This window comes from Schistocerca americana, chromosome 7 (assembly GCF_021461395.2).
Source record: "Schistocerca americana isolate TAMUIC-IGC-003095 chromosome 7, iqSchAmer2.1, whole genome shotgun sequence".
NCBI classification, from domain to species: domain Eukaryota; kingdom Metazoa; phylum Arthropoda; class Insecta; order Orthoptera; family Acrididae; genus Schistocerca; species Schistocerca americana.
This window is the reverse complement of record NC_060125.1, coordinates 76,178,239-76,466,596: the sequence shown is the minus strand read 5'-3', so window position 1 is coordinate 76,466,596 and position 288,358 is coordinate 76,178,239. Positions and strand designations below refer to the sequence as shown.

At 43.3% G+C, this 288,358-nt stretch overlaps 1 protein-coding gene and 1 non-coding gene across 2 annotated transcripts; one reads left to right on the top strand and one right to left on the bottom strand.

Moving 5' to 3' along the window:
• Window positions 1-124,396: 124,396 nt before the first annotated feature.
• Window positions 124,397-271,658, top strand: LOC124622537. The gene is made up of 4 exons (XM_047148268.1): window positions 124,397-124,568; window positions 145,819-146,765; window positions 156,662-156,778; window positions 271,449-271,658. The coding sequence occupies exons 1-4, from the start codon at window positions 124,434-124,436 to the stop codon at window positions 271,570-271,572; spliced, it is 1,323 nt and encodes a 440-aa protein (XP_047004224.1). The 5' UTR covers window positions 124,397-124,433; the 3' UTR covers window positions 271,573-271,658.
• Window positions 204,588-204,662, bottom strand: Trnak-uuu. The gene has a single exon. It is a non-coding gene; the product is annotated as a tRNA-Lys (tRNA).
• Window positions 271,659-288,358: the final 16,700 nt, after the last annotated feature.

The window sequence follows — 288,358 nt, the reverse complement described above, 5'->3', positions numbered from 1 at the left end:
TTTACGTATTGAGCGCACGAATAAAGTGTAGTTGGAAGGGTAAATGAATAATTTCTAGATAGCCTGAGTGTATGAACGCCATCCGACAAAAAGTATCCAGACAGCACTGTGTGATGCGAAACTGACCAGTAGATGACACGAGATCCCATCCAGCCACTACAAAAGGAGGCGGCGAGTAGTGTGTTGTGATTAGAGAAACAGGAACACGAAGGTGGGTCAAGTTACGACAGTTAAGTGACTTCCAGCGTGGGCTAGTCATTGGGTGACACCTGAGTAAGACACCCATCAGGGACGTTTCAACTCTTCTAGAGTCTTCTTCAAGTCGACTTTTTGTGACGCGACTGTGAACTGAAAACGCGAAAGAACTACCACACCCAAACTTAAACTTCGCAGGACTCAGGTAGTCACCGATAATGGCCTTCAGCATTGCAAAGTGTCGTGATAAAAAAATGGTATGGAAGGAGCGGAAGGAAGCACTCGTGAGTTCCAAAATGATACCAGCACTCCATCTAGTATAATGACTATGCACATGGAGTTAAGAAGTGTAGGGTACAGTTGTGGAGCAGCTCTTCATAAACCATATATTTCTGTAATCGATTCTAAGCCTCGCTTTATGTCAGTGGTTGTCAACCTGATCCTTACCGACCTCTAGTAAGCGTTCCTGCTACGGTGGTAGGCGGTGGGTGGTATGGATTTTAAAGTTTTTCATTAGGTTTACATTAAATTTTAGTGCGTATACATTATTATATACAAACATCGAAAAAAGTTTTGCATCAAACCGGTTCCCAGAACTCCTGAAGATAGACGTTGACTGTGGATTTTTTGTCATAGACACACACGCTTTGACTGTTCAGAGATGTCACTAAACCCTCCCAAACATGTAAACAACCATGCATGAGCAGCGCCTATCAGAGGGAGGGGATCCGACAGTCGATCAGTTCCAGTCATTCCACCAGGTAGGTGATGCACGGCTCGTGTTGTCTGTAGTTCAATCATGCCTACGGGCAATACCACAGTTCGATCGCGTCCCCCTTGTTACTTTGTGCCAGGAAGCGCTCTCAACAAGGGAAGTGTCCAGACGTCTCGGAGTGAATCGAAGCGATGTTGTTCGGACATGGAGGAGATACAGAGAGACAGGAACTGTCGATGACATGCCTTGCTCAAGCCGTCCAAGGACTACTACGGCAGTGGATGACCGCTGCCTACGGATTATGGCTCGGAGAAACCCTGACAGCAACGCCACCATGTTGAATAGTGCTCTTCGTGCAGGCACAGGACTTCGTGTTACGACTCAAAGTGTGCGCAACCACGGCACCATGCAGCGCAGTACAGATGGGCCCAACAACATGCCGAATGGACCACTCTGGATTGGGATCACGTTCTCTTTAGCGATGAGTGTCGCATATGCCTCAACCAGACAATTGTCGGAGACACCTTTGGAGGCAACCCGGTCAGGCTGAACGCCTTAGACACACTGTCCAGCGAGTGCAACAAGTTGGAGGTTCCCTGCTGTTTTGGGGTGGTATTACGTGTATTATTTGTGAAACCGAATTGGGATTCCATTCGGACGTGGCGAGTCATTTGTTTTTAACTCTGTCAGTTGTTTCTCTACGCGAGGGATGCGTATTACTATGTCGTCCATCCTGGAGTATGTTCGATAATCAAACGACGGCATCTTTGTGCGATTTCTTAACCGCGAAATTTAAATTTTTGGCTTTCGTATTAATGTCTTCAACCGTTCATAGGCTGTACCAAAACTGTCATACCGCTATTTCGGTAACTGGAAAGTTCAGTTAACTATGGCTAAGGCCTAAAAAGAGGACCAGAGACTGCTACATATCCTGTTACGTATTCGATATAATTGACCGATCAAGATGACACAGTGATCCTGGAAAACATCATCTCAAACCTCCGTACAACACCGTTATTTTGGTTTTCCGTGGTTTGCTAAAACGGTTAAGGAAAATGCCGGAATAGAGGTGAAGTCAATTCTCGTTGCTGATGACCATCAAGATAACTTGCGACTTGACAGAATAGAAGTTTCTATTTAGGGAGCAGCAGTAGGCAGTTATCTCTCAAAACTCAAAGAGGAGTCTTTGTATGAACCACTGCCTGCGTATGAGGGCCTGTACCTTAGGTGGATACAAAGTTCTGCTCGTGTGTCCGTGTGGATTTGTGACTGCACACGTTTGTAGAAGAAAGATTGTGGTTCAGCGTCCCACCGTACACTTGACATTACAGATGCAGCACATAGTTGGACGGGAGAGAGATAAGGAAAGGAAATGACCGAGCGCTTTTCGAAGGAAACATCCTTGCACTTGGCTTTAACTATTTACAGAAATCACGGAAAAACCAGCACTTTATGGCCGGATAGATATTTGAATGGCTGACCCCCAAAGTGCGAGTCCAGTTTGTCACCACTACTATACGATACTCGGTTAATCTGTAGAGAATGTACATCTTTATTCCACTGGAACAAGTACTGATGCTATCCAAGAAGACAAGCTTTGAACACACAGGGTTTGTCTACTGGATTAGAATTTTCAACTGTAAACTGGCAGTCTTCATCTCCGGATATTACTCGGCATGCTGTCCTTGTCCCAGGACTGCTTCTGACTTGATACATCCTTGCTAACAGAAAAGCGTTTACTTTCCAATGGAGATCACTACACGCTATCGTTGACATCACCAATTACTATAGAGGGTGTAATAGGTATAAGTGCTGATATATTTGTTGGTGACTGAGGACGATGTACTGAACAACATTACATCAGTCTTTACATTATCTGCAGAATAATAATTATAACTATTACAAGTCGAATTTTTTTAGGCTTGTTAGTACCTCCAAGTACGTGTCGCAAGATAAGCCATTAATGCCTTTGTTCCCCTGGGAATCAGATCAAGTATTGAAGTGTGGACGCGTGGACACAAAGAGATTAGTCTATACTGGCAGGTGTAGTCCACTTAGTGGTCTGGTTTCGATAGTGAAGAAAAAATCAGGTCGTAAGGCCTATGGCGTGTTCGTGGGAAGACTGCTCGACGCAGAGAAAAAACAACGCACACAATGATGAGTACACATATTTAGGTATCACATATAAAACTGTCTGAACTTACACCGGTTACACTCTGTATGTACCAGCAACATAGCAGAATGGAAAAAAAAATTGTTAGATCTCTCCTCTGGGAGGCTGAGTTTGACTTCCAGTGATCACTCCAGGCAATGCTCGCACCATGACCTACTTCAAAAGACATCTTAATGGAGGATAAACTACCTTTTATGGCATTTGTAGATTTGGAGAAAGCGTTTGACAATGTTGACTGGGCTACACTATTTGAAATTCTGAAGCTAACAGGGATAAAATATAACGAGTGAGAGTTTGACATAACTTGTACAGAAAGCAGATGGCTTCAAACGGTTGAAATGGCCCTGAGCACTAGGGGACTTAACATATGAGGTCCTCAGTCCCCTAGAACTTAGAACTACTTAAACCTAACTAACCTAAGGACATCACACACATCCATGCCCGAGGCAGGATTCGAACCTGCGACCGTAGCGGTCGTGCGGTTCCAGACTGAAGCGACTAGAACAGAAAGCAGACTACAGCTTTAAGACTCGAGGCATCTAAAAGGGACCCAATAGTTGTGAAGTGGGTGAGACAGAGTTGTAACCTGTCCCTGATGTTATTCACTCTGTACCTTGAGCAAGCCGTGAAGAAAAGCAAGGAGAAATATGGTAAATGAATTTCAGACAGGAAGCAGAGGAAAAAATCTTTGAATTTCTTTCCATTCTATTCCGACATTTTCCTTAGGCGATGTAGGGTAAGCCCAGTGGAGCTACACCAGGATGTCTGGAGTGATTTTGAATCGCTGTCCACCTCAAAGAGAGTCCAGTGTGTCCCCACAACGCTCGCTCGATCTCTTGACATTCAAACCCTTCCTTTGAAGCAGATTCGCAGCTCTTTCAGAAATAAGGCTCACATTTCACAATTGCTGCTGACTGTTTTAAGACACAGACAAGAAAACTACAACGTGCGACTCCTGGCCGCTCATTCTGAAGTATGTCGGATCGGAGGTGCGAGAAGTGTGGAAGAATGAGTTTCAGATCCATTGTAGGGTTGTTGTCTACCACACGATACACCAATGTCACCTGAACAATGGTTAAACTGAAGGAGATCTATACGCAGTAACTCAGGGTTCCACTTTGCCGTTTCAATATGTGGCACTGTCTTCAAAAAAGTGTCGATAGTTTATCCTGTGGATTCGTCTCCAACGTGAAAACTGCACAAGGCGCAAGTGTGTATCTAAGACGACTGATCAAATTGCGTCCGACTGCGAATCACTGGTCCAGGAAGAAAATTTGAAGGGACACAGTTAAAAAGTCAAAATCGTATAACAACACATCATGGGGACCACTATAAAAGGTTAAATTAAAAGACCGTTCTACAAATGCAAATCGTTTGATAAGTTCCAAAATACAGATTTTCCAATCTGTGCTGACTGCACAGTTCTTCAACGTATGGTAGATCAGTAGAGCGCAGTAGAACAGCCATCAATATACTTAAAAAAATTAAAACTGTCCTTATTTATGTAGCTGTTCCACTTCGCTGATGATAAGTAATCGAAACATCAAGGAAGAGTTGTGCAACATAAACGAAAGCTTGTAGGGAGGTTTCTGCATCTGAAAGATGATGTATACGCAAATTTCGCGCCATTCGCATAAGATTTTGCTTTAAGTACACGCTGAAAATATCGTGACCGTTACCTACCTTTGAGATTTTACGTGATGAGTTGATGTTAGTCAAGAATTCCTTTAAGGCGGCAAAGAAACTATTATAAACACCTCAGTTTGAACGAGGTCTTGTATTAGGGCTACAGGAGGCTGGATGTTCTTTCTGTGACACTGCATAAAGACTTGGCAGGAATGTAGCCACTGTACGTGATTGCTGGCAGTGGTGGTCGCGAGAACGTAAGATGACAAAAAGATCGAGCTCTGGATGATCACGTGGAACTACCGAGAGGGAAGAAAGGGTTGGGTTGTTTGGGCGAGGAGACCAGACAGTGAGGTCATCGGTCTCATCGGATTGGGGAAAGACAGGGAAGGAAACATGCCGTGCCCTTTGAAAGGAACCATCCCGGCATTTGCCTGGAGCGATTTAGGGAAATCACGGGAAACCTAAATCAGGGTAGCCGGATGCGGGATTGAACTATCGTCCTCCCGAATGCGAGTCCAGTGTGCTAAACACTGCGCCACCTCGCTCGGTGAGAGGGAAGACGATCGTGTTCGGCGTACGGCTCTGGCGCATCATACTGCATCTGAGCAGCCATTTGAGCAGCAGTGACACGACCAACTCTTACAAATCGATCACATCGAGGGCAGCTCTGAGCCAGATGCCCTGTGTGGTGCTCCCCACTGACCCCAAACGACCGTCATTTGCAACGTCAGTGGTGTCAAGCGAGAGCTCACTGGATGGCTCGGTGGAGGTCTGTTGTGTTTTCTGATGAAAGCTGGTTCTATCTCAGTGCCAGTGATGGCCGCATGTTGGTTAGAAGGAGACCAGTTGGGGGCCTGCAACCAACCTGTCTGCGTGCTGGACACACTGGACCTACACCTGCAGTTATGATCTGGGATGCGATTTCGTATGACAGCAGGAGCTCTCCTGTGGCTACCCCACGCACCTTGACTGCATATTTGTACATCAGTCTGGCGACTCTACCTGTTGTGCTGCCATTTCTGAGCAGTATTCCAGGGGGGTGCTTTCCAACGGGATAACGCTCGCCCATGCACTCCTGTTGTAACCCGACATACTACACAGAATGTCGACATTTTACCTTGGCCTCCTCGATCACCAGATCTATCTCCAGTCGAGCACATGAGGAGCATCACTGGACGACAACTTCAGCTTCATCCACAACCAGCATTAACCGTTTCTCTATCGACGGACTAACTCTAACGAGCCTGGAACTCTAACCATCAAACTGACATCCGGCACATGTACAGCACAATGCATGCACGTTTGCATGCTTGCATTCACCATTCTGGCTGTTTACACCGGTTATTAACGTACCAGCATTTCACATTGGCAACAGTTTATCCCGCGCCTACACTAGCTTAGGATCTTGCAATGTTAATCACTTAAATATGTTATCCACACCAATGTATTCCCGAAATTTCATTACTCTACATTAACTGATTTCTAACGCTGCGCTTTTTCTTCGGTTAGTGTGCCATGTCAAGTTATGAAATCGTTCGTAGAAGGTTTCCAAAAAATTAATCGTAGTTTCGTCTCAACTAGAGATAACTACACGGACCTCATCTAGAAGCTCAAGATGGATCGCTTCAAATTTTACTATAGGAAAATTAGTCTATCTCAGAACACTTTCGTCTCTAGCCACTCTGTAATATAACTGCAATATCTTCCTCATCCCGTCTCGAAATGAAGGCATTCCCTTTATGTGTGAGTATTCACTTTATGTGCACTGCAGTCTTTTTCTGAAATTATGGAAATAACTCGGAAAAATAAAGTCCTTCCACATTTGAAAAACGTTCTCGGGTACAACATGATATGAAACTGGGACAAATATTCTATTCAGATTTAAAATAGTTGCAATCTAAAAAAATCTTGTCAGTAGTGTCTCTAGTGCGCTTTCCTTCATTTTATTCTAAAATCGCCCAATAGATTGAAACAGCGCCCCGGAAAATATCATGTGTTCCTGGGTAAACTATCCGTGTACAACACGCTCCCTTGCACTGCAATAGTACGAAGCCGTATTAATATTACTTCCTATGCGTGTTTCGATATTTTTTAGCGGCTGTGTCTGGTTTACCAGCATATACCTTTGTACCTATCAAAAATTTTGTGTATCTTCCCCATAAATGTTTTTATGTATAATTTTTGTAAAATATGTAAATCTGTGTGCGTCTGTGTCTTTACTCTTTTTTACCGCTACTTATCAACTAAAATGCTACTTAATCACGACAACATCATTAATACAGCAAAAACATGAGTATTTGTACGCATACTCTGATACAAATACTCGCAAGACACTTTAAACACTGTAGGATTCGTTCCAAAAATTCTTCATGCCGCGAAAATAAGAGAAAACGTAGATAATTTAATATTACCTTCATTGTTACTAATAACGAGAAATTAGTCTCTCCTTAATACATCAGTGATATCCGAAAACCTAGTTTCTTGTTAACTGGATTAAAAATATTGCTGAAATTAGCAAATCGGTTCGCCTGTTGCTGGTAACGTGAGAAAAAACCAAGGAGCATTTTGTTCCGAAAAAGCCAGTAAATTATTTCAACATTTTTTCCGAAACTCTGCTATTGTGGTTTTTATACCACTGTCTTCATCCATTTGTCTCGATTTAAATCTCATTAGGGTCGAGCACTGTTCGAGCACATGTATGAAAACGTGTGCATGGTTGTATGAAGACATTGGAATCTGCAGAAAAGAAAAGTTGACATTAATCTTATGCTAGAAACGTTACTTTCGAGCCTTTATTTTCGAAGCTCTACAAGGATGCAAATCAAAATTCGCTGTTTTTGCAACAGTGAGTGAAAAATTTAAGCAGATGTACGCCTGATGATATTTCACTGGTAGGCACCAATAAATTTCTTTCTATACAAATACTTTGTTTCACATTAGTTACTTATCCGGAATAATATTATAGTGATTGACTGTAACAAATTAATGTGTGACATAATTAATATAAAGACAAATTATGGATTGACTGTTACAAATTATTGTATGACATAATTAATATAAAGGTAAATAATCATAAGAACAGACAGATCAAGAATTAGGGAGAGATATAATGACAAAAGCAACCACTATAACAGCAGAAAAGCAAACGTACCTTCACATCCCCTCACTACACGCTCACACATACGCACGCACGTACACCCGTAACGGTGCGATTTAGATGGCTTGAAAAGCGAAGAGAACGACCTGCATGAGAAGGTTTTCACATTAAATACAGAAAATGGCGTCGTTTGCTGTGAAACTGGCTTTTTGCTATATTTACTTAAATATATCCTGAGTATGCTAGAACATGTCATTGTACTGAATGTAGATGAAATCTTCATGCATGGAATAGATGAAGAAGACGTTCGAGCGTCGCATCTTTCTCTCCTCCCATCCTCCCTCCCCTCTTCACCCAATTAATTACGACTTGATTACCTGTCTGTTCACTTCTGTCCATCATACCATATTGCAGTCCTATTCATACTTCATACGACGAAAATCTCATTAGTTAATGATTATTTACCTACAATGTGCAATTTTTGTCCTAATTAATATGCACAATGATGTTGAATTGTGGTCTCGAAAGGTATCTCGCAGTTGTTCAGTACGAGAATCCATTACAGAATGTTAAAGATATCTTCATACCTTCAAAATGGTTCAAATGGTTCTGAGCACTATGAGATTTAACACCTGAGGTCATCAGTCCCCTAGAACTTAGAACTACTTAAACCTAACTAACCTAAGGACATTACACACATCCATGCCCGAGGCAGGATTCGAACCTGCGACCGTAGCGATAGCGCGGTTCCAGACTGAAGCGCCTAGAACCGCTCGGCCACACCGGCCGGCTACCTTCAAAGGATGAGAATCCTATTTCGTTGAACTGTACGTACAAGCAGGTCGTTGACTGACTTTACCGTTGTTGGTGATGACAGTGGTTCATGTTTTTCTGGGAAGAAGGAGAAGAGACTTTCTCTTTACTTCGAGGATGAGGTATGTAGAACGTATCAGTGGGTATTTTCGAGAGACAATGTTTGATAGACGGAGGGGGTTCAATGATAAGGAACAGGATTCTGAAAATGGCTGCTGGAAAGGGGAGAAAGTAAGTGAGGAGGAGGAAAAGCAGATACTAAACGAAGGTTTATTGTAAGAATTCCTAGAAAAAACACAAACATGAGAGAGATTACGTCCAAAACTCTCGTTTAACAAACACGTCTGTGCGGGTCTGTTATCAGGTAGGATTGTTAGAGAACTAAGAAAGATTTTTTAAAGCCTTGTCTCTTGTGTCACCGGTTCAGTTAGTAAGAGTGAAAGCGCCACGGAGATGCTCATCCAGCTCAAGTGGCTGATACACTTTGAGCATGAGTCTGTGGTTTGCTGTTAAAATTCCGAGAGCAAACATTCCTAGACGAGTCAGTCAACATTCTACTTCTTGTTTCATATACTTCGCGAGGTAGTTAAAATAGAGAGATCCGAGTTCATACTGTGGTTTAGCAACTGTCGTTTCCCTGTACGCTGATCGCGACTGAAGAAGGAAGGAAAGTAACAGTGGTTCACAAACTACCCCCAGCCACTCACGACTAGGTGGCTTACGTAGTAGATGCAGAGAGCAGCCGTGACATGGAGAAAGAGTTTTCTGTTAGATCTAAAATGAAGATCTCTAAATGGATTTTGTAATCAGGAAGGTAGAATGATTAGAAATTCGTTCGTGTAAGTTGTGGAGATTGAGCAAGTGTAAGATTAGAGGACAGGAAGAGGAAGAGGGGAGAAGGCGAAGGTGCTTCGGGTAAGAGGATGTGGAGGATTTGGAGTGATAGAACCTTGGTGGGCGGGAATCTCACGCCACACTTGCGTACCGCAGAATATGTCGGATCGAGGCACTGCAGCCGTAGCTTATTACGGTTCGCAGTTTGTTTTTCCTGGGATTTCTGTTGGATGATTAGTAGATGGGTATTCTGCGTCAGTTTGACATTAGGTTAGTCGACGTATTTTTAGTTTATTTAGTTTTTTTATTTTACTTAGTTGGATACAATGGTTGTGATAGGGTAATTACGGGAATCACCACGCACAAATTAATATAGTATGTATCAATCTAGAGGAGAAAATAGAGGCACGAATCACTCTTCTACCCCTAAGTTTGTGATGGATGTAAATGGCTTTTACAGGTTCACCTTCTAGAAAGCACTTAATAGCGCCACTGCAGTTCATAATCTCATAATAACTACCTCTTTACATGGATTTTTTCTTTGTATCGCATTCCTTCATCACGCTACCCTTTCGGTCCTATCTATCCGGGTTTCGTAGTATGTTTAAAATTATCATTAAAAATCACTCTCGTATCTTGTAGAGAAAGATTCCGATAAACAAAAATCCCTTCGTCATCCGTTCTAAAGAATTAAGTAAATTATCTAAGAGTGAAAATGTAAACTAAAAAAGATAGGTGGAGATCTTGCGGCCAGTTACGTATAATAATGTGCCCTTAAAAATGGAGCACAACCTTCCAGAAATCCCTAAGAAACTTTTACCCTTCTATTTCAACCAGTACACCTTTTGGAGTAGGCAGTGACACTTCAGTACCAGAAATGTCAAGACTAATCTCCTACAGATTTAATGGCTTGTAGTTCGTCATTTACAATCGACCTGTTAAATTGGATGACTCACTAACATGCCTCAGACAAATCCTAGACTTCAGTTAAAGTGTTAACTGCACCTATTCAACGTGCTATAGGAGGCTCACTGAAGGCTACTAGGATCTGTCCTCTACTTTGTGATTGTTGTTGCTGTCTCCAAATCCTCAAAGTCCAAGCTCTCTGCCTCGTTTTCTGCACCAGTCTACCCTGGCCCATATGAAATTTTTATCGCTTTGTAAATTTCCCGTGTCTGCTTTTCACACTTAACGGCTGTGGATTTCTGCAGTCTTGACATAAAACATTCCATTTTTCCCTGTTTGTGTTCCAAACTCCATACTTTGCCGTGTTTATGCAAGTACTTATCCCAGCCAGTCCTACGCTAAAGAGACTTCAGTCACCTCCGTCTTCCTGAGCATAAAATTCGTCCAAAGATCTGCTGATAGTTGCAAATTTTTTAACCGAATAATCCTTTTCCTCCCAATGTAAGCATCCGTTTCTCTGTTTTATTTTCCAATCATATGGTTGTCGGTTGTTTTCGTCATCATATCCTACCTGAAAGGCTCTTCACACAAAAGTGACCGAGCGAGGTGGCGCAGTGGTTAGCATACTGGACTCGCATACGGAAGGACGACGGTCGAAACCCGGGCCCGGCCATCCTGATTTAGGTTTTTCGTGATTTATCTAAATCGTTTCACGTAAATGCCGGGATGGTTCCTTCGAAAGGGCACCGCCGATTACCCTCTTCCCTCATCCGATGGCACCGATGACCTCGCTGTTTGGCCCCTCCCCAAATCAACAAACCAACCAACACAAAATTCACATCACCTGCCCTTTTCACCAAACCCACACTACTGGCAACTTCAACCTCAAACTCAACAAATCCCTTTGTCATCCATCGATTCTTTCATCTTTGCACTATCAAGGTCACCAACACAAATATTGGTATTTTATATTTAAGAAAATCGCTCTAAGGAAGTGATCCGTATTTTTATTTATAAACTAGATGTAATTTAACACCTTTTTCACTGCTATGAACCACGTTAAAATAATTTAAACCTCAGTTGTCTGCAGAATAGATGTAGCTGTTACTCCTGCTCTGTAGAGAGAGGAACTAAAATACGAGATGTGTTCAAAAAATAACGAGAAATTTTATTTTTTCGTCTACATCAATGTTACCTGTTTCGTACTATACACTTACATCAACACTTTCTCCAATCTTTGAAACACTTCTGGAACTCTGTCTTTAGGATAGTTTTCATCTCTCTCAACGATATGTTTTGAAACCGATCTATGTCTGTAAAACTGTTTCCTTTATTTTTGAGAATTCAAAATAGTCACATGGGGACCGCGTGTGGCGAATGTTGGCACCATTCCGTTACTATTTTTGCCCAATAGTTCACGAACTACCAACGGAATTTGAGCAGATGCATTATTGTGATGCATAAATCATGCTTGTTTCGCCACAAATCCGGGAGATTTTTTTGCACTGCTTCACGCAAATGGCGTTGAACTTTGGAGTAGTACTCCTTATTGATCATTCGATCTCGTGGGAAATACCCATAGTGTATCGCGCTGTTAAAATCGAAGAACACAGTGAGTATAATTCCCAATATAGTCGAGCTTTTCTCGATTGTGCCGGTCCAGAATGCGTCCACTGGAATGATTGAGACACAGTTGCAACAGCACATCCGTAAACTCATGTTTCACCAGCTATTATGGCGCGTCCCAGTGTTTCTGCGTCGTTGTGGACTCGATCTAGTAACTCCTGAACAAACTGCATTTGTCCTTGTTTATGTTCGAAATTTAACAATTTTGAAACATTTTGCCGTCACACATTTCACACCCAAGCACCCGAAACAACTTCATGGCGTAACCCAATCTATATAATTCTATTATAGATTTCTCTGATTGTGATTCGACGATCGTTCGTAATCATTTCTTTCACTTTTACCACGATTTCATCGGTAGGTGATACGCAGGATCACCTAGGGAGCTAGTCGTTTTCAACGTCTTCGCCATCTCCTTGAAGACGTTTATCCACTCGTAATTCATTGTTTTGTTCTTAGCAAACTCAGGAAATGCAGTATTCAACATTTGTAAAACTTTACAATACTCAATTCTGTTCTTATACCAAAATTTAATATGAATTGTCTGTTTGACAGTTTATAGCGGACTAAACAGGTCAGAACACTGTTGCAGAAGAAAGAGCATTTCAAATTTAAAAGAACACAGAACCCCAAGATTGGCGAAATTTACATACAATCTAACATTCGTCATTCTACCCTTTTCTAACGATTTCGGATTGATTACAACAATCTCTGTTCTCTTATATTTGGCCTAACACAAACATCCGAATGAAAAAGATATGCTCAAGTCGGTTGTTATTGTTTCAGATAGCAGGGCATCAAGATCCCCAGAAAATATGTCCCGACATAAGAATCGCAAACGTAGGATGCTGTTGCGATGGCACTAGCCACATAACCCCTGTAGGGAGGCAGAAGTGGCCACCAAGCAAGCCTTCAAAAAAGTGCCTATAGTGCGTTCATATTTTTTTCATTACCTTAAAATATTTGGTGTGATACTATACAACACATAAATTCAAAATGTATTAGGGTAAAGCTTATATGAATCATCATGGTTTAGTGAAAACTAAATTTTCCTTTTCCCTACATGGTCTTCTCTTTCCTCCAACACAAACTCCACTTCCTCCAACCAATCATTTATAAAAAAATTGCTCTAGGCATGTTTTCAAAAGAGATTAGGAAAGATAGCAGCCTTGTTTTACTCCCCTCACGATCATACTTTGCTCAGAAATTTCATTTCCAACTATTAATCTTATCTTCTGTTCTAAATGTAAATTCTGTAGCTATCTCCTCTTATTCGAATCAACTCCTTTCTTCTTCAAAATACTCATCACTCCTTTGCACTCTGTCGAAAGTCTTTCCAAGTCATCAACTGCAATTTAATTTTGTCTCCCTTCTATAGAACGCTAGCTGACAAACCCGGAATTTCCCAGATATCCGTTTTGCCAATTTTCTATCAGATACGAGAACAAAACAAAAAAAAGAACTGTATATGTAATGTAATGTCGAAAAAAAAGATTTCCATGTGTTCGTGGAAACTGTTTTGAAAGTATGAGACAGCCGTACAGCCGGCCGTTGTGGCCGAGTGGTTCTAGGCGCTTCAGTCTGGAACCGCGCGACCTCTACGGTCGCAGGTTCGAATCCTGCCTCGGGTATGACGTCATCCTCTCGAACTATGTGTCGTACAGTTATATATTTCTGCAGATACATACGTGGCATATGAGAATACTGGCTGAGAAATACGTTGCCAATAGAATTAGTAGCAGAGAAGTAGTAACTTTAAATATTATGCATGATGCGTCAGTGTCTCACACATCTCACTGTTTCTCACATCATTTCTCGTTACATCTAACGTCTGTGACACAGTAATATAATTTCTGAGGTACATTCAGCGGAAAATGTGGTCACTGTCTACAAAATGTGTTGGGACTGGAGTTAGTAGCAAAGACGTAATGCATTTAAACGCCATGCACAATGTGGAAGTGTTTGTGACGTCATATCTCTTGAACTATGAGAGGCGGTAAGTGTTGCCCCGCAGATACTGTTGCCTGGCAGTAAAGGGTATGAATAACAAATGTCTGAAAACGGAACAGTGGTTTAAGTGGAGATATGGAACATAAATCATACACACATCTAGAAATATTTATATAATATTTTTATAATATGTATCGCTACGATACTTCTTAGTTTACCAGTTACACTAGTTTTCCTTTACGCTTCCAAACTAGCTTTACATATCAGCATATGTTGACCACTGTCAACTCTTTGGCTGCATTAAAAATTGAACTGAGAGTCATATTGTAACGTTCTTTAAATATACTCCTGGAAATGGAAAAAAGAACACATTGACACCGGTGTGTCAGACCCACCGTACTTGCTCCGGACACTGCGAGAGGGCTGTACAAGCAATGATCACACGCACGGCACAGCGGACACACCAGGAACCGCGGTGTTGGCCGTCGAATGGCGCTAGCTGCGCAGCATTTGTGCACCGCCGCCGTCAGTGTCAGCCAGTTTGCCGTGGCATACGGAGCTCCATCGCAGTCTTTAACACTGGTAGCATGCCGCGACAGCGTGGACGTGAACCGTATGTGCAGTTGACGGACTTTGAGCGAGGGCGTATAGTGGGCATGCGGGAGGCCGGGTGGACGTAGCGCCGAATTGCCCAACACGTGGGGCGTGAGGTCTCCACAGTACATCGATGTTGTCGCCAGTGATCGGCGGAAGGTGCACGTGCCCGTCGACCTCGGACCGGACCGCAGCGACGCACGGATGCACGCCAAGACCGTAGGATCCTACGCAGTGCCGTAGGGGACCGCACCGCCACTTCCCAGCAAATTAGGGACACTGTTGCTCCTGGGGTATCGGCGAGGACCATCCGCAACCGTCTCCATGAAGCTGGGCTACGGTCCCGCACACCGTTAGGCCGTCTTCCGCTCACGCCCCAACATCGTGCAGCCCGCCTCCAGTGGTGTCGCGACAGGCGTGAGGGGAGGGACGAATGGAGACGTGTCGTCTTCAGCGATGAGAGTCGCTTCTGCCTTGGTGCCAATGATGGTCGTATGCGTGTTTGGCGCCGTGCAGGTGAGCGCCACAATCAGGACTGCATACGACCGAGGCACACAGGGCCAACACCCGGCATCATGGTGTGGGGAGCGATCTCCTACACTGGCCGTACACCACTGGTGATCGTCGAGGGGACACTGAATAGTGCACGGTACATCCAAACCGTCATCGAACCCATCGTTCTACCATTCCTAGACCGGCAAGGGAACTTGCTGTTCCAACAGGACAATGCACGTCCGCATGTGTCCCGTGCCACCCAACGTGCTCTAGAAGGTGTAAGTCAACTACCCCGGCCAGCAAGATCTCCGGATCTGTCCCCCATTGAGCATGTTTGGGACTGGATGAAGCGTCGTCTCACGCGGTCTGCACGTCCAGCACGAACGCTGGTCCAACTGAGGCGCCAGGTGGAAATGGCATGGCAAGCCGTTCCACAGGACTACATCCAGCATCTCTACGATCGTCTCCATGGGAGAATAGCAGCCTGCATTGCTGCGAAAGGTGGATATACACTGTACTAGTGCCGACATTGTGCATGCTCTGTTGCCTGTGTCTATGTGCCTGTGGTTCTGTCAGTGTGATCATGTGATGTACCTGACCCCAGGAATGTGTCAATAAAGTTTCCCCTTCCTGGGACAATGAATTCACGGTGTTCTGATTTCAATTTCCAGGAGTGTATTTATCTTTGTGATTACGTTGAATGAATGCCTGAATTGTGGACTGGATACATAACTCGAGTTATCATGTAGCGTCTTCTCACTGTAAGTGTTGTACTTACTAAGTGTCGCCGACAGCGAAAGTTTATACTAACTGACTGGCACTGCAACTCCCAATACCAAGAAAGAAACACAGTCACCGCAAAATACATTCAGCCCCTTAGGCACTGAATACTCTTGTCCTGTTCTGAGCTGATAACATTGGTCCCTGTGCACATACTTACCTCTAAGGCGGAAGCTCTGGAACGCGATATATTCTGGTATCTCATAAAAAAATAAAAATATGCTAGCTGCAGACTCAGCGGTGTGCAATGCTGGCCGTAATACCTTGAATCCCCCCGTTGGAGGTTCGAGTCCTCCCTCGGGCATGGGTGTGTGTGATGTCCTTAAATAGCTCTGAGCACTATGGGACTTAACATCTCAGGTCATCAGTCCCCTAGAACTTAGAACTACTTAAACCTAACTAACCTAAGGACATCACACACATCCATGCCCGAGGCAGGATTCGAACCTGCAACAGTAGCGGTTGCGCGGTTCCGGAGCGAAGCGCCTAGAACCGCTTGGCCACCGCGGCCGGCTCTGATGTCCTTAGACTAAGTTAGTTTTAAGTTAGATTAAGTAGTGTGTTGGTTTAGGGACCAATGACTTCAGCAGTTTGGTTCCACAGGACTTACAAAAAATTTCCAAATTTCCAATACTTTGCCGGCCGGAGTGGTCGAGCTGTTCTAGGCGCTACAGTCTGCAACCGCAAGACCACTACGGTCGTAGGTTCGAATGCTGCCTCGGGCATGAATGTGTGTGATGTACTTAGGTTAGTTAGGTTTATGTAGTTCTAAGTTCTAGGGGACTGATGACCTCAGAAGTTAAGTCCCATAGTGCTCAGAGCCATTTTGAACCAGTACTTTGAAATGCACATGAAATTCTTTTGGCTAATGAATAAAAACGTCTGAGAAAAATTCAATGTATTTGAAAAACGTATGACTGATTGAGGTGAACTACTAACGCTGATATTTTTAATGAATTATATTCCAAGCTAAGTTTGACATTTCAAAAACTTCTTACAATTGAAATTGCATTATTCAGCAGATTACATCATATTTACCAATTGATCCACAATCAATGAGATTTATAAAGCAATTATTATCTAACCTCAATAAAAAAGCATAAATAAAAATCATCAAGTTACATATACCTGTGTTAACAAATCTTAGAAACATTAAGAAAGGGAAATATCTAACAAGCCTTTTCAGCAAATCAGTTTACATACATTCTAGGGTTACTCAACAATTACAAATTATCAGCCAACTGATCTATACCAACCCGCTGGCAAAACGTAAGTCATAAATATTCAACATCTTTATCTTGCTTGAGTGAAGACTTCTGCTTCCACGTTTCTATTTCCGATAATACATGTACTCATAATACATAAATTTTAATCTAACTCTTGTTGGCTGCACAGAGCACACCACAAAAATTGCCTAGTCCATCCTCTTTCTCTCACAGACCGCTATCCACTACTACACGCCAAGCCCTCTCTTACTCCAGTAGTACAATGTCAGACCAGAAGCAGTACATTTGGCTCTGCAGTAGTGCACAGTCAGCGATCCGCTTTATAGAGATTATCAGAGACATATATCGCTTACAACATAATAGTTTCGTTTTAGTTTACATTACTGTTAATATCAAATTCAGGTACCACATGCAAGTGTACGCAAGTAGACGCCCTTAAATATGTTATTCACATTTTTGGCATTCTTCTATCAATCAATTGGTATCATTATTGTTGCGACCGAGACCTCTGGCCATTCTCCTGTTTCAGATCATTAAGAGAAATTAAAAATAAGAAAACTGGAAGGTGTGAGATCGAGCCAGCGGATGGTGTGGCTGCAGTAATGTGTCTTGCGCGTGTATGTGTGTGAGTAGCGGGGGAGGGTGAGGGATGCGGGCTGCTGTGGTCGGAACAGACAGCGCAGTGCTGGCTGGCTGCGTCCCCAGGGCGGTGTGGCCGACAAGCCGCTAATCAAGGGCGCCCCCGGGACTCCGCGTAGGGCCGCTTCGTCCGCACCAGCAGACTTCGGCCTCCGCACGCTCCAGGATCCACTGTCTGACACACCCGCTCTCTGCCGTCTTGTCCACGAAATCTAATGTTGTCTCCTGCGTCGTTCTCTTGCAAGCGGTTAACTAACCGTGGTTTAGTGTTAACACAATCCGTTTCAGAGCATGAAACTCAGCATGATTTTTACGCTTTCGCTGGAGATATATCTGAAATTTAGCGTTTATCATGGACTGGCTATAGGGCAGGGCCGGGCAAAGTCGGCAGGCTAAGGTATTCCAACTATTTTATGTTGGGCAGCAATGGACGGAAATGGATATAAATATATAAATCAGTCATTACTATCTACAACTACTGAAGCATAATATACGAGGTTTGATCAAAAACAGGATGAATAATTTTAGTATAAACAACGTAATAAGCTTACATGGAATTTTCAAAGTACTGTCCTTGGCTATCAATGTGCTTATTACAGCGCTGAATTCTTGACTGGAAGCTTTTCTGGAACGTTTCTTCTGGAAGGGCATTCAGTGGCTCTGAGGTGGGCCTCTCAATGTCTGGAATCGTGTCAAAACGTTTTTCCTTTAAACACGGTTTTTTTAACTTTGGGGAAGCGCGAGAAGCCACATGGTGCTAAATATTGTGGACAGAATAGAATCTTTTTTACGGCCAAAAATTCGCGAATAAAAAGCGAGGCATGCAATGGCACGTTGTCGTGAAGAGGAAGGAATCCATTGGTCTGGTCTCTTTCATCGTATATCTCTTCGTGAGAGTTGCAGTACGTCCTTGTAAAATTCAGCGTTTGCAGCTATTCCCCTTGGAACCAACTTTGATCACACAATACCCTCAATATGCAAAAAAAAATTTGACTTTGATATTCGATTTGGACTGACGTGCCTCTTTTAGGACGAGAAGATTCACTAGTTTTCCATCGGCAATTCTGAGTTTTCGTCGTAGGAGTCATACCAATAGACAAGAGCCTAATCTCTAGCTACAATTTTGGATATGAAGTTCGGATCTGAATGAAGACTATCCTTCAACTTCAATTGACACATGATTTTCCGTCTGTTCATCACTCAAGTTTTGCCGCTTTTTGTACATTTTCTTCAGATTTTGAGGTTAATTGACGTCCCGATTATTGCTCGTCTTCTACCATCTCATTTCCGTTTTTAAATCGCTCATATCACTTGTAAACAGCCTTCAGAGTTACAGATTTATCGCCATAAACTAATTTCAACATTTCATAAATTTCTTTGGAACTTTTTTGCAACTTAGAACAGGACATAATGCTCTCACTTGTTCGACATCCATGATGCGCGACAGAAAAGGTAAACACAACCCAACTCCAACGTTTCTAGCCGCCGATCGACATGTCAGAACCTGATGCTACCTGTCTCAACGAATCAAGCTATCGACTAAATACATCAAATGGTCGGGGCGCCAACAGTTGCTGCTAAAGGAATTTATCTATCTTAGGATCAAATCAAGAACTTTAAGTACATGAGCAGGCAAAGAAAGGCACTTTGCGTTGAACCGAAAAAGAAGGGATAAAAAAAATGTTTTAACTAAGAACCAAAAATATTTTACAGAAAAACATGATTCGGCTTACACTTTTGACAAATAAACGTCAAACTGTCTTCCTCAACTGCAATACAGAGTTCGTGAGACCAGAGGGAGTATAGTTGGTATATAAATAATTGCTGTTCTGGTCTCGAATTTCAAAATTTCTCTTCGCGAGACATGCACACTGCTGTCGAAAAGAGCTATTCCGGAGTTGGATGTCCTGCTTTTCGTAATGTTCTTTTTACTGCCCTCCTTCTCTTCGGCTCCTTTCCATTTTCCTTCTTTTAAATTTCCTTATTCGCCGCTTCCAAGTAACTGTCATAAGGGCTTGCTCTTAAGTGTCGCTGCGGAGGCTTGTTTTCGGCCGCTGCTTTTACATTTTGCCCCGACACAAAATAGCCAGAAGCCACCGCCGGCAAGCCCCTCCGCCCTCGTTGATGTCTTAACACAAAATCTTCGTACCTTCTAATAGCATGACCGAACGTTCAGGAACTAGAGTAAGATTATGGGGTCAACACAATTTCATTAAAAAAAGATAAGTGGCATTCCCTCTCAATAATAAATACACAAAGGGACACTTACCCTATAGCAGTATTATTAAAATCCACAAAAATATTATAGCTCGGAGAAGCGGTACAGTAGACTGACTGGTTAAGGTATATCTCGCGCGATGCCGCTCCTCATAGCTTCCGGGAATCCAATAGCACTTTGCCCGCCATGGCCAATTTGCTAAACTCTCACCTACCTATCCAGATGTCACTGGTGTACTAGCCTTCTGGAGGAATACGGCTCAATTATATCACCCACGCAACTCTGAAGACTGCAGTGTGAGAATTATCGAACAATCAGCTTAACAGCTCGTACATCGAACTGCCGAGAAGAATAATATACAGTAATACAGAAAAGAAAATTGAGGATGTGTTGGATGACGATCAGTTTGTCTTCAGGAAAGGTAAACGCACCAGAGATCCAATCTAAGTTTGCGGTTGATAATGGAATCAAGACTGAAGAAAAATCAAGACACGTTCATAGAATTTGCCGACCTGGAAAAAGCTTTCGACAATGTAAAATAGTGCAAGATGTTCGAAATACTGAGAAAAATAGGGCTAAACTATAAGGATGGACGGGTAATATACACTACTGGCCATTAAAATTGCTACACCAAGAAGAAATGCAGATTATAAACGGGTATTCATTGGACAAATATATTATAGTAGAACTGACATGTGATTACATTTTCACGCAATTTGGGTACATAGATCCTGAGAAATCCGTACCCAGAACAACAACGTCTGGCCGTAATACTGAACTTGATACGCCTGGGCATTGAGTCAAACAGAGCTTGGATGGCGTGTACATGTACGGCTGCCCATGCAGCTTCAACACGATACCACAGTTCATCACGAGTAGTGACTGGCGTATTGTGACAAGCCAGTTGCTCGGCCATCATTGACCAGACGTTTTCAATTGGTGAGAGATCTGGAGAATGTGCTGGCCAGGGCAGCAGTCGAACATTTTCAGTATCCAGAAAGGCCCGTACAGGACCTGCAACATGCGGTCGTGCATTATCTTGCTAAAATGTAAGGTTTCGCAGGGATCGAACGAAGGGTAGAGCCACGGGTCGTAACACATCTGAAAAGCAATGTACACTGTTCAAAGTGCCGTCAATGCGAACAAGAGGTGACCCAGACGTGTAACCAATGGAACCCATACCATCACGCCGGATGATACGCCAGTATGGCGATGGCGAATACACGCTTCCAATGTGCGTTCACTGCGATGTCGCCAAACACGGATGCGACCATCATGATGTTGTAAACAGAACCTGGATTCATCCGAAAAAATGACGTTTTGCCACCCGTGCACCCGGGTTCGTCGTTGAGTACACCGTCGCAGGCGCTCCTGTCTGTGATGCAGCGTCAAGGATAACCCGCAGCCGTGGTCTCCGAGCTGATAGTACATGCTGCTGCATACGTCGTCGAACTGTTCGTGCAGATGGCTGTTGTATTGCAAACGTCCCCATCTGTTGACTCAGGGATCGAGACGTGGCTGTACTATCCGTTACAGCCATGTGGATAAGATGCCTGCCATCTCGACTGCTAGTGATACGAGGCCGTTGGGATGCAGCACGGCGTTCCGTATTACCCCCTGAACTCACCGATTCCATATTCTGCTAACAGTCATCGGATCTCGACCAACGCGAGCAGAAATGTCGCGATACGATAAACCGCAATCGCGATACGCTACAGTCCGATGTTTATAAAAGTCGGAAACGTGATGGTACTCATTTCTCCTCCTTACACGAGGCATCACAACAACGTTTTACCAGGCAACGCCGGTCAACTGCTGTTTGTGTATGAGAAATCGGTTGGAAACTTTCCTCATGTCAGCACATTGTGTGAATGCCCTGAAAAGCTAATCACTTGCATATCACAGCATCTTGTTCCTGTCGGTTAAATTTCGCGTCTGTAGCTCGTCATCATCGTGGTGTAGGAATTTTAATGTCCGGTAGTGTTCAATAGTACAAGAGTCAAGAGGGAATAACAAGAGTGGACGACTAAGAACGAAGCGCTCGGATTAAAAAGGGTGTCAGACAGGGTTGGGTTGCTGTGGGGGAGGAGACCAGACAGCGAGGTCATCGGTCTCATCGGATTAGGGAAGGACGGGGAAGGAAGTTGGCCGGGCCTTTCAAAGGAACCAATCCGGCATTTGCCTGGAGTGATTTAGGGAAATCACAGCAAACCTAAATCAGGGTGGCCGGACACGGGATTTTACCGTCGTCCTCCCGAATGCGAGTCCAGTGGTAAGCAAGGAATTTAGTCTTTCCCCCTACTGTTCAGTCTGTACATCGAAGAAGGAATAATGGAAATAAAAGAGAGATTCATGAGCGGAATTAAAATTCACGGTGAAAAGGTATGATACGATTCGCTGATGACTTAGCTGTCCTGAGTGGAAGTAAAGAAGAATTACATGATATGCTGAATGGAATGAACAGTGTAATGAGTACACAATAAGGATTGAGGGTAAATCGAAGAAAGGTGAAAGTAATGAGCAGCAGCAGAAATGAGAACAGCAAGAAACTTAACATCAGGATTGATGGTTACGAACTCGGTGAAGTTTGGGAATTCTGCTACCTAGGCAGCAAAATAACAAATGACGGACGGAGCAAGCAGGACATCAAAAGCAGACTAGCACTGGTACAAAGGGCATTCCTGCCAAGAGAAGTCTAATAGTATGAGACATAGATCTTAATTTAAAGAAGAAATTTCTGAGAATGGTTGTCTGGAGCACACCTTTTCATGGTAGTGAAACATTGACTGTGGGAAAACCAGAACAGAGAAGAATCGAAGAATTTGACATGTGGTGCCACAGGCGAATGTTGAAAATTAGGTGGACACATAAGGTAATACGATATCTGTTAAGCATCAGAGAATGGCTTCCACGATACTAGAGAGAGCTGTAGAGGGCAAGAAGTGTAGAGGACGTCAGGGATTGGAATACATCTAGCAAATAAATGAAGACGTAAGCCGGAATGCTACTCTGAGAAGTTTGGCGCATGAGAGGAACTGGGGGCGGGCCGCATCAAACCAGTCAGAAGACTGATGCTGATGGCCCAAAAAAAAAGGCGGCTCAAATTTCGATCTTGCCACTTTGATTTGGGTTTCCGCGGACTCACTCAGTCATTTGGCCTGAATGCTGGTTTCATTTCTCAAAAGGACAGCAAAGCGCTGTTCAACATAGTCTTCCGTATCTGAAGAGCAAACCGTTGTCGAATAAACGTTAACCTCGAAACCTCGGACCTAACAGCGTTCGTCGCATGCAGTAGTAATTTCATGCAGTCTTCATAATTAATTTGTGCAGCTGTTAGCTTTCAATTCATTAGAATCCTTTAAAGTAACAAATAATTAATGTGAAAAGCACTCCGCAAGTACAACTGGAAGAGAGCTATAAGTGCATTAAGTTCTAATGAAATGTTTTCATTAATTACCAAATGCCGAATTACCAAGACAAGCAAGGGGATACTATCTTCAATATCGACGGCAAGAAATGTTTTATGGTATAGTACCAATTTGCTTTCGAAATGTCGTCAGTCCCACGCAACAGGAGGCGAACTTTATGCGTGCGAGTTGGCACAAGAACGCATGGTTAAAGTTCACCATAATACGCAGCAAAAAAAGCACGTGTTAATCAATTTGTGATATTGTAGGTATTTCACTTCTTAAACGTAAGCCGTCTACTAAGTTATTCAACATGGAAAGCACTAAGCAAGACATAACAATTACGGCACCACAAAACACCATTATTTCTCTGTACCAAGTTCTGTCATGCATTCCCAAGCACCAATATATTCCACCGCTCATTAACGCCCACTCAGATATTCCGATACTGTTATGCGGCGGTTTTAATTTGCTCGTGGGTACCAATTCCAATCCAGTGGGATTCATTAAGGAAATATACAATTTGGTTCGCGTATTTCACTAACGTGCTTCAGCGGCTCTTGATGGAACAAATCTCGACCCCAATTTAGAGTGCCTCATTAGCACGGTAACCGTTAGGTATATATTCATATGACTGCCCTACATTAATAAATCATGTGTTCGAAACATAATACAAACAGAATTAAAGTTTTTTTGTTAAATTCATTGCCACTAAAAGTTGGATGTAATCCATCCGTATGTGTGTGTGTGTGTGTGTGTGTGTGTGTATGTGTCTGTGTGGCTGTGTGGCTGTGTACGTTCCACGTTTCGTCTTAAACTACTGGACCGATTTGAACCAAACTTGGTACTCTGTCAGGCAAGAATAGCTGTGGCTGTAAGAACCACCTATCTATCATATATATCAGTAAACAGAACGTCGTAAATCCTGAGAAGCATAAAAAACTGCAGCATCATACGTAACGTTTAAGTTTATTACTTCCTTTCTGCTAGCTCTATTCGTAACATACTTCGCAGACAATATCCAGATACGCCACTGAATGTAAAAAGTGGTTCAAATGGCTCTGAGCACTATGAGACTTAACTTCTGAGCTCATCAGTCCCCTAGAACTTAGAACTACTTAAACCTAACTAACCTAAGGACATCACACATACCCATGCCCGAGGCAGGATTCGAACCTGCGACCGTAGCAGTCGCGCGGTTCCAGATTGTAGCACCTAGAACCGCTCGGCCACACTGGTCGGCCACTGAATGTACTACGTACACAAATATGTCACTCTACCAAACATAGTTCAAGAGACAGATGTCATTATAATTGAGATGCGTGAAAAGTTGCCGGATTACGCATATAGTTTTAATACATTTATTCGTTTCTACTAAGACGCTCCTACAGTCGAGTCAACTTAAGGACATCCCTAACACTTGGTGGCACTTTCCATAGCTTTGAACTGCTAAGCGTAAACTGCGGTAGACAGGAACAATAGCCGTCTGCAGAGCTACATTACGTGATCACAAGTATCCGGACACCCCCAAAAACATACGTTTTCATATTAGGTGCATTGTGCTGCCACATACTGCCAGGTACTCCATATCAGCGACCTCCGTAGTCATTACACATCGTGAGAGAGCAGAATGGGGCACTCTGCGGAACTCACAGACGTCGAACGTGGTCAGGTGATTGGGTGTCACTTGTGTCATACGTCTGTACGCGAGATTTCCACACTCCTAAACATCCCTAGGTTCACTGCTTCCGATGTGATAGTGAAGTGGAAACGTGAAGGGACATGTACAGCACAAAAGCGTACAGGCCGACCTCGTCTGTTGACTGACAGAGACCGCCGACAGTTGAAGAAGGTCGTAATGTGTAATAGGAAGACATCTATCCAGATTATCACACAGGAATTCCAAACTGCATCAAGATCCATTGCAAGTACTATGACAGTTAGGCGGCAGGGAAGAAAACTTGGATTTCGTGGTCGAACGGCTGCTCATAAACCACACATCACGCCGGTAAATGCCAAACGACGCCTCGCTTGGTGTAAGAAGCGTAAACATTGGACGACTGAACAGAGGAAAAACGTTGTGTGGAGTGACGAACCACGGTACACAACGTGGCGATCCGATGGCATGGTGTGGGTATGGCGAATGCCCGGTGAACGTCATCTGGCAGCGTGTGTAGTGCGAACAGTAAAATTCGGAGGCGGTGGTGTTATGGTGTGGTCGTGTTTTTCATGGTAGGGCCTTGCACCCTTTGTTGTTTTGCGTGGAACCCTCGCAGCACAGGCGTACACTGATATTTTAAGCTCATTCTTGCTTCCCACTGTTGAAGAGCAATACGAGGATGGTGATTGCGTCTTTCAACACGATCGAGCACCTGTTCATAATGCACGGCCTGCGCCGGAGTGGTTACACGACAATAACATCCCTGTAATGGACTGGCCTGCACAGAGTCCTGACCTGAATCCTACAGAACACCTTTGGGATGCTTTGGAACGCCGACTTCGTGACAGGCCTGACCGACCGACATCGATACCTCTCCTCAGTGCAGCAATCCTTGAAGAATGGTCTGTCATTCCCCAAGAAATCTTCCAGCACCCGATTGAACGTATGTTTGCGTGAGTGGAAGCTATCACCAAGGCTAAGGGTGGGCCAACACCATATTGACTTCCAGCATTACCGATGGAGGACGCCACGAACTTTTAAGCCGTTTCCAGCCAGGTGTCTAGATACTTTTGATCACGTAGTATATGAAGAGGCGTTGCCATAGGGACGTTTACAAAATCACGTTGTTGGTACACGAAGCAGCTGTACTTTTATATCTGAATATAATGAGCATATTTTTGTACGACTGTTTCATAATTCGCAAGGTGTTTTCACGAATACATGAGAATGAAATTTATACTACTAACACAGTTCGCTTTTTGTTTTCGTTTCTAATAGCAAATTGGCAAAATAAATACCCGGGTAATGGAGGGTTTGTCAGCTGGTAACATCTACATATACGTGATTACTCTCATATTCACAATAAAGTGCCTGGTAGAGGGTTCAATGCACCATATTCAAGCTGTCTCTCTACCGTTCCACTCTTGAACGGCGCGCAGGAAAAACGAGCAGTCAAATTTTTTGTGCGAGCCCTGATTTCTCGTATTTTATCGTGATGATCATTTCTCTCTCTGTAGCGGGGTGCCAACAGAATGTTTTTGCAATCGGAGGAGAAAAGCCTGCCGTTGTGGCCGAGCGGTTCTAGGCGCTTCAGTTTGGAACTGCGCGACCGCTACGGTCGCAGGTTCGAATCCTGCCTCGGGCATGGATATGTGTGATATCCTTAGGTTGGTTAGGTTTAAGTAGATCTAAGTTTTAGGGGACTGATGACCTCAGAGCCTTTTTTTTATTTTATTTTTTATTTTTTTGCAGTCGTATTGACCAACTAGGATCACGTTAACAACTTCAGTTCCTCTTCTTCCTTTGATGTTGTTTCCTATTTTTCCAGTATTCCCTCATTTTCTCCCCATGAAATCACTTCCTTTCTTCTGTCCATGTTGTTCCCGATTTTTTATTTCTTCTGCTTTGAAAGCCTTCCAAATTTAGTATTTTGTTTTTAAAATGGTTTCTTTCTGCTATTTCTGATACTTTGATGTTGTTTCTTTCAAGATCTTTTCTTACTTCTGTAATCCATGCTATTGTTGATTTCTTCTTCCAGAAATATAGGAGTATTTGTTTTGTTAGTCTATTTCCATCCATTCGGTAAAGATGTCCAAAAAAGGTTAATCTTCCGTTGGCCATTACTTCAGATATTTTCTCTATATTTTTGTAGATCTCCTCATTACTTCTTATTTTCCAACCATCTGCAGTTTTTATTGCACCCATTATTTTTCTAATAATCCTTCTTTCCAGTACCTCCAGTTTGTCCATTTTATAGTTCATCGTTAGGCATTCAGATCCATATAAACATTCTGGTCGTACCACTGTGGTGTAGTGTTTTAGTTTTGTTTTTCTAGATATACATTTCTTGTTGTAAATATTTTTGGTCAAACCATATGCTCTTTCCATATTTTACCTATTTGTGTTTCTATGTATTTTGGTGCATTTTTTATATTTGACATGAATTTTGTTTTTTCAGCTGAAATTTTCAGACCAGTTCTGTTTGCTAATTTTTCCAGAATGTTTATTTGAGTAACTGCTTCTGTCAGGTTTTCTGAGAGTATTGCGAAATCATCCGCAAAAGCCAAGCAGTTTACCTTAATTCCATCTGTTTTCCTTCCCATAGTTATTGGTTCAATTTTGTGATTTTTTAGCTCCAAATTCCAGATCCTTACAATTTTTTCTAGAACACAGTTAAACAGTAAAGGTGATAAACCATCACCTTGTCTAACAGCAGTTTTTATTTCAAAAGGCTGAGATACTTTTCCCATAAATTTGACTTTAGATACTGTACCTGTTAGTGTTTCACGAATTATGTTTGCTAGTTTTGATTGGCGTGAACTCCAAATGAAAATAACTCAAGCAGCAGAGAAAACTTTAGGGTTAGCCAAGAATAAAAAGAAGACATGGTGGAATGAGGACTGTGAAGAAGTACTAATACGAAGAGCTCAAAAATGGAGAAAATGGAGATGTTAGAAAAAGAGGAAGACCTTGAACAATTTAGACAACAAAGAAAAGAAACATCAAAAATAATCCGGAAAATCAAAGGGAACTTTGAAAATTGCCAGCTTATTGAAATAGAAGAAAATTTCACCAAAAATAATTCTAGAAATTTTTACGAAATCTTTAAACACATACTGAAAGGATATCAGGCACCAAGTATTTGTTTCAAAGATGAAAATGGCAAAATAGGATTAAATAATAAAGAAAATTGTGAAATTTTAGCAAATTTTTTTGAAAAGTTGTTGAACTGTCCAGTTCCAACAGATAAATTAGAATTTCCAGTGACACCTCAAAATCTAGAGGAAGATTTCCCGCCAATAGAGCTAGAAATTCATGAAGTCATCAAAACATTCAAAAACAATAAAGCAAGTGGTGAAGACTCCATTACAGCAGAATTATTGAAGTGGACAGAACCAAAAATCATAAAGGATCTACAGCTGCTTTTTGAGAACATTTGGAAAAGTGAAAAGATTGCAGTTGAATGGAAAACTGCATTAATCCACCCGCTACATAATAAGAGAGACAAACAAAATGTCAGTAATTACAGAGGAGTGCCACTTCTACCAGTGGCATACAAAATATTATCAAAAATTCTCCTCAACAGGGTGGTAGATACTTTAGACAAACAACTAAGAGAATATCAGGGTGGTTTTCGAAAGGGAATATCCTGCGCAGAACAAATTTTTAGGTTAAAATCAATAATTCGCCATAGAATGTTAACCAGCAAACCAATACTAGTGTCATTTATAGATTTCTAAAAGCATTTGATTGTATATACAGAGAAAAACGATAGATAAGGTCATTAGGGCCTTTTTTTTTTCTTTTTGAGGAGAAAACTTGTGACTGAAATTTTATGAGAAGATCCCGTTGCAAAGAAAAACGCCTTTGTTTCAATGATTGCCACTCCAATTCACGTATAATGTCTGTGACACTATCTCTCCTATTTTGCGATAGTAAAAAACGAGCTGCCCTTCTTTGAACTGTTTCGATGCCATCCGTCAGTCCAACTTGATTCGGAACCCACACCACACAGCAATACGTCAGGATAGGACGGAAAAGCGTGGTGTAAGCAGTCTCTTTAGTAGGTCTGTTGCACCTTCTAAGTGTTCTGCCAATGAATCGCAGCCTTTGGTTTGCTCTACCCACTACATTAACTACGTGATCGTTCCAGTTTATGTTATTTGTAATTGCAATCTCTAAGTATTAAGTTGAACTTACACCCTCAGATTTGTGTGACTGCGTAATCGAAATTTAGCGGATTTCTTTTGGTATTGATCTGAATAACTTCACACTTCTCTTTATTTAGGGTCAACTGCCACTTTTCGCACAAAACAGATATCTTATCTAAATTATTTTGCAATTCGTTTTGGTCATCTGGTGACGTTACAAGACGGTAAATGACAGGATCATCTGCAAACAATCTAAGAGTAGTACTAAAATATTCTCATGTTCGTTAATATAGATCAGGAGGAGTAGAGGGCCTGTAACACTTCCTTAGGGAACGCCGGATATTACTTGTGTTTTACTCGATAACTTTCCGTCTATTACTACGGAGTGTGACCTTTCTCACAGCAAATCACGAATCCAGTCGCACAACTGAGCCGATATTCCATAGGCACGCAGTTTGGTTAGAAGACGCTTGTGAGGAACGGTGTCGAAAGCCTTCTGGAAATCTGAAAAATACGGAATCAATTTGAAATCCCCTGTCGATAGCACTTATTACTTCGTGAGAATAAAGAGCTAGTTGTGTTGCACAAGAGCGATATTTTCTGAATCAGTGCTGACCATGTGTCTATAATTCGTCGAGTTAATTCGTAATGTTCGAACACTGTATATGTTCCAAAACCCTACTGCAAATCGACGTTAGTGATATGGGCCTGTGATTCAGCGGATTACTTATATTTCCCTTTTTGGGTATTGGTGTGACTTGAGCAATTTTCCAGTCTTTGGGTACGGATATTTCTACGAGCAAGTGGTTGTGTACAATTGCTAAATATAGTGCTTGTATCAGCATACTCTGCATGGAACCTGACTGGTATACAATCTGGACCGGAGGCCCTGCCTTTATTAAGTGATTTAAGCTGCTTTGCTACACCGAGGATATCTACTTCTATGTTTCTCGGCAGTTGTTCTCGATTGGAATTCAGGAACATTTACTTCGTCTTCTTTGGTGAAGGAGTTTCGGAAAACCGTGTTTAATAACTCTGCTTTAGTGGCACTGTCACCAGTGACTTCACCGTTTTTATCACGCAGCGAGGGTATTGATTGCGTCTTGCCACTGATGTGCTTTATGGATGACCGGAATCTCTTTGGGTTTTCTGCCAGAGACGACAAAGGGCTTGGGATATTAGCTAAACGGAAGGGATAGCGATTATAAGCGAATATCAACAGAACTAAGAGAAGGGTAACGGATTGGAGTCTGATTAAAACAGGTTATTGTGGAATAATTAGAACGGGACGAGTTTTGCTATTTGGGGATCAAACCAACTGACAATGGCTAGGAATAGGGAGGTATAAAATGCAGAGTGACAATAGCAAGGAAAATGTTTCGAAAAAGAAACAACTCTAACATGTTAGTAAGCCTCTTCTGAATGTAGGGGTCCGGGGTGTAGTCTTGTACGGAAGTGAAACGTAGATGATGAACAACTCAAAAGAGAAAAGAACAGAAGTTCCTGAAATGTTGTGCTGTATAAGAATGCTGAAGACTGGATTGGTAGAGCGGTTATCTAATCAAGAGGGTCAGACTCGAAATTGGGAGGAAAGAAATTTACGGCTCAACTTGCAGGACAAATTCTGAACAATCAAGGAATCATCACCTTGGTAACGGTGGGAGGAGTGGAGGTAGATACTGTAGGGGCAGCCCAGAGCTTGACAACAGTTGACAGTTTCGAGTGGACGCAGGTTGCAATAGTTATGCAGAGATGAAGAGGCTTGCCCAGGATACAGTAGCATGGAGAGTTGCATCAGGCCAGTCTTCAGGACTGAAGACCACAGTAAAAACATCAAATAAATGTAGTACATTGTGAAACGATTTAGATTTACTTCATCGCATACTGTCCTCACGGCAGTATGGACGGAAGGGGCTGCCATGTCTAGAAAGGAATTTCAGCAAATTTTAGCAAAGCTAATACGCAAAGAGAACAAAGTACCGGATAGTTGGGAAAAAGGAATTATAATACCATTGTTTAGGAAAGATACTGAGTAAAACCCTAGAACATAAATCTGAGGAAAAACAGTATGGCTTCAGAAGTAACAAGGGAACGGCAGACCTCATTTTTTCCCTCCGTCAGTTAATGGAGAAGTATTGCAAAAGATGAGAGGAACTGCTAATAGTGTTTCTGAATTTGGAGCAAACGTTTGACAGTGTACCAAGCGGCAAAATATGCGAATGCCTGAGCAAATATTACGTTCATGAATCATTAATGAAAACAGATCACATTTTGTATGAAATTTGTTTAAGCAGTGTAGAAGAAGGAGGTAGAAAACCAAAATGCGTTAAGGCAAAGGGAGATATTCAGCAAGGCGGTTTACGTTCCCCGTTGCTCTTCATTAGACTTATGGGCACAATAATGAGAGAAATCAATTGAGTAAAAAAAATAAAAAATCAATTGAGTAAAAAAAAAGTTCTCCGTGCTTTTGCTTTTGCTGATGGTATCGCCATTTGGAGAGAGGCGAGAATGAAGGTTCAGAGGTCGTTATGGAGAGATTTGTTTGCAAAGGGGTCTAAAAGTTGTTTATGTTATTAGCACGCAATTGGTGTGTTTTCAGCATCGGCGTGGACGGCCGTTCGTGCGTGTACCGCTTCCTGTGCGAAGCGGAGCAGCGGGTCGCCGGCACCGGCACCTTCCTGCAGGAGATCGTCAGGGTGATTTTCACGTGAGTACTCCTTCATCAGACCACAACAGCTGACTGCTGAACAGTCACTGGCAGTCAACCAACAAGTACTAGCAAATCGCACTGACGATAACAATTATACTCCTTCCCGACACACGAAGAGGCTATATATTGGGTTATAAAACGTTGTTTCAGTTGCAGTCACTTTCATTCCACAACATTTACTAGCATGACGCGTTTTACAGCATGCTGATATTATCAGGTGATTTACAGTTAGATTTACTTTAATTCTGAAACGTTTCTATGTCAGCCATTTCATAATGTTTCGGCAAAATTTAACTTCATTTTCCATGTCTTTAGAATCTAGTACTTCAGGGGCATTTCATAAATCAGACTGGGAGGGAGAGTCAACAGCTGAATGTGTCATTATCAGTCACCAAGCTATACATTCCCTGAAATCATGTGTGTTCTGTATCTGGTTTACAAGCATATACACTGAAGAGTAAAAAAAACTGGTACACTCATCTGATATCTTGTAGGGCCCCCGTGAGCACGCAGAAGTGCGCAACATGACGTGGTATGGGCTCGACTAATGTCTGAAGCAGTTCTGGAGGTAATTGACAGCATGAATCCTGCGGGGTTATCCAAGGGGGTGGAGATCTCTTCTGGACAGCACGTCACAAGGCATCCCATATGCTTAATAATGTTCATGTCTGGGGAGTTCACTCGGTAGCAATTCTGGACGTGTGGGGTGTCACATTTTACTACTAGAATATTCCAAGTCCGTCGGAATGCAAAATGGACATGAATGGATGCAGGTGATCAGACAGGACACTTACGTGCGTGTCACCTGTCACAGTAGTATCTAGACGTATCAGGGGTCCCATGTCACTCCGACTGCACACGCCCCATAGCATTAGGGAGCCTCCACCAGCTTGAACAGTCCTCTGCTGACATGCAGGGTCCTTGGATTCATCATGTTGTCTCAACACCGTCACATGTCCATCCGCCCGATGGAATTTGAAACGAGGCTCGTCGACCACGCAACGTATTTCCAATCATCAACAGTCCAATGTCAGTGTTGACGGGTCCTGGCGGGGCGTAAAGCATTGTCTCGCGCAGTCACCAACGGTACACGAGAGGTCCTTCGGCTCCGAAAGCCCATATAGATGATGTTTCGTTGAATTGTTTGCACGCTAACACTCTTTTATGCCTCAGCATTGAAATCTGGAACACATTTGCCGAAGGGTTGCGCTTCTGTCACGTTGAGTGATTCTCTTCCGTCGCCGTTGGTCCAGTTCTTGCAGAATCTTTTTCCGGCCGCAGCGACGCCGGGGAGTTGATGTTTTACCGGATTCTTGATATTCATGGTAGACTCGTGAAATGATCTCACGGGAAAATCCCAACTTCATCTCTACCTCGAAGGTGCTGTGTCCAATTGATCGTGCACCGACTATAACAAGAAGTTCATACTCACTACAATCTTGATAACTTTGACATTGTAGCAGCAGTAACCGATCTAACATCTGCGCCAGACACTTGTTGCCTTATACAGGTATTGCCGACCGCAGCGCCGTATTCTGCCGGTTTACCTATCTCTCTATTTGAATACGCATGCCTATACCAGTTTCTTTGGCGCTTCAGTGTAAGTCGATTTACGAAGTGTCTTTGTTTCCTTCCATTTCCCCCACGCTTGATCATAATGTTTTAATGGTGTACTCCTATACTTCTTTCCAGTTCTTACCCTTTTTGAATGATAGAGCGAGTGAATGCGTTTATGTATTGAGTTTTCATAGTGTCTGGTAAAGGGTAAACTTCTCGTCTGCTAGTGTAGCAGTTTAGCCAACTCAACTTCAGTGTAAGCTTTGAGTGAGGGAAAGAGGTTTCGTTGCTTCTGGTCGAAGCACTAATGTGGTTGGCAGGGTATGGGAAGGGCTTCCTCCGACTACTTCCTCTATGCGAGTGTACCCCGATTTGTCTTGTGTGTTCTTCACTGGTTCCTGAGATTTTGAAAAAAGAGGTTATTGGTGGGTGCTGGATTGCAGCAGTAGGTATGGTATCTGAGTTTGTGTAGGTTTCAGCCTGAGTGAAGTCTTAACCTGTTCCTTTTGCTGCTTCAGACCTTTGCAATCATGCAGAATATCTGTCCGAAAGAACAGATACCATCTTCATATAGTTAAGGCTAACCGGCCATTGACCTCCTTCTTCTGTGATGGATGCACACGCATTTCTCGAACTCTTACAGGACTCGGTAAGATTGTCTGCCGAGAGTAATGAGTGTAATGGGCAGGGGCACTACGAATGTAGTGTGTGCACATTAAGTTGGGAATGTGGGTCTCACGGGAAGCGTGCAAGGGATAAATCCCTGCACTATCTTCTGTGCTCTCGGTGGCTCAGCTGGATAGAGCGTCTGCCATGTAAGCAGGAGATTTCGGGTTCGAGTCCCAGTCGGGGCACACAATTTCAACTGTCCCCGTTGATGTATATCAACAACTGCCGACAGCTTATGGTCTTGATTTAAATTATCAGAACTTCGGAACGTGGAGCCTAGAGTGGGAGCTATGCTTAATGTCACTTATAATTCATGTTTTACAGTGTAAATGTCCGTGTGTTTGTGTTTCTTACAGTATTAATTATTCTGTTTCGTTAGTTCCACACATATTCTTTAATATCTATCCGTTAGCACGTGTGTCTTTGTCTGTTCAAGGCCAAGTGTTTATCGTTGGTTGGAGAGCCTTCAGTTCTTGGAATCTGATTTTATCTTTCAGTTATTTCACTGTAATTTACTTGTGTAGGCAATTATTTCCACGGATTAACTGACTGTTCGAAAAACGAACTAGCCTTGAGCTCGTCGGTTTCCAGCTCCTCTTCTCTACTGGTAGGGCTCAAATTACATTACCTGCACATGTGCAGTAACCTGCGTTTCCGACTGATCTGAACTCAGGATCGTAATTGTCGTCGTGTTCCACGGTCTGAGTTCTGCAAGTTGTACCAGGCGGTGGAGCAAACCTTCTTGTCGACTAGATGCATGTATTTGTGATGCATGTTGCAGTTTTTCTAGTCCGTCTTCTGTTTTCTGGGCGGTGTTAGTATGAATGCCAGGTGCTTGTGCGATTCCATACCATTACGTTATCCTTATTTTAAGAGAACCCAATGACTTACAAGCACATGAGACAACGCGTCTGATTATTTGTTCCGTTCACATGATTACTTCAGGCAGGACCATCAACCATTACGTTTTTGTATAAATGTGTAGTGCTTTCCTAAATGTGTTGCACTGTTTAGTGAAAGTTGAACTGAATTTCACTGTTACTGCTGGTAATTCTTCTCACACATCCCAGTTTTTACTCGTATTCTGTATGATACATCCTGCAGAGATTTCCCTTGGGGTAATGTATGCAGGTCCATTTATTTATTTATTTATTGGCTTATTTAGTAAAGTTTTACGTTATATAGTAATCTACGTAGGAACACATTGGATGTTTTATTAACGATAGGTTTGACCCGTGATAAATTCATTTCAGCCTGTCGTATAACCAAGGAACTATTCACTGATAAGTGGCTTATCCTCTGATTGTTGAAGAAAAGTTATTTACTGTTGATTAAGGAAAGTACAGTACGTGATACTGGACATAATTTGAATTGACCGAACGGTTGATCCAGCAATTGCGCCTCTGGTTCGTTTAATCTATTAATTTTAGCTGATATATTTGATATGCCCGATTATTTTATTTTATGGGACCCGGAATCTAATTCACATGGGGCCAAATTTAAATGTACACTAATTTCACACTTAATATATCTCTTAACTGAGTAGCGTGCGTAACGCAAAAATAAATTACTTCGTAGCGTAAATATTGAATAAGCAAGTAAATCAATGGACCTGTATCCATTGGCACAGGGGAAATGACGGCCGAGATGTTCAAGGCGAACATTACGAGAAAGAGACAAATCCCATTGATGTATTTCAATGCCCAGTGGACAGCTACTCTCAGCCTTTCCTTTTTTGTAATCAGAGTTATTACATTGTATCTCCTGTACTCAGTGTCGAACGACATGAGTTTGTACGTGCATTCAGTCGTACAAGTACATAGAGTCTAAATATGTGTTTCATGTAGAGTTGTTAGCAAAGAAGTAATAAATTGAAAGGGTATTATGATGCTGAAATTTTACTGCATAAAGAGCAAAAATGTAGTGTGTTATAGATATTTTTTCTTTCCTTCCTTGTGGGGGAGGGAGGAAGGGGTTCAAAAAAAATGGCTCTGAGCACTATGGGACTCAACTGCTGAGGTCATTAGTCCCCTAGAACTTAGAACTAGTTAAACCTAACTAACCTAAGGAGATCACAAACATCCATGCCCGAGGCAGGATTCGAACCTGCGACCGTAGCAGTCTTGCGGTTCCAGACTGCAGCGCCTTTAACCGCACGGCCACTTCGGCCGGCAGGAGGAAGGGGAGGGGGGAGAATGTCAGCGAGAAAAAGTATGGAAAAAGTTTGAAATGATGTATGTAGCTTGTTGGGAGTGGGTAAATACTCTCGTTCTCAACTAGTGTATTAATGTAGTTTGGATAATTTGCGTCCCATGTGGTAGGCTGTCTCAAACAGAATTGCAATTTCTCACTGTAATACTAATCTTATTGTCTTAAAGCTTTTAACGTAAGATTATAACAGAGTTTAGGTTTTTAGATTCGGTTGATAACTATATGAAATACTGTAAATCAAATTATCGCTGTTGTGCCTGGGTGCAACTAGTCGTTTCAATGTTTAAGTTGTTCAGCGATGTAGATAAGTACCTACTGAACAATGTACGTCTACGATAAGCGCTCTGTAAGCTTCGTGACGCACTGGTGACCTTCCAGGCTGCCGGAGGCTCGCGGGCGGGACCTGGACAACGCCGACATGCGCCACTACGACGAGGCGCACCGACGCCGGCGCCGCGACGCCGACGCCGACGCCGCCGCCCGGGACTGCGACCTCCTCTACCCGGAGTGCGACATCGACTCCATCTTCGACTACCAGCTGCCCCTCGACTAATACGACCAGTGCCCGTTCTCTCAGCCATTTCATTAGCTGCCACATCCTCTCTGGAATAATCAGTCAGCTCGTGAAGCTATAATAGTGGGGCGGCACCCACTGATCACTCATTTGCTGTCTACGCCTCTTCGTCTATATACAATAGCTATGCCCTTCCCGTCCAATTTCACACGTGCGCTATACACGCCTCCTCATCTGCGTACGATAACTCTGCCCCTTCCCTCTAATTTCAGGGTGGGCAAAATGATCATTTCATGCACATTGAGATAGGCGACCCAACCTCCCCTGGGTGGGGCTGATGTAAGTTCCTTTGCCTGTCTCAACGAGCACTTTCTGGACCAGTTTCGTTTTTCCCACCACGTCTGTCCATGCTTTGGCTGCGCGCAGATGCACTTCTTATGCTCGGAGTTCCCCCTAGGAGCTGTCTCTGCCGCAGAAGTATTCATATGCTGTGTCTTCATAACATTGGTGGATGGGATGGCTAAGGCACGCCAATACAGACGAGCTCAATCCGGCTGAAGCATGTTCCAGTCCTTTGGATTGAGAGCCATTAAAGTGCAGCTCTTGATCACTAAGCTGCCTCAAACCACAAACCACTTTCCAGTGTCCCTCACGGACACCGTATTTTACTCGGTCGGTAGCGGTCTCTCCAAGAAAAGGTGCGCGATCGGTGCAGCTGTATACCAGTTGGCTATGCACTGTCATCGGATTGCACAGTCTCACTTCTCTGTCGCAGTGATGAATAACAGACACTCTAACACATCTCAGAAGTCTTACTGCTGACCAGTTGGGACGATGGAATTTGCTGACTGAGAAATGGCGTAATTGTTTAGGCACGAAGCATACCACGTCAAAACATTGTCGTCATAAACTGAAAAACTATTGTTCATATCGGATATATATATACATACAGGATGTAACGTGTACAAGTGCAGATATTTCTATTGGTGAGTGACGACAGTGTACTGAATGCAATACTTTCGTCATTTCCATACTACTAATTGTAGCCATTAGGTGTAGTAACCACTTAGGTTGGTTAGTACCTCCAGGTATGTATGACAAGAGCAAGTTATTAATGTTAATTTTCCCCTGGGTAGCAGGCCAGGTGATGACGTGTGGACGCGTGGGCGCAGAACTGTTAATCTATACCGACCGCTGTAGTCCACTTAGCAGCGCAGTATGACCATGAAGAAAAAGTACAACCAACACGTTGATGTGTGAGCATATTAAAGTACCAGCAAAATGTATCAGCACTAAATGTACTTATAACCATTGCACCAAGTATGTTCCACTAATGTCAGTTATCATTGTAGATGAGAATAACTGAGAAGAACTCCCATATACCGTTTTCCATTAGCATTCAGTACACAAACATCTGAGACCCTTCCCACCTGTAGCACGGTATGTCTCAATGGCTTCTAGCTATAACACAAAACCGCACACAGTATTAAAGTCGGTAGAAAAATAATAATTGCTTAGTAAATGCTTATTCTGATTTTCAGCACCGAGCCCCGCATGCAGACGTACTACGCCAATCCCTCTCGGCACGTTTTCCTCAATTTTTACAACTCAGGTAGTTAGTTTCCATTTCTGCCAGCAGTAATGATTCGTCCCATTAGTTCAATATGCAAACATCACGCAGGATTTTGCAGTAAATCACCACACTAACAATTCGCGATGGAGTCGTATCAGTGCGGTTCAAGAAAGGGGTACTATCAGGTAGCTGAATCAAACTCTCCCTATCTTTCAGCAAAAGTACCGTACGTTTTACTCTCACGTAGTGTACTTCAGTGTGTATGCTTCGTAAACGCGAGCCTCACGTAAACTGACTTCTGCAACACTAACGCTCGATGAAAACATCTCCTCCCTCTATTATTGTGGCACTTTAACCAAATCTATTTTTAAGAGAGAACCGTATGCGGTGATGTGACATCAAAACCACCTCTGACCTGCACCTATGCCTTTTATCACGCTATTTGGTTATTATTTCAGCATTTTACTGCGTTGGCCGCGACCGTGATACACGTATGTTCGGCCTCAAAGTGATTTTGCTTGCTTACCCTGCGATAATAAACAAAAAGCGTGAGAAATATCGCAGAGTGTTGTAAAACGTCAGTTAGGGCAGGAGCAGAGCAGGGAGACAGCATTCGCAAAAAAAAAATTCCAGACAGACTCAAAAACACAGAGCGTAGTGAAATGTTTCATGAACTGTGATGATAATTGTAGATTTGAACCTCTGGATAGAAATAACGCCAGTTACCAAACCCATAAATAAGAAACTTTTATTTACAAGTGCAATTTACAGCTGTTTTTAACAAATAATGTGGCAAAATAAAGTGAATAACAGCAAATACGGTGTTTCATTTATCTTCTACTGTCGAGCTACCCTTACAAGCAGTTTCGCGAACATACGTTGAGCAAACCTGTTGTAGTTAGTAAGCTGGCTGGAGCAAATACCTAGCACTTTGCGTTGAAAAAGCTGTAGCCGGAGCAATAGGGACCAAATCTGTTCCATACAGTAGCTACGAATAAACATTACATAAAGTAATTGTAATGGCAAAAACAAGCGCGTGGATCATTCAAGCAGGCCTCTCGCTAAAAATGGTAAGAGAGTGTAAAATTTTTTCTTGGGATTAATATATTATTTCTTTTATAGGTTTATTCCTGTGTTAGTAGGTAAATTTTCTGACAACTTTGAATCAAGATTCTCACTCCGGTTACACATCTGCAGAGTACTTTAAGTCATGTAAGGCGCAGGTATTAATAAATATTGGAATATGCCTCAGTTATAGTAGAAGACAATGGCTTGTTTATTTTTTTCTGTTTTCACTGTGAAATAGAAGGGATACTCTGAGCCAGAACAGAAAGAAAGTCAAAATTTACTCAATAAATTTTTTTGTCGTGATAAATGAGGAAATTTCAATTTCGCTTTACTTTTCTCATTCCTAAAGTCTTCTGTACAGCATTGAAGGAATCTCCCCTTTAGCAACGGAAGAATCTTCGAAAACATGACATTACTCTTTTCATCTTATTTTGTATCTTCCAAAAACGAAAGAATTGCAGATGAAAACAATTCTGACACAGGTGCCAAAAGTACCTACAACTTGATACTGGGAACCGCTGTTCAGTTGCTATGCCTTCAATTATTCACTTTGTTTATAATTAATATAATTAAGGTTAAAATTAATAGAATTAATGTTGCAAGTGCGTGGTGAGTATCTGCTTTGTATGCACGAATCAGAATTAAGAGTGGTGACATTACTTCCTGAGGCACCTAACTAACTACGCTGTGGGCTTGGACCCGAATTCTTCATTATTTTGTCACTACTCTAATGTAGCAGCAACTATAGCGTTAATGGAACAGATAAACAATATTACTCACTTCTGAAAATAGTTTTGCAGCGAAGGTTGTTTCTGAAACAAATTTATCTGTCCGGTAAATGTACAAATACGAGGGCGGGCTGAAAAGTAATGCCAAAGAATTATTATGTGGAAATTTTGTGTACCTTTTTAAATTTAAAAAAAAATGTTGTTCACGTTCTACGTCTTTATTCTTCACGTCTACATGTTCATTTCCCAACATAGTCACCCTGGCGACGACCACATTCCTCGCAATGAGAGAGCAGTTTGTTGATACTGTTACTGTAGAAAGCCTGACTTTGTTGACGGATCCAAAATTTCAACTCTGCTTGCATAGCTTCAACGCTCTAAAGGTGAAGTCCTCGAAGGTGTCCTTTAAGTTCTGGAAATAGATGAAAATTGCATGGGGCCGAATCGGGAGTTTTTGGAAAATGATCTATGACAGTGAGCCCAAGGCGTCGGCTTGTTGCAGATTTCTCAGCGTTAGTGTGTTGTCTGACACTCATGCTGAGGACAGGGTTTTCCATGCGCTGTCGAACTGTTCGAATTCTAAACTCGATTACAGCACACTGTTTCTCGCTCACCAACATAGTTACATTAACACCACTATGTTACACGGAATAATCTGGAACCCTGTAGTGGCCGAGAGCTGGAAATAATACACAAGGGGAAAGAAGACGCAGAATGTTAATAAAATTTGTTTTATTTAAAAAGCTTTAAGAGTAACTCTTGATTCGTTACGAAGATACGAACAGAAGTATGCCTCTTTCAAATAGCACCCTACCTGTTTATTCGGTAATGCACTTCCTCCTAAAAACCTATAGCATGTACCACATGACGCTATTAAAACGGTAACACATAACTATCACTCTTCTGTGCTGGCGCATAGTGAAGCTGTCTAGGGTAACTTATCCCGTCCGCTGGATGGAATAAACAGTAAACGACTCAAAGCATAAGGAAAATGCACATCGATCGTTACTGTTATGCTAACTTATGTTCTCCACAGATAAGCAGCATTTCTACCGCAGTCTAACAAAGAGTCGCGACGTATCGCCTCGATTTTGTCGCCTACTGTGCCAGCAGCGCACCAAGCGGCCAGTAAGTAAAACTGTGAGCTCGGTGCGATCGTGAAAGCGAAAGCGAATAGTAGTTGTTTATTTTTTGTCTGAACAATTTTTTACGAAAGGGAGCGTCTGTAGTGCAATAAATTGCAGCAAAAACAAGAACAAGACACAGCATCTTCCTTTTTTTAGGTTTCTTAAGGATCCCTAGAGATATATACCATCATGTTACTAAATTGTATCGTCAGGATTCACTTGCAAACTACATGTGTATTAATGTTCCGTTTTAGGAAAAGAAAATGGCTAGTGAATAGCAGACTAGACGATCTTATGAAAAAGGATCCTGTTTACCTTGATAATAATATTAAGTTTTGTTCGCTACACTTCGAACAAAACTAGTTCGTGAATGCCTACAGTTATAAAATCGTGTGAAATGTAGTACTCACACTGTTTGACATCCCGAATAAGCCACTTCAACTGACGAAGAAGAGGAAACTGCCACAAAGTTTCGACAATCCGTCTAAAGCTGTAAAACAGTCCTACGGCACAATCGGCGCCAGTTCAACACTCTTTATGTCAGTACCAGATTTATCTGAATCGTCAACACAGACTTGCTTTGACGATGAAGTGTTTAGATTAAGTACAGTTGCTCGTGCTTCGCAAAAGCGTGTGAAGTGTCAGAATCTGCAGATCGCTAGACTTCGTGCAAAAGTATTATGGGACAAGGAAACTGCCTATCATTTTAAGTACAGACAGTAACAGAAACTGTATCAGAAGGATCAAGTTAAAAAAATGGTTCAAATGGCTCTGAGCACTATGGGACTTAACTTCTGAGGTCAGCAGTCCCCTAGAACTTAGAACTACTTAAACCTAACTAACCTAAGGACATCACACATACCCATGCCCGAGGCAGGATTCGAACCTGCGACCGTAGCGGTCGCGCGTTTCCAGATTGTAGCGCCTAGAACCGCTCGGCCACCCCTGAGGGCATGGATCAAGTGAAGAAGGACAAACAAATTTCGAAGACTATAGGAGCCTGATATTTACAAAAAGATCCCCTTGACTTGTTGTTAAGCCAGATTAGCATGCCATTAAAAGAGGAACATGCTGCAAGATTGAAAGAGGAAAATAAGTTGTTTGTTCAAAATTTATTATATTACAGCACTCAGGCATACAGCTTTCGTCAGAATGTTTTATGCTTCCATTATTTCGTACATTACAGAGGTATGTGGAAGCCATATATTCCACCTTTTAAAGCAGAACTTACAGCATTTCTCCGATACTGATAAACTAGTGAATATATCATTAGATGAAATGTTTCTAATGGCAAATTTAACATATGATAGCACTTCCGACAGTGTTGTTGGCTTTGAGGGCTTGGGGTTTACACGCACACCATATTTCTCCCAATAGTTGGCAGTTGCTTGTCCCATTTAGAATAAAATAATGTGGCAACAGGCAACATTGACTAAAACACAGTAGGCCTAGGGGACGACAAATGGGGCGTCGATCCCTTTTGCACTTAATGGTACATGTCTGTACTTCTTACGAGTGAATCTGTGTGTTTATATTCTTTTGACACCAAAGTGGTAAGCTGCAGTTCTATCCAATGTCAGACGTGTTTCTTCACTTATGTGTTGTAGCTTGCCACTGAATTCATAATTTTTATACCTACTTGCGCTTATTTTAGAAGCATTTTTAGAAACATCTATGTCGTCTGATATCACACAAACTCATGGAAGCAAAAAATAATTAAAATACTTCGTAAAGCACGTAGGAAAGGGATGCAAAACATTATGTTTAGGGCGCATGTGACGTTCTCCTTCCTCGCCGCTTGGAGCGCTAGTGTCACTCCAGCTGTCAAACAGCAACAACTTTTACAATAGTGAGTGTCGCGACTGTTATGTTAGACTGTGATTTCTGCTTGTCCCTCATTGGTCTATTTTGTACTAACACAAACCGTCGACGTATGACACCGATGTGCACTTTTCTTGTGTTTTCATTTGTTAAATGTCAACTACAGCAAGAAGATAATTTACTGTAATGTGTTCTAGTATCGGTGAGTCAATGTCAGCTTTGTGTTAGTATTTAATAACACCATGTTCATGCGAATACGTATGTTACGTTTATGAAAACTGCTTGAGGGGGAGACGGGATTACCAAATAAAAAAATGTTGGGTAGTATTTGAAAAAGACGTATTGCTTTTCATATCTTCGTAACGAACAAAGTCACAAGAAAGGCAGTCATTGTTGTTAATGTTCCCTTCGTAGACAAACAACATTTGCTCTCATCGATATTTTTTAAATTTGCTTGTGAACTAAAAGATATTTGGAGTGGTCAAAGTAAATAGGCAACCTTTTTAATGATCAAGTTGTGAAATACTCGAGCTACAATGTATAATAATATCATAATGCAGAGCTTTATCATGGAAAATGCAGTATTCTATCTGGGTATTCCGCCATATTACTCGCCTTGCTGACAGGCGGAATGAGTATTAATGAAGAACTGGATTCATATCCCTGTACGGACACGCTGACTGAGGTTTTTCATTGATTCTCTAAATCACATCAATCTCATGTCGGATGGATTCTTTGCAATAGTCCTTCCGATTTCCTACATCATGATTTGTCTCAGTCAGCCACGTTGTTGACGTTACATTATACCGTGTCATACAATCGTTTCCTTGAAGACATATTTCTGCGCTTCTGCGGAAATATCGTTACGACTTATTTCAGGAGACAGGAGAGGTACATTTGAAGTATTATCGTTTGCTGACGTTTAGTTATACCCATAGTCTCGTGAAATTCGGAAAATTTCGAGTAGAAAATAGTGGAGTAAGTGACAAGGGGAATCGTGTAATCGCGAACGTGAAAAGAAACAAATCAATAGATTTCAGCTGATGTTAATATTTTTTAGTAAAATACAAAAGTGGTAGAGCAGTGAAAGAGAGACTGTTAACTGCCCTTCTCGTGATTAGAGGCCTACTTCGCGATTTTTTTTAAAAAGAAGGTGATGAAGATTACGGTTCCACTTCCTGTGTACGATAAGACAATAACGGATGGAGCAGAAGCTCGGGTTGGATAAGGATGCGAAAGGAAATCCATTTCAAGGGAACGAACCTGACAGTCACCTAAAGCGATTTACGGAAGCAATGGAGAACGCAGTTCTCGTTGGTCTGACCGAGATTCGATCCCGTGTACCCCGGCTTGCTAGCGCACTGTGTCGCGACGCTCGCTGCCTTTCTACATCCAAGTATTTATCGTCCGCAAAATACAGATCTCATAAATCTCTCTGTAACAGTAATGTTTCCAACAGTCAGCCGTAGTGGCCGAGCGGTTCTAGGCGCTTCAGTCCGGAATCGCGCGACTGCTACGGTCGCAGGTTCGAATCCTGCCTCGGGCATGGATGTGTGTGATGTCCTTAGGTTAGTTAGGTTTAAGTAGTTTGCGACCGAACCGCCGAATCTTTCCATCAGTAAATGGGGTATGTTCTCAACTGACTCGGTTGTTTTAACCCCTCCACTGACGGAATGACCCGCTTCCTACTCCTTTGCGCTTACTGCTACGTATTTTAACCATAAATAGCTCAGCCCTAATGGTATAAGTTAGTAGTGAATTCACGTTATTAATCTTTGAAGACAGCACAGCTGCCACAAGCTCAGCTCACTTTTACTCCACTCCTACCCTCGCCATTGCACCACATTAACTAGATGCTACATGGACCTTGCTAAATTCACTTGCGTATACATTTTTGACCGTTACTCGCCAGTATTTACCTATTGGATTAGTACACTCCTAACCGGACTATTTCTCAAAGAGCTGTGATGATTGAACGGGTTCGATCCACGGCCTACAGTGCCCTACAGTTCACACGGTAACACTGCCTACCTGACCCACTTAACTTGGTAGTGAGCTTATGTATCCAATCACCACTGCTAGCAGCAGTGGATAATCCTATCAGCACGACGAGAGCAGCAGACTTACCGTCGAATCCTCCTGAAAATACTTATAACTACGGTCGCCAGCTCTGAAGGAGCAAAAGAATAAATCAATTTTTTGGCTCGTTTCAAAGTGAAATGGCTTGAGTTGAATTTAAACTTAATTCTGAATATTACTCTTTCTGATCATTCTAGGTGATTCTACAAAGCAAATACTCTCTCAGTTTCTGTGAGTTGGCTTGGTAATTACCACCAAGACAATTTATGCAACTTAGGTTAACAAAATTCTATCCTTCAAGTTATTTAATGATTTTGGATAGTACTCTTTGGACAATTGATATAGAATTAGTTAAGTGACTTTACTTGAAAGGTTACTCAGAAAAATTTAAGTAACTATAAATAGGCGACTGATTCTGGTGTGACCATTCCTCTTTTCAACATTCTTATACGCTAAAGTATTCTACAACCAAAAGAATTGTAAATGAAAGAGGCGATGGTGGCCTCAGTCTGATTTCACTACACTATGTTTGAGGTTACTACACTTTACAATGAACAACATGCCTCGCAATTTTACTCATTACTATATTCTGTCCTCTGCACTTGAATAAAAGATAACTGGTATTCTCCTTTTACATGTATACAAAGTTCGACTTAACAATTGCAAGCAGTCTTGCCTTGGGTAGACGTGTCGGTGCTGGTGGTAGGATGCATGTGGCTAACGCTGCTCTTCACGCCTCATGCCCTCAATGGCGGCTGGAACTACGAGCTGTAGCACTCGTATAAGCTACTGCACGTCCGCCATAAAATCGGGGCGCAGGAACTCTTACAATCAGCACCAGTGGCATAGAGACGGCTTCGACAACCATTCGTCGCGTTCCACTCCACAAACGGCGACGATATTCGCCTCTTCGCTGTTGCACAATCACTTTTGCGTGAGCACAGTTACGCACGTCCGGTCACGTCAACACTCCCCAGGCCATTGCATTGTTCAGTCCCTGTGTCTCCAGCTACCTCTAGCTACGCTCGTATCACCAAGAGTGGCGGCGTTCCCCTACCACCTTTTCACCGAAATCATTTAGTATTTAAGAATATTTATATTTATTACCCTGGAGTTCATACCAGTCATAATAATTTACTACTAGCGCTTTATAACATTAAATCATACAGTAATAACTTATAATTACCAAGAAAAAGAATGCATTTGACTCCGAGAGCTTAGTGCATTGTCTGAGAGGCAGCGCTAATTCCCGGTTTCGTCAATAGATGGCATCAGGGTGCACTCCATGGCAGTCTCACACCAGTGCGCCCGTTTCCGACGCGCGGGCTCCAAATTACTGTCAGCCCACCATCATTTCAGTTCCGTTACAAGTTCTAAGTTCTAGGGGACTGATGGCCTCAGATGTTAAGTCCCATAGTGCTGAGAGCCATTTGAACCATTTTTTTTTTTTTTTTTTTTTTTGTTGTTTCCATCAAACATTTCAGCTCTGTTGGGTTTCTTTCAATACAACTGATAAGCTTTCGCATCTTGTTTGTCCTACGAAATCAGAAATTTTTGTAGTATATCACCTCCTTGTAACGCCTAATTTAAGAAATGGCTTCACTAATAGGCTGGTATCCCATCGCTGTCCGGAGCATCGCCAGACACGTCTTCGCTGGCCGTCAGGTCTCAGTTCGAAACCGGACTCGTCACTGGAGACACTTCTACTCCAGTCGATGAGATTCCAATCCAAACACGTGTTGGGAGACGCCCTTGCAGCGGTGGGATACCAGCCTGACTGTAGCCTGCCATACGGCACGACAACCAGGAGTGAAATTTCATGTCAGGTCCCCTTTGCTTATCATCCGCGGCACAGCGGTACGTCGACGATATTCTACGCGCCATTTTGTTGCCCCACATGGCAAGCTATCCTGGGCTTACCTTTCAGCAAGATAATGCCCGCCCGCACACAACGAGAGTTTCTCCTGATTGCCAACCCCTACCTCGGCCAACAAGGACGCCGGATCTCTCCGAAGCTGACAAAGTTTGGAGCATTATAGGCTGGTCCCTCCAATCTCCTCGGAATTTTGACGATCTAACGCACCAGTTGGACAGAATCTGATACGATATCCCTCAAGAGGACATCCTGCAAATCTACCAATCAGTGACAATCCAAATAATTGTTTACGTAAAGGCCTGAGGTGGACCAACGCGTTATTGGCTTGCTCGATTTGTGAAGCTCTTTCTCTTGAGTAAATCATCCAATTTTTCTGAAATTTTAATGATTTATTTTTCTGTAATTTTGTATCACATCTACCGATTTCGATCCAGTTCGGATAATTCCTTTGCGGCGCGTCATTTATTTTGCGTCTTAGGGTGTAAGAATTTTACCAGTATACTTAATTAATGTAGTAGGAATTGTTCATAACATTTTTGATCCCAAGTTCAAGATTAATGGCCGGTTTCCGTTACGATTACCGTCTTCAGATCGAAACAAGTTAATCTATGTCAGAAAGCGACTAAAACGCTCGCCGGTTTGCAGTAGAAGGTGCCTGCCCAACGACTTCCAGGGGCAACAAAAATTGGCTTTTAATATGTCACATAATTACAGACCGAATTTAAAAATGTAAAATGCGGTGATGATCTACCCATTAATAATCTTGTGTTCAAGGTTTACCTCAATAAGTCTATAATTAAAATAAGAAATGATGAAGATGAAGTCCCATGTTGCTTGACAGAGCGTAGGGGAACGATGCGGGAGACCCGTACCGCCGTACTAGGCAAGGTCCTAGTGGAGGTGGTTTGCCACTGCGTTCCTCCGACCGGGTAAAAATAAGAAAGTGTGAATAAAAATTGAGGCGTCGTAACTAACGACGCGCAAATTACCCAGACTACTTTCATCGAGTATTTGAGAATGAAAGCACTCACCATCTTGCAGGAGTCTTTATACATAACTTCAAACCATTATGAAACTTATCTCACTGACACAAAATAATGAAAGGAAAAAATGTTTAACGCTTACTACATTTTAGCCGTTCATGTATTAAAACTTCGGGATGACTCATGACGTTTTAATTTATTACTTGTTTATTACTGAATCTAGTCCCAACACATTTTGCAGGCAGCATCCACATATACCACTGATGTACTCGCAAAATTGTGTAACTGTACGACACACAGTTCGGGAGATACGACGTTATAAACACAAAGATACGTAAAAAACTAGCTTCTTTTGCGAGGGTAATCCCAAAAGTAAGGTCTCCTATTTTTTTATAAGTACAGAACTCTGTTTGTGTGGCAATTGGTTACACTGTTATGAAGAGTGCTTCACGCGCTGTGTGTAAACACTCGCACGCCGCGCTGAGGCGCTCAGTCTTGGCTTGGCAGCCGTTGAGAATGGAGCTCTCGTTCAATGTTACCGCCAAGTGCGAATTGCGCGCAGTTATTCGGTTTTTGAACGCAAAGGGCACTGTGCCGATTGAAATCCATCGCCTATTGATGGAAGTGTATGGTGAGTCGTGCATGGATTGCAAAAATGTTCGTAAAAAAAAAAAAAGTGGTGTAGAGAGTTTACAACTGGTCGGACCGAAGTTCACGACGAAAACAGGAGCGGGAGGTCGTCAATTTCTGAGGAGACAGTGTTGAAGGTTGAGCAAAGCATGTGTGAAGATCGGCATGGCGGCGAGCTGGTATGACACGGGCGTACAAAAGCTGCCACAGCGTCTACAAAAATGCATCAGCAGAAATGGTGATTACGTCGAAAAATAGATAAATGTTCAAGCTGTAAACTGATGTAAACCATTGTAGAAATAAACAGGTCTATGTACTTATAAAAAAATAGGAGACCTTACTTTTGGGATTACCCTTGTAAAATGGAGCGGAAATTACCCAAGCTATATTATTCCAGTGAATAATCTGAAACTAATCAGACCAACATAATTAAGGTTTTTACCTTCAGCCATGGAAGTTTTACATGCTGAACGTAAAATACTAAAACCATGAACACATTTCCATAGTAATTAGACGCGAGAAGCTGTTTTACACGAGGGAGATCGATTCTTTCAAGAAACGGGGGAACAGGGATGGGGAGGGAGGGAGGACGAGGAGGAGGAGGAGAAGACTAGTGTTTAACGTCCCGTCGACAACGAGGTGAGGTCACTAGAGACAGATCACAAGCTCGGATTATGGAAGGCTAGGGAAGGAAACCGGGCGTGGCCTTTCGAAGGAACCATCCCGGCATTTGTCTCAAGCGATTTAGGGAAATGACCGAGAAGCTAAATGAAGATGGCCGGAATGCGGGTTTGAAAAATCGTCCTCCCGAATGCGAGTCCAGTGTGCTAACCACAGCGCCGCTCGCTCGTTTCCGGGGGGGGGGGGGGGGGGGGGGGGAGGGGAGGGGAGGGAGTTCTGGTTATGTATACAAGGCGTATTTTTCTGATACACCCAAATGTTTCGTCAAAATGATACTTTCAGCAATTAAGTTCGGCCTAAGAAGTCTGCTCTTCTGGGCTTCATGCTTAATGTGTGTAATTAACTTTACAGTTGGTCGTTATTACCAAAATATCGATTACGACCTGTATGCCCCTGCTCTAGACTGATAATAAACATTTATTTTGTAACAACAAGTCATCTCGGATGGTTCTCATTAAGAAATATTCTAATTTAAAAAAAGTGTACTGAGTAGCGATAGTTCAGTGATTCCTTATGTGTAGTTTAGAAAGACAAAATATCGAAGCGAAAAGGAGAGAAGACAGCTGTGGCTCATAACGTGAACAGTGTGTGAACGCGCACGGTCTTTCAGGGGCGGCGTTTCTCCGCCGGGCAACGTCGGGGGTCGCTGAACGCTGCTATCAAATACCGTGACGGGAATAGCTTTCCAATAGCAGTCACGAGGATGTCTTTCGGTGGAGCTATTTAAGTCGTCTGTGGCGTATCCCTGACCTAGCTGCGAATAGCCGCAGGGGGTGAGGGGCAAGGGCTGAGGGGTGAGGGGCGTAGCCACGTGCTCCACTGTGGGAACGGGGCCGCCTCAGACATGTGCCGCCTCTCGCCGCAGGATTCGTTCGCAGCAGGCTGGTGTAAGGACGAGAGCCATTCCGAGCTGCATCCGTACTGTCACTTGAAAAACTGCTGCTGTTCATTCGAAAACTTATCACAATATTCTAGAGGCTTTCTCGGAGATTTTGAAAGCCACCTGCTTTAGACAGTGTGGCGTTCGCTGTTTTATTCAGTGGTTTGGCATTTTACTAATTTGTAAATGAAAATGATAATGTTATTTTATTACAGTGGGTAATTACAAAATAATTTTTTCTCCCGGCTAAAGATTTGGTCAAGTTGCTGAAGAACTCCAAGTTAACGTTGTGTTAAAGTGTTGTCTGTAAGCTGTGTAAGCGTCACTAAATCACAGTTCATACAACAGATTCTATACAGCTATTGATTATGATGGAAACAGTTATCTTCAGCAAAATGATCATTTAAACCACCGAATATCAGCCGCGCACAACACTGACGTATGTTACCTGAAACAATATTCTTCGCAATTCGTGCGTAATTAATTTCGGTTCCATACATCAACAAGAAAAAGTTTGTTATATGGATCGTGCTATGAGCATTGTTTTAAAAGAACCAATCTGATTCGAATTATTTTCAGTAAAATGAGTTCGGAACCACCGGCGCACATTTATTTTTACACATTTTTATTACCTTCGGCATTTATGTCTGCAGAGTTGCGTAATTTGAATTTGCCGCTGAGATAATTGTTAAGATTGCGGCAGACAATTGATAGAGACTTTCTATTGTTAGAGCAAGTTTCCTTTTAACAGGATAAGTTGTTAAGATTGCGGCAGACAATTGATAGAGACTTTCTATTGTTAGAGCAAATTTCCTTTTAACAGGATAAGTATTTCAAATGCTTATTAAACTTTACTTTCATATTGTGCACCATTTAGACTAATTTTCATCAAGCAAACCTTTGATACTTTCGTAAGAAACAGATAAAAATGCGATGCAAATCGCTATCATCAATGGCTGCGCTCCTTGCATATATATTCGGAAAGAAATAATTAACACAGATAATGCTTATTGAGAGAGGAATTAAAGTTACAAATAATTATTCACTCATACACTCCTGGAAATTGAAATAAGAACACCGTGAATTCATTGTCCCAGGAAGGGGAAACTTTATTGACACATTCCTGGGGTCAGATACATCACATGATCACACTGACAGAACCACAGGCACATAGACACTGGCAACAGAGCATGCACATTGTCGGCACTAGTACAGTGTATATCCACCTTTCGCAGCAATGCAGGCTGCTATTCTCCCATGGAGACGATCGTAGAGATGCTGGATGTAGTCCTGTGGAACGGCTTGCCATGCCATTTCCACCTGGCGCCTCAGTTGGACCAGCGTTCGTGCTGGACGTGCAGATCGCGTGAGACGACGCTTCATCCAGTCCCAAACATGCTCAATGGAGGACAGATCCGGAGATCTTGCTGGCCAGGGTAGTTGACTTATACCTTCTAGAGCACGTTGGGTGGCACGGGATACATGCGGACGTGCATTGTCCTGTTGGAACAGCAAGTTCCCTTGCCGGTCTAGGAATGGTAGAACGATGGGTTCGATGACGGTTTGGATGTACCGTGCACTATTCAGTGTCCCCTCGACGATCACCAGTGGTGTACGGCCAGTGTAGGAGATCGCTCCCCACACCATGATGCCGGGTGTTGGCCCTGTGTGCCTCGGTCGTATGCAGTCCTGATTGTGGCGCTCACCTGCACGGCGCCAAACACGCATACGACCATCATTGGCACCAAGGCAGAAGCGACTCTCATCGCTGAAGACGACACGTCTCCATTCGTCCCTCCATTCACGCCTGTCGCGACACCACTGGAGGCGGGCTGCACGATGTTGGGGCGTGAGTGGAAGGCGGCCTAACGGTGTGCGGGACCGTAGCCCAGCTTCATGGAGACGGTTGCGAATGGTCCTCGCCGATACCCCAGGAGCAACAGTGTCCCTAATTTGCTGGGAAGTGGCGGTGCGGTCCCCTACGGCACTGCGTAGGATCCTACGGTCTTGGCGTGCATCCGTGCGTCGCTGCGGTCCGGTCCCAGGTCGACGGGCACGTGCACCTTCCGCCGACCACTGGCGACAACATCGATGTACTGTGGAGACCTCACGCCCCACGTGTTGAGCAATTCGGCGGTACGTCCACCCGGCCTCCCGCATGCCCACTATACGCCCTCGCTCAAAGTCCGTCAACTGCACATACGGTTCACGTCCACGCTGTCGCGGCATGCTACCAGTGTTAAAGACTGCGATGGAGCTCCGTATGCCACGGCAAACTGGCTGACACTGACGGCGGCGGTGCACAAATGCCGCGCAGCTAGCGCCATTCGACGGCCAACACCGCGGTTCCTGGTGTGTCCGCTGTGCCGTGCCGGTGATCATTGCTTGTACAGCCCTCTCGCAGTGTCTGGAGCAAGTATGGTGGGTCTGACACACCGGTGTCAATGTGTTCTTTTTTCCATTTCCAGGAGTGTATTTATAATAAGAATGAACTCTATTCTCAAGTAATAATTAACAAATAATTACAATTTCTTAACAGACCTCAGTTTGATATGCGTCTTGATGCACAACCTACAAAAGCCAACCAACAAAAGGTAAAAACAAAGGAAGACAAACGCAGATCGTAAAAGGAATTTAAAATTACCATTGTCTTTGTATGATACACATCGATAAGTCCAAGTACATCATAAAATCTTCACAATAAAGGACTACAGCAAAAACAGTTACAGGATAGAATTTTTTTTATTAATAAAAAAAATTTTGTTAATAAAAAAAATTCTATCCTGCAACTGTTTTTGGCTGTCGTCCTTTATTGTGAAGAATTTTAACAGGTGCTGCTGCAGCCATGTTTAAAATCTTGAAACATCATAAAATATTATATAAATAATTAATATTTATCATCGTTTTATTTCACTGTTTTTTCATATGTCGGATAGATAATGTTTATAACTGTTAGAGTCATAATTTCCTCTCGTCGCACTGTAGCTAAAATTTATCTCGTGGATGTTACAACAGCTTTCACGCTGTGTATTCATACGACGTATCGATAGCATTTTCATGTCTCAAGGAACCTATAATCACTCTCTGTATGCTAGAGCAGCTACATCTTTGACTGGGAAGCGCAAAGGCATGCCTTAAACAAGTCTCCCGAACTCTGAGATTAACCAGCCAATTGCATTGCTTGGCGCGGATAAGCACTTACCAGGTGTAGAAGAATGAAACAATTTACGTATAGATGGTGCTAGCCGAAGATGTGGGGCCCTTGAGACCGCGTCTGCAGCGCCATCTCCTTCTTGTAACGGGTGACGACGAATGTCAACACACAGAACCCAAATTCCATACATCGGTATCTACTTCAAAGCCATAAACATGTCGAGTTGTGTGCCTACGAACTACGATTTGCGGACAGCATTGGTTTTCTGTTATCATTTGAAGAAATCTGAGAATGGCATCGAATGCCTGCCGAAGCTTCGGCGAACATGCTCTTGGAAAAACACAGTGCTTCGAGTGGTTCAAAAAATTCAAAAGTGGCGATTTTGACGTGAGAAACGACGAGCGCGGCAAACTACCGAAAAAGTTCGAAGAGAACGACTTACAAGTCTTGTTGGATGAATATGATACTCAGACTCAACAGGAACTCGTGGAACAATTGAATGTGACACAGAAGGCCGTTTCTCTTCGGTTGAAAGCTATGGGAAAGGTGCAGAAGTGGAAAAAGTGGGTTCCGCATGAACTGAATGAAAGACAGCAAGCAAATCGAAAGACCACTTATGAAACGCTGGTCTCCAGACACAAAAGAAAGTCCTTTCTCCATCGAATAGTGACAGGTGATGAAAAATGGACATATTTTGAGAATTCTAAGCATCGTAAATCATGGGTGAATCCAGGAAAACCATCGATATCCACTGCAAATCCAAATCGCTTTGCAAAGAAGACAATGCTCTGTGTCTGGTGGTATCAGAAGGGTATCATCTATCATAAGGTGGTAAAACCTGGTGAAACCGTTAACACTGATCGGTACGAACAGCAAATGATCGATTTAAATTTAACCTTATTTGACAAACGACCAGAATATGGAAAAAAGCAACGCAAAATCATATTGTCCCACGATAACGCCACGTCACACACAGCAAAACGGCTCAGGGAAACACGATCGAGGCGTTCAGTTGGGAAATACTAGGGCATGCAGCTTACTCTCCAGACTTGGCTCCTTCCAATTATCATCTATTTGCGTCACTGGTACACGTCCTCGGTTTACAACGCTTCAGTTCGTAAGGAAGTGTACGAAAATGTCTCCCTGTTTTTTTTTTTTTTTTTTTTTTTTTTTTTTTTTTTTTTTTTTTTTTGCGTGGCATTCATGGCCTGCTGCAGAGATGGCAGAAATGTATAAATAGCAATGGAGATTATTCTGAATAAAATATTTTTATGTTTCAAACAACAGACGTGTCATTATTGAAAGGAAATTCTGGCTTCATACTTCTGCACCTGGTAGAGGCTCTTCGTTCACGCCTGCTGCGTTGAACATGCTGTGCGTTCCTGCTTTCTGTTGCACGATCGTGCCGAAGTGTTTAGTATAGACACTTTGTCTTGCTATATGGAAATAGGCAGACTAAAGTGAAATCATCCACGATTCTAGTGAGACGGTTGCTTGCTTGCATGGTCTTTGTTTAGTTACACATAAAACGGTTTTTCGCATTTATTCACCTGAGATAGTTTACAATTGTATTTCATGCGAGGAATGTTAATTTAATTGTTCAGTTTCACAACTTGGGTGGAAAAGTGGAACACTTGGAGATCAGTATAAATTGCTATTCAGTAATCTTCGTCTGCAAGAGGGTTATCTCATTGGTTTTCGACTCGTTAAATAATACCGTATTATGGGCGTTAAAATGAATAGTGGATTAGTTTTCTTCATTTTGTAAACGCATGGTCGTGTTAAGTCACATGGTCCATTGAAGGGTACATGCAGAATCTGTGTTCATTTTCTGCACAATACAAAGTGTTTCTAATCATTCCATGTAGGCTTTCACGGCCGGCGTCTTCATCAGCAAACACTTCCGGGCTAAGTTGCCGTGGTCGATCTGTAGAACTTCTTCTCCCTGACGTTTCGTTCTCATCTACGGAGAACATCTTCCGAGGTGAGTCACCTCTCACCTCGGAAAATGTTCTCCGTAGATGAGAACGAAAAGTCAGGGAGAAGAAGTACTACAGATCGACCACGGCAACTTAGCCCGGAAGTGTTTACTGATGAAAGTGTTTCTAAATTCGATGGCAAAACTCCAGGAATGGTTTCCTCATAACAACACGAAAAAAAGGCTATATTTACATGCGTTTATAATGCAGAGATAACTAGTTATTCGAGTATATTGCTGTTGGGCTGAGCGTGTTGACAAGGGCTGTTTGCCCGAGGAAAATGTACGACGCTTCTTTCAGTGATAGATAATAAAATACGCAGCTGTCACCGTATCCGTCGTAATTGTGGTGTACAGTCTGCTATAAAGTAACACACACGAAGGTGAGTACCTGAAACGTTAGAGATATTAGAAGTCATTATCAAAGATGTGTAAGGGAATGGCTTGTAATTGCCTGTGTCCGTCGTTTGCTGATTGGAAATGTACACCAACCAACAGGATGGCGCTGGAGGCGGATGGCAATGCATTGCAGGCAGGTCGCCTGTACCTGGAACGCTACCCATAACGCAGATTACCAGAGCGAAAGGCTATTCAGTATTAAGGAATTAATCGCTGTCTCTGTAAATACAGGAGTTTAACTCGTCCACCCGGCCCCAGGGGTCGGTCAAGACGCGTACAACACCAGGGAATGACGAAGGTGTGCAGTGGAAGGAAGTTTTGGAATCGGGACAAAACGGTTAGGCTTTCAGAGAAATGTAACACACGTGACATTTTGGGCGCGTTTACGTGAAAATGTGCTGTGTCCATACATTCTGGAGCGTGTAGAAGCCTTTTTTTTGCCATGTTTATCCTTCTAGAGTAACTTACTGCCAATGGTTCCTGGAGCAATGTGCCATGACGCCCAATTTCGCAGCTGTGGTTTTATTCACAGACGAAGCGATATTCACAAGGGACAGAATCCAGAATTTGCACATCCAGCACGTGTTGGCGAACACAAATCACCATGCAGTTATCCAATCATCTCACCAACAGAGGTTCTCCATCAACATCCGGGCAGCCGTCGTTCGCGATTGCTTGTTGGGAAGCCTGCGGCCGAGCAGTTCTAGGCGCTTCAGTCTGGAATCGCGCGAACGCTATGGTCGCAGGTTCGAATCCTGCCTCGGGCCTGGATGTGTGCGATGTCCTTAGGTTAGTTAGGTTTAAGTAGTTCTAAGTTGTAGGGGACTGATGACCTCAGATGTTAAGTCCCAAAGTTCTCAGAGCCATTTGAACCATTTGATCTTGTTGGGACGCTACGACCTTCATGGGAGACTTACTGGACAGAACTACACAGATTCCTCGCGCACGGCATTGCCCTTCTACGAGAACTCATGGTACTTGTGTCACCTCAAGAACTGTATTTCATGCACGATGGTGCTCAAACACATTTCCGTCTGTCTGCCCGGAGGCACTGAATGCACAATTCCTGAGCGCTGGATAGGCAGAGATAGACCGATTGCTTGGTAACTTCATTAGTCTGATTTAGACCCACTGGCCCTTCACCTGCGGGAACAGATAAAGCCTCTCGTGCATTCGACTGCTGCTATGGATGAACCTACTCTCCATGCACACATTGTGGAAGCCGTTTAGACAGTACGAACTACAGCAGGCACTTTTCATTGCGGGCGGATTTCAGTCAAGCGACGAACGGAGGTCTATATTCAAGCAGGAGGAGTCACTTTGAAGATTTCCCCTGATACGTAACCAGAATGTGCCGGTTAGCGTTACAGTCGTACAGGGCAGATTGTAGGAACTGAAGGTCGAATACATTTGTAATGATGCATTTCCACAAGCATGTTGACATAGTCTTTTCTTTTTACTTCTAATTATATGAAGATTCCATTCCTGAAGTTTTGCTGTCGAGTTTTGAAACATCCTTGCATATACATGCCTATTCAGTGTTCACATAACTTGCGATTTACCACTCTTCCGATCTTTATTCAAATACTCACGTGTGCTCATTTAAGGACCTCGTTGCGAGAGAATTACATACTGTTCCATTATGTTTCGAAATAAAGAATAAACCACTTTCAGTACAGAGGAGACTTTTATTTTGAAATGCAATTTCCAGCTAACAAGGTAAGTGCGTGTTGCAGTGGACTATCAAGGCACGTGGCCGTAGTGACGAAGACGTCGATATTTACCCACCACAAAAGTTCATTTTAATTTATTATGCGTTGTAGCATATAGAGTGCTAGTACATTTGTACTGGATGAATCACTCCTGCAAAAAATTATTCATTAACATAAATGGGAAGCAGCTACATGAGACGTGTTGTAAAACGTATGGATTCAATTTGTTACTGTTTAGTTCATGTTAAATTCCCCTTTCAATACTGCATTGTACTACAAGAAAGTTCCTGGTCACTAAAGTACATAAATTAAAGTTGATCAGACCGCGTTGTTGTTCAGTTTGTATAAAGGGAAATGTTTTAGGACACTAAAATGTGGATCATAGAATCTTGTGAATTCATAGCTTAAAATGAAATGTAGTGGCCGGGTTTTAATGCTTTCTACAAAATTCTTTTAAATATTCCGGTGGTGCTGTTTACGCATAAGCGCTTCCGTTGACGAATAATAATCTATTATTGTTTTCCTGTAATTTCTACAGATTACCAAAAACTTATTTCTGTCGGTTTTGTACGCATGAGGGAACATTACTGAGTGAAATAACCGTTCTTGATGATAATTGGCGGGTATTTAGAGGGGGGAAAATAACTCAGTACGTATTTTGTTTTTATGTGTCAAATTTTACTTTTAAGTGGTAAAATACACCCCAAATGCTAGATTGTCACATTATGTTTAGGGGAATAACTTCGAACCAATGGTAATAAAAAAAAATGTTTTTCATATCAAAGTTGATATGTAATTAGTATTCTTGAAAACTGGATAATAAACTTTTTGAATAATTAATTTTGTAAAATACCCCAGCACCATTAATGAATTATGAGAAATAAGAACTTAAGTTACAACACGAAGTAAAGAAGCTTTCAAGCCGTGTACATCCATGTGCAATAAAGTGGGTTTCTGAAATACAATTTTTGGAAAATAATCTGTACACAATGGGTTGTCGGAGTATTTTCATGATACCTAATTCAATTATCTAATCATTCATTATTATTCTAATTATTTATTTTACTTGTGTTTGTTTTACGTTTTAAATATTTATTTTACGTTTTACATTAAAGTTTTTCTGTTATTTAGTTTACCGTTTCACAGATATGTATTTTGTCAATTGAAAATAATAAGTAACCCATTATTATGACACAAAATCATTACAATAATTATAATTTGTAAAGAAATACCTAAGATATAAGGTTTCTTTTTAAATCACGCACTTAAATTGAACGAAATTTCTTCACATAATATGCAAGACGAAGTACACAATGTAAAACAAAATTCAGCAGGAATTCAAAATGGTACTGCTGATCCTTAAATATCCTGATCTGTATCGGGCATATTTCAGTACGCTGGACCTTGGCGAAGAGAACCGATTATGGACTAGTGACTGCAACTTGATAATACTGTTTCTCAAGTGGTGATTGACGTCATAGTCAGTTAACAAACTAAAATCTTCTAACAAAGTTTACGGCAAGTTGAAGAAAAGACAGTGAGGGAGAAGTGATATGTACGTGTGTATGATAAACCCTTTCCCTCAAAAATATTTCTCTACTTCGTACCCCCTCTGTGTTACCACAGATGACGTGTCACTGATCTCACTTGTACTAAGATTGCAGTACACGCGAGGCGCCTATTTGCTTCAACCGCCCTGAGTGGAATGCATGAGTTCTAACAAATGTTCACCAACCTGCAGTCTTCTACAGTTGTTGCCCCCTGCGCAGAAAAAAGCATGTAGGTCGTGAATCCGTAATCATGAGGCTGTAAGAAACTCTTAGCGGAGAAGTATTATTTTAGAAAAGATTAAATTTCCAATCAGTTTGTTTATACTGGATCCCACTCGCTTTTTACTAGCGGAACACGAGAAACAACACAATTACATTTCACTTTAGAGTCACAAATGATTTCTATTTTTCAAGAAATTGATGAACTGCATATTTCCGTAATTAGTATCACACTGTTCCCAACTATATGTCCAGAAAACCATTCATAGCTAATAAAGTCATTACTAACACTGACCGCGACAGACAACATGTCTGTCCTCCGACATTCCCCAACCACCTCTATTAACAAACCATATATTACTAACAAAAACTTAACTAACACCAACCGCGTCAGACAACATCTCTGTCCTCCGACACCGCCGAACTAGCTCTGATGTTGCAGCCGAACCACTTCGTTCGCCATCCAAGTTAGGCGTGAACTGAAAATCACCGAAGTGCTTCGTCTGCCTTTTCGTTTAGCAGTTGTTCATCATTCTGCTTGTTATTAATATTTGTCAAATATTGGAATGATAGCACGTTATTGAGAGATGCTTTAAATATTAAATGCAAGTATATACGCCGTTTAGTTTGCCTAACATTAATAACAGAAAATTGTCATTTTGGCGCGCAACTACCGAACGCAGCAGCCAATCGCGGAGAAGGACCACAATTTAGGCGGTCTTTGCCACGATACCCGTAACGAACAAAGCATCTGCCACCGGTACGCCACACCACATTACGTCATCGTACCACATCTGCCTTCCCAACTGCTCTAAGAAGAGCTTCTTGTACCTGAATACGATGGCTGCGAAGCCAGAAATATTACAAGTTCTTCCAACGTCCTAAGGTTGTACCAGACCCGTTCAGCCGTTTGGGATAACCAGATGAACAAATTTATTGTCCTCAGATGCGATGCTCAAGTCCGTTTTTCACACTGACTGGTAGCCTTTTCATGTAGTAAAATAGCGACTTTAGACCAGGAATTCGAGAATCCATTTTTAATAACCCACATGTCCTTGTAACATCACGGAAGTCTCGTCAACTAACGTCTGACCTGGTCAAAAGACATTTGAAATCTTTCCCAGTGAGGGAAAGAAAATCTCTATTATTGTTACTTTTCTGGGGTCATCAATGTAAAAAAATCGAAACTATATAGAACCATTTATTCGTTTCGAGACTATTGGAAGCAACTTCCAGGCGGCTTCCAATCCTGTGTGCGTGCGTGCGTTTGTGTGTGTGTGTGTGTGTGTGTGTGTGTGTGTGTTTGTATCTACACTTGGCTTCGAGAGATTTTGTGAACACTTCTCGCACTACGTTGCGTCATCCTATTCACACCCCTGTACACACAGTTAAATGCCAAGCAACTACTGTAAATGTTAAAATAAGCGTCATCACTGAATTTTTTTCATTCCGGTTTTTGTGGAGATATTTTCCTTGCACTGTTCTAGAAATGGGCAAAGTCGTTCATTCTTGGGAACTAGTTCAGTGGCGATCTCTCTTTTTTGTGAACCGTTCATTTTTACTCGTTCACCGTTCATTGTGCTTGGTGTATGGTTCTTATGAAAAACTGAAAATTAGTGGTATAGGTGACTGAAGATGGAAGGCGCCAAGAGGGGCCACTTGCCTCCACCCCTGGAGTACAGAACTCTCACACACTTGTAATTTTCGTGGTTCTGCAAAACATCTCGTTTAGCCAACTTTAGCGTTATGTGGCTGATCGCAGTGAAATAATATAAGGTGGCGCACGAAAAACTGGCCCCGAGTACAGACTGCTCGCCAATTACGCACGATTTGTTGACCGCTACGAGGAGAATAGGTAAACATGTAATAACTAGGCAGTGAAGAAATAACAAATAAGCTAATGCAAACAACTTCGAAACAATAGATAACGATTGGTAAGCCACAATGAGCAGTCTAGTAATCGGGGCCGATTTTTCGTGCGCCGCTCTGTACCACTGAAATAATATTGTAGGGGTTATCATATTATCTTTACAAAATGTGACACCATACACTCGATTACGAAGCACGGGCTTCCATAACAATGAACATGCTGTTTTACCTTGGATCAAAAAAGGACGGAAAATGGCCACTCGCGTGTGCCGTGCCGACGTCCTTTGCATGTGTAATAACAAAAAATCTTGCCTTTTTACAAGTATTTCTTCTGCTGTTTATCGAAATAGTGAGTTAAGCTGATACGCCGCTTTGTTACCTGAAAAGACATATGTATTACGTACCACGTAATTTTTATGTAATTTACGTAATTATAAAATACATTTTAATCACCGATCGTGGACGCTGAATAGAATACGATAAGAACCAGAAGTTCAATGTTCAAAAAAGGTTTGAAAAATATCTATAATGGACGTGCGAAGCGAACGAAACGAACAACAACTCGATACTGAACTATGAGCAGTCGGCAGTGGAACTGCGACGAGTGGCCACGCGATGAAGGACGCGGCCGGCCGAGCGAGACCGAGACAGAGACAGACGGGAACGGGACCGGCCGACTTGCCGTTCGGGAACGAGACCGACCGTTTCCCGTTCCTTGGAACTATAAGTAGAAAGCCGCGACGGTGGTGAAGTATGAGAGACCGTTCCTTTGAATTCGGTCCTCGCTCGTTCCGTTCATCTTGGTGAACCGTTCCTTTGGACCCGCTATTTCGCGAACGACCCATCTCTACACTGTACAACAGCTGCTTTACTACGTCGAAGTAGTGCACTTACACATACTAGCTTTAAAACCTAGGAGACATCAGTCATTTATGATTTTGTGTGAGCACATGGGTATCTGGACCCACTTTATTTTTGACGTGAACATTCATAAAAACGACAAAGTGCAGGGACGGATTCCCGACTGGAAATGTAGGAAAAAAGTTCCGATAGACATGTGTCCGGAAATGGATCGTAGCCACGATAGATGGCGCTGACGAATGAAAGTTCCTCTGGCCACAGCGGATTGTAAGCAGGAATATGGTACGCTATTCATGTCGGGAACAAGCAGATCGAAACGGTGGAGAAACACGGCTGTACCAAAATAAGTTCTCTCACAGACACCAATCACATCACACAATATTTGAAGCCCTTTTCGAGCGTTTGTGTGATCATGGGTCCTTTCATACAGACGAACGTGCGTACACCAGATTTGGAGGACCTGGTTCTACAGGATGTTGAGACGGATCCTAGTAGAAGCTCCAGGCGAGGATTATCAACAGCAGATTCCCTTCTACGGGAACGATTTTGTCAATGATTTTTCCAGCAGACCACGACAATTATGGGGTTTTTGACATCAGTCCTCTTTACCGACGAAGCAACCTTTACCATAACTGGCATCATCAATCTACATAATCGTCAACTCTGGCCTACAGCTGGCCGAAGTGGCCGTGCAGTTAAAAGCGCTGCAGTCTGGAACCGCAAGACCGCTACGGTCGCAGGTTCGAATCCTGCCTCGGGCATGGATGTTTGTGATGTCCTTAGGTTAGTTAGGTTTAACTAGTTCTAAGTTCTAGGGGACTAATGACCTCAGCAGTTGAGTCCCATAGTGCTCAGAGCCATTTGAACCATTTTTCTGGCCTACAGAGAATCCTCGGGGAATGGCTGAGGCGCCTCATTAGATCGGTTCAGCATTAGTGTGTGGGCAGGGATTCTTTGCGACCACATACTTGGACCCGTTATTTTTCCGCAACGCCTCGACACAGGAGCGTAGCTGGACTTCCTGGAGAATATTCCTCCTGGGCTGCTTGAGAGCGTGCCCCTCCGCGTTACTGTTCGCCGACACCTCAACAATATCTTCCCTGGACTTTGGACAGGATGCAGACGCTCTGTAGCATGTGCTGCTAGATCACTAGACTTAAACCATCCGGATTCGTACCTCTGTGGGCATCTGAAAAGCACGGTGAACGACGAAACTGCTCCAGAAGTGCAGACTCTTGAACAGCGTATTCAGGACGTCTTTGATGCTATTCGCAGAGAGGCCGGAACTTGCGAATGAGTGTGGCAACCCACGACGCGACGTGTGAAAGCATGCATTGCATCCAATGGAGGGCGCCTTGAGCATATGTTGTGATATGGATACACTGCAGCCCTATACTGTGTTCGGCGACGTTTTGTTGTCGGTGCACGAACACCGTCCATAACCGCACACATGTTCATAGGACATTTTTTTCTTCAATTACCAGTTAGGAATCCATCTCTATAGTTCGTCGGTTTTATTAATGTACACCCTGTACATATGGTTTTTAAGCTAATTTCAAACTTCACGCCTATCCAATGGACTGTTTGCGACAGACATTAAACTAAATTTTATGCATTCCAGAATTAAATGACTTGTTAACTCCTGTTGAAATTTTGTGTCGAAGCCAGAATCTTGAGTTATTATTAGTAGTACAAATAATATTGACGTCAGATATTGGAAAGTACCGCTCTTATTTATCAGAGTTACAATCGTTTTGTAATCTACCACATATTAAACTATAATCACATTTGACTTTCCTCAGCTTCCTTGCATACCTTTTTTATTAAAACCGTGGTCAGCAATCACCAACAATTTGTATTGTGATTCTGGCTACTAATCCACTGTTTTTCAGAATCAGTAATCACTGGTTTCCCTTTTGTATAACGTCAAAGACACCTTTATATATTTTTGCCTATTTTTTTACTTAAATTGAATTTTCTATATTTGCATAACTTGGAAAAATGACAATTTTTTCGGTAATAGCAGGTTTCCCAAGTTTTGCTTCCTTATCAGAGGTTTCTTCCTCTACCTTTCATCTAGCAATTCAAAGTTAAATAAAAGTTTGTTCTTGAATGAGCTTCATCTTTTTCGTTAGTGTGGTATCGACGGCATCTACCTTGGCCCATCTCGCCATTGTTTGAATATCGGCTGCTCACTTTGTGATGCTTGTAGAGGTTTCTCCTTTAATTTGACGCAACATGGATCACTTTTCTCTACAGGTAAATAAGTTTTGTTGTATTTATCGTCCTTATAAAATTCGCTGTGGAAATTATAATAACGTAATCTACAGTGGAAAAACAAAGGGACAACAGCTCCGCTGTTTTAAGGGGTTGGCGACAGAAGGGCTACCATGAACAGTGCGTAATAACGTGACAGGTGGTTATATTTAAATACTAAGCATAATAAGAATCGTAAAATGTTAGGATGACAACTAATTTTGATTTATTTTATTAATCGCAAATTAGTAAAACATTTTCTAGAGCCAGCCTATCGTTAATATTCATAACAAGATTCTCAGCCATTAATCATTAGTTTACAAGCACCACAAAAGTTACAAAAATGCTTCACACGATCTTAGAACCAACATGAGATCGCACAAATGTCTTCCGAGGCAACTTTAACAGTTAATTCCTTCTTTAAGCGGAGCTGCACTTCACTCACTAGTTTGCGTGTTGCTACCTCCAAAACTGATCGTAGATTGCCTTGTATTTGCACAACATCACACAAGTACGTCATACGAGGCTATCTTTCAACAAACTGTGCCGTCTTTACATGAGACCAGATTTTATACACGGATTCATGTATTACCTCCTCGGTAATCGATCGTAGGCTAGTAGTGAACCATCTTAACGGTTTGATGCCTGCCGTTTCAGGGCGCACTTGCGACAGGTCCATGCTTTCCATCAATAAGCACTGACAGTAACCAAAATTTTTAATTAGCGTTTGCTGATCAATTGAGTGATAGTGAAATTAATACTAACAAGTTATCAGTGCAAGTAACGTCACCAGCACAGTTGGAGCTGTATATCAATGTTTAACCAGCAAATATAAATAAAGAAAGGTGCGGCACTTTGCTTCCAGCGCGTTACGTGAAGCCCCACTGCCTCTTTCTGTTTCAGTCAGATACGGCTCTTTCTCGCCCGGTCGCTTTCATGCTATGTGCCCATGTGTCACGTAGTTCGCTGAGTCTGTGATCATATCCACTCGCTAGCCTACAGTAACAAAATCTTCCTACACTGTGAATTAAAACATAGCCGTGCGGGATTAGCCGAGCGGTCTCGGGCGGTGCAGTCATGGACTGTGCGGCTGGTCCCGGCGGAGGTTCGAGTCCTCCCTCGGGCATGGGTGTGTGTGTGTTTGTCTTTTGGATAATTTAGGTTAAGTAGTGTGTAAGCTTAGGGACTGATGACCTTAGCAGTTAAGTCCAATAAGATTTCACACACACACAATTAAAACATAGCAACAAATATGTAACAAACGTGGTCGGTGTCGCCGGCCACTGAGGGAAACGGTCTTCAACCCTGTCCCTCTATCGTATCGTGGATTACAGGAACGCGGATACTGAGATGGTACCTTGTACAATGAACAGAAAATCAATTGCTCCAGTGTAAATGCTGCTGAGGTTCTGTACTGTGAACGAGATATCCATCAGTTTGACGATGGATCCAGAAGGGAACCATTCACCAATAGTTTAAAGAAAGAGCAAAGGAGCGTAGCAATACAATTGGTTCAAATGGTTCAAATGGCTCTGAGCACTACGGGACTTAACATCTGAGGTCATCAGTCCCCTAGAACTTAGAACTACTTAAACCTAACTAACCTAAGGAATAACACACATCCACGCCCGAGGCAGGATTCGAATCTGCGACCGTAGCGGTCGCGCGGCTCCAGACTGAAGCGCCTATAACCGCTCGGCCACAGCGGCCGGCGTAGCAATACTATTCCTAAAAGCAATATTATAAACCGGTAGTAGTAGTAGTAGTAGTAGTAGTAGTACTAATGGTAGTAGTAGCAATAAGTAGGTCAGATGTCAAAATTATCAGCCCCCAGGAGACAGCGCGCTAATTCTGTACGGCCTAAACCGTCTCTAGCCTTGATAATGGCTTCGATTAGGCGGGGCAGAGAGTCCAAAACTTCCTTTACGTGTACCACATCCCTCTGAAATTATTCGTCAGTAACTAGTACTACCAAATTATTAGAATGCTTACAGCCGCTTTTCACTCGCTGTATCAATTAGTTTCAGGCGTTTTCTATGACAATGAGACCGGATGATATAGCGGGCCAGCCAGGAAGCCATAGGATGGGAGAGTAGTCGTGAAAATCGGGGACGTATACGTGCAGATCAGTGAACATGTATGTGGTATCAATAGCTACGATGCCACGGTGTAGGTGCAAGTTCATAAGTTGGCACTACGACACACCGACGACAGCGCCCTCTAGCCGGCGCTGTGGAGCTATACGAGCGTCGCTCCGGATTCAGCCCATTTGATCAACAGCAGACGGCCTGGAAACATCGCTTCAACTTCAGAGGGTGTTGGCTGGCTATTGAGACTTTGTACTACTTACGACGGGTCTAAGGCTTGCTCATCATTGCAAAGTTATGTAACCATTCATTAACTTGTTTTTGCCCATAGTAAACATCTACAATTTGACACACAGTACCGACGTGTTTTACCTTCTCCTGCTCCTACTCACTTCCTACATTCGGCCTACCCTTCAGTTTACAGGAGCAGACCCACGCGCCGCCTTCCAGGCGGCATACAAAAGAGTATGTCGTCTTCATCAAAGACTGCAGAGTCACAGCATACTCAGCATGAAGCTGTAGAAGGAAGGTCATCGAGAATGTTGAAATAAACGTAGTGATTCATGTTTACAGTAACTGAAATGAGAAAGCTCGAGTCATGGCACGAAAGAACACTTTGAAAACGTCGCAGAACCACCTTCATCCTGCAGGTTATATATACAGGGTGTAACGGGTATAAGTGCAGATGTTTCTGTTGGTGACTGAGGGCGGTGTACTGAATAGCATTAAATCGGTATTTAGACTAATAATTATGCCCACTACAACTCGTATGTTTTTGGATGGTTAGTGCCTCCCAGTGTATGTTGCAAGAGCAACTGACTAATTCTCGTTTTCCCCTGGGCATCAGGTCAGATGTTGAAGTGTGTATGCATGGATGCGAAGCGATTAGTCTACTGTGACAGATGAAGACCACTTTGTTCAGTACGCCCATGCAGAAAACATCAGGTCGTAAGATTTGTGATGCAGTTGTGGCAAGACTGTTCGATGGAGAGAGAAAACGAGCAACACACTGATGTGTGTAAGTGTTAAGCTATCAGGTACAAAAATATCTACACTGATACCCGTTATACTGGATGTTTCTCAAAAGAGTAGTCAGGTTTATTTGCTCTGGTATTTTAGGAGATATCTGCGATTTAGTTCTAGCAATGTGTAGCTGAAGTCGTCCCAAACAAATACTGCCCGTCGCGCCTTTCGTGTGACACTCATCGTCGACGGAAATCTTCGAGTTGCTTCCCACTAAAAACAAAATGATTTTCAAAATCAGAATTTTACATACCCATTCGACAGAGAGGACCCAAATTAGTTAGTGCGAGTTCCATTTTATCGATGCGTGTTAATAGGGACAGTAAAAACTGAAGAATAACAAGTAGTCCAGCAGTCACAACACTGCCCTGGGTCACGCAGACTGCTGACGCCGTACAGTAGTGCTGCTCAGTCCCTGCTGGTGTCCCTCTTAACACTTACAGATAAAATAAACATCGCACTAGGGTAATTTGGGATCGCTCTATCGAATGAACACGTAAGTTTCCCTTTTTTAAAAATCATTTTGCTTGTTACGGGATACAAACCGACGCCTGGAAGACGTGGCGAACCGTACTTGTTTCGGATGACTCCAGGTACACATTGCAAATGTTTCCCGAAACATCAGAGAAAATACACCTGGCGACTCTTAGGAGAGACTGCCTCCGTGTATCGCGATTGTTCAGAACACACTGCTTGCCTCCGCTCGGCCACCATCCAGTTTCTGTGTCGTTTTCCCCACTGAAGACGATCAGCCTTATGTCGTGTTGTAATGTCCCTTCACCAGGCACCTGACTCCAGATGTTCTGTGTATTATAGTTCACTTCCAAATGATAGCTCGGAAACTGTTTGAGATGGACCTGCATTCACTTGTTGTTGTTGTTGTGGTGGTGGTGGTGGTTGTCGTCGTAGTGGTGGTGGTATTGGTGGTGGTGTTCATCAGACCGAAGACTGGTTTGATGCTACTCACGATGCTAATCTACCAGTGATAGCCTCTTCATCTCTGTGTAACTACTGCAAGGTGTGTCCATTACACTCTGCCTTCTCCATTTATCCTTTGGTCTCCCTCTACGATTTTAAATGTCTCTGAGCACTATGGGACTTAACATCGGAGGTCATCAGTCCCCTGGAACTTAGAACTACTTAAACCTGACTAACCTAAGGACATCACACACATCCATGCCCCAGGCAGGATTCGAGCCTGAGACCGTAGCGGTCCCAGACTGAAGCGCCTAGAACCGCTCCGCCACAACGGCCGGCTACGATTTTAACACCACACTTTACTTCCATTACCAAATTTAGGATTGCTTGATGCTTGAGGGAGTGTGCTGACAACCGATTCCATTCCCTAGACCAGTTGTTCCATAAACTTCAATTTTCTACATTTCTAATCAGTACTTCCTCGTCAGCTATTCGATCTACCCACATAATCCTTATCATTTTTCTGTAGCACTACATTTCAGAATTTGCTACCCTCTTCTTGACTGAACTGTTTATCGTCCACTTGGTACTTCCAGACAAGTCTACGCTTCAAACAATTACCATGAGGAAAGACTTCCTAACACTTAAATTTGTTTTAAATGTGAACAAATTCCTCTTTTTCAGAATTTTCTTTGCTCTATAGCCAATCTATTTTATATCCTGTTTACTTCGGCCATCGTCAGATTTTTTTGCACTCAAATCACGAAACTCATGTACTGCCCATAGCGTCTCATTTCCTAATTCAATTATTACTTCATTATCTCCTCATTTAATTCGACTATATTCCATTACCGTTGTTTTACTTTTCTTGATTCTCGCCTTATAATATCTTTCGAAGACACTACCTTTCAACTGCTCTTTCAAGTCCTTTGCCGCTGTGACGGAACCACAGTGTCATAAGCAAAACTCAAAGATTTTACTTCTTCTACCTGAACTTTAATTTTCTCTCCAAATTTCCCTTTGGTTACCTTTACTTCTCGCTCTTGGTATTGATTGGATGGGGGAGGGGCTAAGCTAAACCTATGTCTCAGACCCTTCTGAACCTCTACTTCCCTTTCATGTACTCCGGCACTCATAACTGCAATCTGATTACTATACAATTTATAAGCAAATTTTCATTGTCTTTATTGTATCCTTGCTATCTTCAGGATTCAAAGATTGTACTCCAGTTCGCACTGTCAAAAGCGTTTCTTTAACCTATAAATGCTATAAACGTTGGTTTGCCCTTCTTTAACCCGTCTCCTACGATAAGTCGTCGAGACAGCACTGCCTCGCGCATCCTTTTATTTCTTTGGAACACAAACCAATCTTCTCCGAGCTCAGCTTCTACCAGTTTTTCAACATTAGAGAATCAGCAGCTGAGTAATGAATATGATATGAGAAATTGCTGGTGAGCATGGGTACGAAACGTTCCTATCATATCTTCATCAACTTCCAGTGGGTCGAAGGGGAATATTGTATGTGTGTGTGTGTGTGTGTGTGTGTGTTTGTGTGTGGCGCAGAGAGAGAGAGAGAGAGAGAGAGACTATATTCAAGCGGGGGGGGGGGGGGGGGGGGGGGGTGCGGGGAAGGGGGGGGGGGGGGGTGCGGCAAATAATGTAAGCGCCATCTCACGAAGAAGCACTAACTTCAAGGTAACTATATTTTACGATGCCAGTTAGCAAACTAAGGTGGTAACTTAACTTTTCACTTATACCTTTACTTTAAAAAATTTTTACAGCCATTATCTGTTACACAACTTGGTCTTAAAAGGCTGCCGCTAGCTCTAAGGCCACCACCAAATTGCTCTTCTGCAAAGTCTTTACAAACTAAAGTAACAAATGAAAATCACTTTCTAAAACTCAAACTGTTATCAAGAAAGATAAGTGGCCATATTTTATGTGTAGAAGGCGTTGCGTCTTTGTTGTGGATAGAAATGATTTATTTGGAAACATCCTACGCGTTATGCGCTGATGCGCAACACACAGGTTTCTTACCATAACACAATACCATGTTTGCTCGGTCATAAGAAATAACTGAACAAAGTTGAGCCGGTCGGTGTGACCGTGCGGTTCTAGGCGCTTCAGTCTGGAACCGCGTGACTGCTACGGTCGCAGGTTCGAATCCTGCCTTGGGCGTGGATGTGTGTGATGTCCTTAGGTTGGTTAGGTTTGAGTAGTTTTAAGTTCTAGGGGACTGATGACCTCAGATGTTAAGTCCCATAGAGCTCAGAACTATTTGAACCATTTTTGAAAAATTATTACACTGGGTAGATATCTCACGGCTTGAGTGCTTCCGAAGGTCTACCTAATATACACTGTCTGCATTGAACATTATGAGGATGTGATCTTTCTCTTCGTAAGAATTTTTGCCTTCATCTCGTAGTCTGTAAAATTAGGAAGTCGACCACTACCTCTATTGTTCTGAAAATTCTATCAATAAGCATCAAAATTTTCATCTAATTTTAAAATAATTTTATCAGTCTTTTAGTTACTTCACTGTCTTCACTTATTTGACAATTGGTATACGTTGATCTGAGGTTTCTGTCCGCCTAGAAACGAACGAAGTGTGTTACTCAATGCCAGTGCATACCTCTGTAATTATTACATCAATGATTAAAAAATAATATGGTGCATGTGCATCCTATACTTGCAGATCAGATCGTGTAGTGGAATTATTTGAAAGCTTTGTTTGTGAATTATGATCTATTTTTCATTAACGTACATTCTTCTTCTGTTTCTTCTTCTCGTTTCTGTTCTGGACGTCTAAGGACTGCGGTAATTCAGATCAGCTTCGGTTCTTCTGATATTTATCCACGTCCATTATTTTCCCAGTCTCTTAGTTTGTAGTGTTACTCTGTTCTATGCATGATGTTTTTGTTCTCCGTCTAATTCTGCTCTGGAGAACAATGTCAAGTTTTATATTTGAAAGTCACACTGTTGTAAATATAGGTTTCGTATATTCCCATTCCTTTCAGAGCTCTTTGTACCTCTTGGATCCAGGACACTTCAATTTCTTATCCACAAAAAACTTCATTGTCTGATGGGTCAACCTCAGCTCGTCCATTATAAGTATACAAATGATCAACGTTCCTTTTTTTCTTGAGGATGTCCTTGGTCATATCTATCTGTGTATACAGCTCTATGTTAGACGGCCTTCTTAAATTGACTACAGAGTGCCAATATCCTCGAGAGACTCCTCGCTTCTGGTAGTTCCAACTTCCAGTTTTTGCAAGGTAGTGATTTTCTGCAGCATATAAAGTATCAGGGCGGATCACTGTCAGAAAATGTTTTAATTTTGCGTTGCTCCTAAGCTGCTTCTTACTGTAGTTTTTCATAGCCACTATGTACGCTAAATTCATCTTGTTCATCCATGTCCCAATAACTTCGTTTTCCATCAGTCCAGTTTCTACCGACTCTCCTAGGTATTTTAACCCCTCTACATTCTGAATTTTTACTCCTTCTGATGTCATACACCTGGAAGCTGACACGATGTTCTTCACTTAGTGTGTCTTCTAGACAGAGATCTGTTATTCTGCTGCGGCTGTTTGTCTCTGAAGCCTGGTGCTATTGATGGTAAACTAAAAGCTGCTCAATTTAGCGGTTCAGTTTCGATCAACGCTTGCACTGCAAGGGATTGTGATTAACTTAGTTTTTCAGTGAATCTAGATTAATAACTGCAAAGTTCTTGCCTTTTGGGAGACTACAAATTAAAGTGAGAATGTATTTAATATGTATGTCCAGACGTCAAAGAAGAACGTATAAGATTATATTTATTCTTGCACTGTGTGAATAACCAAAGTGACTCTTCTTGAAAAATTAATAAAATGCATAGCAAAGGTTATATTTTATGGCTGAGTCAGTTAATATTTCGAGATTTCTCAATAATAAATGACATTAGTCCCTATTTTTCTCTCGTATTTTTCCCATTTCGCTACTGGGTCGGAATTGCTATATCTGTTTTGGCGATGTTAGTGGCATTTTGTGGACGGGTGCCCTTCCTGACGCCACCACTTCCCCCGGGAAGAAATCTGCGTATCCCATATGTCTGGGTCTAGTGTAGATCTCATGTTCAAGCGCGACAGTTTTCGCAGATCTGTGCTGTGTATTTGAGGCATGACTTGTGTGTCAGTTCGGTAGTTTCCTATCGGATGTGGAGAACCGCCTAAATACCACCTCCATGCTGGCCTGTTCCCCAGCCCTCATGGTTAATCCGCGAGGCGTATGCGCTCCGGGGCCGGTTCGCCTTCCCGTGACCGGGAAGTGGTCGCTTTAACACACTCTGCAATGCGGGAGGGTTGTATGTGGGAGTACAGAAACACGATTACACCGATTAGCGAGAACGTTATCACCACCTTCCTAATAGAGGGTATGTCCATCTTTGCCAAGAATAACAGCGGCGACGCGTCGTGGCGTGGGAGCAATGAAGCCTTGATAGGTCGCTGGAAGGATTTAGCACCACATCTGCACACACCAAGTCACCCAATTCTCGCAAATTCCGGGGAGGGGGGCGATGAGCTCTCACGCAATATTCAGTCATATTCCAAATGTGTTCGATTGTGTTCAGATCTGGCGAGTTGCGGTGCTAGGTTATCAGTTGGAACTCGCTACTGCGTTCCTCGAACCACTCCATTACACTTCTTGCCTTATGACATGGTGCGTTATCTTGTTGAAACATGCCACTGGCGTCGGGAAACATGATCGTCATGAAGGGGTGCACTTGGTCTGCAACAAATGTACGATACTCCTTGGCTGTCATGGTGCCTTGCACGGTCTCCACTGGACCCATGGTTGCCTACGTGAATGTTCCCCAGAGCATAATGGAACTGACGCCACCTTGTCTCCGTCCCGCAGCATAGGTGTCAAGGAGTTGTCGCTCTGGAAGACGACGGATTCCAACCGTCCCATCGGCATGATGAACAATGTATCGGTATTCATCAGAGCATGCAACGCTCCCCCACTGCGACAGTATCCAGAGCCGATGGTCGTGATCGTAATGGTAACATTGGCATTTGCGTGGGTCGTCGGCTGCGGAAACCCATCGTTAGGAGTGTTCGGTGCGCTGACTGTTCAGACACACTTTTAATCTGCCCAGCATTAAAGTTCCAGCATTAGTTCCATCACAATTCGACTGTGCTGTTTTACGAGTCTGCCCATCTTACGACGTCCGACATTTGTAATAAAGGGGTGGTCGCCCAACCTTGCAGCTTCTAAACGCGGTTTCACCATGCTTTCGTCATGAGTTGAAGACACTCACCACAGTTCACCTCAAACACCTGTCAAGTCGTGGAGTTTGCGGAATGCTCGTGCCGAGCCTCAAGGCCATCACAATCTCTCCTCGGTCAGACACAGATACATAGAGAGTCTTCCCCATTCTACACACGGACTGTACGTTGACGGATACTGCATGTACCGTGCGTGTGTCTGACTAGCATTCATTCCTCACCAGGTGACGCTGCTATCACCTGGACGGGTTTATATCGATAGTCATAATTTTCTGACTTTTTGAAAGGCTCTGACAGAAAAGTGGAGAACCAGGTGCCTCTCTCGTCATTCCGCCTTCCTCGAAAGAAATTTTGTCATGTGAACATATTCGCGCTCTTTTAACTCCGAACATTCTAAGTTCTTTTACCCAGTCTCTCTGTGTAGTTAAGCCTTCGTCCTCAGCATCTCCCTCTCGCTGTCTATGTGTGGCTTTCTCCCACTACCTCCTGTTTCTCCCAGAATTTACAGCAACTATACCCCATTGCCTCTGTCTCCTATCTCACTTTCACTGTCTCCTTTTGTCTTTCCTTCCCACCGCCACTGTCTCCACCATACCCCTCGGATGCTCAGAAACTCTCGAGAGTCGAACTTACCTCCTCCCCTATGTCAACATGTTTAAAATTTCGTTACAGTATCTTTACTCCCCTATACCTAAGTGTTGAATATCGCCGGTCTGGGAGGGTCGACACTCTCCCCCCCCCCCCCCCCCCCCCCCCCCCCGCCCCTCGCCCCCCTCAATCATGTATGGTCTTCACTCATCTACATTTTTTATTTCCACTTTCTTCACTCTCTTTCTCTCCCACTAACACTGTCTCCTCTAATACCATTGTCACTGTCATTTCAGCATAAAAAAGCGAGAAAGACGGAATGAAGACAGGCAGCTGGTTCCAACTATTCTGTCAGAGTCTTTTAAAAAGGAACAAAAAATGGTTCAAATGGCTCTGAGCACCATGGGACTTAACATCTGAGGTCATCAGTTCCCTATAACTTGGAACTAATTAAACCTAACTAACCTAAGGACATCACACACGTCCATGCTCGAGGCAGGATTCGAATCTACAACCGTAGCAAAAACGGAACATATTCGCCTATCTTGTGCTCTGTCAGTGGCATTTCTCTATTGGTTCGCTTCTTTCCCCGCCCATAGCAGAGTGTGCTATGTATATAAACGAACTCTATATGATATTAATATTTGGAAACTTTATTTACATACTTCAAGACGTTTATATACTTTCACACATACAAAAAACAAATAAATACGTGTAATATAAGGTTAAAACAAAATCTTCGGCTCTATATTTTTTGTGAATACTATGCCTGTCGACCACATTTCACCGGAAACTCTCAACATATTATTTGTATTCTAAAACAATAAAAATGTTATTAGAAATGTTTTACTGAATTTGTAGTCCTTCCAGTTTTACAAAAATTTTGACAATCCCTTTAAGTTCCTCTCCGGCATTTTACGACACTTCTTAGCCCTTTTTTGTTATTACAGTACCACTCTGGTCATATTTGTATAAGTGCCCAGTAAACAGACACACCTCGTCATAAAGTTTTATCGGTGGAAATATGCTTACTAAAAACGCCGTTTGGTGACCTCGGTACTCTTGCGATGCCCCTAAAAGCATAGACATCTGTTCACTTCATAAGTTGAAACAATATTTATGATTCTGAATTTTGCTACTCATAACTAGTGGTTTTTGGTTCAAATGGTTCAAATGGCTCTGAGCACTATGCGACTTAACTTCTGAGCTCATCAGTCGCCTAGAACTTAGAACTAGTTAAACCTAACTAACCTAAGGACATCACACACATCCATGCCCGAGGCAGGATTCGAACCTGCGACCGTAGCGGTCGCTCGGTTCCAGACTGTAGCGCCCAGAACCGCACGGCCACTCCGGCCGGCTCCAGTGGTTTTTCTGGCGTATCTCGATAACGGTTACAGATTTTGAAAAACGGGAAAACAGCGTTGTTAGATGACTGTCTAAAGAATATACAATTGGAATTTGAGCTATTTGCTATGCTTAAATCATTTTAGTTCATTACCACACACGGTGTAAAAACCGAAAAGGACGACTTTTTCCTTATCCTACATAAGCACCGTAACCTTGAACCTCCGGATTTCGGTAACGGATAATGATATCGAAAAAAGTTTTGGAGTTTTCGGAGAACATCACGTTAAGAACGTGTAACGATTTCGGAGCTCTGCTACGACTAGAAATTATGGAGGTGACCATCCTCATAACTGGCACGAAAACCATAATTTATCGGGGTTTTCCCAGGAACCGACTACGAATAAATGGTACTTTTATAAGGCACCTAATTTGCTCGCTAGATCACACCTACTGGAAAAGAACGAAGCGATTTGCTCAATTTACCTGACCTAGGGAAGTGTTTAATATTTCAATTTTGACCCTATAGTGTAGTGTAGATATCGTATGCGTGTTCTTCCTATAGGTATATAACTGATCGGTGCTCTAGGGGATATACAGAACACGTGGCCCCTTACCTCCATGATAAATAAAACCCGACATGTGACTTGTGAAATATCGCATTTTCATATTTACCTTTTTCGAACCTATACAACAATTTGCTTCCCTAGTTTCAGTAAAATGTACGACGGAATGAAAACGGGAAATTGATACTTATTCATAGAACCACCACGAACAGAGAGTACTAACACACTCAAGGTACAATTTGAGAGCATGTTTTGGGCAAATAATGGAACAAAATTACTGTGCTTCTTGGCGCGTTCTCCGAGTAGTGGACAACCATTCTGCGTTGACGTTACATCAATATTCCACTAGAACTCTAAATTGCGTATCACGCCTCTCTTACACATGTTCCAGTGATCGTCTGTCGCAAACGTGTAGCCGGTTTATTGACGTGCAATGGCTGGCTGTCACTGTGCTGTTTCGCTCCGCATATCCACACTATTGCACGTGCCTCTCTAGCCTCGTCTGAAAATTGAGGCGTGTTAAGTTCGCTCGGGCAAACAGCGGGTTGTCGGCAAATCAAAGGAGGCAGCTCACAATAAAATCGCGTTTGACACTCGGGCGCATGGCCGGGTTTGACCAGCGTTGATCGTCACCGATAGTTCCACGCTGCCGGCCAATCAGGGCACGTCGACTGGCTGTCGGCGACATCAAAGGCCGCCGGAAAGCGCGCACCGTGCGGGCGTGGCGGCAGCGGCGACCAAAACCCGGGGGGGGGGGGGGGGGGGGGGAGGGGAGGGTGCATGCGGCCGTGCGGCATCCCCGTCATGGAAGCCGGAGGTACAATACTCCCGTAAGTTAACATACGGGTGTACCGATCGGATCGGTGAAGACTCCGCACAGCGAAATTTGCGCGTATACAAGAATCTGTGAAATTTGCGCTCGGTGTTCGTGGAAACTACGTGCTCACTACGCCACTGGCCACTTGCGCCCCGTGAGTACTCGTCCACAAGACTCGCTCAGCATCCCAGCAATGCGCCGGCCTGCCCCGAGCCCCGTCGACCATGCAAACGACCATAGACGTAAACATGGTACTGCCTTAAGAACGGTGCCAGCAATGGTCGGTGTAACTTTCTACATTATCCCTTCTGACATACACACATTCTACCGTCTCAAGTTAATCAAGGTTTATATCCTGCGATTCTTCTTTACATGCACTGACCTGTCATGAAAATTCATGAAACTTCCTCGCAGATTAAAACTGTGTGCCGGACCGAGACTCGCACTCGGGACCTTTGGAAGGTAGGAGACGAGGTACTGGCAGAAGAAAACGGGGCGTGAATCATGCTTGGGAACTCAGACGGTAGAGCACTTGCCTGCGAAACGCAAAGGTTCCGGATTCGAGGCTCGGTCTTGCACAAAGTTTTAATCTGCCAGGAAGTTTCGTATCAGCGTACACTCCGCTGCAGAGTGAAAATCTGACTCTGGAAACATCTCCCAGGCTGTGGCTAAGCCATGTCTCCGCAATATCCTTTCTTCCAGGAGTACTGACTCTGCAAGGTTAGCAGGAGAGCTTCTGTGAAGTTCGGAAAGTACGAGACGAGGTACTCGCCGAAGTAAAGCTGTGGCGACGGGACGTGAGTCGTGCTTGGGTACCTCAGACGGCAGAGCACTTACCCGCGAAAGGGAAAGGTCCCTGGTTCGAGTCTCGATCCATCATACGGTTTTAATTTGCCAGCTCACACTCCACTTTAGAGTGAAAATCACATTCATGAAAATTCATGTTATGCATTGCCCCTATGTTGTTTTCTACATGTTGTTGTTGCGGTCTTAAGTCCGAAGACTGGTTTGATAAAGCTCTCCAAGCCACTTTACCCTGTGCGACCCTATTCATCTCCGAATAACGACTGCTACATATATCCCTCTGAATCTGCTAACTGTATCTCTTGATCTCCCTCTACGAGTTTGACGCCCTCCCCCATCCCACTCCAATACTGAACTGATGATCCCTGGATGTCTCAGAATGTAACCCATTAGTCGACCCGTTTTTTGGTCAAATTGAGGCACAAATTTCTTGTCTAACTAATTCTGTTCAGTACGTCCTCATTAGTTCCGTTATCTACCCATCTACTCTTCAGCATTCTTCTGTAGCACAACTTTTCAAAAGCCTCTATTCTCTTTTTGCCTATACTGTTTATGGTTCAAATGGTTCAAATGGCTCTGAGCACTATGGGACTTAACTTCTGAGGTCATCAGTCCCCTAGAACCTAGAACTACTTAAACCTAACTAACCTAAGGACATCACACACACCCATGCTCGAGGCAGGATTCGAACCTGCGACCGTAGCGGTCGCGCGGTTCCAGACTGTAGCGCCTAAAACCGCTCGGCCACTCCGACCGGCAAACTGTTTATCATCCGTATTTCCCTTCCATACATTGCTACACACCATACAAATACATTCAGTGCCGACTACCTAACACCTAAACCTATGTTCGATGTTCCCTTCTTCAGTAATGCTTTTCTTCCCTTTGCTGCTCTACATTTTACATCCTCTCTATTTCGGCCAACATCAGTTACTTTGCTGCCCAGATACCATAACTACTTTAAGTGCATCGTTTCCTAATCTTATTCCCTAGACGTCATCTGATTTAATTCGAGTATATTCCATTGCCCTTGTTTTGCTTTTGCTAATGTTCATCTTAAGTCCTTATTTTAAGTCAATGTCCATTCCGGTCAACTGCTGTTCCAAGTGCTTTGCTGTCTCTGACGGAATTACGATGCCATCGGCAAACCTCAAAGTTTTCGTTTCTTTCCCTAAATTTTAATACTTACTCCAAATTTCTCCTTGGATTGCGTTACTGATTGTTTAATGTACTGATTGAATAGCATTGGGGGCAGGCTAAAATCCAGTCTCATTCGCTTCTCAATCACTGCTTCCCTTTCATGCCCCTCGGCTCTTATAACTGCCATCTGGTTTCTGTACCAGTTGTAAATAGCCTTTCTCTCCCTGTATTTTGCCCATGCTACCTTCATAGTTTCAAAGAAAGTATTCCAGTCAATATTGACAAAAGGCTTCTCTAAATGATAAAGGGCTTGGTTCAAATGGCTCTGAGCACTATGCGACTTAACTTCTGAGGTCATCAGTCGCCTAGACGTAGAACTAATTAAACCTAACTAACATAAGGATATCACACACATCCATGCCCGAGGCAGGATTCGAACCTGCGACCGTAGCGGTCGCTCGGTTCCAGACTGTAGCGCCTAGAACCGTACGGTCACTATGGCCGGGTACAAATGATAAAAACGTAGGTTTAGCTTACTGTAAAATATTTTATAAGTTAAGTGTTAGGATTAGTATTGCCTCGCGTGTTCCTCTGTTTCTTCTTAATCCAGACTAATCTTCCCTGAGGTCGGTTTCTACCAGTTTTTCCGTATTTCTGTAAGGAGCTCATGTTAGTATTCTGCAGCCATGACTTACTAAACCAACAGTTCGGTAATTTTTTCACCTGTCAGAAAGTGCTTTCCTTGGAATTGGTATTATTATATTCTTCTTAAACTCTGAGGGCGTTTCGCATGTCTCGTAAGTCTTGAACACAATATGGAAGAGTTTTGTCATGGCTGGTTGTCCTGGGATCGTCAGTTGTTCTGACGGAATATCGTCCCTGGGCCTTGTTTAGACTTTGTCCCTTCAGAGCTCTGACATATTCTTCTCGCAGTATCGTATCTTATCTTCATTTGGTCCGCTTCCCTTTCTGTAATACTACCTTCAAGTTTATCTCCCTTCTATACATCTTCGATATACTTCTTTAATCTTTCAGCTTACCCTTTCGTGCGTAGGGCTGGTTTTACATCTGAGCTCTTATTATTCATACAACTGCTGTCTTTTCCCCAAAGGCCCCTTTAATCTTTCTCTAGGCAGTATCTATCATCTGTCTTACCCCTAGCGGTATATGCTTCTAAATCCTTAGATTTGTCCCTTAGCCATTCCTGCTTAGCCATTTTCCACTTCCTTTCAATCTCACTTTTTAAACGTTTGTATTTCCTTTCGTCTGCTTCATTTGCTGCATTTTTATATTTTCGCCTTTCATCACTTAAATTCGGTATCTCTTATGTTGTACAAGGATTTCTGATAGGCGTTGTCTTTTTACCTATTTGATCCTCTGCCGCCTTCACTATATCAGATCTTAAAGCTACCCATTCGTCTTCTACTGTCAGTCATGGACTGTTAGGCTGGTCCCAGGGGAGGTTCGAGTACTCCCTTGGGCATGGGTGTGTGTGTTTGTCTTTAGGATAATTTAGGTTAAGTAGTGTGTAAGCTTAGGGACTGATGACCTTGGCAGTTAAGTCCCATAAGATTTCACACACATTTGAACATTTTCTTCTATTGTATTCCTTTGCCGAGTTATAGTCAACCCTCTGGTGATCGAATATGCTCTCAATTTCTGGACCTGCAGGTTTTTCTCTTCTCTAGTGTATAACTTCAGGATTTCTGAGCGTTTCTTTATGCAAAATTTGCTTCCTGAGATATGGTGTGAGCGTGTGGGTTTCTATTCTGTTATTCTGCACAACGGATTAATCTGAGATGTACCGTTTACCCTGTGGCTCCTGAAAGATGCAATTTCCACCCCTGCACTACTACAGAAGTCAGACAGACGCTCCTAACGTTCTAAAGAGAAATGCCTGAAAAACTTTCAGCAATAAATATCTTCTGGAGTCATCCACTGTAAGGAAATGATGCAAAAAATCACAAAATTTCTTACGTAACTAGTGGGATACTTGGGTACTGGAGTAGTGCTCGTTAGTGTAAGAAAAACATGAAACTAACGAAAATTATTTTTTATTTTCCAAAAATTCTGAGAACTCACAATGGCACTTTCAGTTATGAACTGAACACGTTATTTCCTGGTTCTTTTCGGAATGTGAAGTTACCTCTCAAGGATAGGATTCGGTAATGAACTTTCTGTACAAAGTTTAAGATTGTAATTAACTTGGCAGAATGGCTGAGAGCCGTGCCTACTCAACTTGAATAATTATCCGTTAGAATGTTGCTAGGTACGGTCGAGGCTGTTGCGTGTGAAATGCAGTGAAGTGTACTGCTGTGGAGGAAATATGAGGTTCGCAAGAGCTGTAGCGCACAATGCCGTTAGCTGCGATGACTGTTGTCTGCGCTGCTCGCTGCTGACAAATAAGTTAACTCTCGTTCTATTTGGACTGCCCTTGGCCAATCAAACTCTCCCGAAGCCTTGATGAAGTCAAGGACTCCTATTCGCCCCTATTCTAACTATTGGCGTGGTACACCGGTCAGATAACCAGTCCACCACGATGCCACTCAAAATTCGCTCGCAGGCATTTAACTATAACTCTGTCCATTCACACCGCACAATAAGTGTGGCGGCCAACACAGTGAACAACACTTAATCGCAAGGACTCAATATAGAGTCGCACTTAGATTCGCTCTCGACAGAGGTGCTCTCCCAGTGAAGTACTGAGGAATGACTTGTTCCTCGCTCTTTGAGTAAACGTACGAGCGCTCACGCTCTCGTTGCCTCCAAGAGCGACAACGGAACGGCCCCTCTCCACACCAGACGTGAAGCAGTATATCTTTCGGTCTCTTCCATTACTCCTTCAGCTCAAGGCGTCAGAAATATTGTCTGCCAATCAGCGTTGCTCTTCTAAAATGGGAGAATGACGTTTCGTTTAAGGGGACCAATTCGGAAATCTGTAGTATCAGCGTTTGGCGTTTGCTGTCTACCTGTGAAAAATCTCTGAAACTGCGTGCTATGTGTAAAGAATACGTAGGCTGGCCGCTCCCAAACAATGTAGCGGAATTTACTTTTAAGCCGAACACAGGGTCGTCCTTTCAGTACGGCAAACGCTGTCTGCTCTATGGGCAGTCACCGGCCGACGTAGGTGGGTTGGGACCGGCCTCATGGTGTGCGGTTGCCTCTCTCGAACTAAAAGCTCCTGTGACCCTCGTGTCTGGAATGTATCTGTGTACGCCAGCCTTGAGTATTTCAACCACGGTGCGCACTTGCGATTTGTTAGTTCTTTGCATATCGTTTACATGAATTCATACAACATTGACTTTATCTTATCGTGTTTGGGTTCGAATGAAGCTTCTTGATGTGTGGAATATGATTGTGAGGGCGGAATATGTAAGCAATGAAGGTCAGGAGACCACGACGTCTTTCAATGTTCTTATGACATCTTTTTTAAGTGCAGTTACTACATATACCCTCTGTACAGTACAGCGTTCTGGCCCCTAAAGCATCGGTGGTTTCATTGAAGCTCATTAAGTCACCCCCTCAGCCCCTTTGTGTCGAGTCTGAATGGAGGTGTGTCTGAAATGCTTACGTCGGCCACCCATATGAAACCCGCGCGATTTAAACACTAGACGTCGCGGTTCAGACTCCCAATGCAGAGGCGTCAAATGAAGAGGTGAAAAATGGTTAAGAGGGGGTGTAACAATCAGCCTGTCATGTGACACGTCCAAGTGCCGTTGGTCAGAATTGTGGTGAAACTTGGTGGTAATGTGACATCATTAACCCAACTTATAGCTTATATTAACTTCTGAGTTCTGGCCTTTCTTTCACATGTGAGCACAACTGAGTGTTTGAAGCGTCGCCGAGCCAGAGCGTGACACCGTAGGGCGCCACACTTTTCCACCGCTACAGGGGAAGGTTGTAGACACCCCTTAGCCAAATTTCAGACTTCTGTGTCGAAATGGGAGACAATTATGGAATTTCAAAAAAGTTACCCTTTAATTGTGTTGTGCAGTGTAATTAGTATGACGACGCACCTTTCTATTCAGAGCATGTCCCTCTTAAAAGTGTCTTCGGCCACATTTTCTGTGGTATTTTCGTAGTTGTTTGCTATTTCGCTTTTGCAGTGTGTAGCTGGGATCAACCAAAGCAAACACTGCTCATCACGAATGATGCGTCGGTTCTTTTCCCTTTACAAACAAAATTATTTTTAAAGTGGAGTTCTATTTGCCGTATCCATAGAGCATGCCGAAATTAGTTTACCGTGATACTGGTTTTATCGACATGTATTCGCAGGGGCAGCAGAGCACGAAGAGTAGCCCGTAGTCCAGCAATGGCAGCAACGCCTTGGGCCAAGCTGAGTGTTATTGGCGTGCAGGAGCGCTGCTCAGTCGCTGTTAGAGTACTGGTTATTCTTCGCGTTTTCTTCTCCCTCTTAATACATATCGATTAAAAGAATATCGCACTACACTAATTTCGGATCGCTCTGGCGAATGGCCACGTAAATTTCCGCTTCAATAATGATTTTGTTTGTAACGAGAAACGAACCGACGCTTTCCGTCGACGCTTGGCGTTGCCTGATAAGTCGCAATGAGCAGTATTTATTGGGCTACACATTCCAAAAACGAAATAGCAAATATCTCTGAAACCACTAGAGAAAATGAGCCTGAAGACTCTGCTTATACATAAGATGCTTTGTCATATTAAGTACACTGCACATCTCTACAGCCATCTTCTTCGTCTCTTGTTTCTGTTTCTAGCGAGAAAGAAAATACAGTGGAAGGCGACGTTCAAAAGTGTATATAACGCACGTCGAAGTCGTCAGCTCTTACAAAATTGGCAAGCAATTTGTGGATTATGAATGTATTTCGAAATAGAATAAATACAAGTAATACTAATTAATTTAAGTGCTACTTATGTATATTAAGAAAATATGCTAACAAGCCTAAACATCGATTTGTAATACGTTTTAAAATTTCATTAGTATTATTGAGAAACGGAAAACAAAAATTCTTTGTGAAGCGTGTATTTGTTTATTTTTAACAGTTTGATACGTGGTTATTAAGGATCTTTGCGCCGGTCTTATGAGTCATAGAAGTCAGGAGGACTGGTTAGAAATCCAATTTTATGTTTTATACAATATTTACTACCAGCCTAGAGTTGGTACTTTCGATGAACAGTTGTACCTGTGTATCAGTATAGTAAAGAAGTACTTACTACATGATTGAAAATTTACGTTCTTGCTTGTGGCTTGACTCTTAGGCGCTTGTACCGGCGATTTTCTAAACCACCAGTCCCAGATTCCGAATTTTCGGCAAATTAAATCTGGCAACAACAGTGGACGCAAAAAGTAAACAAAAAATAAGAAAAGAATGGGGGCTCTGTTTCAGGATTATGCTGTAAAGATTCGCATATGCGTGTAGTTCAGGTTAGCGTAAGAAAGGAACTGCGCCGAAAACTAAATTTGTCGTCTTCTGTGAATCATGTGACAAACCGAGCAAACTAGGTTGTGATGCTACTGCGAAAGCTATACTACCTTGTCGCGGCCGTTCACGGTGTCTTGCATCGCGTAAACCTGCGGTTTAAGGGCTGATATACATGGGTACACATAAGCTGATGTAACTTTTACAGTTAGAGGCATAACTGAATCGAAGTTCATATCTGTCGTCATCCTTTTATTGGCTACAATCTCGATTTTTTAAATTTCTTTTTGTCAAATAATTTGAACAGGACGTTGCCGGATGCTTTCAAAAATCATACTATCACATGAAGCTCATTTTCTAAAAAATTACTTTCAAAACGTGTCAAACTATTCTTTTTAATTAAATAAACAAAACGGTGTACTTTGTACCACAGGAAGTTGTGTTATAGTATTTACAAAGACTGTAGGAAATTTAACATTTTCATCTGAATGGCTTGGCAGAAAATGTCCCCTATACAATGAGAAATGAACGTTACAAGCAATGCAGGAAACTCTTTACCAATATTTATGCCATAAAAATGTATCTTAATGTAGGTCATAACCATACATTTGGTCTTTCTGATCTTCATGAAGCTATGTTCTTCTAGTTTTATCCTTCTGGCGTGCTCTCTGGGGCAATATCCTTCACTGACATCTTAGAATTAGGAATATGCACATCATCAATCCTCTTCAATAGGTTTTCAGTGAAGCAACCTGCATTCAACCCTAGTCATATGAAGGACCTGATTCGTCCATTGTTGCCATCATACAGCACCAGACAAGCGGCAACAAAGAAATTTTACCAATAATAATGTCGTGTGACGAGGGCCTCCTGTCGGGTAGACCGCTCGCCTGGTGCAAGTCTTTCGATTTGACGCCACTTCGGCGACTTGCGCGTCGGTGGGGATGAAATGATGATGATTAGGACAGCACAACACCCAGTCCCTGAGCGGAGAAAATCTCCGGGAATCGAACCCGAGCCGTTAGGATTGACAATCCGTCGCGCTGACCACTCAGCTACCGGGGGCGGACTAGTGGATGAGCAAAACGTTCCCGTCTAAATAAGAACATTTAAGCTTTCATTCGGGCTTTATGTTCCACCATGCGTGTATTTCTTTGATAAATCATTGATTCGCGTCGTAAGTGGACTGACAGCTTTGTACACTCTACAGATGACTTCTCCGATAGTAGGAAGTAGTAAAATATAGCAAAAAGTGACAGAATCGTGTAGAAAGGAAGCGTGGTGCTGCGCATTAGTTGCACGCGAATTTGTTGCAATAATTAAACTCTGAATATTTGAGCAATATTTCTAACATGCTGCACATCTATTTGATGCAAAGAAAATTTTCAAAATTTTCAATATTTTTGATTTTATGGAGTAGTAGTCAATTATTTCTGGAAGTGTATGAGAAATCTGTATTGATTAAAAAGTTTGCGCAAGTGCGTTTCCCGTTCAAGTGAATCACAAAAACAGCGGAAAAAAAGATCCAGAGAACGCTTCTCGGAGTGAAAATAGGGTCTGAGTTCTTCCGTGACGAAAAACATGCAGGCAGCGCCCGCCCACTGCGCTGCGGGAATCGCATGCGTGCCGGCACTTGGCCGTTATACGCGGCAGTCGGGCCAGCCGAAAGTTGTGGTGAGCCATTCCCAGGCCGCTCCGCTCTATTGCTTTGCTACTTCCCTCCCCCCGCCCCACTCCCCCCCCCCCCCCCCCACCCCCTCCAGGCTGGCGCGAAGAGACTCGTTCTTATTTCCCGCACAACTAACTGCTCTTCCCCAAACTTTGTTGATTCTCCAGAGTACGGGAGTTCCCGCCGAGCGCTGGGTTGTTCTTACTTTACGGCGCTCTGCAGCTACACATGGCAATAACGCAGTTAAATGCGGGGCCCCAAGAAGTAGGTTCCGCAAGTAGCCTGCCGCAGAGTACTGAATATGCGTAAGTGCTTAAAAAGGGGGCAAGTTTCGCGCGCGAAGAAAAACGTTGGTGAATGGCGCGGAGTATAACGAGTTCTCCAGTTCTGATGCCTGTTTCTGAGACGGGCCGCGTACACTTTGCTCGTCAGCTGCTTGCACTGCCGCCAACTCTTTAAAACCATTTTACACTGCTCCCGTCCCCCATGGGAAATTTACCTGTTGGGTGACTTTCTACTCTTCAATAAAACTTCACAAAACAAGGACAAAAAAGAATCTTATCAAAAGGTATCAAGTAACTGCAGCATGCACTGAATGAACACTTGGATGAAACTTGTCAGCCACTGTGTTATTAGGTATTCACTATTCCGATAGTTCCATTTTCAAAAGTATTTCAGCAGGAACGCAGAATTCGGATGATACATCCCAGATATGGTAACAGGCCATAACGCCTAATCCTGTGTTTGCAGAAGAAGAAGACCAGGTGCCTGTAGAAAGAGTCGGCGAAAGAACATCCCTGACAGATCGCAGCACTGTTGCCACTCTCAACGGCAAGCACAAGCAGCTGCAGGCGAAACAATAGTCATCTAACATGCGGCCACGATATTATTGCGCTTGGCCTCCGGTGGTCGTTATCAGAAAGGTTCAGTGGCGTTTCAGTAAACAAGTGCAGTGATGACTAAGGAAAGCACATCGCACCGTAAATGATTTCACGCCAGTTGTGCGTATACTATCAAGTGGTTCAGGGTGTCTTCGTGACGTACGAGGGTTACTCCAAAAGAAATGCACACTATTTTTTTAATCCCTCTTTTATTCTACATGTTTCAAAGTTTTACTGTGTGTAGATACATCCTTTAGGTACAATATTTTCATTTCTCCACATAATTTCCATCCTTCTCAACTGTCTTACGCCATCTTGGAACCAGCGCCTGTACACCCGCACGGTAAAATTCTGAACCAACCTGTTGGAGCCACTGTTTGGCAGCGTGCACAAGGGAGTCATCATCTTAACCTTGTTCCACGAAGAGAGTCTTTCAGTTTCCCAAAGAGATGATAGTCACATGCAGCCAGGTCAGGACTGTAAGGCGGATGTGTCAGTGTTGTCCATCCGAGATTTTTGATCGCTGCCATGGTTTTTTGACTGATATGTAGCCGTGCATTGTTGTGCAACAGCAAAACATCCTGCTTTTGCCGATGTGGTCGAACACGACTCAGTCGAGCTTGAAGTTTCTTCAGTGTCGTCATATATGCATCAGAATTTATGGTGGTTCCACTTGGCCTGACGTCCACAAGCTAGAGTCCCTCGGAATCTAAAAATTCCTTAGCCATAACTTTTCCCGCAGAAGGTGTGGTTTTGAGTATTTTTTTTTTTTTTTGGGTGAATTTGCATGATGCCACTGCATGGATTGCCTCTTCGTCTCTGGTGAAAAATGATGGAGCCGTGTTTCATCACCTGTCACAATTCTTCCAAGAAATTCATCTCCACCATACTCTTACCGTACCAAAAGTTTGCTGCATACTATTTTTCTTGTTTCTTTGTGAGCCACTGTCAACATCCTGGGAAACCACCTGGCACAAACCTTTTTTTAACGCGAACACTTTCAATATTCTGCAAACACTTCCTTCCCCTATCCCAGCGTAGCGTGACAATTCGTTCACTGTGATGCGTCTGTCAGCAGTCACCAATTCGTTAAGTCTCTGCACATTGTCTGGAGTGTGTGCAGTACGAGGCCTGCTGCTGCGAGGACAATCCTCAATATTGCCGTGCCCACTTTCATCACGTAACCTGCTTGCCCGCCGACTAACTGTACTGCTATCGACAGCAGCATCTCCATACACCTTTTTCAACCTCTTGTGGATGTTTCCCACTGTCTCGTTTTCACAGCACAGGAATTCTATGACAGCACGTTGCTTCTGACGAACGTCAAGTGTAGCAGCCATCTTGAAGGCACGATGTGGCGACGCCACTCACGGGAACAGATTGAACTAAGTTTAAAAACAAGCGGGAAGGATGTATCTACACACTGTAAAACTTTCACGCATGCAGAATGAAAACTGTATTTTTACAAAAATAGTGTGCATTTCTTTTGGAGTGACTGTCGTATTACGACAAAAACTCACGAAGAGCAAATCGAAGCACCGTAACTCCCAGGTGCAATAATGCTGTGGCCGACTAATACAAAGCTGCGACAACACAGAGACATTACCACAGAGAAGTACACAAAATCCCCTTACGTTATTGCTTCAGGCAGATGAGCAGAAGCCACTGCAAATGTCAACGATAGTCTTTCACCGACCGACCCAACTGGTGCATTACTTAGCCCACTGGACTCTCATTTGGGAAGACGACGGTTCAAATCTGCGTCCAATCCTTCAGATTTAGGTTTTCCGTGATTTCCCTAAATCGCTCCTGGGAAATGCGGTAGTGACTCCTAGTTTACTGTTCGATAATGAATCCTTAACACAAATAAAAGTAGCCGATCGTTATAGAATTTTGTACGTTAAACTCGACAGTGAGAATAATAATTATTTTTTAGCTCTTGTTATCGTCTTCATGAAGTCCTTAGTTCTTTTCCTTAGGTCTCGTTTTCTTCTTATATCAGGAAATCAAATGTGAATGCTTTGGTACACGCAGTTAAAAGATACGCATACTGTAATATTACACGACGACCTTGGATCACATCGTCAGTTATGTTGACCGGCGAGCACGTTAGTGTTTTGTTTCCAGCTAACGCTGTCTGAGATTGCTTGTCTTCCAGAGTGCTCCACTGTGTACTGTGACCATTACGTGAGTTTCTGAGTTACTGTGTGGAATCAAAACTCTTGTTTTACCTCATAGACGTGTTAACAAACCCATCAATTGTTACATATGTGCATATGCAATGTTTGGACAAAGGAAGCAAACATTGCCGCAAGAAATGAATAAAGCTTACTTTTGTTATTTCACACGCCGTGTAGGGGACCAATCTAAAGCATGTTGTTGTACGACAAGTTCATCAACTCTAAATTCATCGATGAAAGAAAGATAGGTTCCATCCGTTTTGAAGCGCCGGCCATTTGGGGCGAACCTACAAGCCACATATCAGATTGCTACTTCTGCTTGGTGTCTCCGCCCAGTAAAGGATTTAACAAGAGAAGGAACAGCATCGTACAGTATCCTAATAAACCAAGTACGATGCCACCAGTGCCTCATGGCATGGGTCTTCCAGTTCCGGATCCTCCAGTACCCTCAACAACAAACTTTGGCAGTGACAGTGAAGATGGAGACCAGTCAGATACGTGCCATCCTTCCATATTGAACGATCCCGTCTTTACGCCAATATCATCTAGTGAAATGCATGGAATCACGCAAAGTGAACTCAATGATCTTTTTAGAGAGTAGGACCCTCCAAAACATAAATCAGAACTCTTAGTTCTCGCTTCACGGGCGACCTCCATCGGTAATGCTGGAATTCAATATGGTGTTGGCCCACCCTTAGCCTTGACGACAGCTTCCACTCTCGCAGGCATACGTTCAATCAGGCGCTGGAAAGTTTCTTGCGAAATGGCAGCCCATTCTTCACGGAGTGCTGCACTGAGGAGAGGTATAGATGTCGGTCGATGACATCTGGCACGAAGTCGGCGTTCCAAATCATCGAAAAGGTGCTCTATAGGATTACAGTCAGGACTCTGTGCAGGCCAGACCATTACAGGGATGTTATTGTAGTGCAACCAACCCGCTGCAGGCCGTGCAATATGAACAGGTGCTCGATGGTGCTGAAAGACGCAGTCGCCATCTCCGAACTGCTCTTCAACAGTGAGAAGCAAGAAGGTGCTTAAAACATCAGTGTAGACCTGTGCTGTGATAGTGCCGTGCGAAACAACAAGGAGTGCAAGCCCCCCTCCATGAAAAACACGACCACACCATAAAGCCACCGCCTCCGAATTTTACCGTTGGCACTACACACGCTGGCAGATGACGTTTACCGAGCATTCGCCACACCCATACCCTGCCGTCGCATCGCCACATTGTGTACTGTGATTCGTCACTCAACACAAAGTTTTTCCACAGTTCAATCGTCCAATGTTCACGCTCCTTACACCAAGCATTTACCGGCGTGACGTGTGGCTTTGATCAGCCGCTCGACCACGAAATCCAGGTTTTCTCACCTTCCGTCTGATTGTCATAGTACTTGCAGTGGATCCTGAAGCAACTTGGAATTCATGTGTGATGGTCTGGATAGATGTCTGCCTATTACACATTACAACCCTCTTCAACTGTCAGCGGTTTCTGTCAGTCAACAGACGAGTCGGCCTGTACTCTTTTGTACTGTACGTGTCCCTTCCCGTTCACACTTCACTGTCACATCGGAAACAGTGAACCTAGGGACGTTTAGGAGTGTGAAAATCTCGCGTACAGACCAACGACACAAGTGGCACCCAGTCACCTACCTGACCACGTTCGAAGTCTGCGAGTTCCGCGGACCGCCCCATTCTGCTCCCTCACGATGTCTAATGACTACCGAGGTCGCTGATATGGAGTACCTGGCAGTAGGTGGCAGCACAATGTACCTAATACGAAAAACGTATGATGTGAAACTTGATGTCAATATCGTATACAAACAGCACAATTGGAGATTTTTCATAGGTGGCTCGAAAACTGCGTAGTGGCAACTTGCTTCCTTCAATCCCAGTGGCATATGTGGATCTAGAAAAGGAAATATACATCATGATGAGAGACAGTTTACACAGCATCGACTAGGATAAGCATCAATGGCTCATAGATAGATATTTAAATGTCATCGCTATGCGTATGGGCCTTCACGGTGGGTACCCTAAGTACTGTTGCTACATGTGTGAGTGGGACAGCCGTGCTAAGCATTTTCATTACTAACAGAATAACTGGCCAGGTAGAAAATGTTTATTGCCTGGCAAGCAAAATGTCGCATGAGAATATCCCAGTAACGTCTTGTTACTACCACTCCATCTGAAACTAGGATTGACGAAATCATGTGCAAAATCAGTGAAAAAGAGCAACAAACGAGCTTTTGAATACTTGCGTGAAAAAATTCTCTGCATTGAGTGCTGAGAAGATGTAGCAAGGAGAATTCCTCGTTCCACAAGTAAGTTCATTGCGGACAAGAAATTCGAATGTGTCCTCAGCCCTGGTCAGCTAAACACGTGGCAATGATTTCAGAAAGTTACGTCATTGTTCTTGGGCAGTAGGAGAAATGAAAATTGCATTGAACTCGTGATATGTGTCCACGAGAAACTGAAATGCAACATGTCACTCAAAATGCACTTCATTCACTCACATATCGACGTTTTTCATGAAGATTGTGGAGCGCTTATTGATGCACATGGTGAGAGCTTTCATTGACAAATTTCTGTAGTAGAACATCGATAGCAAAAAGATTCAGTGCTTCAGTGTTGGCAGATTTCTGCTGGACTTTCCAAAAAACTCTTATCTTCCCCACAAGCGGCGGGCGAAGAGAAAACGTTTGTTGTGAACAGGGTAGCTGTTAATAGCGTAATTTCAATTGAACTAAACTGACTGCAACTTTTCGTCTGCTTAGTCTAAGACACTTTTATTTATTTCTCCACATGATCTGTGAACACGTTGGACTTTACAAGTTTGCATTGATCACATATTTCAGTAATATACGCTACCAAATTCGTAAAACGCTAGACACTAGCTGACAAAAATGAATTGATATGGAAGTAGGCTGTTTAGGTTTTTATGTTGGTAACGCAAGTAGCGCTCTGTATGAAAATCACTGACTGTGCAGTGTGCAGTCAGTGGCTGGTTGGCATTGTTGGAATATTCGCTTGTGTAGTGTCGGGCATTTGGATGTGAACAGCGCGTAGCGTTGTGAAGTTGGAAGTGAGCCGCCAGCAGTGATGGATGTGGGGAGAGAGATGCCAAACTTTTGAGAGCGGGCGATATGGGCGTGTGTCCGTCAGAAAAAGGAAATTTATAAGACTGGATGTTATATATATATATAATGACTTCTGAACACTATTAAGGAAATACATTATTTGTTCTCTATCAAAATCTTTCATTTGCTAACTATGCCTATCAGTAGTTAGTGCTTTCAGTAGGTAGAATCTTTTATTTAGCTGGCAGTATTGGCGCTCGCTGTATTGTAGTAGTTCGATTATTATTGTAGTTGTGGTCTTCAGTCCTGAGACTGGTTTGATGCAGCTCTCCATGCTACTCTATCCTGTGCAAGCTTCTTCATCTCCCAGTACCTACTCCAACCTACATCCTTCTGAATCTGCTTAGTGTATTCATCTCTTGGTCTCCCTCTACATTTTTACCCTCCACGCTGCCCTCCATTACTAAATTGGTGATCCCTTGATGCCTCAGAACATGTCCTGCCAACCGATCCCTTCTTCTGGTCAAGCTGTGCCACAAACTTCTCTTCCCCCCAATCCTATTCAATACTTCCTCATTAGTTATGTGATCTACCCATCTAATCTTCAGCATTCTTCTGTAGCACCACATTTCGAAAGCTTCTATTCTCTTCTTGTCCAAACTATTTATTGTCCATGTTTCACTTCCATACATAGATACACTCCATACAAATACTTTCAGAAATGACTTCCTGACACTTAAATCTATACTCGATGTTAACAAATTTCTCTTCTTCAGAAACGCTTTCCTTGCCATTGCTAGTCTACATTTTACATCCTCTCTACTTCGACCATCATCAGATATTTTGCTCCCCAAATAGCAAAACTCCTTTACTACTTTAAGTGTCTCATTTCCTAATCTAATTCCCTCAGCATCACCCGACTTAATTCGACTACATTCCATTATCCTCGTTTTGCTTTTGTTGATGTTCATCTTATATCCTCCTTTCAAGACGCTATCCATTCCATTCAACTGCTCTTCCAAGTCTTGCTGTCTCTGAAAGAATTACAATGTCATCGGCGAACCTTAAAGTTTTTATTTCTTCTCCATGGATTTTAATACCTACTCTGAATTTTTCTTTTGTTTCCTTTACTGCTTGCTCAATATACAGATTGAATAACATCGGGGAGAGGCTACAACCCTGTCTTACTCCCTTCCCAACAACTGCTTCCCTTTCATGTCCCTCGACTCTTATAACTGCCATCTGGTTTCTGTACAAATTGTAAATAGCCTTTCGCTCCCTGTATTTTACCCCTGCCACCTTTAGAATTTGAAAGAGAGTATTCCAGTCAACATTGTCAAAAGCTTTCTCTAAGTCTACAAATGCTAGAAACGTAGGTTTGCCTTTCCTTAATCTTTCTTCTAACATAAGTCGTAACGTCAGTATTGCCTCACGTGTTCCAGTATTTCTACGGAATTCAAACTGATCTTCCCCGAGGTCGGCTTCTACCAGTTTTTCCATTCATCTGTAAAGAACTCGTGTTAGTATTTTGCAGCTGTGGCTTATTAAACTGATTGTTCGATAATTTTCACATCTGTCAACACCTGCTTTCTTTGGGATTGGGATTATTATATTCTTCTTGAAGTCTGAGGCTATTTCGCCTGTCTCATACATCTTGCTCACCAGATGGTAGAGTTTTGTCAGGAGTGGCTCTCCCAAGGCCGTCAGTAGTTCCAATGGAATGTTGCTTACTCCAGGAGCCTTGTTTCGACTCAGGTCTTTCAGTGCTCTGTCAAACTCTTCACGCAGTATCCTATCTCCCATTTCATTTTCATCTACATCCTCTTCCATTTCCATAATATTGTCCTCAAGTACATCGCCGTTGTATAGACCCTCTATATACTCCTTCCACCTTTCTTCTTTCCCTTCTTTGCTTAGAACTGGGTTTCCATCTGAGCTCTTGATGTTCATACAAGTGGTTCTCTTATCTCCAAAGGTCTCTTTAATTTTCCTGTAGGCAGTATCTATCTTACCCCTAGTGAGATAAGCCTCTACATCTTTACATTTGTGCTCTAGCCATCGCTGCTTAGCCATTTTGCACTTCCTGTCGATCTCATTTTTGAGACGTTTGTATTCCTTTTTGCCTGCTTCATTTACTGCATTTTTATATTTTCTCCTTTCATCAATTAAATTCAATATTTCTTCTGTTACCCAAGGATTTCTACTAGCCCTCGTCTTTTTACCTACTTGATCGTCTGCTGCCTTCACTACTTCATCCCTCAAAGCTACCCATTCTTCTTCAACTGTATTTCTTTCCCCCATTCCTGTCAATTGTTCCCTTATGCTCTCCCTGAAACTCTGTACAACCTCTGGTTCTTTCAGTTTATCCTGGTCCCAACTCCTTAAGTTCCCACCTTTTTGCAGTTTCTTCAGTTTTAATCTACAGGTCATAACTAATAGATTGTGGTCAGAGTCTACATCTGCCCCTGGAAATGTCTTACAATTTAAAACCTGGTTCCTAAATCTCTGTCTTACCATTATATAATCTATCTGATACCTTTTAGTATCTCCAGGGTTCTTCCACGTATACAACCTTCTTTCATGACTCTTAAACCAAGTGTTAGCTATGATTAAGTTGTGCTCTGTGCAAAATTCTACCAGGTGGCTTCCTCTTTTATTTCTTAGCCCCAATCCATGTTCACCTACTACGTTTCCTTCTCTCCCTTTTCCTACTACCGAATTCCAGTCACCCATGACTATTAAATTTTCGTCACCCTTCACTATCTGAATAATTTCTTTTATTTCACCATACATTTCTTCAATTTCTTTGTCATCTGCAGAGCTAGTTGGCATATAAACTTGTACTACTGTAGTAGGTGTGGGCTTCGTATATATCTTGGCCACAATAATGCGTTCACTATGCTGTTTGTAGTAGCTTACCCGCATTCCTATTTTCCTATTCATTATTAAACCTACTCCTGCATTACCCTTATTTGATTTTGTGTTTATAACCCTGTAGTTACCTGACCAGAAGTTTTGTTCGATTGAAGAAGATTTTTGTGAGGTAAGTGATTCATGAAACGTATAGGTTATTGTTAGACAGGGCCAATGTTTTGTAGGGATTACTGAAAGTCAGATTGCGTTGCGCTAAAAATATTGTATATCAGTTTAGTGATGATCAGAATAAGTAAAGAGAGAAATGTCTGAGTACGTTCAGTTTTCCTCAGCTGTTGGAAAATCAAATAACGTAAGAGGTTTACCAGCACAGTAATGGATAATTTTTCTAAGGGGACGTTTCAATATGTGGATACAGCACACCTTAATCTGCACAAATCCATTTAGACAGTCTTGTAAATATTAAGAATTTTGAACAGAATACGAAAAATATATTTATCAGTATTTCTGTAAAAATGTGAACATCGGTACCTTGTACCTAAGAAAATGGAGCCATTCTACAAAAACGTATTCCATATTTGTGATCAGTGCATCGTACTAGCCCCAAATGCACTGTCAATGACAGGTAGATAAATGTATGTTGGAACGTGGTAAGCTTCTTAGGCTGTGGCCAATGATGGTAAATAAAGGACGTAAAAGCTTTAATAATATGCAAATCTGAGCTAATCTAGATTTGTAACTCTCATTTTCAACTAAAGCGCACCCAGATCTGTATAAATCAACTATTTCGGCCTTTGTAAAAAATGAAAGTTACAATTGATTGTCTACTGTTTTTTTCCACGTCTGAGCTGTGCTCTGTCTATAATGAACTCGATGTCGGCGGGTCGTTAAGCACTAATATTCCTTCCTTCTTCTTTTACCGACTGCACTACATTGCCAAACTCATGTGTCTGTTAGATTATAATACAGCTTGATCTTATTCATAAATGGTAGAACACATATGGCTCTTATTTCGCATGAACAACACTCGTAGCGTGTAGCAAAATAGCTGACGGTGGCCAAAGTAGAGAGGATATAGCATACCAACTCGCAATGGTGAGAAGAATATTTCTGAAACAGAAATTTATTAACATGGAATAAAAATTTAAGTGGTAGAAAGTATTTGTTGAAGGCACTTGTGTGGAGTGTAATATTGTGCGTAAGTCAAATGTGGACAGTTAGGAGATGAAATAAGAGAACAGAATATTTTGAAACGTGATTGTATGCAAGAATATTGGAGGTTAGATGGAATAACTAATGAGGAGATACTGAATCCGACTGTGGAGAAAGGATATGCATGGCACATCTTGACCAAAAGAAGGGATCAGTTGATGTGACACCATCCTGAGGCACCAAGGAATCGTGTATCTGGTAACGGAAGGAAGACTGAGGGGTAAAAATTGAGGAGGCAGCCCAGGGCTCGAATACTGTTAGCGAGTTCAAATGATTGTAGTATACTGTAATTGTGCAGAGACGAAGCGAAATGCACAAGAGGGATTAGTATGGAGAGCTGCATCAAACAATTCTTCCGACTGACGACCACGGCAACATATTTGCGACACTAAAATTTTAGTCTCTCACTTTTGTAGCGATGTTCTCATAAGGCGCAACGAACGTCGGAGCTACATTCGGTTTCCGCAGAGTTATACCGAAAAACCCTTCTCCAGCCTTTTTCCATTCGTCTGCAGGCTTCGTGTTCTGTCGGTAGTCGTAACTCGGCCGTAACGGTGCCTTCTTTGTAAATCTGGTGCACGGACAAAGCGAGAAGCTGAGACGCGCAGTAAGAAGACAGTGGCGACACGTGACACCGGTTCTAAGGACAACGTGCGCCCCGTTTGCAGGTGTTTGTCTGTGTGCCACGCGCAGCAGAGCGTGCCGTACTAGTCAGGGCGAGCGGTAACAAGTAACAACGCGCTAACAAGGTAGGGGCAGGTGACGCGCCAGCTCTGGCTGAGGTGAGTGAACCCTAGCACTGGCGCGCACCATCGGGCAGCTGATAGCACCACGCGAGTCGCCTGATCAGGCAGTGATGCATTTCACTCCTTTATCAAAGTTAGCAAAAAGTCTTCTTTATCCTTAATTATAATAATAATAATAAGGTCATTTGTGAACAGGACTCGCACACTGAGGTTTACATTATTGTAATAATGAATGTTGGATTATTACGTAATTTTTCTAAGAAAACAGTTATTTCTTGATAATTAATTTAACTATTAATATTTATAGTTTCGGCATTTTTAAAGAAGTTCATAAACATTATTATATCTAAAACAATTAATCAATATACATTATAAAAGTAATGTATATTGATTAATTGTTTAAGATATAAAAATGTTTATGAACATAATTGTTTAAGATATAATAATGTTTATGAACGTTATTATATCTAAAACAATTAATCAATATACATTATAAAAGTAATGTATATTGATTAATTGTTTAAGATATAATAATGTTTATGAACTTCTTTAAAAATGCCGAAACTATAAATATTAATAATTAAATTAAGTATCAAGGAATAACTATGATTGCAGAAAATTGTAATGAAAAGAAATCTGTCAGATCAAGAGTCAAGAAAATGGAGATGGCGTTTCAGTTAACAAAAAACGTTTACAACAAAAAGAGTCTCTCGTGGAACTGCAAAATACAACACTACACAACAGTAATTAAACCCGAAGCTCTCTACACATCTGAGACACTAAACCTTCAACACAGAACACTAAAAGGGGAATTAGAAGTGAAAGAACGTAAAATAATGAGGAAAATCCTAGGACCAAGAACTAAAGACGGTGTGCATTATCCAAAACCCAATGCAGAAATATATAAAACTATCTCCAAAATAACAGACACAATGCGCATGAGAAGAATCCAATTCATGGGGCATTTAGAAAGAATGGACTCAAACAGGTTAACGCACAAAATCCATACATTTTTAAAGAACAGAACTACAAGACCGAACTGGTACAAACAGACGGAAAAATACCTGAGAGAATTGTGGTTTCCAAATCTACATGACAGAAATGAAATCAGAAAAATCACAAATACACAGGGTTTTGAGGAAGAAGAGAGAAAAACTAAGTGACATACATGGTCTACGCAACGAAAGCTAGTCCATTCGATGCTTATGAATGAATACTGGGCGAAAAGGAAGGCCAATAAATGTTGATTAGGCGTGGTCCTAAGTGATCCATCCACGAAGAAGAAGAAAAGAAGAAGAATTATGAAAGTAAGTGTATAATGTGCGTGCCGCTAAAACTCAGAGTGCCGGTACGATCAAGGGAGTTATATGGTGTGGTAGCCCTCTATCCACCATCCATAAAGAAGGTTCCCGTTTTTGCCTGAAGGGCGTGCATTTGAAGAAATAAGGGCTTAGAAGCTTCGCCCTCAAGAAATGTTTAGAACATTCGAGAGCATTCCACAAGCTTCCTGAATGATCCAGAATGTTCCACAATGGTCTGGGATGTTCTAGAATGTTCGGGAATAGTCTGGAACATTCGGGAAAGTTCCTGAATGTTCTGGAGCATTCCGGAACATCCCAGTCAGTTGCGCAACATTCCGAACACTCTTGAACGTTGCGGAAAGTTCTGAAACATTGTGGACCATTCGATGCCTGTTTGGTACGTGCTATAATTCGCCACTGGTGGGGCTACCAATTGGTTCGAGTTTACAAAGGGAGACTCGACGTGGTTTCAAACGTCAGTTTCCTGTCAATGACGAAGGAAGGGATCGAAAAAATAGAACAGTGAGTCAATAAAAACAAACAGCGAAATGTGAGTAGTCAAAGTGGTACCGTGACTTAGTATAAATCGAAAATAATGTGTGATAAGTGTGCAAAGTGCATCTAGTGCATTTGCTAATAAAAAGGTGATTTCATTTATATTTTAGAAAATGCTCAAACGTGAAAGAAAGGATCTTGCCAATTCTGAACCAAAACAGCGAAAACAAATGGAAAAGCGAAAAAACGAAACAGACGAAGAGCGCGAAGCACGTTTAAGGTCCCAACTATGTAGTGGAACAAGGACGATCGTCAAACAGCCATCGAATAACATTATTGGAGCCGAATTTATGAGTGGAAAGTACAAAGGACACACACTACTTATTCCACGAGTACCACTGATCTCAACTGAACTGCCATTCCAATTTAAAAGATTGCAGTTTCTAATAATTAGCCTACAGTTTTACTACTAACAAAGTGCACGGACAAACTTTAAAATATTGAGGCATCAGTCTCAGACTCCTACTTCCCTTTGCTCTCGAGTAGGAAAAATCGAAACCATAGACACACATTCTCCGGGTAACAAAATGAAATACGTTTTTTGTTGTTGTTGTTGTGGTCTTCAGTCCAGGGACTGGTTTAATGCAGCTCTCCATGCTACTCTATCCTGTGCAAGCTTCTTCATCTCCCAGTACCTACTGCAACCTACATCCTTCTGAATCTGTTTAGTGTATTCATCTCTTGGTCTCCCTCTACGATTTCTAGCCTCCATGTTGCCCTCCAATACTAAACTGGTGATCCCTTGATGCCTCAGAACATGTCCTACCAACCGATCCCTTCTTCCAGTCAAGTCGTGCCACAAGCTCCTCTTCTCCCCAATCCTATTCAATACCTCCTCATTAGTTATGTGATCTACCCATCTAATCTTCAGCATTCTTCTGTAGCACCACATTCGAAACCTTCTATTCCCTTCTTCTCCAAACTATTTATCGTCCATGTTTCACTTCCATACATAGCTACACTCCATACAAATACTTTCAGAAACGACTTCCTGACATTTAAATCTATACTCGATGTTAACAAATTTCTCTTCTTCAAAAACGCCTTGCTTGCCATTGCCAGTCTACATTTTATATCCTCTTCACTTCGACCATCATCAGTTATTTTGCTCCCCAAATAGCAAAACTCCTCTTTTGTCTCATTTCCTAATCTAATTCCCTCAGCATCAACCGACTTAATTCGACTACATTCCATTATCCTCCTTTCGCTTTTGTTGATGTTCATCTCATATCCTCCTTTCAAGACACTGTCCATTCCGTTCAATTGCTCTTCCAAGTCTTTTGCTGTCTCTGACAAATTACAATGTCATCGGCGAACCTCAAAGTTTTTATTTCTTCTCCATGGGTTTTAATACCTACTCCGACTTTTTCTTTTGTTTCCTTTACTGCTTGCTCAATATACAGATTGAATAACATCGGGGAGAGGTTACAACCCTGTCTCACCCCTTTCCCAACCACTGCATCCCTTTCCTGCCCCTCGACTCTTATACCTGCCATCTGGTTTCTGTACAAATTGTAAATAGCCTTTCGCTCCCTGTATTTCACCCCAACCACCTTCAGAATTTGAAAGAGATTATTCCAGTCAACATCATCAAAAGCTTTCTCTAAGTCTGCAAATGCTAGAAACATAGGTTTGCCTTTCCTTCATCTATTTTCTAAGATAAGTCGTACGGTAAGTATTGCTTCACGTGTTCCAGTATTTCTACGGTATCCAAACTGATCTTCCCCGGGGTCGGCTTCTACCAGTTTTTCCATTCGCCTGTAAACAATTCGCGTTAGTATTTTGCAGCCGTGACTTATTAAACTGATAGTTCGGTAATTTTCACATCTGTCAACACCTTCTTTCTTTGGGATTGGAATCATTATATTCTTCTTGAAGTCTGGGGGTATTTCGCCTGTCTCATACATCTTGCCCACCAGATGGTAGAGATTTGTCAGGACTGGCTATCCCAAGGCTGTTAGTAGTTCTAATGGAATGTTGTCTGCTCCCGGGGCCTTGTTTCGGCTCAGGTCTTTCAGTGCTCTGTTAAACTGTTGACGGAGTACCGTATCACCCATTTCATCTTCATCTACATTCTCTTCCATTTCCATAATATTATCCTCAAGTGCATCGCCCTTGAATAGACCCTCTATATACTCCTTCCACCTTTCTGCTTTCCCTTCTTTGCCTAGAATTGGGTTTCCATCCGAGCTCTTGATATTCATACAAGTGGTTCTCTTTTCTCCAAAGGTCTCTTTAATTTCCCTGTAGGCAGTACCTATCTTACCCCTAGTGAGATAAGCCTCTACATCCTTACATTTGTCCTCTAGCCATCCCTGCTTAGCCATTTTGCACTTCCTGTCGATCTCATTTTTGAGACGTTTGTATTCCTTTTTGTCTGCTTCATTTACTGCATTTTTATATTTTCCCCTTTCATCAATTAAATTCAGTATCTCCCCTGTTACCCAAGGATTTCTATTAGCCCTCGTCTTTTTACCTAGTTGATTTTAGATGGACAGACAGTCAGAAACGACAAAATATTTTATTCTTTCATTTGATACATTAATAAAAATTTTGGAGTTTTTCATATGGTTGTACTGTGAAACTTTTCTTCTTGCCAAATTCCATGGTTCTAGACCAACGGGAACTTCCCTACAAGCTTTGATGTATGAGTCTGCATCAAGATATATGACATAAATTACCGTGTATTTTGAATACACTGACTTAGAAGCGTAAATTTATTGCACCGCCAAGTTAGTATAGACCTTAGTATGTACTTGAGCTTGATACGTCCACTCGTTCCTGAGAGAAACGGGGCTTTAAAGACGGATGGACAGACATACAACCAGATTACAAATGACAACAAATGTTTTTGGTGTGGTATAATTACAAATTAAGAATTTTTGAATTTTTTTCCTGCGGTTGTGCTGTGAGACCTGGTATCTTACGGAATTTCATTATTCTGGGTCAACAGCATGTACTCTATAGTTCTGAAGAGCGAGTTTGCGAGTATCAAAACATGTGACGTAAATGGCCGTATCTTTTGGTTACATTGACTTAGAAGTTTATATTTATTAAACCTCCAAATGACTGTACACCTTAGTATGTGACGTAAATTCAACTTGATACGTCTACTCGCTCCTGAGGGAAAGGGTTTTTAACTTTAGGAGAGGCAGAAAGATGGATAGCAAAGTGATCCTATGAGGGTTCCCTTTTTACCGACTGGTGTACCGAACCTCGAAATGCTGCCCTCTTCTTAAGAGGCGTGTTTTTTAAGTAAGTACCGTTTTGAAATTAAAAACAGACGTGCTAAGATATATTAATAATTTTATTTTTACATGAAAGCCTGTAACTTAATCTACTTTTCTACATAATTTCCGTCAATATAAAAGCACTTGTCATAACGTTGTACCAGTTTTTGAATACCCTCCTCATAGAAGCCTGCCGCCTGACTTGTTAACCACTACATCACCACTGTTTTGACTTCGTCATCGTCTTGAAGACGCTGATGGCCCAGGTGTTTCTTCAAGTGCAGGAACAGATGGTAGTCACTGGGCGCAAGATCGGGGCTGTACGGAGGATAATCTAGAGTTTCCCATCGAAAAGATGTGATGAGATCTTTGATCTGATTCGCCACATGCGGACGGGCATTGTCTTGCAGCAAAACGATGCCCTTGTTCAACTTCCATGGACTGTTGCTTTGATTCTGGTGTGACGTAGGTTACCCATGTTCCATCGCCCCATAGCAATTTGGCCTAAGAAATCATCACCGTCGTTGTGGTACCGCTCAAGGAAAGCCAATGCACTGTCTAGACGTTTGGTTTTGCGCACATCCGTCAATATTTTCAGTACCCAAAGTGCACACAATTTCGGTAATTCAAGTGCTCGGTCACAATGCCACACAAAACACAGCGAGAAACATTAGGAAAGTCATCCCGCAAGGAGGAAATCGTAAAGCGTCTGTTTCCTCACACCTTATTGTCCACTTCCTGCACCAAACTTTCATTAAGGACCGAAGGACGCCCACTCCGTTGTTCATCATGCACATTTGTGCGGCCATCTTTAAATGCTCTCACCCACTTTCTTACCATTCCATCACTCATAATGTTTTCTCCGTAAACTGCACAGATCTCACAATGAATATCGATCGCTTTTAGGCCTTTACCACAAAGAAATTTTATAACAGCCCGTGCTTCTCAGTGGGCGGGACTCACGATTTTCGGAGGCATCTTAAACACTCAGTACACAACGTAAACCAGGAAGAACCAGACTGCAATGGCCTCAGTGGGTAGATTAAGGTTACAGGCTTTCATGCAAAAATAGAATTATTGAGATATCTTAGCATGTCTTTTTTTAATTTCAAAACGGTACTTAATTAAAAAACACGACTCGTAGCAAACAAAACTTATATATTTACAATGTGCAAACACAGACGTACATCATCTACAGTGCGTGTTCATAGCTCCTCTTGCACAAAAAGGTAACTTTGGATAATGGGTCAGTGTCTATTCTAAGCCTGGTAAGAACCTCTTCCTTCTATCTTTGTGGCTGGGAGGACGTGCGCAATGGTCGACCGATGGACTTTATTGGTCGAAGCTTCTGGTTGCTCTCCCTCAGTGAGTCATATTCCCATTGGCTGATGAGCCAAATCCTTATGACCACTCCCCACCACGAGGCTGAATGCCGCGTGGTGGCGTAGCAGTAACGTAACTGGGTGAAGGAAGAACATAAGTGGAGCAGAGATGCAGGTGAAATCATTCCAACGACGCGATGGGGACTTAATAGGGGGATCCTTTGACATAAGGGATTTTGACAGAGGGTAGAATGATATGCTCCAGTACCTGCGAAACTGTGAAGCTGGTCGGCTATTCTCGTGCTGCTGTCGTTCGCGCGAAGTGGCTGAAGGGCGGTGAAACCATGGTTATGCTACAAGGTGTTGGAAGTGACGCCTCAGTACAGAGCGTGGAGCTCGGTGGCTTGACCTCTGTAAAACAGGATAGGCCGCGATGTGCGGCGTATCTGACGACGGAGAACATTGCTGTGTAGGCGCAAGCGCTTCGGAGACAAGATGTTAAACATACAACACGCATCTGCTCCAAACAGAAGTGGCTTAAGAAGCACTATACACTGCGCGTGAGCGAAGTCTGCTCTCCCCTCCCCTTCTCAAACAATTAAATATTTGTGACAACGATGAATGGAAAGTCAGTGGCTGGCTCTGAGCACTATGGGACTCAACTGCCGTGGTCATTAGTCCCCTAGAACTTAGAACTAGTTAAACCTAACTAACCTAAGGACATTACAAACATCCATGCCCGAGGCAGGATTCGAACCTGCGACCATAGCGGTCTTGCGGTTCCAGACTGCAGCGCCTTTAACCGCACGGCCACTTCCGCCGGCTGGAAAGTCAGTGCTGGTCGTTTCACAAGAAGCAGTTTAGGCTGTTCTCTTAGGTTTCTGCCTGATCACATCCTCAGATATAGCGACATATTCAGAAATGAACAGCATAATGCTTCTGATAAGCGAGGAATTACAAAAATGATGCCGTTCGTTACACGTGCAGCCATTTAAGTTGTCCTCTTAGGTTCCTGTCTAACCTAACACTCGGAAAACGTCACACATTCCGAAATAAACATTGAAATATTGTGACAATGAAGAACATGAACTTTATTGGCGCTCGTTTCACTCACAGCAAAATAAGCTGTGTCCTCGGAATCTTCTGCTGTGACATGCTTCAATAGAATCTTCTCTCTTTACAAGCCCCGTCGTTTAGAATAAATAAAGATGTTAGAAGTAGTCACAATAAACCTACAGTAGCCCATTACAAACAGTGTTGTAAGGTGCTTAAAAATGTTATTAGGAAGGCAAAGAGAATGCGGTATGCAAATAGAATAGCTAATTCACAGGATAAAATTAAAACCATATGGTCAGTTGTGAAGGAAGTGTCTGGTCAGCAGCAAAATGTCGACGATATAAAGTCAGTTCGTAGTAAAAATATTTCTGTTACTGATAAATCAGATATATGTACAGTATTTAACAATCATTTTCTGGGCATTGCTGGTGAATTAAATAAAAATTTAGTTTCTAAAGGAAAACATTCTACTTTCTTGGCAAATGCCTTTCCAAGATTGTCTGAAATACTCCTCTGTGCTACAGACAAGAGGGAGACTGAGTTGCTTATTTATGTGAATGATACGCCCCCTAGCGTTACGGGTAATTCTAAAATATTTCCGTTTGCTGATGACACTAGCTTGGTAGTAAAGGATGTTGTGTGCAACATTGGGTCGGTTTCAAATAGTGCAGTACATGACCTAAGTTCATGGCTTGTAGAAAATAAACTAACGCTAAAGCACAGTAAGACTCTGTTTTTACAGTTTCCAACACACAATTCAACAAATCCTGACGTTTCAATTTCACAGAATGTGCATATGATTAGTGGAACTGAACAGCTCAAATTCCTAGGTGTTGAGATAGATAGTAAGCTGTCGTGGAAAGCCCATGTTCAGGATCTTGTTCAAAGACTTAATACTGACATTTTTACTTTTCGAACGGTGTCAAAAGTGAGTGATCGTTCGACGAGAAAATTAGTCTACTTTGCTTATTTTCATTCGCTTATGTCGTATGGTACTATATTTTGGGGTAACTCTTTCCATTCTAAAAGGATATTTCTGGCTCAGAAACGGGCGGTTCGGGCAATAAGTGGTCTTAAGTTCACGAACCTCTTGTCGACACCGAGCGAGGTGGCGCAGTGGTTAGACACTGGACTCGCATTCGGGAGGACGACGGTTCAATCCCGCGTCCGGCCATCCTGATTTAGGTTTTCCGTGATTTCCATCAATCGCTCTAGGCAAATGCCGGGATGGTTCCTTTCAAAGGGCACGGCCGACTTCCTTCCCCGTCCTTCCCTAATCCGATGAGACCGATGACCTCGCTGTCTGGTCTCCTTCCCCCAAAACCAACCAATCTTGTCGACCCCTCTTCACGACTCTGGGTATTCCGACATTGGCCTCTCAATATATATATTCCTTACTGTCATTTATTGTTAAAAATATTAGCTTATTATCAGAATAAGCAGCTTTCACTCCGTTAGTACTCGGCAGAAATCAAACCTGCATTTGGATCGGACTTCCTTAACTCTTGTGCAAAAAGGTCTGCAGTATACTGCTGCATCCATTTTCAATAAGCTACCACTCGAATTAAAAAATCTTGGCAGTAATTCAAGCGCTTTCAAATCGAAACTGAAGATTTTCCTCATGGGTCACTCGTTCTATTCTGTCGAGGAGTTCCTTGAAAAATTAAGCTGATTCATGTTGCATTGTTGATTCCGTTTATTTATGGATTGACTTTTTCCGGGTTCATAAACATTTATTTTTATCGTTATTACTTTTATGTTGTAATTTCATGTACTGACACGTTCCATGACCTCTGAGATTTGCTCCTCAATATGGTCCTACGGAACTTGACGTGTAAAAAAAATGAATAAAATAAAAAATAAAACATTCGAGCTCTCGTTTGTTGCCTCCGCCATCGTCATCATTAGCTGAAACCACTGACAACTCCTGATGGAGATGACGAAGCTGTTGTGTTTTATTCAAAGTGAGGCGGTTTGTGAAAAGAGAAGATTTTATTGAAGCAGTTTAAGCTGCCTCCTTAGGTACCTGCCTAACGACACACTCGGTAATCAGCACATACTTAGGTATAAACAGCCAAATATTTGTTTCATTCTTCGTTTTCTAAACAGACAGAAACATAAATAACATTAAATATTGCTGAACACACTTTTATTATATTCACAAGAAAGCACGAGTATGTATCAACAACGCTAAGAACGCGATCCCGCTTCTCTTGGTACTGTAATTCAGGACATTACTCATTAAGCCACGATGTAGCCTTTAGTCATTAGTACTGAGGATGATAGTATCTTTGATGCCTCACTAACTGACTTAACGATAAGAGTGACATGTCCGTGATATTCAATGCGCTGTTACCTTGAAATGGCGTACTGCAAGTAATAATACGAAACAGCAAAATTTTGTCAAAATAAAAATGACGTGTGCTGCATCGAGTCGCTTCTGCTTGGAGCAGACACGTGTTGTGGGTTTAACGTCTCCAGTTTCGGAGCACAGCATTCAGCACACGTTCTTCATTACGGGGCTTTGTAGCAGACAGACTATTTGTTTGCCCCTCGGCCATATCAGTTACGATTGCAGTGGGCAATGGATCATCGAGATTGGGCTGGAGATTACTGGAGGCGTGCGGCCTTTTCGTTTCTTGTTACACGAGATCGGTGTCTGTAACAGGATACGTTGTCATTTAGGCGAACATCTGCTTCAAGGATGCACAGTGTCATGGACGAAGACCACTGGCACAGCATCACGCTGTCGGGAACGTGCAGTTGGGCTTCCATGGAAACCGTGGTATTAGTTCGCATTATTGCGGACCATCTCCATCACTTCATGCCTGATGTCCACAATGACGGGAATGCCTTTCTCCTTGCAAAATACCTGCCAGTGTCATAAGGCCAGCATCGTACTACTGTGGTTTGGGGAGCTTGATAATGAACTAACGTTGATGTCCTGGCTACCATAGCCTCATGGTTGAACACATCTGGGAAGCTATAGGGTGTCAGTGCCACGCCAGCAAACTACCGGCCTTTAATTTACTGGAACTGCTTGACCATTGGGTAAACTTCGGGTACAAAGAACCTTCGGGTTGGATTTTCGCCACGTAGAATCGTAATTGCACTACAGTCCAAAGATGGAGCAACATGCTACTAAATGAGTGGTCATAATGTTTTGGCTCATGAAGCGAGATAAGAGCATGCACGTGGATAGCATCATCTTGTACAGCGTGCTTGGATGCTGGGTCTGCTATAACTATGCCTCTAATTCCCAGTGAGTTTAGGTGTGCCGTAGGGGAGTGTCGTAGGACCGTTGCTATTCACAATATACATAAATGACCTTGTAGATGACATCGAAAGTTCATTGAGGCTTATTGCGGATGATGCTGTGGTGTATCGAGAGGTTGTAACAATGGAAAATTGTACTGAAATGCAGGAGGATCTGCAGCGAATTGACGCACGGTGCAGGGAATGGCAATTGAATCTCAATGTAGACAAGTGTAATGTGCTGCGAATACATAGAAAGGAAGATCCCTTATCATTTAGCTACAATATAGCAGGTCATCAACTGGAAGCAGTTAATTCCATAAATTATCTGGGATTACGCATTAGGAGTGATTTAAAATGGAATGATCATATAAAATTGATCGTCGGTAAAGCAGATACCAGACTGAGATTCATTGGAAGAATCCTAAGGAAATGCAATCCGAAAACAAAGGAAGTAGGTTACAGTACGCTTGTTCGCCCACTGCTTGAATACCGCTCAGCAGTGTGGGATCCGTACGAGATATGGTTGAGATCCAACGGAGAGCAGCGCGCTTCGTTACAGGATCATTTAGTAATCGTGAAAGCGTTACGGAGATGATAGATAAACTCCAGTGGAAGACTCTGCAGGAGAGACGCTCAGTAGCTTGGTACATGCTTTGTTGAAGTTTCGAGAACATACCTTCACCGAAGAGTCAAGCAGTATATTGCTCCCTCCTACGCATATCTCGCGAAGAGATCATGAGGATAAAATCAGAGAAATTAGAGCCCACACACAGGCATACCGACAATCTTTCTTTCAACGAACAATACGAGACTGGGACAGAAGGGAGAACCGATAGTGGTACTCAAGGTACCCTCCGCCACACACCGTCAGATGGCTTGCGGAGTATGGATGTAAATGTAGATGTAGATGTGTTGTAAACCAACAGAAAGACACTTCTTTCCCTCGGTTACAAACGTTCAGAACAGTGTCTTGAACTTTATGAAGCAGCCACTCTGTTGGATATATCTATGCTGTCGATTGTAGTGCGTCATGAGTGTCTGGTTTGTTGAGAAGTGTTCTGATAGGGGAGATTTCTCGTTATCCCAAGTACAGTTTTTTTCGATAGCATAGTCTTCCATATCATATTGATGAAAATTGCATAATCTGTGTCGAAGAATAACAGAAAGCGGAAAATGTTCGCCCTCTTCAACCCATCAGCATATACGAGGGCTATTCGGAAAGTAAGGTCCGATTGGTTGCGAAATGGAAATCGCTGTAAAAATGGAAAATGTTTTATTTGCAGCAGGAAGCTACACCTTCAAGCTTATTCTCTACATAATCGCCGCTCCAGCTTAGACATTTGTCGTAGCGTTGAATCAACTGTCCAACACCCTCGTCATAGGAGGCAGCCGCCTGTGCTTTCCGCCAATTCTCTACGCTGGTCGACAGCTCGTTGTCTGTGCCAAAAATTGACTTCATAACTAGCGGTTCATGTGATCAGAGGTGAGACTCAGAAGAGTCAATTACACGATGTATTGTGGGTGATCGAAGACTTCCCCTTGAAAACGCTGCTGGAGCATCCTCATTGCCTCTGTAGAGTACAGCCGAGAACTGTCATGAAGAAGGAAACGCGTGACAGTCGTGTTACGTGGGATGCATGATATCAGGCGAAATCTCTCACCAGGCCCTCATACATGGAAAGAGACTCTATTGTTTTAGACATCTTCATGTGTTCACTGTGCGCTCAGGACCGAAGTTAGTGAGATGGGCATACTTCAGACACTGCCGACCACATCTGTGCCACGCTTCATCCGATTTTCACCGTGGTTTCCATTTCGCGCCCGATCGGACCTCACTTTCCTAGTAGCCCTCGTAAAACTTTCGGATTGAAAATTAGATTAAAATTACAGTTATAAAAAACTGTATGGGGTTTGCACTGCTTTTTGTGTTGTCTTATCCATAGTACGACAACGTTCGTCAGTTCTGACGCATTGTCCTGCTCTTATTCGGAGTGATATTATTGTATGCCGCCTGTTTCTAAACGGGCAGTCAGAACCTGAATTAACGTCTTCATTGTACGTCAAAGTTGTCAGTGGTGACATGACCCTCCATGAGAAGACGCCGCGGTGAGGGGGGAGTTTGCCCACCAGCCTCGGCGCATGTGCTGGTTGTATGGTAACTACTGGTTACTTAGCCTAGCGTTCACATTGCGGACAGTGACTAGATTGTTAGATACACCTTCCTTTCAGATCCATATGTATAGTGCAAACGTACTCAAGCCGGAATCCGACGAATGCTTTGTGAAAGTGGTGGAAGCGAGACGTATCAGGTGTCCAGGTTCGTTTGCAAAGGCACATCAGGACGTTGGGTGATTTCTACCATCTGATTTTCAGTTCCTTAAGATGAGGCAGCTGGGTTAATTTGTCATCGCAAAGCAGACCCCAAAAAATCTAAGAGAGTTACTAAAATTTAAAATGCGTTCGTGTGGAATTGAGGTATGTTGTAATACAGCTCAAACCAATAAACTGCATACAAATGGTTTTTCCAACGTCTGAAGTTGACACACTGTTGTTCTGAGGTTGTATGTGGAACAGAAGCTGAGAAATCGCTTACAAATAGCGGCATTGGACCTTTGATGGTGACTGGTGTGGTAGGGGTGGATGGTGGGGTGCAGGAGAGGCACGCTGAATACACTTCCCTAGAGCATATCGTTCTATTGAAGAAAGTGATCTGATGTGCAGCTTCGGTTTTGTAACGAAAATAGCGTTCAGTGAGGAAAGATAATGTGAGAAGCAGAAGGTGACCTCATAATTCCATTCAATAGATGCGGCGCTATCAAGCAAGCTATTGTTTGTAGAAGAAAGCTTTCAGCACTGTCACCTCCAGCAGGTGAAGTTATCCAAGGTGGAGTGGTATCTCGTAGACAAAGGGCAGCCACATCGTGCAAAACCACACACATGCACTTAGTGTTGCCCAAGTGCGGTCGGAAACTGGTCCTGTCTTGGAACTGATCGATACGTGTTGGTTTTGGTCGATCCTTCTCCGAACTGTGGCGTATAGCGCGACATTTCGTTTAGCAGTGGTGTGTGGCACTTTCTTCGGCATTTGGTGTGGTATTTTTCAGTGGACACAACTTTCTTCAGTTCGGCGGAATCGTAATTACTAAGCTGTTTTTCCTTCGCTATTTGTCCTTGATATAAAGGAATTTTACAGGTCCAGTTGCTGTTTGTGCAAAAAGAGGCAATCTAGCGATCCATCGTCACAGTCCTTTAAAAAATTAATGGCTTTCACAGAAGAGAAGTGTGACAATTCTGAAAACCTATTATCCACTCATATAACTGACAGGGAACGCAAATTTGTTGTGCAATACAGCACAATACAATACAGGAAAATCAGACATTTAGTTGGTGATGAAAGAGAAAAAATTACGAAGATCGACAAACAATGTGTACGGCATCAGTACATTGTTTTATACATCAAGAAGCACCTTGTACTAAATTTGCAGGGATGGAGCATCTGATGATAGCTAGTGGAAAGAATAGTAAATTTTTTGAAGTCGCACGCTTTAGTATATGGTAAGCTGCAACGGTTTTTGATGGAACAGAATGCAGAATATAGAGACGTTATACCCTGAAGAGCCAAAGAAACTGGTACACCTGCCTAATATCGTGTAGGGCCCCTGTGAGGACATAGAAGTGCCGTAGCGCCACGTGGCATGGACTCGACTAATGTATGAAGTACTCCTGAAGGAAACTAACACCATGAATCCTGCAGGGCTGCCTATAAATCCATAAGAATTCGAGGGGGTGGAGTTTTCTCCTAAACAGCACGTTGCAAGACATCCCAGATATGCTGAATAATGTTCATGTCTGGGGAGTTTGGTGGCCAGCAGACGTGTTTAAACAGAGAGCAGTGTGGTCGGAGCCACTCTGTAGCAATTCTGGACATCTCGGGTGCCGTGTTGTCCTGTTGGATTTGACCAAGGCCGTCTGAATGCACAATGGACATGAATGGTTGTAGTTGATCAGACAGGATGCTTACGTACGTGTCACCTGTGAGGGTCGCATATAGACGTATCAGGAGTGCCATATCACAGTAACTGCACACACCTCACACAACTGCGGAACATATAATTTCTGACATAAAACATCATCCATTTTCCTAAGCTCATTGGTGTTTAAGGCAAGGCTAATTTTTAAGAACCGATTGTGTCGCTGAAGAATTACAAGAACAGATTTTTTTAAATGTTTTGAGGTCACTGCCTGTCTTGTACCCGTTTTTTGCTATTTTCGAGTACGTTCGACTTTTCATTTGAAAGCACCACTGAGGATGTGCAGATGCCACTGATAGATCTGCAGTGTAATTCCCATTTAAGGGAAGCCGGAACGATCCATCTCCTCCATGTTAATTTTAGGAAACAGAAGGAACCTTTTTCTAAAACCATTAAACATATTGCTCTGAAATTTGGACTAAATGTTCAGTGAATATTTCTCTACAAAGCTATAACGCCATGTTGAGAAATATTTATTGGTTTTTGTTTTACGAAAAAATGGTTCAAATGGCTCTGAGCACTATGGGACTTAACATCTGAGGTCATCAGTCCCCAAGAACTTAGAACAACTTAAACCTAGCTAACCTAAGGGCATCACAAACATCCGTGCCTGTGGCAGGATTCGAACCTGCGACCGTAGCAGCAGCGCGGTTCCGGACTGAAGTGCCTAGAAACCGCTCGGCCACAACGGCCGGCTTTTGTTTTACAATTTTTGAAAACAGATGATTATTTTTCTCTCTAAAATTTTGCACTTTTTCTTCTATAACTTTTGAATTATACAATATTTTTTTACAATTTGTTATAAAAAATAAGGAAAAGAAGTAAACAATATTGTGTATAAACTTAATTGATATACTGTTAGCACTTTTTGAGAAAATGTTCCTCAAGGATGAAAGTTTTAAAGTTACAGGAATTGGCTTCCAAAGTTTTTTAATACATTCCTGCCCCATATGATGGATTATCAGCATCCTCTTCTTTTCCAGAGTTAGTTTCCTTTTGCCTGATCTTTTCTTCCCTTTTGCTGCATGTTGTAGCCTTTTGTCTCTTCTTCCTGCAACTCTTAATCTTTCTTCATCAATTAGCCACATTGTGGAAATGGTGTTGTGTCCTAGTTGGAAACCTAAACGTTTCAGCACATCACATTTGATAATGTTTCCTTCATTGTATGTTGCCACTGCATCATACACTCCAAAATGCAATGTTTTTATCTGTACAAACACTCTTTTGGGAGTCCTAATCCAAATTAAATTATTTACACTTTCATTTGGATTGTGTTTTTTCCCATGTAAACACTTTTCCAATAAACTTGGTGGTGATAAATCTCTGAATATGGGCTTAATTATTTCAATTACAGCATTGGGCAAACTTTTTTTATGGGCATATTCCTTTCCTGGTTGGTACTTACGCCATGAGTCATCACCTATGGGGCACAGTGCATGTTGTGGGTGCTCATTTGTTGATGCAGTATGAAAAAATTATGCTCATACTGCTCTCCTCATATGTTCAATGCTTCTTGTATTTTGCCTAATTGCACACCCATAACACTTCTGCAATCTATCAATTGCCTCAACTGTCAATCTTCCTCTTCCTCCAAGGGTCTTGCCATCAGTAAGCTTCTGCAGTCCTAATGTCTGCTTTAGTTTGCACAAGCGAGCGCCCATGCGCTTCTGCATGATTACAATGCACTCCTGTTTTTTAATGTGAATTTCATTGCCATAAGGTTTGAGTTCCTCTACAGCTTTATATCCTTTAGAATCACCATCTCCTAGATAGTTCGTGTATCGTACATTATACCAAGCCTGTGATCTGGAAAAAATTTGTTTCACTCCCTCTACTTCCATCGCTCCACTCGTGCCGTGAAAATTTGCTTCACAACTTTCACTATGTTCGTCCTTCGTGTTGCCCTTACATCTACAATGTTTTGAGAAAATAGCAACATCAATTACTTTGCAACTGTCTCAACTGGTAGCTGTCACAACTCCATTTGGAGATTTATGACCTCAACATTGCCATGATCCATCTAAAGCAACAGTCAAATCTCTACAATTCCCATTATCTGTCACAGCTTCCTCAACTGCTTTCTTCATTGTTGCTTGAGCAATGTCTTCAGCAGAAGATCCCACCAATTCATTATAAAATCCAAACTTGGTTGGTGGTTTTGGCAAATTCATAATTCCACATAACATTGTCCCTGCAGCACTGCCTTTGCCAATGCAACTCAAGCCATACACTAGCCTAACATTTATATCATACACCTTCTTTCCACTATTACCACTATGAGGAATACTGTTGGAATTAGAAAACGAAACTTCTGCAGCACATTTGTTACACTTCAATAACATTTTAGATGCCAAACCAATGTGTGAAGTTATTTTCAATTCCAGTCCTCTTTTTTTACGAACTTGGCATAATACGTTATGTTTCAAAATATTAGAGAGCAAAGAAATGTTATTTATTTCATTCACATCATTACTGCCACTTTCATAGTTTTCAAATTTTTCTTTGTTGTCACAAAGTTTCTTGCTGGAAGAAGTTCTATCACATTCATTTAGAGTAGTCGGTGAAGCAGTCTGAGCAGCATCTCCCTTCGAAACAACAAAAGATTTCTTCTTCTAGTCATTGTGCCTGTTCTTAAAACACTCGATTGCTGAAACGGGGCATATTGATATCGACAAACCAAATACGTAAAACAGGTACGAGTAAAATTCGTCAAATACGCAGAATTTAACAGCTAAACAACACAAAGCAAACTCCACAAATCAACACACACGGTATAGCGTTTATGTTTACCAATATGAACAGTCATTTGTCACACAGATAAAGCCATACAACGATGAAAAACAAAACACTGTCTAATTCGGCGAAGATACCCTGCTTGTAGCCAGTTAGCGGCGCTGTCAGAGATGACACACCAAGTCGCTACAACCGTTTAAGTGGCGCGTCAATTTTGCAGTCATAAGAAACACACTTAGAATTCACTTAGAAGGGTGAAATTTGATTTTTTATTCAGAAAACTCTAAATAATTTTATAATGAAAAAAAACAAAAAATGTTAATTTTTGTCATTTTCATCGTTCCGGTTCCCCTTAATAGGCTAACGTTTTACGTTACAACTGAACATTTATGAGTTACTTTCCTGGGGAAGAGTTTTCACGTCTCCATGATGAGGTTGCAAACGTTATACAATGTCCTGGTCTACATGCGTGCTTGAAACGCTGTTTTTGATCATGAAATTCAGGAAGTCACGATTTCTTTGCAGCATGAGTGACGAAGATCTGCGTTATTGTCTGCGTCTGTACATATGCTGACAGTTTTCATGAGATACAAAGTTTTGTTATGACTTTAGCGTGCCAAAAATAATTAAATAATGGAAAACTAATACTTTGTCTGTGATCTTTGCGGCCGAGGAACACAGAATATGAAAGGCAGACAAATGCAAGGATTTCAGGTTCCTTGCACGGCTGCATTTCAACGTGGAGCACTGCGACCATTATCCATTCGTTCAAGTGTTTCTCCCACACATAGTGCTAAGACATGGCTGTGGTGGCTGCTAAAGAGCATACAATCCTTTTACATTTCCCTGCTTTTTGGGAAGGTATAAAAATTGCTTTGTTCGATTATCTGTGAGTAATAGCCATCAATCCAGTTTTTGTTGAAAGCAGCTTGAGTGTTTCTTTTGATCGCTAGTTGAGGTATTGTATCATGCTATGTAAAAGGTTAAAGCTTTTCTGCGCCTGAGAGTTGGTTTGTAAACCGCAGCGGACCAGTTGTCGGTGCTATCCCCTTGCCTTCCTTCAACCTTGATCTGACTTACTATCCAGTTACAGCAGGAATTTCATTTTAACGTGTTCATCGTACAATGGTGTAACACTGCATTATTCACGTACAGAAGTTATTACCATGCTACACTGAATCTCACCTAGTCCAGATGAGAGGCCATCAATCATTAACAGAGCTGATTCTGGATTCCACCTTGGGAATCGAGGGCTGTACATCTCTGGGTTGCACGACATAAAACAGTCTGTTAATCTCCCCTGCTTTTCGAGACAAATGAAATGGGGATTATTGGCTAGATGAGCTGGTGGTTTACAAGAAACGTTCTTCCATTGACTGAAGTGTACCTTCTGGAGTATAAACTGTGATGTTCTCATTCACTAACGTTGTTGTGTCCTTCAGGTTTCCGTGCTGCTCTATCCTTCACCAGACTCTTCATATCCGAATAAATAATGACCCTTACATACATCTTAACCTGGTTACTGCATTTATCCCATAGTCTCTCTCTGGAGGGTAAAAGGTGACGCTCTCCAGACTTAACACCACTACTAAAATGGCGATTCCTTCGTGCTTCGGCCGGCCGAAGTGGCCGTGCGGTTAAAGACGCTGCAGTCTGGAACCGCAAGACTGCTACGGTCGCAGGTTCGAATCCTGCCTCGGGCATGGATGTTTGTGATGTCCTTAGGTTAGTTAGGTTTAACTCGTTCTAAGTTCTAGGGGACTAATGACCTCAGAAGTTGAGTCCCATAGTGCTCAGAGCTTCAGGACGTCTCCTACAAACCGATACCTTCTTTCCGTCTAGATGGGCCATAAATTTCTATTTTCTCCGATTATATTTAGTGCCTCCACATTAGTTAATGGAACCACCCACCTAAACTTCAGCATTCTTCTGCAGTACCATATTCCAAAACGTTCTGTTCTACTCTTGTCTGAACTGCTTATCGTCCGAGTTTTCATTTCCGTACAAGGCGACACCCCACATAAATGCCCCCAGAAAAGGTTCCCTACGACTTGAATGTACACTGCGCAACAAAATTAATGGATTACTTCTTCGAAACCCCATAACTGCTTCCCATTGCGAAGCATACATTCGAGATTCGGACTCGGCGACTGTTCAGACAGTAAGGTCTCGACACAGCCCTGGACTTCATGTGAGCTGTCGTGTTACATTGGCACCAAATTTCACCACAGTTCTACATAGCACCATCGACGACGTGTCACACAATGAGAACGTCGTCGCAGTTCCTCTTATCCACATTTCAGCACTTGTTTTGACGTCTCTAGGATGGACGTCAGAAACGCGACACCCAGCGTGGAAATCACGTGGTTTCCCTTATGGGCGACCTTGGAAATCAATTCAAGCACGCCGCCACTCAGAACTGACACAGAAAGATCTCAGGGTGTGGCATAAATGGCAATCAGTGAAACCACCAATTTCTCTGAGGCGCTGATTCACACATATTTCGCGGAGAAAATGACAGTTCGCAGTGCGATGACCAACAGGGAGATGTTCTTGAACATCTGCGACACTACTGACGCCCTCGGGCTTTTTAGCCCTTCTGTAAAGACAGTGTGAGACTGCTTCCCCAATTAACGTGGGCACACTCCTTTCGAGAGCAAGACGACCGCAATATTTGCTCTCGTGTAGAGGCTAGAACCACCAGGGACCACCCTAAACGATTCGGTAAGTTTTGAACGTGATCCGAAGCTGCAAAGGGTAATTATGCTTTCTCAATCCTCTTGTTTTCCGCTCTCCTATGCCGTGATCACGCAGGAGTGCACTAGTACCATATGCGTGAATAAAAATGCACAGTGTCCCTCTAAGGTCCTCCAGTTTGGCAACATCCTTGGTGCTATCCACGCATCTTTGTTGAGCACGTCACATGTGTACATGTCAGAAACTGTGACATCAATGAAGCAAGGCGGATGCTATAGCGCTCGGACATAGGGTAACCGGATTCAAGAGATATCGAAGGGCTTGCCTAACCCTCAGGTGCTAGAGCAGCTGCCAGGTTGATTTGATGTCGAAATTGTTGATGGTGCATTCCTACCGTAGTCAGGAAAAGTGCCTGGGTGGCAGGCGAGGGTATTGCCGAACTGCAGGATATTAGAGAGTCCGTTTGCGATTTCATTCACATACATGTTAATCATGCATTCTTGTACGATCATGCCATAGGAGGGAGGAAAACACGGGTGTTGAAAAATTATAAGTATTTTTTTCTGATTCAGATCACGTTCAAATTTTGTCGAAAGTTTTTGAAAGGTCCCTTGTGGCTGTGAGGGTACAAGCTGTGGGGGGAGATTAGAGCGGCAGTTTCCCGCCGCAGAGCACAAGGCCGACGGTTGCTACGGGGCCGTGGCAAGCGGCTAGCTTTTACGCGGTCTTGGAAAAACCCAAGCGGGAGCTAGGCAGGGGCGCGTATGGCCGTGTTTGCGCGCTTGGAGAAATTTATATTCCAGAGAAAAATTAAGAGTGACACGGAGATGCCAGTTGGCACTCACGGACAGAAAAATATGTAAAGCTAAATTATCTAGACGCGCCACAAAAAAAGTAATAGTTTAAAAGTTATTGTTGTCTTAAAAATTGTTTTGGCCGATTTGTATAAACAAAGTGTCTATGAAACTGTCGTTTTGGTAATAAATAAATTTTAAGAGACGAAACTAACGGCAAGATTCTAAAGTTTAAGGAGGTAGATGAGTAAAAAAAGTGTGTATTTTTATTTGTTTATTTATGTTTATTGACAAAAAGCCGGAAAAAGCGAAATCACGCCACAAGAACATTATTTGTCAAAAAACGGTGGCAGATACAAAAAATTCGACTTTATATTGTTATTGCTCGGAAAATTTCCATTTTTTCAATGTATTATATGTGTTTTTGTGTCTAGTTTTAGAATATTCGTAATTTTTTTGTCAAACATTGTTTTGAGTTAGGCAGTCGTTTGAGAGTGCATAGGGTGGCCATCTTTGACCAGAGGACAGTTGAGTTTAAGCGACACGAAGATCCAAACGTGCCGTCCATCTGCGGGTAGTAGTGGCTTGGTAGCCACATTCGCGGACAAGTATGTATGTAGCAACGTTCGAAAACGATCAAGCAGAGCGCTATATAGTGGATTAGGACAGCAAACAACAGCGTATTTTGAGAACTGTGAACAGACTGTTGAGTGCCGTGATTGCGACATATGAATTTTATAATGACGTGCTGTAGTATCAGTTATTAACGGACGGCTTTGCGTAAAAGCCCCTCAGACTGCATTTTAAATGTTTAGTGAACATATTGAAGACTTTCGTGGAAAAATAGAAATTAACTACGTGTTAAAATTATAAATCAATGTGAGTGACTCGATATTTTTAAATTTCACCACAGTACCTGCCTGCATTGTTTTTTTTTTTTTATATATTTCATTTCAGCTTGGAAATTGAGATTATGACATTTGTGAGCTGGCACCCTATGACGAAAAACGTAGCCAACATTGAGACCATCCACATCTCTGGGCAGCTCAATTAAGCTGAGTGTTAAGTATAACAAATATGTATATTTCCGTGCCATAGCACGTGGTGGCTCGAGCTAGCCCCTCAATCTACAGTGCGTAGTGCCCAGTAACGTCGTATGGTTCCAAGCCACCAGAGCGAAAATAGCGGTCGCCCTGCGCTACAAGGGGATGCGATCACATTCATTGGCGATGCAGCGTCACAGTGTCCTTAAAGAAGGGCTGAAACGACCGAAGGTGTCAGCAGTGTCAAAGGTCGTGAAGAACATCTTGCTGTTGCTCACCGCACTGCGAACTGTCGTTTCCAACCGAGAAATGAGTGAGAATCAGCGCCTTACGGAAACGGGTGGTTTCATTGACGCAATTTATGCCACCACATCAGGCGTTTCCCTGTCAGTTCTGAGCGGTGGTACGTCTGAAATATTTTTCTCCGTGACCCATAAGGAAACCGCGTGATTTCAGCGCTGCATGTCGCGGATCTGACCTCTATCGCACAGACTTTAAGAGGGTCTGTAGGCAGCTTTGAGTCAAATTTCAAACTTATGTGTCGCATTGAGGGTTTCAAAGGAGTGACCTTGTAATTTTGCTGCTCAGTGGATATTAGATATCAAAAAATTCCTCTTTCTCAGAAATGACTTTTGTGCTGTATCCATTCTCCATTTTATACCTTCTCCACTTAGGCCGTCATCATTAATAATTCGGCTCAAAAAGCAAACCTCGTCTACTACTTTTAGTCTCTTATTTCCTTATCTCATTCTCTCATCATCACTTGATCTCATTAGATTACATTCCGTAACTCTTTTACTTTCGCTGTTGTTCATCTTACACCTTCTTTACAAGACACTGTCCGGTCCATTCAGCTGCTCTTACAAGTCCTTTGTTGTCGCTGAAAGAATCATAATCTCATTGCAGACCTCAAAATTTTTATTTCCTTTCCCTGACATATAATTTACCCTCTAAATATCTCCTTGGATTCCTATTCTGCTTGCTCTGTGTCCAGATTGAACAACATCAGGGATAGTCTACGACCCTGTCTTCTGAAGCATTGCTCCCCTTTCGCGTCCTCCGCCTCTTACAACTGCAGTCTGGATTCCGCATCAGTTACAGATATTTTTTCGCTCCATGTGTATTATCCCCGCTACCTCCAGAATTTCAAAAAAAATTTCCAATCAACGTAAGGTTTCCCTAGATCAATGAATGCTATAATGCTTACCTTTCATTGCTTACTTAAATTTATCCATGTTATATGAATGTTATTTCGTAAAAATCATACCTTGCTTTAACCTGTTTTCTAAGCTAAGTGGTATGGTTAGCATTGATTCGCGAGTTCCAACATTTCTCCAGAACACAGACTGATCTTCTCTGAATTCGACTTCTACCAGTTTTTCCATTCTTTTGTAAATAATTCGTGCCAGATTTTGCAACCATGAGTTATTAAACTGGTAATATTCGATAATATTCACACCTGTCAGTACCTTTCCTCTTTGTAATTGGAATTATTATATTCTTCTTGAAATGTGAGGGGTATTTCGCCTGTCTCATAAATCAAGCAGAGCACGTTAAATAGTTTTGTCACAGGCATTGGAATTCTGGTGGAATTAATCTGATCTAGGGAATTGGTTTTGACTTAGGTTGAAAGACATGAAGTCCTTTGAACTCGACTTTTCTTCCACTTTGTTTATTTGCTCAGGCTGACAAACATAATTGGGATATAAGCATATTGTGGTAGCATTCCGATTAGCAGTTCACAATCACTACCAAACGAAACAGCTACAGTCAGATCGCATTATACATAATTGGACCCAGATCTAGAGTCAATTTTCCATCCTCATTCCAAATTTGTCAACTGCACATCAGTATACACTTCATTTTAACAAGCGGGAAGCACGAATGTAATTGATGTGTTATGTTGATCAATGTTCCATTTCGTTAAGTGTTTTGGAAAAAAATTGTCGTTATCTTGAACGTCATATGTTATTCAATTAGACAATCGACGTGTTATGTTGATATATGCCCCACGTCAAGTGTTTTGGAAATGGATACGTCGTTATCTTGAATATCATATGTTATTCGATTAGAAAGCATGCCTTTGGCCACTCCTATTAATTTCATTTATCTATTTAGAAAAAGATAAAAGTAATCTTGGAGAGAATACACCACGTCAACTTTAGTTTCATTGCTCGAGGCCAAATATTTCTGTCATTCGCGTTTGGATTCCATTGAATGTAATTTTACATTAGTGTAACTGAGGGATGAGTCATTAGAGATATCTGCATATCACCCCACCAGACTGGGCATGCTGTAAAGTCTTTCAGTGTTATCAAATTTTGTCTCGCAATGTTACGTCTCCCAAATCATCTTTATCTACATCCTCTTCCCTCTCTGTAATATTACCTTCAAGTTCTTTCATTTGTATGACACTTCTACGTATTCTGTCCATCTTTAAAGTTTCCCTTCTTTGTGTAGTATTGGCTTGCCTTCTCAATATAGTAGACCTATTCTGCCTCTCCTATAAGTCCCACTTATTCATCACTATTCCTTCGTTTAGGTGGTGAAACGGTATGTACAACACAGAAATTCATGACATGGCCTTTTTAGTTCTTCCAGAACTTTTTTTTGTTTTGTTTTAGCCCTTTCTTTCCGAAACGGTGCTAAATGTTCTGCGGATGGACTACTTCTGGATCTTCAGAGCACTCCCCTTATTTTCTTCAACACAGACTGTTCCATAATGGAAGAGACCGTCTACTACAATGCAATAAGAGACAGCTAGCTACCAAAAGCAATGACTCGCTTCATTGGAAAGTTGTCTGAAACAAGTCAGAGGGGGATCGAACCAGAGATAGCGTTACAATTTTCACCGTTCACCGTCATTACTAGACCGGCAAGGGAAGGAGGCTCATCAGAAAAGGAGCCAGTTAGTACATGAGCATCGGGCTGTGCGAAACGTCTCAGTAGAATCTCAAAGTCGTCCGCATTGTCAGTTGGAAGGGTTGGATGTGTGTGATTGTTAATATTTCGTCCTCAGCGTCAGATTGCGGTGTTAAATTGGTAGCACCTAGTTGGCTTTCACAAGGAGTAGAATACTTTCCGACTGCAGGTTCCACTCTATCTCTTCTTTTTAATTTGTATAATCATCTACAGCGAATTAATTTAGTATGGCACAGATTCACGTTTGATTCACTTCACTGTCAAAGAACACTGACTCTACCTGATTTAGTCCCGTGAACACGCGTGTGGTGTGCGTACTGTAAGACCTGCGGTACACACACCATCAGATTATTTGACTTGTCGCTCTAACGAAGTAGCCGAGTGTCAGCAATATGTCTCGTGGACTTATGGCTCTGAGCACTATGGGACTTAACATCTATGGTCATCAGTCCCCTAGAACTTAGAACTTAGAACTACTTAAACCTAACTAACCTAAGGACATCACACAACACCCAGCCATCACGAGGCAGAGAAAATCCCTGACCCGCCGGGAATCGAACCCGGAAACCCGGGCGTGGGAAGCGAGAACGCTACCGCACGACCATCTCGTGTTCTTATCGTGGCATGTTTGTCTTCTGCCGTTAGGTCAGATGATAGAAATGCCACTTGCACGCTTAGAGTAGCAGATTGACGGTGACCAACTTTAAACAGAACTTGATTAATTTTCACACACATTTATTAAAATAATAAAAATCATAGATATCACGTAACTTGATTCTGGATGCTGTTTACAATTGACAATCTGAAGCTCCTTTGGTCTTCGTACGTTAATCTTATTCTCACATATCTCTGATACTTGACAAAGTGTCCATTCATTTATCTTCATGGATATGCACAGGAACATGGTAATCTTATTAGGTGCAGACTGAAACTTGACTATAGACTGGTACAGACAAATGCAGACTAATGCAGACAAATGCAGACTGACTAATCGGAGGTCTGTACACTCGTTATAATACGTCGTGCGTTCACGATCACTGCGCTAGTGTTATCCGCGAGAAGAAAAGGTTCTACGTTAGCAGCAATCTCATTGGCTGCGTTACATATTAATACGACGGAAGCAGAATTTGGTCCATCTTTAAGGCAGCGCCATCTCGTAGTGCGGAGACGGACGAGCGCTGCGCCTGCGCTGTTGTGCTTAGCGGGGCGCGCTCTATTGGGAAAGTTGTGTGCGCGCTGACTACGCTGAACTATGTACACAACAGCGCGTTTCAATGTTACAATTCCAAGGAATAAATACGTACACATTTAATTCAATAATAGCCTTTCATTTGTCATATTATTGAGAAAAACTGATTATGGTGAAGGCCACTAACTGTTTTACCCTTTGGGTCAATCTATGATATGTGGCTGTAAATATCATCAAAAGAGGATCTAATTAAAGGTGAGTGTGATGTGGCCGAGCCCGATTTTTATTAGTGTTATCGATGATTAGAGATGTCTGTTAATGTCCAAGACACATGTGAAGCGTCGGTAGCCGGCCGGTTTTGCCGAGTGGTTCTAGGCGCTTCAGTCTGGAAACGCGCGACCGCTACGGTCGCAGGTTCGAATCCTGCCTCCGGCATGGGTGTGTGTGATGTTCTTAGATTAGCTAGGTTTAAGTAGTTCTAAGTTCTAGGGGACTGATAACCTCAGATGTTAAGTCCCACAGTGCTCAGAGCCAATTGAAGCGTCGGTAAAGTGGTACGTAAGGACCAAGAAAGTTAATTACATATCTGGATCTGAAGTTCTGTAATACCATATGCATAACATTCCATTTCGGGTGACGAAGGTTGAGTTGGTCAAAAACGTTGCCCGCATTTCTTTAACGTCACACAATTTGCATGCAATGTGTAACTGAAGACTGTACATGATTTATACTTTATTGAAATACCCAACAATTAATACAGAATGGAACTAGATGCATTGTTTCCGAAAAGAGATTCGAGACAGTTTTGTTTTAATGTTTTACTTTTCCTCTTGAATTTTAGTTCTATGCCTGCAGACTGTACGGTTGGAAGAGCAGTAATGTAAGACTATATTTTGGATTTTCACTTCATGAGAACGAGTAATTTTTTAAGGAAATTCTGGATATTTGAAGGTCCTGCATCTGCATATATTTGTCCTTGTTTACGGATCTCAATGGACTGAAGTTCCTTTACATCTCACGGATGTAATTTGGCATCCTAAATCATAATATTTTGAGTCATTAAGACATACTACAGTTAGTTAAGATGTGCAAAAATTCCACAAAACTTTCACGTACGTCGGAGCTGAAGTTTCCAGATATGAAACGAGGGCAAGGCGTCCGGTGACGTGTGGAACAGAAGTAGAGCCTCGCCCATCTGCGGTTAACAGTTTTTCCGTGATAGTAGACACATGCTGTCAGCGGTCCGTAAAGCGAAAAATATCTGAACGAAGTCACGGCTCGGACGGAAAATTGCACTACTTGCACCGAATAATAAAAAGGTTCACTGGCCGGAAAGCTGCGCTGCGAACGAACAACTTATTAGTAAGCAAACAACGTATTGCCGGGTGCGTGAGGCAAATTCCGAGAGGGACCAGTAGACAGCGGTTGGTGTAACAGCACTGAAGGCTAGGTTACTCTAGAGGAGCAGTCGTTGGGCGGCGGCTACTTCCGCAAGATGTGCGTTCTCGACTTGGTGGTCATTACTGCTGTGATCGTCACAAGTCTGTCCTGTGCTGTAAATCCACAGCCCTGCGGAATGCGTTCCAGAGGGGCCAGGCATCTCGTCTTCCCTGAAGGCAGCACTTTTATGGTATGTAAGGGCACGAGACTATCCTAGAATGATATCCCCCCCCCCCTCTCTCTCTCTCTCTCTCTCTCTCTCTCTCCGTCTGTCTCTCTCTCGAACTCTCCCCTTCCCTCTTTATAAACAATAATATATATATATATATATATATATATATATATATATATATATATATATATATATATGTATGTATGTGTGTGTGTGTGTGTGGCCCCGAAATGCGCGCAGGTGATCAACTACTGATATATCTTCCTCCTTCCTTTGTATATCTATATCAAAAGTCTGCGAGTGGTTTTCTGTAAAACACGAAATACTTATCACTATTTCTACAGATACGCTACTTTTTCGTAGCTTACGCAGAGATGTCAGTAGATACGGAATACTCACTTGCTTAGTTACTTCCGTATTGTCCCTGAGGAACTGTAACCTAACTCTCTTGGTGTTATTCAAGGGAAATATGTAAACAAACAAGTCCTGGCGGTAGAAATGAATCGGAGCGGTGACACTCCGCTTACGAGTGCAGAAGCTCAAAAATGGCTCTGAGCACTATGCGACTTAACTTCTGAGGTCATCAGTCGCCTAGAACTTAGAACTAATTAAACCTAACTAACCTAAGGACATCACACACATCCATGCCCGAGGCAGGATTCGAACCTGCGACCGTAGCGGTCACGCGGTTCCTGACTGAAGCGCCTTTAACCGCACGGCCACACCGGCCGGCAGTGCAGAAGCGAACCTCTTAACCCCGTCCTAGCAATCCGGTTTACGATAAAGCACTCGTATTGTAGTTACTGCGGCGGATTTGCGTTTTATTTAGGGTCTCTATAGCAAAGTGCATGAACTGGGCTTGTAAATTTGGCATGGATTATACATTATTGTCCAAATTTCTATATGTCCTGCCTTCAGTACTTCATATCACATTCTCGACCTCCAATCAATTAACAGATTCATTGCACTTACGTCAATAGATAATGAAAATGCTTTCAAAACTAAGACTGAACTGTATCAGTGAAGACCTTAATGGAGAATTACTTTAAAAATCGTTAGTAAGCCTCACGCAAAGAAAATCGCGAAATTTCGGGTTTAATAAATCTGATAAAACAGGAAGAAGAAGTGTTTGTTTCGTAAACAACTCACTTACTCCACGACATAATCTCATTTGAGGAATACAAGGTACAAATGGCTCTGAGCACTATGAGACTCAACTTCCGAGGTCATCAGTCCCCTAGACTTAGAAGTTCTTAAACCTAACTTACCTAAGGACATCATACACGTCCATGCCCGAGCCAGGATTCGAACCTGCTACCGTAGCAGCCGCGCGGTTCCGGACTGAAGTGCCTAGAACCGCTCGGCCACAGCGGCCGGCCATGAACTATCCTCGTAAATTTGACATGGTTTATACATTACTGTCCTATTTTATATACGTCCTACCTTCAGTAATTCATATCACATTGTCCACCTCTAATCAACTGACAGATTTATTGCGCTTACGTCAATAGATAAAGACAATGCTTTCAAAACTAAGATTGAGCTGTATCAGTGAAGACCTTCATGGAGAATTGATTGAAAAATCCGTCGTTAGTAAGCCTCACGCAAACAAAACCGCGAAATGGCTGGTTTGATAAATCTGATAAACAGCAAGAAGAAGTGTTTGTTTCGTAAACAAATCACTTACTCATCGACATAGTCTCCCTTGAATATACACTTGGTACAGTGATTCTCCAACTTTTTCATCCCATGTGTAAAATAATTTCTGTCAAACTCTGCAAAGTACTCACTGACTGCAACTATCATTTCCTCATTTTACAAAAATTTCTCCCCAGCAAGACAAATTTTCAAGTTATGGAACAGAAGAATGTCACTTGGGGGCGAGGTACGTTGAGTACAGTGGATGAGGAACTAATTCCCAGACCAGTTCCTGCATTTTCGCCATTTTTATCGCTGATGTGTGGGATGGAGCATATTCCTAGTAAAAGAAGGATCTTCCTGCGTGCCAACCTTGGTCTTTTTTGCAGCCAATGTATGTTTCAAACGATCCACCAAAGAATCAAAATAGGAAACACGGTTCTCCATTTTCCAAGTTAACTGTGAGAATTATTCCTTGGGAATCCCAAAAAAACCAGCTGACAAAATTGTCTTTGCCTTTTTTGGTGTCCTACAGCTATCCCGTGCAGTTGTTCTACTTTATATCCCTACGAAGTTCATGAACTACTCAGTTCATATTTACTTATTGCCAAATTATAGACCTGTTACCTGATGTTTAAAACAGGTCGCAGATCTTACAATTTTCGTTTTTCATCTTTTTACAGTTTTCTTTTGTTTTATCCACAACATTTACGAAGAATGATACTTTTCAAAATAACAGTAATTTAATGTTGAAATGTAAATAAAATTTTGTTGCTTTTTAAGAAGAATATTCATATGGAAATAAATATTCATATGGAAAAATATTCATATGGAAGAAACCCTTTATGCTTTCTAAAGATCATTGTTTAATAGGTATAATATACAGGAATTAGCGCTACGATTGACGGGAACCGCGAGGAAAATCCAGTCGCTCCAATGCACGAATACAACAATGAGATGACTGAAATGCAAAAAAAATTGGGAGACAGTGTGGTAGACTGAAATGTGATATCTGTACCGTTAAGGACAGCGGAAAATACTGGAAATAGTTGTGGGTGCATAAGTTCTATTGATTACACGTGCGTGCGAAGCCTTTAATATTCTGTAATGAAGCAATGTTTGTCTTGAGAGCACTAAACTGGAAACAAGTTTGAGCGCAGAAGGACCTTAAAGACCATCAGCTATTTGATAGAAGAAGATGTGGTCTTTAGTATGTCGGTTCTACGTTAGAATTGACTTTCACAGAGTGGAAACTGTAGACGCTGTTTACTTGAAGTCACAAAATTAAAGGGACTGAGACGCTGACTGACTCTGACAAAGAAGAGGAGGAGAGAGAAATGGCGACCGAAGAGCCAGCAAACGTCGCTTCCGCCTCGGGACTCAATTTACCCGGCGGAATTGATACCGGGAAGAGGTGGCTGGTTCTTCAGGAGACCTTTCAAAGCGGAGAGTGTCTGCCTTGAAACAAGAGTTCGGTTGCCACAGGAAAGTGAGAAATTTCTGTAGAGAGATGATGAAGGGAGAAAAATTGAATTTTCTCAGTGACTACACTGCTTCTTTCGCGAAATACATCTGAATATGGGTTCGTCTCGGTTGAACGTGAAGTTACGCGATTGCAGCGCCTGTTACTGTGTTTTTCTGTCGTACTTTGGAACCGGAAGACTGTGAGATCGATAAGCTCAGAGCGCCCTCTGCTATAGCTGGATGCACGTTTTATTCTCTGGCTCTAGCTGGAAGTTAACCGTCTCAAGGAACAGAAAGCCTGATCGGAACCCTTGTACCATGTTCCTTACCACGGAGCGTCCCAAAGCGCCCTCCGGGAAAGAAGTCATGTTCTGGAAACCACTTACTACTTCAAGTTTTTGTATGTCCATCCTTTTGACTGGAGGTCTGGTGGACCGCGGTCGTTCACTATTGTAAGAAAATGAAACACCTACCGCCCTCCTTGCGATGTCATTTATTGTGCAGTTACCAGATTCGGCGCTTCAATGCACCATCTTCATGCCTTAGTTCATCCTGAAGGTACCGGTCCATATATATATATGATGTATCAGTGACCAACATAACTAGTTTACACAGGCTGTCTGTAACTGTGATCTCGTCTCTCCAACCATCAACAGGGATCTTGATAATCCCTACAGCGTCTGCTGAGGTCTGAACATGTTGCATTGAAGCGCCGAAGCTGGTAGCTACACAATAAATGACATCTCAAGGGCGTCTGTGGCTATTTTATTTTCTTACAACTTATTACTCCAGATTCTTGAAAAGACCATTTAAAAACTTGTATGGTGTCAATAGGAACTTATATGAATGAAAGTTCTCTTGTCTTCGAAATCCCACCAGGTAGTAATTAAGATCAATGAAGTTCTATGACCTAGGTGTACATCCTATGGTTGTGTTGTTGTGGTCTTCAGTCCTGAGACTGGTTTGATGCAGCTCTCCATGCTGCTCTATCCTGTGCAAGCTTCTTCATCTCCCAGTACCTACTGCAACCTACATCCTTCTGAATCTGCTTAGTGTATTCATCTCTTGGTCTCCCTCTACGATTTTTACCCTCCACGCTGCCATCCAATACTAAATTGGTGATCCCTTGATGCCTCAGAACATGTCCTACCAACCGACCCTTCTTCTGGTCAAGTTGTGCCACAAACTTCTCTTCTCGCCAATCCTATTCAATACTTCCTCATTAGTTATGTGATCTACCCATCTAATCTTCAGCATTCTTCTGTAGCACCACATTTCGAAAGCTTCTATTCTCTTCTTGTCCAAACTATTTATCGTCCATGTTTCACTTCCATACATGGCTACACTGCATACAAATACTTTCAGAAATGACTTCCTGACATTTAAATCTATACTCGATGTTAACAAATTTCTCTTCTTCAGAAACGCTTTCCTTGCCATTGCCAGTCTACATTTTATATCCTCTCTACTTCGACCATCATCAGTTATTTTGCTCCCCAAATAGCAAAACTCCTTTACTACTTTAAGTGTGTCATTTCCTAATCTAATTCACCATCATCAGTTATTTTGCTCCCCAAATAGCAAAACTCCTTTACTACTTTAAGTGTGTCATTTCCTAATCTAATTCCCTCAGCATCTCCCGACTTAATTCGACTACATTCCATTATCCTCGTTTTGCTTTTGTTGATGTTCATCTTATATTCTCCATTCAAGACCATGTCCATTCCATTCAACTGCTCTTCCAAGTCCTTTGCTGTCTCTGACAGAATTACAATGTCGTCGGTGAACCTCAAAGTTTTTATTTCTTCTCCATGGATTTTAATACTTACTCCGAATTTTTCTTTCGTTTCCTTTACTGCTTGCTCAATATACAGATTGAATGAAATCGGGGAGAGGCTACAACCCTGTCTTACTCCCTTCCCAACCACTGCTTCCCTTTCATGTCCCTCGACTCTTATAACTGCCATCTGGTTTCTGTACAAATTGTAAATAGCCTTTCGCTCCCTGTATTTTACCCCTGCCACCTTTAGAATTTGAAAGAGAGTATTCCAGTCAACATTGTCAAAAGTTTTCTCTAAGTCTACAAATGCTAGAAACGTGGATTTGCCTTTCCTTAATCTTTCTTCTAAGATAAGTCGTAAGGTCAGTATTGCCTCACGTGTTCCAGTGTTTCTACGGAATCCAAACTGATCTTCCCCGAGGTCGGCTTCTACTAGTTTTTCCATTCGCCTGTAAAGAATTCGTGTTAGTATTTTGCAGCTGTGGCTTATTAAACTGATTGTTCGGTAATTTTCACATCTGTCAACACCTGCTTTCTTTGGGATTGGAATTATTATATTCTTCTTGAAGTCTGAGGGTATTGCGCCTGTTTCATACATCTTGCTCACCAGATGGTAGAGCTTTGACAGGACTGGCTCTCCCAAGGCCGTCAGTAGTTCCAATGGAATGTTGTCTACTCCGGGGGCCTTGTTTCGACTCTGGTCTTTCAGTGCTCTGTCAAACTCTTCACGCAGCATCATATCTCCCATTTCATTTTCATCTACATCCTCTCCCATTTCCATAATATTGTCCTCAAGTACATCGCCCTTGTATAGACCCTCTGTATACTCCTTCCACCTTTCTGCTTCCCCTTCTTTGCTTAGAACTGGGTTTCCATCTGAGCTCTTGATGTTCATACAAGTGGTTCTCTTATCTCCAAAGGTCTCTTTAATTTTCCTGTTATCAGTATCTATCTTACCCCTTGTGAGATAAGCCTCTACATCCTTACATTTGTCCTCTAGCCATCGCTGTTTAGCCATTTTGCACTTCCTGTCGATCTCATTTTTGAGACGTTTGTATTCCTTTTTGCCTGCTTATTTTACTGCATTTTTATATTTTCTCCTTTCATCAATTAAATTCAATATTTCTTCTGTTACCCAAGGATTTCTACTAGCCCTCGTCTTTTTACCTACTTGATCCTCTGCTGCCTTCACTACTTCATCCCTCAAAGCTACCCATTCTTCTTCAACTGTATTTCTTTCCCCCATTCCTGTCAATTGTTCCCTTATGCTCTCCCTGAAACTCTGTACAACCTCTGGTTCTTTCAGTTTATCGAGGTCCCATCTCCTTAAATTCCCACGTTTTTGCAATTTCTTCAGTTTTAATCTACAGGTCATAACCAATAGATTGTGGTCAGAGTCCACATCTGCCCCTGGAAATGTCTTACAATTTAAAACCTGGTTCCTAAATCTCTGTCTTACCATTATATAATCTATCTGTTACCTTTTAGTATCTCCAGGGTCCTTCCATGTATACAACCTTCTTTCATGATTCTTAAACCTAGTGTTAGCTATGATTATGTTGTGCTCTGTGCAAAATTCTACCAGGCGGCTTCCTCTTTCATTTCTTAGCCCCAATCCATATTCACCTACTACATTTCTTTCTCTCCCTTTTCCTACACTCGAATTCCAGTCACCCATGACTATTAAATTTTCGTCTCCCTTCAGTATCTGAATAATTTCTTTTATTTCATCATACATTTCTTCAATTTCTTCGTCATCTGCAGAGCTAGTTGGCATATAACCTTGTACTACTGTAGTAGGTGAGGGCTTCGTATCTATCTTGGCCACAACAATGCGTTCGCTGTTCTGTTTGTAGTAGCTTACCCGCATTCCTATTTTCCTATTCATTATTAAACCCACTCCTGCATTACCGCTACTTGATTTTGTGTTTATAACCCTGTAGTCACCTGACCAGAAGTCTTGTTCCTCCTGCCACCGAACATCACTAATTCCCACTATATCTAACTTTAACCTATCCATTTCCCTTTTTAAATTTTCTAACCTACCTGCCCGATTAAGGGATCTGACATTCCACGCTCCGATCCGTAGAACGCCAATTTTCTTTCTCCTGATAACGACATCCTCTTGAGTAGTCACCGCCCGGAGATCCGAATGGGGGACTATTTTACCTCCGGAATATTTTACCCAAGAGGGCGCCATCATCATTTAATCATACAGTAAAGCTGCATGCCCTCGGGAAAAATTACGGCTGTAGTTTCCCCTTGCTTTCAGCCGTTCGCAGTACCAGCAGAGCAAGGCTGTTTTGGTTAATGTTACAAGGCCAGATCAGTCAATCATCCAGAAAAGGCTGCTGCCTCTCTTCAGGAACCACACGTTTGTGTGGCCTCTCAACAGATACCCCTCCGTTGTGGTTGTACCTACGGTACTTCTATCTGTATCGCTGAGGTACCTGTATCTTAAGGTAACCGCTTTATAATACAGGGTGACTAAACTGATTTTAATTAAACTTAAACTTTCAAAACGCTGTAAAAATAACACCACTGGTCAGAATGACGTCAAATTGCAACGGAATACTATCGAAGAAGGGGGAACACGTATGGCACAAGGAGAAAATAGCGTGAAAACTGATCAATAGATTGCCGGCCGTTTTGGCAGAGCGGTTCTAGGCGCTTCAGTTTGGAACCGCTCTACCGCTACGGTCGCAGGTTCGAATCCTGCCTCGGGCATGGATGTGTGTGATGTCCTTAGGTTAGTTAGGATTAAGTAGTTCTAAGTTCTAGGGGACTGATGACCTCAGATGTTAAGTCCCATAGTCCTCAGAGCCATTTGAACCATTTCATCAATAGATGGCGCTGTATGTGTCACAATACGAAAATGAAAACACCTGTCATGCGCACGACCCATTGAAGCTGGTATAAACGCGTCGGGTATACGGCTTTTCCTCCTTTTGTGTCTGCGACTTTCGCCATGACTGTCTCAATGCAGGATCATGCTCTGCTTGTAAAGATGTATAACAAGCATTATGACTGTGCACACGTCGCTCTGAAGAAGTTCCAGACACTGAAGTGTTTGAAAAAAGGCTTCGGTCCGATGGCTTGCATGAGTCTGAGGAAAATGATTCGGAAATTCGAAAAGACGGGATCTTTCGGTGTGCAACCTGGGGGAGGGAGGAAACGAACTGACTCGACATCAGTGGAAGCAGCGGCCACAGCAATGCATGAGGAGACGAGTGGTGGTGTGCAAACGTGTAGTGCATGGAGAATTGCCCGAACATTGGAACATTGGGCATATCCTTCTTTGTATCCATTCAAAATTACTCATGTGCATGAGTTGCTTCATGTTGACTTGCCAGCAAGAGAGACTTTTGATTTAGAATTTCTTGCTCGCATGGAAGTGGACAATGATTGGCCGTGGAAGATTTTGGGGACACACGCAAATCAATCAGTACCACTACCACTTCATCCTGAAAAGGTCACTATGCGGTGCGGGTTTACGGCATCATTTATCATAGGGCCATATTTTTACGAAGAGACAGGTGCTTCCGGTCCCGTTTCCTGTGCCATCGGTGGTACTCACTATGAGTGTCTTTTGTGCAACCACGTCATTCCAGCTCTCCAACAGCGTGAATGTGTGGATGAGATGATTTTCATACAAGATGGCGCACCTGCGCACATTGCAAATCCAGTTAAGCAGCTGCTGAAGCGCCATTTCGGAAATACTAGAATTATCAACCGCCATTTCCGTAAGCCAGGTCGTCCTGATCACCTGATCTTAATCCGTGTGACTTCTGGCTGTGGGGCTATCTGAAAGATGTTGTGTGTAGTGTTCCGATTACAGACTTAACTGCACTGAAGGCACGAATTGTGCAACGCATTCTGAAAATGACCACGGAAACACTTCGATCAATTGTGGAATATGCTGTTTCTCGATTTCAACTTGTTGCAGAAAACGGTGGGCAGTATATTGAACGTGTTTTGCGCCAGTCATATGGAAATTAATAATCGGATTTGATATAGATTGATACTTTTTATGCGGTTTTTTGGTCTCAGTACAGTTAAAAACCGATTTTTCCCATCTGATGTGATATGACATTCCCGTGGTGGATGGGCTTACGTAACTAACAGTATCACACCTGTACACCCATGCAAACTGAGTAGTACAGTTTGTTTAACGTCAAACGTACACCTTATGCATTGTTGTATGATTCATTTGTCATTTGTAATCGACCACTACTAAATTATGATGCTTGCAGCGCCATCTATTGCCACATTTTACGCCCGGGTTCTCGGGTTCGATTCCCGGCGGGATCAGGGATTTTCTCTGCCTCGTGATGACTGGGTGTTGTGTGCTGTCCTTAGGTTAGTTAGGTTTAAGTAGTTCTAAGTTCTAATGGACTGATGACCATAGATGTTAAGTCCTATAGTGCTCAGAGCCATTTGAACCATTTGCTACATTTTGTAACTATTTACTTTTGTTCTGTCATACGTTTTCCCCCTTCTCCGATAATATTCCGTTGCAATTTGACGTCATTCTGATCAGTGGTGTTATTTCTACAGCGGTTTGAAATTCAAATTAGCAGTAACATAAGTTGAAAATAAAATGGTTTTGTAGGTTGTGTGGGATATTGAGGGAAACGCAAAGAATTTCTGGAGAGAGTAAATCGTAAGCGGGGTTGATAATCCGGAATTAAATGTGGGCTTTGTGCCACTGTTCGATGACTTCATGGGACACCAATACAGTCAGTTCTCGTGGTATATGGGACTGTAGTGAGGGTTGTGACGTTCAGAGTATCTACTCAGAAAACACAGAGTCAGACCTCTATAGTTTCCATTACATTCACGTTCCGCTAATTACTAGCTATGACTCGTCTTGCTGGACCAATGGAAAACTGTTTACAATCATGGCATATATTTTTTTTGTATTCCACTGTTCTTTAGTATTATTTTTAGGTTTTCATTCTCCTAGCTTCGCAATACATGTTACAGACGTAATAATTTTACTCAAGCTTTTCGTGAGCTCGCGAGTAATGTCTTGGTTGCTGACAGCTATTTAATATCCGGCGAAAGTCTTTTATGCTGGCAGCTGCTTGAAATGATAAATATCGTTGAATGTTCACTCCCAGATGTTCATTAACAGTTATTTATTTCACCGATCACTGGCGGAAGTATCGGTCAACAATAAATATCCTGCACAGTACCTGACTGCCCTAGCGCCACGAGTGCGTTGTGGGGCGTTTGCTTGGTAGACGGTAGGGGATGCTTTCGGACGTATTCGGGGCGCGGTGCTATTTATAGAACCTCCGCAGCACGCGACAGCAGCGAAAGTATTTGTGGAGCGGTTGGTTCCAACTAGCGGGCGGTAATTAACGTGCGACACAATGCAGGCAGCGCGCAAGAATCCTCAAATTAGGAGCCGACTGCAGTTTCGCGTGACTGTTTACTTCCCATTAAAGCCAGGGCGGACGGAAGTTGCCTCGTGGGCAATTCAAGGCCGAAGTCAGCATTTTAATGGTTCACTTCTAAGGGAAGAGTTTTATTCGAAACATGCCTTGTTGGTTGTTTGCCCCTTCCTTGAGACACAACTTTTTTATTCTAAAGTTGGCTGCTACGGCTCTGTTATTTTTTCCCCCAATTACACACGTTCACGCTAATGGGTGCCACAAATTAGTGAGTCAAAGGAGTCTTCGTCTCTTACTACGCACAGAATCTGACGTATTACACAATACCTCAATCATCGTCGTAATCGTCTACGGACAAGTTCCTGACGCCATTACTGTCCCCATCTGATCTCGTTACAGTCGAATTGCTTCGAAGTCTGATACCTTCCCCTTTTCACTACATCAAGCAGTGTTGTTCTTCTCCTTCCTATCTTCTTTTATCCTTCCACTGTAACTTCCGTCGCTTGAATTCAGTTCCCACGCATTAGTGTCTCGTCCAGCTTGCTTCCCCTTCCCTAACTAACTTTAGGAGAGTTTCCTCATTTCTTTTAACCCTTTCATTGTTCTTCGCTTTAGCAGTACTTCACTGCTCATCACTCTATCTACCAATTTCATTTTCTCCTTTCTCCTCCAAACCCATACATAGAATGCTTCAGTTTTATCTTCTTTCCTCGTCTTCGGAGTCGAGCCTTTACAGCCATACAGAATAACATTACACAAGGGGCATTTACCCGTCATTTTTCTCAACTCCTACACAAAGCATTTCTTTTCCTGGAAAGACCTTTTAGCCATTTTAATTCCTGTTCTTATTTATGTTTCACTCAGTTTCAATTGACATGTTCCCCAAATTCCTGTACGGTGGAGCGTGTTCAATTTGACAGTCTGTTGTTTCCACTTTCATTCCTTCTTTGTTACGTAGTCCTGCCTCCTTAGCTTCCTTTGTGCTGATTTTCATTCTGTGCAATTGCAATCCTTCTCCGAGTTTGGACAGTGTTGTTAACATGTCACAACACGCCAGAGACAGTCAGAACTGATTATTTTGAAGTGATTGTCATTGGAGATAATTGTGGTCCTTAGTCTGGTTTGATGCAGATCGCCACACTAGTTGACCCTATGCTACCGTCGTCATCTCTGCATAACTACCGCAACTTACAGCTGTTTGAATCTGCTTGCATCTAAATCTATACTTACTCTGCAAGTCACCTTGCGGTGCGTGACGGATGGTACTTTGTGTACTAATGTCACTTCCCATTTTCCTGTTCAGTCGCTAATAGTTTGGGGGAAAAAACGATTGCCAGTAAACTCCTTGTTGTCTCGAAGCTCTCTAACTTCGGCTTCACGGTCTTTCCATTAGATATACGATGGACGAACCATCATGCACAACTGGCCATTAAAATTGCTACACCACGAATATGACGTGTTACAGACGCGAAATTTAACCAACAGGAAAAAGATGCTGTGATATGCAAATGATTAGTTTTTCAGAGCATTCACACAAGGTTGACGCCGGTGGCGACATCTACAACGTGCTGACATGAGGAAAGTTTCCAACCGATTTCTCATACAAAAACAGAAGTTGACAGGCGTTGCCTGGTGAAACGTTGTTGTGATACGTCGTGTAAGTTGGAGAAATGCGTACCATCACGTTTCCGACTTTGATAAAGGTCGGGTTGTTGATTATCGCGACTGCGGTTTATTGTATCGCGACATTGCTGCTCGCGTTGGTCAGCATCCAATGACTGTTAGCAGAATATGGAATCGGTGGGTTCAGAAGGGTAATACGGAATGCCGTGCTGGATCCCAACGGCCTCGTATCACTAGCAGTCGAGATGACAGGCATCTTATCCGCTTGGCTGTAACGGATCGTGCAGCCACGTCTCGATCCCTTAGTCAACAGGTGGGGACGTCTGCAAGACAACAACCATCTGCACGAACAGTTCGACGACGTTTGCAGCAGCATGGGCTATCAGCTCGGAGACCATGGCTGCGATTACCCTTGACGCTGCATCACAGACAGAAGCGCCTGCGATGGTGTACTCAATGACGAACCTGGGTGCACGAATGGGAAAACGTCATTTTTTCGGATGAATCCGTGTTCTGTTTACAGCATCATGATGGTCGCATCCGTGTTTGGCGACATCTCGGTGAAGCACATTGGAAGCGTGTATTCGTCATCGACATACTGGCGTATCACCCGGCGTGATGGTATGGGGTGCCATTGGTTACACGTCTCGGACACCCCTTGTTCGCATTGACGGCACTTTGAACAGTGGACGTTACATTTCAGATGTGTTACGACCCGTTGATCTACTCTTCATTCGATCCCTGCGAAACCCTACATTTCAGCAGGATAATGCACGACCGCATGTTGCGGGTCCTGTACGGGCCTTTCTGGATACAGAGAATGATCGACTGCTGCCCTGGCCAGCACATTCTCCAGACCTCTCACCAATTGAAAACGTCTGGTCAATGGTGGCCGAGCAACTGGCTCGTCACATCACGCAAGTCATTACTCTTGATGAACTGTGTTATCGTGTTGAAGCTGCATGGGCAGCTGTACCTGTACCCGCCATCCAAGCTCTGTTTGACTCAATGCCGAGGCGTATCAGGGCCGTTACTACGGCCAGAGGTGGTTGTTCTGGGTACTGATTTCTCAGGATCTTTGCACCCAAATTGCGTGAAAATGTAATCACATGTCAGTTCTAGTATAATACGTATGTCCAATGAATACCCGTTTATCATCAGCATTTCTTATTGGTGTAGCAATTTTAATGGCCAGTAGTGCATGTCTTGCCTCTTCCAGGAACGGACGTTCTCGGAACTTTACCAGTAAACCACACCGTGATGCAAGACGCCTCTCCTGCGGCGCCTGCCACTAGAGCCGCCTGTTCATCTCTGTGACGCTTTCGTGCTTGCAAAATGAACCTACAACGACCCTGCCGCTCTACTTTTGTATCTTTTCTAGCTTCTCTAATGATCCTATCTGGTACAGCTCTCATGTTGACGAGCGATACTCAAGTATTGGGCAAACGAAGGTTTTGAAAGCTACCTTCTTTGTTGATGGACGACGTTTCCTGAGGAGTCTTCCGCACAGATCATATAACTCGAGTAAATAACGGGTAGCTAATTAACGTACGTGGTGACAGCATCAGATAGCTACCAAGACGTGCCCCATAGGATTTACATCGGGCTAATTTGGTCGCTGAGACAGCAGCGTGAGTTCGCTATAATGCTCCTTAAACCACTGTAGCACGGTTCTGACACCAAGACACAGAGAGTTATACTGCTGAAAGTTGATATCGCCGTCGGGCAGGACATCAATCATGAGTGGATGCAGGTGGTACGCAGCTGCCCCGCGTTTTCGATAACTACCACAGGTCCCACGCAACTGCAGGAGAATGTCTCCCATAGCATACTGCTCCCACCGGCCTGCGTCGAGCCGCCGTTCACCTCGATGTCCGTGTTTGTGGAGACGAACATCGATCTAGTGTAGCAAAAATGTAATTCACCCGAAGACCCGACACGTTTCCATCGATCGACGGTCGAATTCCGACGGTCACGTTCCCACTGGAATCGCAACTACGATGTCTTTGGGTCAAGATGTGAACAGGTAGAGGTGCTCTGCTGCGGACCTCCACGTTCAATAACGTACGATGAATGGTATGCTACGAAACACTTGTGCGTGCACCAGCATTGTGCTCTTTCTACAGAGATGGCACAGATCACCATCTATCCTACTTTACAGAGCAGTCTAGCCTCCGAACTCCACGTTCTGGATGTGTGTGGCGTCCTTAGGTTAAATAAGTTTAAGTATTTCTAAATTCTAGGGGACTGATGACCTCAACAGTTAAGTCCCATAGTGCTCAGAGGCATTTGAACCATTTTGAACCCACGTTCTGTGAAGAGTCCTGCACATCCAACCATTTAGAGCTTCGTGGTAAGTTTCACTGTCCTTCTACCTCCTTCCGTAGATACTCACGACAGTAACATGTGGACATTCGATCGGCTTCGCCGTTTTCAAGATACTCATTCACAGGCTCTGCGTAATAGTAATCTGCCCTTTGTCAAAGTCGCGCATGTCAGTGGAGTTCCACATTCGCAGCCCATATCTTCACTAGTGTGATCCCCAGCACGCGTCTGCTTCGGTTACTTACTTCTGTTACCTCGTCACGTGCCCGCAAGGCCACTAGGTGGCGTTTACCGTCGAGATGGGCAGTGGCCTTAGCATATCAGTGTGTGTGTGTGTGTGTGTGTAGTCAAAAGTAATGGACCTGTAACTCTGCCGGCAGAAGTGGCCGAGCGGTTCTAGGCGCTTCAGTCCAGAACCGCGCTGCTGCTATGGTCGCAGGTTCGAATCCTGCCTCGGGCATGGATGTGTGTGATGTCCTTAGGTTAGTTAGGTTAAGTGGTTCTAAGTCTAGAGGACTGATGAACCCAGATGTTAAGTCCCATAGTACTCAGAGCCATTTCAGCCATTTTTGTTCCAAAATTCTACAACTGACCGGCGTCAAAGATATAAGCCTATAGTTGCACTTGCCTACTGCAGTCGAGCCTTGGATTTCCTGCACAAGTTTTGACATTCACAGTTCCATCCATTACCAAACTGACGATTTCGTGACGCCTAATGATGTGTCCTACAGACCGATAGTTGTGCTATTTCCACTGCCGGAAAAAAATTAGTACACACTTTTAGCGTTTTCTAATTCACTCAAGGTCTATTGTTGCAAGAGTGCATATTGAGTATATGAAATGATTGCATTTACAGATCAGTAGCACAAGTGGTTCTGAGGTACCAGGTATCGACCAATGCTGAAACACCCTGTTAGTAGGTGGTGTCGCCTCCACGGACGGAAATGCAGGGGCTGACTCTAGCATCCAGTCGATCGTACACATGGCGAATACCGTCCTGGGATACTTTATGCCACGCCTGCTCGAACTGTTCACGTTGTCCTGTAAGACTTGTTGGTTGACGAGCCGCACGAGACAATTCTCATCCCATCACGTCCCATACGTGCTCGATTGGAGACAATTCTTGAGATCGTACTGGCCAGGGAAGTTGCCGCTCGTCTTGCAGAGCACGTCGAGTTTCGCGGGCAGTGTGTGGGTGAGCATTATCATACTGAAACAACTCACCACGTTCCTGCTGCAAGAACGGCAAAAGGAATATTCTGCACGCAGCGAGAGCTCATTAGCGTCTCCTCCACAAACACCGAAGGTGAACAGAGGTTGTAGCTTATCGCACCCCAGAACATAAGGTCTGAGATGGGGCCAGTATGACTGAGACGAAAGCACTCTCCGAGACACCCCTCACCAGGTGTATGTCGTACGCGCACGTGACCCTGTCCGCAGCTCGTGGTCGTGCGGTAGCGTTCTCGCTTCCCGCGCCCCGTTTCCCGGGTTCGATTCCCGGCGGGGTCAGGGATTTTCTCTGCCTCGTGATGACTGGGTGTTGTGTGATGTCCTTAGGTTAGTTAGGTTTAAGTAGTTCTAAGTTCTAGGGGACTGATGACCATAGATGTTAAGTCCCATAGTGCTCAGAGCCATTTGAACCACGTGACCCTCACTGCTTGCAGACGGAATCTGCTTTCATCTCTCAAGACCACAGCGCACCATCTCATCTTCCAAGTGATCCTCTGACGGCACGAATCGAGCCGTGCACGTCGATGCTGTGGCGTGAGTGGAAGCTGGGCTAGAGCTGTGCGTGCCCGCATTCCCACTGCTAATAACCGGTTCGCAACAGTTCGTGTTGACACTTCTGGACTCACAAGACATTTTATTTGCCACTGCTGCCCTTACAATACGACGTTGCACAACTGACGCAGCACGCCCAATGAGTGTGATAATTCTCCGAAAGGGCCAGCCCGCCACTCGGAAAGACACAATTTGACTCATTCCAAACTCGATCAGTTTGCTGTAAGAAGCACGAGTGCGTCTCCGTGGGATGGTTGCCTGCTTGCTTCCCACGTTTGCACCACGCTGAGCCTTCTGGCTGTGAGTATTCCATATTAAGGGGTAGACACAGATGGTGCTCTGGTAGCTATGCCACCACGCCATCTGTTGGCGGACGAAGCTGAAAACACTACCAGTACATCTACTATCCCTATGTGGCATGTGACGTCGTCCGATCAAAATCGAAGTGATCTTTCAGGTGTACTTATCTTTTTCCGGCAATGTGCTTATTAGTTATCCGATATACTCATCCAATTCTCAGTAGTGTTTCGTAATACCAAGTTTAAAACGTTACTATTCTCTCAACCACTTATAGTCCATGTTTTGTATCTGTACAACGTTACACTTTAGAAAAGTATCTTAAGAAAAGATTTCGTGGAGCTTTAATTCATGTGCGATGTAGACAGATTACTTTGTTTCAGAAATGGTTTATTGCTACTGCTAGTCTGTATTTTACATCCACTCAACTTCGGCCATCATTGGTTAAATTGCTGTTCAGAAAGCAAAACTCATTTAATACTTATAATGTCTCATTTCCTAATTTAATTTCCTCGGCGTCGCCTAACTTAATTCGATTACATTCGATAACATTGTTTTACTTTTGCTGACATTTACCTAATAATCTATTTTAAACATACTATCGATTCCGTTCAACTGCTTTTCCAAGTCCTTCGCCGTACCTGACAGAACTTAAAGGTCATTAACAAATATCAAAGATTTTATTTCTTCTTTCTGAACTTAAGTACCATTTGCAAATATTTCATTGGGTTCTTAAATTGCTTCCTTGATGAACAGCTTGAATAACACATGGGATGGGTCTACAGCCCTGTCTCACTCCCTTGTCAGCTACTGCTTCCATCTGAAACTTCCTGGCAGATTAAAACTGCGTGCCGGGCCGAGACTAGAACTCGGGACCTTTGCCTTTCGCGGGCATGTGCTCCACCGTCTGACCGACCCAAGCACGACTCACGCCCCGTCCTCACAGCTTTACTTCTACCAGTACCTCATCTCCTACCTTCCAAACTTTACAGAAGCTCTCCTGCCAAACTGCACTGCTTCCATCTCTTGCCCCTCGACTATTATAGGCGCAGTCTGGCTTATGTTCAAGATGTTGATAACCTTTCACTCCTTGTAATTTATCCCTGCTTCTTTCAGAGTTACAAACACATCTCTTTACCTACAAATGCTATACGGGCGGCTTGTCTTTTTCAAACCAATGTCTTGAGATAAGCCATAGGGTGTGTATAGCCTCGAGTGTTCCCAGATTTCTCCAGAACCCAAACTGATTTTCCAGAAGGTTGGCCTCTACTAGTCTTTCCACTCTTCTATAAGAAACCTGTCTCAGTATTTTCTAACTATGTCTTATTAACTTGGTGGTTTGTACTATTCGCAACTGTCAAGGCTTGTCTTCTTTGGGAATTGAATTACTACATTCTAGGTAAAAAGCTTTCTAAAGCCAAGATCGCATAAATATTTCTATCTTTTGAAAAAGTGGTTTCGACGGACTTTACTATGATCTTCAGGTCTGTATAATAGTGCACATAGATGGAATAATCTCATATAGTGAATTAAGATGTAGTATTTGAGAAAAAAGTTTTCTGTTTGACGTTACAAAAACTGAAAAGGAAACTGTACATTTACATACCTTCAAAATTTTTGTTACAAAATGTGCTTATTGTCAGCTGGAACATCACGCCAAGTTGTAATGTTAGCAGATGAAACGTAGCAAGATACTTAAATGAAAAATTTCCTTTTCCCTTTGTTGAGATGTCAAAAAAAAAAAAACTTTTTTCCTCAAATATTGTGTCATAAATCATGATACGAGATATATTCCATTTATATGCACTGTGCTACAGAACTGAAAATGGCAGCAAAGTTGGCAGTTGAAGTTAAAGAAATATCTATGTGATTTCAGCTTTAGAAAGTCTTTTTTACCAAGTAAAACAGGTCGCTCCTTCTCATTACTCAGCATGGGAAGATGTCATATTACATTCTCTTTGGAGTTTGAGAATGTTCCGCCTGTCTCGTGTACCTTTCATTGTAAATGGAACTGTTCTGTATGTCTTGATAATGAAGATCCGAAACAGCTGTTAAATGATCCTTTATTGAAACGAGTGGTTTCGCAATCTATAACTGCAGCCTCAGGTATACATCGGTGCGAATGCTTGTTTTGCCCCTCAAACAATTCAATGTAGCCGTCAAAGAAAAGTGTAATAGTAGAGACATGTTATACTTACAAAAGTAGCTCAAATAGATAATCATTAAATTATATATTTTAATTTACAATGAGATTGAGGTTGCTACACTGAAGAGAAAAAGAAACAGAAACACGTGCCTAATATCTTGTAGGGTCATAGCGAACACGCGGAAGTACCGCAACACGACGTGGCATGGACTCCACTAATGTCTGAAGTAGTGCTGGAGGAGACTGACACCATGAATCCTCCAGGGCTGTCCATAGACCCGTAAGAGTACGAGAGAGAGGTGATCTCTTCTGAACAGCACGTTGCAAGGCATTCCAGATATGCCCAATAATGTTCATATTTGGAGAGTTAGGTAGCCAGCGGAAGTGTTTAAAGTCAGAAGACTCAAAACGGCTCTGAGCACTATGGGACTTAACTTCTGAGGTCATCTGTCACCTAGAACTTAGAACTACTTAAACCTAACTAACCTAAGGACATCACGCACATCCATGCCCGAGGCAGGAGTCGAACCTGCGACCGTAGCGGTCGCGCGGCTCCAGACTGTAGCCCCTAGAACCTCTCGGCCACTTCGGCCGGCGCTCAGAAGACTGTTCCTGGAGCCACTCTGTAGCAGTTCCGAACGTGTGGGGCGTTGCATTATCCTGCTGGAATTGCCCAAGTCCGACGCAATGCACAATGAACCTGAATGGATGCAGGTGATCATACAGGATGATTACTTACGTGTTACCTGTCAGAGTCGTATCAAGACGTATGAGGGCGACCATATAACTCCAACTGCACACACCCCACACCATTACAGAGCCTCCGACAATTTGAGCAGTTCCCTGTTAACATGTAGGGTCTATGGAATCGTGAGATACATGTACACGTCCATCTGCTCGATACAATTTGAAATGAGACTCGACTGACCAGACAACATGTGTGTAGTCATCTACAGTTCAATGTCGTTGTGGACGAGCCCAGGAGAGGTGCAAAGCTTTGTGTCGTGCAGTCATCAAGGGTACACGAGTGAGCCTTTGACTCCGGAAGTCCATATCGATGATGTTTCGTTGAACGGTTCACACGCTGATGCTTGTTGATGGTCCAGCGCTAAAATCCGCAGCAATTTGAGGAAGGGCTGCACTTCTGTCACGATGAACGAATTTCCTCAGTCGTCGCAGACCCTGTTCTAGCAGGATCTTTTTCCGGCAGCTATACCGAAGATTTGATGATTTACCGGATTGCTGACATTCACGGTACACTCATGAAATGGTCATACGGGAAAATCCCCACTTAATCGCTACCTTGGAATGGTGTGTCCCAGGCCAGCCGCTGTGACCGAGCTGTTCTAGGCGCCTCAGTCCGGAACCGCACTGCTGCTATGGTCGCAGGTTCGAATCCTGCCTCGGGCATGGATGTGTGTCATGTCCGTAGGTTAGTTAGGTTTAAGTAGTTGTAAGTCTAGGGGATTGATGACCTCAGATGTTAAGTCCCATAGTGCTTAGAGCCATTTCAAGCTTTTTTGGTGTGTCCCACCGCTCGTGCGCCGACTGGAACACCACGTTCAGACTCACTTAAATCTTGATAACCGGCCATTGTAGCAACGTTAACCGATCTAACAACTGCGCCAGACACTTGTTGTCTTATATAGGCGTTGCCGATCGCAGTTCGTATTCTGCCTTATTATATATCCCTGTATTTGAATACGCATGCCTATACCAATTTCTTTGGCACTTCAATGTATTCCTGAACGAATTTTTATTCTTACATCTTCTACAGTTCTTCTCAGTGAATGGCTAGTGTCGTTTTTCTTATTTTACATGTGTGAACTCCTTTTTTTCGAAATTCAAAGGGTGGCGTATTGTTTTCTTCGTCAAACTGAAGCCGATTCGATTAAAAAGCAAGCAGCGAGGAAGAGATCACTGGTAGTACTATTCAGTCAGACATACAGCGGCGAGTAGCCTGTTTATTAAATGTTGCTGACCATTTTGTTCTGTTCATACAGCATAGATTTACTCAATACAGCGAGATATTTAATGGCATACTAATAACACGGCTAACTTCTTGATACTACGTTCCATCATTAGTTTTTCTAAAATCAAAGGCCCCAACTGCGACTGAATGCTGAAATACACTCCATCATCTCTACAAGTACAGGACGGGGATAATTCTTTAGTCTCTCTGTTCAAAACAACATTTCCACCTAAGTTTATTCCTATGTGCAACGGGGCCGATATGTTTTACAACGCTGTATATAACCATACCATAGCAAGGGGCCAGCAAAGAACAGAGCACACGAAGTGACTATAGATCATGGTCTTATCATATTGAATTCATTAGAAGTGGTACAATAGGGGATTGTGGCAAAAACTCGAAGGAGATCCTCCCCATCCTATACGTATTACGTTTGTTTATGATCCACGTCACTTTCACTGGTATTACTAGTGGTAAACCAGGGAACATTGCCGGCCGGAGTGGCCGTGAGCTTCTAGCGCTACAGTCTGGAGCCGGGCGACAGCTACGGTCGCAGGTTCGAATCCTGCCTCGGGCATGGATGTGTGTGATGTCCTTAGGTTAGTTAGGTTTAAGTAGTTCTCAGTTCTAGGCGACTGATGACCTCAGAAGTTCAGTCGCATAGTGATCATAGCCATTTGAACCAGGGAACATTGATAGCACAACAAGCCATACTTTACCATTTCGACTATACTAAAATTATCGTAAAGTGTTAAAACAGTTGCATGTAAGAAAGAGCCCAATTTGTGACGGATAGCGATGCAGTTAAATTTGCTGAAACTGTATGTCATTCTCTGTTGCAGGTTCGAATACAAAATGTGAAGAAGCTGCAGACGGAGAAACCGTACGAGAGCCAGCCGTTGTGGCAGCAGGTGATAGAAGTGGAGGAGCTGTTTCCCCTCCCGAACAACTACAGCTTCATGTCTCCCCAGCGTCCGAAGCGTCCTTCCAGTTCCTCACACCAGCCGCACGACAAGGGCAAGTGGAACGCCACCGGTTCCTCAAATGAAACGCAGCACCGCCCGTGGCGCGGCCACACAAACAACACGTCACGCTGGAAGAACTCTGGGGGTGCAGGCTCTGCCAGCCAGTGGCAGCGTGATCCTGGATCCATGGCGACAACGCGTCGGCCTGGTACAGGCGGACCTGTGCAGAAACCGAATGGAAGTGCCGAGCACAACAACAACAATAACAACAACAACGGTACAAGAAACAACAGTCCTGCTATTACTACAGAGGAGAGTAATGAAGTCCGAGAGCCTCTTATGCACCCTTTTGGACCGTGGTTTTTATGGTTTCCGGGAAATTATTACGATATTCATCAGATTAGACCTGATTCTGGTGAAGGTTCTTCTGAAACTGAGACTGCTGACAAACAAAAAGGGTCCAGTGGCAAAATGGGAAATGCTGACCACGCTCAGACAAATTATATGTATGGCCCATTCGCCTATGTACCCGCTACAGATCAATACCAGCATGACGTTACACCAGTAGCAAAAAGGACACAGAGCGCGGACGGTATGCCGAGAGATTACGAACAACATTACGACATTCCCGTCAGCCACGAAGGGAAAAATAGTGCTTCTGTGGCAGCAGACGAAGCGTTCTCGTCGAGACACCCAGCGCCCAATCATCACGGGACGTACTTTCCTGCGGAAGACTACGGCACCAGTTGCTATCCGGAGCCATATTACCTTCATCGACGTCAGAGAAGGCAACTATACAGCTTTCTGGAGAGCGCGATAGACGCGTGAGTATACTGAAGGTGACAGATGAAGACAGTCCCTCATGTTAAAATGCATTTCCATTTGAGATTTGGTTTTCTCAGTAGTCACTGACCTAAAGGGGATATTCTACATTCACATTTATACACATCAGCCACATTTCCTCGTCTCTGCTATACAGGAATATATACGATATACGATAACTTTTATAACTTATCGCGGTGGCGCAGGTGAAGTCGAGACACAGAAATTGGTGTAGGTCGCTTGCGGTCTACAAGCCGGGAAATAGCCTCAAATAGGCCTACAAAAACCGTCTAAGCTACAGCGCATACAGATTGCTCGAGATTTTGGCTAAAATCGTTCTTCAATCTGAAAAACTAGTTGTTTTTGCACTTACTAATCGTAAATTTGAAGTGTTACCTCAAAATATTGTGAGTTTTAACGGGACAAAATTAACAATTAAATACTTTTGTTTGTCTAGCATTTTTACTACAATAAATTTCCTTTACTTCACGTCTATGGTCACAAATTTTTTGTCATCAGACTACCGGTTTCGATCTATAATGACCATCTTCAGCTCTGTTTTATAAAAACATGTCCTAATGGGAGCCACTACCACAAAATTACTGCGCCTGTAAACTTAGATCTAGATTGTAAAAGTAATTAGATCTTCCACAATGTTTGCAAAAGATATTTTTGTTTCATTTTCCTCACCAAAGTTTAAATTAATAATCATCATCTTCACTTCAAGCATTAGGTCTTTTTTTTTTTTGTTTTGCCCGTTACGGTACTCAACGCTCACACGAGCTTCCTTGACTTCGTCTCCCAACTGGCTTAAATCTTCTTATTTGGAGACGCAATCTTCCTCGATTCATTCTTTCGAGATGTTCGTTCCACTTTCTTCTCTTTTCTTGAATTTTATTGAGGATGTTAACAAAATAGCACAGGGCAGAGAAGACATTGTAAATGTCGCGCGTTGAATGCGAGCCGTACCTTGAGTGCTTTTTGTGGGTCAGTTTGAGGTCATCTCTCGTCCTGATAGAATGTAAGTGTCCTGCATCAAATTGTTCGTCCCGACTTTCCGTTCTCACTGTGGTAAAAGGACGCCCACACTCGCGGTTCCACCCCTTCCCCCTCCTCCTCTACAGCGCTCAGAGAAGGGAAAAAGTGTAGTGTAGTCAGTCAGTGTAGTGTAATCTTTTTCTTCCGAGAAAAGATTTAAAAGTCGATATTACACGGGTTCTTTACAGGTTCGGAACTGGCAATTCCTTATGGCTACTTAAAAATCGCCGTTCGTCGTACATAATATTAAATATTCTCCATAGTCCCAGGTCTAAATCTCCCCTGCCCTACAAACTACGGCACGGGCGCCCTTGCTTTAGTAAGCTGTAAACCGTTGTCGTTCATACCCTACGGTGTAGTCCACGAGAGACCATCCCTGGCAGCTGGCAGTGCTATTGCCAGTTTTTGGCTGCGAAACGCGAACAGCTCCAGACGACAGCAATAGTCATCTACAGAGCTGCGACAACGCACAAGCGCTTCCGCAGAGAGGCACACAAAATCGCATTACGTGGCTGGATGAGGCAGTCACACAAGGCAGCCGCGCCAAGCACACTGTAATAACTGTCAGGGTTCCCCTCGCGTCGACTCTACTGCGGAAATTTCTGGTACCACAACGACTCACCCGCTTTCCTGTTACAGTTGGAAATGGTACACGGAAAGAACCGCTGTGGGTAAGTTTAAGCACCGTCATTTTTCATCATCATTTGAATACGGAGTGTTTAACTTACCACCCTAAGGCTGTAACAGTGGAAACTGGATGATGATGATGATGATGTCTGGTTTGTGGGGCGCTCCACTGCGCGGTCATCAGCGCCTGTACAAAGTCCCAATCTATACACAGTCCTATCTAACCACTTTCACGAATGATGATGAAATGATGAGGACACCACAAACACCCAGTCCCTGGGCAGAGGAAATCCCCAACCCGGCCAGGAATCGACCCCAGGACCCCGTGATCCAGAGGCAGCAACGCTAGCCACTAGGCCACGAGCTGCGGACGTGGAAACTGGAGCTGCCCAGGCTCGCTCAGTATTTTCTGAACTGTCCCCGCAGCGATGGTCACTATGGCAAACTGCTGCACTGTCAGTCGATCTGGAAATATCTGGTTCGAATCTTTGTGGTGGAAGCAACTTCATGACCAGAATTTGCCGAGCAATGAGATGAGAGGTAATGGCGAAGCGTGATCTCCATGCTTATCCTGGTTGACATGCCAAACTAGTCTACTTTGTCTCACGGAGTGATTGCATACTGTTAGTTTTAACAGTCATCCACAAGTTACAAGAAACATACTGGACAACACTTAAGCGACAGAAGAAGGGAACAGTAAACCGACTTTACTGGTAGGTTGACTGGGACAGAAATGTGGAAACGGTTAATAGTGTCTAAAAGTCATTAATTAGTACGAAAATTATTTGGACTTTGCTGCAGAGACTGCAGATCATCAATCTGTATTTGGGGGCATAAGAAAGATTGTGAACTTGTTTGCCCAAATTTGACATCTGCTTTTTCCCAAACACTTTTCCTTCGATGAACGGGCGAAACTCTCCCATTTATCTTGCAACAGTACACAGAAATGTACAATGCAAAAATTATGCACTTCTTACGATTTTCCTCTGGTTTCTTGCAGAAACTTTTGTCTGATTTTAAAAATCTACTTTTTGCCAAGTGTCATCATTTTTAGCGTTCTTACGAGAAAGCTTTCGAAAACTTCAGATCGAGGTCTTAAAATACTCCTATTTTACCTAACTGGTAGCTTATCTACTAAGAGCGGAGTCCCCTGCAAAGTAATGGTCCTTGTTTAAGACCCTGACTGGCAACCTGTTTTAATCTGGCAGGAGGTTCCCGAAACAGCGCACATACTGCTGCGGAGTGAAACACTCTCTCCCCTTTTACACTCTCCAGAAACACTCACTCCCCTTTTACACTCTCCAGCATTAATCAATTATTCAGAATTACTGTCATTTACACGTGGTTTCCTTCCTTCAGACCATGAAAAGCTTATGAATCTTACACGGCATTACTTCCGACGTGCTAGCTTCGTTACAGAAGGAGCGACACATTGTATTCACTGTTAAGTGTAACAGGTGTAAGTGCAGATGTTCCTGTTGGTGACCGAGGACGGAGTAATGTTCAACACTAAATCAGTATTTACGTCATTTGCAGACTCGGTGTTATAGCTATTAGAAACAGTACACTTTTAGGTTGGTTGGTACCTCCAAGTACATGTGGCAAGAGCAAACCATTAACAGTTACACTGAAGAACCAAAGAAACTGGTACACCTGTTTAACGTAGTGTAGGGCACCCACGAGCACGCAGAAGTGCCACAATACGACGTGGCATGGACGAACTAATGTCTGCAGTACTGCTGGAGGGAAATGACACCATAAATCTGCAGGGCTGTCCATAAATCCGTGACAGTACGAGGAGGTGGAGATTTCTTCTGAATAGCACGTTGCAAGGCTTCCCAGATATGATCAATAATGTTCATGTCTGGGTAGTTTAGGGGCCAGCGGAAGTGTTTAAACTCAGAAGAGTGTTCCTGTGTTGCTACAATTGTGGAGGTGTGGGGCGTCGCATTGTCCTGTTGAAATTTTCTAAGTCCGTCGGAACGCACAATGCACATGAATGGATGCAGGTGATCAGACAGAGTGCTTACGTACGTGTTATCTGTCTGAGTCGTATCTAGACGTATCGGGGATCCCATAACACCCCAACTGTACACGCCCCACACCATTACAGAGCCTCCATCAGCTTTTACAGTCTCCTACTGATATGACAGTCTCCTACTGATATGCAGGATCTATGGATTCATGAGGTTGACTCCATACCTGTACACGTCCATCCGATAGATGTAATTTGAAACGAGACTAATCTGGCCAGGTAACGTGTTTCCAGTCACCAATAGTCCAATTTCGGTGAAGACGGGCCCAGGCGAGGTGTAAAGCTTTGTGCCCTGCAGTCATCAAGGATACACGAGTGGGTCTTGCCCCGAAAGTCCATATCGATGATGTTTCGTTTAATGGTTCGCACTCTGACACTTGTTGATGGCTCAGCATTGAAGTCTGCAGCAATTTGCGGAAGGGTTGCAATTCTGTGACGCTGAACGATTCTCTTCAGTGGTCGTTGCTCTCGTTATTGCAGGATCTTTCTCCGGCCGCAGCGAAGATTGATGTTTTATCGGATTCCTGGTTTCACGGTAGACTCGTGAAATGGTCGTACAGAAAATCCCCTTCATCGGTGCCTCGTAGATTCCGTGTCCCATCACTCGTGCGCCGACTATAACACAATAACTCACTTAAATCTTGATAACCTGCCATTGTAGCAGCAGCTACCGAACTAACAAGTGCACCAGCCACGTGTTGTCTTATATAGGCGTTGCCGACCGCTGTCACGTATTCTGCCTGTTTGCATATCTCCGTATGTGAATACGCATGCCCATACCAGTTTCTTTAGAGCTTCAGTGTATTTTGCTCTGGGCAGCAGGTCCGGTGTTGAAGAGCAGACACATGGACGCAAATGTCGTATATAATGACGGGCGTAATCCACTTAATAGTGCAGTTAGAACCAAGCAGAAAACATCAGGAAGTAAATTATGTGACGTGTTTGTGGGCTGACGGTTAGCTGCAGAGAAGAAACAACCAACACACTTATGAGTGTACTCATAAACTGCCACATTGCGAGGTGCCGGGGTGGAGAAGAGTTTGAACCTCTTTAATTCAGACGAATTTTGCATGAGAACGAGACATGCGCTCGACCCTCTCCTTATCTACCACCTAATTAATTATGCGCAAAACGGTAATGGAAGGAAATGATGGTGGACCCTGCTATTTGGTAAAATAAGGAGTGCACAGTCACAATAATTTGATAAAAATCGTAATCTGCTCAAAAAAGAGAACTTTATAATAATAAACAACAGGAAATGGGATTCTACCTATATATATGAAATGATATTCGGATTAAATGAGATTTATTATACATCAGAACAGAAATGCACATGATTGTCGACACACACAGTGAGAATAAGAGTTGGCTCAAGAACAAGGGGCTCCTACTCTCTGTGATGCAATAGATTGACGATAATGACTGGAGGTCCAAATGAATCAAATATTAATCTCGCGACTATACAGGGTGTTACAAAAAGGTACGGCCAAACTTTCAGGAAACATTCCTCACACACAAAGAAAGAAAATATGTTATGTGGACATGTGTCCGGAAACGCTTACTTTCCATGTTAGAGCTCATTTTATTACTTCTCTCCAAATCACATTAATCATGGAATGGAAACACACAGCAACAGAACGTACCAGCGTGACTTCAAACACTTTCTTACAGGAAATGTTCAAAATGTCTTCCGTTATCGAGGAAACATGCATCCACCCTCTGGCGTATGGAATCCCTGATGCGCTGATGCAGCCCTGGAGAATGGCGTATTGTATCACAGCCGTCCACAATACGAGCACGAAGAGTCTCTACATTTGGTACCGGGGTTGCGTAGACAAGAGCTTTCAAATGCCCCCATAAATGAAAGTCAAGAGGGTTGAGGTCAGGAGAGCGTGGAGGCCATGGAATTGGTCCGCCTCCACCAATTCATCGGTCACCGAATCTGTTGTTGAGAAGCGTACGAACACTTCCACTGAAATGTGCAGGAGCTCCATCGTGCATGAACCACATGTTGTGTCGTACTTGTAAAGGCACATGTTCTAGCAGCACAGGTAGAGTATCCAGTATGAAATCATGATAACGTGCTCCATTGAGCGTAGGTGGAAGAACATGGGGCCCAATCAAGACATAACCAACAATTCCTGCCCAAACGTTTACAGAAAATCTGTGTTGATGACGTGATTGCACAATTGCGTGCGGATTCTCGTCAGTCCACACATGTTGATTGTGAAAATTTACAATTTGATTACGTTGGAATGAAACCTCATCCGTAAAGAGAACATTTGCACTGAAATGAGGATTGACACATTGTTGGATGAACCATTCGCAGAAGTGTACCCGTGGAGGCCAATCAGCTGCTGATAATGCCTGCACACGCTGTACATGGTACGGAAACAACTGGTTCTCCCGTAGCACTCTCCATACAGTGACGTGGTCAACGTTACCTTGTACAGCAGCAACTTCTCTGAAGCTGACATTAGGGTTATCGTCAACTGCACGAAGAATTGCCTCGTCCATTGCAGGTGTCCTCGTCGTTCTATGTCTTCCCCAGTTGCGAGTCATAGGCTGGAATGTTCCGTGCTCCCTAAGACGCCGATCAATTGCTTCGAACGTCTTCCTGTCGGGACACCTTCGTTCTGGAAATCTGTCTCGATACAAACGTACCGCGCCACGGCTATTGCTCCGTGCTAATCCATACATCAAATGGGCATCTGCCAACTCCACATTTGTAAACATTGCACTGACTGCAAAACCACGTTCGTGATGAACACTAACCTGTTGATGCTACGTACTGATGTGCATGATGCTAGTACTGTAGAACAATGAGTCGCTTGTCAACACAAGCACCGAAGTCAACATTACCTTCCTTCAATTGGGCCAACTGGCGGTGAATCAAGGAAGTACAGTACATACTGACGAAACTAAAATGAGCTCTAACATGGAAATTAAGCTTTTCCGGACACGTAACATCTTTTCTTTATTTGTGTGTGAGGAATGTTTCCTGAAAGTTTGGCCGTACCTTTTTGTAACACCCTGTACAGCAGTAGCGCAATTAGTAGTGAGAGCTGAAATGGGATCACATAGAGAAACAAGCAAGGTGGACTTGTAGCAAAGCGAGCGCACGTGTTGCTGATGGATTCAGTATAAAATTGATAAGGTCCTACAATGTCGGAGCCGCAAAATACTGTACCAGTACTGAAACCTGCAGCACGTCGTCAGTAGGCAGCGTCCTTATGACGTGGGCGCCGACTCTTGCGGTGCAGCAACTCTGTGTCAACCCCTGGCCTCGAAGGCTGTCAGAGAATTCTAAGTTCTTCCGAAAGAGAGCGACCATGCTGCAAGACTGTCCGACTCCGACGAAGATCAGATCCAGAATTAGCTTTCTGTGATGCGAAGCAAGAGCGAAGCCAGTATTGCTCAACTCCCTACTCTCCTCGAAAACCACGAATCAGCATTCAATTCTGATTCAAAAATTCCCCCACACTGCCTAAGAACATCATTCGCGCCAAGAGCGACCGTTCCCTCCAATTTCGAGCAGGGCTTTATGACGTCAACTAGCTTCAGTTTAAGTTGACCAATCATGCCTCTGCTATTCAGCTGAGTGCACTGAACTTGGCGTTTGACCGGCTACGAAAACAACCTGCCTAGACCACCGGCCATCCGGGGCCAGACAGTCGCACCCAGCAGGGCACAGTCCACAAGTATTCTGAGAATCAAGAGGACAATGCAGTCAGTCGGTGCAAGGAATCTTCATTCCGGATGGGCCAGAGCGGTAAACACATAAACTGCGGCGACACTCCGACGTCTCACAGGTCGTTTCGCCATGCATACAAGAGGCGAAACTCGACCGACGTCAGTCGTTTCGCCAGGCGCTTAACCCTACTGTACGAACCCCATAGAGTTCAGGGGAGTGCAGCCCCCAACCGGAAATGCCGTTTGCCGCGTCCTCCGATGCTTGTCTCGCACAGGCCACCCAGGGAAGTAACCCAGCATGTTTAGGAATCAAGTGAAAAGTATTTTTTTGAGCTCTCAGTACAAATCCTCTCATTACAATAACCTTATTCGGACTGTTACTACGGTGTAATGTCACAAAACATTAATAAAATTCATGAAAATGAGAGGAGACATGTAAAAGATGGCATGGAACCTCTCAACATACGAAATAGCTACACTTACACCCGTAACACCCTGTATAGCTTATAGTGCTGGGCCTAATGTCGCACAAGGCAGTTTCCTTACGTGTCCGGCGGCTAATTTGCAAATATTTCAATTATGAACACGTATAACCAGTAGAGGATATTTATATTGAACCATGATTACTTATAATTACTTATAATACTCTAGTAATATTAATAATTAATACTGCCTATGGTAATAATGACTACAAAAACAAGCGAGGAGTCTACATATGAAACTTCCTGGCAGATTAAAACTGTGTGTCGGACCGAGACTCGAACTCGGGACCTTTGTCTTTCGCGGGCAAGTGCAACCGAGCTACCCAAGCACGACTCATGCCCTGTCCTCACAACGTTTCTTGTGCCAGTATCTCGTCTCCTACCTTTCAAACTTCACAGAAGCTCTCCTGCGAAGCTTGCAGAACTAGCACTCGTGGAAGAAAGGGTAAGGCGGAGACATGGCTTTGCCACAGCCTTGGGGATGTTTCCAGAATGAAATTTTCATTCTGCAGCGGAGTGTGTGCTGATATGAAACTTCCTGGCAGATGGTCAAAGAAACAGACAAGCAGAGATCGTTTCGTGATTAATTCTGGGGCTTTATACTTTAAAGTGAGACAAGAAACGCTTCAAACTACAGTTACTCAAGTTCATATGAGTGGAAGAAAAATTTTACCCAATATAGTAAATACTTCATGATGGGTATGAAGTAAAAGAGAGCAGGTGTCCACAAAAAAAGTTTTTTTAAAGAGGTTTTCTTCCCAGTCATCATTGTTCTGACTTGTTCGATGCTGCTCCCCACTAATTCCTTTAACGTATCAATCCCCTTATTTCAGAATAGCACTTGCACCCAACATCAGCAATTCTTTGTTGAGTGTATTTCTATCTCTATCGTCCCCTACAGTTTGTTTACCCTCTACAGTTCCCTCTAATACCATGGAAGTTATTCCTCGATGCCTTAACACTTGACCTATCATTTTCCATGTGTTCCTTTCTCCATCGATTCTGGGGAGAATTCCTCCCTCCTTATCAGTGCACCTAATTTTCAACATCTTCCTGTAACACCACATCTCAAACATTTCGATTCGCTTCTTTTCCGGATTTCCCACATGCAGTGATCCAATTCCACATAAATGTGCGTTTCAAAAGTACATTCTAAGAAATTCAGATAGAGGCCCATGTTTGATACTAGTAAACTTCTCTTGGGCAGGAAAACCCTATTTGCCTGTGCTAATCTGCGTTTTATGTCCTCCTTGCTTCGCCCACCACGTTTTATTTTACTTCCAGTGTAGAAGCAGTTCTTAACTTCGTCTATTTCGTGATTTCCAATTTTGATGTTAAGGTTATCGCTGATCTCATTTCTGTTTATCCCAATCACATTCATCATTTTTAGTAAAAATAAAAAAAAGAAGCAAAACAGTCCAAAGAATTACCACACTGTACTTAATATATCATTAGCAGAATTCGATAACATATCCTACATTACAACAAATAACACGGATTTTTAAAACAATGAAACTCCTCTTTCGCTATTACATTCTCTGAGCCATTGAGAAAGAGATAAATTCACTGTTTCTTGACTTTAAGGTTGAATCCACTTGCATGTTACATGTGTATGCTTAATGAAAGGAGTGTCTATATACATCATCAGTTGCTATGTAATGCAATTGATGACAGCGTATACAAATATGTCTTTCATCACGTCTTGCAAAAATACTTCATGCCCTGTGTATGCAGCATAAAGTCTACGAAGATGAGTAGGAAGTCTTCTATACCGTCTATGTAATTATGACAGTGTTGACTCAAACCGTGCGACAGTACAAATAAGGTCTTTATTTCAGCAGGCAACGAAATGTTTCGTCTACTGTGGACAACATATTGCCAGTTAGTACTAAAAATAAACTGAATACATTTTTGCAGTTAGATCTTTAGTAGTAAGCTAAACACTGATGTAGCGTGAACATGTGGTCAGTTAACAGTGTTACGACTTTACATGTGATAAGACGGCTGGCTCTTTATTTCCCAGACACGGCTTGGATGGACGAGCGTGTATCCTGCGCGCAATCTGCGAAGCGCGGGACCTTCCCGGGTTTGCAGCCGACACCAGTTCGGTTGTTGCGGACATTCTACGCCTCGTCTTCACGTAAGTAACGGGCTTTCAATGAGTCTGGATTATGATCATGCACGTCCGAAAAAAATCAAGGAAGGCGCCAGATTCTTCACTTCCGATATAATTGATTGGATGAATTTGGACACATATTTTGCCCCAAGAATTAAAGTCAATAAAAATTACTCTAAACACATTATAAGCTAGATAACTGACAGTCATCCATTAAATACATCTTTATTGGTCTACATACATTTTTATGTTATTAACATGAGCATAGATGAGAACTTTTTTGAGTTAATGATCTGAAATTGAAACCTCATACGATAGTATGAAGTGCTCAACGAGTTAATAAATAAAACTAGAAAATATCCACTAAATGTGTATCAGTTAGGTTCGTCCTCAAGGTGGATGTCGGACAGAATCAGGACGAAACTAATAATGTTGCTGGCTATCGACAGAAATAACAAACAACAAATACCATTGATTTATACGGTAAGATATGGTAAAACGTTAAATGAACTTTAAAAATATCGCTTGTACTGTTTTTATCCTATCTGCAATACTTTGTTTAGAAAGCTAAATATTGTTTCATATTGATGATTCATCGAATTTTTCTAATTTATTCTATGTTTTAATGTTCAGTGGCATGATTAAATTCGAACAAAAATGTGTTATCAAAGTTACGCTTTAAGTTATTTATATAAAGTGTAGGCGGTCACTACATTCAATTAGGTGAGTGGGAATGCCAAAACAACACTCAGATTGGCCAGCAGTATTGATATAAGAGCCTAGGACTGACGAATTTTTAACTGTACGGCTACACGTTTCTCTGTTTTGCAGTCCATACAATTCCAGGTGATACTAATTCCGGGTGCGATCATCTCTTTCGACCTAGAAAATTCACAGTTTCCTTCTCTTTTCTAGCCTAGAGAGTGCCTTCTGTCTTTCCGACTGTTGTACTTGGACCCACGCATGAAGTACAACATAAAATGCGGTGTTCCTCAGTAAAAGGAATGTAGTGTCACCACATACCACTGGTTGTTTGCCAAACTTGTGTAGTGATGAAGTTGTCCAGAGGAGAGCGGGGGAGTGTCATTTTAGGAATTGAAGAAATATGTCGGCTAGGCAGTCTACAGTCGTGATAACGTAATGTTTCGCGGCGAATTTCTTGAATAAATGCTTCAGAGATTTTTTGCTGCGCCAAATTTGTCAGGCTTGAGCTTTTGGAGACATCGTCTGTCGCCATCTTCAGGGAATGTTTCAGTATGGCATCAGGTACTTCAGTTGGCGATTATCTGAAAGAGACGTCACGGAGAATTTATTTATTTATTTGCTACTTTCTTTTAGTCTGTTATCTAGATAAAAATAGACGAGATGTTGCCCATGAATTTGCATGAACATAGCACGTAACATTTTGACATAAATTCAAATGTCGTGACGTCATGGACTCCTGAAACTGCCACATGGTATGTCTATGTGAGTGAAGAACATTTTTAGCGATGCTGATTTGGTTAGGTGGTGGATGATACAGCTGATTTCCCTGTTGTCTTTAAGCACCAAGCGCGCGTTTCCACTAAGGGCGTAGCCACTGTCTCGATTACAGTTATTTTTAGACATTTTGATTTCAACGGTTTTTTCATTGGCAGATCTCCAGTTGGGAGATGCATGGGATAATAAATCCGTTTTATGACACAGAATCGTCTGCTTTTTAATCGGCCTGTTTGGCAACGGCAAACTTCTCGAAATATCGATGTTTCATTTGGCGTGTCTGTTACTTATACCAGTTAATAAAATTTTCCCATGTCACACTTTTCTTTCGAAGACTATCGGTTTCGGAAGATTGACACGCACTAGTGACATCCTGGAAGTCATGGATCAAGTCAGACAGGAAGGTGCAGTGTTTCTTGATTTAATTCAGTCCCACACATCTGATTATTATTGAAGCACCGATTGTATGAGTTATGAAGTGAAATTTGTGAGTGGAGCGAGGCTTTCTTGGCAGGGAGGGTGCAGCACGTTATATTGGATGGAGACTCACCGAATGTAACTTCAGTTGTGCCCCACGTATGTATGCTGGCACCCTTGCTGTTTATCATATATAATGACCTTCCAGACAATACTACAGTAACCTCAGAATTACAAATATGATGCGTTTATCTAAAAGGTTGTGCAAATATTCATTCGAATCTCGATATGATTTTAAAGTGCTCCAAAGACTGGCAACATGTTTTTAATATAGCGAAATATAAAATTGTGCTCTTCAGAAAATGAAAAAAAGTAGTACCTGTGACTACAATGTCAACGAGTCGCAATTCGGATCTGTCAAATTATATAAACACCTTGGAGTAACAGTCTGTAGGGATATGACACGGAGTGATCGTAAAGCCTCAGTCGTAGTTGTAGGAGGTGGCAGACTTTACTTCATTGGTCGAATACTAGGGAAATTAAGCAGCCTACAACGGACATTATTTACCAAACAGTCGAATGATCCATTCCCGAGTGTATGGGAACCGTATAGAATTAACAAACCTGGTAAGGATCTCAGAATGATGAGCAATACTCAAGGACCGATCAAAAGAGGAAAGGCCGCTGGACCTGAAGGGATACCAGTTCGATTTTTCACAGGATACGCGAAGGAATTTGCCCTGCTCCTTGCAGCGGTGTACAGTAGGTCTCTAGAAGAGGGTAGGGTTCCAAAAGATTGGAAAAGGGCACAGGTCATCCCCGTTTTCAAGAAGGGACGTTGAACAGATGTGCAGAACTATAGACCTATATCTCTAACGTCGATCAGTTGTAGAATTTTGGATCATGTATTATGTTCGAGTTTAATGACTTTTCTGGATGATAAATTACATTTCCTTAAGTTTATACCATTGAATGTCAGCCTGGCGTTTCTTTGTTTTATGCTATCATTACACTTTAGTTCGCTCTAGATTGTTACTCCTAAGAACGTTTGGGTAATTACCGTTTCCAGTGATTTGTAGCCTATAGTGTAACTGTACGTACTGGACTTCTTCGCCTATTTATGCGCACTAAGTTATGTTGGGTGGTTAGAAGGTCTCGACGTCTTGCCAGAAAACATTTACAGAAAACATCAATGGAACCTATTTCTGTAGTAACGAGGGCCTGCTCATATTATTTCTTCCAAAATAATAAATGAGTATGGTTACGATATAATAAACTATGGCTGGTGCTAGTGTACGATAGCGTGGTTTTTCTTATCCGTAGGTGCAACAGGAGTTCACTCAGAAATTTCAAAAGCCACGACCAACAAGAATAAATATCTGGTCACTTGTCAATAAGTTCCATAGAAACGGAAACACCGGCTGTGGTGGCCGAGGGGCTCTAGGCGCTACAGTTCGGAACCGCGCGACTGCTACGGTCGCAGGTTCGAATCCTGCCTCGGGCATGGATATGTGTGATGTACTTAGGTTAGTTAGGTTTAAGTAGTTCTAAGTTCTAGGGGACTGATTACCTCCGATGTTAAGTCCCATAGCACTCAGAGCCATTTGAAACTGAAACAGTGGCAACGAATCACGCTCAGGGAGACCTCCTACACCACAAGAAGTATCCAGCGAATCGGAGGAGCAATCGTAAGACGTCAGACTGCATCAACTAATGTTTTAAACAACATGTTAGGCGTACCAGAATCATCGATTATGAACGCTTTTCACTTTACACTAAAGAAGAATGTGTATCACAATCAGATGCTTCACAAACTACACGACAAAATTGCGCACCTTGGCAGGCTGCGTATTACGATACAGGACCTGCACAAAACGAACACCTTATACATCACATTTTGTTTCGCTGATGAAGCCAAATTCCACATCAGTGGGAAGATTAAGTAACATAACTACCTCATATGGGGTAAGAAGCCACTTCATGCTGCCACTGAATGTCAAAGAACAATTCCTGGAACCACAACTTCAGCAAGCAGGCATTGCTGACACTTCTGTGTTCTATCATGATGTAGCGCCCTATCATTTATTCCTCATCGTGAAAGGGTACCCAAATCGAATATTCATCAATAGATGGGTAGAAGAGATTCAGCAAGACTGTAGCAATCGCCTTGATCTGATTTTGTACCCTTGGATTTTCTTGTATACGGATACAGAAAGTCAAGGGTGTACAAAACAAAAGTAAGGGACTACCAGTATCTAAGTGCCCGAGTCCAGCATACAGGGTCGGCTTTTTCTCGGGATGGACTACACAATATACTCAGGTCTGCTGTTCAGCGATATGAGTAACTCTTCTAAATGGTCGGAGGCAATGTTGAAGTGTGATGACAATATATACATACACTGACAATAAACATATATCCGTATTATGTAAATGCGCCCAGTATTTTCTGGGGGTGGATCGAGACTTTATGCCCATCCTGTATACATTTGTGTTCAGGGCAAACTCACAGTTCCTGCACCAATAAACATTCTCCTGCTAGTCTTCCAGCAAATTCGCGACTGCCTTCTGACGTCTCTACCTTCTTATAGAGAACGGCTTCATCCGAAAACGGCCTAGTTTGAGGCTTCGACGTTATCCACTAGATCATTTATGTACACTGTAAACACTAATGGTACTTTCAAACTTTTTTCGGATACTCTAAAATTACTTTCACATCTGTCGATTTCATCCCGTTAAGAGCGACGTGTTCCAGAAGTCGTGAATGCAGTCACAAATACACTGAAGCTCCAAAGAAACTGGTATATGCCTGTCTATTCAAATACAGAGATATGTAAACAGACAGAATACGACGCTGGTGTATATAACATAACTGGTGTCTGGGGCAGTTGTTACGAGTAGATCGGCTACTGTTGCCACAATGGCAGGTTGTCAAAATTTAAGTGAGTATGAACGTGGTGTTATAGTCGGCGTACGAGCGATGACACGCAGCATCTCCGAGGTAGCGATGAAGTGGCGATTTTCCCGTATGACCATTTCACAAGGGTATTGTGAATATCAGGAATACGGTAAAATATCAAATCTCCGGTACCGCTGCGGCCGGAAAAAGATCCTGCAAGAACGTAATCAACGACGACTCAAGAAAATCATTCAAAGTGACAGAAGTGCAGCCCTTTCTCAAATTGGTGCAGATTTCAAAGCTGGGCCATCAACAAGTGTCAACTTGCGAACCATTCAACGAAACATCATCGATATGCGCTTTCGGAGCCGAAGGCCCACTCATCTACCCTTGATGACTGCACGATACAAAGCTTTTTGCCTCCTGGGCCCGTCAACACCAACATTGGACTATTGATGACCAGAAACATGTTGCCTAATCGGACGAAACTCGTTTCAAATTGTATCGAGCGGATGGACGTGTACGGATATGGAGACAACCTCACGAATTCATGGACCCAGCATGTCAGCAGGGAGCTGTTCAAGCCAGTGGAGTGTGGTGTGGGACTTTTGAAGTTGGAGTGATATGGGACCACTGATATGTTTAGAAACTATCCATTCATGTCCAGTGTGCATTGTGACGGACTTGGGCAATTCCAGCAGGACAATGCGACACCCCACACGTCCAGAATTGCTACAGAGTGGCTCCAGGGAGACTAGTAGGAGTTTAAACACTTCCGCTGGCCACTAAACTCCCCAGACATCATTACTCAGCATATCTGGGATGCCTTGTAACGTGCTGTTCAGAAGAGATCTCCACCCCCTCGTACTCTTACGGATTTGTGGACAGCCGGGCCCGATTCATGGTGTCAGTTCCCTCCACCATTACTCCATACATTAGTCGAGTCCATGCCGCGTCGTGTTGCGGCGCTTCTGCGTGCTCGCGGGGCCCCACACGATATTACGCAAGTGTTCCAATTTCTTTGGCTCTTTAGTGCATTTACCGTAAGCCCCTTGATTGGTCACTAAACCACAGTGCGCAAATGTAGAAGATGCCATCCTGAAATCAAGGGACACGACATCAACTGGCCGTCTTTGTCTGGTGCCATCTAGATCTCCTGGACGAACAAAACAAGCTGAGCTCTGCAACGTCTGTCTTTGTGGAACCCATGTTCTTATACAGCGGATTTACGTTCTCTACAATGTTCGTAATACTCGAGCATTGAATATTTTTCATAATTAAACATGACTGACATCAGCGACATAGACATAAGTATGTGCATCTCTGACACTATCCTTCTTGAAAACTGGGATGACCTCCGTCCTTTCCCAATACGTCTCATGGCTTTGGCGAAGTTGGATAAACACTTAGTACAGTTTAGGTAAAATCGTTAAAAAAGACGTAAAAGATAACATCGCATACATTTGGTTTACAAATTGCATGATCCCAGCTGAGTGTTTAGCGTATTTTAACGAAAACTAGTAGGTGATTGGGTAAGTTCTTCAGTTATTATTAAGTGTATGTAATGTTTTACAAAACTGTTAAAGAGTACACTACATTCAGATTATAAGAAGTGTACAGAACTATACAGAACAACATTTCGACACGGCAGAAGCTGTCATTAACTTTCAGGTAAGACCAGGAATTAGATTCAGTACGCAGTGAATGTTGTACAGTAGGACAGCTGGGCTAGAACGTGCTGGAATTAACATTCCGAAAAGTTTGTACAAAGATACAGTCTTCCGTATTTATCCTTATTCCAGTTATCACATAGAAAAATACACACCAACTGGAAATATTCAATGTCGAAGCTCTATGTGTAACGGAGGCGTTCAACTTTACTAACGTTTGTTTTTATTTCTCAGTAGGCAGCCTTCCAACTCCACTATTAATTTATTTTTGTAAGAATTCTGATTGGAAAAAAATCAGTGAGTTACGAAGATAAATATGTTAAAAGATACTTTTATTGAAGCACATTAATTCTATTTTCTTGCTCTCCCATAAAATGTAGGCTTGTACACAACTGTCAACGAAACTGTGTGCCGGCAGGAGAAAGTGATTATCACCTGGAATTACTTTTTCTGGGATATTATTTCTGTTGACAAAAATTCGCAACGCAGACGACACGATGTTTGGCAGATGTGTAAATATGCTATTAATCTGAATCAGATTCACTCCTGCAATATGAATTTTTTTCTAAAAGTAACGTAAATTTTCATTGCGACTGAATGAAACTTGATAAACATATCGACCAGACAATAAATCCAACGCGGTGCACAATAATTTAGGCTAGCGCGACGAACCGTCATTTGCTAACCTGTTTACTATTGGAACTCGGCGATACGTGGCTACTTCAAAGTGTTAGCTACATTTCATTGCAGCAAGTGTGGCTTAAAGCGCACCAAACATGAAGCATCACATAGAATTATTTTACCGAGGCATAATCACAATTATATGCAATCCGTAAACTTCAGAAACGTAACAAATGTGACAAATAAAGAAATGATAATCTTTTACTCATGAACTGCGATTAAAGTTTATGATGAATGTCATTTCACCAATTTCACACTGAATGAAAAATAAAATACGATTTTCAGTTGTTTCTAGTAAAAGTACTTGCTAAGAGACAGACTTATTGACTTGCTACATTTACTTAAGATAATTTCTGCAGAGTTGTAACTGACGACAGCTACCCGGAGACAGTTGGCCCGTGTGAATGGCTAAATGCCTCGCAATGTTACGAAATTGTTGAGTCTTTCGTGACCACTTATTGGCGCATAGTCTGCTCGCTTTAGTGTCACGATCTCGGCTAACGTTTGTTTATCGATTTTCCGACGTTTCGCCAGCACGGGTGGCTGGGATTCTCAAAGATCTATCATCCATTGCTGATTTCATTCACCTTGAAACAGGGCGTATCGCAGCTGACGGAACGTCGTTAACATTTCGGATTCAGTCCGTCATACATGTTCAGTGACACCGTTCCGTCCGAACAGCTACACCCTACTGTAAATGTTACTTTGGTGAGAAGACAATTTTACGGCAGTACTTTGTTCAAACACAATTTTCTCTCTTCACTAATGTGCGAAGTTCGTTCAGGGGTGTATCCGGAGATATGTTGCCATACGGCGTATTTACGTCTTTCACTGTGTGGCCGACAGACTACGTGAGTATTTATGCCAATCACCAACACTCACGTTTTAATGTTTAATAGTGACGATTGTTACTGTGGCAAGAGGTATGGAACTTCATTGAACCATTTCAAACAATTGTCGATAAAGGATTAATTCATCTACATGGTTTAATATTGAAAAAGAAGCAGAGAATGAGTAAGAGAAATAGAGAGAGAGAGAGAGAAATAGATTATACTTCTCCCCTTAACCCCCCCCCCCCCCCCCCACACACACACACACACTTTTCTAGGTGCGTTGACTGTGAGTAGAGGAGAGTGTTGTTCTTGGGGCAATTTTCAGACTTCCGCTTCTAGCTACCTGTGAATTACAAACTTTATACATGTTCTGGCTTCATTTTTAAATGCCGGCGTTTCCTTTTTATGTGCTGCACTCTTTTCCTGAAATTACAAAAATTACTCCGGAAAATTAAGGTTTCTCCCAATGTAAAATCTCATTCTACGGTACAACACGGTCAGGTACCAAGGAATAAAAATTTGATAGCAACGTAAAAGCATAGCGATCGAGAAAGTGTTGTCAGTACAGTATTTAGTCGTATATCTGTTAAATTACTACGTTGGTACACACCAGTTGTCATCGGTAAGTGAAGGTAAATTAGGCAGAATCATTATCAAAAACCAGTTGCAACTTAAATACATTTTTAAACTGAAGCGGTTGGGAAGGAACACAAATTTCCATTTCCTAGACAGGAGGAACTGTAAATACGTTAAGTAAACTCAGTAGTTTTCGCGAGTATCCCATTTTTCGTGGTAAAGCAGCACTTAAATGTGCAGAACTAGAAATATTTCCAAACGCTGCACTCAGCACAGCCTCGTGTCTGGCAATAACAAAAACTGTACAAAATCGGCGGCCTGTAGTGCGCATCTCTTCACGTGATTCTAAAACCAGTCACTAGACTGATATACCGACCAGATATCATGATATGTTGCTAGGTACCCTATTCTTTAAGCGCAACGCTCTCCCCTATTGTTTCAGTCACTTGTGTTTCAATGCGATATACGAAAGTGACCAATCTTATCGATCTGCGGACCTAGTTATGCTAACTACTGATTACTGCAGTTTTAAGATCGTGATAGATCTGTCAGATCTATTATAATTCACAATCAAGAAATCAGGAAAACAGCATTATTCACACCTATAACGTTTGATTCGACTGCCGTCTGCTACTCAACATGCTCAGCAATTGCTCACGTGGCGTTGGCTGTCTTCTTCTAACAGCCTCCTGCAACTGTCTAACATCTACCGTAATTGCTTTTGGAACAGCAGACAGTTGTTATGCGACTACGTTCCCTTTCTGCTTAGCCCGCAGTAAGCAGCAGTTGGATGAACTCAGCAAATAGAATATGTGCGAACAGATGTCCATTGCTTGACAACATGACAAGAATTACCTTACGTTTCAAAGAGCCACACCTCATCATCCGTATTTCTGCAACAGATCTGCCTTAACAATTGGTGTTCACATGTTGCTATATCCTCCATATCGCCAACGTACTGGTCAGAAACGTCCACAGTGAAATACTAGGTTGCGTAAAACTGCGAATAACGCTGTTCGACGACCTTCAAAAAGACCTGATTCATGAACGGTGACCAAAAGTTGCTGAGTGTCGGATGTTCCTATCTGTGATAACGATCACAAACTTGGCAACGCATCGCATTCTCAGCACTGCTTGACGAAAGGAGTATAGCTCCCTGAAGGAAAACATGAAATGAAACGAATCTGTTTCAGAGTTTATGTGATATCATTTCAGTGATTACAGAATCGATCAAATGTACAAAAAACTTAGCAGCATGAACTCTCTTATGAATCTGAGGATGCATCCTTCTGGCCCGGATTGATGGATTGATTCGGTTGGTAGTGGATCCAAAATGAAGTTGTATCTTGACAATTTTTATTTATGGACCGTCTGACAGCAACTGAATAAAACACAATTTTAGTGCTATACGCGTTTCGCGCTTTTTTCTGCAAGGCATCATCAGTGGCAGGTTGCGTGGACAATTTCTTACATATTAAGTTCCTGTTGCATTTTTGGTGTTGTTCTTCTTCTTATGGATGCCAATTTGCGGTTTTTTTGCCACATTCCACAGCACTATGAACTGAACGCTTGTTTCAATGCAATGTTTTTGTATCTGCTACCGACTGTCAAATGTTTTTGCCAAAGATCGAATGTTATTGCCAAACTTTCGAGTGTAATTATTGAAGTATGTGTGATCTGTTCGTGCATGCATTTGTGTGTCAGACGGTCCATATCTAAAAATTGTCAATATACCATAATATTACACGCAACTGAGGAAGACAGGACTACAAAAGTTGATGAAGTTGTATCCTTTCTTGATGCAACCTGGCGCACAACATCTGAAACAGGTCCTTGATATTCTGGATAGTGGGACTGGGGCCGAAATGCCATCCGAATTGGTCCGACAAATATTCTGTTGGGTACAGATGTGGGGATCTAGTTGGCCACTGGAGCACTTCAACATCAGGCAGACATTTCATACAGACACTTGCCATATGCGGACGAACATTGTCCTCTTGAAAAATGGCAGCACTGTATATTGTCCAACGAGAATCAACATACTGGGAGACAGGAGGTCCGTGAAGTAGCGCTGTGCCGTCGGAGTTCCCTCAGTCAATACCAGATGTGACCTTAAGTCATAACCAGTGGCTTCCCACACCGTGACACCGCAGTGCGCTCTCCGAAACACTGAAAGTACGGGCCGTCTCTTCCGATCGCCAACGATGGTCATCTTTGGTAGAACAGAACCGCGACTCATCGGTGAACACAATGCGACGCCATTCATCAACAGTCCATGTTTCTCGGTCATGTCGTCACTTAAATGCAGCCGTTAGTGTTGTGGTGTTGACGTCATCCTTCACGTGGGGCAGTAATTCCCTTGTCCAGCTGCTGCTACATCCTGAAAAATGGCACGGGATGACGCACAGTGTTGCAGGGATTCCGTTACTTGTACTCGGATAGTTGGCGCAGATGTGAATGGGTCACGATGTGCTTGGTGGATAATACGGCGATCCTGCCTTGCAGTGGTCACACGTGGTCGAGCGGAATCATGACGAGGACTATGTCTGCCCTCGTGTTCTCACAGAGTTCCGACATCGGGCAACTGTCACATTCGCATGCCCCACGAATCCAAGACTCAACCTCCCGGACAACTCCGGATCCACAAGAAGGCACCTTTCAGCCTATGTTAGGTTCCGCTAAAGCTGCCACACACAAGTACGCAGCATCTTTGTATAATTCGCAGTGATCACTCAATATGTGATTCTGTTTACACTCTCCATATATCCTACGGGGCCTGTTAACAACGCTAAACACGAATAAGACTATTGTACTCTGGTGGCCGCTCTACCTGTCACAGAGAATTGCATTTCTAACTCGTCTGCGTGTGTGTGTGTGTGTGTGTGTGTGTGTGCGTGCGTGCGTTTAAGAACTGAAATGGACATCCGCCGATGTCTTTTGGATGCTCCAGGCAGTGTATTGCACGCAATGCATCACATTAAAAATAAGTGATAGTAAAGAGAAAAGGTTCGATGTTATACAGGGTGCTGCAGAACCGACTAAGCAGTTTCGATAGATTACTGCTGGGGCTGTGTTGGGGGTAGCCAGTTGCACGTGGTCTGCCTTTGTTCAGTCGTTGACCGCATTTCAGTATCCAACATGGTCTGGACCGGTGGCACATCGTGGTTTTGCCGTTCGCACTTATGATCAAAACAACAGATCTGTGATCGCTACACAACAAGCTTACTGTGTGCGTGAATAAGACAAACTTTCGCTACTGAACTGAAAACATGAAAGACCTCAACATTCTCCTAAAGTGACAGTGTGGCGTGCCATAGCACAGTTTGGCGTGGTAGGCCCTTACTTTTTTGAGGAAGGAGTGACCGTTACAATGAATTCCACACGTTAGCCGGCCGGTGTGGCCGAGCGGTTCTGGGCGCTACAGTCTGGAACCGCGCGACCGCTACGGCGCATGGTTCGAATCCTGCCTCGGGCATGGATGTGTGTGATGTCCTTAGGTTAGTTAGGTTTAAGTAGTTCTAAGTTCTAGGGGACTGGTGACCTCAGATGTTCAGTCCCATAGTGCTCAGAGCCATTTGAACCACACGTTATGTTTCAATGTTGCATAATTTTTTGCAACCCAGAGTGGACGAGATTATTGAAGAACATGGAATGGGGGACTTGTGGTTCCAACAGGACTGAGCTACTGCTCACACAGCTCGAATTAAACTTGATGTTTTGAGAGAAATGTTTCCGGGACGCCTTGTTTATCTGAGGGTTGATGTCGGGTGGCCTGCGCGGTCACCGCATTTCAGCATTTGTGACTACTTTCTTGGAGGATATCTGAAGGTAAAGGTTTTCAGAACCCGCCCTCACACCCTACCAGAGTTAAAAGAGCGGATTATTGACGAAGTGAATGCCGTACCCCGCGATATGTGTGCAAGAGCTGCTCGAAACTTCAGGGATCATCTACAACAGTGCATTGACGCTAACGGCCGCCAACTTGAGGACATTATTTTTGAAACTAAATGAATGTAAAATGGTATACTGTACCAATTTAGAAAATAAAATCATTTATTCCTATACATCCAGATTCATGCGATTGCAGTCTTTCTCGGCGTATTCCAGTGATGTATTCTTCTCGGGTTATCAGCCAACTGCTTAGTCGGTTCTGCCGCACCCTGTACTATAGCTATGCAAAGTGTATTCCTTACGTCATGCAGTACGCGTCTATGTGTTGGTCTAGTTCACTGCTGCCGCGCTGGAGTGCGTTGCCATCGATGGATATGAACATAAGTGTCAGGTAGCTACGAGACCAATTCATTGTTGTTTACGCTGTTTTGTAAGACGGCGTATCTACGACACTCATTGGTACATTCTCTGCGCATGGCCCAGTCAAACACTGGTGAATTCATTACCCAATCAGAGAAGGACGTCGATATGCCCCACCTAGCCGCAGAATGAAGCACACTGTATCACCAGTGTTACGCCAAACTAGCGAAAAATGCAACATATCGTGGTAAGCCGTAGAACACAGGATCATTACTTAGGCCATTTGGTAAACAGCGATCGTGGTGTCACGTGGTAAACGATGAAGAAAATTTTCAACTGAGAATCTAAAATGTCAAATGTGCTGTATAGATATGCGATGGGTTAAAAGCAAATTATCGAAAGTTCAAATCCAATGATCCTTCTATAGATATCCTATGTTCATATGCGGTGTTCCACTTACGAAGCAAGCGCTGTCTGTGATCTTGTGCGGGAATGGGAAGTAGTACCTCCGTAGGTTGGACGTGATCATTGTATGACAGGGTGGCAGGTGGTGTATCGGTTTCAACAAGGAATAAAGTAGATGAGCTAAGAGCGAATTTGGAACGGAATAAAGATAAAAAAAGCTTTCTGCCATTTAGCACTTCAGCGGTCTGTTGGTACCGTCTATGCACTAACTCGAACTGAAACATTCAAACGTATCGACAGGACATCAACTGAACAATTCAGATAATGTTGCTCGACGTCGGTCCCGCAACTGGATATTGCAGTTTGCCCATGACAGAGACCATGATCCTGAAATGCTCCTTCTTTCAGATGAAGTACGGCCGCATTTATCGGGGTAGGTGAACTCGCAGGACACTCGACGATGGTGCACACATCAAGAGTCTTTGCATGATGTGAAAACAGGAGTGTGTTGTGCAATCTGTGCTACACGAATTAAAGGAGCGATCTCTTCGAACAAATTGTAACTTCTGATACGTATGTGTACAACATACTACAACTTTTGTTTGAGACTACAAACAAAAAACGAAAGAAGACCTACGGTTCTTATATGCAGGATAATTCATCAGAACTCGCCGTCAGTGCCCCAACAACACCAATATGAGGTATTTTTTAATATACAGAAGTTTCGAATGGTCTTTAGATAGCAAATATTGATTGCGCAGTTCAACCGGTTGGGAGTTTTAGGAGTAAAATCTCATAAATGTTCATGTAACTTTCTTTTGGGAATTCTTACAGTCTTCTACAAGCACGTATTAACTATGAGTTACCTCGCCACAGCTGCGACGTACGATGCAAGGTTTAGTACAAGCGTGGTGTCTTTCACTGATTACTAAAATTTGTTTCTAAGGAACTGTGCTAGAAACAGCTATGCAGTTTGCTACAAATTATAACTTAACTCATGAAATTTTCGTGGATGTTTTTCTACTTGCTCTCTTACAGCATCTGCCTTCTTTTTTCAACCATTGATAGTGTTTTCAGTAAGATGGTGTGCGGAGGGGGATTACTTGTTCGCCAGTTCCAGGATGAAACCTTTCCGGACAGATGAACCGTCGGAGACGGCTACGACGTTCACCGCACATAACCCCTCTTGACCCTGACGTTACGAATAAAGTGTGCATTCGCCAGTTTCTGATGTACGAATTCTTAGAACTCGAACATGAGATGCTGTAGAGGCGATGACGGAAGAGAGGTTGGTAAAGACATGAGGAGAAACTGAGTATCGTCTAGACGCTCTACGTGCGGGTAACGGGAGCACATGCATTAGTGTGTCCATAGAAACCTCTATGAGTTAATCTAACAATTGCAGTAAACTGCATACTTGTATCTAGCATAGTTCCTTAGAAAAAAATGTAACCAAGAAAAGAATTTATGTTCAACCTGAGATCTATAGACAACTTACGAAAACTATCATATCTCCTAAGACCAGTCTTTTTCATCCAACACGAAAATTTTATTACTTTCCCCTTCATTGCATTGAAAACCGGGAAGAGACTCACACAAAAATTGTACGCAATACGTAAGTTCTCAAACGTGATTATCGGTCTGCTGAGGTACATAATATTGACCTACAGTTGAACGATCAGTAATTGATGAGGTATAGTCTTTTTACTCTATCACCAACAGAGAAAAAAAAACACTAAAGCATTCCAGCTTGGAACTTAGTCCAACAATAGGGTCGAGAAAAGATGTTATGTGTATGAAGGCCTTCTGAAACATTACGTAAAATGATATTTCGATTCTGAAAAAATAGTTTGAGATGTTTTTTGTGACTGAAGGAATAGACTTAACTTCACCAACATACTGGATACAACATGATTATATTCTAGATGTTAATTCAACCTACCTCATACAGCAGCTCCGTCAAGTTCACGGCACCTCGCCGCCGAAGTTGCGCTGCTCCATGGACCGTTGTCATCAGGTTTTCTGCAGCGTCTTCTTCGATGGCGCTGCCTGGAGATCGGTGCATCCACCGAGAATTTTCAAACCAGCAGTCTCGAACTACCCTGCTGGTAGTTTGTCGCGATGATCGACCAGAAAATTCGCCGTCGATTAGCGACGAAACGCTCCAAAATATTCGTAAATGTTATCTTACTTCTTGTGTTTCGATCTGAATAGAAACTGACAGCCTGTAAGTTGTTTCCAGAATCATAGACTGTTACTATAAAGAGAGAAGATGCGGTACCCTGCAAAATATTGTCTCTTTGGGCAGAAAAGCTATAGTTCTTCCATGTAGCTCTATCATTACATGTAATATGAAATACGATCTGTGGTTCATACTGTATAAATATTTGTTCGATAGGATCGCGAAAATTGCCTTTACGTTGTGACCACAAATTCTGAAAGCCGTTGGTCATACTATATTATCGCAAGCTAATCAGTCTGAATAACAGACTTCGTCAAAGGGAAAAGCCGTACTGAAGGATTCTCTTCCTTCATGTTTCCCAGTTTATGGTTGTGCTTGGTATCTACAACGACAACCTAGTCCGGTAAGGCGCACTCGTTAACGAGAGTTCTTCTACGAAAACGATACAGAATTGCTTAGGAGTCGGTTTGGGAATTATTGTGGCGTGAAGTGACATCGTCAGGGCGCCGCCTGTTGATTCTGCAGCTGTGGAGAGATTGCAGATGGCAGCCAGCCACGGGTACTCACCAGGAAGGGTGTGGGCGCCGAAACACCTACCGGGCGGAGCTCTTGCCTGCTGTTTGTCACTCCTGCGTCACCGTGCAGGCTCCCGCCGTGACGCAGGTGGCGGAGAAACAGACAGCAGAAACAGACACGTCTTTCAGTGGAGGCTGCCTAGCGCAGACTGCCGGCTGAGCTGGGCGGTTGCGTGGTAACGGCGGGGGCGGTTGTTGGGCCACGTGACCTTGCAGCCGGGGCAACCACCGACGCTTCCCGGCCGTGCGACTAGCCACCCCGCACCAGGTGCCTCACCTCATTTCTGTTTTCTCGTTCTGAGACGGAAAACTGCGGATGACACTGTAACGTAATTCTATTGAGTGCTCCACTCTTTTCATGAATCCTAGATACAATGCGACCACTCGATCTCTTTATAATTAACTGCTTTAGACGGAGTGCCTTTAATTCTTCATAATCTATAATATTACCTAACAAAAGTTGAACCTATTCTGACATGAAACACATATCGACTAATTTACCAGAAACGTTCCCTACTGAAGGCGCGATCTCTAACGGTATACAGGTTGACAGTTTTTGAACTACATGAAATAAAATCGTCATAACTTCTGAACGGTTTGCGTTAGAACGTTCAAACTGTACGGTGGGCCGCGGGGCGTGTTGGGAATTAGTATGCGCATGCGCACGCGCTGTGTTACTGTCGGCAATTTTCATTCGGATGGGTTCGTCAATAAGCAAAAAAATGTTCAAATGTGTGTGTAATCTTATGGGACTTAACTGCTAAGGTCATCAGTCCCTAAGCTTACACACTACTTAACCTAAATTATCGTAAGGACAAACACACACACCCATGCCCGAGGGAGGACTCTAACCTCCGCCGGGACCAGCTGCACAGTCCATGACTGCCGAGCCTTAGAGCGTCAATAAGCAAAATTGGCGCATTTGGGAGACTGAGAATCCGCATTTCGCGATCGAGAAGTTTCTTCACCCTCAACGGGTGACTGTGAGGTGTACAATGTCCAGTCAGGGAACAATCTGTGCGATATTCCTTGATGGCACGGTGACTACCGAACGGTATGTGAAGGTTTTGTAAGATGATTTTATACCCATTATCCAAAGTGACCCTGATTTCGACAAGATGTGGTTCATACAAGACGGAGCTTGACCCCATCGACTGTTTGATGTCCTGGAGGAGCACTTTGGGGACTGAATTCTGGTTCTGCGGTACCCAGAAGCCACTGGCACGGTCCTCCATTGGCCGCCACATTCTCCGGATCTGAACACATGCGACTCCTTTTTGTGGAGCTATACTTAATACAAGGTGTACAGCAATAGCCCCAAAACCACCGCTGAGCTGAAAACAGCCATTCAGGAGGTCATCAACAGCATCGATGTCCCTACACTTCTGCGGGTCTTGCAGAATTTTGCTATTCGTCTGCGCCACGTCATCGCCGATGATGGAAGGCACATCGAACATGTCATAACCTAAATCCGACTATCTCTAGTGACGTTTAAATCTTTAATAAAGTATGTGCATGCCGTATTTTGTGACTAATTCACTTTTTTTCGTATAGTTCAATGATTGTCACCCCGTAGATCGATCAACGAAGTACATAGATCGCACGGCTGTAGCGGTGGAAGGTATGGAAATTGTTTAGTGCTTTGCCAAGGGAGCTCGGTGTAACGTTTATCGCTGTGAATAGGAATGAATGAATCTGTTGTACTCTCGAGTCCCGAAACTCCTACCTGGCGAAACTTAATTTCTCTAGTGCGTAGTGTGCAATCTTGTTTGAATATCTGTTAGGAATGTGGATTGCTACTAAATGATGATTTCAGGAATTGTGTGAACTGTCACGGAGGCAGCTGGGGTGACAGTGTAAGAAAGGCGCCGATGGTGATTTCCCATGTCAGTTGTACTTGCGTAGGGTGTCAGAAAAGGACATTGATAAGGAAAAACACATGGTTCTACATTTGAAAGATTATAGTTTTAGACTGATAGTGGGTAAATTATTATACCTCACGAGTGACCGTTTCCGAAACTGAATTATCGACAAACACGGTTCATGGCTTGTACGGGTTCTGTCGGCAAGTTTGTTATATGATATTCACGAATGACCGTGTTCCTGTGACTTCTGAAATTTTCCCGGCGTATTTCTTCTTCTAATAACCACCGAGGGCAGCACGTACAACTCGGCTATGCTGCTCATGTCAACACCTGACGCATGCGCTGTAGGATGCCAGTACATTTCACATGCGCGAGATTCGGCATAAATACCGCGACTGCACCTGGGCTCTTCAGACATCATCGTGTGCTTCAGGTTGGATCCCTGAAAGTGTTATTACTTATACGAGTGCGTTACCGTGTCGTATCGTTATAGTTTTTGCACCGCTTAACAGCGTTGGTATATCCGCTATTTCGGCGTTGGTGTTTTAGTAGTTATTACCCCAGATTAGCTGGGAAGTTTTTGGTGTGCGCAGTCCTCTCGCGCCGGGCACCTGGCCATGTCAGGTGGACCCGCGCCCACTATGGAGAAACTTGCGAAGCAGCCTTCGCGACCCTCCGACTCTTGCACTGCCGCCCTTCGGGGAGAACCGCGTCGGAAACGCCGCTCGTCCCGGCCTCCCGTCGCGCATAATGCTCTGCCCACCTCGCAACGGGCGAAAGATCGGTTGAATCGCGCCAACCGCCACAAATCGCCGGTGGACACAACCGGCACTGAAACCGATCATCATGAAGACTGTCCACCGTCGCGTGTCAGGGTCCGTTCATCCGCGTCGTCGTCGTCGTCCGACGATTCACCTGACCGCCTAGTAATTGATCTCTCTCGTAGTGAGGCGGCGAACACATCGGCTCTGTCTGACCACCACCCGGCTGTACCTGCACCTCCCTCTACGCCGCCCCGCCACCGTGGCGAGTCTTCGGGACACCCTGACCCAGTCGGAAAGTCCTCTGGCCGTCGCTCCAGACGTCCCTCCGCCCACGCGGGCTGTGATGGCAGCGGATCGTGTTCCGATACCCCCCTGCCGGGGGACGCCGCACCGGATGGTCCTGTGGATGAGGAAATGACTCATGCTCCCGACCCTCCTTCTCAAGAGATCCCGTCAAGCCCTCTGAAGAAAGAGAGGATACCCCCCATTGTGGTATATAATGTCGCTAATTACACGAAACTGAACACTGAGCTCCAGCGGCTCATTGTCGGCCAATTGAGAGCTGTTTACCAAAAAGATCATGTGAAATACCTGCTTGACAGTAGGGACGACTATCTTACCATTCTCGATTTCGTAAAATCAAAGGCGATGCCTTACTTTACCCACCAGACGTCGGGTAATCGCCGCACCAAAATCGTCATCAAGGACTTGCCACCAGAGGTTACGGCAGAGGAGGTCAAGGAGGAACTGCTTCGACTCGATTTCGAAGATCCTTTGGTCCACCAGTATAGCAAGAGAAATCCTGAGACCAGGGCATTGATCCCCTGCCCTACCCACGTCGTCTCCCTTTCCCGGAGGGAGGACATAGAGCGGATTTACCAAATCCGGTATCTTCTGTACACGAAAGTCCGGATTGAATCGTACGAGGGCCGCAACGGGCCAGCCATCTGTCGCAAATGCCAACGTTTACGACATACTGGGAATTACTGTTCCCTGCCGTTGCGGTGTGTTAAGTGTGCTGGCCCACATTTAGTGGAGAACTGCACACTCCCTGCTTTGGAGAAACCTACCTGTGCCAGATGTTTGGGAACGACACACGATCCCCACCACATGGCATCCTGGAGGGGGTGCCCTGTTTATCAGAAGGCACTGAAGTCTTCTCGTCCACCCAAAAAGAAACCAAGAACAAATCGACCTTCCCCACCGCTACGGGACATGACCAACTACCCTGTTTTGCGGGGTCAGCCTGGTGCACTGTCCTCAGCAGCCACTCTGGTACCAGCCACTCAGGCACCAGATCGTTCGGTGGCTCCTGTGCCCCTTCCTGCCCAAACTCCCATGACATCCTTTGCTGCTGCAGCTCAGTCTCCTCCTCATTGTCTGTCTTCCATGACAGCTCCCACTGCTCACCAACTACAGGAGCCAGCTGCAGCTCCCTCCAGTCCATCTGTGGCTCTGTCTCAGCCCTCTGCCCCTACCCCCACTCTGCCTACTACTACACCTGCTCCTGCGCGCCGTAGGGGCAAGCAGACCACCCGGGACCCTGCCCCAGTGGTGGAGACTGATGCGTCCTTTCGGGCGGATATGCGTGAAATCCTCCAGGTCATCTCCTTTTTCACGAAACCCCACATCCGGGCTGTTATTCATGACACTGCACAAAAAATCCGTCAGTCGGAGGACGGGCTCTCCAAGGTCATCGCCCCAGTTGAGGGGCTTAGTCAAATATTGTTGTAATGGCGAATGGACCTCCACACCACCACCAGCCCCCTCGGGATTTTGTCACTTGCATTTTTAATGCCAATGGCATAAAACGTATGAAGACGGAATTGAACACCTTCCTCCATGACTATCGTGTGGATGTTTTACTGGTCACAGAAACACACCTCAAACCGGCAGACGATTTCCGCCTTCGCAATATGGTGTGTTACCGCTCTGACCGCCTCGACCGCCGTGGTGGAGGCACAGCTGTATTCCTCAACAAAGCTCTTGTCCATACCCAAGAGATTCTCCAGCCAATGGAACACATAGAGGCTACAGCAGTTACCATCTCCACACGCCTTGGTGCCATTACCTTTGCAGCAGCGTATTTGAGCCCAAACAAGCCACTGCTGGAAGCAGACCTCCGCACATTGTCATCCTTTGACAGGCTTATCATTGGGGCAGATCTCAATGCCAAGCTCCCAGCTTGGCATTCTCGCGTGTCTAACCCCAAAGGCCGGCTCCTCCTTGACCTGGAGGATACTTTAGCACTATCAGTCTATGGTCCCCACGAACCTACCCATATCCCAGTCCGTACTAACTGCCAGCCAGACGTTCTGGATGTGGCCATCTTCAAAAACATCACTGCTCAGTTTTCGCTGGAAGTTATCCACGAATTGGCCTCTGACCATGAGCCAGTACTATTGCACCTCACCAATGCTGCTCTTTCATTTGATGCTCGTTCCACTGCGACCCTCATCAACTGGGACAAGTTTACCAGGGTTCTTAATAACACCACTCGACACGACCTCGATTTGACAACACCGGCCAATATAGTCCGTGCTGTGGATTACCTTACCACCTAAATACAGAAAGCAGTGAAACTCTCCACCTCCACTCCACCTCGAAATTTAACGTCCCTGGACGACTTGCCCCCTCTGTTACGAGAGCTGAAGGTGCAAAAGAACCGCTACCGCCGGAGGTGGAAGCAGTTTCGTGACCCCCAGGACAAACGCCAAATGAGACGCCTCCAACGCGAATTCAGCCACCGGCTCGCCGAATGGAGGTCTGAACAGTGGGAGGACAGGATGTCCACTTTCCTACTCCACCAAAAATCTGACTGGGCTGTAATTCGCACCCTGCGGCGTTCTAAGCCAGCGACTGCCCATCCTATTCGCACAGCAGCGGGCTTGTCATATGATACCCTGCAAATTGTCGAAACGCTGGCAGATGCGTTCGAGGCCCAAAACCGCCCTCTGGTCCAGGACCTTTCTCCGAACGAACTACAGGAAGAACATGAAGTCCTGACAGCTGTTGCTGCTTTCCGCAACCGCCCACCCCAGTCTGCTCCCCTTCTTACGTCCATGGCAGAAATTCAGCGCATCCTTCGACGGAAACGTGGCCGGTCGGCCCCTGGATTGGACGGAATTTTAAATGAACATCTTTGCCACCTTCCCCGCACACCACTCATCTTGTTCACAAAGATTTTAAACTGTTGTCTCACATCTGGCCTTTTCCCCCCTCAGTGGAAACAAGCCAAGCTGATTGCGATCCCCAAGAGGTTCAAAGACCCTACAGTCCCCACCAACAACAGGCCCATCAGCCTCCTAAACACTATGGCGAAGGTCTTTGAATCTGTGATCCTTCACCGACTTTCCCAACCTCTTGCAGCAGCTGGGACGATCCGTCCTGAACAGTTTGGATTCACTTCGCACCTCTCAGCTGAACTTCAGGTCCTACAGATCACTGAACACATCAGCAAAGGCTTCAACACTGCCAAGTCGACAGCTGCCGTTTTTTTGGACTTGCAAAACGCCTACGATAAAATCTGGCAAGACAACCTCGTACACAAGATGCTGACACAGACCTCTATACCGGATATTTATATCAAGATCGTGGATGACTTCCTCCGTGGTAGGACTTTCCTAGTGGCTCAACGGGGAATGCGTTCTGGCATTCGCCAGTTGTCGGCAGGCACTCCGCAAGGATCGGTGCTATCTCCCATCCTATTTAATATCTATGTCAATGATATGCCGGTCATCCCCGAGTGCCACCTTGCACAATACGCTGACGACACAGCGCTGTACACCACTGGCCGCATTACTGACGCCGTCGTCGCCCGCCTCCAGCGACAGGTGGACGCCACTATCACCTGGTGCCGGACAAACAAAATAGCTCTCAATGCCGCCAAAACTACGGCAGTTTACTTCACGAAACGGCGCCCAGTCCTCCGCCGCAATATCTCAATTGCAGGTGTGCAGGTGCCCTGCTCCCCGACAACCACCTATCTCGGGGTCCAGATGGACCACAAGTTGCTCTTCCACTGTCATGCGGAGTATGTCACCAACAAGGGGCAAAATCTAACCAGGGCTTTGTACCCGCTCTTTCGCAGTAGGGAACTTAACTTGCATACCAAGCTCCGCATTTACCGAACAGTTATCCTGCCTGCCCTCACGTATGGATCTGCTGCATGGGCCACGATTAATGTCACCAGGATGCGGACGTTGCAGCGCCTGCAGAACAAGGTGCTCAGGTGGAGCCTGCACGCCCCGCCACTCGCGAGAATTGTCACTCTCCACGAGGAAGCGGATATCGTCCCCCTAAAGACGACCATACGCAACAACGCGCGGCGGCTCTATGAGAAAGTGGATGCCTTGCGGGACACTGTCCATGGGTTACGCCACGTTGGGACCACACTTCCACGCCGCTGGCATCGACATCCGGTTCCCCTAACCATCCTAGAGGAAACGGATTCCGACCATGGCTAACGATAGGTCTGGCACGCCCACCACGGACGCATCCTTTGGCGGGACTAGCCCCCATTCTACGTCCAATACTTTCCAATCATACCCGCCCATGTTAGGCTAAATTTTTCTGCCTGACTCATGTAGCACTGTCACCGTCAGAGGGTGGTACGGGACTACAAGTCCCACCGCCACACCTCCAAAGTGAATTGCAGTGACGCCAGTCACTGCCCTGTGGAAATTTACTGCCTCACCAACACAGTTAGACCGCAATAGACCGGTGATGCTGTATTGCAACATATCACAAAAAAAAAAAAAAAGTGGGCTCTTCAGTAGTTGTGTACTCACCTGATGATGGCCGGACGTCTCTGGGCCGAAATATCGTGGCAGAATGTCGACGGGATCCGGCTGCATACCCGGAAATTATTAGAAGACCGTGTTCCTATCCTACCGAATGATATGGTGCAGTGGGTTCACACCCAGGTCCGGCCATCCTGATTAGGTTTTCCATGATTTCCATAAATCGCTTCACGTAAATGACGGGATAGTTCCTTTGAAAGGGGAGGGGTGACTTTCTTTTCCATCCTTCCCTAATCCGATGGGAACGATGATCTCGGTGTTTGGTCCGTTCTCCTAAAATCAACCAACCTGTCCCTATCCATGGACCAAAAATGGTAGCTGAATTAGACGAATCGCGTGTAGCCACTCGGAAATACAAGACAGTGAGATCACTAAAAACAAAATTGAGAACATATGAATATTCAGAGGCAGTGAAAGGAAATTTGGGAATTGCTTCGTAGTTTGAGTGTATTCGAGGGACAAGAAAGCTTTAGTGTCTCTCATGGCTTTAAGTCCTCCAACACCTTGAAGAAAGAAGGAGTCCAACATGAATTTCTAGATAAGTCAGTGGCATTTGTCTTTTTGGACGATCCTTCTGTCCACACACAGAATACAGAGCGCCTCTGCAATTCTGTCAACTCGTCGATTAAAAGAAGGGGCCGATTGGGAGACAGGGACAAACTGTAGTTCTTCCAGTACCTTTTCTTGCACAATCTGCAGTTGCACAGGACAATTCAAGCTTGTGAGACTCTCCCAATATTCCTGAGAGATATAACTAGAGTGCACCCGGGTTAAGGGAAACAAGGATTGCGTCCGGCAGCGCATACAACCTGCGGAATAGTCCGTAAAGAAGATGTGACCGACGAGTAAAGTAAGCGAAATTACTAGTTTCCCTTGTACTTAATGTTAACTTAGTAAACGTGAGTCATTTTTCGTCGCTTTATTCACCACTTCAAAGAGTACTCATATTTGACGCCACCTGTGTGGCGCGGTCGATATAATTACATCGCTCGGAGCCCGCGTGTACGATAGGCAACCCTTCTTTGAAATTACTCCATGTCCAAATCTTTACTAGTATTTACGTGAAGAGCTTGGTTCACTTAATTAAAGTTTTCGTATTTGGCTTCTCTTTCAGAAATTTATCGTTAGCTTTACTAACATGTTTTGGAAGTCAGAATCACTTCTTCCTTGCAGTGACATGGTACATTTTGACAGATTTTGTGGGAATTGGCTTCCATGAACTAATCCAAGGAGATCTGCGTGTTCAGGAAAGCCTTTTTGAGCAGCTCAGGTGTTTCAGCTGATGCAAGAGGCCAGAATACCTCGACTCTGATAACTAGTTTTAACTTAAAAAACGATGTGTTAATTACTGTTAATTAAATAAAATATCACTAACTCTCGTAACATTTTGTCTAGATAAAATCTAATTTCAGTATCGTAGTGCTCTGATCAAAGGGAATCGTTTGAATAGATCACAATGACACTATTTGAATTTGATTTTAGTATTTTTCTAGTGGTTTTGACTTTTGTGGATTTTTAGACTTATCGTCTCTCCTTCCTTTCGACGCGGTTCTGTGATTAAATTAGAAACACGATTTAGATGCGAACGGAACAGAAAATTAGTTAAATACTCCGAATGTTATTTAGATCAACTGAAATATCAGTGTAATTAGCCATCAGCATATCTTAAAATTATGTGAAGCTTAGTTTTAATCGGAGGGAACACTATCTGTATCTATATCTACATCTACGTAGATACTCTACAAGCCAACGTACGGTGCGTAGCGGAGTGTAGTCTTTACCAATACTAGTTATTTTCTTTCTTGTTCTGCTCGCAAATAGGGCGAGGTATAAACGATTGTCTATATGCCTCCGTATGAGCCCTAGTTTCTCGTATCTTCTTGGTCATTATCCATAAGGGAGTCTGTCCGACGGTCAAGTGACATGTGTGCACGATTGTCCTGTGTGAGTGATTTCTGGAACGTGAAGTTTAAAACTTCTGCTTTCGTTTTACTGTCTTCAACTGGCACACCAGAGTGGTCAACAAGGGACCCGCTTATCGATTTTATATAAGGCCAGGCTTTTCTCGGGCTCTATGCCAGGACTTTTGCTATGTCGTGACGGTGGTTGTTCTACGCTTTACACACAAATCTTTTCACAGACGCACGAATCTATATTAACCTTCGCTTGTCGTCATTTGTGCTTTCTCCTTTGCACCGAGACTGCAACGGCCTCTGCTTCCTCAGCATCTGACGTTCTTAAACCATGGAGAATATCCATCCTTGATCCACTTACTAGGCACACAACTCTCCAGACCACGATTTACAGTCTGCTTAAACTGTCCAGATCTCAGTTCTCTGTGTAAATGAGATGCTAACAACTGCTTATCTGCTCTGTCTCCTTGTAGCTACAACGTCTAAGATATTTCCATTACGTGCGGGCTGCCGAACTATCTGCTCAAGAGAGCTTTCAGAAAACGTGTTCGAAAGTATTTCGCATGTTTGTCTGTCTGTACCCCCCCCCCCCCCACCTCCCCCCGCAATGAATCCCTAGACACCCCAGTCTATACTCGGTGGGTTAAAGTCGCCTGCAACTAGTATTGCATGGTCTTGGTATTTATGCGCTATTGAACGTAGACTTCCTTTGAATGACTTTGGAACTGTCACAGCAGAATCGGATGGGCGGTAAACATATCCAACAATTAACTTTGTTTCACGTACACCTATTATACGCCATCAGATGACTTCACTGTCACACTCAACTTCGACCTCAAGACAGACAATATTTTTGTCAACTGCAGTGAACACTCACCCTCCTATGGCCTCTATCTGTCTTTCCGATATACGTTCTTCCACGACTCGCTAGATATCTCAGAGCTTTCCACTTAGGGTTTCAGCCAGTTCTCGATCCCGAGAATAATTTGAGCACGGGAGCATTCCTGAAGGGCAGTAAATTCAGGAACTTTACTACTAATAACTCTACAGCTTCCTGATAAAATTTTGACAGTCGAAGGGTCTATATTCTGAATGCCATCTGACTTCCCTTGCTGCTTATCGACTGACCAGTGTTCATCAGAGCACCTCAAACTACCGCCTTGCATAAAAAACCCTCATGTGCACTCCACAAGAACTCTGCTACCCGAGTAGCTGCTTCCTTTGTGCAGTGCACCCTGGTCTATCAAGGGGAGTTTTAAAAATCCCCACACGGTAATACAGGTCTAGAAGTCTGCAGCCGAGACCATCGCAGTTTCGACGAAACCTTCGGTTGAGATTTTCCTCTTGACTCCAAACCAAAGGACCCCAAAACAATTCTGAGACCAGTGCTGCAAATTGCGAGCTCTGCTGTAGCACACGCGCGAGGGCAGCAGTCTTCACCAGCCGCCAGCAGCCAGCAGCCTGTATGAACTGAGGACGGCCTCACAACCCGTTCCACAGGCGTCGTCAGTGCCAACATGGGTCACAACCTGCAGCCGACTACACTTTGCACCTTCGGTAGCCGCAGACAAGGCAGCCTCCACAGCCCGGCAGATACATCAGAGAACACGATGGCTTTCGTATCAGTCCTGAACGCTATCTGCCTAAGTGGCTCCATAACGTTCTTTTCTTGTTCCCAAGAAATAAGTGTGATTCTTAGCCACATATATAATAGCTCTCTGAAGCAGGGTATTTTCCCAGATAGACTGAAGTATGCCATTGTTATACCACTGCATAAAAAAGAGGATACGTCTGATGTCAACAACTACCGCCCAATCTCTCTTCTGACTGCCTTATCCAAAATTCTTGAAAAAGTTATGTATTGTAGAGTAGCTTCACACCTTTGTAAAAATAAAGTTTTAACAAAGTGTCAGTTTGGTTTCCAGAAGGGTTTTTCAACGGAAAATGCTATATATACTTTCACTAATGAAATATTAAATGCTCTGAGTAGCCGGAAGTCGCCCGTTGGGATTTTTTGTGATCTTTCAAGGGTTTTGACTGTGTAAATCATGGAATACTTCTAGATAAGCTCAAGTATTGTGGTATGAGTGGGACAGTGCTCAAATCGTTTAAATCATACCTAACTGGAAGAGTGCAGGAAGTTGAAATAAACAGTTCACATAATATGCAAAAAACTGTTGATTTCTCAAACTGGGGAACAATCAAGAATGGGGTGGCGCAAGGTTCGGTCTTGGGTTCTCTGTTGTTCTTGATATATACACTCCTGGAAATTGAAATAAGAACACCGTGAATTCATTGTCCCAGGAAGGGGAAACTTTATTGACACATTCCTGGGGTCAGATACATCACATGATCACACTGACAGAACCACAGGCACATAGACACAGGCAACAGAGCATGCACAATGTCGGCACTAGTACAGTGTATATCCACCTTTCGCAGCAATGCAGGCTGCTATTCTCCCATGGAGACGATCGTAGAGATGCTGGATGTAGTCCTGTGGAACGGCTTGCCATGCCATTTCCACCTGGCGCCTCAGTTGGACCAGCGTTCGTGCTGGACGTGCAGACCGCGTGAGACGACGCTTCATCCAGTCCCAAACATGCTCAATGGGGGACAGATCCGGAGATCTTGCTGGCCAGGGTAGTTGACTTACACCTTCTAGAGCACGTTGGGTGGCACGGGATACATGCGGACGTGCATTGTCCTGTTGGAACAGCAAGTTCCCTTGCCGGTCTAGGAATGGTAGAACGATGGGTTCGATGACGGTTTGGATGTACCGTGCACTAATCAGTGTCCCCTCGACGATCACCAGTGGTGTACGGCCAGTGTAGGAGATCGCTCCCCACACCATGATGCCGGGTGTTGGCCCTGTGTGCCTCGGTCGTATGCAGTCCTGATTGTGGCGCTCACCTGCACGGCGCCAAACACGCATACGACCATCATTGGCACCAAGGCAGAAGCGACTCTCATCGCTGAAGACGACACGTCTCCATTCGTCCCTCCATTCACGCCTGCCGCGACACCACTGGAGGCGGGCTGCACGATGTTGGGGCGTGAGCGGAAGACGGCCTAACGGTGTGCGGGACCGTAGCCCAGCTTCATGGAGACGGTTGCGAATGGTCCTCGCCGATACCCCAGGAGCAACAGTGTCCCTAATTTGCTGGGAAGTGGCGGTGCGGTCCCCTACGGCACTGCGTAGGATCCTCCGGTCTTGGCGTGCAAATGCTGCGCAGCTAGCGCCATTCGACGGCCAACACCGCGGTTCCTGGTGTGTCCGCTGTGCCGTGCGTGTGATCATTGCTTGTACAGCCCTCTCGCAGTGTCCCGAGCAAGTATGGTGGGTCTGACACACTGGTGTCAATGTGTTCTTTTTTCCATTTCCAGGAGTGTATTAATGACTTGCAATTCTATATTCACGAAGATGCAAAGCTGGTACTTTTTGCCGATGATACAAGTATAGCTATCACACCCGACAGACAAGAATTAACTGGTGAAATTGTAAACGATGTTTTTCAGAAAATCATTAAGTGGTTCTCTGCAAATGGGCTCTCATTAAACTTTGACAAAACACAGTATATACAGTTCCACACAGTAAATGGAATGACCCCATTAATAACTATAGACTTGGATCAGAAGTCGGTAGCTAAGGTAGAATATTCAAAATTTCTAGGTGTATGCATTGATGAGGGGTTGAACTGGAAAAAGCGCACTGAGGATCTGCTGAAACGTTTGAGTTCAGCTACTTATGCTATTAGGGTCATTGAAAATTTTGGCGATATACATCTGAGTGAATTAGCTTACCACGTCTATTTTCATTTTCTGCTTTCATATGGCATCATATTCTGGGATAACTCATCATTGAGTAAAAGAGTGTTTATTGCACAAAACCATGTAATCAGAATAATTGCTGGAGCTCATCCAAGATCATCCTGCAGACACTTATTTAAAGAGCTAGAAATCTTCACTGTAGCCTCACAATATATATATTCTCTTATGAAATTTGTTATTAACAATCCGAACGAATTCAAAAGTAATAGCAGTGTACATGGCTACAACACTAGAAGAAAGGATGATCTTCACTACTCAAGGTTAAATCTAACTTTGGCTCAGAAAGGGTAAATTATGCTGCCACGAAAGTCTTTGGTCACTTACCTAATAGCATCAAAAGTCTGACAGATAGCCATATAGCATTTAAAAGGAAATTAAAAGAATTTCTTAATGGCAACTCCTACTCATTGGATGAATTTTTGGATATAGTAAGTGGGTAATTTTCCAACCTCAAAAAAAAAAAAAAAAAAAAAAAAAAGTTATTGAATGTCATGTAATATTTTGTCTAATGTAATATCTTGTATGGACACCTTTTATTAACCTGACACGTTCCACATCATTACGAAGTGTCGTATTCATGATCTATGGAACAAGTACTAATCTAATCTAATCTATCGCGCCTAACGTGTTCTATCCTATAAACTCTATTGACACCTAACAGTGACGTCACAATTCGCCACGTTAAAAGCAGATCCGTCTACTGGGGGAGACTTTCTCAGCACGATATCGACATCTGCAACCAGCAGAAGCTTTCACACTGCAGATGTAGATTCTTCGAGAGGCGGTGCAGTGTTCTTGTTTAATGTGAAGTTAGTAACACTGATGCAGCTAGATAATTCGGTGCAGGTCGTTTGAGTTGTTGTTCATGCAATCTCAACTATCATTTGAAACGTAAAATGAAGCGATTGACGGGCAACTGTTAAGGGAAATACAGCCAGCCAAGACACGTTGTGGGCTTTTATTAACACCATTTCCAAGTAACACACGTGTATCTCAGTACCGAAACAACATTAAAGATGAATAGGAAGCTACAATACGAAAAAACAGCATTTCTCAGAGCAACAAAGCAATCTTACAATTATGCGCGGTAAAAGACTTTTGAATTTTATCGGCTGGTAGCTTCTGAGTCGCAGCTGCTGACGTCAGTCACAAAGCTGATCTGTAAACCCAAATATTATTAACTGAGAGACACTAAGGAACTGTTTTGGATACTTTCCGAAAAACAAGACACATGACATCAACCTTGGCTCCATTATCCACAGCCATATGTATCTCATGAACAAACACAGATCTCTGTTTCAGGAATTTACAGGGTTAAACGGTAATTACTTACAACGTACCACAGTGGTTTAAAGAAAGACTAAACGATCAACTTGATAGAGGACAATGGTGGTCTGTCTAGTAGGGAAACTATCTCAAATTGGCCTTCATAAGCCCCTTAACTTACAGATATGCGTGCCGCGAGAGATTTTTCAGTATTCTCTTGCAGTCTTAGATCAGGCTATTAGTCCTAGCGAAAATACATGAATTGGATCTTTTTTGCTGGAAATTTAATGTAGTTTTGTTTTTACCGGGATACGATTTCGCTATAATCAGCGGTTTACGACTTGTTGAAGGAAAACATACAAAAGCGTCCTTCAAATGCAAAGCCACAACCATACTCATCCCCCACTGGTCAGGATTTTTAGTACATTATTCATGGTACTGCCGTCTACCATCGTAAAAAATTTTCTATTACACAAGCTATTTCCCAAATTCGATCTTTTTAATCTTCATTGACTGGATTATTAGGACATCGGCTTGGTCATGCACTTACACGTTGTAAAATTGTCATTTGTGTGAATTGTACCTAAAAATTTTGTGAATTTTAGCAGTATAAAACTAACTATTGAATCGTTTTGTTTGTATGAGCATCTTACTATGAAATTAATGTGTTTAGAAGGGTTTGGTTTAGATTGAATTGTAAAAGTATATAGTTTTTGCATGACGTTTACAGAAGTCTTCTTTCTTCATTGGCGTCACGGGAAGGCTTCAGTTAATAATGAGAATGAAATAACGAACTAACCCGACGGTGTAATCCAATCAATTAAGACCAAAAATCTCTAATCTGGGAAATAATTCATGTACTCCAAAATTTTTGTACACAAGGGGTGTCACCAGCAATCCTGACCGGTAAGGGCTAAGGGTAGCTGCACACATGCGTCTGAAGGTCATTTCAGTAACCTTTTCTTGAATAAGCCGAAAACCGCTGTCCTTAGCGAAATGATGACGTGTTCTGGTCTGTGACAGTTAAGCTGTATTGTTCTCAAATCATATAGGGCAATCGGTTCTTTTACTAACTGTTCGAGGTAATTTTCATAAAAGACGTAGAGAGCAATTACAAATCAATCCCTGGATCTAGCTCCAGTTTTATTCGCATGCTTCTCCCAATCTTCTTTCTTTTTTTGAGTCATGAGTCAGAGTTCTGATTTGTTTGACGCGACCCGTCACCAATTCCACTCTTGTGTCAACTTCTTCATCTCAGAGCAGCACCTCCAGTCAATGTTCACAATTATTTATTGCATATATTCCAGTCTCTGGCTTCACCTACAGTTTTTCTCTCTACAGTGCCCTAAAGTGCGAAGAGAATTATTCGCTGATGTCTTAGCGCGTGTTATATCTTCCGGTCCCTGTCTCTTATCGGAGTTCTTCATATGTCCCTTTCTTGGTGAATTCTACAGAGAACATGCTCATTCCTTACCTTATTAATACACCTATTTTTCAGCATCCTCCTAAAGCAACACGTATCCTTTCCGATTTTCCCACAGTCCGTGACCCACTACCATACAACGCTGTGCTCTAAACGTACATTCTCAGAAATTCCTACCTCAGATTAATGGCTATGTTTGATGCTAGCAGAGTTCTTTTGCCACGATTGATCTCTTTTCATGCCCTAGTTTCATTTTTACGTCCATCTTGCATCATCTGTCTTGTCTTAGTTTTGCTCCCAACGTAGAAATATGGCCACCAATTTTGATACTAAGTTTAGCGAGAATCTCCTTCCTGTTACTTCATATTACATTCGTCTTTGTTCGATTTACTCTTAATCTGTATTCTATACTCATTGCACTGTTCATTCCATTCAATATTTCCTGTAATTCCTCTTCACTTTCGATGAGAATAACAATATCACCAGCGGAACTTATCACTGATATCCTTTCACCCTGAATTTTAAACCCATTCTTGAAGCCGTCATTGCATCTTCGATGTGTAGATTGAACACCATGGGCGAAATACTGCATCGCTGCATTATGTCCTTTTAAATACCAGCACTCCGTTTTTGGTCTTCAGTATCACTGTTTCCTCTTGCTTCTTGCATATCTTGGTTTTTTATTTATTTATTTTTTTATGTCTATCTTCCCTAACGCCAAACTGATCCTCATCTAACGCATCAAAAATTTTTCTTTTCCGTTCTTCGCTGCGTTATTGTTGTCATCAAGGTGGTTTCATGAGCTGTAAAGCTGTTCGTCCCATAGTTCTCGCACTTATTTGCCCTTGATGTCTTCGGAATTGCGTGGATAATATTTTTCCGAAAGTCAGATGTCTCCATTCTCGAAGATTCTACATAACAACGTGAAGAGTCTTTAGTTACCACTCCCCCCCCCCCCCCCCCCAAAAAAAAAGAAAGGTTTTTGGAAATTCTGAAACAGTGTTATTTATCTCTCTTGTCTTATTTGATCTCATCTCTTCCAAAGTCTTTTTAAATTCTAACTAATACTGGATCCCCTATGTCTTCCATATTGACTCCCATTGTTTTCTTCTATAACGTCGGACAAGCCATCGCCATCCCCGTTGGAGACATTCAGTGTACTCTTTCTACCCATCCGCTCTCTACTCTACTTTATACACCGACATTAAGATGGTGTATGTTTCCGCCCTTGCTGATGAATTTGCCGAAGGTTGTTTTGACTTTTCTGTACGCTGAATCAGTGCTTCCAGTGACCATTTCCTTTTTGATTTCTTCACGTGTTTCCTGCAGCCTTTTCGGTTTATCTTTCCGGCACTTCCTATTTATTTCATTCCTAATCTGCATTAGACAAGATGAAAACTCTGAACTCTGACAGTTACGGTAGTACGATCAGGGCATTTTCCCTCCAATGCAGGTGGTGTATAAAAGCATACAATTACCATGTCTGATTCACATTGGTGAGACCTTTCACTTGGATTATTTCACAATAGGAATCCGTAATAACCTCTGTAGATATTATCGAGTATTTTATGGCAATAAATACGACAGCACCATCGAGGTCCACTTTATAAAGTGCGATATGTATTCCAATTTGAATGTAAGGTTTCCGTTTTATCTACTTCCTGTTTAAACCAGGTTTCTGTCCTAGTATTACGTCAGCGTTCGTATCTTTAATATGTTGGTGTGGTTTTCAGTCCGAAGACTGATCTGATATCTGGTTTACCCTGTAGAAGTCTCTTCAACTCTGCATAACTATTGCAGCCTACATCCATTTCAACCTGATTACAGTACTGAAGTCTCGGACTCCGTCGACATTTCTACCATTCCCCCCTCACACATTATATTCCAACACTAAATTCATGATTTATTAATGTGTCAGGTTATGCCCTGTCAATCGATTTCTTCTTTGATTTGGATTGTTCTATGAATATCTATTTTCCCTAATTCGACTCAGTACCGTAATTATTCGATCTGCTCACCTAATTTTCAGTATTGTTCTATAGCTTCAAATTTCAGAGTCTTCTACCTCCTATTTGAACTGTTTATCGTCCACATTTCATTTTCATACAATGTACGCTCCAGACGTAAGACTTACAGTTACATTCCATGTTAACAAATTTCTCAGAAATGGTTTTCTCGCTATAGCCAGTCCGAATTTGTAACCTCATTACTTTGACCATCATCAGTTATTTTGCTTAACAGATCTTTCATCCTCGTTCCAAATATTCCATTCACTTACGCATTTAACAAATACGTTAATGAGTAGCAGCAATCCTACCTTACGTCTGCTCTAATACAGGCCCCTCTTTTTTCCGTTTTCCGCTTGTTTTATTGAAACTTCATTTTCGTTTCCGTAGTTCTAACTCACTGTATTGCAACTTATTTTCAGATTGTGCTAGGCCCCGGTGGCGGAAGAGTCTTTCACGTTCATAATTTGCTAGCCCCCTTACATCTACACTTTTTCCTTAGATACGAAGTATAAATCCATAAATTACACTCCTGGAAATTGAAATAAGAACACCGTGAATTCATTGTCCCAGGAAGGGGAAACTTTATTGACACATTCCTGGGGTCAGATACATCACATGATCACACTGACAGAACCACAGGCACATAGACACAGGCAACAGAGCATGCACAATGTCGGCACTAGTACAGTGTATATCCACCTTTCGCAGCAATGTAGGCTGCTATTCTCCCATGGAGACGAACGTAGAGATGCTGGATGTAGTCCTGTGGAACGGCTTGCCATGCCATTTCCACCTGGCGCCTCAGTTGGACCAGCGTTCGTGCTGGACGTGCAGACCGCGTGAGACGACGCTTCATCCAGTCCCAAACATGCTCAATGGGGGACAGATCCGGAGATCTTGCTGGCCAGGGTAGTTGACTTACACCTTCTAGAGCACGTTGGGTGGCACGGGATACATGCGGACGTGCATTGTTCTGTTGGAACAGCAAGTTCCCTTACCGGTCTAGGAATGGTAGAACGATGGGTTCGATGACGGTTTGGATGTACCGTGCACTATTCAGTGTCCCCTCGACGATCACCAGTGGTGTACGGCCAGTGTAGGAGATCGCTCCCCACACCATGATGCCGGGTGTTGGCCCTGTGTGCCTCGGTCGTATGCAGTCCTGATTGTGGCGCTCACCTGCACGGCGCCAAACACGCATACGACCATCATTGGCACCAAGGCAGAAGCGACTCTCATCGCTGAAGACGACACGTCTCCATTCGTCCCTCCATTCACGCCTGTCGCGACACCACTGGAGGCGGGCTGCACGATGTTGGGGCGTGAGCGGAAGACGGCCTAACGGTGTGCGGGACCGTAGCCCAGCTTCATGGAGACGGTTGCGAATGGTCCTCGCCGATACCCCAGGAGCAACAGTGTCCCTAATTTGCTGGGAAGTGGCGGTGCGGTCCCCTACGGCACTGCGTAGGATCCTCCGGTCTTGGCGTGCATCCGTGCGTCGCTGCGGTCCGGTCCCAGGTCGACGGGCACGTGCACCTTCCGCCGACCACTGGCGACAACATCGATGTACTGTGGAGACCTCACGCCCCACGTGTTGAGCAATTCGGCGGTACGTCCACCCGGCCTCCCGCATGCCCACTATACGCCCTCGCTCAAAGTCCGTCAACTGCACATACGGTTCACGTCCACGCTGTCGCGGCATGCTACCAGTGTTAAAGACTGCGATGGAGCTCCGTATGCCACGGCAAACTGGCTGACACTGACGGCGGCGGTGCACAAATGCTGCGCAGCTAGCGCCATTCGACGGCCAACGCCGCGGTTCCTGGTGTGTCCGCTGTGCCGTGCGTGTGATCATTGCTTGTACAGCCCTCTCGCAGTGTCCCGAGCAAGTATGGTGGGTCTGACACACCGGTGTCAATGTGTTCTTTTTTCCATTTCCAGGAGTGTATTTTTGCACCAAGACCAACACGTATCCAGTTTCGTATTCTATTCTCCTACACATTACCAGACACATCAAATTTTAGGTATAGTATGTCACATTTTCCAGGCGATGGTTACCACTTCTATTTATGATGAGAAATTTATTGGAAATTGAAACAATAGATGAAACTCAGAATTTGGACTAGATCAAAAGGCAACAAACATCATAAAAGAAACACTCACGGAGACCAAATCCAAAGTAAAATTTATGGGAGAATTGAGTACAGAATTTGAAATAGACACAGGAGTACGACAAGGGGATGTACTGTCCCCAGTGCCCTTCAATTGTGCTCTTGAAAAAGTTGTTAGAGAATGGAAAAAAGCAGGTGCACCAGCACACAGACTGGGACCAAGACATAAGGGCATAGAATTAGACTGTTCAGCATTTGCTGATGACATGGCAAATCGCACAAGACATTACCGATGCACAGAAACAGCTAGAATTATTACAAGAACAGGCAGCTAAAATAGGATTACAAACTTCATTTGAAAAATCAAAATTTATGACTAACACCAAAGATGCAGCTTCTGATCTCAAAATTGGTAATAACTACATCTCTCGAGTAAAAGAATTCAAATATTTAGGTGAATGGATTGCAGAAAATTGTAATGAAAAGAAATCTGTCAGATCAAGAGTCCAGAAAATGGAGACGGCGTTTCAGTTAACAAAAAGCATTTACAACAAAAAGAGTCTCTCGTGGAACTGCAAAATACGACACTATACAACAGTAATTAGACCCAAAGCTCTCTACGCATCTGAGACACTAAACCTTCAACACAGAACACTAAAAGAGGAATTATAAGTGAAAGAACGTAAGACAATGAGGAAAATCCTAGGACCAACAACTAAAGATGGAGTACATTATCCAAAACCCAATGCAGAAATATATAAAAATATCTCCAAAATAACAGACACAATGCGCATGAGAAGAATCCAATTCATGGGGCACTTAGAAAGAATGGACTCAAACAGGTTAATGTACAAAATCCATACATTTTTAAAGAACAAAACTACAAGACCGAACTGGTACAAACAGACGGAAAAAGATCTGAGAGAATTAGGGTCTCCAAATCTACATGATAGAAATGAAATCAGAAAAATCACAAACACACGTGGTTTTGAGGAAGAAGAGAGAAAAACTAACCGACATACATGGTCTACGCAACGAAAGCTAGCCCATTCGTTGTTCATAAGGAATACTGGGCGAAAAGGAAGGCCAACAAATGTTGATTACGCGTGGTCCTAAGTGATCCATCCGCGAAGAAGAAGAAGATGGAACTCAAGTTCCTGCAAATAAAAGGCGATGCCAAGTGCGTGGACAGATGAACCTTTGAGCTGCCTTGATAGGCGTGTGCGTTACGGGCTGCAGAAAAACTTCATACGTCTTCTTATAGTGGTGCGAACTGCGGGAGCGATCATAATGCCTCGTCAACCTATGACCGGGTAACAGAATCTCAACGACAACAATATAATCTCGGTATTGTGACCCATTCGGCGTGTAGTGGTTCTAAAATGATGCGTATGGGATAAATCATGGAAGGCACAAAAGAGGAGCAGCCGTAAACCCGGCAGTTGAACGAGGAATCTGATGTCAATATGCTCATACGGACAATTCATAACTCTGTAATTTTGTTGCCTGTCAGTCCTCCGTTGCCAGAAATATCATATTAACTGTTTTTATTATTGTTTGTCTAAATGTAAGTGAAGGAATGCAATTTATGTTGCGCCTAAACGCGTCTCGCAGACATGTACCGCATTTCCTGTGTTGCACATAGACAGATATAACCTACAAATCATTAATATGTTAGCGAACCGTGCTGCATGCAATATGGAGTAGTGTTTAGCGTCGCTGGTTGGCGTCTTGAGTGTCGTCAGTTCAACAGTGATGACGAGAAATAATTTATTATTTGGCACTTATCACTTCTGGAAGGCTCTTGAGATATCAAATGTCTGTTTACTCGTATATGGAATATTCGATGTTTGTATAAATAACTACACTCTTCGTCAGTAATAAACGTTCTTACGGCTCTGTGTGCTGTAATTCATTGCTGATCCTGCCTTCAATTTGGACTTGGCTGTGGTTACAAAGTGGCGTCGATGGAGACGCCGGGTACTTCAAAACACCTACATCGTCGTATCGGATTCGACCTAGTGTCCAAATACGACAGGAAGGATGACATGATTTCTCTGACAAATAAGTTTCTTTACTTGGAAGGCAACGCCCAGCGGTGGTTTGAGAACAACAAATAGATATTCTGACAAATTCCAGGATGAAATGAAAAAACATGTCGTGAAAATCAATTAATGTTGTAGGGCTGTCCATAAACCCGTAAGATTATGAGGGGATGCAGATTTCTTCTTAACAGCACGTTGCAAGGCATCCCACATATGCTCAATAATGTTCATGTCTGAGGAGTTTGGTGGCCAGCGAAAGTGTTTAAACTCAGAAGAGTGGTCCTGGACCCACTCAGTAGCAATTGTGGACGTTTCGGCTGTCACATTGTCCTGCTGGAATTCCTCAAGTCCGTTTGAATGCACACTGGACATGAATGGATGCAGATGGTCAGACAGGATGCTTACGTACGTGTCACTTCTTAGAATAGAACCTAGACGTATTAGGGGTCCCATATCACTCCAACTGTACAATCCGCACACCATTACAGAGCCTCCACCAGCTTGAACTGCTGACATGCAGTGTCCGTGGGCTAATGAGGTTTCCTCCACACCCCTATACGTCCATCTGCTCGATACAGTTTGAAACGACACTGCTCAGAGCAGGCAACATGTTTCCATTCATCAGCAGTCCAATGTTGGTGTTCACGGGTCCAGGCGAGGCATAAAGCTTTGGGTCGTGCAGTCATCAACGGTACACGAGTGGGCCTTCGGCTCCGAAAGCTCATATCGATGATGTTTCGTTGAATGGTTCGCACGCTGTTACTTGTTGATGACCAGAATTGAAATCTGCAGCAGTCTGCGGAAGGGTTTCACTTCTGTTACGGTGAACGATTCTATTCAGTCGTCGTTGGACCCGTTCTTGCAGGATCTTTTTCCGGCCGCAGCGATGTCGAAGATTTGATGTTTTAGGGGATTACAGATATTCGCAGTGTACTTGTGAAATGGTCGTACGGGAAAATCCCCACATCATCGTTTACTCGGAAATGCTGTGTCTCATCGTTCGTGGGCCGACTATAACACCACGTTCAAACTTAAATCTTGATAACCTACCATTGTAGCAACAGTAACCGATCCAACAACTACTAACTATTTTTTACTCAGTATTTATCACTGATGGAAAGTTCTAGAAATTTCTTATGCACCTAATGGTTGTAAAAATAGCAGAACGCTCTGTCCAAGAGTTCAGTTCTGATCTATCTGTACGATGATGTTTATAATAGAAGTGCTTTGAATTCATCATCGACAACCCTGCTTTTGGATTTGGCTTGACTGTCGTTACTGCAAGCTACCTTTCCTTTCTGGTGGATAAAAGAATAACAGAAATGTTTAAATGTTGTTAAAATTGTGAAATGCATGAATAAAGGTTTTCCTTGGGAAAGGTACTCTCAAAAAGCGTTGGCACAGTGTAATTTTATATGTAATACACATCTAGCAATACTTATTGTACGTTGTTATTGGTTCAAGGCACATTTCCACTAGAAAGCGGTAATAAATGTTTAATCGGACTTCATGAAGAAAAATTTGCTGTTTCAATATGCGGTTGATCAAATATTTAAATGATACAATACAATGAACAACCAGTCATTCAGCCTTCAAACAACGTGGGCACAATATCCTGATAGACTACATACATCTGGCAAATAATAACACATAAACACATTAAAATATATTTGTGACATTCGAAAGGAATACTACAGTGATTAGTAGGCACCATGTAATTAAAATAACAGTAATTACTATGCGTAGAAATTTTCGTAAGCATCGGCAGCTTGCCTGTTCATCTTACAACAGGCGAGACAGAAGTCGGTCGAGGAAAAGGAAGTCAGCACCTCCTTCCTTCAATCGTTACTTTTGGAGAAAAAGTGAATGTTTCGCCATAGAAATGTTTTTTAATCTTGTACAAATATCGTCAGTGGATTCTTTTTCACTACTTTCTAGATAAATGTTATGATTACGCGTTACATAGCATATAACCATTTTTATAAGATGCATTTAACTGAATTAAAGAAATAATGGTTGTATGCATTAAGATTTGCTGCCCCATGAATTCTGGAAGTTATGAGTTGACAGCACCACACTCCCAGGATGCAGATGAATTTACTTATGTTGGAGAGGGACAAGGTGACTCGATTTCTTACAAATAACTTTTTTATGGCACATTGTTAGTGATTGAAAACGTTAACCCTTTATGCCCAAGGTTTGAGCTTTTCTTGGTTCGCTCAGGAATTGATTTTAATTGTGGTCCAGATCAATATTTTGATTCGTTCACCCATATAGTGCGGGATCGAGGAAGTCTGACCTAACTACCTCAATCTGAACCTTCAGGCTTCATTATTTTTGACGTCCTTTTAATTACAAAATTTTCAATGGAAAACATATATATGTAAAATGAGAAGGTGTGAAGTGAGTACTCGATTCAGAGATAACAAAGCATAATGTAAGCTTTTCGCATGTCCTTTTGATATTTTAAACTGGTCATACAGTAAGTACGTTTAATGTATACTATTTTCAGTAATTTTATTATGTCTGTTAGCGATGCCATTCACGTTGAAATTTCCTATGCTGTTTAGTATGCATTATAAAAATTTTACTTTCAGTTTAAGGGTATTTGACAGTTTGAATTCATAGTTCTATTTTGACTAGTGGAATTCACGAAATAATAAATCTTGGTTGTCCTTTTTATATAGCAAATTTGAAAACGTTGCTAGGCAATGGACAGCTTGGGGTGTGGTGTGTCGTGACGTTGGCCTGACGTGGATTGTTATGGTCGGGTTGCCGTAGTTGACACTTCTCCTGCTGGCCGTCCCGTTGACGTCAATACCAATCGGTCGGTCTCCTCCAGAGGGGTTGAACAGCCGCTCGTCAGGGTTGATTACTCGTAACAAACGTACAGTAGTATCAGTTCTCTACAGCCTAAAGTCTATTTCACTGTACGCTGAAAAACAGTTTTGTTAGAACATTAATTCTTGGTTTTATAATGCATTAGAATGTTTGTTAAAAGTGTATGCTTTTATTTGCTTCATCCGTATTTGTCATTGGAGATTTCAGTTGGGATTCACGAACATTGGTGAGTTCATTAAAAGTTAATTTTTTACTGTTATTATAAATTTAAACAGTTTTTATAACTATTATGAGGTGTCATGCCGTCTATGCGCAAGTGTTCGGTCGTTTTTCGATCATCACCACTAGCTCATTCTTGTTGCATCGTAGTTTCGGAAATAGTTTTCATTCAGTTCACAGCTGCACTGAGAACGCGCGAACATTTTTAAAGTGACAATTAACTCACGGCATTACCTGTATTGTCGAGTCTGGCCGGAGCACTCGTTGTTGTGCGGCGTACACACTTTTGTACACGTGTGCTTGAGTCCCAAAGTGTTCTTCGTCGTAGTTAAGAAAATGCATAATTTTAGCTGGAGAGTCCATCCACCGCAGAATCTGTTATTGGATTCGCTCTACACTTCACAGTTCGCGTTCACAAGTAGGTGATTACTACACTACTTTGTCACTCACTGTTCCATGAGCTATTGCACCTACGCTGATTTATTTGTGTTACTCGTAGGAGCGTCCGCAACTGTTCTTTTAATGTAACACAGATACCTTAGCTGCGCTACCACGTTCACTGTAACACATAATTACTTTTTTTTTTTAATGCACCTCGCACCTTTCACGTCTGTGTTTTATTTTGCCAATCTATATGTATGTTTATCCACAACATATCATAGTTTTATTCCTGTTAAGAAGAAATTTACACTTTTTAAAACATACCACACGTAACAGCTTATCCACATTAATATTTAAATCAAAATTTTAAATTTCTGTAGTGTAAGGAGAGTGTCAGAACTATCCATTACATTGAAAACAGTATATCCAACTTATCGCTATTCTTTGCATTGTTTAAGCACTCAGATATCGATTGTGACAATCTGAGGGCGGAACATCGGAGCGCGATTGTAAGCACTGTTGTGAGACGAGGTCTGTCTGCGAAAGTGGAAGCAGTAGTGTCGATCGAGAGCTCGGAGACAGAACTTGCGTCACGCTGCCCTCACGTCGGTGGTGGAAGACCTTACCACACTCAAGCCCTGATTTCATTTATATAGGTAGGAGAGATTTAGATGGCTTAACTGTGCTTGAAGATGGAATTCAAGATAAAATTCGCATGCATAGCGCCAAAGCAATTGCAGAGATAGGTACGTGATTGTTAGTCCGAGTTTGCAATAATCCCATGTTTTGCTTGTCAGCTACAGAAGCTTCCTTATCCTCCAGATAATAATAATTATTCTCCACATCTAATTAATAAATATGATGTGGTTGTTAAATGTAAATGTAGCTTTGAAATTGAAATAAATCGTTAATATGCCACTCAGCCATTATTGTTACCTTTGTCATTGTAATTGTCATTGTCTATTATTGGTTATGGGTTATGATGATTCTGAAGTTTTAAACAGACTTAGTTAATGAAATCCCTTCTCACAAGTTATTTAGTAGTTAACACGACCCAAGCAAACTCCTTTTTATGAAATTCATTCTTTCTAACAATAAGCTTTAGCCGCTGCTGCTGCATGCTGCTGCGAATTGCTGTAAACCACACGAAAAAATGCAGTCATCTAAACAAGTGAGAACAAAACTTAGTGCCAAGAAAGAGACACTGACACACCACAACATTTCATGTACTCTAATCCAGTAAATTTCGTTGCACCAGCCATATTCTGTATCACTTGTAAACTCTTATTCAAAAACGCAGTCAGATAGCTTAGTGAAATGTTAGTTTTAAGTTTTTCATGTAATTATCTGTCGAGGGCTTAAATGACAGTGAAAATGACACTCATACAACACGCACACAGTGTTATGCAGATTACATTCCGTTTACTGATAGCACAGGTTGCTTATCGAGTCCATTTTCACTGACGAACAGAGGCAATATTGGCTGTGGCTACGTTACATATATTAGTTGCACATATGTTATAGTTCTCATCTCCTTGACTTTCGTACACTACGAAGGACCCTACACGTACAGATGGCTTTTTGCATCCCTTCTACTTGTAACATTTGTGTTTCTCTTCAGCTGCAAGGTCTTCGCTTTCCATATTTTGGGCGGACGATGAACTGACCAGAAAAAGGAAAAAAGTCTAGCAAACATGGGTCTGAAGCTCATACTTTAAGATTTATGAGCACTTATTTATCTTCGCCAGTGTAAAACACATCTCTTCTACTGAACAAGTGCTCATAGCTCTTAAGGTACGCATTTTAGAGCCCATATTTACTGACATTTTTTCTTGGTTTGGTCCATTCTACCGCCTTCCAAAATTTGAGAAGCAAAGAGCTTACAGTGCAAGAGAAGCGTTTAATATTATCGAAGATGAACAAGTGCTCATTATCTCTTAAGGTATGAGCTTTAGAGTCGTCTTTTACTAGACATTTTTTCATGTTTTGGTGTAAGGAAAGTTTGTCGTTGTTTTTTTTTTGGGATACCGTGTATTTTAATTTCGTTAAGACATCCTTGTTCGTTGCTAAAGATATCAAAATTTTACTTTACGGGGATTGACGAAAGTGGATAAATACAGAACATGCCATACACGAGAAACTATAGCGATAGACAAGCGTGCATGCTCTATTCGGAAAAGTCCTTGAATCTTCAATCCCATTGAAGACCTATCATAGCCCATCGAGTTTTATGATCAGGTGAATTATACACATATACATATAATGATAAATATGTAAAGTGACATAGTAACCACTTGTACAACGTTTTTCTCTCATTCATTTAAATAAACTAGGTACGCGTTCATTTACATTGCTCTGCATTTGAGTGATGCTCTGTCAAATTGTCCCAGTAGTTGTTTTTCATACTAACTATACTTGGTCCTACTACTAACGGCGAATGCTTTCAGATTCAATTCGTCATCCTCAGTCTTTTATTTACGCCTCATCAAATTTACAGTGTATAATCTACAGTTGTTCCTCTCTATGTGCATTCATGTATAGTTCCAATTTTCCTACATGTGTCATACAAGGACATCACAAAAGGAATTCTTTTTTAATTATATTTCTTGTGTCTTTTATACTAGATCACTAATTTCTTATACATTTATGTATTAAAACACATTCCTATACTGCATTACACAGAAAGCAAATTCACAATATGTAGAAATTTTTGATAGTTATCAGACTATGTGCAACATCAACTATACAAAATGGTTTACATAAACATTATTCTAATTTGCAGCAAGATTTTTTCGTAAAAATCGTGGTGTTTAACATAATAGGTATGCTGCTTATGGGTTGCTTATGCACCCATTCATGCTTTGTGAATCCTTACAACAGTGTACACGTATGACAGCATATAACCCACTGCCAGTAACGGCCAGTGTAAGGCGATAGCGACGTGTCATTCACCTACCAGTGCAACATCTTACTGATCGCTGCCTTTACGGCTTCTCTTTTTGTTCACAGCATGAGTTAAGTAGGCGACAGTATACCTCATGTGCGATTATCTCCATGTTGTACTGATAGTCTTTAATTGTACCAGATTTGATGGAAAAGACACTACTCACAGGTTGTCCAATTCGGCTTGCTGTATAGCACTGAGGTATCTTGATTGTGCTACATTATTCCGAATGTGGTTCCAGTTAGATTCCACTTTATTGTCATCTAAATGTGTTTTCGACTCTTCATAACAGTTGGACTGTATGTCACTGATGTATAGTAACTTTTTGTGAACAATCCTTAGCATATTTCATGACAGTACCTGTAATACTGTGCTTTAGTTTTCAAGAGTTGCACAATAACTTTCACGTCATCAAATATCAAAATTCATTTACCATGTGAAAGATCACTGACACTTTTCCTCTAACACATAAATTCTAGAACTATTATGCAGCTCGCAGTAAACCCTTTGAGTATGAAAATGTGCATTTCATTGCTATTTTCCTATATTCAAATTAACCTGTGCTTGCACTTTCCCACTTTGTGATTTCCCATAGATAGCTCAAAAAATCTTTTTTGCACTGACGCTGACACTGTGCGTATCACTGATTTTGTCAAAGAAATTACTAGCTATGACGTTCACCATTGCATCTGTGTCTGTTACTATAATAGTGGGAACTTCTTCCACTATCGCATTAACAGATGTCTAGACAATATCCTCAGGTTTTTGGTGCATGAACCAATGCCACTGCAAAGTTCATCCTGGATATGTCGTGATTGTATCACAGCACATTTATGCAGCGCTTTTGTCTACCGTCCTCACCCCATCCTGCGACATGCACCGGAGAACTCTGTGTAGTCACGTTCGGTCTTTTGGGCCTCTTGGGGTCGGTGGAGTGTGATCTCCTGCAACCTCCAGTATATTTACGGATGGAGTTTGCAGTTGCGGTCAGTTCTGTCTTTCTGGTTACAACCTGTTTTGGTTATTTCTGTTAGGTCTTAACCAGTCATTCACGTTGGAATTATTTGTGTGGGACTATCGTGTATTTTTGGGAATGAGTTGCCCCCATGAACTGTTATACCTGTTTTATCAGTTATGGTTTCCATTCCCCTGTTGATTAGGTGTGTTATACCCTGGGTTGAAACGGTGTTCGTTCCTCCTCTTTTCCATAAAATATGGATTACCATTTTGATGTTGTGTTCGGTTTATGTCGTGCACGTTGCCGGCTGCTGTCTGCTGCCTAGCTCCGTTGCCAAAGCCGCCTTTCAATTATTCGGGGATCGAATCCAGTGGATCAAGAACGGACATAAACTGATCTGTATTTTCTTACTTTCCATGACTTAGCTTCTCTTTGATATGAGGTGAACTTCGACTCTATTCTTAAAATGCTCTGTTGTTTCATGTTATAGAGCTCAGGATCATAGACTTCCTTCTGAAGTCGCTCCAGTACAGATACTGACCAATACTTGTTTAAGAAAGCCATTTCGATTCTTTGTAACTTTTGCATTTTTCGGCTGTTTCAGTAACCCAGAGGGCTCCATCCTCCTGTATATAAGGTGTGACGAATTTAATCTATTGTTGATTGTCTCATGTTAGAGGTAGCACACCCCTGAATCCTCTTTCGAATACAACTGGGTGAGATGGCTCACAACTGATTACACTATAAAAGGCTCTCTCGTAGCAGTATAGAAGATGATGTCTATCCTGCCCGCCCCCCTCCCCCTCATGATCAAATGAGATTCATTTACTTCTTTTTTCCACTGGGGTATTTAGCGCTTTAATTTAGTTTTAATTTTTGTTTGTTCACTCTTTACTGTATCATTAGAGACGTTACTCTTGTGCACTACTTATTGCCTTACTTTTTGCGCAGCAGTACAGAATTCAGTGTTTAGAAATTCGTTGACATACGTCTCTTGCGCTCTTAACCAGAACTAGAAGTCATTTGCAAGTTTCTGGCATTCTCCGTGATAACTTCCTTTCATCATACCCTCTTGCTACACAACTAAATGTTTGAAACTGAATCAGTAAGGTGTTGGTTTCCGTCGTTGTTTCCGACATCTTCAATGCAGTCACTTGATCCCCTGACTATTTTATAGTGTCCACGATACATTTATATGCTTCTTTTAAGGCTCTTCCTATGAAACTTGCGTCGAACTGATCGGCTTGTTCATTCACGACCTGATCAAAATCTCTTTCTCCTACAGATCTATATTTTTCGCTAAATGTTCAAAATTATTTTTTATCTGACCAGATGGTCTCCTAGATAAATGGTCTAATAGTGTTTTAATTGTCTGAATATTCTTTTGCGTTGTTATTTAATGTGGCACTTGTCATAGTATCTAATCTTTCATAAAGCATTACAAACGGGTCTCCAAATACGGGTATTTGCTGAATTGCTCCATTAGAGGCAAATGTACTTTTCTTAACGGTTGCCGCGTCTGTAATTTCGACGTTCGGCTACGCCATATTGACATTTTCGATATTTCATTGGCTCTGTAGTTTTGCTATATGATCCACATTGTCTACTTTGGCAACTTTCCTGAAAACACACATAACGATTCTGAAAACTAATGTTATTCACTCCACTCCTGTATGTGTGCGTATAAGTAACGTAGTTATCAACAAAGAAATTCTTGACGGTTCCGTTGTTAAAACTACAAAATAATACGTGTTCTCGCCAGACGCATTTCGCTTCATTTAGGTGAAGCATCATCATTGATGTGTAATTAAAGCCGGCCGTGGTGGCCAAGCGGTTAAAGGCGCTACAGTCTGGAACCGCGCGGCCGCTACGGTCGCAAGTTCGAAACCTGCCTCGGGCATGGGTGTGTGTGATGTCCTTAGGTTAGTTAGGTTTAAGTAGTTCGAGGGGACTGATGACCTTAGAAGTTAAGTCCCATAGCGCTCAGAGCCATTTGTAATTAAAGATATTTACGATCTTACTTATTTTTAAGATTGAAAAATAGATCGAGAACAAATTGTTGGTTTTTAGTTACTGTGGTTTCTGCTTTGTGTCTCGCCTACATCAAGAAATGCCGTCTGCTAACACGTCTTTGATGTATTTCTTCACTAGACACTTATGCTTGTAGTCTCATTTTTTGCTGCTCTGCGGGACTATGCATTTCTTACGCTTTATACAGCAAACTTTTTCGTTAACTACTATTTACTGTTTATTTTTATACTTCTAAGTCTGTACTGTGTTTTGTAGTGTTGCTAACACAACATTGCCACTAGTTAGTCTTTGACCTACATTTAATTATGTTGCTGTGTAGTTATACGCTGTGTAAGAGCAATGAAGGAATAGTTATGTAGTATTTTTTCTTTTATGAGTGGACATTAGTGTATAGTTAGAATTGTATTAAGCCCTTCAGCTGCTGACGGGCGTTGATATATATCAACGGGGACAGGTGAAAACGTGTGCCCCGACCGGGACTCGAAGCCAGGATCTCCTGCTTAAATGGCAGACGCTCTATCCACCTGAGCCATCGAGGGCACAGAGGACAGTGCGACTGCAGGGACTATCTCGAGCACGCCTCCCGCGAGACCCACATTCTCACCTTGTATGTACACACACTACATTCGTAGAGTGCCACCCCCACAGACTCATTCCTTGTGGAAGACATTCTTATCAAGTCCCGTAAGAGTTCGGGGAATATGTGTGCATCCGCACAGAAGAAGAAGGTCATGGCCGGTATTGCCAGAACTAGATGCTTATATGGGTATGGTGTCTGTTCTTGGGTGTCTGTTCTTAAACATTTTCACTGCATAGTACATAGCATATAAGAATTTTATAAAATGTAGTTCGTTGCATTGCAAATTGGCTTTACACGATACGCTTTATTACAACGTGAAACGTGATCTCATACCTCACCGGCACAGGAGGCACCACCCATAGACGTTCTTGTGGAGTGAAGAAATGCTGCTGGGAGCGCTACAATCATTAACCCATGTATATTCTTTCTTTACCGATTTGACGTTTCATTGTTGAGTAAAAGCGTGATCAATCAACCGATCCATTCTTGCAGTGAGATTGTGCCACAAAGTTCTATATCCCGATATCATTTCAGTTTCTCCCATTAGCTATCACATGTACCTATTTAAACTCCAGCATTCCTACGTAGCACCAAATTTCGAAAGCTTCTATTCCATTCCTGCGTGAGCTGATCATTGTCCACTTTCAACTGTGTACAAGGCAACATTACAGGCAAACACTTCCGAAAACAATTTCGAAAATTTAAATTGTAACCTGTGTTCACAAATTCCTATTTTACTGGCTGCTTTTCTTACTATTGGCAGCTACGTTTCATATCATCTGTACGTCGGCCATCATCAGTTATATTGCTCTCCGATTAGCAGAACTCATCTACTGCTTTTAGTGTCTCATTTCTTAGTCATATTATCTCTGCATCGGCTGGTTTAATTCTACTGCATACCTATACCCTTGTTTTGCTTTTATTCATCTTGTAACCTCTTTCCAAGAAGCTACCATTCCATCAGCTGCTCAACAGGTTTTTCTAGCCTCTCCACAACTGTACTTCTATTGTAGTTGAAGCTACGGTACGGCTATCTGTATCGCTGAGCCACGAAAAGCGTGCCACCTCGGCAAAGCTTACGGTTCATGGAAAGCGGGAGGGGGATGTATAACAAATAAAATTCGCATAATTGCGAGTAGGACTCGCACAATCAGGGCCCCGTACAGTCTTAATTACGTATACAGATAGTTAATCCAACCTGGAAAAAGAAAATCGCTACTACTTTTGCCTGTTATCGACATTAATAATGGCAAGTTGATAAGCCTGCGTGTTCCTGAGCAAAAGGGGTCTGAACAGACGTACTCGGATGAAAAATATCCATACCTACACTACTTGCCATTAAAACTGCTACACCAAGAAGAAACGCAGATGATAAACGGGTATTCATTGGACAAATATATTATACTAGAACTGACATGTGATTACATTTTCACGCAGTTTGGGTGCATAGATCCTGAGAAATCAGTACCCAGAACAACCACCTCTGGCCGTAATAACGGCCTTGATACGCCTGGATATTGAGTCAAACAGGGCATGGATGGCGTGTACAGGTACAGCTGCCCATGCAGCTTCAACACGATACCACAGTTCATCATAAAGTGCTGACTGGCGTATTGTGACGAGCCAGTTGCTCGGCCACCATTAACCAGACGTTTTTAATTGGTGAGAGATTTGGAGAATGTGCTGGCCAGGGCAGCAGTCGAACATTTTCTGTATCCAGAAAGGCCCGTATAGGACCTGCAACATGCGGAAGTGCATTATCCTGCTGAAATGTAGGGTTTCACAGGGATCGAATGAAGGGTAGAGCCACGGGTCGTAAGAGATCTGAAATGTAACGTTCACTGTTCAAAGTGCCGTCAATGCGAACAAGAGATGACCGAGGCGTGTAACCAATGGCACCCCATACCATCACGCCGGGTGATACGCCAGTAAGGCGATGACGAATACACGCTTCCAATGTGCTTTCACCACGATGTCGCCAAACACGGATGCGACCTTTGTGATGCAGTAAACAGAACATGGATTCATCCGAAAAAACGGCATTTTGCCATTCGTGCACCCAGGTTCGTCGTTGAGTACACCATCGCAGGCGCTCCTGTCTGTGATGCAGCGTCAAGGGTAACCGCAGCCATGGTCTCCGAGCTGATGGTCCAAGCTGCTGCAAACGTCGTCGAACTGTTCGTGCAGATGGTTGTTGTCTTGCAAACGTCCCCATCTGTTGACTCAGGGATCGAGACGTGGCTGCCCAATCCGTTACAGCCATGCGGATAAGATGCCTCTCATCTCGACTGCCAGTGATACGAGCCCATTGGAATCCAGTACGGCGTTCCGTATTACCCTCCTGAACTCACCGATTCCATATTCTGCTAACAGTCATTGGATCTCGACCAACGGAAGCAGCAATATCGCGATACGATAAACCGCAATCGCGATAGGCTGCAATCCGACCTTTATCAAAATCGGAAACGTGATGGTACGCATTTCTCCTCCTGACGCGAGGCATCACAAAAGCGTTCCACCAGGCAACGCCGGTCAACTGCTGTTTGTGTATGAGAAATCGGTAGGAAAGTTTCCTCATGTCAGCACGTTGTAGCCATCGGCGCCAACCTTGTGTGAATGCTCTGAAAAGGTAATCATTTGCATATCACAGCATCTTCTTCCTGTCGGTTAAATTTCGCGTCTGTAGCACGTCATCTTCGTGGGTGGTTCAATTGGCTCTGAGCACTGTGGGGCTTAACATCTGAGGTCATCAGTCCCCTAGAACTTAGAACTACTTAAACCTAACTAACCTAAGGACATCACACACATCCATGCCCGAGGCACGATTCGAACCTGCGACCGTATCAGGCGCGGGATTTTGACTGTAGCGCTTAGGACCGCTCGGCCACGGCGGCCGGCTCATCTTCGTGGTGTAGCAATTTTAATGGCCAGTAGTGTACTTTATTCGTGTGATATAATTACATATTAAGAATGTTGGACTTTTTTCAGTTACTTAGGGTGTGAAACCTCGCTTCTTGCCAAATTTCATCGTTACAGATCAGAGAGAAGTACACTATACATTTTGATGAGTGATTTTTCGAGTGTCAAAATATGTTACATAAATGGCAGTCACTTCTGATTGCATTGACTTAGAAGTATAAATTTTTTAAAGCGCCAAGAGACCATAGACGTTGGGCACGTGAGGTAAATATCAACTGGATATGTCCACCGATTCCTGAGGAAAATGGTTCTTAACATAGAGACAGGCAGGGACGGACAATAAAGCGAGGCTGTAAGTGCTCCGTTTTTATCGATTGAGGTACGAAACAATGGACTATAATAAAAAACTGACATGTATCGTTTATCTTCTGCAAAGTTTCTTATGTGTTAGGACACATTCTAAAGCTCACTGACTCAGATCTATAAAAGACAGGTAGTTTTTTAATCTTGCCATCCGCAAGTAAATATTTCTGTCCACTCACGTCGCCTCCCATGTGATGTGCAGGTCTCTGTGCGGCGCCCTTGCCATACAACGTGTAGCACTCGAGAGCAAGGGCTGCCAAATCTTTCATGTGGGCTGCCGGCATAACTAACAAAGGGAGGCAACGGTTTTGGGGTCACAGACGCGCTTCAAGCTTTGTACACTTTTAGCACTCCATTAAAACAACATAATGTGCTAGTAGTAGGGTGCATTAGTCTCGCAACTGCGAGAAAATCTCAGGAGGAGTTTTATGCCTTTGTTACGTAACTGATGTATCTGTGCGTAGGTGCCGGACGGTAAAGTTGCGTGGTGGTCCAGTGCAAGCCGGCACGGTAGCTCAGCGCGTTCGGTCACAGGGTTAGGTGCCCTCAGGAAAAAAAAAAGAAAAAGAAAAAAGAAACTGAGTGAGTAGATCAAGGTGAAATGCAACAGACAACAGCGAAGACAATGAGATTAAGAAATAAGTAGTTAGCGTCCGAGCTTCATAAGACTACAGTATGAGGTGACTGTTCGACTCCCGCTCAAACTTTTTAATTTATTTATTTTTTCATCACAGATCATATTATTTAAATCGTATGACGTTTGAAAGGCAATATAACGAAAAAAAACAAGTGTATTTGTATGAAGTTTCAATTAATGTTTTCCATGTCTGTATGACAAATACCATCAGGAGATATGTGATGTCGACAGGACATCCGATGAGTAATTGTACATCAGTTTTCTGGTATGGCCCATTGTGACTTATCACTCTGAAGAGCCAAAGAAATTGGTACACCACTAAGTATCGTGTAGGGCCACCGCAAGTACGCAGAAGCGCCGGAACAAGACGTGGTATTTACTCTAATAATGTCTCAAGTAGTGCTCGAAGCAACTGACACCATGAATCCTGGAAGGTTGTCCATAAATCCCTAAGGGTACGACGGGGTTGAGATCCCTTCTGAACAGTACGTTGCAAGGCATCCCTGATACGCTGAATAACGTTCATGTCTGGGGAGTTTGGTGGCCAGCGGAGGTGTTTAAACTCAGAAGAGTGTAGCAGTTCTGGAGGTGTGGGGAGGTCGCATTGTCCTGCTGGAATTGCTCACGTCCGTCGGAATGCACAATGGACATGAATGGATGCAGGTGATCAGACAGGATGCTTACATACGTGTCACCTGTCAGAGTCGTATCTAGACGTATCAGCGCTCCAATATCACTAAAACTGCACACGCCCCACTCCATTACAGAGCCTCCACCAGCTTGAACAGTCCCCTGCTGACATGCAGGGTCCATGTAGTCATGAAGTTGTCACCATACCCGTACATGTCCGTCTGCTCGGTACAATTTGAAACGAGATTCGTCCGACTAGGCAGCATGTTTCCAGTCATCAACAATACAATGTCGGTGTTGACGGGCCCAGACGAGGCGAAAAGCTTTGTATCGTGCAGTCATCAAGACTACACGAGAGGGCCTGCGGCTCCGGAAGCCCATATCGATGATGTTTCTTTGAATGGTTTTCACGCTGACACTTGTTGATGGCCCAGCATTGACATCTGTAGCAATTTGCGGAAGGGCTGCACTTCTGTCACGTTCAACGATTGTCTTCAGTCGTCGTTGGACCCGTTCTTGCAGTATCTTGTTCCGGCCTCAGCGCAGCGGTGTCGGAGATTTGATGTGTTACCGGATTCCTGATATTCACAGTACACTCTTGAAATAATCCTACTGAAAAATCCCCACATCCCCGCTACCTCAGAGATGCCGACTGTAACGACACGTTCAAACTTACTTAAATCTTGATAATCTTCCACTGTAGCAGCAGTAACCGATCTAACAACTGCGCCATTTTTTTTCTTTATTGTTATTTTCATACCTGTACAATCAGGTAAGCTGCCATCAGCATGCTACGCCGCTCTTCAGCCATAGAGTTGGCAATGATATAACACATAATGGAGATCCAGAAGAAACATAGTGACGGGCAAAAAATAGTGGTCACAGAAATACAAAAAACACGGAGCTGTACACACTCGACGATAACGACACTGAAAACATGATGACACGGCGCACATAACACTGATGAAACCGACGGCAACAGTGAACGTTGGAGCGCGACGGCGGACACTAGAAACACAAAACGACGGCATACACAAGCGAAACTGATGGCTATGATGTCCGGCGCGCGAATATCCACAGATCGTGTACGAGTCCGGGGACCTGCCAAGAGGGGAAGAAGGTGGAGTGAGAGGGAGAAGAAAAAGGTGGAGGAAGGGCTGGAGGGAAAGCCTGGGGGAGGAGTGAGGAGAAAGGGAGGAGCGAGGGAAGGGGGAGAGAAGGGAGGGAGGGTGCCCAAAGGAACAAACACAGGAAGAGGGAGGGAGTATCAAAGTTGGTAGGAGGGGTAGATGGAGGGGAGGAGGACATCATCAGGGAGGGGGAGCTGGCGGAAGCCACCTTGGGAGAGGGTAAGGAGGGTGGAGAGATGGAGACCGGGTGGGACGTGGGATTGCAGGCGCAGCAGTGGGCAGGGGTGGGAGAGGATGGGCGAGACAAGTGGGTGAGGAGGATCGAGTTTACGGGAGGTGTACAGGATCCGTATATTTCAAGGAAAAGGAGCAGGTGGGGGAACGGAATGAGGTCATACAGGATCCGCATGGTGGAGGGGAGACGGATGCGATAGGTGAGGTGGAGAGCATGGTGTTCAAGGATCTGAAGGGATTTATAAAAGGTAGGGGGGCGGAGATCCAGGCCTGATGGGCGTAACAAAGGATAGGGCGGATGAGGGATTTATAGGTGTGCAGTATGGTGTAGGGGGTCTAGACCCCATGTACGGCCAGAAAGGAGCTTGAGGAGATGGAGTCGGGAGCATGCCTTGGCTTGGATTGTCTGGAGATGGGGGGGCGCTGCAGGGTGGGGGCAAGGGCAAGGAAAGCGGTGTCATTGGCAAACTGGAGGTGGTCGGGGGTGATGGCGACGGCATGTCCGCCGTATACAAAAAGTACAGAAGGAGGGAGAGGACGGAGCCTTGGGGCACACCGGCGGAGGGAAAAAAGATGTAAGAATCCGTGTTATGGATGGTGACGTAGGAAGGACGGTGGGAGAGAAAGGAGCCGATCAGATGGACGTAGTTAATGGGAAGGGCGAAGATTTGGAGCTTGAAGAGGAGACAAGAATGCCATATGCGGTCATAAGCACATTCGAGGTCCAGTGCGAGGAAGATTGCAGAGCGGCGGGAATTAAGCTGCTTGGAAAGGAGATGAGTGAGGTGAAGGAGAAGGTCATCGGAAGGAAGGACGATCAAAAGCCACACTGGGTAACGGGAAGGAGGTGGTGCTGATGGAGATGCTGGTGGATGCGGCGGGTGAGGATTGATTCCACGACCTTGCTGAAGACTGAGGTAAGGCTGATGGGATGGTAGGAGGAGAGGGCGGACGACAGTTTACCAGGTTTAAGGAACATCAGGATATGGGAGATTTTCCACAGGTGGGGATAGTAACCAGTGGACAGGACTACATTGTAGAGCCTGGCCAGGGTGGAGAGGAAAGAGACAGGAGCTTCACGAAGGTGGCGCTAGGTGACACGATCGTGACCAGGAGCAGTGTTGCGTTTTGTGCGGAGTGTAACAATGAGATCCTTTGTAGTGATAGGGGCATTGAGTTCCGTGTGTGCAATGTTGTCCAAGTACTGGAAACCAGGTGCGAGGGGAGGAACAGAGCTGTCAGTTCGATCGCGGATATCCGGGAATAGGGATCATTGGGGATGGAAAAGATATCGGAGAGGTAGGAGGCAAAGTGGTTGGTCTTACTAAGGGTTTTAGGGAAGGGGTGATCATCATGGAGAAGAGGATAGTAGGGGGAGGGTTTAGCTCTGGTAAGGCGTCGGAAGGCTGACCAGAACTTGGACGAGGTTGTAAGTAGGGTAGCATTTAAACGAATACATGTCTGTCGCCAGTCCCGGTGTTTCTTAGCCGTGAGCAAATTTCGAATGTGTCGCTGGAGTTGCCGGTGGCATCATAGTGTGCCCGGATCACGCGTGTGGAGGAAGGCACGGTAGAGACGGCGGGATTCATGGAGGAAGAGGACGGCCTGTGGGGGTAAGGTAGGACGGTGGGGGTGGATGGTGATAGTAGGGACGTGGACCTCCACAGCCTCAGGGTGGTGGTAGGAGAAGGGGTGGCTATCGACCTGGGTGGAGAGGGTATCCTGGTAGGCATTCCAGTTGGCATGGGAATAGTCATGGACATACTTTGGAGGAGGGTACTTACGAGGCTCGGGGTGGGGGCGACGACCATCTGAAATGGTGAGGAGGACAGGGAGATGGTAGCTACCAATAGGCTCCAGGACATCCACCGTTATGCAGCCAAGGAGGTTAGGGGAGGAAAGGATGACATCGGGAGTGGAGTTGGATTCGGGACGGGTGTGCTGGGGAATGGGGATGAGGTCGCCTTGAAGGGAGGAGAGGAACCGATCCCACTGCCGTAACTGGGCGGCGGAATGACTATGGATGTTGAGATCGGCGGCGATTACGTAGGAGGAGAAGGTATGGTCAATGTGGGAGAGGAAGTCAAAAGGAATAGTGGCGTTAGAGTGGACATAAATGGTGGCACAGGTGACAGTAAGGCTGGGGAAGAAGAGACTAAGGATCAGGTGTTCAGTGGGGTCGGGAAGGAAAGGTTGGAGCCGAACTGGGATCTGGTGGTGGTGGCCACGCGCAATCAGGAGGGGATTATCAGAGCGGTGAAGGAGGTAGGGTGAAGTGTGGATGGTGTGGTGGGGTTGGAGGAAGGTTTCATTGAGGAGGAAGGCATCCACGCAGTGGGTGGCAAGGGTGTGTAGGAAGAAAAATGGTTCAAATGGCTCTGAGCACTATGGGACTTAACATCTGTGGTCATCAGTCCCCTAGAACTTAGAAGTACTTAAACCTAACTAACCTAAGCACATCACACACATCCATGCCCAAGGCAGGATTCGAACCTGCGACCGTAGCAGATGCACAGTTCCGGACTGAGCGCCTCGAATCGGTAGGCCACCGAGGCCGGCTGTGCAGGCAGAGGTTCTTGTCGGTGGGAAGGGAGCAGATGTTGTTGAAAAGGATACAATGCTGTCGCGCCATGACAGGGATTTAGATGGGGTGTCAAGACGGGAAGAGGTGAAATGGGCGTGGTTGTTGAAGTAGGTGGCATACATTTTAGGTGGAAAACAGAACGGGTGGCGAGGGATATCTGTTGGAGGGTGTGGGGGCGCTGGAATGGGTGAACATTTTGGAGGACGATGGTGAGGAATCTGATGATGTCCTCAGCAGTAGGGGGTAGGCGAAGGGAATTGCCGGGAGGCATGGGGGCGTCCAGAGGGCGGACAGGAACAGTGAGTTCAGGAGTGGTAGGAGGGGGTCGGGCCTTACATTTCTGGGAGTAAGTAGGATGAGGGAGGTTACAGGTATTACAGGAGGGGGGGGGGACTGGAGATTGGGGCACTACCGTAAGAAGTGGGTTTGCTTACAATGCGGACAGGTGGGGGCCTCGCGGCACTCAGATGTTGTGTGTGCATTATACTGCAAGCACCTCTGGAGGCGGAGGGATTGAGGAGGGGAATGGGATGGGTCGACTTGGTAGCGTTGGTGAAAGAGAAGGGCACCCTTGTTCTGGAGACGGTATATGGAGGGGGCGTGTTCGTAAAAGACCCGCATAAGTCAGGTGGGGCCGGCTGAGTTGTGGATGCAGCAAACTGCACGCACCTCCAGATGGGGATGCACCTTGAGCTCTGCCAACACCTCTTCCTCCGTGATCGTCGGACTAAGCCGAGTGATTGTGGCAGTGAGGGTTGGCAGGAGACGTGGGGATTGGGGTTGGCAGGAGGGAGGCAGGGAAGGAGCAGGGGTGAGGGAGGCATTGGGGCCAAAACGGGTGACAGGGATGCGGGAAAGGAGATCTGTGTGAAGGGTAGGGCTGGTGGAGGAGATGAGGACCGAATCACGGCGAGGAGTGAGGAGGAAGATGGGGTCACCGGGAAAATGCTGGTGAAGGAAGAGGGTGAGGTTCCAGGCCTCAAGAAGGGAGGGACCAGGATGGGAGAGGAGATAGCGGAAGGACGAGGGGGAGGAGGGGGAGGAGGAGGAGGAGGAGGGGGCAGGGACAGGTAGGGAGACATCCATGGCTTCCTGGGCAGGGGAAGGGGGACGAGGCAGACCGTTTTAGATGCTGAGGAGGCAGGGGTGGCACTGGGGCGTTTGACTGTGGTGGAGGAGGTGTGGGGGACGGGAGCAACTGGAAGGTGGCGTGGAATGGCAAGTCCTGGTGCTGGAGTCGGCGCCAGAGATGGCGACAGCGATGAGGAAGACGATGAAGAGGGCGAAGGGGAAAGTTGAGCGTAGGCCATGGCCCTCTGGGCCACCACCCTAGCTTGGTTCGTGGAAACGGAAGGAGTAGAGGGAGGGAGTGGAGGGAAGGGATCAGAGGAGGTGTGGCAGGGAGGAGCTGGGGATGGGGAAACAAAAACTGAGCGAGATGGAAGAGTGAGGAGTGGGGGGTGGACTGAAGGGGGGGGTGATTGGGCACACCACGTGATAGTGGTGGCGGCGGTGGAGTGAGATGTGTATATGATGGCAGTGGTGGTGGCTGTAGTTGATGGGGGTTGACATGCTGAGAAGGGGGAAAACACAGGACAGGACAAAGAAGCAAACGAGGGATGGGCAAGGCGACGAGAAACACAGAGTAAAAGGGACGGAGAACGATGAAGGAGACTGGGGACGAAGCCCGACTCTGCTGCTGCTGGTGGGGGGGGGGGGGGGGGGGGGGAGCGACTTGGCTGACTGGCCAGTGGGGACGCCACCGCTGCTGCTGGCTGCTGCTGCTGGTGGTCGTGGCTGGCTGGGACCGCTGCTGGCTGGGACTGCTGTTGGCTGGGATCGCTGCTGGCTGGAACTGCTGCTGGCTGCTGGCTGGGACCACTGCTGGCTGCTGCTGGCTGCTGGCTGCTGGCTGCTGGCTGGACCGCTGCAGGGTGGCTGGCTCCTGCAGTAGCCCTATCGCTTCGATTAGAGCCGGAAAGGCACAATCGAAGGGCGGTATCCTTTCGGATTACCGCCGGAGATGCCCAACTGCCCAGACACTTGTTGTCTTATATAAGCGTTGCCGATGGTAGCGCCGTATTCTGCCTGTTTACATATCTCTGTATTTGAACATGAATGCCGATACCAGTTTCTTTGGCGCTTCAGTGTGTATTACTGATTGCGAATAACTTCATTTGCATCATTATTTATCGAGGTTTGACTTGGGCTTTCCAACCTTGACAGTTGTCCTTGAAAATATAATGACAAGGAATAACAAGTCAAATAACGTATAAAATTCACTACAACTTCATGAAAATGCACGTGGTGTTGTTCGTTATATTACATCTCAAATGTCATATAAAGTACATAGTGTGATTAATGATGAAAGAAATAGCTTTTAAAATGTAAGTGTTAGAGGGATAAGAGCCAGGCCGGCCGCTGTGGCCGAGCGTTTCTAGGCGCTACAGTCCGGATCCGCGCTGGCTCGTGTATGGATGTGCGTGATATCCTTAGGTTAGTTAGGTTTAAGTATAGGGGAGTGATGACCTCAGATGTTAAGTCCCATAGTGCTCAGAACCATTTGAACCATTACGATAAGAGCTATCGGCTGGTCAACGACCTTTTAGCAAAGCATTAACGCTTACCGTTTGACCACCATGACTTCTTACTTTTGACATTTTCGCATAAATACATCCACGACATAATAGACGCGTAAAACGTCTCTTGCGATATTCTCGGAATTGCCAGAGTAGTTAACCTTACTACTTGCACATTATGTTGTTTTAATTTCCTACTAAAGGTGTACAAAGTCTGAAGTGAATCCGTGATACCAACGTCGTGGCCTGCCCTTGTGAGTGGGCGAAACAACGGTTAACGCCAGTAGTTGCTACCTCGTTAACTATTTACGTTAACAGCCGTAGCGGAGTGGATTGTGATGCAATAGTAAAGAGAGGAAGCGACTACGCAAAAGTTTAGAGTGGAATGGCTGCAGCAAGGCTGCCCGCCTCCGAAATGTTAACTTGCCGAATACAGCAGCGTCAGCAGCTGCAGTGGGTGGTCGCTTACAAAGCAGTGAGGTGCCTCTGCGTGAGCCGCGACGCAAATTTCCCTCTCCACTGCCTGTGTGCTGCGCCTACCACATCGCTTTGATTTGCGCTGGCGATAGTTCTGGCAGGTGTAATGGATCTAAATAGCCCATCGTAACTTCTGCTCAATTAACGAACTGTGCGATACGACCTACATTTAGCCAGACGTGAGCTGATTTTCTTACGTAAATTATATATTTCTCGTCTGTGGATTTCGTAGAGTTCTCTGATTGTCAGATACGGTTTTAAGTTTCCTTTAATTTGCGTCTATGGTCACAAACCTTTTGTTAACAGATTACCGGTTTCGACCTATACTGACCATCATCAGATCTGCAGCAAAAATGGGGAAAAATCATAAATACACTCGCAGATTGTCTACAGATTAAAAACAATAAATAGACCATAATGAAAAGTACTACTGACAAATTTATGCATTTGTGCCCTTTAAGTATGAAGAGCCATATCTGTTTTATAAAAACAGTCCTAATATACTGCAGCCATAGTGGCAATGTTAAATGCAATATCAGCACCAGCATCGTCAAATATATATAAATAACATCATATGCACGAGTCATGTAGTCAGTAGCACTACTGTTCAAAACAAGCTGCCGTACAGTAGCCACACGATATTTGTGTTGTAAGTTCACCAGATGTCGCTAATGTTGGCATACACTAATTTTCAATAGTTGATTGAACAGCGTAAAATAAGGGGGGATACAATAGTTGAAGTCTGTAACGAGCTTATAACGTATAAAAAGCATTACAGTAATAAAAAGCGTTGAAATAGAACACGAAAAAGTCAGATTGTTAAAAAAAGGAAGAGTTAAGAGACAGTAGTTGACATACGCTCAAGTGCCAATATTCTAGATAATGACACAAGTAATAAACACTTTTGATAGTGCACAGGATAATATTAATAACCATAAAACAAATCGCTAAAGAACCCACAATGAAAGAAAACACAGTGTTGCACATATTCAGCGCCCTCTGTTAGCGCTAACGCCAGAATTACCCATAGGCGAAAAGTGGTTGGAGGAACGTGGCCGCCAGAGGGCCCCTCGTATCCTGCGCCACTCCGTTGCAAGACAAGAATGATAAAATTCCGTAACAGTGCATGACCCACATTATCTGGTTAATGCAGTCTGTGAAATGAACAGAAAAAGAACAAGAAAATACTAGAGTCCTGAGTAAATTGTACGAAAACGAAGTAAATCTGTGAGGCACTCAATACCAGATGAAACTATCAACAAACTACATATAACAGAGGCGTGCAGTGAAAAAGGCGGAGTTGCCATTGGTCACCACCGCCATATCCCAGTTCGGTCCAACCTCTCCTTCCCGACCCCCACTGAACACCTGATCCTTAGTCTCTTCTTCCCTAGCCTTATCGTCACCTGCGCCACCATCTGTGTCCGCACTAACGTCAGTCTCCCCTTCGACTTCCTCTCCCACATTGACCGTACCTTTTCCTCCTACGTGATCGCCGCCGACCTCAACATACACAGTCGTTCCGCCGCCCAGTTACGGCGGTGGCATCGGTTCCCCTCCCTCCTTCAGGGCGACCTCATCCCCATCCCCCAGCAAATCCGTCCCGAATCCAACTCCACTCCCAATGTTATCCTTTCCTCCCCTAACCTCCTAGGCTGCATCACGGTGGATGTCCTGGAGCCTATTGGTAGCGACCATCTCCCTGTCCTACTCACCGTTTCAGACGGTCGTCGTCCCCGCCCCGACCCTCGTAATGACCCTCCCCCAAAGTATGTCCATGACTATTCCCGTGCCAACTGGAATGCCTACAGGGATACCCTCTCCACCCAGGTCGATAGCCACCCCTTCACCTACCACCACCCTGAAGATGTAACCCATGCCGCCTCCTTTCTCCAGCAGACCTTGTCTGAGGCGGTGCAGGCCCACGTCCCTACTGTCGCCATCCACCCCCACCGTCCTACCTTACCCCCACAGGCCGTCCTCCTCCTCCATGAATCCCGCCGTCTCTATCGTGCCGTCCTCCACACACGTGACCTGGATACACTCCGACGCCACCGGCAACTCCAGCGACACAGTCGAAATTTGCTCGCGGCTTAGAAACACCGGGACTGGCGATGGACATGCACCCATTTAAATGCTACCATACCTATAAACTCGTCTGGTCAGCCTTCCGTCGCCTTACCAGAACTAAATCCTCTCCCTACTATCCTCTTCTCCATGATGATCACCCCTTCCCTGACACTCTTAGTAAGGCCAATCACTTTGCCTCTTACCTCTCCAATGTCTTTTCCATCTCCGCTGATCCCCAGTTCGATTACTTTCTCTTCCCGGATGTCCGCGATCAAACTGACACCTCTGTCCCTCCCCTCGCACCTGGTTTCCAGTACTTGGACAACATTGCACACACGGAACTCAACGCCACTATCACTACACAGGATATCATTGCTACACTCTGCACGAAACGCAACCTGTGGAAAACTGCCCGTATCCTGATGTTCCTTAAACCTGGTAAACCGCCGTCTGCCCTCTCCTCCTACCATCCCATCAACCTTACCTCGGTCTTCAGCAAGGTCGTGGAATCAATCCTCACCCTCCGCGTCAACCAGCATCACCGTCAGCACCACCTCCTTCCCATTACCCAGTGTGGCTTTCGGCCGTCCTTCTCTTCCGATGAACTTCTCCTTCACCTCACTCATCTCCTTTCTGAGCAGCTTAATTCCCGTCGCTCCACAATCTCCCTCTCCCTGGACCTCGAACGTGCTTATGACCGCGTATGGCATTCCAGTCTCCTCTTCAAGCTCCAAACCTTCGCCCTTCCCATTAACTACGTCCGTCTGATCGGCTCCTTTCTCTCCCACCGTCCTTCCTACATCACCATCCATAATACGGATTCCTACACCTTTTTTCCCTCCGCCGGTGTGCCCCAAGGCTCCGTCCTCTCCCCCCTTCTGTACCTTTTGTATATGGCAGACATGCCGCCCGTCCACCTTCTCCAGTTTGCTGATGACACCGCCATCCTTGCCCTTGCCCCCACCCTGCAGCACTCCCAAAACCTTCTCCAAACCCATCTTGACCGGTTCACCACTTGGTGCAACCAGTAGTTGCTCAAGGTCAATCCCTCCAAAACCCAGGCCATCATTGTAGGCAAAACCACCGCTTCCTTCCGCCTCCTTGATTACTATCTCACCATCTATGGCCGTCCTATCGCCCTCACCCCCACTCTTATGTACCTTGACGTCACCTTCTCCTGGACCCCCCCATCTCCGGACAATCCAAGCCAAGGCACGCTCCAGACTCCATCTCCTCAAGCTCCTTTCCAGACATACATGGGGTCTGGACCCCTCCACCATCCTCCACACCTATAAATCCCTCATCTGCCCTATCCTTTGTTATGCCCATCCGGCCTGGATCTCCACCCCTCCTACCTTTTATAAATCCCTCCAAATCCTTGAACTCCATGCTCTTCACCTCGCCTATCACATCCGTCTCCCCTCCCCCACACAGATCCTGTACGATTTCATTCCGTTCCCCCACCTCCTCCTTTTCCTTGAAAGGATACAGATCCTGTACACCTCCCGCAAACTCGATCCACCTCACCCGCTTGTCTCGCCCAACCTCTCCCGCCCCCGCCCGCTGCTGTGCCTGTATTCTCACGTCCCACCCGGTCTCCATCTCTCCACCCTCGTTACCCTCTCCCAAGATGGCTTCCGCCAGCTACCTCTACCCCTCGTACCAACTTTGATCCTCCCTCCCTCTTCCTGTGTTTGTTCCTTTGGGCACCCTCCTTCCCTTCTCTCCCCCTTCCCTTCCTCCTCCATTTCTCCCCACTCCTCCCCCAGGCTTTCCCTCCAGCCCTTCCTCCGTTTTTCCTCCGTCTCCTCCGCCATTGGCATTCTTGCTCACCCCTCTCCCTCCCCCTTGGCAGGTCCCCGGACTCGTACACGATCTGTGGACTATCGCGCGCTGGAGATCATAGCCATCAGTTTCACGTGTGTGTGACGTCGTTTGTGTTTTTAGTGTCCGCCGTCACGCTTCTACGTTCACTTGTGCCGTCGGATTCATCAGTGTTATGTGCGCCGTGTCAACGTGTTTTCAGTGTCGTTATCGTTGAGTGTGAACGGCTCTGTGTTTTTGTGCATCTGTGACCACTTTTTTTTGCCCATCACTATGTTCATTCTGAGTCTCCATTCTGTGTTCCGTTCTTGTCAACACTTGGCTGAAGAGCGGCTTAGCATGCCACTGCCTGCCTACCTGATTGTTTAGGTATTAAAATAACAATAAAGGAAAAAAAACAGTGAAAAGAGCGCAACATTATCAAACAAAGCAAAGTAGGCATGGAACACAAAGTTGTTCTGTCAGGTAAACAGTTTTTTCGGTTCTTTCTTTTTTGGTTTCTAATTTTCAAGCTTCTTAACAATTTAAGAGTACGGCGTTTTTCCGCGTTGTGGAGAATATGCATACAATTGTCAATGCTTCCTGTGGAATGATCAATATCAGACAAATGCTGTCCCAAAGCCGTTTTGTTTCGTGGCTGTGAGTGTTCTTTAAACCTTAATTTCAAATAGCGGCCTGTTTGACCGATATAATATTTGTCACAGTTACTGCAGTCGGTGCTGCATACTCCAGAGCTATCAAATTTATCATACCTCACTTTCAGTTTATGTTTTATTCCCAGTTTTAGGGTGTTGTTGACCTGAAACCCACACCTGACATCAGACTTTTTAAAGCATTTTTCTATTTGCAGGGACATTTTGCAATTAAATTTCATAGGAATGGTTTTCATTCTATGTTTACCGGTTCTATTTTGTGTGTTGTTGGTTGTGTGTGTGCCTGCAGTTTATTATACGTTTCTTTAGCATACTGTGGGGGCGCATGACATCATTTACAGAGAAGCCGTTAGCTACCGCATTCTGCTTTAAAATGCTGAGTTGTTTATGTATTTCGTTTTCGTCCAAAGGTAGACGAAGGAGCCGGTGAAGCATGGAGGTGAAGAAAGCTTTTTTGTATCGGGGAGGATGGCATGAACTGGCATTGATGACACTATCTGTACAAGTAGGTTTTCTAAAAATCGAAAACTTATGTTTGTTGTTAACTTTCCCAATAGTAAGGTCATGGTAGTTAATGGAGCCATGTTCTTCAGTTTCATGGTCAAAGTTATTTTTGGGTGCATGCTACCTACTGCTTGGGCAAAAGTGTTGACCTCACTGGTGTCACCTTCTATCAGTAATTTGCTGCAGATCTGATGATGGTCATTATAGACCGAAACCGGTACTCTATTAACAAAAAGTTTGTGAGCATAGACGTAAATTAAAGGAAACTTATTGTATATACGGGCCACTGTTTTATTCGCGACAATGTCGCAACTTGTGAAGATACAGTTTTTTTGTGAATATATTTTTATTATTCATGGTTCAAATAGTTCAAAAGGCTCTGAGTACTATGGGACTTAACATCTGAGGTCATCTGTCACCTAGAACTTAGAACTACTTAAACCTAACTAACCTAAGGACAACACACATCGATGCCCGAGGCAGGACTCGAACCTGCGACCGTACCAGCAGCGCGGTTCCGGACAGAAGCGCCTAGAACCGCTCGGCCACAGCGGCCAGCTATTAGAAACAAATGCCCTGACATCAAATCTACATCATTTACGATAGTTTTGTTATTCAGTTTTAAATACAGATCAACCGTGTGTTCCTGTTTTTGTTTTAATTGTTTTACTATCGACATGAAATTGATATTGTCAAATAATAGGAATTAATAATTTTTATATTTGCAAATTTGGAACATTTGTTAGTATCATTTATGTTTAAAAGTATTCATCTTAATAAGTATGCGGGCTGTTCGGAAAGCAAAGTCCGCTCGGTCACGAAATGAAAACCACAGTGAAAATCAAAAATATTTTTATTCACAAGAGTTAGCCACACCTTCCAGCTACCTCTATAAATAGTCGCCGCTCCGGCTTAGACATATGTCGTGGCGCTGTGCAAACTTTCCAGTACCCTCGTTGCTGGCAGCAGCCGCCTTTGCTTTCATCCAGTTCTCTACGCTGGTCTGCCTTTCGTTGTTTGTGCCAAAAGTTTTCTCCGTAGCCAGCGGTTCATGTGAGCAGAGATGAACAACGGAGGCAGCCAATTAAATGCTTTATTGTGGGTGATCAAACACTTCCCATCGAAAACGCTGCAGGAGCGTCTTCATTGCCTCTGCAGAATGCTGCTGAATATATTATCTTGAAGAATGAAACGCCGGCCTCTGTGGCCGAGCGGTTCTAGGCGCTTCAGTCCGGAACCGCATTGCTGCTACAGTCGCAGGTTCGAATCCTGCCACGGGCATGGATGTGTGTGATGTCCTTAGGTTAGTTAGGTTTAAGTAGCTTTAAGTCTAGGGGACTGATGACCTCAGATGTCCCATAGTGCTCAGAGCCATTTGAACCATTTTTGAAGAATGAAACGCATGACATTTATGTTATGTGGGCTGCATAGCTTCAGGCAAAATGTCTCACCATATCCACGTACTGTACTTGGCGGGAGACACTGTTGTTTTGGGGAATTCTACAGTATCACTTTGCGTTCTGAACTGAAAATCGCCACGTGCAGCAATCGATAGGCACACTAAAGACACTGCCCAAAATATCTGGGCAACGTTCCATCGGATTTTCACAGTGGTTCCCATTTCGATCGTAATTGGACCTTACTTTGCGAATTCGCCTTCAGCAAATACGATATTAATTAAAACTGATAAATAATTCCAAAGCTGGAAGGTATCTTTATCTCACTTTGACTTGTGGTATGCTCTTGAAGGTACTGTATACACTGCATACTGCACTGTTTTGGAGCCAAGAGCTTCAGAATAGGATTAGCCTTATTCAGAGTTGTATGAGAATTGCACTGTAGTTCATAAGATATTTTTAAGGTTGTATTCAGAGTTGATTTAGGTCAGACTTCTACAGACCGAAATCGAGAAACTGTCTTTGGAACACACGTTCAGTTTTGATGTATTATGGTTGGTTTTTTATCTGTCATATTTTGGAAAAACTGTGATATGTTATAGTAAAAGATTAATGAACAGCGATTTTTATCACGAAGCTGTTACACTCTCAGCTTGGCCATTGCAAAGAACCCTGCAGTCGAACTGGATAGTGTGCCGTAATATTTACCTAGACAATGAAGCCATCTTGATTTTAAACTAACACGCGGTGTGGCTATAAAACAACGGGATTGATGCTGTCACAGAGTAAGTATGCGCGTGTCAAAGTTAAAAGACCAGTAGCTGCAAAGAGCGATGCCTTGTCAGTCAAAAGCAACATCTGTTCTGCATGTAGACAAAGCAATGTGTAACAGCTGTTATTTTGTTTTGGCGCAACAACTAACTGCCGTAAGTTTCTCATGAAGCGTGCAAAAAGTACTACTGAAACCTACCTTTTACTACAGGAGGTGTATGGTGATCACTGTTCATAGCGTAAGCAAGGTTTTTTTGAGTGGTTGGAGCGTTTTCAAGCTGGCCGAAAAGACGAAGATGCGTCGCACCCGGGAAACACATGAGCATCAAAAACGGATGGAAATGTTGAAAGAGTAGGCAATCTGATACAGTCTGTCCGTCGAATGAGTATTCGGACAATTCCTTAAACTGTAGGGATTGACAGAGAATGCATGAGATAAATTTTGGATAACCAATTTGATATGATAAAAGCGTGTGCAAAACTGGTGACGAAAAATCTGACGATCGACCAAAAAGAATTTCCTTAAAACGTTTGCACTGACACTTCGAATATCATTGAAAACTGCCATAATTTCTTGTAAAGAGTGAAAGAATGTTAGGTTTTCACTGATGATCCAAAAACAAAGCGCCAGTCCATGTACTGGCAGGACCTAGAGCTCGGAAGAGCAAATTAAGATTCAAAGTAATGACGACTGTCTTTTTTTTTCAGTATTTGTGGAATTGTATTGGCGTATCTTCTGTGTGTTATTGAAGGTCAAACTATGAATCAAGATTACTACCTTGAGATTCTTGCTCAACTCCCTTAGAAAATAGGAAAAAAAAGGCCCAACCTGTGGAAGAACAAGTCATAGTTTCTGCATCAAGACAACGCACCGGCTCGTGCTACATTGTCTTTTAAGATGTTTCCTGGTGTTAGCGCATCCGTCTTCTTCGCCTGAACTAGCACCATCCGATTTTTGTCTATTTGTCAATGTCAAATATGCATTAAAAGGAACAAGATTTCAGTCCGTTGAAGCAGTGAAAGAAGGCGCGTCATCAAGGAGCTTACAGTGGAAGACTTCCAGCACTGTTTACATCAATGCAAAATTCGCATGGAGAGTACATTGAGGGTAGCAGTAACTAACCGTGTAAGTTTTTGAAATAAAATGCTTTACAGTAATACTCCCTTGGTTTTATGCCATACCTCTCAGGTAATGTGGTCTACCTTTAACCAAGGAAATAATTGCTTGCATTATGATAAACTTTATGTAGCAATGTTACTATGAAAAACGATTTCAGCATTTAAAATACTGGAATAATTAAGGGAGGTGCATTATAAATGGCAAGTCTCGAGCGACTTAATTGTGTTACAGCCAACGGGTATAGGATGTTTTGGCGGCAGTGCGCCATTAGTCGAGAGCTGTAAGTACAGTCTGTGAACGGATTTGGCTAAGTTAGTTAACGTAGCGATAAAAAATAACGTATTCGTGTAATCGCATGTGTTTGTTTTTCTGTAATTGTTCAACTCTCGCACTTATTACCATTCTGTCTCTTTCATGAGATTCCATTCCATTTATGAGTAAAGTGGTAACTGTTTGCAGTAGCTTGTTAGTGCTCCCATGGTATGACACAGTGATGGTCCAAAACATTATAAACATTGCCCACCGTGAGATTCATTGCCGTGTCGTCGCATTGTAGGCCTGGGATGTGGTACGGAAATAACGGCACGCGGATGGGGAAACCAACCGTCATAAGCGACTTTTATAAGGATTGATTGTTATTACCCAGCGCCCGGGTTCGAGCATCTCGGGCACGGTGGATATAGTCTTATGTAAGAGCCTAATATTTGGTATAGGAGTAGACAATACATAATATTTAGTGAAGTACTCGCGCCTAAAACTATTTGCAAAAAAGTTGAATGGTCAGCAAGAAACAAGTTAGTTCTACTAATTCTTCTAAAAATTTATGATACTTTGGAAGTACACATTCCATTAACGCAATAATTTCTAACTCAGACATAATGATTCACACATGTAATGAAGTTTTAGAAGAAAGAAGGATCTACAGGCGGAAGAGACCTGGAGATCCAGGAAAGACAGAGATTTCAGAAACAGATTTGAAATTGTAAGATATTTGCAGGGTCAGGTGTGGACTCTGATCACAATGTATTCGTTATGAACAGTAGACGAAAACCGAAGAAACTGCAAAAAGATAGCGAGTTAATGAGACCGGACGTGGATAAAATGAAAGAATTAGGCAAAGACTGACAAGACCAGGGGAATGGAATACAGTAGAAGAAGAATGGGTAGCTTTCAGAGGTGAAATAGTAAAGGCAGTAGAGGATCAAATAGGTAAAGCGACAAGGTCTAGTAGGAATCCCTGGATAACACAGGTGATAGTGAATTTAACTGATGGGAGGAGAAAATATAGAAAATCAGTAAATAAAGCAGACGAAACAGAACCCAAACGTCTGAACGAGAAGACTGACATAAAGTGCGAAATTGCTTAGTCAAAGTGGCTAGGGAATAATTTAAAGATTTAGAAGAATGTATCACTAGGGGAAAAACAGATACTGCCTACGGAAAATTAGAGAGAATTTTCGAGAAAAGAGAAGTAGCCGTATGAACATCAAGAGTTCAGACAGAAAACCAGTCCTAAGCAAAGAAGGGAAAGCTGAAACGAGGAAAGAATATACACTGGGTCTATATAAGACAGATGCAATTGATGCTAATATTATAGACGTGGAAGAGGACGTAGATGAAGAAGAACTGGGAGATATGATACTGTGAGAAGAATTTGACAGAGCACTGAGAGACCGAAGTCGAATCAAGGCTCCGAGAGTAGACGACATTGCGTCAGAACTACTGATAGCCTTGGGAGAGTCAGCCGTGACGAAACTATTCCACCTTGTGCGCAAGATACATGACGCAGGCGAAATACACTTAGATCTCAAGAAGAAACTAATAATGCCTATTCCAAAGAAAGCAGGCGCTAACTCGTGTGAACATTACAGAACTATCAGTTTAATAAGTCAAGGTTTCAAAATGCTAACACGAATTCTGTACAGAAGAATGGAAAACATGATAGAAGCTGACCTCGGGGAAGATCAGTTTCGATTCTGGAGAAATGTAGGAGCGCGCGAGCAGTACTGGCCCTACGATTTCTTTTAGAAGATATGTTAAGAAAAGGCAAACCTACGTTTATAGCATTTGTAGACTTGGACAAAGATAAACCTCACGAACTCAGTAACATTTACTACAGAACCATTTTCTCCTTAATTACCCACCTTAGTAAATGCTACTTCCGATAGTAATATTGTATACACTGAAGCGCCAAAAAAACTGGTATATGAATGCATATTCAAATACAGAGAGATGTAAACAGCGGTCCTAGGCCCTTCAGTCCGCAACCGCGCTGCTGCTACGGTCACAGGTTCGAATCCTGCATGGGGCATGGATGTGTGTGATGTCCTTAGGTTAGTTAGGTTTAAGTAGTTCTAAGTCTAGGGGACTGATGACCTCACATGTTAAGTTCCATAGTGCTTAGAGCCATTTGAACCATTTTGACACTCAGTAAACAGGCATTTAGGAAACATTGTTCTTGTGAAACACAGTAAGATCTTTACTCACATGAAGTGTTGAGTCCTATCGATAAGGGATTTCAAATTGATTCTGGCTTTCTAGTTTTACAGAAGGCTTTTGATACCTGTACCTCCCAAGCGGCTTATGAAATATCGCCTCAGTTACGCAAGTGAATAGAGGATTTTCTGTCAGACAATTCACAGTTTGTAGTAACCGCAGGAAAGTCATCGACTAAAACAGAAGTGACATCTGGCGTTCCCCAAGGTAGTGTTATAAGGCCCTCTGCTGTTCATTATCTACGTGAATGATTTGCAAGACAATATGAGCAGCCTTTAGGTTGTTTGCTGTGGTTTATCGCCCACAAAAGTCATCAAAAGATCAAAACCGATAGCAAAACGACTTAGATAACGTATCTGTATGGTGTGAAAATTGGCAATTGACCCTAAATAATGAAAAGTGTGAGGTCACCCTCGTGAGTGCTAGAAGGAAACCGTGAAACTTCCGTTACACGTTAAATTAATCAAATCTAAAAGCCTTAAATTCAACTATGTACCTAGAAATTACAAATACGAACAACATAAGTTGGAAAGAACATGTAGAAAACATTGTGGGGAAGGCGAACCAAAGACTGCATTTTACTGGCAGAACAGAAGATGCAACTGATCTAAGGAGCTGTCTACATTACGCTTGTCCGTCCTCCTTTCGAGTTCTGCTGCAACGTGTGGGGTCCTTACTAGACAGGATTAACGGAGTACATCGAGAAAGTTCAAAGAGGGTATCACGTTATGTATTATCGTGAAAGGGAGGAGAGAGTGTTACGGACAGAATTTGGGGTGGGAATCATTAAAACAAAGGCGTTTCTCGTTGCAGCAGGATCTTCTCACGATTTCAGTCAACAACTTTACACTCCGAATGCGAAAATATTTTGTTGACGCTGACCTACATAGGGAGGAACGATTATCATAATAAAAGAAGGTAAATCAGAGCTCGCCCAAGAAGATATAGCTGGTGTTTTTCTTTTTTCTTTGTTTTTTTTTCTTTCCGCGTTGTTCGAGAGTGGAATAATAGAGAATTAATATGAAGGTGGTTCGATGAATCCGCTGCCTGGCAGTTAAATGTGATTTATAGAGTAACCGTGTACAGGGTGGCGCACGAAATGTGTTACCATTTTGTTTTTGAGTATAAACTTTATTGTCAATACAATCTGAAAGGTACATATACTACAATGAAGAGCCGTCCATGGATATTTGTTCTAACTCATCATATGCTCAATATGTCCACCATTTCGTTTCCTAACTTCCTTCAAACGAACACTGAAGTTAGTGATTACCCTACGGCACATGTCTTACGTAATTTCACTGCAAGCTTGAAGAATAAGTCTTCTGAGCTCCATTAAATCACGTGGACGTTTGGGGAAATTTGTTTCCTTTAGGTACCCCCAAAGAAAAAGGTCACATGGATTGAGGTCTGGGCTATTGGGGGGCCAATTTTGTCCGTCATTGAAGCGACCTGGAAACCTGAGTGAAATGATCCGCATGTCGAAATGCTCGTGTAAAAACTCCAACACAGTGTTTGCAGTATGTGGCCTTGCTCCATCTTGCATGAACCACTGTGTGTTGAAGGGCAAGGCAGTAACAAGAAGCTGTGGAATGAAGCTATTGCGAAGCATGCTCAAATAATGCTCGCTGTTCACAATTTCTTCAAAGAAAAAGTGTCCAACAAGTCCGTGACTGGAAGTTGCTGCCCACGCTGTAATATTCGGAGCGTAACGTTGTCATTCATGAAGCACTTGTGGGTTTCAGTGGCCCAAAAGCGTACATTTTGTTTGTTAACCACACCGTCTAATTGAAAATGCGCCTCGTCTGAAAACCAAACGTTGTTGAGAGTGTCTTCCCTATCCTCCGCCCACTGAGCAAACAGTAGTCTCTGCTGCTTGTGTTCTTCAGTGAGCTTCTGTGCACAGGTCATCTTGTATGGGTACATACGGAGGTCACTTTTAAGAATGCGTTGAACGGAGCGTCTGGATATTCCCAGTTGCACTACTGCCTTTCTACACGATTTCCCGGGACTTTTCTGTACAGCAACTCGTACCGCTTCACTATTCTACGGCGAACAAACAGGCTTAGGCCGAGGTCGCTTAGCTTCCAATACTGTTCCTTCCTGCACAAATTTGTCGTACAACCTGTGGATGGTCTTCTTGCAAGGGACCCACCGTGTGTTAAACTGTTGTCGAAAACGCCTCTGAGTCACAACAAGGCTTTTCGTTTCATGAAAAAGTAACACGATTGCCGATTGTTGCTGTGTCGTCAGTCTTCCATTGTCAGCCATTGCTGCTTACTAGTCTCCTAGCGGCAGTATCGTGATTTACACGTCATTTCGTAACTCATTTGTTTTTCCAAGCTCTGCTGGCACTGCTGTAGAGATCCCAGCGGGATATGTAAGGTGCGTCGTAAATTGTGAAAGAAACAATTGGTAACACATTTCGTGCGCCACCCTGTATATGTAGATGTAAATGTAGACTGTTGCGGCTGCTGTCTTCTTATTTTTCCTCACTGTCCTCTACAATAATCGTCTGTCACGATCACTCAACACACATTTTCGTCCGCGTTGTGACTTAGCCGATGATGTTTTTCCGGTCTCTCTGTATATGACATGTCTTCGATAAGGCGCCTCTTAAACGAAATACTTTGGCTCCAGTGGTTACAATAGTACCCACCATGCCAATACCAACACTCTGCCTACGTTGAACTACAATTAGTTCCGAGACAATGCACTCACAACTACACAGAACGCTGTTCTGCAGTTATGATCACGGCTGGCACTTGCAACGTACTGAAGACATCGCACAGGTGCCGCCTGCTGGTCAAATACAGCAGCACAACCTGCAGCCTTGGCTAGCATCTGCATTTATGTTCCAGCACACATATCTCGCGGTGTTTCCACTTTCTTTCCCAAGTGTGCAAAATCTTCCTCTGTGAGTACCATAACGACAAAGTCACAGCCTATATCCTACCCCATTTATCCTCAATTGGGTTCACACACTTCTCCTTCCAAAACAACTGGTCTAGCGGGCTTTCTGCCACTCAAAATTGTCGTTTTCCGTTTCCCATGAAAAGTGGTGAAAACTGGCCAATCAGGTGCCTTTACTTTCCCCTATAATTTCCCTTCATATCCTTTATCTGTTAATTATTACACATCCAGAAACAAGGTATGTATCGCTGCTGTACTGTCCTACACGGCCGAGCATGCAATATGTCTGGCCTCTCAGGCGCTAGTCGCTTGGGACTGCAGATATTGTGGATTTCGTATGACTCTTCTGCACTCACTTATTCCGTGTTTGCATGATAGCTTCGGGATCGCAACCAAAGCAGCCTACAAAATCACAGAAATTGTAAATTACCCCTTCTGTTCAAGCCACATTTTGTTTTATTTCCTTATTTCCCAGTTTGAAAATTTTATATCGCCTCTGCAGATATCATAGCATTCAGTGAATAAGACGGTAATGCAGCAACAGCTCAGTCGGGAGTAAGATTTCAGTCCCCACCCTGGCTGAAGGAGCCGGTGGACCATATGGCGCTGCCGTTGGACCGGGTTGTGAGGCGCTGTGGCTAGACATGAGGACGACCTTTACGTCAGCAGCGAAGTACACAGGGGAAAGTAGCTACTCTGGCGCGAAGGAAGTAATCTTGTTTAGTAAATTTTTGCTTATAAAAGGTCCGCAGCTCGTGGTCTCGCAGCAGCGTTCTCGCTTCCCGAGCACGGGGTCCCGGATTCGATTGCCGTCTTCGTCATCATCATTCATGCCCATTACGGTCGGAGGAAGGCAATGGCAAACCACTCCCGCTAGAACCTTACCTAGTACGGCGATGCGCGTCTCCCGCAACGTTCCCCTACGCTCTGTCAAGGAGTATGGGACTTCATCAGCATCTAATAAAAGTCGTTCGTCCGATACAAATATTACAGGAAGCTTAAAGATGATAAGTACTTTCTTATAACAGTATTACAACGCCAAAAATCGATCATCTTAATAAAGAACTGAGTAAAGTTTAAGCTAACGAAAATGTACGAAGGGCTGGCTACTCGCCATAGTCGCCAGTCGCCGTTAGGATGTCTTCCGATCTAGTTATGTCGTAAAACCATGCTCTCAGGAAATCGTTAGTTTTCTGTTAATCATTATTAATTCTGTTGATACTATCAGTTTATGGTGTTTGGGAAATAAGTGCATCATAATGGAATTCCTTTCGACCGATATTCCGAATAAGATGGCCTCCTACTTCATCACTTAGAATCACAGGAAGTAGAACTGCACTTCACAGAGAATCCGATGACGCAAACTTCCAAAGCTTCTAGACGTAACAGGCAGAAGAAACCCTACACGGCGACTCCGTAAGATACTTCGAGGACGGATTGTCTCAATATCGGCCAAACTCGGGTGGAACAGTCCGACCAATAATACTGTACGTCTTTTACACCACGCTCTACGGACTCAATTGTTAAACTGACACATTTCTGGAGATTTGGTACAAATGGGTGGTTCTTGCATGTTAAACCGAAATCTCGATAGGTCACAACATAGTCGGTGTCGAATTCCGACTCATGGCGCATGACCTTTCTTCTCGCTGCAAAAAAACAACTTTCAATAGAGTTTCCTAAATGAGGAACCTGCTGTCCCTATATACTCGGTGTAAAAGGGCTATATATACAAAATTTTCGAGTCTTTAGAAGAAATTTATTTATGCCACAAAATGTCAGATGTGCACCTGTCGCCACTAGGGTCCATAAAGGCTTTGACGCTTGTGATGTTCGTCAGAGACGATGTTGGAACTGTCGTCTGACGTATATTGTTTTCGAAATGTCGCTGAATATGTCTTACGTTGACGTTAATGAACAACTGCCATCTGCTTTCTAATGACCGTCTAATACGCTCAATACAACCAGATGTTTCACAAATAATGGTTGCAGCTTCAGCCAAAATGGGAAACATCAGTTGTGGAGTGTTTGTCCGTGTTCCGCACACTAAAAACATTACCTCTCCACGCCCCCTCCCTAAAAAAAAAATCTATAGGATGTCAACAACATGTGTAAAATAATGTGCATCACACGGTAGTTTGAACACCGTAAGTCAGCATCACTAATGTCAAAAAACTCCATAATGTTGTATACATAGCTTTTTACGTGCTGTGCAGAATACCGATTGTTTTATTTATACATATTTAGTGTAGTTGAACTGAGATACTAATTATTTTCCTATTGAATAATGCAGTATACTCCATGCCAGCCTGTAGTGTATTGTATACTGCTCTCATGCAGTTGTGATTTTAGTGTCAAGGAGTTTAAATCAAATACTTCAAATAATAACTGCAGAAGTATTATTGGATGTACATACTGCAGCAATGGTAGTGGAAAGACAGGAGTACTATAGAGAATACTCGTGTGAAGGCCAAAACTATGGAGAATGAGGTTAAACACTACATCACTGGTAGGGTAACACATATACTACACCACTTTGTTAGTGTGGGTTATATACAATCAGGGATAAACTTGACTGTTTCAGGAGCCCCTCCCCTGATTTATGACACCCTGGGGCTCATCCGTCCTGCTGAGGAACCCCTCCCCATCCGCCTCATGCTCAAAATGTTCAAATGTTCAAACGTGTGTGAAATCTTATGGGACTTAACTGGTAAGGTCATCAGTCCCTAAGCTCACACACTACTTAACCTAAATTATCCTAAGGCCAAACACACACACCCACGCCCGAGAGGATTCGAATCTCCGCCTCATGCTCTCCCACCCCTCTACCCGCCCCCTCATCGATACAAGCACACTTTTGATATCAAATTAAGTGACTAATTAAGTGAATCAATACATTAATCAACCCCTCACCCTGTGGTAAATCCCCTACCCGCCTCCCCTCCCCACCTGGAAACTGGTGGGAAAAGGACTTCGTTTTAGCCGTAGAAAAAGGATGTCGTGACAGAAAATTCTAATCAATATCAATACCACAGCAAAGGATATACTGTTTGTTTATAAAATTCAGTTGGCATGGTTTGGATCTCTCTTGTATTAGGTGCGAAAAGCTCGTCATTCTCTGCTGTTTTGGAAGGTTCAGATCTTGTAAAATACGTCAAAAAAAAGTAATTGAGTAGATTGCATTTTTTCCGGCCGTACAAGGAATACAGTAACAAAATCGACTTCAACATAACTCACTGCAAGTAATTATACTGCTAAAATAAATCTTTCGAAAGCAGCTTGACACCGACCGCAGGGTAGAAATGCTGTCCGCCTGTGTAAGAGGCCCACACTACTCCCCCTTGAGCCCCATAACCACTGTCGGCGCCTGCACAACCAGCCGTCTCGCAGTATCAGCACACCCCAAGTGACTAATTATTGCTGTGTGCCACTGCTTGGGAAAATTCCGACCAACGTGTCCAAAGCAGCAGACCGTGGTGTCTCAGTTCACTGCATTCCCTCTTTTTTGTGACTGTCCGGCAGCCCGATCGCCCCCACAGCCGCGGTCCCCTTCGTTCACTGTGGCGTCCTTTTCCACCTCCAGTGGCTACTTGCTGCTGCAGCACGTGCGCAGTCTGCTGCCAAACACACACCTTCCATACCAGGACAGTGGAAGCAGCTGCTCCATGCGCTCTCCCTGCTTCGCAGACACTGCCACACCGGCAGAGGATACTGCGAGAAACAGTCCCCCCACCCCTCCTCCCTTCAATTCGCTCCTCTCCTCCTCCTTATCCCTCCAGTTACTTCCAGTCAGACAAAGAATCAGGTGGTGGCAACTCCTCGATACAGGTAGCGGCAACACTTTGATACTGATACCTGAGCAATTACTGTCGAAACACATGCTGTCTCTCTCTCTCTCTCTCTCTCTCTCTCTCTCTCTCTCTCTCTCTCTCAAGTGGCTACGTCCTGTCGAGTGGACATCTGTCGTGTGCCACACTAACCCGTCTTTTGTCATTAACAAAGTAGTGGATACCTGGTAAATCACCAGCCGTAGATGTCTTGGAAATATTCCCTCACTCTATCAGATTGATTGACTAACTAATTAGATCGAAACCCTCTGTTTGGGGGAGTTTTTCCTTGAATCCTATTGGTGGATAGTAGGACTGATGTATTTGGTAGGATTCGCCCCCACAACTGCCTGGTTTCCAAACCCTTCTGGATTTTTTCTCCCTTGCCTGTTACCGGTGGAAACTGACACAGTTACATCATTTGAATGAAGGTAGCTGAGAATTTCAAATTTGAACTCAGTTACATGGTATGTCCTTAAACAACTTGCAGAGGGATTGGATTGATGTATATTCTCTCAGTGCCACTATTGCAGTTAGTAAATTGACCAAACGGTGATTTAATGCCTCGATTGGAAGTAGTGCTACGTAAAATGATAGTTGGAATTTCAAATTTCGGCGTGAATTTATACTGTCGTGGTTTTTTTAAATTCCCGACTACTACAGGTCTCCTAAGTTTATTTTATAAAGCAGTATAGGATTCTTAAATTTGTTCTATCAGCTGCACCAGGACGAAGAAGGAGGAGGCAAGTGTCTAATGCATGGTTGAATAGTAACAACAATAAATAGCACTGCAACACAGTGTATTACAATGTATTGAGAAGCACTAAACGACAATCCTAGTAGTTTTCACGCCTAGATGCATGAGGTCGCTGAAAACACTTTTACATACAGCCCACTCTGCCCCACACCTGTTCACACGCAGCTTGACCGTCACCTCGCACATCGCCAGCACCGATGCTCATAGGTCAAGGAAACTGCCGCAGTCGTGGACACGCGTGTGCGCCAGAGTGCATCATCCCAGCCATGGAGGGCACACGGAGATGACTGGAGTTGCAACAGTTTGGATGTTATCCAGTGCCACACTTGGCAGTGATAGATTCATATTGAATCACTCAATTTTCCACACACGCGACCGCAGGGACAGGTTAATGCATACTGAGTATTAGTTCACTATTCAGATATTCAGAGTGGGTCGCGAGGGCCGACGCTGGGACTTGTACTTGCAGATGTGGACGAGAACGAACTAGCTGGCCGGCCGGAACTTTTCTTTGTGCCCGCCGCTCATGACGGCTTTAAGCCGGAAATGACAGTTCCTTCCTGTCGCTGGCTACCTCCACCATGCCCTCGGACAGCTGGCAGGGTCGCCCTAGGAAATCAGCCACATATTTATCACTCTAATTACAATTAAACATTACGATTCCAGCCCCATTATGGTGACATACAACAATGAGCAAACTATCGTACATAATTCTGCCAGACGACTGTCGTTCTGGAAATATCAATATCTATATCCTTCCTACGACTGGACATAACTGTCCACGTAAAATCTTTCCGCGTCCTTACGGCTATCGGTGCGCTGAACTCGCATTTTTTCACGTCATATCCATACTTCCCTTACGACCAGACATAGTCATTTTCTGAGCACTTGTCGTAACACTGACCACGAACTTTATACATCATCACAGCAGATCTATCACACACCCCCTACTAAGTATAATAGAGCCGTCCAAGGTGGCCGAGAGGTTCTAGGTGCTACAGTCTGGCACCGCGCGACCGCTACGGTCGCAGGTTCGAATCCTGCCTTGGGAATGGATGTGTGTGATGTCCTTAGATTAGTTAGGTTTAAGTAGTTCTAACTTCTAGGGGACTGATGACCTCAGAAGTTAAGTCCCATAGTGCTCAGAGCCATTTGAACCATTAAGTATAATAGAAGAAGAAAAAAGATTGTGTTTAACGTCGAGACAGAGCACAAGCTCGGTTTGTGTCAAGGATGGAGAAGGAAATCGGCCATCCCCTTTCAAAGGAATCATCCCATCACTTACCTGGAGTAATTTTGGGAAATCATGGAAAATCTCTATCTGGATAGCCAGATGCGGGTTTGAACCGTCGTCCTTCCGATTGAGCACAATGTGCTAACCACTGTACCACCCAGCCCGGTTAAGTATAATACTTCGCCAATAACTGGATGTTGATGTCACCAAACAATATTGAGCGAAAGTCCTGGGTGGAGGACATGGCTCATTTGATACCACTGTGCATTAGGAATAGTTATATAACCATCTTATAAGCATCCAGCTAAAATAAAAAACGATCACAACGACTATGTTACTGTCACCCCTGCATAAAAAGCGGTCTTGGTTATACAGGCACGCACAAGTATCGCTAACGATATCCATTTTAAAAACTATACATGCTTTGTAAACCGAGGTGTGGTAGTGCTTCTTAATAAAGTGGTCTTCCACACAAATACCGTTACAATGAATATAGACGGCGGTCGTGCATGTGTGTGTATTAACAGAACGAAAGTGCGGGTGCATGTCGCCAGAGATGTAAGCTCGTCATAAAATCATACTTCTCACCAAATCTAAAAATTGTTCGGTTAAGGAGTGTGGTATTAAGCCGACATTTGCAACTCTCTCATGCCACTGCTAGATATTTCCCACGCAAACAAACAGTATTTATAATGCATTCTATCTCGATACGATGTAGATAGTCTAACATAAATTTTGGGATATTAGCACAGGGATATAGGCGAGGATGGTTGGTTGATATTGATCATATTCGGCAGGTGGTGTGCTATGTGAGGAATCCCTTACAAAATGCAATGTTAGGTCAGAGTAATAAGTAATGTACAAAATCCTATGACCATAACACTGGATTTTCAGATCTATAGTGTTACCCTTTCCGGTAATTCTGTCTGCGATTTGGAACCAAGTCTCTTCATTCAGACATATACTTGCGTTAGGTCCTATGGAGATGTCTTTTAATAATTACAGCCACAGGTGAATCATGTTCGTGGCACTCCCATATCTCGAAACGAGTCACCGTTTTCAAACCTGTATGCTAAGGACCCCACACAGCAAGACTCCAGCGTGGTTTCAGACAGTCTGTCTGCATCTTGTCACTGTTCCTCATTCTCTGTTCCGTCCTTCCTGCAGCTTTCTCCACGTGATCGTTCCAGTTTAAGTCAGAACTGAGCAGAAGTTGGACAGCGCTATATCTAAGACCTTCTGCAACCAGTGGAGAAACATGGTGAGCTGAGTTAATGCGATAGGACCATGTTTTGGTAACTTGGTGAAAATGAGAGCATGTTGTCACAGGTCTGCCAACCATGTACAATGTGAAAGGCTAGCGCCAAATGAAGCTTTCTCTTGCGACACGAGGTAGTAGAAAAGACGGTATGAGCAGTTACAGATCCATTTATTACTGGGAAAGTTATCGAGACTTCAGATCATATGGAACTGGATGAAGGATGAAGATTTTGCTACCGCTCTGCGGTGTCTTTCCAAACTCCATACAAGTACTACAGCCTGAAGGAGATCTGTATCTCTCAGCGTGCAATCATGTTTGTCACCCAAAAATTCTCTCCTTCCTCATTATTCTGTATCATCCAACAGAGAAAAACTATGAACTACAAAGACTTCAATAATGTCACCTAATAGTGAAAATGGTTCAAATGGCTCTGAGCACTATGGGACTTAACACGTGAGGTCATTAGTCCCCTGGAACTTAGAACTACTTAAACTTAACTGACCTAAGGACATCACATCCCTCTTTTTCTATACATCGAAAACAACTACCGTCTGCATGCTGACATCGAACATATGTGTCGCTCCTGTTAAATATGCAGCTATTGGTTCACTGGAGCATGTTCCTAGTGATCGAACTCACTTGCACAGACCAGTGTAAAAGATGGCTCCTGTGTTGTTCTTTCATAAGCATTTGATGCATTGTTTTTCTACTGTAATACACCAAAGCAGTGTAGACTACAGCTTTGCACATCGCCATACATTTTGCCATTCCGCCACGACATCGAGGTACGCGTCAGGTGCTAAACCGACATTAACACATTTTGATCTACTGGCCGACATAAATCTGGACATCACGTGATGTTACTATGCCGCTCCCACATCACACGGGATGGTTCAAATAAAAGACAAAGGTGGTGTTTCTTATTGACAAACATGTGGAGGACAGCACAACATATGGAAACAAGGGAGGGTTTTGCTGTGTTTCTCAGAGGGACAGATTAACCCCATGGCATCATAAATCAACCCCCAGGGGATCAATTAACAGAACAATGGGTTAAAGGTAGGGGAGGTAGTCATAAATCAGTCATGTTTGCACCTTAATGTATGCAACCCACACTAACAAAGGGCCATAGGTCATAAGTTACCCATCTACTTACATCAGCGTAACCCAAACTTGTTCTGTAATTAATGCTGAGATTCACATAATGTACAAAGTCCTATATTGGATTTCAGAAACTACTTTTGAGACTGATTGTCATACATTCCATAGACGTTTTGGTTCTCGCTGTTATTACTGTTATTATTATTATTATTTTTATTATTAGACGTCCCAACAACAAGTGAAGCACCCAGAGGACGTGGTCGGATGTCAATGTAACCTCGTACGAAGATACACACTGAGTGTGTGTGTGTGTGTGTGTGTGTGTGTGTGTGTGTGTGTGTGTGAGTAAAGCTCACAGTAGCAATTCGCTGTGTTTGAGTATTTGGAGATTATCAGCGGCCTTACACATATCAAAAGAAAGGAATGTGGAAAAAATAACTAAAATTATCACAGAGTGGGAAGGAAACGTAAAATAAGACTCATTCACTCACTTCCACCACACAAGCGTTAACCCCAAAAATCACTCTGTTGCAGGGCTCAATACAACAGAGATGGGCGAAAGGTGGTAGTCATGGAATTATAACAAAAGTATAACCACAGATGAGTTAAAAGAAAGGTACAGTGAAATGTGGCTGACCACTTACGAAAAACACGGGTCAGCCAGTCTCCATGTTAACACATTAAGAACATCTCTCAAGAATTTGTAGGAACAAACTGTACAGATCAGAAAACGTTAAAACTCTAACGACATTCATTTCAGTGTCACTTTTAATAGAGAGCAGATCTGTCAACAAGTCTGCCACAGCCTTCTGGTCCGAAAATAAAATACAGTCCAGTAAAATGTGGCGCACAGTGGTCTGTACACCTCAAGAACCACGTACTTGAGTGTCGTCGCGCCAGAGCAAGAAACTGCATGTCAGAGGACTCTGCTATATGCGATGACAAGTAGGCAGGACCTCATCCCATCTTCGTCGCTGGAAGGATGTATGCCATTGGGAAGTAGTGGACTTTACTAGACGTAGCTTATTGTCTGTCACTTCCCCCCCCCCCCCCCCCACGCATCTTCCCATCGACACATGACTGTACCTCAACAGCGGGCAGACAGCATGCAGGGGTATGGCACACTGAACTAACTGAACATCATGCTGGGCTGCTACATCTACCTTTTCATTCCGCACAATACCCATGTTCCCTGGTACCCAACATGAATACTCCTCCTTCCCTAGCCGTTGTAGGTGGAGGAGGGTGTCCTGGATATTCTGGACTACTCTACCTACTGTGTACAAGCGGGAGTGAAGGGCGTTCAGAGTATCGGAAGAGCAAGGAATTTAGCAGTCACCTGCTCCAGTACCCACAAGATCGCATACAAATCAGGAACGATTGAAGTAAAGTCTTTAAGTACTCAGACCTTGAAGACACGATAAGGGAAAACAATAGAGCAACCAACGCAATCTCCCTGTTTTGGCGCACCCTTAAAGACCACTTCAGGTGTGGTGCTCCATTAAAATGTCATAAAATAAAGTATTGAAAAATACACATGAGTGAAATCTTCCCTGTACTGCACCAAATCTAAAATTGCCCTGGGCCTTTGTAGGAACCATGGCTGCAGGCAGTTAAAACGATAGATTTGGTGTTAGATATACTCCACACCAAGTCACTCCAACATATGCTGCATCGATCCCAAGCTGCCTTGTAGCTTGTGAACGATTGGGGAAAAGGCGTTCCAGAGTTGGATGAGCAACAGTATGGTATGCAGGTGAATTCAGGGCTGTGTAGAAGTTACCTGACGTATCATGAGGACCTGCCGCTGGATGGTGAGGATGGTGAGTGGTGGTTCCCCAGCCTCAGTACAGAGACTGGGTATGGAGATGGTTCTGAAAGCACCTGTAGCCAGCCTAAGCCCATCATGATGGATAGCGTCAATAATCGTCAAGTAAGAAGGCCTCATTGACCCGCACACTGCGCATCGTAGCCGAGCCGTGAATGCACAAAAGCCCTGTAAAACTGTAGCAGACGTGCCCTGCTAGCTCCCCAAGATCTGTGACTAAGGCGTTTTTTAATATTCAATGCCTTCTGTGTTCTGGCTTTCAGGTCTCTCTCACGTGTGGTAACCACGATAGTTTGGAGTCAAAAATGAGGCTCGGAAACCTCACTGAGTATTAAAAATGTAGAATGGTGTCCCTTATATGGAACTCAGGGAAATTACAAATGTGACAAGAATGATTGAAATAAACACACATACACTCATATGCAGAAAATTGAAAAGCTGTCTCTGCAGTCTACTCTTCTAACTAGTGCACTGTAAGTTCTAACTGACGAGTCGCTGTTGGGAAGCTGTAGGAGAAACAGAAAACAGCAGAGTTGTCCTTAAATAAGGAACACTTTACAGGACTCCGTATGCTAGACTTGATACTATTGATGGCTATGGCAAAGAGGGTACCACTTAAAAGACTAGCGTGGCTAAAACGTCTGGGCCAATAGGCTGTCGTCGATGTATACAACATTCTCCAAGTGTTGCCTCTCCGAAAGCAGCTGCTCTGAGGGACACCATTCTCCTGCTAAAAATGACCTGAGAGCATGTCATCAACTCGGGACCTAACAAACCACTGAGAGAGGAAAGACTGTATGAAGATGGTGAGGTGTTGGCAATTTTCTGTGAAAGGTAGAACTGCCACCAGCGTACGTTAGTACCGTCTGTGTTTAGTGTTGTTACTAGGCATGGTGGCTTATACAAGAGACGTGAACAGCGTGAGATGTTCAGTGTTCACTGTAAAGGACGCGAAGGTCCCACATACTCAATACAGCGCTTTCAGCACCTGGCAGACTTCCAGCGTGTCCTCACTGTGGGTCTCCCGTAGGTCGGCTGGTCGAAATATCTAGATTGCTGGAGCATTTGGATATGACTGTGGCCCATTTTGAACAGCATGGGAACGGGAGGGCAGCCATGTTCATCGTCAAGAATCGAGTCGAGCATGTCTGACCATCGCAAGGGACGATCGCTGTATTGTGCACCAAGCACGTCTTGGCTCCTTCACATCTGAAACAATGGATCCCATAGGACATTCTTATCATTCCACATCACTGGTCTGAGGTTAGCAGCAGCCGTCCAACATGCAGCCTACCATTAACACAACAACACCAACGGCCACATCTGTACTGGTTGCTGATTGGGAGGCATGGGCTGTTGTTGAATCAATCTACAGTGGTTCTACACTACCCCAGAAGATCATCTTGGCGAACATAGCGGTGACTTGGGGAGGCGTCCCCTTTTTCCAATATTTTGGAGAGACACAGTAGTGTTACTTCTTGCTTCGTGGTCTTGCAAGCCATCAAGTATGACTTCAAGTCACAACTGGTGGCTACTCAGAGGAGTATGATGGCTTAATGGTATGTCACGGACATGCTGGGTCCTCACGTGTTACTCCTCATGTGACAGTGTTGTGGCACCAATTTTCAGCAGGACAATGCGTGCCTCAGTGAACCATCTAAGTGTCATTGAGGTACTCCTGTGGCCAATACGACGCCCATATTTACCCCTGTTAAGACATATATGTGACCAGCTCGGATGTCAACTCCATTTCATCTTCAGTATCCAGGATATCAAGGCTCAGCTGCAATAGTTGTGGGCCAGCTTACCTTAAGGCAAAATACAGCGGCCTTCTTACAGCCTTCCTAAACGAATCAGTGCATGCAGCCGGACCACAGAGGATGCAGCGTCATACCGGTAAGTGGCTCATACTGCCATGTTCTTTTCCTTATCCGACTCCGTTTTGCTCTCACAGAAATAACTCTCAACCTGGGAAGTTCTTCCTCCTTTTGTGGTGTTTCACCTTCTTGCGTGGGAGTATGTTATTATCGGTACAGATGCAGCGTATCTGTTGCAGGTAAGCACTCATTTCTGTGTCGTTCGTACTATCGTTGCGTATTTATGGGAAAAAGAACAAAAATGAAGAAGACTTCTGTTGTGGCGTAACCACAAGCGCCGGAATGAGGACGAAGAACGCAAGACCAGAGAAGGTGGTGAAACAATGTCGGCCAATGGTGCGCGGAAGAGGACCGCACCACGACAGGGGCGCCCTCAAGCCGAAGTGAATACACGGGCCGCTTCTGCCAGCCTCGGCCGCTCAGATAGGCTCAGTACACGGACATTAGTGGAACGTATTCACGGAGCATAGCACGGCCCAGCCGAGAGCGCTACAAGAGCAGCCAGTTGTGTTCCTTATCAGCTGCTTGTCTGGACTTTGTCAGTAGCGACTGACATGACAGTTTGCATGTTATCTGCGACTCCTTTGTAAGTACAAGTTAAGTATTGTCAGTCTGCCTTATAGAAATAAAACTACTAACATTATTTGCTTGAATTGCTGTATGCATTCCGATAACGCAGCATCCCTTAGGCACCCTATACGAGTGGGCAAGACCCAACAATTTCAATCTTGAATCCATGGTCCATCTTTGATAACTATAATATCGCGATAGTAAGGGCATAATTTTACCGTTTCCAACACGAATTATTTTTGTATGTCTAACACTGAGATCAAAGTCCTCTTAGGACATTTATCTCAAAACTGCCGTAGTCTTGCATTAAACGGAATAATCCTCCGATAGGCTTCAGTAGGAAGTTGAGTATTTTCCTGTGGAAAAGCTTTTTTTTCTTGGCGGTTTATTTCTTGTCTGCTGTAGTCGAGTCAGAGTTTCAAATCCTCGTCAGAAAGTTTTAACGACTGGTGGCTGTAAGTTGCTGAGAATAAAACTGCACACAGCGGCGGACAGACGCCACGCAAGAGGTTCTGGAGAGGACAATATACTCTTGCCCTGGTTTCCGGTTACAGACGGGCGCTTCTTTCGTCACCGCTACGCTGTCATGCCCCCCCCCCCCCCTATCACTTGCCCCTTGAATCCGTGCACCATCATTACTGGCGCCTGACGTCGCATCATGCCGTCAAAGACCAGGGCACAATGACTTCTCACTGGTCGCATTTTGGTTCAGCTATAAACAAATATTTATTTTAAGTTTTATAAATTCATTTTGTCTGCTGCGTAAGTAAAGAACTGTTTCCTATTTTTTTAAAAACTGGCCCAACATTTCACAGATTCCAACTAATGAAAACATAAATTGTTCCATATTATAAACGTAAATGCATTTTAGCTTTGTTTTTAACACATTAAAGTAACAAGAATAAATTACAAAGAAAATTTACGAAGTTATAAATTGTAAACTAGCTGAAGGAGATGGTGCGTGTCAACTGTGAACATTTCTGTGCGGAACAGACGGGAAAAGTTTAAATTGTAAATTAATGGAAGGAGGCAGCGGGTTTTAACTAGACAAATTTCAGGAAGGATAAAGAAAGGGGATGGAGTAGTATGGAAGGAAGCTGGAGACTTTCTCCTCCAATGCCAATCGGAGGTGGAGACCTTGGAATGTAACATGGACCTCTAGTACGTTCCGCTGCTAGTCTGTGATTCAGCGGTCTTCTAGAGTGGTGATGATTGTGCGGATGGCCAGGATTTCCGTCCACCACACAAAGGGTCTGGAGTGACAGTAGCTTGTGTGTGCTGCTCTGTGTTACAGTTAACTGATAGCTGTCAGTAGATTAATCGTGTATTTGTACTTATTTTTTGTTAGTATTAGTCTACAATACCTGTAGATTCTACATGACTATGTAGCTAAAACGACACTGACCCACAACGAAAATGTTTAGGGCTCAATAACAGCTGATTCTTATTTTCACCTGTTTGAATCCATATATAACCGCAAAAATAAGAAATTATCTCGTATGTTGCTAATGAAGGAACAAGTAACTTTTTTAGGTTCTACATCATCTGTTTGATGTGAATTTTGTTTTTGAAATTGACACACCTGTCAAACGAAAAATCACGGTGTTTTGTTTGTAGGTTACAAACATACACATTGTTTCTGTGAGTGTAAGTTTAATATAGTTTCTGTTCTAATTAGCGAAGTATTTCTGGTGTTTTGAATCTTTTAAGTTATAAACGTTATTAAAATGCCACGAAATTGTGTAAATTCGGTGAACAACTTTTGTTACATTTGTTGTGAAGTAACATTTTCAGCACAGGAAAGGGTACTGCCACGTCATCTATTGGCATTATTTTGGTATAGAGGTGGGGGGCCACGATAAGTGATGAGCTACACATATATGTTGCAACTCTTGTTCTATAATACTACGAGAATGGCTGAAAAATAATACACGTTTTATCGCTTTTGCTGTAACTATGGTTGGGCGAGAGCCTACAAGCCATACAGATGACTACTATTTCACCTTGATTCCACCTATAAAGACAGGATTGTCAATGAAAGCAGACAAGAACAGTTCAGTATCCGAATCATCCATCCACAGATAATAAACCACACCGACTGAGTCTATCGGAATTGAGTGATCTCATTCGAGACCTTTGTTTGTCAAAGTAGCAAGGATAACTTTTAGGGCCGAATTACAGCAATGGAATCTTCTCCAATGTTATGTCAGGGTCTCACATTCCAGACAGTCAGAGGGACCTACTTTTTCATTTTGAGAAGAAAAACAATCTTGATATCTGCTGCGATAATAATGGTTTGATGAAATCTTTAATTCTGAACCATGATCCTATGGAACGGAGGCTATTCGTAGACTCCTCGAAGCTACGTTTGAAAGCTGTATTACTTCGCAAAGGCAAGCGCCTTCCTTCTATTCCTATTGGTCACGCAGTTCACAAGAAGGGGACTTATGCTAACATGAAAGCCGTCCTCGAGTAAATTAAATATACTGAACACAAATGGAAATGATGTGCCCATCTAAAAGTTATCGCTGTTTACTTAGGAATGCAACTAGGCTGCTTTTTATGTGTGTGGGATAGTAGGGACAGAAAATCACAGTATACTCAAGCAGAATGGCCTACAAAAATTCTTAACCCTACTCAGAAAAATGTCATTGCTGAGCCTCTCGTGGACCCAAAAGATGTAATTCTTCAACTCCTACATATAAGTCTGTGGTTGATGTAAAATTTTATCAAAGCAAAATGGTTGAAATGCCTCTAAGCACTATGGGACTTAACTTCTGCGGTCATCAGTCCCCTAGAACTTAGAACTACTTAAACCTAACTAACCTAAGGACATCAGACACATCCATGCCCGAGGCAGGATTCGAACCTGCGACCGTAGCGGTCGCGCAGTTCCAGACTGAAGCGCCTAGAACAGCTCGGTTACCCCGGCTGGCTTATCAAAGCAATTAACGAAGAAGAACAGGTCTTTAAGTACTAAAGAGGTAAATTTCCAACATTAAATAATGAAAAGGAAGGGAAGGTATTTTTGTTGGACAACAAATTTGTCAACTTGCAAAGCATGCTGTTCTTGATCGAGTTTTGGAGGGGGGGGGGGGGGGGGGCGGGGCGAGAATGAAGCTTCGCAGGCCTTCAAGGGAGTTATTCATGGAGCTTTGGGCAACAAAACAGACGATAAGTATTCTTAGTTAGTGGCAGTATGCCTGCAGAAACACCATCAACTCGGATGCAGCATGTCCTTTAAGGTGCATTTTCTCCACTCCCAAGCAGTCTTTTCCCTACTCGGTGTGTAGCTGTCAGTGATAAGCATGGTGAATGGTTCCATCAGGAAATTATTGTAATGGAACCGAAATATCAGGGCCACTGGAATGAAGCAATGCTAGTAGATTACTCACTCACAAGAGTAAATTCAAAAGACAAAGAGCTCCTGAAGCCACCACCTGTTCCGAGTTCTTCCATCAATTTAGAACTCTTGGAATGTAATGGTCATTAAAAAAAATCGACTGGACTTCGAATGTAGTTCACATATTTCATTAGAAGTGTCTTTTTCTCTTAATCCACTAAAATAAAATATTTCCACCCATTGTCAATCACAAGAAGTAGAGTTAAATTTTTTTCTCTGTCACTTTTGTTTTTAACCCAGAATATGTAACATTTGACCCATGAAGCGACGTAAACACTCTGAAATAGCTTTTTTTCTTTGGCAGTGCGGTCATTTGTAGTCTGTAGCTAATTTCCTTAATTTTAGCATGACCTGACGGTGACGATAAATGTGGCACATATGTTCGCGTTTTTGAGTGGTTGTATTCTCGTATTTCCATATGTATGTATGGTGTACCGTCTGTTCAAAACTACATGGATGATTTTTCTGACGGGATAGAACTGGAAGAAATGCAGAAGGGATATGCAGGCCAAACAGGAGGGAAAGTTACTGTGTGTTAACAGTGAGGAGACCCAGGTACACACGCTGGAGAAACGACTTCTCATGAACAGCAATTCGGTTCTCACACTGTGTTCATTACTTGCTCGTCGGCGTCGAGGTCAAAGACAGCAGAGGAAGTGGTGAATCCACCATATACTAGCTGACAGGTCAACAGAGGGAAAGTCCTTTCCCTTATATTAGACACCGAAAGGAATATTCGATATATTTTTTGAGTATCATCAAATGTCAATTAATTCATTCGAAAACTTTTTTCGGTAGTCAAAACTGACATTAAAAATAAATATCAGTACTTGTTGTTTTTCATTGTTCTGCTGGTTGTGGAAAACAGCAATTACTGCTTTAGGTATATTTATTTGTAAGGCTACGGCAAGTAAGGAGGATAGATTTGTCCAAAGCAGCAGATCTAAGGAAAAAGGTTACACATAGACATTACATTTGCCTCCATCGAAACCTCTTGAAAACTGACATAACCGCACACGTGCTCCATTTGGATTTGTGGCGGAGAAGGCATTTTTCTTACGGGCAAGCATCTTAAGACCTGTCCAAAAAGAAAGTACCTCGACTTAAGAAAAAATTCAACTGCTGATGATCAGGAGCTAGGCGTATTGTTGAATCCACATTTGGCATTATAGCAAGTAAATGGCGGGGTTTGCACCAGCCAACAAATGCGAGTATTGAATTTGTTGACTTAATAGTTACACATGTTGCGTATTTCATAAATTATTTTGTGACAATTGTTAATGATAATAGATTTGACATGTCCATTTAACAAATTGCAAGCTATGTCTGCCTGAGGAACTAGAGGTAACACAAACGGAAAATTTGTCAAAGGTCACACTGCAGAGTATTATTTCTGTCGTAGTTGTAGATGAGAGCCTTGGCAAAACTGCTATAAGGAGTATATCTTGCATTTTTGTTCTACCCGGAATGTCAAGAAGAAATTGCTTCTAAATATACATTGGGGAACATTAAAAAATAACATACCCAGAGGGAAGAAAGGCACAAACGAGAAACTTTGCAAGTAAGTGCAGTGAGATCCGATATGCAGATGATCCAAGACTGATGCCATTGCGCATGCCCATACACTCCTCAGTGCTGCTACGATCGGACAGGGAGCTCTTTTTAAATGGTGCATAGTTGACGAGTCATAAAAGTGACGATCAGCACTTTAGTGGCCTCAGAATGCCAAGTAGGCATGTTGCACGACGTTTCTCACAGTTAAACCAGTTTGAGGGGGACATAATTTAGCCGTGTTGGGCTCATGTATGCGTTGGTTTAACCTTGGTTCCTGTTCTGTGTGTGGTTTCCCACGGTTATTGCGATTATGCTGTTGTTCGCTCTCTCCGTGAGAGGCAGCAACGGTGTGTATCGATATTCGTACCTTGTAAAACCTTTGGTCTGGTGCTTATAGTTTCCGGCTGTGCTGTGTGCGAGCGGTCGGTCGATTGGCTTGGAGCAGCGAGGAAATCTCTGTGTGGCGTGGTTTCGCCGGGCCCGCTGGCGGTCTCTATGCAGTGTCGGAGTGTTTGCGGGTTTTCCCATTGCTGCGCGGTCATTGGCTCACCGACCCTGATTGAGTCTGGATTTAATTTATCAACAAGTCAAGTCTATTCACATTGTGCCATTTGGTTCTCGTTGTTAGCTGTTGGGACATTCCGACGAGCACAACGTGCAACGTGTGTGTTCGAGTTGGCGAAGGCTTAGCGACCGTCTGGTGGATTCTAACTGTATTTGGGTACTTGCACCAGCGGAATTTTCTGCATTATGGCCGTTAACGTTCCGGTTATCTGCCCTGGCTGTTGACGTAAATTTAGGCAGAGTCCTTTCCTCACTGTGTTGTCGCTGTCCAGCACGGTGAGTAGTTCGACAGCTTAATGTATGCTTGGTTGTAGGCGTCCATGGCTTTTACGTTTGCATTGAACTCCCGGTTGTGTGCTGGTCGAGTGGAGCGCAAGTTACCTGGTCGGTGGGTCCATTGACTGTCTGTTGGTTGGGTTGTCGTCGGATCGAGAATGGTTGGGCTTTCTCACCTAAGTGAACGTTAATATTTCAAGTGCAGGTCGACCCCCGAAACTTCTGAGCATCGTTAGCTGCACTGCCTTTTTTTATTTTCTGCTGTGTGTTTTTGTATGGCCCATTGCCGATGGTTCTGAATTAAATTTGAATTGTTTTTAGTGGTGTTTTAAGTCATGGTCCTTCAGGTGTTTTAAAATTAAAATTCCTTGCTTTTCAAGTGTTAGATTGTTTGGGCCTTCAGCATGACTAATATATTGTTTAAAGATAAAGCCTCGGGCCTTCTGCCTAATAAATGTTATTTTAGTTGTGTTTTAAGTCATGGGCCTTCAGCCATTTTAAAATTAAAGTTACTTGCTTGGCAAGTTTTATATTGAAACTTCCTGGCAGATTAAAACTGTGTGCCCGACCGAGACTTGAACTCGGGACCTTTGCCTTTCGCAGGCAAGTGCTCTACCAACTGAGCTACCGAAGCTTCTGTAAAGTTTGGAAGGTAGGAGACGAGGTACTAGCAGAAGTAAAGCTGTGAGTACCGGGCTTGAGTCGTGCTTCGGTAGCTCAGTTGGTAGAGCACTTGCCCGCGAAAGGCAAAGGTCCCGATTTCGAGTCTCGGTCGGGCACACAGTTTTAATCTGCCAGGAAGTTTCATATCAGCGCACACTCCGCTGCAGAGTGAAAATATCATTCTTTAAGTTTTATATTGTTTGGGGCCTCCAGCCTAATTTAAGTCTTTGTTGTTTAAATTTATTTTACCTTCAGTTTTACGTCATGGGGCCTTCAGCCGTTTTTAAATTAAGGATCTTTGTCTTTCGAGCACCAGACTGTTTGGCGCCTTCAGCCTAATTGAAGATAAGGCCTTCTGCCTTGTGGTCTTTTATTTAATGTTACCTTGAGTCTTAAATCATTGGCCTTCAGCCGTCTTTAAATTAAAGTTGTTGCTTTTCAAATGTTAGATTTTTGAGCCATCAGCCAAATTATAGAACTTACTTAAAGTGAGGCCTTCTGCCTTCTAAATATTCCGTTTGGCGTCTGAATTTGGAGTTAATGCCTTTTAGCCTTTTTTTAAAATTAAAGTGGTTGTATGGCGTATTCAGCCGATAACTATGTTCAAGAATTTGTACTGTAATGTTTGGTCCAATAAAGAAACGGATATGTGTTCGAGTGTAACTGACAGCCGCTCATTTTGGCCGCTTTCCACAATTCCAACTACCTGTCTTGTCCTGCGGGCATAGCAGGGCTTCTCAGTAATCACCGCAAGCTGGTCGACACGCCGTGTGGTTTGCCAGGCCGATCGTTCAGTGCGTTCCTTCAGACGACGTTGGCAGCACTGGACACGAAATGGCAGCCACGTGCGCCATACCGGGTCTCGAATAACCGGTAAGACGACGATGCGAGAGGATCGAATGTTCATCCGACAAGCGATCAGGGATGCTACAGTGACACGCTTCACGATGCATGCAAATTTACGGCTGCCAGTTGTACTAAAAGCGTTTCCAGACGCCTTGTGGCTGCAAATTTGCAATCCAGGCGCCCTTGTCAAGTACTGCCTTTAACACCAAGACATCGACGACTCCGTCTACTGTGGTACCAAGCCAGAACGACGTGGCCTGACACAGACTGGCAAAACGTGGTGTTATGAATCTTGATTTGTTTTGGGGACAGATCTTAACCGCATACAGGTATGGAGGCAACCTGGTGAACGGTACAGTTCCAGCCACGCTGTCGCGCGGCACAGCGCCACCTGCACAGCCAGCGTAATGGTTTGCGGGCCCACAGCCTATGATAGCCGCTCACCTCTAATTGTGGTACATGGAACCTTAACGAACCAGCGTGACGGTGTTGAATTTGTTCAACCCCATGTGAGACTTTTCCTGCATGGTCTACCAGGGTCAATTTTCCAGCAAGATAATGCTCGTTCGCATACAGCTCGAGTTGCCCAAGACGTGCTACATCGTGTTCCGACTCTTTCATGGCTGGCCCGCTCCGCTGATTTGTCCCCAGTACTGCATCTATGGGACCTGCTGAAACGCCAGATACCTCTCTGTCACTTTGTACATTACCTTGTGGTGGCTGTTCAGAGGCTGTCGTCCAGTCCGCTTCAGAACGTCAGACTTGTAATCAGCTCGATGCCGGACCGTGTTGCGCCATGCATTTTTAATGTTGCGCTGCATTTGTCTACTTGTATTCAGTGTATTTTTTTTAAATGTTCTGGTTTTGTGATAAGGTCCTAGTAGGCCTAGTAAATTTCATTCCGATCCGATACTCCTCTCTTGGTGCGCTATTTTCGATGATTCTGAGTGTATGTGGAGAAAGTAGTTTTCACTCTTGTCAACTTTATTTCTTTCTTTCAGCTCCATTTTCACCCACTCCTCTTAATAAGTGCTATGGTAAGTCTTCATGCTGCTGTTTTTGTGGTCTGAACGCCTTGGATCGTAAATATACGTATATTGTTCCACATACAGAAAACAGCTTACTCTCAACACAACCAATGTTGCACATCACCACGCAAATGCCGTGATCGGCAGCCCATAACGGACTGAACACCGGATGGAAAACGGTTCTTGCGGCCACGCAGTCACGCTGCTGGGAAATGGGCCAGAACACGTCGCGTTTGTAGCAGCGGCGTGAATTCCGGCGCTGAGTAGTCACCCTGGCTAAAGCCTCGTCTCACGGGAAGTGAAAACGAAGAATGGAACGAACACTGTGTTTAACGTCCCGTCGACACTGAAGTCCTTAGAGACGGAGCACAATCTCGGATTGCGTCAAGTACGGTGAAGCCACTCCGCCATGTCATTTCAAAGGAATCATACCCACATTTGCCTAGAACGAGTTAGGGAAATCACGGAAAACCTAAATCTGGATGGCTGGACGCGGGTTTGAACCGTCATCCTCCCGAATGCGAGTCCATTGTGCTAACCACCGTACGTGGACGAGGAACTTATGACGCCACAGTGCGGAACTCCACGTTGCACTACTCGTATAGTGCGAAGCGTGGAATGACGAATCTGACACGTCAGATTTTAGCGTTGTGGATAGGAAAGTGGCAAACGAAATGTGTCATCAGTTATACACTACTGGTCATTAAAACTGCTACACCAAGAAGAAATGCAGATTATAAACAGGTATTCATTGGACAAATATATTACACTAGAACTGACATGTTATTACATTTTCACGCAATCTGGGTGCATAGATCCTTAGAACCAGAACAACCACCTCTGGCCGTAATAACAGCCTTGATACGCCTGGGCATTGAGTCAAACAGAGCATGGATGGCATCTACAGGTACAGCTGCCCATGCAGCTTCAACACGATACCACAGTTCATCAAGAGTAGTGACTGGCGTATGTGACGAGCCAGTTGCTCTGCCACCATTGATCAGACGTATTCAATTGGTGAGAGATCTGGAGAATGTGCTGGCCAGGGCAGCAGTCGAACATTTTCTGTATCCAGAAAGGCCCGTACAGGACCTGCAACATGCGGCCGCGCATTATCCTGCTGAAATGTAGGGTTTCGCTGGGATCGAACGAAGGGTAGAGCCACGGGACGTAATACATCTGAAATGTAACGTCCACTGTTCAAAGTGCTGTCAGTGCTAATAAGAGGTGACCGAGACGTGTAACCAATGGCACCCCATAACATCGCGCCGGGTGATACGCCAGTATGGCGATGAAGAATACACGCTTTCAATGTGCGTTCACCGCTATGTCGCCAAGCACTGATACGACCATCATAATGCTGTAAACATAACCTGGATTCATCAGAAAAAATGAAAGTTTTCCACTCGTGCACCCAAGTTCGTCGTTGAGTACACCATCGAAGGCGCTCCTGTCTGTGATGCAGGGTAACCGCAGCCATGGTCGCCGAACTGTTCGTGCAGATGGTTGTTGTCTTGCAAACGTCCCCATCTGTTGACTCAGGGATCGAGACGTGACTGCACGATCCGTTACAGCCATGCGGATAAGATGCCTTTCATCTCGACTGCTAGTGATACGAGGCCGTTGGGATCCAGCAAGGCGTTCCGTATTACCCTCCTGAACCCACCGATTACATATTCTGCAAACAGTCATTCGATCTCGACCAACGCGAGCAGCAATGTCGCGATACGATAAACCGCAATTGCGATAGGCTACAATAAAATGTTTATCAAAGTCGGAAACGTGATGGTAGGCATTTCTCCTTCTTACACGAGGCATCACAACAACGTTTCACCAGGCAACGCCGGTCAACTGCTGTTTGTGTATGAGAAATCGGCTGGAAAGTTTCGTCATGTCAGCACGTTGTAGGTGTCGTCACCGGCGGCAACCTTATGTGAATGCTCTGAAAAGCTAATGATTTCCTGTCGATTAAATTTCGCGTCTGTAGCACGTCATCTTCGTGGTGTAGCAATTTTAATGGCCAGTAGTGTACAGAACTTAGGCGACTCCATATAGTATCGTGTCAAACTGTACATCGTGTTATGTGTACGTGGTGTAAATACAAGCTGTTTCAAACTGTCAGCAAATTGAAGATTTCCCAAATACGCGTAGTTTGAAATACGATTTGTTTCAATACTATGATAGGACAGTACATGTCGGTAGTTGCTTCCCATATTTGATGCTCTCAGTGTCGTAACTTGTGTGCTATGATGATGATGATAGTTGGTTTGTGGGGCTCTCAACTGCGCAGTCATCAGCGCCTGTACAAAGTCCCAGTTATTTACACAGTCCAATTTTTACACAGCCCAATCTAGCAATTGTCGCGTATGATGATGATGATGAAATAATGAGGACAACGCAAACACCCAGTTCCTGGGCAGAGGAAATCCCCAACCCGGTCGGGAATCGAATCCGGACGCCGTGATGCAGCAACGCTAGTCACCACACCACGAGCTGAAGACAACTTGTGTGCTATGAAACTATAACGTTTCACTGCTATGGCACAATGATGATCAGTCAAAACCACATTATTCCTGGTACAATTAGTCGTAGTTAAATATCAGATAATGACATTTGTTGATATAGTCATTACACAATGTATACTATATAACCAAGGCACTGCTACCATGTCAAAGACACAGTGTGGTTGATAGCGTTGTGAACTATAATTTGAGAGGTAGCAGGTTTGCCTCTAAGTACGAAATATTTTTTCACATTTCGTTTTCTAAAAGAGTTTGTAAGTTTCTAATTGATATAACAGAAGTGTTGTCTGCATTGCCGGTGTTCTTCAAGGTAAGTAATGTTTTTCCTGATATTCTTCCTGCATAGGGCAACAACTTGAATCTTTGCCCAGAGACCAGAAACCTTAACCTGACTGCCACTCTTCGTCCGAAAGTACACACAAGCTACGCCCTGGAAGGAGGAGTCAAATGAAAATCTTACAAGTGTAATTAAAAATCTACAGTTCCCACCATCACTCCGTAAGTTGGCAGTACAATTACCGATGCTCTAGCAGCAGCATGCTACAGACAAGCAGAACATGGCCACAATACCACTTCAAAATCTCTATCCCACTCGCGACATTCACCAAGGAAAAACTGCTTTCTCTTACATGTTTCCTGGGTAATGAAGATAAGAAATCTACTGAAATCGGCGAGTAGTGCTCCAGTGTTTATCAGTGCACCAAGTGTATGAGTGCAGTAGAAAGTTCGGAAAAGTCGTGAGTTCTGTGACAGACACTCAGGATCCGGGTGACGCACAACGCGTTATGACGACGGAGTCTACTGCAGCAGTTGAAGCCATTGCGATAGCAAATCGCCATGTGACAGTGGATGAAATTCCCGTAAATCTGAACGTTACTCTTAGCTCAGCACAACACGTAGTTTATGAAATGCTGAAGTTTCACAAAGTTTCTGCAAAATGGATGCTGCGGCACTCCAGAACTGAAAGAGCGATGCCTTGACGTCTGTGAAGAACTGTCGCGGCGCTTTGAAGCAGAAAGCAATGGCTTCTTCATGAGGACAGTTACAGGAGACAAAAATTGAGTGCACTAGCGACAACCCAAAACAAAGACAGCAAGAAAGAATGGATCCATTCCTCATCACGAAACCTCAAGGAGTTCCGGACGCAGTCATCTGTAGGAAAGGTTTTGCTGATTCCCTTTTTGGGATGAACAAGGCGTTGTCTTGTAACACTACACAACCAATAGAAACATCATCACCAGCGCGTCATACTCCAAGATGTTAAAAAATCTGCTTCGGCCTGCAATAAGACCAAAGCGACGTGAACTTCTGATTACAGGTGTCATTTTGGAACATGTGTATGACGGCTATTGTTTTGATGATATTATTGGATGTGTTAATATTTGTAAAGGAAAATGACATATTTGAAGAATTGTGGTCACAGAAACAGTTGTTACGCGACGGTATCTGTGTATCCGGGATCAAGGATCAGGATCAGGCATCAGGGATCCGACAGTTTGTTGTTAGGATTGTGCAGGTATGCGGCATTAGATGTCTCCGCGCGGCTGTCGTTCGGTGAGCATGTGCACACATCGGAGTGATCTACGGCGGAGCACCATGTTCAACAATGTAGGATGAACGGCGCGCTCCGAAACGCTTATGTGTGCCCCAGCGTTGCATTGTTTCGACACAGATGCCGCAGATCGTCACCTATCCTACTTTACAGAGCAGACATGACTCCGAATTCCACATTCTCCGATGACTCGGCATCCAGCTGTTTGGAGCATAGTGGTAATTTCACTGTCCATCTACCTCTTACCGTAGGTGCTCTCGACACTGACACATAAACATTCCACCAGCTTCTCCGCTTTCGAGGTACTCTTTCAAAGGCTTTACGTAATAATGACCTGCCATTTTTCAAAGTCACTTATCTCAATGGATTTCCCCATTTGCAGCCCATAACTTCGGTATGGTGACCCCGGCCGTGCATGTTCCACTTACATACCGGATGATCAAAGAGTCAGTATAAATTTAAAAACTGAATAAATCACGGAATAATGTAGATAGAGAGGTACAAATTGACATACGTGCTTGGAGTGACATGGGGTTCTATTAGAACCAAATGAATACAAAAGTTCAAAAAATGTCCGGCAGATGGCGCTTCATCTGATCAGAATAGCAATAATTACATAACAAAGTAAGACAAAGCAAAGATGATGTTCTTTACAGGAAATGCTCAATATATCCACCGTCATTCCTCAACAATAGGTGCAGTCGAGGAATAATGTTGTGAACAGCACTGTAAAGCATGTCCGGAATTATGGTGAGGCATTGGCGTCGGATGTTGTCTTTCAGCATCCCTAGAGATGTCGGTCGATCACGATACACTTGCGACTTCAGGTAACCCCAAAGCCAATAATCGCAAGGTTTGAGGTCTGGGGACCTGGGAGGCCAAGCGTGACGAAAGTGGCGGCTGAGCACACGATCATCACCAAACGACGAGCGCAAGAGATCTTTCACGCGTCTAGCAGTATGGGGTGGAGCGCCATCCTGCATAAACGTCGTACATTCTAGCAGGTGTTTATAAGCCAGGGTGGGGATGATGCGATTCTGTAACATATCGGCGTACCTCTCACCCGTCACGGTAGCAGTTACAAAACCAGAATCACGCATTTCCTCGAAGAAAAAAGGCCCGATAACGGTAGATATGGTAAATCCAACCCATACCGTGACTTTCTCGTCGTGCAATGGAGTTTGCACGACAGTTCTAGGATTTTCGGTAGCCCAAATTCTGCAGTTGTGGGCGTTGACGGACCCTCGGAGCGTGAAATGAGCTTCGTCAGTGCACAACACGTTACTCAACTAATCCTCATCTACCGCCATCTTTTGAAACTCCAACACCGCAAATTCCCTCCGCTTCACTAAATCGCCAGGTAACAGTTCATGATGCCGATTGATTTTGTACGGATAGCATCGGAGGGTACGCCTAAGTGCCAACCAAACAGTAGTGTATGGAATGCCGGTGCGACGTGCGACTGCACGAGCGCTGACTTCCCAGTGCATAGACGAACCCGCCACAGTCTCCATTTCGTCCTGAACTGTCTCAGCAGCATTACGCCTTGTGCTCGGTCGGCCACTACTGGGCCTATCGTCTAAACAACCCGTGGCTTCGAACTTCGAAATCATTCCCGCCTCAGCAGCATTTGTCAACGGAACTTTACCCCTTCGAATCCCCTTCCTACGGCGATAGGATCGTAACGCTGAACTAGCACATTCCCCATTCTGATAATACAGCTTCACTAAAAGCGCCTTTTCAGGTAACGTCAACATGCTGCGACTGCTGGCGCATCTGATTCTCTCCTCATTACAGCTCCTTTTATACACGATTGTCATGCGCAGTCACTGACGTTTTGCTGTCCAGCGCCATCTGTCGGACATTTCGTGAACTTTACTTTTTGTTTTTTTTTGTTCTAATAAAGCCCCATGTCATTCGAAGCATGTGTGTCAATTTTTACCTCTCTATCTACATTATTCCGTGGTTTATTAAGTTTTCAAATCTGTACTGACTTTTTGATCACCCGGTACTTTCCTCGCCGCGTCACGTGCCTGCAACGCCACCAGGCGGCATCCAACGTCGCGGTGGACAGTGGACATAATTATTTCGCTTACAAGTGTATTTGGAGTAACAAATTACTAAGACGATGTACAAACAGTTTGCAAAATTTCATTTCCTGACATCGTTGTCGAATTTTCGACATACTGGCAACTTCTTTGCTATTGAAGTTAGGTGATCGTATTAGTCGAACTAAATCTTAAAAATTCATCACAGTTTCATTTGGTATAAACCATACCTCTGTCAGAGTTCTCCAACACGAGATAATTTAAGTTAAATACGACACAGTGACCTGCTCTCGCATCGAGTACTGATCGGACGATAGTATAGTTTCTTCATCACAAGAAGATCAGTAGGTCGTTATCAACCTTTATTTCCTGATCCGCTTAAGTCATTTCTATGGTAACGAAAATAAGGTTTACAGTTGTTAATAGCTGTGAGGAAATGTAACTTAAATTGTCCAAAGGATACAATAACAATACCTCAGCATTGTGACAATTACACTCTCAAAAAAATAAAATAAAATAAAAGTTTGTGACAGGACATTTAATTGGACTCTGGAGACCATGCGCAATCACAGCGTCAAAGTAGGAAGTGATTAACATATTATAGAGACGACAGATGGAGAGGACCAGATAATTGTCAGAGAGGCACTCAGAGCCCCAGATTAATCATTATCATTTATCCGACGTGCAACTAGCGCTTCAGTGACTACAGGAAGGAGACAGAACTCATGGCGCCATTTGCACCGACTACCCGTGGTCTAGGGAATGCAGCAAACTACCGACGGTTATTACAGATCATACGAGCCATGGTGCGACAGAACCTGCTCCGGGACTTGAATCAGCTACAACGTGTTGAATACTTGAACCTCCACGTAGCATCCAAACTCAACCACGTGGCACAGGTCCTCCCACTACCGCTGCAGATAGGTCGCCGGCTTCAGGCGGCCTTCAGTTACTACGTTTCCGCAGGTCATATCTTTAAAGTACGATACGACACTCTTACCCTCCCGGTGCACAAAGGAGGGCTGGGATTAGTCAACGTCAGGGCGAGAGCAGCTGCCCTTTACATGAGCAACATGAGGAAACGATGGAAAAGTCAATATACCTCTCTCACGGGTCGTTTACTACAGGTTCTGATGCCAGTCTCTAACGTCCCGCCGGTGTCGGTTGCGCACGTCGCACCACAGCTCTCCCATGTGTCGACCTTCATTCTTGATTACAGCTATGTCAGCTTGAACCTCTCCGCCACACGTCCACCGAAGGCGAAAGATTTTTATACCAACCTTCTGCGGGCTGTTCACCATAACGTGGTGGAAAACAAGTACCCTACGGTTCACTGGCCAAGAGTGTGGAAAACGATACACCACCACTTTCTGTCATCCACGGTGCGTTCGAAGTGGTATCAGATCGCCAACAAAAAGTATACCACACGACAGCGACTTCACACTATTGGACTGGCAGACTCCCCTTATTGCCCAGATTGTCACCTTTTGGATACCGATGAACATCGTTTTACTTGCGCATCATCGTCCGGAGTTTGGCGACTAACACAGAAGATACTGGCTTGTTACCTCCGGGTCACACCTGATATGATTGACCCGCAGACCCTACTCTGTCCCGATGAAACTTAGTTTCCGGCTGCAAAATGTCATGCGCTTACATGGTTCAAGGGACTTACTGTCGCCTACATCTTTAGCGACAGAGAGAAAGAGCAGCTTGATTACTGGTGGTTCCTACAAAATGCTCACAATGCCCTCGAACACACACCGAAATACCGTACGCTCTTCGCAAATTATTTACGCAGCGTTTTCGTTAACCCCCCACTCAGCTGGGGAGTGCCAGGCTGTGGTTAATGTGCTGTGCCGCATCGCACTAACGGCTCAACGTTCTGCCATGTCAGCCATGACCAAAGGAAGAGACAAGCTGCTGCAATGATACTGTTTTCCTTGAGTCACTAGCGAAGCAGAATGCCTCCGCTGCAGATGCCCTTCAAAGGCGCTATTGGAGATTTCAGATAACGATGGCAAGGCTCCAAGTGGAACCAGTTACATTATTGAAGAACCTTTTAGTTAGAATTACATCAGGGGTTATATTTTTATTTTTTTAATTACTCTTTTATGCCACCTTTGTTGTTGTAAGACTTACTTGTAACACTTAGTTACTAGAATTCTCATTTGTACACGCTCCCTAAATGTAATCATATTAAAAAAAATAAGAAAAAGTGGCAACGAATAGCCCTAACCTTGATTCCCATACTTCCCCTGGTCTATAGGCAGCTCTCTGGGGTGGGGCTACTCAGGAGCCAACGCCTGAAGTGGATCAGATTTTTTTTGTTATAGGATGACAAGTGGCGGTGGCACTTAGGCTTTTTTTATTTTTTATTTATTTATTTTTTTTAGAAAAAAAACAAAAAAAGAAAGAATAAAAAACAAAAAAAAAGAAAAAAAATAAAAAAAGAAAGGGGTAGCGTCTTTGATTCATAATCAAAACTCTTCGGTCCCGGGTTCGATCCCCGCCACTGCCTAAATTTTGATAAATAATCAGCATTGGCGGCCGAAGACTTCCAGCATAAGAAGTCAGCCTCATTCTGCAAACGGCCTTGTCAAAGAGGGCGGAGGAGCGGATAGAGGTTCAGGGCACTCTCTTGTCCTAGGGGTGGGAAATTGTCCCTAAAGGCGGAAGAATCAGCAATGATCAACGACATGAGGATGCAGAAGGCAATGGAAACCACTGCATTAAAGACACATAACGTGTATCCACAGGACATGTGGCCTGTAATTGAAGAAGTGTCATGATGATCTCTCCATTGACAAAAGATTCCGGAATAGTCCCCCATTCGGATCGCCGGGAGGGGACTGCCAAGAGGGAGGTTACCATGAGAAAAAGATTGAATAATCTACGAAAGGATAACGTTCTACGAGTCGGGGCGTGGAATGTCAGAAGCTTGAACGTGGTAGGGAAACTATAAAATCTGAAAAGGGAAATGCAAAGGCTCAATCTAGATATAGTAGGGGTCAGTGAAGTGAAGTGGAGGGAAGACAAGGATTTCTGGTCAGATGAGTATCGGGTAATATCAATAGCAGCAGAAAATGGTATAACAGGTGTAGGATTCGTTATGAATAGGAAGGTAGGGCAGAGGGTGTGTTACTGTGAACAGTTCAGTGACCGGGTTGTTCTAATCAGAATCGACAGCAGACAAACACCGACAACGAAAGTTCAGGTATACATGCCGACGTCGCAAGCTGAAGATGAACAGATAGAGAAAGTGTATGAGGATATTGAAAGGGTAATGCAGTATGTAAAGGGAGACGAAAATCTAATAGTCATGGGCGACTGGAATGCAGTTGTAGGGGAAGGAGTAGAAGAAAAGGTTTCAGGAGAATATGGGCTTGGGACAAGGAATGAAAGAGGAGAAAGACTAATTGAGTTCTGTAACAAGTTTCAGCTAGTAATAGCGAATACCCTGTTCAAGAATCACAAGAGGAGGAGGTATACTTGGAAAAGGCCGGGAGATACGGGAAGATTTCAATTAGATTAAATCATGGTCAGACTGAGATTCCGAAATCAGATACTGGATTGTAAGGCGTACCACGGAGCAGATATAGACTCAGATCACAATATAGTAGTGATGAAGAGTAGGCTGAAGTTCAAGACAGTAGTCAGGAAGAATCAATACACAAAGAAGTGGGATACGGAAGTACTAAGGAATGACGAGATACGTTTGAAGTTCTCTAACGCTGTAGATACAGCAATAAGGAATAGCGCAGTAGGCACTACAGTTGAAGAGGAATGGACATCTCTAACAAGGGCCATCACAGAAGTTGGGAAGGAAAACATAGGTACAAAGACGGTAGCTGCGAAGAAACCATGGGTAACAGAAGAAATACTTCAGTTGATTGATGAAAGGAGGAAGTACAAACATGTTCCGGGAAAATCAGGAATACAGAAATACAAGTCGCTGAGGAATGAAATAAATAGGAAGTGCAGGGAAGCTAAGACGAAATGGCTGCAGGAAAAATGTGAAGACATCGAAAAAGATATGATTGTCGGAAGGACAGACTCAGCATACAGGAAAGTCAAAACAACCTTTGGTGACATTAAAAGCAACGGTGGTAACATTAAGAGTGCAACGGGAATTCAACTGCTAAATGCAGAGGAGAGAGCAGATAGGTGGAAAGAATACATTGAAAGCCTCTATGAGGATGAAGATTTGTCTGATGTGATAGAAGAAGAAACAGGAGTCGATTTAGAAGAGATAGGGGATCCAGTATTAGAATCGGAATTTAAAAGAGCTTTGGAGGACTTACGGTCAAATAAGGCAGAAGGGATAGATAACATTCCATCAGAAATTCTAAAATCATTGGGGGAAATGGCAACAAAACGACTATTCACGTTGGTGTGTAGAATATATGAGTCTGGTGATATACCATCTGACTTTTGGAAAAGCATCATCCACACAATTCCGAAGACGGCAAGAGCTGACAAGTGCGAGAATTATCGCACAATCAGCTTAACAGCTCATGCATCGAAGCTGCTTACAAGAATAATATACAGAAGAATGGAAAAGAAAATTGAGAATGCGCTAGGTGACGATCAGTTTGGCTTTAGGAAAAGTAAAGGGACGAGAGAGGCAATTCTGACGTTACGGCTAATAATGGAAGCAAGGCTAAAGAAAAATCAAGACACTTTCATAGGATTTGTCGACCTGGAAAAAGCGTTCGACAATATAAAATGGTGCAAGCTGTTCGAGATTCTGAAAAAAGTAGAGGTAAGCTATAGGGAGAGACGGGTCATATACAATATGTACAACAACCAAGAGGGAATAATAAGAGTGGACGATCAAGAACGAAGTGCTCGTATTAAGAAGGGTGTAAGACAAGGCTGTAGCCTTTCGCCCCTACTCCTCAATCTGTACATCGAGGAAACAGTGATGGAAATAAAAGAAAGGTTCAGGAGTGGAATTAAAATACAAGGTGAAAGGATATCAATGATACGATTCGCTGATGACATTGCTATCCTGAGTGAAAGTGAAGAAGAATTAAATGATCTGCTGAACGGAATGAACAGTCTAATGAGTACACAGTATGGTTTGAGAGTAAATCGGAGAAAGACGAAGGTAATGAGAAGTAGTAGAAATGAGAACAGCGAGAAACTTAACATCAGGATTGATGGTCACGAAGTCAATGAAGTTAAGGAATTCTGCTACCTAGGAAGTAAAATAACCAATGACGGACGGAGCAAGGAGGACATCAAAAGCAGACTCGCTATGGCAAAAAAGGCATTTCTGGCCAAGAGAAGTCTACTAATATCAAATACCGGCCTTAATTTGGGGAAGAAATTTCTGAGGATGTACGTCTGGAGTACAGCATTGTATGGTAGTGAAACATGGACTGTGGGAAAACCGGAACAGAAGAGAATCGAAGCATTTGAGATGTGGTGCTATAGACGAATGTTGAAAATTTGGTGGACTGATAAGGTAAGGAATGAGTAGGTTCTACGCAGAATCGGAGAGGAAAGCAATATGTGGAAAACACTGATAAGGAGAAAGGACAGGATGATAGGACATCTGCTAAGACATGAGAGATCAAAAATGGATCAAATGGCTCTGAGCACTATGCGACTCAACTGCTGAGGTCATTAGTCGCCTAGAACTTAGAACTAATTAAACCTAACTAACCTAAGGACAGCACACAACACCCAGCCATCACGAGGCAGAGAAAATCCCTGACCCCGCCGGGAATCGAACCCGGGAACCCGGGCGTGGGAAGCGAGAACGCTACCGCACGACCACGAGATGCGGGCAAGACATGAGGGAATGACTTCCATGGTACTAGAGGGAGCTGTAGAGGGCAAAACTGTAGAGGAAGACAGAGAGATTGGAATACGTCAAGCAAATAATTGAGGACGTAGGTTGCAAGTGGTACTCTAGCACAGGAAAGGAATTCGTGGCGGGCCGCATCAAACCAGTAAGTAGACTGATGAAAAAAAAAAAAAAAAAAAAAAAAAAAAAAAAAAAAAAAAAAAATTGACCTCTGTACACAAACAAGTCCGTTTGCAGTAGTGTCGGGCACGTTCGTCCTGGAACCTCATTGACTCTGGTAGAATTGTCTTCAGTCTAGCTTCGAACTGAGTCTCGATGACAAGCGATGAAGTGTCTACCCCAGAGTGGTAGGATACCAACATGAATGTTACTCGTAGTATGGCCTGCAACCAGGAAGATGGTCTGGAGTGCCGTTTCATTTCGTTGTTGGATCACTTCAGGTGTCATCCGTGACCCTCCCAGCACAGAGGTACATCGATAATACTTAATGCCCATTTTTGTTGACCTTCATGGCAAGCCACCCTGGGCTTACACTTTAGTAAAATGAGGCACTTTCCACGCAAGGAGAGAGCTTTTACTGCTTCCTTCGAGGTTGCACAACCCTACCTTGGCCAGCGTTATCGTCATAGCTCTCCCCAATTGAGAACGTTTTAAGAATTGTGATCATGGCTCTCCAACCATCTCGGAATTCTGGCGATCTAACGCGCCAATTGGACAAAATTTGCCACGATATCCCTCAGGAGGATGTCCAATAATTCTATCACGCAATAGCGAACCGAACAACTGGTTGCATAAGAGGCAGAGTTGGATTAATGCCTTACTAACTTGTTCAATTCTTGAAGCCCTTTCTCTTGAATAAGTGGTGCAATTTTTTTCCGAAACTGTGATCATTTCTTTGACTGCACACATACATCACATATACAGATTTCCGTCCCATTCAGATAATTCCTTTGGGGTGCGTGATTTTCTTTTGTCTTAGAGTGTATATTGTAAGCAATGATACTTATTTTATGTGTTACAAATTTCATTTGGAGTTATTGGCTAGTAACAGCCTACTTATAAAAATGTCAACACTTTCGAACTATATTTATGTTATGCATCTGCTTTCTATTGTAAATCGCGCACTCCAAACATCCAGCTGCATCTGCTTGTGGATGATGTCTGTGGTTATATTGGGAAAACTCCACGGGGACCATTCTCATTGCTTGACAGATGCTTGAAGTATCGCTGTCAATGTTACTGTTCTCATTTCACGAAATAATCATCTCCACTACTTCACTCTTCCAAGCTCTTTCCAATATGCTCTGTGCATGATTGACAGTTTTTTTCCAGTCTTCAGAGGTGATGTTCCTAATAGATTCTCTTCTGAGTGTTCTGACTCAATTCAGACTTTAATTTGGGGCCATATCAACTTCATAGGATTGGAAAGATAATGATATGGCGCGAGAGGTGGCACGCCAGTCTCTCATATTAACAACATTGTCAGTTAGGTCATGATCTCGGTGGGCCCGAGCACTTTGTTTGATATGTATGGTTTATGACTTTTTATATGGGGAAACTGTGGGTAGAATACTCTTATAACTGCACGTGTAACCTGTAAAAAACTTGTACCGAAGGGGCTGTAGTGGAGATGATGGAGGACGGGGAGAGAGATGAGTAGGGGGTAATAAATGCTCAGTGCAGTGACCTGACTGTGTGAGTGATTCTGGGAAGCAGCACTCAGTCCATCGTGCCTACAGAGTGACCTCTGGTGGAAGCCCTCTCCTCCTTCCACTTGGGGTCAGACAGAAGGGCGCCAGTTCGCAGAACATTTTACCTGGCCAGGCAGCAATCCATTGTGAAGGCATCCAGTTGGCGGAGAGTGGCTGGAAGGAGCTATTTAAGAGACACTACTGTAAACTGAGCTTTCGTGCAAACGGTGGGAAGTTCATAAAACTCTGTGCATTCTCATGTCAGAAGCTGAGACAATACGGGCAGAGAGGCTGATGTACGTCTTTAACGGAGGCAAGATGGTAATCTCCCCCGCCCCCTGACGCCAGGAAGTCGCTAGGTTTCTGTAGTCATGGCATGACTGTCTGGGAACCTTAACAACCTTCTCTCAAAAACTAGAAATGGTCAGCCAAGAAAGACTAAATCTCTCCATAATTGAGGGACTGTGGTACTCTCCAGGTATATGTTTTTTGCTGCCATGCTTACCGTGAGGAAGACGCCTCCCTAGTCTACAATCTTCTTTTTTCAGACAAAAGAGATTTGGAGTCGCTGATCAGCTCCTCTTAGGACATGCAAGTGGATGCTTGCTCCTCATAGCGTGGGAAATACAGTGCTGTGTCTGGATTGGCTACCAGGACAACAGAATAGAGATATAATGAATAGGGGATAGTTCGATTAGTTTTTGAAATGTGGGGTCGGTTTCGTGTTTGCTAATTCGGCTCCCGTACCGAGTCTTGGTGGAAAGTAGCTGTATTTCTTTGCCATCTTCATCTTCTGGTCTTTCCCTAGTGGAGAACTTCAGGTCTTTCCCTAGTTGGTGAGACTTGTGGTCTGTGTCTTGAGGTGGAGTAAGAGCCAGTGACGTAGTTTACAAATTTTCGTGGATGCGTCAGTGCCCCACTCCTCGCACACAGTGTGCCGTTTTCTGCTGCCACCTGAATCAAAATGAAAGGGTAAAATACTTCTGCACTGGTGTAGGGTTGTTAAATGAATTCACAGCTCTTCTCTCTGGTGAACCATAGTTTGCCATATACTTGGTCATAGTTGGTTCCATTTGAGTACACTCTGACCTCACAGTGAATTCATGTAAACAAAGTTAGGTTGTGCTGTAAACAGGACTAATTCAGGGGTGCATTGGTGTAGCTTCCACTCCAATGAATGCTTTGCCTTCAAACACTATTGTCATTTTTGTGTAAGGCTTTCAGATAGTTGTGGTTACAAAAGGATTAATAAAACTTGTCATTGTTTTGTAAACTTAAATACGCCACTTTTCTCACTCATGCTCTCTGAACTGTTTACTATATTTAATTAATTTGTTCAAAATGGTTCAAATGGCTCTGAGCACTATGGGACTTAACATCTGAGGTCATCAGTACCCTAGAACTTAGAACCACTTAAACCTAACTAACCTAAGGACATCACATACATCCATGCCCGAGGCAGGATTCGAACCTGCGACCGTAGCGGTCGCGCGATTCCAGAACGAAGCGCCTAGAACCGCTCGGCCACTCCGGCTGGCTATTAATTTGTGGTGATACATATGTACACCAGTAATTTAAGGTTCAATCTTATTACGTTAACTGCTTTAATTATTAATTTGACCACAGGCGTAGGCAATAAACGTGCCATGAAAAAATTGATGAATTCTTGAATAAAAATTAATGGTCGAGCTCATGGTTTGAAGGTTATTGAAAAAATAACGCTTTCTTCATGTAAAAAAGAAAGAATTTAGCATCACTGGGTCATATATTTATGATTTAAGCAAGTGACTGCTTGCAAGGGGACAACCTAATGACTCCATGCACGTATGTTTCTGTTTTCTCGTCCATTTCGTACATGGGGAACTGTGATCAATAGTTGTTGTTGTTGTGGTCTTCAGTCCTGAGACTGGTTTGATGCAGCTCTCCATGCTACTCTATCCTGTGCAAGCTTTTTCATCTCCCAGTACCTACTGCAACCTACATCCTTCTGAATCTGCTTAGTGTATTCATCTCTTGGTCTCCCTCTACGATTTTTACCCTCCACGCTGCCCTCCAATACTAAATTGGTGATCCCTTGATGCCTCAGAACATGTCCTACCAACCGATACTTTCTTCTGGTCAAGTTGTGCCACAAACTTCTCTTCTCCCCAATCCTATTCAATACTTCCTCATTAGTTATGTGATCTACCCATCTAATCTTCAGCATTCTTCTGTAGCACCACATTTCGAAAGCATCTATTCTCTTCTTGACCAAACTATTTATCGTCCATGTTTCACTTCCATACATGGCTACACTCCATACGAATACTTTCAGAAATGACTTCCTGACACTTAAATCAATACTGGATGTTAACAAATTTCTCTTCTTCAGAAACGCTTTCCTTGCCATTACCAGCCTACATTTTATATCCTCTCTACTTCGACCATCATCCGTTATTTTTCTCCCCAAATAGCAAAACTCCTTTACTACTTTAAGTGCCTCATTTCCTAAACTAATTCCCTCAGCATCACCCGACTTAATTAGACTACATTCCATTATCCTTGTTTTGCTTTTGTTGATGTTCATCATATATCCTCCTTTCAAGACACTGTCCATTCCATTCAACTGCTCTTCCAAGTCCTTTGCTGTCTCTGACAGAATTACAATGTCATCGGCGAACCTCAAAGTTTTTATTTCTTCTCCATGGATTTTAATACCTACTCCGAATTTTTCTTTTGTTTCCTTTACTGCTTGCTCAATATACAGATTGAACAACATCGGGGAGAGGCTACAACCCTGTCTTACTCCCTTCCAAACCACTGCTTCCCTTTCATGTCCCTCGACTCTTATAACTGCCATCTGGTTTCTATACAAATTGTAAATAGCCTTTCGCTCCCTGTATTTTACCCCTGCCACCTTTAGAATTTGAAAGAGAGTATTCCAGTCAACATTGTCAAAAGCTTTCTCTAAATCTACAAATGCTAGAAATGTAGGTTTGCCTTTCCTTGATCTTTCTTCTAAGATAAGTCGTAAGGTCAGTGTTGCCTCACGTGCTCCAGTGTTTCTACGGAATCCCAACTGATATTCCCCGAGGTTGGCTTCTACTAGTTTTTCCATTCGTCTGTAAAGAATTCGTGTTAGTATTTTGCAGCTGTGACTTATTAAGCTGATAGTTCGGTAATTTTCACATCTGTCAACACCTGCTTTCTTTGGGATTGGAATTATTATATTCTTCTTGAAGTCTGAGGGTATTTCGCCTGTTTCATTCATCTTGCTCACCAGATGGTAGAGTTTTGTCAGGACTGGCTCTCCCACGGCCGTCAGTAGTTCCAATGGAATATTGTCTACTCCGGGGGCCTTGTTTCAACTCAGGTCTTTCAGTGCTCTGTCAAACTCTTCCCGCAGTATCGTATCTCCCATTTCATCTTCATCTACATCCTCTTCCATTTCCATAATATTGTCCTCAAGTACATCGCCCTTGTATAGACCCTCTATATACTCCTTCCACCTTTCTGCTTTCCCTTCTTTGCTTAGAACTGGGTTTCCATCTGAGCTCTTGATATTCATACAAGTCGTTCTCTTATCTCCAAAAGGTCTCTTTAATTTTCCTGTAGGCGGTATCTATCTTACCCCTAGTGAGATAGGCCTCTACATCCTTACATTTGTCCTCTAGCCATCCCTGCTTAGCCATTTTGCACTTCCTGTCGATCTCATTTTTGAGACGTTTGTATTCCTTTTTGCCTGTTTCACTTACTGCATTTTTATATTTTCTCCTTTCATCAATTAAATTCAATATTTCTTCTGTTACCCAAGGATTTCTACTAGCCCTCGTCTTTTTACCTACTTGATCCTCTGCTGCCTTCACTACTTCATCCCTCAAAGCTACCCATTCTTCTTCTACTGTATTTATTTCCCCCATTCCTGTCAATTGCTCCCTTATGCTCTCCCTGAATCTCTGTACAACCTCTGGTTCTTTTAGTTTATCCAGGTCCCATCTCCTTAAATTCCCACCTTTTTGCAGTTTCTTCAGTTTTAATCTACAGGTCTTAACCAACAGATTGTGGTCAGAGTCCACATCTGCCCCTGGAAATGTCTTACAATTTAAAATCTGGTTCCTAAATCTCTGTCTTACCATTATATAATCTATCTGATACCTTTTAGTATCTCCAGGATTCTTCCATGTATACAACCTTCTTTCATGATTCTTAAATCAAGTGTTAGTTATGATTATGTTGTGCTCTGTGCAAAATTCTGCCAGGCGGCTTCCTCTTTCATTTCTGTCCCCCAATCCATATTCACCTACTATGTTTCCTTCTCTCCCTTTTCCTACACTCGAATTGCAGTCACCCATGACTATTAAATTTTCGTCTCCCTTCACAATCTGAATAATTTCTTTTATTTCATCATACATTTCCTCAATTTCTTCGTCATCTGCAGAGCTAGTTGGCATATAAACTTGTACTACTGTAGTAGGTGTGGGCTTCGTCTCTATCTTGGCCACAATAATGCGTTCACTATGCTGTTTGTAGTAGCTTACCCGCATTCCTATTTTCCTATTCATTATTAAACCTACTCCTGCATTACCCCTATTGGACTTTGTGTTTATAACCCTGTAGTCACCTGACCAGAAGTCTTGTTCCTCCTGCCACCGAACTTCAGTAATTCCCACTATATCTAACTTCAACCTATCCATTTCCCTTTTTAAATTTTCTAACCTAAATTTTCTATGATGCCAAAACCGAACAATCGTTCCTTCCTTTTGACAGTAGTCATGAACAACCGAAAAATATGGAGTGTTACCAGGAACAAATGTTGAATGTTTTCGCAGATTTGGAATTAGTGAGTCTACATACCACTTGGTAGACGTAAAATGGTTCATTTCTTACTGATAAGCTGTTAAGGACACCCCCCCCCCCCGCCCCCATGAACCACGGACCTTGCCATTGGTGGGGAGGCTTGTGTGCCTCAGCGATACAGAGGTGCAACAACAACGGAGGGGTATCTGTTGAGAGGCCAAACAAACGTGTGGTTCCTGAAGAGGGGCAGCAACCTTTTCAGTAGTTGCAGGGGCAACACTCTGGCCTTGTAACACTAACCAAAACGGTCTTGCTGTGTTGGTACTGCGAATGGCTGAAAGCACGGGGAAACTACCGCCATAATTTTTCCCAGGGGCATACAGTTTTATTGTACGGCTAAATGATGATGGCGTCCTCTTTGGTAAAATATTCCAGAGGTAAAATAACCCCCATTCGGATCTCTGGGAGGACAACGTTATCAGGAGAAAGAAAACTGGCGTTCTACATATCGGAGCGTGGAATGTCAGATCGCTTAATTGGGCAAGTAGGTTAGAAAATTTAAAAAGGGAAATGGATGTGTTAAAGTTACATATAGTTCTGTGGACTAGGAACAAGACTACTGGTCAGGTGACTACAGAGTTATAAATGAATGAAATAGGGGAAATGCAGGAGTAGGTTTAATAATGAATAAAAAATTTGTGTGCGGGTAAGCTACTACAAAACAGCATAGTGAACGTATTATTGTAGCCATTATAGACACAAAGCCCACGCCCACCACAGTAGTACTAGTTTATATGCCAACTAGCTCCGCAGATGACGAAGAGATTGATGAAATGTATTATGAGATATAAGAAATTATTCAGATAGTGAAGGGAGACGAAAATTTAATAATCTTGGGTGACTGGACTTCGATAGTGGAAAAAGGAAGAGAAGGAAACGTTGTAGGTGAATATGGAATTGGGGTAAGGAATGAAAGAGGAAGCCGCCTGTTAGAATTTTCCACAGAACGTAGCTTAATCACAGCTAACACTTGGTTCAAGAATCATGAAAAAAGGGTTGTATACATGGAAGAGGCCTGGAGATACTGGAAGGTTTAAGATAGATTATATAATGGCAAGACAGAGATTTAGGAACCAGATTTTAAATTGTAAGACATTTCCAGGGGCAGATGTGGACTCTGACCACAATCTATTGGTTATGAAATGTAGATTAAAACTGAAGAAACTGCAAAAAGGTGGGAATTTAAGGCGATCGGACCTGGGTTATAGATAGTTTCAGGGAGAGCATCAGGGAACGGTTGACGATAATGAGGGAAAGAAATACAGTAGATGAAGAGTGGGTAGCTTTGAGAGATGAAATAGTGAAGCCAGCAGAGGATCAAGCAGGTAAAAATACGAGGGCTAGTAGAAATCCTTGGGTAACAGATGAAATATTGAATTTAATTGATGAAAGGAGAAAATATAAAAATGCAGTAAGTGAAGCAGGCAAAAAGGAATATAAACGTCTAAAAAATGAGATTGACAGGAAGTGCAAAATGGTTAAGCAGGGATGGCTAGAGGACAAACGTAAGGATACAGAGGCTTATCTCACTAGGGGTAAGATAGATACTGCCTACAGGAAAATTAAAGATACCTTTGGAGAAAAGAGAACCACTTGTATGAATATCAAGAGCTCAGATGGAAACCCAGTTCTAAGCAAAGAAGGGAAAGCAGAAAGGTGGAAGGAGTATATAGAGGGTCTATACAAGGACGATGTTCTTGAGGACAGTGTTATGGAAACGGAAGAGCATGTAGATGAAGATGAAATGGGAGATATGATACTGCGTGAAGAGTTTGACAGAGCAATGAAAGACCTAAATCGAAACAAGGCCCCGGGAGTAGACAACGGCCCTGACGAAGCACTACCATCTGGTGAGCAAGATGTATGAGACAGGCGAAATACCCTCAGACTTCAAGAAGAGTATAATAATTCGAATCCCAAAGAAAGCAGGTGTTGACAGATGTGAAAATTACCGAACTATCAGTTAAATAAGTCGCGGCTGCAAAATACTAACACGAATTGTTTACAGACGAATGGAAAAACGGGTAGTAGCCGACCTCGGGGAAGATCAGTTTGGGTTCTTCAGAAATGGTGGAACACGTGGGGCAATACTGACCCTACGACTTTTCTTAGAAGTTCCAGAAAAAAGATGTTTACACATTGTTCAATTCCCTCTCATTCCAGTAATGTCTCCGTTTGGTTCTGTGCAGGATTCCGTCGGGGCAGACGCCGGACATGCGGGAGTACGAGACCTTCCCGGAGAACTCCTGCTGGTCAGCTGGATGTCCGTTCTCCCTGCTGAAACCCATGGTTGCAGACAAACCCTTCATGTGAAGCTCTGGCCAGAAGACAGAAGCTGTGAGAACCAGTCGGTCACAAGCAGTGCTTTGTTCAGGAAATACAAATGGAGGATTGCAAATGCTTTTGGAACAAATAAATGTAGCACTCAGGCATGTCGAGCTATACATTTTGCTTAAAGCAATTGTTGACTGATTACAGAATTACGCCGTTTTCAAAGTTGTTGTTGCCTTTCTTACAGGTATAAATATTACTGCCGCTCTCGTTAAGCAGTTATGAAGAGCTAATCATATTTTGGATGTATTTTTGTATGATCTACGTGAATTTATATTCATTTTGCATGAAATGAGATTCGTTTCCTCCTCACAAGATATATATTTATCTCTCTCTCTCTCTCTCTCTCTCTCTCCCTCTCTCTCCCCCTCTCTCTCTCTCTCCCTTTGGTGGACTATACGCTCTCTAGCCACTGTAATGTGACCACCTGTCAGAAACCTGAATAACCACCTTTTCACCCAATACGTGCTGGAAGAGAGTCAGTGAAGTTCTGACAAGGACATTGAGCCGTGATGCCTGCAGAGCCGCTGCCAGCTGCGCTAGGATTCCCGGTTGAAGATCCATGGCGTGAACAGCCCGATCGAGGTGGTCCCACAGATTCTCGATTACGTTTAAATCCGGAGAGACAGGTGTGCAGGGGCGTGTGCTAAACTCTACCTGGTGCTCTTCGAATTACGCACGTACACTGCGAGCAGTGTGACACATTTCATTGTCATTTTGATAGATGCCAACATGCCGAGGAAAAGCAAAATGCATGTAGAAGTCGACATGGCCACAAGGAAAGATGCTTCCTTGTGTTGATCCACTGTGCCTGCCAGAATTACGGGATCTTCCAAAGAACAAACTTAGCCTGTTCTGCCGCGCAGGATTAGCCGAGCGGTCTTAGGTGCAGCAGTCATGGACTGTGCGGCTGGTCCCGGCGGAGGTTCGAGTCTTCCCTCGGGCATGTGTGTGTGTGTTTGTCCTTAGGATAATTTAGTTTAAGTAGTGTGTAAGCTTAGGGACTGATGACTTAGCAGTTAAGTCCCATAAGATTTCATAAACATTTGAATATCTTTTTTAGCCTGTTGTGAAATGTTTCCACCCTTGGCCCTACAGCCAATGATAATGCCCTTTTGTTTGGACGTCAGATAAATTGCCCAATTTCCTCATTACGACAACGACTGCACTGTTTCCCGCCCCCCCCCCCCCCCCCCACACACACACCGACTCGATTTATACGGCCAACTCTGCTAGTGCTCCCACCTGCCATCTATGAATGGTTTATTGCACGCTGATGTCGAACATACGTGGTGGTCACATTAATGTGATTTGACCGTGTACTTTTTTCAACAAAACACTGATCCCTATCCATGTTAATACAGTACTGTAAGAAAACAAACGTTGGATTGAATGCCAAATACTAGGGCTCATATTAAACTTGAAAAGCTTATTTCGTATTATGTTTCTGATAACTGTGTTAAAAGGTGCGGCAGTAATTATCGAGAGCGAATTCCTTTCTTTTTAACGTTTGAAAGCGATACTATCGATATGTGGTAGTCACTTTCAACCAGGTGCAAATTTCCAAACTTAAATCACATTGTGATACTATCAGTTCATTTACGTTGTAGTCATGTTTCACATACTGCCTCTTGACAATTAGTACAGAAAGATCCATGAAAAAGTAAATTCGTAGTAGAGTTTAATGACTGAGGTATTGTGCACGTCACATAACAAATACAAAGGAAAGTTACTACACTGTTTTTAAATACGGTAACAAAAACTGAATAAATTTACAGAGCACGTTTCCAAATATGACTCCATGGAAGAAAATACCTTTTATAGTTTCTGTTAGAAAGGAAATGTAGTGCCAAAATGGACAGTTTGCAGTACTTATATTTTAATTTACTCATGTTCCTGTAAGACAGATAAATAGATATGTTATCATGAGTACCTTTACAAAATTAACTACACTATTCCACCTAGTTATTTCCTATTTTGATAATATGCATTACGTAGTAATGTTTACAGTAGACGGTAAAGATACAGAACAAGGTAGTATGTATAAACTACAAAAAAGTGAGGATAAATATAATTTAAATTTAACATAGCATCAAACAGAAAAATTGAAAGTTACTTGCCAAAGGAATTGAACTATACTTCAAACAGTTAAGAGTAATAGAATACACAGTACTCAGTGTGTAATAAACAGTTAATCATCAAGTTTTAACTCTTAGTTTTAAACGTTATGCAACGGAGTGCAACAGAATACACAATGATAACCACTGACGACATAGTTACCTGTCAGCGTCATAAAAAAACGTAAGAGAACATTTTTCCACCTATCTGCTCTCATATTAGTTGACTGTCTATTGCCGGAGTAGCAGACTGAAACAAAATTAGTAGTGCGCAATAGAAGAAAATTAGTTGTGTGATCGTGCTATCGACAAACTCCGGCCTGATCTTGTGTGGCACAGATGCGGGAACAAAAACACTCAGTAACAAAGTGAATTCTCATATTCGAAATATTTTTGTGAAAATATCTTTCTTTAATAAACCTACATTTTAAAATACAACACAACACAAACAAATCAAAACACCAGTGATAAATTGACAAATTCCCATAATGTTGTGGATGATGTCTGTTCTGCCCAATCATACAATAACTGCACTTCATAATAAATTTCCTAATTACTGTAGAAACATTTAAAGGATAATAATAGAAGCCAAGATGAGGCAATTTACCACACAGTGTTTCATTATAGTTCATGCAGCTGGGAAATTCACATCCTTGCGCTGTGCAGACAGATTCGTGCCGAGTTATTCGCTGCAAGGGGAGAACAATTGTAGGGCCTAAAGCTCTAAACGAACTTTTCGAGAGAAAATTATAAACAGTTTCCATTAGCAAATTTGTCACATGATTTTTATAGCGTGGTACAGTTTCAGTACATAATAGTTACCCATTGCTTGTGATTGTTCCATGACAAAGCTATTCTGAATATAGTTGATAGCCATTCTCTGTTCTCCATCTCATTTACAGATAGTGGGATGCAGTTTAGATTGAGTGGTCTCATACACATTGTAGGGTTTTGCTCAGACATGTTCCTGTTCAAACGTAGGGTAGCAAAGGCTATTGTAAGCCGGAATACATGGGCGACACTGCAGTCAGAGTTTTAGAACATTTGTTTTCACATCGCTAGCGCAAAGTTTTGAAACACTCAGTTTACAGTTGCTACCTGTAAGCTTGTAAGTTTAAAGGTGTGAGACTTTTTTATCTGCAGATAAGAAACAGTGAGAGGCAGCACACCTCATTTTCATCCGATCATTAGATGCAGTATCTATACAGGAGTTGTACGGTAGCGTATGTTTGAGATAATATACCAACTGAGAGGTCATTGTGGGAAATCTCATTCAACAGCATTCCCCTGACAGCAGCATCAGCCCTTCCTTTGCTCCAAGGATTCATGACGTCTTCCCATGTACCAAGGTCAAGGAGGAAGAGGAGGGGAGGCGAGGGCACCCGTGCCCCCTGTACTACAAATTTTGCATGAAGACCCCCTCTCTCTCCTCCCCCAACCCACCCACCCCCGCTCCCCCGTACACACACACACATACACACACACACACACACACACACACACACACACACACACAAGCCTCTCTAATCTCTATTTGTGGGATTGAGACTCGACTGCAGTTCGCACGCATGTCATATTTTGCTGACAGCAGCATCAGAGTCCAGCAACACGTACCCCAATCCCTCCCACCTTGCACTCCAGGAAGTTGCATGAAGCTCTGTCTCCACCCTACGTGGTCCGTATTCCTGCCCTCCAACGCGCCTCATGCGTCCGCGCCCATGAAGTCATGACACTATAATTGATATGTAAGAAGTATTGCTTATGTTAGAACTGTTTAAAATAGCTGTCCACCAAGAAGTATCTAAGTATGGATTTACCTACAATCGTCATTATGTTGCGTTACAATTATAGCAGCAACTTGTTCTAGGTTCTTCTTATTATTATTTTTTAGATCCATTCACAGCACTGTCTCGCTGCATTTGCGTCTTGACAATGACAACGACTGACGAAGACGTCAACTGTGACGGGAACTGTGATGACGAAATTACTGACATTGTTGTTGCTGTGGTGTTCTAGAAATTGTAATAAGAATATTGTCAGCAATTACGTAAGCAGCAATCAGCGCGCCCTCTCTGGCTCTGAGGCGGTTATCAGCCCGGTCACCTATATTTTCTAAGAATAGAAGTCCAGAAATATGCAAGATAATAATAATAATAATGATGGTAGTAAGAGGTTGCGAAAATATAGTTGCGGCGATTGATAAATAGTTCATCCACTTGTAGGGGAAACATCAAAAGGTAGGAATGTCAAGATGTATATCACCACTCTATGCTGCGTGGCAGCGTAAGTATTAACGCTTATGGCGAGGCATAGCGAGAAAAAACCAAATTAACGCAACTAATAATGCGTGTTTCCCAGCCAGGTGAGATGAAGTCGTTGCAGCAGCAGGCACCTGACGTGAGCAGAATGCTGCACAATCAAGCGTTCTGCTGCAACACCACTGCATCTAGGCGTGTAAGTATCTGTATGATATCGAAAAGGTAATCCTATCGAGTGGTAGCATTAGAAAAGCCTCGATTTAGTGACGTCAGAGTGATATTATCCATGCATGAATGGGGTTGACTATGTAATGAATCAATGCAGACTGTACTCTTGTTCAGCGAAAAAGTTAACTCTCCGTCGATGATACTGGGTGAACATAAAAATGCTGTCTGTTCCACACACGCCATCTGTAAAGCAAATGTATCCACAGAGGTTGCAGTACCTCACAAACGCCTGTCACTAACTGAGAATCACTGCTGTTATGAAACTGAAGACTCGACTTATGCCCAAGACGTGGGAGGGGAAATGGAGTATCTCACATACATCTTCGTTCGTCTAGAGGTGGGTGTCGAAACAGGTTATCTATCGGTGTGATAGACATGATTCATCAAATAAGTATTGAAAGTCCTCTGCTGACTGCAATATGTTGAAGTTTGCTATTAACAATCGCAGGTAGATAGTGCTCTAAGTCACACACTAAACACACAATTGTATACAAGTCAAACGCTGGTTGTAACACACAACTGATCCGCCCTGAGAGAACAACAAAGAAAAATGGTTAAACGTGTGATAAATGACCTGCCACAACATCTCCCCCTCTCTCTAGAACGCATTAGCAGCTTACCAATGTATGATACCTCTTTACAACTTCTCTTAGCTGATTAGTCCGTCTACTTTCTATCATCCTTTAACACAGATCCAAATCAGTTAAGAAGTAGGTGTTTCTCTTTTCCCGGAAAGCATCAAAATCACGAGTCCATTTGTATATATCCCTATTACTTTAATAGACATACAGCAGAATGTTGTTAAAAACCATGCAGCAACTGTTCCATAAGATATATGTTAGATGAGACCACATGCTTGTGATTGGTAGAGAGTACAGAAGAGAACAAAACTATTGTTTGTTAGACTTAAAAACACGTAAACTGCCTTGCACAGGGTCAAACATGCGATCCATTCTATAGGTGTAAATTGGATCGGCTAGGTTGGTAATACAACTCTCTTAGGCTAAGGACGCTTTATAAAAATCTATAAGCTGGTTGTCAGTTAGTGTCTCGCCTAACGCTGCCACCTCAAATATCTCTGTAACAGCAACAGATATTCAAAAACGGTTTTCGCCAGCATGAACTTACGGCAAGGCCTTAGGAAACCAAATACTATGCGAAATTTTCGACACAAACTTGTGTACTTTTAAATGGACACCCCCTATCATTTCGTATGCAATTAATAGCATGAAAAATCACAAAAATAATGGCGTTGGGTGCATCGCAATGCGTCAATTACATCCTGAGAAATTGCGAAGCGAAGTTGACGCTTGAAATAAATGAAGCGCACAGCTAGCGCACGTCCTGAGACTCAAGCGTGCACCCCACGCTGCCGGTAATCGTGATGTGATTGACGTACTACGTCAGTGGAGTGTTAATGTATGGTGTGATATTGTATGACAACGCATCATTGGTTCATATTTCATTGATGGCACTCCTAAAAGGGTATAGTTTAGCCCCTTTTTGAGCTGTATCTTACTTGAACCGGTCCACCTCTTATAATTTGTCAAATAATGCGGTATCAGAATGATGGATGTCCTGTGCATAATGTTTATTGTTGCGAAATGACAACTAGAGGTACAATTAGTGGTAACACATTTGGTTTCAGAGAGAGAGAGCTTTGGATAGGAATTTATTAGGTATCAATGACAAAGTGTTGGCGCCACCTAATGCTTTGTTCGACGGGAAGTAAATGGAGAGGGCTGAAAGAGGGAGGAGGGGATTGGGAGGAGGAGTGGTTGGGAGTTGTCTTCTCCCAGCATTCTCTGCTGGTGGTATTGTTAACTAACTCAATCAGTATATGTACAACAGGGCGAGCTCATAGAGCAGCTGCTTCTGTGGACATGATGTGGAAGGTGTATGTCTGGAAGCAGACTGTGCAGGTGCTGCAACTGGAAGTAGTAACTTGAGGTGGGAATTCCGCAGCAAAGGGGACTGTGGCTGTGGGGGTTACTTGGCTGCTGCATGGTCACAAAAAAAGTACTTGATTCTGATGCCATGGACTGTGGAGCTCTCTGGGTGCTGAGTATGCATCGAACAGCCTCTGTGTGGTCAATGTACTAATAGCAGGAGATGTGTGCATAATGGTAGATAGCTGGTGTCTCTTGTGGTACAGTGTGGTTTCACGGGCCCGAGTGTGCAATGGCTGCCAGCAGCTGGTGCATAATGCAGGCTCTTGGCTGGGTCAGACACCAACCCATGATGCAGCATGGCGATCGCCAGATATACACTGGTGTCCAAAAGGAAAGAACGAACCCCTATTTCCCGACCTGTGTCTAATTCACGATATAATCATACAAACTGTTAACAGATCATGTTCTGCATGGAAGATAGCATTTCGACCAACGGAAAACCATGCCAGAGATGATGCCAGGACACCTGTTTTCTGGGTAGTTCCACGCCCACAACCGCTGTGTACACAGGGTCACGGACTGTGAAATATGGCTCAGAGAAAACGTCTACCAAACTCTGTGCAGTGAAGGGCCATAGCGAGAATGGAATCAGTCGAAAATTCAAGCGGGCCAATGACTCAATGTGAATTGTTCTGTTGTTTCTTGGATGTGGCGACAGTTTATAAGGACCATAATTGTATCCTGAAGCCCAGGGCAGGACAGACTACGTGACCGTTATTTGGCTATAAGGGGACTACCGTACCACCTTAGTACAATGAAGCAACTGGCAACTGACCTCGCAGCATCCAGTAGACATGTGGTATCGAGGCAAACGGTGTGGAGAATGCTTTGACAGAGTAGCCTTCGCTGCAGGGGACCTGCTGTATGTCTGCCTTTGACCCATCTATACAGAAGGGAACGTCTAGGCTGGAGTTGTCAACATGCCAACTGGACAGTCGAATAGTAGCCCAACATTCTTTTCACAGATCAGTCCTGATTTGATCTCGAGAGTGATTCTCCATGGACTCGCGTCTGAAGGGGATGTGGAATACGATATTGAGACCCCAACATTGTGGAAAGAGGCTGATATCGAGGAAGATCGCAAATGTTGTGGGCAAGAATTATGTTGACCACTCGAACACCTCTCCATGAAATTGTGCGGGCATTGTAACTGCTGTTAGGTATCGTGATGAGGTCTTGGGATCTCGTGTACAGTTATTGTGGGGTACTGTACGTCCAGACTTCGTATTGATGAACGATAATGTTCGGCCTCACGGAGCACGAGTCGTTGAAGTTTTCTTGGAAATGGAAGATACTGCACGCATGGCCTGGCCTGCTCGTTCTTCTGACTTCAGTCCCATAGAGCAAGTCTGGGATGACCTAGGGAGATGGGTTACATCACATCAACATCCACCAACCGCTCTCCAAGACTTGTGAGCAGCACTGCAGGAAGAATGGGCAGCATTGCCTCAACATGATAATGATGACGTTATTCCCAGCATGAACCATTGTTGTCAGATCTGTACTGCTGCCACAGGTAGTCACACTCCAAGTGAGCGCATTAACCAGTTGTCAGAATGTGTGTGCAGAACTGTTAAGTTGGAAAAATCGAAGAACATTTTCGTCTACTGTTATGCGCATTGCAGTTGTTTACATTCTTTCCATTGTTTCTAACTTCCTTTCATTGTATTGTTTTGTAGCAAAATAAACACAATCTTGCAAAATTTTAGTTTGTTTCTTTAATTTTGGGCACCGGTGTTTATATTGCAACCTGTGACAGTGTAAATGCGTGTGGTGAGTGTTTCATAATGGTATTCCTTGCGTGATCGGAACAAAAAAGTGCCATAGTTGTTTAAGTGTTCCATACTACCCTATCACCCGCAAAAGGTTTAAATAAACAGTATTCCATACACTTCAACAATTTCCTGACAAATTCCTTAAATAAGTAAATAAGTTAACTGTATTTCACACACTGCTTTGTATCCCATAAATTGTTTAAATAAACAATATTCGACACTTTGCCTTGTCTACCAGAAATAGCTTAAACAATATTACATACTCCGCTATCGATTTCCCATCAAATTCTTAAAACAAATAAATAAACTATATTCTGTACGCTGCCTTGGATCACGTAAATTGTTTAAATAAACAATATTCCACGTGTTGCTTTATCTGCAAGAAATTGCTTATGAAATATTCCGTACATTACGATCGTTTTCCTGCGGAATAGCCTGTCAGTCAATATTTCCATAAGGAGCACCATCCACCCAAGAAAAACTGTCCCACAAAAAAGATTATCGATTCAATTAATTAGTCAGTCAAATTAATAGGGTGGGATGACCTTTTCTAATAACTCAGGCACAACCTGAAGCAGCTCACGTTCAATGACAGAATACTGGGAGGGGAAAGTAGTGTAAAACTGAATGATAGGTTAAGGGGAGGGGAGGGCAAGGAACAGGGAAGGGTGTGTGGATTTCCCAGATGGGACGGTGACAAAGAGACGAGGCTCAGAACTCGCCTTTGATGGCATGAAAAATTAAAGGAGTGGCGTAGAACCATTGTTGGAGGTGGGAGCGGGGGCACATGCTGTCTGGGGAAACCTCTTGATGTCATCAGGGGCTGGGGTAATTTGCATAATTAATTTGGTGTCAATTTGATATAAAGTGGCGTAGATGACCAACAGGTCAAGGGGGTCACAAGCAGAACAATAGGTTAAGGCATGCCATAATCACTGCCCCCTGAACGTATGCTTGCTCCTGATGTAGGCAACTTACAATATAGCAGAGAACTGGCTCTGCCTTACTACTCGCATCGCATAGTAAATATGGAGACTGTTGTCCATGAACTTCACAGACCTGTATGCAGAAAATTTCTGCACAGACTTGTGAGAATACGAGGACTGGATGAGTTTTGGCAAGCTAATCTCGTAGATATTCGAGCCCACCCATGATCCAATAACAGTTTCAAGTACATTCCAGTGCTGATGGATACATATTCCAAATTCACTAGCGAAGGTACAGACGAGGAAGTAATTTTCAGAGGTTTCTGAACAGTTGTTGCAGCTTGCAACGAACAGCCTTCTGACTGACAATGGATGTATTTTACAATAGCCACTTCAAATCAGAATGGAACAATAAGAGATAAATCACTGCTGTGTATACATTCTCCCATTTGAAAGCCACAGTGTTCGGACGACTGAGACAGGACGATCAAAAACCGGGTGTGGAAGCACTTTAATCTTCAAGGGACGTACAAATGTCTAAGCATCCTGCCACAAATCACTGACGTGTATAATCGCACTACCCCCTTGCAATTAAAAAGAGACCTGTGGAAGCCTTTGATTATGGGCTTCTAATCGTATTAAGATGGTGGGTCCATGCAAGTAGAAGTTCAACATAGGTGACTTGATACATATTTTTAAAATACAAACAGCGTTTGAGAAGTCATACCTACGGAACTACTCACCAGTGAGGTTTATGGTTTCCATGGTGCAGCACACAACCCGAGAACATGCATCTTAAAAGACAATATGGCGAAGAAATAGTACGGATTGTTAAAGCAGAGGAATTACAGAAAAGCTGTGAATCGAACGTGTCCACGTAGAGCAGACCATAAGACATTGAGGGAACAGGACACTGGTGGATTGGCTCGGCTTGTCATCAAAGCACAACAGTTGAATGAAAGCTTGCAATTGGCTGTATAAATGAAAAGGCAAGTCTCAAACGATACAGTAATGTGAATGAGTGTTAGGGCACATATAGGATGACATTCATTGAACTGTATGAAATTGTCATCACTTCTGAACGATTTGCTTTAGGACGTTCAATCTGCATGCATGATTTGGGTTATGGTCGAAGGCCACTTATTTGGATCGGTTCGCCAATAATAAGAACTGGCGCATTTGGGGGACTGAGAATCCACATTACGCGATCGAGAAGTCTCTTGACCCTCAATGGGTGACTGCATGGTGAGTAATGTCCAGTCACAGAATAATTGGTGCGATATTCCTTGATGACACGGTGACTACCGAACGGTACGTGAAATTTTTGGAAGATGATTTCATCCCCATTATCCGAAGTGACCCTGATTTAGACGAGATGTAGTTCATATAAGACGAAGCTCGGCCTTATCGAAGCAGGAGAGTGTTTGATGTCCTGGAGGAGCACTTTGGGGATCGTATTCTGGCCCTGGGGTACCCAGAGGCCCTTGGCATTGGCCTCGATTGGCCGCCATATCCTCTGTATCAGAACAAATGCAACTGTTTTTTGTGGGGCTCTATTGAAGACAAGGTGTGCAGCAAGAGCCTTAAAGCGATTGCTGAGCTGAAATTAGCCATTCAGGAGGTAATCCACGGCATCGATATCCCGACACCTCAGACGGTCATTAAGAATTTCGCTATTAGTCTGCGCCACGTAATCGCCAATGATGGCACACAAATCGAAAATGTCATAACCTAAATCCGAATATCTGTAGTGACGCTTACATGTCGAATAAAGTACGTGTACGCCATAGTTTGTAACTAACTTACTTCCTTCATGTAGTTCAATAATCGCCGTCCTGTATCAACAGAAATGGAGGCGTTATTCTCGAGAATCTACCATTCGAACTTGATATCCCTGGATAAAATTTTTATGAACCTGGAACGAAATTGAAAAATTGTCTAGCTTTTGATGATATGGGAATTAATATCCTAGACAATGCATGCAAGGAGCACCACATTGGCTTACGTTAAATGATTGTCGCATTGCAGAGCAAATATTAGAAGGTAAGGCTAGTCAAATATGTTGAAGAAAGTACATTAGTATAGGACAACGTACTGCTGAATTTGTGGTCGATAAGGCAATGCGAGACAATGAAATAACCATCAAGAAAATAATGAACGCAGCTCATCGCACACTAAAGAAGAAGAAAAAATTTATGAAATATTTATAAAATTTCCTCGAATCAGTGGTGACAGGTGCAGTGATGGAGAAAGGAGGAAAGGAAAGGCATTTTAAAACGTCTAGGGTCTTGTCAATACCAAAGATATTTGGCGGAATGATCCGTTACTGATTTCTGATTTTTGCTGGTCTGTCTCATCCATTTGTGTATTAGCTGGGTAGCCGCTGCCATAAATCAAGCAGTGGAGAGTGCTCGAAACGATGAGAAGAATTACAAGAACCCCAGAGGCATAATATGACCATGGAGGAGATCGCTATCAGCAAAGGCCTGTATTTAAAACCATGCACGAAAGGGCTTGGGTTGTACTTAATCAAAAACAAAACAAGAACAGAAATACTGTACCGACACTACTGGAAAGGCTAATAACAAACTTATATCTTCCTAAACTCGCCAGACAACTGAAAATTGCGAGATGTTTATGCGGGATACATTGCCCAAGGCAATGTTGCAATACAAATGAAGTGAGATTGTCAATTTAGATGTTGTGGGGGATGTGGAACTCAATGGGTTGCGTACGTTAAAAAAAAGGAGTACCATATACTACTTTGACTCTTTCGGCGATTTAAGGCCGCCCGAAGAATTGCGTCGTTTCTTCACCGACAGCAACCAACCGTTGTACAATTTTCGATGCAACCAAGACTTCAATTGATACCTCTGTGGACGCTCCTGCCTAATGTTTCTCTTTACAATTGCATAAAAACAAACATTATGCATTTCAATGCGTCATTTGACGTTGACATGCGATGTCATTAACTCTAAAAGAACATCCCTCTAAATTGAAAACCAACTGCTACTCTCCAACAGATTTGAACATGGGGAATAGGAGATCTGTCTGTAGATACACAAGAGTATAGCTAATGTCACTGAGGTAGATAACAAACTGCAACTAGGGAATGGGGAAAGTTGTGGTAGTACCTCCTGGCTCCTATGATATTGACGGTTTAAATTCGTATGTAAAATGATTCGTAAAAGGATATGAGTGACACGCAAGAGTTAATACGTTTGAAACAGAGGGCGATAGTTACAAATGTTCAGTAGGATCGCAACAAGGTTTCTCGAGGGAATAAGCGCTGGAGCACAATAGCGATAAGCTTTGTAAGTCTAACCACGTTTGCATGTGATACAGCAAGCTCCTATGACACAACTCTCGACCCACAGCTCGTGTGGTTTGATCTGACTGTTGATGGTCAGATACATGCCATCGACAGTGAAGTAAAGCCATTTTCTACTGTGAGCTCGTGGGGTTTCGATCAAGTTGTGGAAGCGCTACCGCAAGCAACGACATCATTTGTTTCTAACCGGAGCTCGTGGGGGATGACAGCAGCCGTTGAGAGTAGCAGTATTACTGCTTCTTGTATCAACAATAATAATTCTTATTTTTGCATATAGTGTTTCATTTTCTTTTTTTCTGGATGCACTTGATGCTGATATTGCAAGGGAAGTGAAAACACAACTAGATTTAAAAAATATTAGAATGTAGCATGTAACAACAACGACGTTGTACTATTGTACATATAAATAATATTTTTTCCATCTGATTTTTCGTTAAACTTGTGTAATTAATGTTCTGATTTCATTTCTTTTTTTTGTTTCATGTCATTGTGTTAAGAAAACTGTACACAAGTTTCAATGTGAATGTTAATGTTTATGTCAAATGTCAAGCAATATTGTAATAGAATTGAAATGTAACAAATGTTGAAACTGTTGTAAGATGTTTAAAATTGTAACTGTGCGTCTGGTCCATACGTAGGCAATGTGTTAGGATATGTAGAATGCAAAACCTCGGGTGAATACTCTGTCTGTAAGGGAGCGGTAAAACGTGGATGGCAGGCGAGCGCGGGAAAATGCACGCGGGCAGTGCACGGCACAACGGGCTCAGTAGTAATAGTTGGAGTTTGGCACTGGTTTGAGCAACACGTTCTGGAGCGAGGAGGCTCTCCTGGAAGACGTAGTTTCATTGAGCCTCGGGTATGCCGTTCCAACGCCCACACAGCATGGCAAAATTCCATAGGCACTAAATGGAAAAGTATTGCGGCGCTAAGAAGAATTAAAGTGCCGATACGTCAAGAGCCATAGCTGTGGTTGAATGTGTGCTCTGTACCTCGCCATCTCGCCGCCCGCCAACCGCCGCATCGATACAAGCAGGTTGACACTTTTAGTACTGTATTCGTATGGACCATAGAGTGAACTGTTCAATGATAACCTGAATTTTAACAGAACATTCCCATTATTTAATTATCCTCACAACTAACCCAGACAGGGTCCTTTCCAAATGTTGTGCAATCCGAGTGTCCCGAAATGAAAAATTAAATTTTGTGTTAATAATAATTACTTGCAGACCTATCTATGTTAGAATGGTGTTTAAAGAACTGTTTTGTTAATGAACCAGTAAATGAATAACGAAGGTCTAACGAATTTGAAAGATGACTTTAATACTGATATAGTAATGAAGTTTAATTATTTTGAGACAGATATAAAGGTATTTAAATGAGCAGTAAATGAGATAAAAAGAGTAGTAACTCATATGCTGGAAATCTTGAACGCATAATAATTTCAGTAATCAATTTTTTTAATATAGTGATCATAACAGTCTCAGGGTCCCCCCCCCCCCCTCCCTTTTTATTCATTTGAATTCTGAAGTGTTCTAAATTGGTTTGACCAGCAAAAGTTAAAGTCAATATAAAAGTCAAAATTTATCAATGTTTTATCTTTATCAAAATTGACATTTTGTGTGTGGCTCGAAAGTGCTATTTCTAGGGTAACCTATGCCCGATTTTAATCAGATTAATAAACAATATAAAGTTTTGTAGTATACATTGTAGTGTAGTGTTATGTATTCATGGGTTTTCCGTATCAGTACAGAACGTGAAACTATAAGTTCAATAGATTTTCTGGTTCTAAAATTCTACTATATTATGCAGTGTTACTACGTGTTGTTTTGCATGAATATACACCAACCTGTACAGGGAAGAAACTCAGTTAATGCCTAATTAGGCTGGCGATCGAATTATTATTAAATTGGTAGCATCTTCAGTGTTGCTTTTGGTCCATACTGACGTGTAATTGCATTTCGAACTTACTTGACGGGTCATTGTTATTACAGAGTGGGTGTAAGTCTGATTTGCCACCATTCAGGTACACGCGGTCGATATCTATATGAAAATCCTTCCTCATAAGGTGAAACCCGCTCAATTACCATAGCACAGGCTTTAACAAGTATTGTGTGCCCCACGCGCACGGTACAAGCACACCTAATAATAGTAGTATGGCGGTGTATATCTGAGATAACCTTGACCCCAGCCAAGAGATAACTATGGGAAATCTCATATAATTTCCCATGTCACATTTTTCAGATAGCAACATCAGCACTGCTCCGTCTAAAAAAAATTCCAGGAACCATGACTTCCTGCCACATGCCAATGTGAAGGACGGGAGGGGACCCCACGTCCCCTTAAATTCTGTAAATTTTGTGTAAAATGACTGATACCCGTAACCAAAGCCCCAAGCCCAATCGCTCTGCATTCGTGGGAGTGAAACATTTGTGTATATGTCTGTTTGCATGTGAACTGTATATATTATTATGTGTATCCTGTATATAACTCCACACTGCGTGCGTGTATGTGTGTGTGTGTGTGTGTGTGTGTGTGTGTGTGTGTGTGTGTGTGTGTCTGTGGTTCTTCGCCTGCTGCTACTAATCTCTACACACTGCAAATATTTTAAATAATTAAAATTATCTTGGTATAGTGTGTCTCCCTTGCTGTAAATATTGTACGGTCGATCAGTTGCTGCTATGAAAATTATTCTGCATTTACCCAATGTCTTATTTTTTTTTTAAATTGTTACTGTTATTATTTATCTCTGCTGCTGTAAATATTGTATAGCTAATCAGCAGCTGTTAGATAAACATAAAATCATTATACATTTACACTATCACTTTATTGAAAAAATGTTGTGCCCATTGTAATAAACCACGAGCTCATTTACTATACCTGTTATTATTATTATTACATGAATTTGCTACATCTGTTACTATTATTATTGTCTGATCCTTGACGATTAAAGTTACTGTAATTTGGAAGTAAATCAAAACAAGTTTATAGAACGTATCTTTACAGAATTCAAATAATTTTTTGTATGTGCTTTGAATTCAACCCAAATTGTCGTGAAGTCTATAGGTGCAATGATATACACCTTCAGTAAATTCAGCTTCCACTGATTTTGTGGTTACAGGCTCGATTCGTACAGCTTTTGGTACAGGAGGAATACAGGTATCGATGCATTGTTCCACTTGATCAGTTGTGACACTTTTATTGCGAAAATGCTCAACGAATACTGATGCCAACGACTTTGAGATTAGTTCTAGTATTGCTTCAACATACATATCTACTATAGGTACTGTGAATGAAACATGTGAATGTCATTAGGGGTGTGAGATGCATCAGACCCGACCTCCGTCTTCCTGTCTATATATTCCATGCTATAGCACAGTCTAACAATGGTAGACTTTCTGTGGACCACAGCTGCTGTTATGCGTCTGGAAAAGTTGCAGCAAAAAAACTAAATATAATGAAGTATACAAGCCAATAATAATTAGAAATAGATTGACAAAACAGATACCCGTTAACTGTAACCCACGCACTCTCATATTATCGATGAGACACTAAAATTGCATCGCTATTGAAAGCAATATGCTCCTTGCAGACTTCGCTCCAAGAGACTAATGCGGCTACGGTCACTGCATGAAACCCCTCCTGCGAGTCCAGGAACTTGAATCCAATGCTAGACTACCCATTAACTGTAAATAGAGCACAGTCACACTGTCGATACGACACCGAAATCGCATCGCGATTAAACCCTGTAATCTGCAAGCCAACTTGTAATGTAACTACGGTCAGTGCATCGAGTAAAGACACTTTTATCCGACGCACGGCGGCCCGTTTACTGTACCACTAGCAACCTGACATCGACGATGCGACACGAAATTGCATCGCGATTGAAAACTATAGGAACCTTGACGACTTATCTCCAAGAGTCAAATGGGGTTCAGGTCACTGCATTTAATCTCTCCGGGAGTCCAGTTCTTTGATTTCGATGCACCACTCACCGTTTACTGTAACCCTCGCACTCTCATATGCTCGATGAGATACAGAAATTGCGAACTATAGTGTCCTTATCGACTTCTCTCCAAGAGACTAATTCGACTACGGTAAGCGCCTGTAACCCCCTCTGGGAGTACAGGAACTTGTATCCGTTGTACGACTACCCATTTACTGTAACCATCACATTATCGATA

Excerpts from the sequence above, each read along its gene's own strand:
- LOC124622537 (XM_047148268.1), top strand. The coding sequence starts at position 124,434 with ATGTGCGTTCTCGACTTGGTGGTCATTACTGCTGTGATCGTCACAAGT. Across the intron at positions 146,766-156,661 it reads CTGGAGAGCGCGATAGACGC|ACACGGCTTGGATGGACGAG; the intron begins GTGAGTATACTG and ends TTTATTTCCCAG. Across the intron at positions 156,779-271,448 it reads ATTCTACGCCTCGTCTTCAC|GATTCCGTCGGGGCAGACGC; the intron begins GTAAGTAACGGG and ends GGTTCTGTGCAG.